The following is a 288,358-nucleotide window of genomic DNA, read 5'->3' as shown; positions in this document are numbered from 1 at the left end:
CATTCTTGATGGGTCGTTTGCTTAGTAGTAAGATTTCCCACGCTTCACTGATGCACAGAGAATAGTTACAATAGAGCACACAGACTGATCTATCGTCCTTTGACCTTTTTACACATAGGAGAGTGAGTTAGTTTCAAGCGGGTGTAGAGATACACTTAGTGGCGCAGCAGGGGTTGAAAATAGCGTAGCCAGCAGAAGGGGGCTCTGGGAGTGAAAGACGGAGTGAATGGGACAGAAAGGGGTCTAAATAGGAGAATGGCTCATGCCTGCAGTTTTGAGGCATTTGTCAATACTGGCGTGTCTAGGAGCAGGCCGGCTGTATTTGGCCTGGCCCCTCCTCTACGGATGTTGACTGTTGCTCCATGTAAGGAGCAATATAGGGAGAAACCAGCGCTGTGCAGGCAAAACGTGTTCTTACTTCCTGATGAATTTGTAAACCATGTTTGTTTTATTCTTGGTGCGGAAGCTTATTTTGTGAGATCTCCCCAGCAACATAATTCAAGCAGCAGCTGGGAGCGCACACCAAATCGGAGGAGGGTGTGGCATAATGGTCTGAGCTGCTGACGTGGAAACTGGGGAACTAGGTTTGAATCTTGGTGTAGGGTCAACATCAATCAATCGGGGATTTGTAAAGGGCACTATGAACCCGTTGGGGTCTGAAGGGGAGGGGCTGTGCGCAACTCCATTGGGGTCATTTGAAGAGCCAGGTCTTGAGGTATTTCCTGAATTGGTTCAGTGTTGGGCTTCCTGTGATTCTGGGTGAATCACTTAATCTCCACCGTGCCTACCAAAATGAATTTTTCCTTAAACGAAACTAGCATTTAATGTTATGCAAAGCAGCAGTGAAAGAATCACAAAACAACAATGTGGTAAGCGTTACATCACCAATGAAGTGTGACTCATTAAAACAACGGAGTGTCCTGATAGGCAGCCATATTAGCCGGACTGTTTGAGTCAGACGAAGATAAGAAAGGTGCCCATGAAACTGACCTAACACCTGCAGTTTGTATGAGAGTCGGGTCTGTGTTGAGAACTGTCTGATATGCAAAGCAAGCCCAGTGCAGGCAAAACCTAAAAAGAAATGCAGCTTCAAAAGGGATGGAAACACTAAATGGGCCTCTGGAAACTGAAAAGAGCAAATACACTAGGAAGAACAGGAAATGACATGCTAAAGCCACTAGAAATAGAGGAAAAATAAGTGACAAGCACAGGAACCAATGAAAAGCAAAGGGGTGGGGATGTAAGTCCCTTTTAAGATGTATATTAAAAGATTTCACTAGCACGGCGCATGCGCTGTACAGGTGAAACCTAAAAAGGTTTCCCAGCGCCAATGGAAAAAGTATCGCTGGTGGCTGGAATAAATCTTTATTTCATGTTTTGAGTAAGATGGTATCTATCTGATCTTTTTACAGCTTTCCAAGACCCCAAAGCAAGGAGGAGAAGGATGTGTAAAAATGAGTGGGCTACAAAAAGACATAACTGCGGAAGCGCACAACGGAGCGGTTTCAAAGCTCAACTATTGAGTGGGAGAAGGAGGGGAGGTTGTGGGTAAATATTTGAAGTGAGGGTGTACCTGGGGAGGAATGGAAGACCATGTTTTGCACCGCCAACCTGTCATTGGCATATCTCTCCAACAGTGACATTGAGTGCAGGACACCATCTTTTCAAGAGAAATACTGGGTGCCGGAGATTCATTGGATTAAGTTCTTTGCTTATCCCATTCTCCACTGTATGTACAGGCATACTTTTGCGGCTCCCTTTCTCCCTCAATAACGGATACATTTTCCTCTATAGGACCGAGCAGGGGAGGGTGATTCGGAGGCTAGCTGTGCTCAAACCCTTCTATGTACCTAGGACTTCAGGGTGACGGGCATCAAGATTTGTTAGAGAGACCAAGGGACTTACGAAGGGCCAGGATTGGTCACTCTAGATGGGTTGGCCTTTCATAGGCACAGAGATCATGTAGCCCTGGCCCTATGCTCCCTTGGTGGCTGCACCAATGAACCTCAAATGCTGTAGTCCAGCGTTTCCCAAACTGTGGTCCGCGGACCCCCAGGGGTCCGTGACACATTCCCAGGGGGTCCGCGAACTGGAGTGCCTTCGAGTCAGCTATTTTTAAATATTACGAAGCATTTAAGCATACAAGCACTGTGAATGACAGCGCAGGGGCGGCGGGACCAAAAAAAATCGGGCCAATCACCAGTTCAGCTTAGGCCGGGGAAGCTGAAGGGTGATTGGCTTATTTTTTTCATAGACGCGCACGCTCCCACGGCAGTGCGTCTTCCCTCACGTCTGCAGCCAGCCCAGGAGCATTTTGCCGCCCAATGCCCTGTCTCCGCTTCGCCTCGCTAAATACCTGCATTCCGGCACCTCGGACCACTACTAGAGCACGTGAGTGTTTATTTCTTTATCATTAATTTGAAAAATGTTACATTTACACCTGTTGGGCAAGGCCAGGGGAATTAGGTCGTCGTGTGTAGGCCGGGTGTACCAGTCGCGCAACACCCATTGTACTCCCGTTGTGTGTGTCGGCCCTCAGCCCGGAATGAGACTTCACCCGAGCACTTCAGAGGTATTTAAAAGCCCATTTGCACGTTATTGTGGCATTACTGTTTCACCCCTTCTAAGAGCCCCGCAGCTGCGCAGGGCTCTTAGAAGGGGTGAAACAGTAAGGCATCAATAACGTGCAAATGGGCTTTTAAATACCTCTGAAGTGCTCGGGTGAAGTCTCATTCCGGGCTGAGGGCCGACACACACAACGGGAGTACAATGGGTGTTGCGCGACATTTATGTGAGGCCTGGTAATTGCCGGCGGAAAGAAACGCTGCAGCAGGTGCTTCTAATCTAAAAAGCATAAAAAACTTTCAAACACGGACCCAGGAAGCCAGCAGCCGGTGGGCTTTAGGGCGGTGCGACCGGTGCCACCGCACCGGCCGCTGGCTTCCTGGGTCCGTGTTTGAAAGTTTATTATGCTTTTTAAATTAGAAGCACCTGCTGCAGCGTTTCTTTCCGCCGGCAATTACCAGGCCTCACATAAATGTCAAGATAACTCCTGTGATTAATTATCTTCCTGGAGAGAGATCAGCATTTTGTGTAGTTGAGGTTTTGACTTCTGTGAAGTTAGTGCAGAGGGTTAATATGCCTGCTGCAAAGAACGTGTGCCAAGTGATTACAGAGTGCGTATGTACAGATCAGCAGGTTACTGCTTTCAAAAGAAACCTCCTTTTATTACTTGCAATTTATAACTTTAAGAAGCATGGAGCGCCAGGGCCGGCTTTAGGGCGGTGCCACCTTTCTGGGGGCGCCGTGCTTGAACGTTTATTACGCTTTTGAAGCACCTGCTGCAGCGTTTCTTTCCCCCGGCAATTACCAGGCTCACATAAATGTCACAATAACTCCTGTGATTAATTATCGTCCGAGACAGATCAGCATTTTGCATAGTTGAGGTTTTGACTTATGTGAAGTTAGTGCAGAGGGTTAATATGCCTTCTGCAAAGAACGTGTGCCAAGTGATTACAGAGTGCGTATGTACAGATCAGCAGGTTACTGCTTTCAAAAGAAACCTCCTTTTGTTACTTGCAATTTATAACTTAAATTCCTAATATAGAATAGTGAGCTATTGACTTTCATCCCAGAACTGCATACACACTGCAAAGAATACATTATTAGAAAATTGATTAATGTTGCAAAAAGGATTAATTTGGCAGAAATCGATTCTTATTATTAAAGAGAACTCCCAACTATGCAGTTTCTTTTTCGACTCTGAGTTTGGGCTTCTCCACACCAAGTACTCTTAAACTATACTGCCTACCAGTATGGATGACATGTGACTCCTACACTTTTAGTCTTTTGGCTTATGTAACATTTCCTATACACTGATTTACACACGTATGATTGATTGTCTCTGTGTAATGTGTGTGTGATGCAAAGTGCTCGAACACCCTGCACTGGTATGAGTGGCGCTATATAACTAATTCAATGCATCTGAGAGAGTGTGGTTATGGAGACTTCGTCACTGTTAAAGGGTGCTAGTGAGAGACTCCCTGGTGGAGGTGGTCATTGGGGGGGCGCCAACAAACATTGTCACACAGGGCGCCACCAGCACTAAAGCCGGCCTGTTTTAATTTTTTGACATTTAAATTGTAAAAATTGCTTGGGGGTCCCCGGACTCCAGTAGTGATTCAGTGGGGGTCCTCAGGAGTCAAGAGTTTGGGAACCACTGCTGTAGTCCTTGCAAGGGCTGTGCTCGTGCACCATGGAGGATGCAGATTACAGAAAGTATCCAAATTCTTTACAGAATTTCCTTATAAACAGTTTACAGAAGCAGCAAGGTGTCGAGTGCAGAGGGCCTAAAATCAAAAGGGCTGCGAGGCATTAAAGTGGCTTACTAGAATACTTTAGTGGCAGAGAAACAGTGTGCGTAAACATGTTATTGAGATTTGCACATTGTGAACCTAGCGCCAAAGGAATGAGGCGCTCGATCATGTATTGGGAACAATTCTTGGAAAGACAGCAGTGGAACCAACCTGAGTTTTCCTTTGGAGGCCACTCCAAATGCAAATTTTACAAATACCACTTCTGTGTAGTTTTGATTCTACCTCATGCTTCTTTTTTTCCCACCACATTGCACTACATATGTCTATTTCATTGCTGTTGGTTATTTTTCGTGCCTGCTTTGTCAGTTTGACATAGTTTCCTATCGCTTTTCTCCCTAATTCTTTTCACTCTTGACTTTGTATTGCTTGAGTCAAATTCTGATGAAAAATAACTCCCGCCTCCGAAATGAGTGTCTCTGTTCTCCACATGCAATCATTGACCCAAGCGAAGCTCTGCACAGGGCACATTAAATTATCTTGAAGTAGTGGCGCAGTATTGATATTCAGAGATAAGGCTTGATTTTGGGGTAGTGGCACACAAGGAGTAATTCCTATGTTGGGGGACATTGACTATTGCGTCATAGTTGTGCACATAATAACTAACGTAGGTGCCTTTACTGCGACACAATGTTATAAATGGAAAAAGTACTTTAGGGCATTGTTTCATGGCTTGCTCAATGGAACCCCTGTTTACAAAGATTGTTAATATAAAAAAAAAAAAATTTGGCTTGTGGACCTTTTTAGGTCTCGCCTGATCCAGCACATGCGCTGGTCTGGCCGAGACATTTTGTCTGCGGGTTTTCCAAGTGCTGCCTGTGGCCTAAAGCTTGCGTGCACGTGAGCGTGCGCAGCCGCCATGTGTCTCGCCGTGCTTGATCGCGTCCGCGAACACTTTCGCGGGCCGCGCGGCCGTGTCATTTTCGCGGGCCGCGCGGCCGTGTCATTTTCGCGGGCCGCGCGGCCAATGCTAGTTTTTTAATGTTCTTTTGTACAAAAACATATTTTTTTTGTTTTCTAACTTAAGTGGCATCTGCCATCTTGGATTAGTGTATAGAAAAAATAAGGAAGAAAACAGTTGCTTCATCGCGCCTTTTTTCTTTTTTGCTTTTTGAGTCGACACATTGCATTGGCAAAGCCAGTACCTCCAAAAGGCGAGACCTAAATTTTTTAAACCGTATGCAGTTAGCGGAGACAATTAGTCAAGCCACATTCCGTACCTTCGTTACAGTCTTTTGTGGCTATGCTGCCATGTTGGTTCTTATTAATAACAGTTTCTTTTAAAAAAAAAAAAAAAAAACAACAAAAAACATTTTTACAAACACTAATGCTGAAAGCAGAAGACGAGCCCAACGCACGTTTTCTGCTTCGTGTTTAAGGGCTTCTAATTTCAGCCCCTGGCTGATTAAAAATGGTATCTCCACGATTTCCTTTATCCTCTCACAACCCTCCATTTCTCCACATGCTGCCTCTTGCCTTCCTCTATCTTTGCAAACTCACCTTTTCTGTTCTCGTTTTTCCTTTCCCCTCACACATATTGCAGTCCGCGTCCTTTTCTGTTTACCTCCGCACTCTCTCCCTCCCACTCACGCCTCATCCCTTGCCACAGTCATCCTCCTTGTCACCTTTCTCTCTCCAGCGCTCTCCTCCCAGTTGCCCCGAGTCCAGCCTGCTTTTTAACTGCACCCCCTCCCCCTCTCCTCTGAGTGAATAATTTATGGTGCCTTTTGTCTTGCTGCTCTACTGATGAGGGAGGGCTGAGCCCATGATGTTCCTGGGCCGGAAGTGATGGGAAGCATACGCTCTAAGACTGTCCGCACAACCCCAAGACCAGACTGTACAGCTCTCCATCTTGGTTATTTCAGCGCTTCAGTGCCTGCAGTGCTTTCACGCAGTGCCGCCCGTTATTTATTCCAGCACTTCCATGTGCAATATTGTCCTGCATTGCTGTACTGTAATGCGCTGCAGTGTTTTCATGCAGTGCAGCACTTTCATACATCACCTTGGTTTACACTGTGGCCATTTTACCTCACATATGTCCGTAGTGACTGGGTCTAGTTGTAGGCCGGCAGAAGATCACACAGGAAAAAGTCTATGGAATCAAGGTAATAAGGTCATGGCAGAGGGAATTTTTATTTCCTTATGGGTTACCTTGGCTTGGAGTCAGTTGTTTGGTTCCATACTACGTGAATATTTCCTTTTTTTTAAAAAAAATCTTGGAACATAGACACATTTTTAAATGGTTGTCTGTGGTCCAGTGTTCTAATATATTTTCAGACGTACTCTGAGAGTAGTTCAGCACACTGTGACGTCTCCAGCATGCAAGCTTCAGTAGGACATATACTTCCGGTATTGTCAATGGCCTTCTGCAAAATAACAGAACAGAGCAGTTGTTTAACCCCTTCAGCACAGCGCGGATTTCCGCGCCACGCTGAAGGTTCTGAGCGCGGGCGCGGCCATGACGGAACGGTTCCGTCATAAGCACAGCCCAACCGACGTGCATGACGGAACCGTTCCGTCATGCGCGTCGAAGGGGTTAAAGCTGCTTCAGTGAGTATAGTTCAGCGTCAGACAAGCATGGAAGAGTTTTATCGAGAGACTCTCCAAAGCAACAGGGAGGAATTAGGAAATACGGTGCACTCGGAAGCAGCAGAAGTTTCAGTGAAGACCTAAAGCATGCAAGAACAAGCATTGGCATAGCCAATAGGTCTCGCCTTTGGGACCTTATAAGTGTTTAGCCATGCAACAGTTGCATAACTAAATACTTATAAGGTCCCAAAAGCGAGACCTATTGGCGATGCAAAGCGGCCCTGCAGCCGCGAAAGTGAGTGATCGCGATCAAACATCAAAGCGGCCGCGAAAGTGAAAGTAATCACGGTAAAGCGCGGCGCGCACGCCCGCGCACATGCACTGTAGCTCTAGGCTGGCCTGGTAGCACTTTTTGGAGCCCTCTCAATAAGTCTCGCCAGACCAGCGCATGCGCTGGTTCAGGCGAGACCTAAAAAGAGAGGCTGATGGTCTTAAGCATGCAAGAGGCTGAGAACCACATCAGAAGGGGACAAAGGATGGGCTGACAGGTCTACGCGGATTAGCAGTAGTCGAAACAACATGTGTGACTGCATGGAATGAGAGATCCCGAGCAGCTAGTCTGCATTTCCATTCCTGCTTTTCGTGACCTCCTTTTTGACACTCCGTATAGTACGAATCCTGAACTTTTCGTACAGTACAATTCCTTGCTTTGAATGCCATATCACTTTGTCTCAGAAAAAGTTGATTGGCAGTGGCAGATTCCACTCCGCAGCTTAACTTGTCAAGTGGTGCTCTTCATACCAGGTGATCCAATTTTAGCAATTTTCTATGTCTTTTTCTTTCTATGAAACAACCAGGGCACAAGTCGGGGATACACGCAAGTAGATCGTACCCAACCGCTATTTTCAAAGGGCAGATGCTCTCCACCCTGCCAAGAAGCTGGGCCCCACTAAAATATGTTTAATTCGTCTCGGTGTAGGTTTCAGACACCGAGGCACTTTCAGCACTTTCAGCAATGCCTGTATGTTGTCTGCTTTATTTCCGAGCAGCAATTTGCAGTCGGAGAGGGGGTCTTCCCTATTTAAAATGTCCCAAGACAAAGGCCGACGGTAAGGGGCTAATTGGCCTTCTTTGGTTCTAGTGTCCTGGCTGGGAGCTACCTGGAGCCTTGCACCTAAATGCAACTGCGGGGAAACAAAGGCACACTGCTTGTTATTACTTCACAAGTACTTAATAGACTCATGCTTTTGACATTGTACAGTCCCTGTATATAAGAGATATGCAATGTAAGAATATCAAATGTGTTGGTCTGTCCTAGTATTTACACAAATAACAATCTAACATACTACTATTTTTTTTCTTTTATAATACTACTGAACCCAATGCAGGGTGTTTGAGAGCTTTACACCACGTATAAGCATTAAACATTGACAATAAATCATAAGTGTGTAAATCAATGTACAGGCTGTTACGTGAGGCAGTGAGTGTTACACGGTATAGGAGTCACATGCCGTTCATAGCATTTATATATTTTTTTAATGTATTTATACACATACATGGCCAACCTTAAATGTGTGTATATATACACTCACTCACATATTTACTTACCTTATTTGCGTGGTAAAGGCATTTGTGGTAAAAACTGCGTTGTAATGGTACTGCGTGGTATTTTCAGCATTGGAAAGGCTGTTTCCCTCTGGGCTCTCCGGTGGCGTACTTTGGCATGAGGATAGTCTCCAATACCGATGTCTGTCTGGTCTTTTGGGTTCCACTTGCATAGCGCTTTGATGCCTCTTGGTCTTGTGCGCTTTTGAACTACCATCCATACAACTGCTTGTCATTTGTATTTATCGATTGAGAAGGATACCACAGAGGCGCAGGAAGTATTTTAAGAGCTGTTTAGGAGTTCATGAGTGGATATGGGCCAGCAATCTCCAATGCAATGCAGACATTTTGTAGTTTGGTTCTCTCTCTCTCACTGCAGTGGGGCGTGAACTGTTGGCTGACTTTTATGCCCCGCCCCCTGCTTGCTATAGTTGGCAATTTGGGAGACTAGCTAGATCAGCAACGGACTTGTGCTACAGATTGTGGCATTGATGGGTTTGTATTTCGTCTTGCACCGTTCTAAAAAAAAATATTTGTTCCTGCTGCCCTGTCAGTCGTGAAAAAAAGTGATTTATCTCGTCTTAACTATGCAAATGCCTTGTACCAGGGCCTGCCTGGTCACCTCATTACGTGAGAGCAGGTGGTACAGAAAGCGGCAGCTCAGCTAGTCTTAAGGATCCTGCAGTGGACTTGATTTCTCTGTATTTGAAGGCTCCCCACTGGATGCCGATCAAGAGAGGATCCTTTTCAAAACTTTGGTGTTGGCAAATAAAACTTTTTATGGCACTGGCACCTTATATGCCTCAAACAGATTTCCCCATTATTGTCCTGCTAGGCTAGGGCCCTTCAATCGACGATGCAGGGCTGCTTTACATTTAAAAAATCAAACGCAAAAAGGGGGTGGTGGGGGCTTCCCCTTTTATTTCTTGGCAGTAGATGCCTGGAAAAGCCTCCCTCTGCATCTCTATAAGACTGAAAACGAGCACCAGTCTCGCAAAACCTGGCTTTTTGGGCTAGCTTGCTGAGTACGGGTTTTTCCTGTCTTTTTTGGAGTAGCTGTGCGCTTTAGAAAATTGTTGATGATGAGAGCTGGTGTCTAGCTGAAGCAGCCCTATGAGAACTGCTGGCCATCGCTAGTCTGGAGAGAAGGCAGCTGACAGGGAATGTGTTGGTGCAGGCAGTGAGCTGCCCTTGTACTCTAGTGTGTCTCTGGTGAAATGGAAGGCAGAACAAGCAGGGTGGTGGACCATTTGTGATGTAGCAAAAGTGCGCACAACTCGTTTCCTCACTGTTCTGCATCAGTACAATACAATAACATTTTGAAAGTCCACAGCTGCTTCAAAAGAAGCTCCCCGGCGCTAGCAGCAAGTTACCAGTAATGACCCAAACCCTCCAAAATCCCGGATCCTATAACTTAGGCAGCAAAAATTAAAGTCTTTACATGTTTGTGAAAAATCGATTCAGAGGGGGCAGAGCAATAGGAAGGGAGTTCCAAAGTTTGGCAGTCAGAAACGCAAAAGATCTTCCCTTGCATACCCTCAGCACTTGCAAAAGATTCAATGTATTTGTTTGCAAGGCTCTGCACTGGCAGTAAGCTTTAAGCCTTCTCCTCAAATACAGAGGACTGTTGAGATGAAAGGCTCGATAATGTAGGAGGCTCTGGGTACTCACAAGGCGGACCCCAAGTATATTATCTAATGGGTTTATTAATATAATTGCCGGGAACGAAGTGCGCTCGCCCCTCGGCTCTGTTTTCACACTGTGGCCAACATGGCCGCTGTTGCTCCCAGCATTCTCTGCCGTGACGCGGCAGGAACACTAGATCGCTACACTACATATCTCCCCCCTTTTATTGACACTGCAACAAACAACAACCAAACTGTACAGTGTCCAACAATAGTTCCTGCATAAGGAGGTTATGTTTCCATGTCGAACTCTCAATATCTTTTGGGCAGTACCACTGTCCTGCCGGTGCGGGTGTATCTCACCGGCATGCCTGCCCAGGTATCTCTGTCACTACCGGGTTGGACCCAGTTTTGTGTCTCTGGTGTTTTGCTTCCCTTTGCCATTGCACTCTCTCCTTGAGCTTGGTACGTATTCCGTTCTGCTCCATGAATGCGTTCCATTTGTCTGACGTGAATTGCGGCCCGTTATCACAGGTTATAACTCTTGGTATTCCTTCTCTTAGAAATGTGGTCGTGAGGAATGTCAGTACAGCGTCAGTGCCCACATTTTCGCACACCTCTACTTCCGGCCATTTAGAGTACCTGTCTACCAGTACAATTGCCTATACTCTGTTCATCCAGTATGGGACCTAAGATGTCCACTGCCAATTCTTCCCATGGATTTACTGGCTGGGCAAACTTCCCCAATGGAGAACGCAAAGTGGTCTGCGTCTTGTCTGCATTGCTGCACAAAGCACAATCCCGGACGTGCTTCTCCACCTGATTGTCTAGAGCTGGCCACCAGTATGCTTGCTTGGCTCTCTGCTTTATTTTCACAATGCCTAGATGTCCTTCATGCATTATTGATAATAGTCTCTTTATCAATTGACTTGGTGGAACTACTTTGTCTCCTCGCAGTATGAATACATCGTTGTCCCCAACTGACAGTTCTTCTCGAACTTCATAGAATTTGCGGTGTTCTGCCTCCAGATGTCTTTTTTCTGGCCATCCTGTAATTATGAACCGTTTGTGTTGTGAGACTCGCGTTGTTGTTGTATGCCTCTCTCCACTCCTGTGCGCTTATGACAGCTTCCTGGTCATCCACGAAGGCTATGGTGTATTCATCCTCACTTGTCGGTTTTGGCGCATCCTCCATCGCCGCCACCCTACTGAGGAAATCCGCCACCTTGTTCTTGGAGCCCGGAATATACTCTACATCGTACACATAGTCTAGTAACCTCAGTGTCATTTTTGCTATGCGAGGCGTGGCACTTGCATGTCCGCTGGATGTGAGCAACTTCACGAGTGGCTTGTGATCCGTCCTGAGTAGGAACCTGGAGCCCCAAAGGAATTGGCGAAATCTTTCCATTGCCCAGATTGCCCTCAGCATCTCCTTTTCAATTACGCTGAATTTTTCTTCGCTCGGGCTTGGGGTACGGGACGCGAAGCTGACGTTGACATCTCGCCTTCCTCGGACCTTTGCATAAGGACCGCCCCCAGTCCTCTGTCACTCGCATCTGTGGTGAGGATGGACTGAGCATGTTGGTCGAAGCCATGCAGAGGTACCGTTTCACAGATGTCCATGCAATGGTCGTCTTTTCCTTCAGCAGCTGACGCAGGTTGTGCGTTTTGGTGGCAAAATGAGGTACAAATTTGCTATAAAATTCCACCATTCCGAGGAATGAACGGACATCATCCTTGCTTCTGGGCGTAGGAGCATCCTTTATAGCCTTGGCATTCGCTTGTTTGGGTGTGACACCTTTGTCACTAATCTCGTGGCCCAGGTACGTGACTGATGTCACTCCGAACTTGCACTTATCCCACTCTGCCGTGAGACCATTCCGCTCCAGAATGTGCAGGACTTGGGTCAGCTCATTGTCCTGGTCCGATTTGGTTCTCCCCATGACCAAGATATCGTCTTGGAAGTATTGCACCCCTTCCGTATCCTTGAAGAGCTTATGCATCAACTTTTGGAATACCGGCACCGCGGAAGCTAGGCCGAAAGGCATCCGCCGGAACCGGTAGCACCCAAACGGCGTGATGAACGAGGTTAATTTCTTGCATGTTGCATGTAGTGCTATTTGGTGGTACGCCGAGGTCAAGTCTATGGTGGAGAACCAGTTGATGCCTTTTGTCAAGGCCAGCATTTCATTTATTCGGGTCAGCGGGAACTTGTAGACTATTATGTACTTGGTGAGCTCCCTCAAGTCTATGCATAGGTGTACCTTCCCGTTGGGTTTCCGGGCTACCACATGGGGAGCCAGCCATTCCGCACTCTCTATTGGCTCTATCACACCATTGTCCTCCAGGCGTTGCAATTATTGTTGCACTGCGTCCCTGCAGTTAAATGGTATGTTCCTCACCTTGTGGCTCACTGGCTGGTCCCCCTCCTTGAGGCATATCTTGTGTGTGAACTTTGTGAACTTGCCGATGGTGCCTCCAAAGACTGTTGGGGAAACCTGTCCTCCACGTGTTGGCTTCGTCAGTTCGTGCGTGATCCGCCATCAGTACTTGCGTTATGCCTCCTGGATTTAGTTGGATCCCTAATTCACCTTGATCCACCCATCCGAGCACAGAGGGTCCCTTCTCCGCCACGTATAGCGCTTCTTCTGCTGTGCGTCCTTTGAATTCAAACTGTAGCCGGCAATACCCCACCATGGGAATGGGTTCTCATGTGAAGGTGACCGGATGGATGTCCGGAGGGAGAAGATGCGTATCTATGATCCTTGCAAAGGCTCTGTCCCAAACGCTATGTTGTATGATGGTGTACGGGGACCCTGAGTCGGCAACCATAGAGACTTGGACCCCTCCTATGGAAAGTTCACACAGCGGTTTGCGTGTCCTGACCCCATCGATGCCCAGGACTTGATCATCAATGCACAGCACACAGTCCTCCTCTTCTTCACCCCCTCCTTCCTCAATTTCGGTGTCTTGTGGTACGTATTTGACTGACGTCTTCCGTGGTTTTCGCCTACAGACTTTCTCAAAGTGCCCCACTATCCCACAGGATAAGCATTTGGATCTGAAGACGGGACATCGTTTGTCACTGGCCGCGTGTGCCCAGCTTCTACACCTGTAGCAACTTTTTTTCCCCTCTCCCTGGGGTCTCTGGTTCATGCCCGTTCTTGTGACTAGTTTCTGGGGCTGTCTTGGCCCTCCCTGTGCTAGCTGCCTCTGCTCCTGGCCTCTGTGACTTTGCTGACTGTGGCTCTGCTGGCACTATCCTTCTTGGCGGCCTCCACACACCTTTTCGAGAGTTCCGCTTTTTTGACCATCGCCACTATCTCTTTGAGGGGTGCATCACCACTGACCTACAACTTCTCCTGTATGGATGTATTTACCGTGTGCATGATGATTTGGTCCCATATGAAGTCATCATGGAGCCCTCCAAACTCGCATGTGGTCGCCTACCTCTTCAGTGCCGCTACGTAGTCATCAACTGACTCCCCCGCTTTCTGTTTCCGTTGGAAGAAGTTGAAGCGATCAATCGCCGTGCACACCACAGGTGGATAGTGGCTGTCCAGGTTTTCTATGGCATGTTGGAATACATCATCGTCCGCAGGCCTTGTCTGTTTTTTACTAGGTTTATGTACACTCTGATGCCCTCTGGACCTAAATTGTGTAGCAGAATCTTCTTTTTCCGCTTACTCGGAAAGACTTCGTCCCCTTCGTCCTCCAGCGCCGACAGATAGTTCAGGAAGTATTCTTTCCAGTCTTCCCATTTCATGGCCGGTTCTCCCGGTTTCGGCAGGCAGGGAACCGGATTCGTGAGGGAGAAGGTTTGGGCGCACATGGCCTCTCGCCGTTGCTGTGGCTCTTCGTCCGTCCTGTGTGGGGGACTCCCTGGTGCACTAGACTCGCGAGAGCTGGTCGCCCTTGGAAGCGCGAGGTCCTCTCCCCCCCCCCCCCCCCTTGGCCTGTCCTTGTTACGCCAGGATCAGATCACCTCCAGGGCCTGACTCACTCCCTGGTGCTAGCACTTGTGGAGTGCAGCGTGTGGCTTGTGGCCCCTGGGGCAGTCCTTGGAATGTTCTAGGTGAGGGGGGGGTGGTCCTGTTACTAATGTGCACTCCTCTGCGCTGCCTCTGGTGCTTGGACTAACTGCCACCGCCTTGGAACGTGACCCAGTGATGCGGCTCTAGATTCGGCCTCTCAGTGCCTGTGTGTGTTTCCCCTCCGGGGAGAGACGCTGCTGCACTCCTGGGGTAGTTGCTGTGTGTTGCCGGGGCAGGGCTGGCCGGTCGGGGTATAGCAGGAAGGCCTCGTGGGACTGGGACATCCCCCCCCCCCCCCCACTCTCTCACTGGATCCAGGAGCTCGTGCTCCTGCCTAGGTGCCTCACTCTGCGCGCTATGGGTGGGGGTGCAGCTGCACTCACTGTGGCTCAGATGCTTACTGGCTGTAGGGCTGGATGGGTGCACCGCCTGTCTATGGCCACCAGGTGTCGCCTGTCCGCCGCTGAGTATCATAGAATGCTGCTCCCCTCGAAGGATCAGCTTCCCGCAGCCGCTCCGCTGCCACGCTCCGATTTGCTGGCTCCTGCTGTCCCACATGTACCGCGTGCGCGTCGCGTAATGGGGCTAGAAGTGGGTGTGTCCCCCTCCCCAGCCTCGTTGCCAATTTGTAGGAGACTCTGTGTATTCACGAGGCAGACACCAAGTATATTATCTAATGGGTTTATTAATATAATTCCGGAGTGCCGGGAACGACGTGTGCTCGCCCCTCGGCTCTGTTTTCACACTGCGGCCAACATGGCCGCTGGCGCTCCCAGCATTATCTGCGGTAACGCGGCAGGAACACTAGAGCGCTACACTACAGATGAGAAAAAATGAATACCTTGAAATTGATTTGGTTAGTGAATGAAGTTGTCTCAGATGGACAGAAACTGATAAGCACGCTCGAACCTTCAGTACAAGTCGTGTTACTGCATTTTGGGATATCTGCAGATGATGCAACGAATAAGATAGCAGGCTCCGATATAAACAATTTGCATGATTCAGCTTGGACGTAACCAGAGAACGCACAATGGTTTTACGATTATCTTCAGGCACTAGATGGGGCATTTTCCTAAGTGGTTTCAAGGTGAAGAAGCAGCTAGCAGATACAGCCTTAACCTGTAGTTTGAAAGACAGATTAGAGTCCAGTTTAAAACCTAGATTTCTTACACAAGAAGAAAGGACCGGAGGTAAAAGGGCACTGAGTTCTAAAGGCCACCAGTTATGGCAATCTGGGTAGTGACGGGTACCAGAGAAAATAATTTCTTTTTTCAGGATTACATTTGAGACCATTGTCATTCATCCATTTCCACACGTCTTCAGAAAAGGCTTGAAAGAATTTAGTGCTTCCACCTCATTATTCTAGAAGGCCAGCAGCATAAGAAAATATGCATAAATTCCTGGTTAGCTAGAGGCACCCAATAGAAATTAAAAAGGGTCTGATTCCAGATCGAACCCCGAGGCACCCCACAGTCAAGTGGTTTAGAGGTTGAAGGAAAAGGGGTGAGAAAACCTACCCCTGTCCTGCCTTCCATGTAAGATTTGAGCCTGACCGTGGACTCCTGCATGCCACATCCTGTTAAGAAGGAGAGAGTACGAGACCGTGTTGAACGCAGAACAGTAAATAACTTGATTTTGGATCCGGCTATTCTTGCCAACTGTGCTCAATGAGAGCGAAGTATAACATAACTATTGAAACCCGCATAAACAGAAAAGCTATTTCATCAATATAGAATATACATGGATGTCCTCATGAAACTAGATGTTATTTAATTATAACTCACCAGAAATTCATGATTTTGCCTTGCATTGGAGGACACACATGGCCTTTATTAGCTCTGTTGTTCCTGCATCACAGCAGGAAGAACAGCCTCGTCCCATTGTGCACATTTTTTATAATAAAACGTGATTCTTTTTTTTACACATAGCTTATAATACTTTTCTCAAGAAGCACCTCTTCCGTGTAAACAATGTTGTGCATTACATACTTAGTTTGTGCCTCACTAGGAGGCACTTTTTTTTTTAAACAAGGCAACATACATTAAAAAGAGATGCAAAAGGTAGGGCAGTCTCATGTAGGCTTGGATACCTATTACCACTTTCGTTATTGTAATGTAAACATGAATGTGCTTAAAATAGTGAAAAACATGATGACAGAGTTTTTCTTTCCACCTTGATTGATGTACAGTTAAACATAGAGTTTACCACTGGGCATGTGCTTAGTCGATCCAGAGCCCAGGATGTGTCTAGTTTTGGGCTCAATGGCATTCTTAATAAGTACAACAACAAAAAGATTGCAGGTGCCAAAATTTATTCATACCATGGTGTCGCCCACTTCCACCACTGAAATGGAACGGCCCATCCATACACCGTGCACAAAGCCAGGTTGATACAAACACTTCTTCTTCAAGAACCGTTAAAGAGGGGTTTCTTCTTGAGGATTTTGTTGAAGCACAGTTGTCACATACATTGGCTAAAAAGCTCTGAAAGATAACCCAAGGCCGTAAACTCCCTCGTACCAAAACATTGGTTATCTTCAAGAGTCTCACTGTGGTGAGCCATTGCTAGGTATTAGAAACGCAGAATAAACCTCTGAATTGTCTTCATCTATCTACCCTATTGCTTACAGTGTAGTAATCAGAATATTGGAGAGAAATCTTTCGTAAAACTAGTATTCACGCGAACAACTGGTTTTATTATGGAGGGTCGCTCATTTAGCCTCCTGAAAGATCAAAAGATCTTTCTTTATGTAATGTCACTGGATAAACCTATTATTTTGGAACTTCGCAAAGACACTAAATATCAAAGGCATGGAATGTGGTGGCATCAATAGCAACCACTGGCACAAATTAAGTACTGTACTATTGACTAAAAAGTTGACTGATGGTGATTTGGCTGCTGTTTCCTACACCTGCTCAGTCAGCTGAGGGAAAATTCTTCCTCCAGCTGTTCATGTTTTGCTTGATCTTTTAAAAAATTAGGTGTACGTGGAAGATGGTGTGAAATTTGAAAACTGTTTTGCATTTATGTCATTACTACCCTCCAGTGTGCAGCTAGGCTTTTCTCGGCATCGAGAATATATGACATTTCTCGTGTATTCAGAGAACAGCAAAGGCTACCTCTTTGGGCCAGGATTAAATGTAGAAAGCCTGCATTACATACAATGCCTTACATCTGCAGTGACCTGGTTAATTGTACACCTTACTCAAACTTTCAAAACCAACAGGAAATCTAAGAATGCAGCCCTTAGCTTTCAACATAGAACCTTGGAAGCTACAGATAAAGCCTTTTCCTGTACAGTTTCTGCAGTTTAGAATTCACTCCCCATACATTGAGAGATGCAGAAAATATACTCCAGTTCCACGAAAAAGAATGAAAACTTGCTTGTTCATCGACTGACTCCTGTGCCTTATGCACGTTCGTCACATCTGCCCACTTTGCCTTCAATGCTCCTTCCACACTACCTTGACCTTTCCAGGTTTTCCCATCCTAGATTTGTTTGTTTTGAAGTCTCTCCAGTTCGTTTGTTTCTTGTGGGCACCTTAATGTTTTTCCTCTTTCTCCTTTATGTCCAGGATCTCTCAGGACAGGTCTGATATAAAACCTAACATGTTTTTACGAAATGGTCAGTATTACTAAAAAGTTCTATTACAGAACGAGGAGTAGGTGTGAAAAAGTGTTTACTGATTAAGAGCCTCGTTCGCCATCAGCCAGATCCAACTAAGATGCGTCCACAGTCAGCCCATCTGAAAGATGCACTCCAAGATTCCATATGACCGGCTCTCATTCCATGCTGTCGTTCTGCACTTCTCATAACATTCCACATTATAAAGTGATTTGCTTACATTGACATCCCACAGATACCTGTTATCTATATGATCTGGTTCCTTGTAATGGATGCCTAACATATCTGGTTGTCTCAAATGTACTGGACACTGACAGTTTTAGGGGTTGAGTGTGCTTTATATTAATGCAACTGATGGAGCAGGTAGTGCAAAATTTTGTATACCTCCTCTATTCATGCATGAAAATACTAATTATATAATCTATTAACTATAATATTATTAAACGAGTATTGCATGTATACTAATCAACATAATTAAAACTTAAACTACACATGGGATTTGCTATTTGCATGGCTAAATAACTTTTATAACTAAAATCTGTACGCATATTAATGAGTAGTATATGTGGTAATAGAATATTGCATGATATATGTTGCTTTGTGACGTTGCATAATCGAGGAGGACTGAAAAAGGTGAATATAATGGCTTTGAATGACGCTATATGCAACACCAAGCACTACTTGATACCATCGCTGCCCTGGCGCTGACACATTCTAGACTGCTATTCCTAGGTGATTTTAGCCTCTGGGATACTGGGAGCCCAGGGAACCATCTGCAGGCCCTAAGCCAAACTTGTGAGAATTTTGGTCTACATCAACTAATACAAGAGCCAACTCACCAGGGAGGTCACGTGCTGGATTTGGTGTATGCTAATCAGTCCGAGACAGAAGTGCTTAGCATTTCGCCTCTCAACTGGACTGACCACTTCCTTATACATTTTAGGATGACCATTCCCAAGGCCACACAGTACAGGAAAGCTCAAACTGCCTATCGGTGGGGAAGGGACTGGAGGAAATTGCCAAAAGACAGTCAAGCCCATTCCTTCAAAATCAGACCCTTTTTAACCTGGGTGAGTCAGTAGATAAGAACTACAATAGATATAGTAACTATATAACCAACATCCTTGACGGCTGTGCCCCGTTAAAAAAGATCAAGAATAGGAGGAAACCCTCGGCCCCCTGGCTTAGAGAGGAGCTGCAATAGATACGCGCGGCTCGCCGACAGGCCGAGAGGAGGTGGCGCAGATCATATTCAGTTACAGATAAGAAAGTACTGAAATTAGTACAGGTCCAATATAAACAGGCCGTCATTGGGGCCAAATCACAATTCTATGCCAGCTCTATTCTACAGGCGCCCAATGGTACAAAGGCTCTTTTTAACATCGTGAGGGACCTCTCAAACCCCGGGTGCTTGGCCAATAAAGCGCAGGCATCACAAAAACTTTGTGACGAAGTTGCCACTTTTTTTAACGACAAGGTCGCGAAAATTGTGGGAAGGTTTAACCAGGGTGTTGCCTACACCCAGGTAGGTGATGAGGAAATTCGAACGGACATATCCTTCGAGCACTTCCAACCTCTTACTGAAGCACTTTTCAACTCCATTGCTCAGATTTCCTCTGGGTCACCTCTTGATCCTCTCCCACATAAGATCTGGAAGGAGTATGGTACTGATCTATTCCCATGGTTGCGACAAATATGCTGCCAATCCCCGAGTGAAGGAGTAGTACCAGAGGCTTGGAAGCAGGCAGTGGTAACACCCCTGTTGAAGAAGCCATCTTTAGATCCTTTAATACCAGCCAACTTTCGACCTATATCCCTCCTGCCTTTTCCTATTAAGATCTTGGAAAAAATGGTCAGTAAGTCCCTGTCGTGTTATCTTGAAGAAAACCATCTACTAGACAGGGACCAGTTCGTATTCCGGCCTGGTCACGGAACGAAGACTGCTTTGACAACTGTGTTGGATAAGTTAAGAATGCGCCCCGATAACGGTGACTCCTCGGTGTTGGTGTTGCTGGATATGTCGGCTGCCTTCGATACAGTAAATCATGCAGTTCTGATCACGAGGCTGGAGAGGCTGGGGGTGAGGGGCTGTGTTTTGAAGTGGCTGCAATCCTATTTATCAAATGGACAACAGGTGGTAACCATGGTGCCATTTGCCTCCCTGAAGTCTCCGGTCTGTCACGAAGTGCCTCAGGGCTTGGCAATTAGCCCGATCCTTTTTAATATCTAACTACGTCCTCTGATCCCTATTATAAAATCCTATGGGATCGACCTGGTCAACTACGCCGATGACACTCAACTGCTTTTCTCCTTGGAAGGAAAGCACGCGGTGCCTATGAACATCTTCCAGGCGTGTATGGGCCAGGTCTCGGATTGGCTGAAGGCCAATTCCTTACAGTTCAATGGGGGAAGACAGAGCTGCTGTACTATTCTGCAGCAAGAAGGTCCAAACCCCTACTGGGCGAATTTAGGCTTAGGCCTGAGGAGGATCCTATTGTGGCAACAAATACGGTTCGCAACCTGGGGGTGTTGATGGATGAGGACCTCCAGATGCAATCGCAGGCCAATAAAACAATCAGCATCTGCTTTGCCTTGTTAAGAGCCCTTCGGCGAATTCTTCCTCTTCTACCCAGTGAGGCTAGACCCTTCGTGGTAAGAAGCATAATCTTGAGCAGACTGGACTACTGCAACTCCCTGTATTTGGGTGCCCCTCAATACATCCTGCAGGGGCTGCAAAGAGTCCAGTCTATGGCGGCCAAATTGGCTCTTGATAGACAACGCTGCTCGTCTGCCACTCTGGCTCTTAGGGACCTCCACTGGTTGTCCATCAGAGATAGAGTTAGCTTTAAGTCTTTATGCATGGTATATAGAGCTTTACATAATATAGGCCTGATAGCCCTGCGAGAGAGATTCTATTGGTATGTGCTCAGAAGACCTCTTCGATCTGCCAGTCAAAGCCTGGTTTCCATTGCTAGAGTTAAGATGGCCATGATGGGAGGTAGGGCCTTCGGTACAGCAGCAGCTGGTCTCTGGAATAAGCTACCTCAAAACATCAGGCAAGCCGACTCCCTGATGGGCTTCAGGAGGAACCTTAAGTCCTGGCTATTTGCCAGGGCTAGGAAGTAAGTCTCCTGATTAAGAGCTCAGTTGGTTCCCGCTGTCCTAATTTGCATATTCATCATGTCTCTAAGCGCCAGGATACCCGTTGGGTGACAGCTGCGCTATACAAGATCTCCATACAATACAATACAATAAATACAAGCACATAGAGGGATTAGTAAAGGGTTAACATTAGAATCACCATTTTTATGTATTAATTATTCTTTTGTGTTTGTTTCGCTTAAGTTGACATCTGGGCCCAAATCCAATATGGCCGCTGACATCGCATGCAGAAGTGGCCACTGTCTCGTGAGGTACGGAGTGAACTGCGCAAGTGCGAACAGTATCCTGAACCTCTTAGCGACCTTTGCTCATCATGTTCCCGGTCAAGGATATGAATTTGGTGGTTCACCAAGATAGGGGAACAATCAACCTTACAGTAAACCGGAACAAGACGACACTTTGGCTGACAAGCGATCTCACCCCTCGAACTGTACTGAGAATCGGGGAATAAGAATCGGACGATCCAAACCAGCCAATCACGACTGTCCTAAGCCTAAAAATGTATCTTCTTTAACATGAAATCATTATAAAAAAGGGTGGTAGAATAGAGAGGTATGCTATGTTCGTGAGGCCTTTCCTGATGGTCCAGATGCTGCCCGACCGCTTGATGACTGCAAACTTTTTCCAAATTCACGGGCTATGATAGATGCTTGCACGATTTCTGGTCCTTTGATAAAATTGGGGACTGTAATGTGCTGAGCAGAGGACTTTGTGCTTTGGCCTGCTTTATTCAGACAATTTGCAACAGACTCGGTTATGCTGAGCCAATGATTTAGAGGATCCGAAATAGCCAGATTAAGTAAATAAGATGTTCTGCAATTTACTTGAATTGATCTAGATATTCTAAACTTTGACGAGACAAATGCAAATATAAATCATTATGAAATTTTAGATAAACGAATATTGATTAACAAGAAATATGAGTTTGTGGTTTTTCATTAATTCTGAGTCTTAAATATGTTTTAGCTGGTTCTAAATCACCATCAACCAATCCAACTAATTGGTCCATCGACCAAGTGGGAGGAGTGCCTTGATGTTTTGGATTAGGGATCTATAGGCGACGGATGTTAATGTATATTTTGTAAAATAACTTTCTCTCCCTATAGGTTATAAGGTGTTCCCCCCCCACATGTCCAGCGCTTGAATTACTCATCCCTCCTGTATGTGTAGACTCGTGAATGGTGACGTGTGTGAGTTGGTGTTATGGGCCCCACCAATGAGTGCGTGTATGAATGAGTGTTCGTGACGACGCGTCTGCGATGCAGGGAGGATATCGGTTTATGTCGTTCCCCATTTTCCCGGTCTTACGCTGGATCAGTTTTTCTGGTACAGTTATGGTGTTATTTGGTGATTATTGCTTCTAAATTGCTTATTGATTATTGATTGTGGCTAAGTATTGGTTTATGTATTAACACTCTATGTTGAGTTGCGTCGAGTTCTATGTTGTTTGACGGCTTCTGGGATGTAGGAAGTCGGAAGTTTGTAACAATTCCATAGTAGAGCAGAGGTAAGCGCTGCTCTCGGGAAAGACCGAATTGTTGTTGCCCTGTAGGTACACAGGGAAAACGTGTAACAATTGAAGTTGCACAATGCATTGTCTGGGTTCGATTTGGTAACATCGTCGTGTGTTGCCGCTAGGGACATTTTCTGTATGAGAGAAATGTATGATAGCGAAGGTCACCTGTGAAATTTTGGTCTTGGGTACCAGGAGTCCAAAAGGCACTCTGATTACGCTTATCACTAGAAAGGTAATAGGTGTTCCCTAAGCTTGGTAGAAGGATAAAGTAGAGGGAAGTGCTACTTTGTTAACAAGTGTCATAATTCTGTAGTAGGGCAGAGGTAAGCGCTGCTCTCGGGAAAGACAGAATTCTGTGTGAATGAACTACATTTTCCGTATGAAAGTGCGTGAATGAAATGGCATTCAGGTTAATTGTGAAACTCTGGTTTTATTTCTCAGGAGCAGAGCGTCTCCAACTAGGTGTCTTAATTCTAGAGAAACAGTTAGCTAATGCTTGCTAGAAGGGTAAGGTAGAGGGATGTGCTACTTTATCAATGGAAGTAACGATTCCGTAGTAGGGCAGAGGTAAGCGCTGCTCTCGAGAAAGATGGAATTCTTGTAAGAAAGGTAATTAACTATTCTTTTATTAGCGAAACAGATAATGGTGGCATTTTTATGTCATTACTAACAGATTTGTAAGTCCGAAGAAACAAAAGAAAGTTTGCAGATACATTTTGGAAAGGAGGGGTCAGCAGAAGCAGGAGTAGCGAGAGAAGCTGACGTCAGAAAGACCGAGCTGGGATTGGTCAGCTGTAAAACACCGTAGACGCTCCTAATTGTCGTGTTAGTGTGCACCGCGCTAGGAGTGGAGAATTGTAGGGTGACGTAAACGCTCTTGATTGGTGCGTTAGTGTGAGTCGTGCTACGATTGGTTAAAACAACAGAATAGTCGTAGGGAAAATCTAGCGATACACGGAAGACAAAATGATGTATTACGATCCACCAGAAAAAGAGAAAAAGTCCTGGTTCGGAAAAATAAAGAGCTTATTTACAAAGGACAAACCGATTGTGACTAGAGGGGGACAGTTGCTTCCACCACCAAAATCGCCTGCATCCTATATGGTTGCGAAAAACGGATATCATACTTGTATTTGGTTGGACACTTGGGCAAAGTATTCAAAAGATGATGGAGTCTTAGCATTTCCGGAACATGGTTCGTTAAATTTAGCGGTTTTGAGAAATTTGAGAGAGAGAATGATGAATCTAGAACCGAGACCTAGACCAACACAGTTTGAAGCATTGACAGAATGGGACAATGAGATGCATGACAGGGAACGACAGAGGAGTGGCGGAAGGTACAAATATATGTTTGGTAGATCGTATGGACAGGAGAATCATGATAGAATGAGGAGAGGGCGAAGCGCAAATATGACTGAGGGTTTGTTTCCTGCAAGAAATGCTGAAGAAGTTAGCAATGGAAAATGTATGGAAAAGAGAAATAATATTGAGTCAGGAGGGTATGGTGTGCATGAATCGGAGGATAATGTTCTTGACGACATGTTTTATAAAAATCCACCCCCATATCAATCAGATTCCACATTATTGACACCAAGTGTCCCAATAAGAGCGATTCCACGAAATATAAAATTTGAATCAGTACCACAAGAAGTAGGAAGAAACAATCCTTTTAGAGAAGTAGAGAAAACACAACATGGTAAAACAGGTAATGAAAATTCAGCTGAACTCGCGAAAACCACTAAATAGTTAACTGAAAAGATTAGGGAATTGACCAAAAATTTGGAAGCCGTAACCGTTGCAGTAACTATAGGACCTGTAATGCCTATTTTTGATAAACAGAAGGATAGTGAGCATTGTCTGACGATTCCTTATAACAGTAATAAACAAACCGAGAGGCCAGAAAAAATTGCAGATGAGAACCCATGGAGACAAACAGCAGGTATTTCAGAACAAAGTACGCCTAAAAATTTGACAGTAAATCAAAGTTTAGTGGATAGAATAATAATGACAGAATCAGTCCCAGGATCACCGCAGAGTTTAGCACAACAAAATACTGAGAGACATAGTGTAGGCCCTACTTCAGAAGAATTAAGTGAATGGCTGAGGAGTTTACAGCAGAAAAATACAGAATACCAATCTATAGATGTGGCCAAGCTGAAGATTCTTTTGGAAGAATTAATAGTAGGAACTAGCCCCACGGAGAAGTTAAAAACCTATCAGGATGAAGAATTACTATTTTTATGTAAAAGTGTAACCTGGAGAGCAAGGAATCTACACGAAAGACTAGAAGAAGTGGCAAATGAAATGGGTATAGACTTCGAAAGAGTAAAAGCTTTACAAAAACAATACCAAGTAAATTTTTCTGAAAAGGATATTGAAAATCTGAACACCGCAGGAAGAACAACTCAGATTAAAGACATAATCATTTTGTTAAGAAAATAGGGAGATGTAGATAAATTGAAGAGTAGGTGGTTGCGAAAACGAGATGATGTCTCAGACAAAACGTTTGCAGCCTTCCCCGTAAGAGAAAAGGAAAAGGTAGTAACAGAATGTCCCATGAGAGAAATTCCAGAAGGAGGATATGTACATGTCCCTTGGACTAGACAAGATCTTTTGTCATTTACCAATGATTTCCCTCGACTACACGAAAAGCCAGTTGAGTGGTATAGGCAGGTAGATAGGTTCATAAAGTTATCAAAAGTTTTATGGATTGATTTAAATAGTCTATTTGACATAATAGTACCAGCAGATTTATGGACAGAATGCAAAATCATGATAAACTGGCCTACACAAGAGTACGCCAGAGACCCAAAAACGGGTGCCCCTGATCCGGAAGTTATGAAAAAATATGAACAGGTAATTACCTTTCTGAAATACAAAGTACCTCCCAAGGAGAATGATTGGGTAAAAATTGACAGAACTCATCAGGAAGCTAAGGAATCGGTACACGCTTATTATGAGAGGTTAATTCTCGTCTTTAAGCAGTTTAGTGGTGATGAAAATTTGAGTGAAAAAGATTTAAGTCCTTTTGTATATCGATTTGTATATGGGCTGCGTCCAGAAATAAGTGAAATGATTAAACAGCATACAGTGGACTGGCAAAATAAGAAAACAGATGAAGTACTGAGACATGCAAAATATTTTAGTGATGAAATTGAAGCCAAACAGCGTAAATTAAAAGAAAAGGCTATGTGGGCACAGGTAAAAGTGGCAGAAGGACAGGAAGCTCAATTGATTGAACAGGCAAATGGTGCAGGTATGAAACCTAAATTTAATATTGGAAAAGGAATGGGACAATTTAATATAGAAGAAGCCAAAAAGAAGTGGCCATGTCATAATTGCGGAAGAATAGGGCACTGGAAATCTGAGTGTAAATTTCCTCCGAGTACTAATGGTGATAATGCATCATTGAATTCGCAGGTGCAGAAAGAGGTGAGTTGTCAACCACAGCCACAGCAGCAGGTTGTTGCCCAACAGAATCAGGCGCCAAAACCGCCTTTTCCACAGAGCGTAAATCCTCAGAAATGCAGTAATGAGACAACGAAGAACAGGTAACTAAGCTGCCGTGCGCTTGTGCTGTTTCGCAGTATTGGCTACAACGCGATGAGAGAGTCAGAAGAAAGGTATTGACGGTGCCGAGGGGAGGAAGGAGAGTGAGTACTTGGCGCAATTTCTAGAAGTAGACCAGACAGGTCCTTTTGTGGATGGAAAGGTAAATGATGAAAATATTACTTTCTTAGTAGATACTGGTGCTACTCGTTCAACTGTCGGGTCAGCTGATGTTAAAAACCTTCCTCTCTCGGATGAAACAATCCAAGTAGTTGGAGTATCCAACAGACAGATTAAAACGTATCTCACTGAACCAGTAAAAGGTAACATAGGGAAATTTTCTGAAATGCACCGCTTCGTTGTGTGTGATTCAAGCCCTGTAAATTTGTTAGGAAGAGATTTACTGTGCAAAATGAATTGCACCATATTTTACACTCCCGATTGTATAGCATTTGAGACCCCTGATGAAGATGTACTGTATAAAATGACTATGGCTAATATGGAACCTGAGATTACTGAGGCATTTGCTGTATTTAACCCTGAAGAACTACCAAAAGAATTGAAAAAGACAGTAAACGCAGAAGTCTGGGATTTCACAGGAGAAGATGTGAGACTAATGAAAAATGTAGATCCTGTAAAAGTAACTGTAAAGGAAGGAATAAGTTACCCAAATATTCCTCAGTATAAATTGACATCCGAAATAATTGAAGGAGTTACTCCTATAATAGAGAAAATGATTAAACAAGGTAGTTTGAGAGAAATAATGAGTAGTCCATGTAATCCACCAATTATGGGTCTGAAAAAGCCTAATGGAACATTTAGAATAGTGCAAGACTTGAGAAAAATAAACAAAAGTGTTGTGTCATATTGTTCTATTGTACCAAATCCATCTGTGATTTTGTATCAGATTCCACATGATGCAGAATGGTACACAGTAATTGACCTGTGTCATGCTTTCTTTTCCATCCCATTGCATCAAGACAGTTAGCAGATTTTTGCGTTCCGGTTTGGCGAACATATTTTGGCATGGTGCCGAATCCAACCGGGGTATACAGAGAGCCCCTCAATATTTAACCAAATATTGAAAAAGTCCTTAGAAGATCTAGAGATGTCTGAGAGCTCAGTACTGGTACAGTACATTGACGACATGCTTGTGGCGTCAAAAACACGAGAAGCTTGTGTAGTGGATACCATAGCATAGCTAAATCATCTAGCAGATGGAGGACTTAACCCCTTCGATGCTCATGACGGAACGGTTCCGTCATGAGCATCGGTTGCGCTGTGCGGATGACGGAACCGTTCCGTCATGGCCCCGCCCGCGCTCGAACCCTTCAGCACAGCGCGGGAATCCGCGCCGCGCTGAAGGGGTTAAAGTATCCCCATCGAAATTGCAATTCTGTCAGAAAGAAGTACAATATTTAGGCCACAAAATTGAAAAAGGACTGAGAAAAATAACTACAGAGAGAATCAAGATAATAAAAGGAATGAGAGCCCCAATGACCCAAAGAGAAGTGAGAATGTTTCTTGGAATGGTTGGATATTGTCGTCAGTGGATAAGTAACTCTTTCCCTGATTGCAAAACCTTTGGTACGTCTGACGAGAAGTGATGTAAAAGACCCCATTGAATTAAATAGGGAAGAATTAACAGCCTTTAAACAATTGAGAGACAGTTTGTGTGAGGCACCAGCACTTGGCATGCCTGACTATGAGAAGGAATTCGAACTATACTGCAGCGAAAGGAATGGATGTGCACTCTCTGTATTAATACAGAAACATGGAAAACTGAGAAGACCAATTGCATATTTTTCAGCTATACTTGACCCTGTAGCTGTAGCATTGCCTGGTTGTTTGAAAGCTGTAGCAGCCACTTGTAAGAGTCTGGAACAGAGCGAAGGAATTGTGATGGGATATCCTGTGCGAGTGTTTGTACCTCATGATGTGGCAATCCTTTTAACAAGGAGCCGCACTCAATTCATGACGCATAGTCGTCTGACTAAATATGAGAAAGTCATATTAGGTGCAACAAATGTGAGCCTTGTAAGATGTCTGAATGTGAATCCTTCAACGTTATTGCCAGATGCTGAGAATGTGGAAGTCAGAGATGATGTGGATCATGACTGTTTGGATGTGATTGATTTCTGTACCAAACCACGACCTGATATAAAAGATGTACCTTTGACAGAAAGTGACTGTGATGTTTGTGGATGGGTCATGATTGAGAACAGACGAAGGAATTCTGAGTGCAGCATATGCAGTATGCACAGTAGCAGCGGTAATGGAAGCATCTTACCTAAAGGGAGTAAAATCAGCCCAGGTTGCTGAACTTTTTGCATTAACCAGAGCATGTAAGTTGGGAAAGAATGTAAGAGTGACTGTGATAACAGATAGTCAATATGGCTTCGGTGTAGTGCATGATTTTGGCCAAATCTGGTCACAGAGAGGGTTTTTGACCAAGTGGAACCCCTATAAGGAATGCTGAAGTGGTTGGGAAATTGCTTGAGGCGATACAGCTGCCTAAGCAATTGGCTGTTGTGAAGTGTGCTGCACATCAGAAGACTGGAGATTACATCGCAGCAGGGAACCAGTATGCAAACGATATGGCTCAATATTGTGCGCAAAATCAGAATTCAGTGAATCGGGCAAAAGAAAAGGAAATGAATTCATATCCCTTGTTGTTTAATAACATTGTGAATACATGGGAAGAAGTGAGGCAGTTACAGGAAGAAGCAGGAGATGAGGAAATGAGACAGTGGGTAAAGGCAGGATGTGCACCAAGGGAAACAGATCATGTGTGGGTTTATCGGGATGGAAGACCAGTTATGCCTGATAGCATGGTATCCACCATGGCACGGATGTGTCATGGACAAGCACACGTAGGGAGAGATGCAATGCTTAGATTATTTAAGCAGACATGGTACAATGCAAAATTCAGACGTGTCTCTGAGAGTCTTTGTCAAAGATGCCTTATATGTCAACAGTTCAATCCTGGAAGGAAAACAGTGGTAAGTCTAGGAACGATAGGTCGAGAAGGAGGGCCTTTCACCAGAATGCAAATCTACATCATTGAGATGCACCCCTGTAACAGGTTGAGATATGTTTTAGTGATGGTCTGCCTGTTTTCTAGATGGGTAGAAGCATATCCCACAAGGAGAAGTTATGGAATTACAGTAGCAAAACTGCTTTTGAGGGAGTTCATCCCTAGATTTGGGTTTCCAGTCACAACTGAGTCAGATAGAGGAAAACATTTCCATAATGAAATCATGAAGCTAATTTGTGAGGCATTGAATGTACAACAAAAACTGCATTGTGCCTATCGCCCGGAGGCTTCTGGTGTGGTGGAACACGTAAATGGCACTATTAAAAACAGATTAGGAAAGATGTGTTTAGCCAAAGGATTGAAATGGCCTGATGTCTTGCCTCTGGTACTCATGACTATTAAATCAATTCCAGATAGGACCACAGGTTTGAGTCCCCACAAGATAGTGATCGGAAGAGCAATGAGGCATGTATTCATACCAGTCAACAAGTTATTGCCTATCTCTGATGATTTGGTGTTGGATTACTGTAAGGGGTTGGCTGACTCCGTACATTCTGTGTTTCATCAGGTTGGATCGGATGCCACCACCCTTGAAAAGAAGCCAGCTCATGATGTAATCCCAGGTGACTGGGTGAGAATTAAAGGGCACAGAAGAAGGAACTGTTTGGTCCCACGTTGGGGAAAACCACGACAAGTGATTTTAACTACGACAACAGCTGTGAAGTGTGCAGGAGTAAAGAACTGGATCCATGCTAGTCATACCTTGCGAATTCCAAATCCAGTGGATAACAAGGAAGGAGAGTATTTTGAAGAATCAGAAACTAGCTCTGAATCTGATACTGAGGACACCAGAACAGGACAAAATCTTGGAAGGGGGATCAGAACAAAATTTGACCGTTGCCCCAGAGAACATTCCCCCGAGGAGGAAGTTGCCGATTTCTGACACCACCTCCGACTCAGAGACTGAACAAGCACAGGTACATACAGGAAAAGAGAAAAGCAGTGAAGAAACCATTAAAGAAGTTTTCAATAAAGAAGTTCCTGATGGAAAGTTGAGAGAAATTCCACCTGAAGTAACAAAAGCAGATGGTCAGGTGACAGATACAGAAAGTGAGGGAAAGATTTTAGCGGAAGACCCCCCGAGGAGTTGTAGGGAATTCAAATACTCAGAGGAAGGAACAGTTAGTCAGCAGGAAGATTGTGTGGAAGAAACACGAGGAGGGACAGAAGTAGGGAAAATACAAGAAGTGGTGGAAAGAAAAACAGTCGAAAGTAAAAGTCAAGTTGCAACAGAATCAGAGAGCAGTGAAGAAGAAGTACCAGAAGGTCGAGTCCTGAGAAAGAGAGCATGGAGAGCTGAGAAAAATGATAAAGGAAATAAATTGAAAAGATCAGCAAGAAATTAAATTTGGCCAAACAAAATAAAGAGATTGAGATACCGATTGACACGAGTGAATTAATCTAGAGCTGAACAAGTGAATGAAGTATCTAGTCAAGAAAAATTGAAAGACGAGGGAAAAACGACAGCAGAGGAAAATAAGAGACCGAGAAAACCTAACCAGAAGTATAAGTTGCCAGAATGGTCATATGTGGCTCTGCCTGAAATAAAAGAAGAGGCGGATAGCCAAGAAAATCCAGAGGTGACTGTACCAGAAGTGGTTGAGGAAGACGAAGAATCGGAAATCCTGAGAGTTATCTTGTCCGACATTGGAGAATAAACGGATGTTCAGGAAGTTCTGTATCAAGATTTTGAAAGAAAAGTGAAAGACGATCAAATGCCAAACTGAAAAGACCATAAGTGATTCCAATGGAAAGACAATAAATTACTGGAAAAGACATAACTGATGGAACCAAGTAGGTGCTTAGAGCCTTGGGTTAGACAATACTAGTTGTGAAGTAGAAGAGGCTAAGTCAAAAGACACTGATCATTTTTCGAAATGGCAAACACAGAAAGTAGAAAAACTAAATGTGTATTTCTTAGAAGATGGTTTAAAATGTGTTGTTGTTGTACAGGATTACTAATGCTTCTATGGAGTGCGTTGGGTTTAATGATTTCATTTAAAGTTACACTAGAAACAATAGAAGGACATAGTGAGAATAAAACTAATGTAGAAAAGCTTCAGAAAGTATATCCGACTAATATAGATAGAAATTATTTACATAAAGAGAGGTCTATAAATGATCTCTCTAACAATGTATTTTCAAAATTACTGTATGAATATGTAAAGACGATGGACGTGAGGGACTGCTACGTCTGCATGCAGTTACCTGCATCTGTGTCTGAGGGAGTGACCTATCATCACCTCCCAGTAACGTATGGAATAACATGTAGTGTAATAGCAAGTTTGTTTTACAAAATAGGGAGATGAGAATATTACTTTTCAGATGTAGATAACATAATTTCACAAGTACCTGTAATTAACAAATTAAATAAAGTAAAACCTGCAAAGGTATTAGGTGCATTTTTCTTAGAAACCAAAGAACTAACATTAGAGTCCATATTTAGAAATAATTTAACCTGCAGCTTAAAGAAGGAGGACAAAGTGTTCTTGGATATGGTTGAAGAAAGGAGATTGAAAATGCAAAAGAAAGTACCTGAGGAAAAAGTGGAAAAGACAGTCTGGGATGTTGAAAAAGAAAAACATTTGAAAGGAGAAGCTAGTCCAACAATGGCTTTAGATTGGCCCCAGAACGGAAAGTTGTGCATTAGAAGCAATCAAACTGCATATGATAATTGTTTTGTAGGTACAAGTGATTGCCATGATACATATCGAATCATGGGTGGATGATGATTTAAAGGAGGAAATGATCCAGTTTTTCCTGGATTATATTTTATCTGCGGGAACAAAGCATTTTATCGACGCGAAACTCCTATTTTTTCACTTGCTGTGAGGGGAACGGCTGCCTACCTTCAATCACGTGCCTGGGCCTGCTAAATCCCAAGCCATGAGGGGAACGGCCGCCTGCTTTTAATCACCTGCCTGGGCCTGCTAAATTCCAAGCCGTGAGGGGAACGGCATTAAAACAGCGGCCAATTTGGACCACAAATCCCAGAGGGCTTCGCGCTACGAGCGCGTCGGACATCACCTGAGGGCGGGCCCGTCCTTCGCCTGTCATCGCCAGGAAGAGGCAGGGCTGGGCTACCCCCCCAACGTCGACTCCTTGCCTGTGCTAACAAGGTACTGTTGTGTTGCTGTTGGGGAAAACTTAACTGAGTGCTGCCTGTGTCCTTTCGCCATTACGGTCCTCCCTCCCGCTGCTATAGTTGGTCATTTTGCTGTCTGCTCTGCTTCCCCGTACCGCTGTTCCCAAGCCCGGAGGCGCTTAAAATCACGTCATTGGACCTTGGTGCGTATTTTAAGAAATGATAGGGAAAGGGAAGCGTACAGGGGGGGGGTGGGACAGTATCTGGTACCTTAGATCAGTTTATAACTAGGGCTGTTTCGGTCCTAGAACATGAAATCGCTATAACTGAGCGGCGCCTTTCTACCGAGCCTATGTATGCCAGACGCTCATCCATCGGGTCATTAGCTCTAGTAAAATCCCCTATTAGGTCAGCAGGGCATGGTACTAGCGACTTGTTTCAGCAGGGGGACGTTGAGGGTAGCCCTATTATTCTACAGGCTAGTGGGAAGAACATGGAGGCCTTTGGTGAGGCTGCTTCTATAATCGAGGGTTCTTCAAAGTCTGAGGTAGCCTATCCCTAGACAAGGGCTAGTAAAAAAGTAAAAAGATCTACCAACCTGAAGAGGAAAAGAGATGGGGATACTCAAGGTGGGAGGCAGTCGAAAATTCCTAACATTCTGAAAAATACACCCAAAGTGCTCGGTGCTGTACCAGCTGATGATCGTCTGTTTCTGGGCGAGGCAAATAACCGCTCTTCTGACCAGCCTCAAACAGGAGAAATGATCCCCCAGATTGATCAGGTGGTGCGATCATTAATACTCCCCCTCTTAGAAAGGGTTAAGCTGGTTAATGAAAGAATTGAACGCCTAGAACAAACGACCCTTGATAATTTTTGCTCATTAAAAAAATGTTATAAAATTAGCAACAAAAGATAGAGCAAAATCTAACTCCATGCCCTCTGGTGAATCCACGATTCCTGTTCCTATTCCTACTGCTGATCCTGTTGTGATAACTAAGGTTATTTTAGGAACTGTCCCACATTAAGGTTCTAGCCAACGCTAATCATAATAATTTAGGGGCAGGCCAAAAAAGTAGCGAATCTAGGGGTAGTACTGTTATTAGCAAGGAAAGTAAGGGAGTGAGAGAAGATGTAAATAAGGAGACTCATGACAAATCTACTAAATCTCCCTTGGTTCACATCCATCTTCCACCAGATTCCTTTCCATATGTTGCCGTATTAACTGGTGTTCTCGAACTAAAAGGCGGCAAACCCGAATCTTATCAAGAACTTAAAAACAAAGTGACATTCTGGTTAAATAAGAACAGACCAATCCCCAACAACATGAATGGGAAGATCTTATTTGTTAGAAGGGTCAGCTGGGTGGGATCCAGACCAAAAGATGTTTTGGGGGATTCCATTATTGTTAATTTTAAAGATAGGCGCATAGTGCGCTTTATCTGTGATCATCCATCCCCTGGGGACTGGTCGGGGATTGGGGTGCATGATCTAAGTTATTTTTATAACTCAGCCCCTAATTCAGACGGAAGATCTAGACAGGACTGGGTAAGGAGAGGAACAAATTCTGGGTTCATCATTCCCCCCTCTGATTATTACAATGGTATGTGTAATCCAGCTGACTTGGCCTGACCGGTGATAGAGGGGCCGATTCTAACAGTCTCTAGGGATGCAACTACCGCTGGAGTTGCGCTCATGGGTAGAGTAGATGTAGTCCATCCTGTTCCACCCCGGATGCCTAACTTAAAAAGGGTCCCAAATTTAAGTTCGAACAGGGAGAACCTGAGGGAATATTAAGTGAGCCCCAATACTTTCCATCAGGTTAAAAAGTTTGGATCAGGGGTGGGTACATTGATTTCTTGGAATGTTGCTGGCTTGAAGGTAAAAATGGATTCTCCTGAATGGGTTGAATTCATCGGTAGTTTCGATGTCTGCCTTTTTCAGGAGACTTGGTCCTGTGAGCCTCAGCTCATGCTAGGATATCTGAACCTTCACGTTCCAGCAATAAAGGGACCTAAAGGGCGCCCTATGGGTGGCCTAACAACTTGGGTTCGCCAAGATTTATTTTTGAAGGTTATTGAAATATCAACTGGGTCCCCTGATATTCAATTAGCCAGGTTATCTCTGGGCCCTTTGGGTGATCTGGATATTTATAATCTGTATCTTAGAGGGACCAAGAGGACTAGATCACGGGTCCTGGCTAATTTGGACTCCCTTATAGACCAGCACTCGAGTGAGAGGGGAGTGCTCATCGCGGGGGATTTTAATGTAATTTTTGAACCCTCATGGATCCAGAATCTGACTGGGGTCTTGATCCTGAGGAAGATCAATTTTGGGGTATACCTGGACTTGACCTCGAACCAGTTAAAAGGTGGTCAGAGGCCGTAGTCCAGGTTAATGCTCTTTGTTACGAGCGAGGGCTGAGGGCATTGAATGGCAGGACGCCGGGTGATAAGTTAGGGGCCAATACATTTGACAATGGCCGCTACCAAAGTAGGATTGATTATGTCTTTTGTAGCATGAAGCTATGGCAATCTGTAAAAGACATGGTGGTCGAATCAAGAGTTGAGAGCGACCATAATCCTTTATGCGTAACGCATTGGTGGTGGAAGAATGGCCAAACAGAAAAAGAGGTGACGGAACTCAAGCCACCTGAAGTTGTCCCCTCCAATGACATGCGCAGACTCAAGTGGCGTGAGGTCAAGACTAATGATAGGGCCACTGCTAATATAGACAATGAGTTAGCCAAAGCTATACTGGAACTTGAGGGTGCTTTGGCCACTGAAGCAGGTAGTGCTCTAGCTACCGGACTTCATGAAACCTTGTTTGAGGGAATAAGTTGGCATTTTATGAAACCAGTAAGAAAAGACAAAAAGGCCCGACCTAAGCAGTTACGATGGTATGATAGCGATTGTAGGAGAGCCAGAGCTGATTTGGCTGCAGCCCTTTCTAGTGGACATAATGATCGCGTCCTACAGGCTAGACAAACATACAAAAAATGTGTAAGGCAGGCCAAAAAGAAATGGGATGAGCTTTACTGGCTAGATCTGAAGGGAGCATGTTATGCTAGGGATTCCAGATTATTCTGTAATATTATCAAGTGGGATAGAGGAGGGCTGCCTGATAGACCCTCAAACCATGTTACACAAGACGAATGGTTAAAATATTTTAAACCACAATATGCTTGTAATCCCAAATCCAATCCCACTCGGGTTATAACTTACGTTTTTTATTCCCAAGGCCCTTTTAGCAGTAAAGACGCTTAAATGGCTCTGGGATCTGTTGCAAGTGGGCGAGCTCCGGGAATAGATGGGGTCCCACCTGACGTCTTCCTCCACAATAAAGCCAGTTGGAGCAAGTACATTACATTATTGGCAAATGCTGTGGCCGAAGGTGCGCCAGTCCCTAAATCATGGGGGGGTGCAGTCATAATCCCTGTGTTTAAGAAGGGAGATAAGGCACTCCCAGGTAACTACAGACCAATTAGTTGGATAGACTCAATTCAGAAGGTCATAGGGAGGATGGTTTTGAACCAGATATTAGAGTGGATTGAAGACAATAAGATCCTGTCCCCTTTCCAAGCTGGCTTTCGCAAGCTAACCAGTACAGTGGATCAGGTTTTTCGTTTCGTTCAACTCCACTGGAAGGTAGTTATCCTGGGGAAAGGCAGTCTCTATGCCGCTTTTGTGGACTTGAGAGCTGCCTTTGATCTTGTGCCTCGTCTACGGTTGTGGGCAGTGTTAGATAAATTAGGTCTCCCCGTAGAAATTCTGACCCTGGTAATGAGGCTACATGAGACTAATTTCGCCAAAATACAGTGGGGAGGTCCTGGTGATGTTACTCCTGAGTTCCCGGTAGAGCGTGGTGTGCGTCAAGGCTGTTCCATGGCCCCCACGCTCTTCTCACTATATCTTAACCGGATAGTCGATTGTATGCTTAGCGTCAACACAGATGCCCCAAAGTTGGCTGGAGTTACTACTCCAATATTGATGTTTGCGGATGATACGCTTATTGTATCAAAAATACCGAGTGGCTTGCAAAGAGCTTTGCTTGTGTTTGAAGACTTTTGTCTTGGGCATGGTCTGGAGGTAAATGTGGCTAAAACGAAACTTATGGTTTTTAACCCACACCCAAGCTACAGAGGGAAAAAGTTTTTTATGAACGGGCAACCATTAGAAATGGTTAACAACTTTGTCTCTTCTAGGCATGCACGTAGCAAAAGATAACAAATGGAGCAAGCACATAGAGATGGCTGCCCTGAAATTTAGACAAATATCGGGAGCCCTAATTAGGGAGCACAAAAAATCTTTTACTAAACCAATAAAACCTGTGCTCCAAGTCTATGAGGCTAAGGCCCTAAGTTCTGCGTTGTATGGGGCAGAGCTATGGGGGTTTGACCGGCTAGCTTCCTTAACCAGAGCTGAAAATACATTTTTTCGTAGCATAACTGGTCTTCCCCAGAGTACCCCCTTGGTACCTCTAAGATACGAATTAGGTAGGAAGGCCATTATGGATTTAGCAAAACTTCGGCCGGTTTTATATTGGCAGAGACTCTGGACCACTCCTGAGCTTTCTCATTATGCCAAAGGTCTCATGGATATCATAAAACTAGATGTGTTCCATAAGATCGGATGGTTGAAGAACCTCCATGAGATCTTGATTGACTTGGGTATGGAGGGGCTGTGGAGCGACCCAGTGGCTGCTCTGTTCCCTTCAAAGAGATCTCTTAAAATGATATATTGGGAAAGAGTTGAATATCATGCATGGAGCAGAGCAAGTTCCTCGGGAATGTCTGGTTGTTATCTGGAGGCAAAAATTATACCCGCTCTAGAACCGTACTGGGATCTGGTCACTAAACCTGGAGATAGGAAACTCTATTTTCCGTTTAGAGCTGGTTCTTTACCACTTAGGTCTCTGACAGGAAGATGGTCTAGTGCATGCGAGGAAATATGTCCCGCTTGTGGGTTACAAGTAGAATCAACCGCCCACTTCCTGTTTGTTTGTCCGGTATTTGCTACTCCAAGACGAGTCTGGTTGACTCCAATGTGCAAGACTCTAGGTACTAGGAGTAGTGCTGTTGCACTAAGACTTTTACGCACAAGCACCTTACCAATCTTTTCTATAGCATTAGCCAAATTTCTGGGTTGGGCGTGTATTTTAAGAAAAAAGCCACTAAGCAAATACCTGAAGTCCTCTAATCAAAACACACAAACAATGGGGCTCGGTTTTCTCCTCTTGTACTATGACATGAATCTATTAACTGATATTCTTATACATTGTAGTAGATTTAGCTGTTTTATTAACCATGTAATTGCAATTCTCCAGTCTTTCTGACTTGTTTAATGCTTTTCTAAACTTTCTTAAGTATTTATTGATGGATTTTAATAACTTTATTGGGCACCAGATGTTATGCCTTATTTTATGTTTGTGTATTTTATGATCTTTTAAAATCGAATATAGACTGATGATGATGATGATGATGCATATTATCGGTTGCCAGACCATTGGTATGGCACATGTTATGTAGGCCTGGTTTTTCCAAAGATATTCCATGTGGGAAGAGGTCAGAAATTGTGGGAGACATTTTTGGAGCATTGATACCAGCAGTGGGAATATCTCAGAATGCACACAAAATTAGAAAATTATCAACAGTAGTGGATCGCTTGTCAATAAGCACCGCTGGAGGATTTTTATTGGTAAATACTGAGATGGTTGCCATGCGTGCCATGGTAATGCAAAATCGACTTGCCCTTGATATCATTTTGGCAAAAGAGGGTGGAGTCTGTGGAATTCTGAAAGTTCAACATTGTTGTACTTATATTCCTGACGAAAGTCAAGATCTAAAAACATACATTAAAAATATAACTGATTTGCATGAGGAAATTGCACCACTGGAGGTTGAAGGTGTTTGGGAAAAGATTGGAAAGTAATTATCATTTATTAAAGATTTCCTATTAAAATTAGGTTGTACATTTATAGGTAAGATCCTATTTCCATTAACCTGTGTGATATTTCTAGTATTAATATTAAGACTAGGATGTTTATGTTGTAAAAGAAAGAAAATACAGAAAAATTTAAAAAGAGAAACTTTGAAAAAGAGAGAAAATAAAAGACAAGAAAGAGAATTTGAAGAAGTAGAATTAGAAGAAATGAAAGATAGTATGTATAGAAAAGCAAGAGAAGAAGAAATTGGTGAAACAGAAATGTGAACTAATAATGAATGAATTCATTTTCTTTTATAATAAATTTACAAACTTTTAGGTGCTGTGGTGATATAATCACCAAAGGGGGGATTGATGGAGCAGGTAGTGCAAAATGTTGTATACCTCCTCTATTCATGCATGAAAATACTAATTATATAATCTATTAACTATAATATTATTAAACGAGTATTGCATGTATAGTAATCAACATTATTAAAACTTACACTACACATGGGATTTGCTATTTGCATGGCTAAATAACTTTTATAACTAAAATCTGTACGCATATTAATGAGTAGTATATGTGGTAATAGAATATTGCATGATATATGTTGCTTTGTGACGTTGCATCATCGAGGAGGACCGAAAAGGATGAATATAATGGCTTTGAATGACGCTATATGCTAGATAAATACAAGCACATAGAGAGATTAGTAAGGGGTTAGCATTAGAATCACCATTTTATGTATTAATTATTCTTTTGTGTTTGTTTTGCTTAAGTTGACATCTGGGCCTAAATCCAATATGGCCGCTGACATCGCATGCAGAAGTGGCCACTGTCTCGTGATGCGCGGAGTGAACTGTGCAAGTGCGAACAGTATCCTGAACCTCTTAGCGACCTTTGCTCATCATGTTCCTGGTCAAGGATATGAATTTGGTGGTTCGCCAAGATAGGGGAACAATCAACCTTACAATAAACCGGTACAAGCCGACACTTTGGCTGACAAGTGACCTCACCCCTCGAACTGTACTGAGAATCTTGGAATAAGAATCGGACGATCCCAACCAGCCAATCACGACTGTTTTAAGCCTAAAAATGTATCTTCTTTAACATGAAATCATTATAAACAAGTATTGGCATAGCCAAAAGGTCTTGCCTTTGGGACCTTATAAGTATTTAACCATGCAACAGTTCATGTTGTTGCACCAAGGATATTGTGCTGCATAACTAATACTTATCAGGTCCCAAAAGCGAGACCTATTGGCTATGCCAGTGCTTGTTTATTTTATTACCCGCTTCTCGTTAACTTATGCCCCCATGAAGCCGATCAATACTCAATGATGTTTTAAACTTTAACAGATCACACAAAACAGCTGAAATATGCCTCGGAACCCAAAACTCCTTAAGATGGCAGCAGGTATAGAAACAAAGTCAGAGGCAGAGCTAGACAGAGAGTTACAGAGCTGTAGATAGATGATAGAATCTACAGATATTCAAATAGAGAGAAAGTTTACTTTCGCAGAGGGGCCCTTGGAAAGTGGGGGTCCTGGGCAATTGCCGATTTTGTCCATGCCTTAAACTGCCTCTAGGGTGCTGGATAAAAGAAGTAATCAGGAATAGGCAGCCTTGATATTCAGCAGCCCCAGTATTGGGTACTGGAGGCGGCCCCCCAAAAAATCTTTAGGCACTCGTTTTATTTTGTAATATAAATGAAGGGTACACTGGGCCTGGAGCACCTGCGGGCCTGATTAGAGGAATTATGAGGCAATGTTCATCAGTCCATACTACTTTCTATGAGACATCCTGAAGGCTCAGAAAACATGATGGGGCTCCACCAGTCCTCGTATCCTTGCCCGGGAAGTGTTCCAGGCTCATTCTGGAACAGCGCCTGCAGGACATTTGAAAACCTGCCATTATGGATGGACCTGGGATTTGGACAAACAAATGTTTTCTAACACCGAGTCTCCTAATGGAAACATATACCTTTCAGGTCAGCATACCAAATTGTTGAGGGGCGGCGCCCAGGTGTGGACATTTTAAACACCTGTGCAAATGGTTTCAGAGCAGATCCAGTGCTCTCTCTTCTCTGCACGGTGGAACCTAGAGTAAATGTTGTTCATCGAGCACTGAACCAATACCAAAGTTGAGCTAGCCAGGCAGGCTTAGCATAAGCCATAGGCCTTAGAGATAGCACAGCGGGCCCGCTGCTGATATGAACGCAGACGGGCAGAGCTGGCAGGGCTGGCTCAGCATTTCATCCAGGCAAGATTGCCTAACGCCTAGAGATCCTTCTGCTTGTAGAGCGTCCCATAGAAGCAGTCTTGACGTTACTATTACCAGCAGTAACCACTGCAGTTATCATAGTAATAATAAGAATGGTGGTAAAGATGGTAATGTTCTTGCTATCAGTAATGTGAGTGACAGTTGTATCATAGTCTGCACACGTGTCAGTTTCCTTTGGCTTTTTCCATTCAGTGGACAGAAAGCGCCGATATCGGTTATTCACGTGTGTTTTTGCCCATTTTATCCCGGGTCAGGCCTCCCTCTGCTGACAGTGGAAAGTGCAGGGGCGGTGCGAGAGCTCACTCTTCTAAAATAAACTTCTCACCCTTTGTTTAAGCGCGCAGAGACAGTTCCTGCAGCTATGGAAGCTGATTTATTTTAATCGATCAACGCATACACCGCAAAAGAAGTGTATATAAACAATGGGCTGGGGCACTCAATAACTCAGAATAAATCGCGTCTTTTTAACTATGGGGCATGTCTAACTGTTATGTGCGTTCTCTCATTTAGGTTTGGAAAGTAAGTGTGCATCTATAAGGAAAGTGTCGTCCTCACGTGAGGTGGGTTCTGGGTCTATTCAAAATACTGTCTCTAAAGTACAGTTGGGGTTTGGGAAAAAGCAACTTTTGCAAAATAGTTGTTGAAAAATAGCAGCACAAAACAGCTGCAGTCACAATAGTGCGTTGAGTAATTGTAAACACAGCCCACTGCTTGGCAGGAAGTCGTACATTCTCCAAGCACGAATTCAAAAAGCTGTTACGTGTTGTGTGCACTTTGCTCACCACTGTTTCGTGTACGATCGTATTACTATAAAATACTTTTTTTGTGTACTCCAATATTGAACGTGCCGTTGTTTCAATGTGTTTACCTGCCTTGCAGTGAGTACACAGTTGTTGACGCAAAATGCTGACCCGCCCCCTTAGAAAGGGACGAGGGGCCCCTAAGTGAATTTATCATATCTCACAAATAATGATTGGCTGTTAGTTGAAAAGGGGGCCCTCAGGTTCAGTACTCTACCTCTAGCGCAAACGGTTCCTTTTCAGGTCTCGGCTAGCAAAGGCTGCGCTTGCGCAGTCACGCTCGCGAGACATAATGACTTGGAGAAGAGGGGCTTGAACCCGCCCCTCTTCTCCCCTCTTCTCCATTGGCTGGCCTCTTGAATGCTGGCCAGCCATTGGAGAAGAGGTCCGTCACTCCGAACAGGCCCCGTCCTTTTCGGATTCGGGGGCGTGTTTTTTTCAACTTTTCTAATTATCTCCTCCAGCCAATGGCAAGAGGAGAACACGCCCCCGAATCCGAAAGCGCCGCTGCCTTTCTCCGAGGCATTTCTGCTTCGCCTCGGAGAAAGGCAGTGGTGTGCTTGTTATTTAATGCACACACAATGACGCGCATCTACCCCGACCGAGGATCGAACCTTGGACCCCTCGACTCGACCGAGCCAGCGCCTCTCCTCACCTGCCCCTTGATGTGCTTTCGCCCCCTGAGCACAGAGATGATCGCGTAGGCTGTATGCGGTTCAGGTTCGGTCACTATACATGTTGAACACAGTGAGGCGTGGTGGTTGTGTAAAATGATTGAGCAGTAAGTGTGTGTGTAGAGTGGGGTCACGGGCGTGTGTTCGAAGGGGGGCGCCTGAGAGGTATTTTGTGGTATTTTGGCCTATGCATATTCCGGGATTCCTTGCTTTAGTTGAAGCTAGAGTTGCATACACAAAACTACGGAAGCCCGCATGCGCTTGCCTTCACATGTACTGCGTGTAGGCAGATTGTCGCGCGCGCCCCCGTCTCAGTAAAATGAAGTGCTTCCGTGTATTTGTGTGCTGGGTGTTGAAGTGCGTTGTGAGTCAACGTGCAGAGGGCGCCTTACACTGAGATTACCGTTTCTCACACCCCTGTGCTCCTAGCAGCCACAGATCTCTCGACAATCCCGCAGAGAATCCGAGGAAGCAGTCACGGGGCGTGGAGGGGAGCCAAAAGGGATTGTCGCACCGGGCGCCACCAGTGCTAAAGCCGTCCCTGCTAATGTTCACTGCTTAGTGTAACTTTTATTCTAGTGTCTATACTGTCCCTTCACATCCTGAAGAGGAGATTTAATATACATTGTTTTACTTTTCACTTAGTTAACTTTTATCCCTGTGCAGCCTTGGATGAATGAATGAAAATCCATTCATTCATGTGTCTGTCTACAGGAGATTAACATTCTCTCCTCCATCACCGCAGCGCCTGCACACTGCCAGGCCGCTGTGTTTCCATGCTGGTCTGGCCGCTAGGGCTGGAATGTTACCCATGCCTGAAGACCAGAAGCCGTGTTTTATGCCTGCTGAGAATGGAGTAGACCTGTATGGGGCGGTGTCCAGAGTGTTATAATGCTTCATTATCAGCCATGCCTGCGAACGGAAGGTACATTTCCCTTCGTCCTCGAGCGAGGATATCAGATTTGTGGCCCTGTTGGTCCCCTTTGAACGCGTCATATGACCCGCTCGCCGCCCATAGATCTGTGAGGCTCAGTACCTTAATGGACGTGTCCAGGTGTTTGCGGTGTTCCTATTGCCGGTTCTTTTGCAGAGCTCACCATAAGGCTTGATTTAGGGAGCCTTGAGCACGCTGGCCTTGTCCCCGTTTGTCATCGCTGCTGCTCCTGTGCCTTAGGGTTCTCAAGTTTTCCAGTCCGTGCTCGAGCAGCCACTCATTCCCGGTATTTCCTTTGAATGCTGGAGCTTGTAGTCTTTATTTTAAAATGGGTTAAACGTGACTACAGATCTCAACATGCAACTTAAACAATTAGATGTTGTGCGGAATAAAGTTTGATATTTACTGCTTCAACTAAAATGCTGTTTCTGTGTGTTCAGATATTTACTGGTTGTGCTAACTACCTCTAATGCTGAGTTTGCAGAGTCTGAATGAGGCACCGCTTGCATACTCGAAATTACGCACACCAAAAGTCTGCATGTTTGCCTTTTTCCAGGTCTTTTCTGCTGATGAATCTTTGCAACTTGACACGCCGGAATCCGTCAGTAGTAGACTGAGGTTGTGATCATTATTCGACAACTGGTAATTCCAATCTCCAAGCAAAATGAAATCAGAATTTAGCTCCTTATTTGTAAGCAGGGCCTCAGTATTCGCTTCCTGCATATGTACTGGTCTGTATATCTGTCTCCTGAGCTTGAGCTATCACTATCAATACCTATGGCCTGGTAGTTGCCTAAAGTCCCCGCCTCTTCACCCTCAACCCTTGGGGTGGGCACTCTCCCGGCTCCCATGGGGCTCCCCTCCCCCTTTTACCCCATGGCAAACAATTCAAGCACCACACTGCTTTGGATTAGGGGTCGGAAACCCACGGCCGTATTTTATTACATAAAATAAACAAACATTAAAATGTATTATTATTTACATTATGCACACAATACGCATAAAGTCCAATACATTGATTGATAGGTACAAGCTGTCAATTGGCTAACCTTAACATGTTTCAAATACATATCGGTTCCTATCATAAACTAAGCAATGAAGATATTCTCTTTCTTCGTATCCCTGTTAGAGCCTACGGCAAGGTCAACAAGCATTTACAATGCAACGGTCTCGGCATTGGTAAAGTTAGAGCTATTGGCATTGCTCATGACATTATTTTTGTTTATGTTTTTGTTTTTAAAACATGTAAAGAAACGGCATTGTTATTTACAATGTCAATAGCTTAATCAGTGTGTGTGTAGGTGGCTCTGTGTGTGGGTGCAAATGCAATAGGTCTTGCATTTGAGAGTGATTAAGCTATTGACAGAAGCTGATTTTTTAAACACCGAAACGACATAGCTTGCTGACAACTCCATATGCGTAGTTCCAAATGGTTCCCACAGCAAGCAGATTGTATGTGAGAGTGTGGGCCTCCACCGAAGGGCTGAGAGAAAATCCCAGATGATTCCAATTATTTCTACCAACTCGATGTTGCTATCAAAGGCGTCTGTTGGTCTCAATTGTTTTGTTTTTAGATACACATGTGTTTTTGGGTCTATTACCCAATGTCGAAAACCCGTACGCACAGCCGCAACCGAAATAAACTATTTGATACCAATCAACTGGGATTTTTAGCTGGGCGTACACGTATAACAATATCTCGAGATGTTCTAAACAAGCATTGAAAGCGTGCGTCATCGCGATCGCTCTGAAAGTGAAAGTGATCGCGATGACGCACGAGTTTTCAAAGTGCTGCTGAAGGCTAGCGGTTTGCGCGTGCACGGCCTCGTGAACGCAAGTGCTAGGCCAGCCAGCAGAACTTTAAAAACTCACATACAAAATGTTTCTCCGAGCCAGCGCATGCGCTGGTCTCAGCGAGACCTAAAAAGGGCGGTAGAATAGAGAGGTATGCTATGTTCATGATGCCTTTCCTGATGGTCCAGATGCTGCCCGACCGCTTGATGACTGCAAACTTTTTCCAAATTCACGGGCTATGATATATGCTTGCACGATTTCTGGTCCTTTGATAAAATTGGGGACTGTAACGTGCTGAACAGATGACTTTGTGCTTTGGCCAACTTTATTCGGACAATTTGCGACAGACTCGGTTATGCTGAGCCAATGAATTAGAGGATCCCAAATAGCCAGATTAGGTAAATATGATGTTCTGCGATTTACTTGAATTGATCTAGAAATTCTAAACTTTGACGAGACAAATCCAAATATAAATCATTATGAAATTTTAGATAAACGAATATTGATTAACAAGAAATATGAGTTTGTGGTTTTTCATAAAGGGAAATAAGGATTCTGAGTCTTAAATGTGTTTTAGCTGGTTCTAAATCACCATCAACCAATCCAACTAATTGGTCCATCAAGCAAATGGCAGGAGTGTCTTGATGTTTAGGATTAGGGATCTATAGGCGACGGATGTTAATGTATATTTTGTAAAATAACTTTCTCTCCCTATAGGTTATAAGGTGATCCCCCCACATGTCTAGCGCTTGAATTACTCATCCCTCCTGTATGTGTAGACTCGTGAATGGTGACGTGTGTGAGTTGGTGTTATGGGCCCTACCAATGAATGCGTGTATGAATGAGTGTGCGTGACGACGGGTGTGCGATGCAGGGAGGATATCGGTATATGTCGTTCCCCATTTTCCCGGTCTTGCGCTGGATCACAACAAATATATTTAAACAAAAATTGTAACAGACTATTGGCGCCAAACTGCCACAGGTACACCGACTGTCAATCAGTCAATCTTCCTTTGCAAGATAAAGTCACATCGGAAAGGGGGCGGAAGGTAAGTCATAGACTGTGGCTGCTGGCCAGGTGTTAGTATGAGGATAGTGAGTGTGGCATACCAGCCTCATTGTGTGATGGGTAGCATGGACCAATCTGCATTGCCTGCAGAATTCGAACACCTGATATCTACAAATGCTGCCTGAAGTCGGTCACTAGGTCCAAACAGTAAGTAAAGGAGCTGTTGTTTATAGGTCGGTTTTTCTGATATGCTTAACCTTCGACCTCCGTTTCCCTGCCCATTGAACACACAACACCCCTTACTGGGCGAACATTGTGCTTTGAGAAAAGTGAAACTACAAGTCCATCTCTGCTTGCCCCATTTCCATTGCCCCCACACATGCACTACCCCTACCTAATACCTATCCACCTCATCAACTATATATTATATCAGTGGTGCAGGTTCACAAGTTTCTTTGTCAGTAACATTCAGCATGCTTTTAGGATAGCTAGTCCCATGCTTATTATTCTTAATGATGGTGTCGGAAGACACAAAGGAATAGTCTTGGCATGTAAACAAACAGGATAACAATGGTATAGGAAAAGTGCTGGCACCTACACGCTTTAAGGAGAGTACAGTTATCACATGTAAAGTAGGCGTGCTCAATGAAGACAGAGACACTATGTCATCCCAGTAGTGTCAAGTATAGAGGGGAAAAACCCATCTATACACAATATTATAAGAATGTCCAGAGCACCACAACAATCACAGTACGAAGGTCCGTCACTCTAGTGGTCCGTTCAAATAGGCTCAGCAGCAATTTGCAAAAGGTACACACAGACAGATGGTTGATTCCATTAGTTTTTTATTCAAAACAACCGACTAATGACAGCCGCAACGTGTTTCGTCGTTTTCAACCACTTTTTCAAGGCTTGCAAACAGTCCGTCAAGAAGAGTCATTAAATGGTGGCAGCAAGTGAATCCCAATAGTAACATCTACAGTCTGAGAGAGACAGACTACAGATAGTTAATTCGAAGTCTGAGATGCGTTAGAATTAAGTGTGGTCCGGACCCTGATAAGTGACGATCACCAAGTGTAGTCGAAATCAGACCGCCTCGATACGACGAAGGCGGCTGAGCCTACTTGAACAGACCCTTTCTGTTTGGCTTCCTTACGCCAAAGGCGGAAAGAGTCAAACATTGCCGGCCGGGCTTTTCTTTTGAATAAAACTGCTTCCAAATTGTCTAGCACATCAGGATCAAAACTACCATTTTCTGGCCATTTTAGAACACCATCTTTCTTCGTGTATCGGGTCCATGCCTCGCTAAAGGCAATGGGGCCAATACCATGTTTCGAATAGAGCTCATATGTGGGAGTTCCAACCCAAGGAATCGGACAAGAGTCCTCAAGTCGGGAATCCCTATTACAACCAAAGCAAAAAATTCTTCCAAACTTAGTCAGACCAGGCATCTCGTGATATCACCGGACTGTTCACAAACTTCAAGGGGGTAAAACTCAGTTTACGCAGCACAAATGAACTTACCCTCGGCTTCGATTATTGCAATAGGCGAATCTAAGGACTACAAAATACCAAGAAAACCAAGAACAAAAATTGTGGGCGCGACCCACGAAAATACTTAACTAAGGACGTCTTCTCCCGCCAACAGAGGCCTGTCTATCGTCTCGCCTTACCATACATCACCAAAGGAAGGGCCAAGGCAGGGCGGCAGTCAGGGCAGCGGTCGTCAGTAGCCGTCAGGAAGGAGTAACCGCGCTGCAAAAGACCTTCGGACCACTTTCGACATACAGGGGTCACTTAATGTGGCTCGCGAACCCTCCGGAATTTTTTTGCGGGGTTCCTCACGACCTTCGGGCAGAACCGGTACCACGGAAGCCGCCCCACGTTGGGCGCCAGTTGAAGAACCAGAACCTTTTGGGCCTGGCGGCGCAGGGAACGCCCTAGTCTCCTGGGTTCTCCTGCTCAGCTACACAGAGACACAGGACACTCTGTCGGCGTTAGAAGATCGGATTTATTAGCTGCAGCTAGTACAGTTATCCCAGAAGTACACAAGGTAGGTTCTCAGGAGACTGCCACTTCACTCTGTGGCGCACAGGTTTATATACTATATAGGTAACATGTACATTAACCAAAACACACTCCCAGAACATACAAGAAAGAGCCAATAAGGAAAGTTGGAAAACAGGACAGAACCAATAGGAGAGATTGGAAAACAAAAGTGTCAGATGACTCGAAGAAACCTCTCCTCCAACTATGTTTGTCACCCCTCCCTCAAGCTAATTTATTAACGGATTCGTAACTAACTTGCAGGTGGCGAGATACGTTTGTGTGTGTTGGAGGACAGTTGTGAAACGAGAGAATGCTAGCAGAAGACAGTGAAGGCCAGACGATAAGATAAAGTCAGGAAAGAATAGTGTGAACCAACAGATAGTCGAGACGGGGATTAGAAAAGCCACACAGGGATTAGTGTATTCGGCTAGTCCTAACATCAGCTTTGCAAATAGAGGCAGAAAGCGTATTTCGACACCAGGCTGCAGAAAAAGCAGAATAGACTTTGTTCGCCGTGCTGCCTGAGTGATGGCAACACAAAATGGCGGTGGAGCACAAAATGGCGGGTCGATTCGATCGCGATCAGAAATCGAAGTTCCTCAGGTGTCTAAATGAATATAATGTTATTTTTCTAAATTAGTGTCAGATTTCCTTATTGAATGTGTGATTCATTTATTGACTCTGTGTGCAACAAATGCCTAACTCCTCCTCTGATAAGTCTAAGGCTGCTCGACCACACTACCACAAATAGAGTACCTTGGGATTGCTAGAGCAAGCCCCTCTACGCTAATAAGGGATACCTGGACTCTCTGCACAGTGCACCTCATTTTGGTACACTATATAGAGAGGAAACTTCCTACAACAGGTAGCTAACACACTAAAGAAGGAATGATAGGAGTTAAAGTATTGTTGCATGCTCTCTGTTAACAGACATTAACCTAGAAAAACTATAGGTAGAAATAGCCAGTCCTTTTATAGGATTACCATAAATTAAATTCATGTACTCATGCAGGAAGATGAGTCCTTAACTACCTTGAATGATAACACATCTAGCAGTGGAGAGCAACCGTGAGAACTACTGTTCACTGGTTGTATGGTATTCTTTTTGTGGGTTCTCTAGTTTTGATGAGTTTATGTCCGTTATAACAACTTTTATGTTCTACCATTTTAAACTGTCATACCTATATTACAATTTTGTGCTGGTATTGCATGGATTCTGCTGGTTACGCAGAACTGTGTGTTCGGACCACAGGACATCAGAGTGTAGGGACTGAGGGCCTTATTTAGATCTCAGTGGATGGAATTCTCCGTCACAAACGTGACGGCTATCTAGTCTGCCGTATTACAATCTCCATTGGATATAATGGGATTGTAATATGGTGGAAGGGTTCTCCGTCACGTTTGTGATGGAGTATTACCCTCTGCCAAGATCTAAATTAGGCTCATAGTTTCTCTACGGCATCAGTACCTATCGACCCAATCCTGGCTAGCTCACAGTGTCTCACGTGAACTCTTAACCTTTCCAGAGTAACAGGTGATTTCAGTAACCTTGAACATGACTCTCTAGTCCCCTAGGGAACGGTGGAAACAGATCCTCCCCTTTCGTTACTCACTTATGCATGCCCATAGTAAACATAAGAAAGACATGAAGGAAGTTTACAATACATTTATTGAAACTAACATAGTCTATTATGAAGCAAATGTGCTATGACTTTAGGCAGAAGCAACTAAACAACGTAATCTGCATTACTAACAAACTGTATAGGACAAATATCCTAACCATGGCGAATCATATATTAGTCTAGGTCTAATATTACTATATGAGCACAGGGATATATTTGTGATCTCTGGGACTGGCCTAAGACTTCATACCTGGTGTATGCAGTTAGGTGGTCTGCATCATGAGTGTAAAATTAGTTTATGCAGGGCTGCATGTCGGGCTCTGCTGTAGTTTCAGAACAGTTGTCTCTGCCTGAATTTTCCTCTCTGGCCCCCAAGGGGACGAGACACAGTTTATAAAAGTATTGTGCTGTAGATTCAGCTGAGCGAACGTGCTATGTCTAAATGTTAGGAACTGTTGCTGAACGAGCAAAGAAAATAGTACACTATGTTGGTATTTATTCCCAGCAACCTTGTACGAAATGTGTAGACGAATTCCCAACAAGAGTACCAGAATAACAAACCACATATACAGTGTATTCTCAACATACTGCTGCAAAAACAAATGTGTTATATGTGGCTATACAAAACAAGCAGAGACAGCCTAAAGCACAAAACTAAGGGACTACCAAAGAGGGCCCAGAAGGGAAATTACTACACCCCCTGCTTGGTCATGAAAGCAACTTGGCTACTAACAAAATAATAAAAATCAACAGTCAAGCAAATTCAATGCAGTTATGTATAATACAAAAAATAGGCTTAATACAAAACAAATCTGCAGATTTAGAAAAAGGGGCCTAATTAAGTGGAAAAGGAGGCACCCAAAATTTCATCCACATAGTCGTTTTTTAAATCCAGAACGGGTTCAGCTTCCGCAGATGATGATTCCACAATGCCCCATCCAGAAGCTCCAAAGAACATATATGATCCTCATTATCAGCCGATGTTGAGGAAGTATCTTCTTGTGCTGCAACTGTGTTACTAGAGTCAGAGTTCGATGGTATAGGAGTTGAAGCATCCATTTCCCAAGAAGGGAGTGGCTCATAGCAGGTGTCGTGAATCAACTGCAAGTTCATGGGACAGCTCCAAAAATGAGTCATTATCGGACTCATCAATCTGTCCTTGTCCATAGCAACAATCAGTTTGCATAGCAAGACAAATATAAAATGCCCATTGAAAAGGATACCATATGCAATGAAACATGGGTTGCACACAGTTAAGCCAGTTGGGTCTGAAAGACAACTACGAGTCAGTGTTCAGCTCTTGGATCAGTGGTGCTCCAAAGAATTGTATCATGCGCTCATGGCACACCATGACCAGTGGGCTTCAAAACGGAACATCCATTGCAGAGCAGCACAAATAGAACCAAAATGTTGCAGATGAGGAATAATACCAAGGGTATGTAACTGAAAACGCCTGAAAAGAGAGAAGGTATAAAGGCCAGTATTACTACAAAGAGTTTCTGGAAGGTACTGATTAAGCCAGTCCTGATTGCTTTATAAAAGCGCACTATAATGGCAGTATTGGGAGCATTAAAGATTTGATGCACAAGCTCGCCAAAATGCTATTGGAGGTTGGTGCTTAAAAGCGACTGGATGTCCTTGTAACCTGCAGGTCAAAGGTTTCTCAGGCAGATGTTAAAGCCCCGTGAAAGGCATTGTGTCTGCTTAGCTTGTTGAAATCAGCCTTCAAAGTTGGAATGGAAAGCCACTAGGAAACATCTAAGACCTCATGCGCTGGAGGAAAACCCATGTTATTACAGCAGGTCATTATTTGTGAGATAGAAAGGACATACGGTTTAGAATCGGCCACATGATATATCTTTAGATGATCAATGGAGACGATTGTCTTTACAACCAGTGAGCGGGGGCAATATCACGGTTCTTGTTCTTTGAACTCTGAGGACAGGCCCCGGTGCACGGTATGATGGGCCAAATTCCTTCTTCACCACAATCTACTCACAAATGAGATCTCCAACTTGTAAAGTGCTGGCTGCTTCTTGAATCCGGCAGAGGTAGACGTCTTCAGCTGTTCATTAGCTTGGCCATCACCAAAGGTATGTAAATCCTGTAAAAACAGCACAACTATTATATATGTCAAAGGGTTTGGCCGCCGCCTCGGTGTCAAGTTCTGGAACACACATTTTGATTTCAAAGAGGACTTGTAAGTTGTCTGGCCACCCAGAGATCATTTAGGGAGATTATTAAGTGCTCTTTGTCCCCAAATAAGTGATGGATCCACGTACGTCCTGAACCTAATATTCTAGCTGTTAAGTCATGGTTCATCCTCTGCACCACCAAATTTCCCTCGGGATGATAGGAGGAGGAGTAATGCACCTCTAGACCCAGGGAAGCCATAGTGTCCCTATAAGATTTCAAGGTGAAAGAGAGCCCTGGTCCGAATGGAATGTAGTGCATGTCAATGTTCCGATGAAGACTTGCAAATCATTAATAACAGCGCAAGCATCAGATAAATATTGTGGCCACACCCAGAGGAACCTTGAGCAAGAATCAACTGCAAGGAGGATAAATTTTAAAGCACCATCCAAATTTAGAGGACCACAATGGTCTAAATAAATGCAGCTGAAGGGTGTCAACATGGAGGAAGACTAAATTTGTTGACAAATGTCACAAGGACATGTCTTGTTTGTACATCCCATGCCAGCAATAACGCTGTTGCAATAAGGAAATTGTGGCCGCCACAACTGCTTATCCTGATGCAACACCTTCATGCGCAGCTATCACTAAGGTTAGCCTACGGTTTTGGTTGGGAATCACACAATCACAGACTCCTGGAATTGTAGCAAAGGGTAAATGTTGTTAGCTTCAATGATAGGTATATTTAGCTGGAAAGAACGAGTAATCACAGCAACAGTTGCAGTCAAAACTGCAGCCCTGGCAGCTTCATCTGCCAGAGAATTCCCTACAACGTGTATTACAATACATTGATGACTCAATGCATGAATTACATGAGCCTGTGGTAACCTATCTGTGAGGTATGCTACCTTCATCCAAAGTAACTTATGCTTTATTTTTTTCCTTTAGAATCTCTGAAACCATTCTGGTGCCAATAATGGAAAATGTCATTAAAAGACTGGACACAATAATACGAATCACACACACTGTAAGAGTAGGGAACTCATAATCTGTATTTTACAGAGCTAGAGCAATGCTTTCAGTTCAGCCAACTACGCAGTTCAGGACCCAAAGGACTGTATGCGTGGTGTCTATGGTTGGAAGTTCTCATCCAACATCACAGCATGAACGAAGGCGCATGTCGCTGAATATTGGTGCTTGGTCCCTATAGCATGTTGGGCTGAATCATCAGTTTAAATTAGATATAGATACTGCTTAAGATGCAAAATATTGCTTGGAATGGGATAGACATCCTCATATTGCGACATTCCTGTGTTTGTAAAGATCGATCAAAGACAAACTCTGTGTCTGTAGTGGTTATAGATGTTGTCCATTGTATCCAGCTTGGATGTAGGGCTTTTGCATTAGGGATGCTTGCTTTTGTAATAGCTTCTAAGGCTGGAGTGGGAGTAATAAAAGTAATGTGTTTCCATTGTGCAAGTGGCTGTTCTTTAATCATAGCCATCTGAAGTGCAGTCAGTATTTTTTCGGTGGATGCAAAATGCATCTCATGATTGTAATACAAATGCGATTTATAGGCAATTGAAGGTGATATATGTAAAGCCAATGGCACCCACAACTATATAGATGACCAGTTTGTGGTATTGACACATGTATAAGTGTAGTGTGCAAGCAAGTCAGATCGTATTGATCTGAGTATGTCTGTAAGATTTGATGTCCAATGTAAGTTGGAAAAGTCAGGATGAATTAAATCCTATAATGGTGTAATGTGTTGTGCATAATCGGGAATGTAAGTTCTACCAAAATGTAGGAATCCTAGTAAGGATTGCAGTTTCTTAAATATTTTGTGGTAGTAGTAGAGCATCCTTCTCCAGGAAGTGTGGTGCAAGGTTCTTTCCCTCATGGATACATTGTATCCAAGAAATAGAACACTTAACAATGTTATATAAGATTTCTTGAAGCTGCATTTGTAACCATATTCAGTAAATCCCAATATTATGTGATCCACTCTGGCTAAGTGTGTATTTAATTAAATGATTGTAAGGTAGATATCATCTACATAGGACATTGCATCTGGTTCAATATCATGTAGAATTAACACTATGTGTCCAGCATACAGACTAGGGCTGTTCTTATACCCCATGAGGAGTCGGCAAAAACAACATTCAGAGCCTAGCACAGAGAAGGCAGTCTAATCCCTGCTTTCAGGCACTATATTTTTGCAGAAAAAGCCATTGGAAAGATCCAATGTTGTTTTATATTTTTATGGACTATACTATTGATAAGTGAAGTACCATGTGTATTTTTTAACGCAAATGTGCGTGTATGACTGTTTAAATGTCTGTAGTATAATACCATACGATATGAGTGGTCTGGTTTTACCACTGAAAAAGAGGGTTATTCATTTGGGAAATACAGGGTTCAGTGACACTAATTGTGAGAGTATTTCTCTAACGGGTGCCTTAGCATTCAGATTAATTGGGTATTGTGGTTGCGGGCTGGAACTTATGGGTATGATATGATAAGGAGAGTCCTTATACCAGCCGACATCATTGCGGTATAAAGCAGGGGCTCGTGCAAGAGTACATTCAGATGAATGCATTAGGGAGAAGCCTGGAAAATGACGGTATTATGATATCGTCACCTTGCCGTGAGGTGCATACAAACTACTGGGGCCACTCAACCTCCGCCATGAGAATATCATATGACAATGTTAAATTTCCCCAGGAAATTACTCGTATGATGCCTAGTGTGTCACCCTCAATTTGTATATCTAAATGATTTAATCTATCTGGAGGGCCTATGCGCTGATCTGGGGTTTTAACTGTAATATATTTATCAGTTGATTTTGTCGCCAGAAACTCCTGGAGATTCTGGTGCACTAAAGTGATCTTTTCCGTGCTGTCGAGGACAGTCACGGCCCAACTCCTGTTCAGGAGGAGGGTTTTCAGTGTTAGTGACATCTTTTGTGTTTAAAGCCACAACATTCTTTTTTTGGAATTGTGGTTTAAACTGAGGAAGTTCCTCTTCCTTCTTTATCTTCATGTCAGACCGGCATTGTTCATCCTTTTTCGGTTTCACATACTCTTCTTGTCTGTGCTCAGACCCTCCTCTCACGTATTGTTCATCCATTGAGTCCTGAAAGGAACGAGAAGGACGAATATCAGAATACTGATACCTATCAGGTGGCTTCAATTGTGTGCGATCACACAAATTACGGCGTCTTTTAGAAGTCTCCTGCTGAGGAGAGCCTCCTCGAGACCTAACCTTTTCTTTAGGTTTGGATTTATCCCATCGTTTTTTTTTTCAAACTCTGGGATTTGCCTGCCAGTGCCCTTGTCCGAACCAGGTTTGCCAAACTGTGCTTTATTCGGTCTGGTTCCCAAATTATCGTGTCATGTGGAGATGTATATCTTAGCAATAATTATAAGCAGTTCATGTTCCTAGTCGACTAGTGCGACCAGCGCAAGCCATTGGTGTATCAACACAGATGCTTCATTCAGGAGACAACATTTGTGAGAAAGTCATTCTTTTTGCCCTGATCACCCCCATAGTTAGACTGATACTGGTGGTAACTGACTCTTATTACAGTTGGCACTGACAACCTACCAGTAAGTCCCTAGTATATGGTTAGGCATGTAGGTTTAGAGGCCCAGCAGCACTGAGGCACTTAAGTGTGTACTGCTGTGTTGCTTGCTGTCATTTTAAAAGTCAGCTCTGCTTTGCAAGCTGTTTTTAAATTGAAATTACATGCAAATTCAACTTCCGATTGAAAGGTACTTCCAAAGCATTAAACTGCCTTATTTTTACATATACGTTACCCCTAAGGTTTACCCTAGGCATAGGGTACTGTGCAGAAATAAGTAGGACCATTTTAAAACATGTTTTATATGCCCAGGTGAGGGAAAAACTACCAATTTTGTTTTCCCTCATTCTAGCCTTTTAGCTCCATTGGCTAACAAGGGAACACTGTAATACAGCGTATCTACTGAGAGGAGTGAGCTAAAATAATATGTCATGGACTTAAAAGATTGGTAATGATAAATCCAACAACATGCTACTGTTACATTTATCCTAACTAATACCACAAAGATCTTATAGAACTTTCTTTTCTGTGAGCAAAATCCTGCCTTCTAGCAGCCTCTTCTGATTGGCCTGCCTTTAACAGGCTTAGCCAAACTACTTTGATGAGGTGATAAGTGGCTTGCACAGAGACAGTGGTTATCTGATGGGGAGCACTGCAGATGCAGAGACGAGGCCAGGGCGGGGGCTGGGTAAATCGAACTGGGCTTCAAAGGGCCCAGGACAGTAAGAAATGCCAGCCAGGCCTACCGTACCCCTCCTCCTGTACCCCCAGCCAGATGGCAGACCGAGAACGGAATTAGCAGGAGGTCTGGAAAGTGGTTATTAAGGTAAATGAGCAACACCAGTGGGTTGGTTTAGCCAGCTCTTACTCCCAAGGAGGAAAAATCTCCCTCTTGAATTTTAAAGTGCAGTGCTTTGTGAGACAAGAATATGCCACACTTTGGAGGAAGCTGTCATGCTTTTGGGTGACACCCTGTACCCCATTGGTCAGGCTTCCCCCCTACCTGTCATTCCAGAACAGTGAATAAACATGTGAGAGCTGCATAGCAACTCAGATCTGCAGCATGATACAGGGCTCGAAAAATTCAAATGCATTGTGAAAAATCCACATGCATTGTGCGAGCATGATTTATTCAAAACAAGCTATTTTTAGGGACTACTCACCAAAATCCTCTAACTTCAGGGAAGACAAACTGACTTTTGACCTCTGAAGGCAGAGCAAATGTGACAAGATAACAAGATTTAAATGCATCTTTATTGCTCACAAAGTAAAAGAGCAATAACATTGCCATTAAATCTGGTTATCTTGTCACATTTGCTGGCTTTCAGAGACAGGGGTCCTCCTCAGCTTATCTAATGACATTTATCTTTCTTTCTGTGACTTCAGCTAGAGGATTTTCTAAAGTGAACTGTGTGGGAATTGAACTATGCAAGCATGTTAAATGAAAGGCTGTAAGATGTCAGGCTTTTATCTAATACAACACTGAAATAGCTAAATGAACTGTTCAAACATTTAAAATATATTTCAGTTATGAAGACCCATTTTTGTAATTCTGCGGTGAAAAAATATTTGTATTGGATCAAAACAAATTAAAATACTTTACTTGGTGATGTGCAATTTTTTTATATTTTTGCTGAAACCCAATTTCCAAAAATTGTTTATGCGCTATTATCAGTCAAACTACATGTTAGTGGGAATGTTTTTTGGCCATTTCAATGGAAAATATGCTATCTGTACATGACAATGCACTGCCACATCATCCTTTGGTAATATATTTATGAAAAGTGAGTTTTTTGTTTTGCTCAACGTCTGTTTATTGAGTTTTGCAGGAAAAATATGGAGTCATTACATAAAATAGGCAAACTCATTCAGTCGGTAGACCCATTGCCACAACAGTGTGGGCATGCAAGAAGTGAGTTTTTAAACCTGAACTGGGAATTATTACTGCTCCTGCCCAGATGACAATGCTACTAGTGAACTAACAGGCAAGCCAGGATTCATGTGTACCCGATATATGGGCATGATTATTGTTATACATGGAGCAAACATTTAGTCTAGTAAATAAAAAGTTTTTTAGTACAGCAGAAATAGTGAACTTGCATATTTGAAGGTGCTCTCTTGTATGATAATAAAGAAAAAGTCGGCTCCATCAGACAAAATATTTGCATAGCATCACACAATTTGAGACCAGTTCACAGGTCAAGTATATTACAGTTAGGTCGAGTAGATTATTATATTTACTAGACCTGCAGATCTAGTAAATTTTTATGATTTTTCAAGCCCTGATGAAGCTACAAGGAGAAAAAAGACTGCCCTGCTGGAACCCTGGTCTGCACCCCACAAGATTGTACTCTGAAGGACTGCTCCTGCTGCACACTTGGAATTACAGCCCTGAGGATTTTGCCTTGCTTCAAACAGAATTAAGGAGTGGACTCTCTGAAAGCAACAGGTTACAGAGCTCACCTGCATCATCTCCCTCAAGAAGTCCCCAGCCTGGAGTGCTTCCAGTGGACTTTTAAGGATTTGAACCGGTGCATTGTGGGAACTGTAGTCTCAACTTCTGAGGAGCAACTTAGACACTCTGAAACCTTGGATTTGTGTTGTGGAAACTTTAAACCCTCAAGAGGAACTTCGGGAAGAAGTTCCAAAAGTTTGGAGCAACTTTTGGAAAAAGCTCCATAAGGTGACCGACCAAACGTCGAGAGTCAAGCCAATTACCTTGCACCGCGAAAAGGCATGGATTTCAGGTTTGTCTCGCTGAAAGCTCAAGACTTCAGGAGTTGACTGGGGGGTCCTGCTAAACCATGCCAGTGTAACCGCTGCAGATCCAGCCTGCTGGAGAAGACCGCTTGACGTCGAGAAAAAACCCTCCAGAAAAGTTTTCTAGTGCAAAAGTAACATTTTGACCAAGGCCTCCCGCTTAGTGTAACCACCCAGGGATTGATTGCGGTTGGCCTCAAACTTTGACTTTGTCCAGGTCAAGCGCTTCCAGATGTCCCAATATGGCGCTATATGTTTTTAAGCACTGGAAAATTCATATCTCTTGTTCCCTATATTGGATTTTTGCTGTTCTGGCGTGATTTTAATCATGAAAATATTTCCTATTTTTATAAATTGATTGTGGATTTTTATTGCGTGTTGTGTCTTCTTTATTTAATGTATTGATATTTTTAAATGCTTCACATACCTGTCTTGTAACTTAAGCCTGCCTGCTCGCTGCCAGCTACCAAGGGTTGAGCAAGGTAATAATTTATTGAGACATTGTCTGGACCTTATATTGCTTTGGTGGCCTTATTGCTGGTGGTTGGTGCATACTTACCCCTACCAATAATCCACCTTCTAACAACAGGAACATTTCTCATTAATTACATCCCAATATCTAGGGCGGAACCTCCCTGTGTTCTCTTTGTATCTGCTTTAATACCTCTGGCAAAACTGCCATAGATGGAGTAGCATGCATGTAAAGTATGGACTGCAGCAAAGACTGTGGCCCAAGAAGAGCAGTCACCTAATCCAGGAACCATCGCAAAGGGTAAACATTTAGTTAATATCCTATGTTTGTCTTTTGGTCCCGTAAGGGTAAGCACGTCTTCAATCTGATTTATTTGTTGAGCTACCCAAAATGGAATTTTATCACGCTTTGCAGGAATTTTACCCATAGCAACTGCCCTCATTGCCATCTGGGATGACCTTAAGAGCACAGTTGACCGGAAAGGGGTTGCTGAACTACTTCTCTTGCACTACCCTATATCTCACCCTATAAATCTCTCAATATATATTCTACCCCCACTCTCTGACTCATCCCAAACCTCATTCTCCTGCTCTCTCCAATGTACTACCCTATTTCTCACCCTATACCTCTCACAAAATATCCTCTACCTCCACTGACTCAGCCCAACCCCCATTCTACTACTAGGATCCCCGAAATAACCCTTTCTAGACTCTTTCCTCCTCTACCCCTTCTTGCATCATCTCAAATCTCTTTTACTATTCAGATCTCCCAAACAAGCCTTTCTATACCCTTCCTCTGACTCTTCCCCCTTCACCTCCCTTTTACTCATCCCAAACCTCCTCCTACTGCTATGGTCTCCAAATAAAAAACACTTTCTAGATGCTTCCCTTTTCTATCCCTCCACTATCCTTTTCTATCCAACTAACAGACTCACATGTCCAATGCTCAAATTAATTTCATATCTCCCTATACTAATTCACTACTAATCTCGTTTGGGTTTCGAAATAGCGTGCTACTCACTGAAAAGGGAAACATGGAAACAGATTCTCCCCTTTCGTTACTCACTCATGCATTCCCATAGTAAACATAAGAAAGACATGAAGGGAGTTTACAATACATTTACTGAAACTGTTGTAGTCTATTATGAAGCAAATGTGCTGTGATAATTAGATAGATGCAACTAGCATTACTAACAAACTGTAAAGGACTAACATCCCAACCAAGGAAAATTATATATCTGTCTAGGTCTACTCTTACGATATGGGCACAGGGATATAGTTGCAATCTCTGGGATTAGCCAAAGACCTCATACCTGGTGTATGCAGTTAGGAGGTCCGCATCATGAGTGTGAACTTAGTTTACATAGGGTTGAATGTCGGGCACTGCTGTCTTTACAGAACAGTTGTGTCTGTATGAATTCTCCTCTCTGCGGACCCCTTTTATATGATAAAAGTATTGTGCTGGAGATGCAGTGTTTTGTCTAAAAGGTAGGAACTGTTGCTGAACGAGCAGAGAAAACAGTACACTATCTTATTATGTATTCCCAGCAACCTTGTTCGAAATATGTAGACTAAATCCCAAGAGTCTCTGAATACCAAACAACATGTACATTGTATTTTCAAAATACTGTTGCAAAAATAAATGTGTTATATGTGGCTATGAAAGCTCATAGAGGCAGCCTAAAATGCAAAAGTAAGAGAGAACCAAAGTGGGCCCAGAAGGGAAATCACTAGATGGGTGAGTTAGAATGTTTTAACTGGTGTCTCCCACAATAGAATTACAAACTAGAGTTGAGCAACCTACTTTGCTTTTCCCTCTACATGTTTTGGCGTTTGCATATTGCCCTGGCAAGGTCAGAAACCTTCCTATGGACCATAGGTATCTCAAATCAAATATCAAATATTGTGAAGCAGTTTCTGATTCGCAAGGCATCTTATGTAAATATATCCTTTGTTTATTTTTTTTACCTAAGAGGGGCAACAGCAGTGGAAACACTCCTTCATGGAATAGGTACAACTTGGGCACAAACTGTGCAATTTTCCCTCCTTAAAAGGACAGTGTGAGAAAGGGCCCTCTTTCTTGCATGGTATGCCCCCACTTTTTGCTGAATTGCTGATGTTCTTTGACTGAGTGTGCCCTGGGCTCCTGCTAATCAGGTACCCAGGGCGTATGTTACTTCCCTAAAACTGCATTGAAGCCTATAACCCAATTGGCATGTCTGGCCACATGTCAGCCCCTGGGAAATGGTACCACAGGTCCCCAGGGCACTGTGAGCGGAGAAGGCCTCTAAGGGCTGCAGCACTTATTGTGCCACCCTTAGAGGTCCTGTACCCTGACACTCACACACTGTCTTTACAGGCTGCGTGTCTTGGTGCAGAACAAAGTGAAGAGTGGACATGGCACACATCACTGTGTGCCATGCCCACAAACCACTGCCCTGGCATACATCAGTCACCTCTCTAGCTGGGTGCCCTATGCCAGTGGTGAGGGTACAGGCACATGAGCCCTGTACCCGTACAGTGCCCAAGTCCATTCCTGGGCACTGTAAGTGCAGTGCTGCCATTAAGAGTATATGGTGTTGGGAGTTTGTCATTACGAACTCCATAACACCATAATGGCTACACTGAAGACTGGGAAGTTTGGTATCAAACTTCTCAGCACATTAAACCCACACTGATGCCAGTGTGGGATTTAATGTAAAATGCACAACAGAGGGCATCTTAGAGATGCCCCCTGAAACTAGACCAAATTCTAGTGACCTGACTGAGTGGCTGCTTAGGCTGCCACCAAGAGATATGTTTCTGGACCCTTGGGTCGAGAGCTGCTGCTCTCGGGGCCTGAAACAATGCACATCCTGGGACGAGGTCCCAAACCTCCTCCCCCAGGATGGGCAGGGTTTACGAAGGAGAAGCTTCAAAGGAATGCCGCCTTTGTGAGCCTCTCCAGACCAATTGCTGCTTTCAGCAACTAGTCCCCACAGGTGCTAGCTCCCCACTTTGGGAGGGAGAACCGGCAGGAAAAACAATTGAGGGAAAGAGGTGTGCCCACCTCTGCCAACTCCACCCCTCAGGTAGGGGAGGCGAGGTGAAGCACATCCTTGAGTCCCTGCCATCTTGAGGATGGGGGGACCCAGCCAATGAGGAACAGGCTCCTGCACCTTCCCACAGGAGAGTGGCAGAATAGGAGGTGTACCCACCCCAGGGAAGGGACCCATTGGTCCCTGACCTTTACCCACCTGTAACACCCCTACATTTAGTATTTAGGGGCCACCCTGAACCTTGCTTCCTCAGATCCAGACAAGAAACAAGAAAGAAGATAAGAAGAAAGATTGAAGAGCCGTGCAGAGCTAACAAGAGGACGACGCCCACTGACTTGGCCCAAGCCCTACCGGCCTGTCTCCCCCTCGAACCTGCGAAATCCCGGTATGTTCTGCAGCAAGCAACCTCAAGAAACCCAGATGACCTGCCTGCCTTCACTTCTAAAGACTGCATCTCCCGTGAACACCGGATTTGTTCAAACTGCAGCTCCTGGCACCAGCTAGAGACCGCTGATCCAGCCCACTCTGCACCTGCCGAACCCGGCCCAAGCAGAAAAACACCACAAGGAGGTCACCCCGGCGAGCCTGACCCGAGATTCGGTGACCCCTGACCTGCATCAAGCCTCCTGCCGACGCCTGCAGCCTAAATCCAGAAGGCCCCCCTAACCGAGACCAGGAGTTGGTAACAAGATCCGACCCCAAAAGGCACCCCTGCACCAGACACCCCACGGCCTTGTGTGCCCAAACCGACGGTACCTAACCAACCCTTAACTTCCCAACTTACCTCTCCAAGTGGTGGTCGCACCCAGTAGTCCTTCGTCTCCCTGCCTGCAGTGCTTTTGCCAACCGGAGGTTCTCCATAGAAAACAACAGGGCGCCCGACGTCGAAACAGCACTCTGCACCTGGCCGCCCCCGTGCCGCTGAGGGTGCACCTTTTGTGCTACTTTGTTTCCCTGACCTTAACCCTAGGAGCTTTGCTCCCACAACCCAGTGGCCTGCTTGCCAGCAGCCACCAACCGGAGGCCACCTATCCCCCATTGGATAACATTGGGCCTCAACACTCTGCACTTGGCCGCCCTAGTGCCGCTGAGGGTGCAACAACAGTGCATCACTGACCCTGGGGGACCCCTGAGTCTAACCCCAGAACCTTAACTCCCACAGTCGATTACTTACCTGTAAACCGTTAACTTGTTTTTCCTCCATAGGATAACATTGACAATTCTCTTCCAAAACGTTTCTAAGTGTGTAGTTTTGAAATCTAAAAATATTCTTTGAAAATCATGCAAATAACCAAAACGTAATTACTTACCTGTTTCCAGGAAATGTTCCAGTGCTGAATCTAGGTATCCAGCACTGAGTTAGAAAAGTAACGTAAAAAGTAAACTTACCTGTAATTTACTGAAAAAGCCTATTCATTTCACTGTACTGTATTTGCTAAGTGTTGCAACCTACTGCATCCCCTGTAAATCAAACAAAGTACAATTGCTATTGCATTTTCAAACTGTTCTATACCCAGTGACTTATTACTGAAACGTATTTAATGCTTATCTGTGCCAGGCTTGATTGGTTCTAAAACTAAAACAACAGTATATATTTGTATACAAACACAATTGGCCTACAGTTCGGTTATTGAGTGTGTGAATTCATTTTCTGACTGAGTGTGTACATCAAATGCTTAACACTGTCCTCTGATACTGCCTTACTGCTCGACCACTCTACCACAATTAGAAAGTATGGTTCTATCTAACTTTAACCTCTGCCTACCTCTGGGGTCACACTATACCTCATTTTGGTGTAGTACATATAGAGCCATTTTTTTACAGACAGGTACAGCTAGGGGGGCTCACAAACTTCCTTCATAAGAGGAAAGCTGCAGTACAAGCAAAGCTTCCCCACAGAACAGGTACACTATGGCAGTGCCAAAGCAAGCTTCCCCTCTCACAGAATGCAACAAGCGCAATCTTCCATTTTCTGCAGAACAGATCCAGAGTGGCAGACTAGTACAAGCTTTCATCGCACACAGAATATCTACAGCCGAGGCATGAGTGATACGGGGGTTACAGAGAGATCTCTGTGGTGGGTATTTAACACACTGAAAGGAATGTATAGGTGGGTGTGTTAGTGACTGTGAGATCTGACACCATTCTTACTTATGTGATAATCCATGTAAGCATGCTGTTAGTCCTGCTGTTGTCAAATGTAGACCTGCCGTTTGTGTTGATTCTTCAGTTTTACAAATAATGAAATGTAGTCATTATCTAGTTGGCCATTGTTATTTTGAGCAGCCCAGCCACAACCCAAATAACTATGCTTTAGACAAGCTTGCAGGTACCAACCTCTAAGAAAATATTTTGAAGGCGTAAGCACCAGAAGCTGTGCAATCCCAGACTCTGTTCTGCACCTGCCTAAAATATGGAGGGCTGACACTAGGTCTGCAAGCATGAATCGTACTAGTTTGTTGACTTCATACAACTTCTGGCTTCAGTGATATTCTAAAGCGACTAAATAGGAGAATTTTTGCAGATGTTGTTGCAAGGAATGAGCTTCTCTTAATAAAATAAGGCATGTGATAAAATAGTCTAGGCGATGTTCTTGTATGGCTATGCTAAAAGACATGGTGTGCGGCTATGTTTGCCACCTGGCTGGTTTTATACCAGCACTTTGAAGCCATTATTTGTACAAAAAAAAATTAAAATCACCTAAAGCCAGTATTTTTCCCCTCATCAGTACATACTTTAAGCAGTAAATTTAAGAGGAAAACACTTTAAATGTGTTCTACAGCTAACCTATTGGTATTTAAAGTGAATAAAGGCTGAAAGGCAATGTTAAGAATGAATGCAGACAATGACACATTGAGTTCAACTAAAGAATCCCGTGTGGGCCTTTGCAGAATGTTACAACGTGAACAGATGGCCAGCATTTTTCTCTGGGAAAGGTGGCAACCCTATGTGAATCAGTAGACAAGAAATAAGTGATAGTGTGCAGCACGACCTACAACTTTTTAAAATAAATTAACATATCATCAATGCAGAGGTTTGAACCCTAGTAACGTGTACAAAAGAGGGACAGATGGGATGCTTGAATTCTATGTCAGGACTGGAGGCTCCGATTATGCTTCTCATTTTCTTTACTGAAAATTCTCAGCAGCCAATCAGAAAAGTAAAAATAAAATACACACTACAATACCCATAAACCTTAGTAGGTATCACATGACAACCATAGAGTAGACCCCTATATAAGGAGCACAAGATAATACAATATAATACACCAAATAAACTGTAAGTCTTACATTAAATATGATCCTCCTGTAACAATGAAAACGGAAAGGACTAACTGATAGAGTCTCTAGGTTATACATAATAGTGCAAAATAATTAAACAATGATTCCCATCACCCACAACAAGTGGCTTGCTTCATCATCTGGGAACCGAGAACTATCAGTAAACCACTTATTACTTGAGAAATGTAAATCGTGGTTACAGATGAGTCCCAGAGTGGATAACCATATCATTTATATGAGAGAAGCCTATATGATTTCAATGGGGTAATGCTTGCAGTGCCAGTGATGATGTGAAAAAGAAAAGTGATGTTAAGATTGGCTATCAAGGCCCAAAAATATTTTAATGAGGCGCTGCCGTGATGCCAAGATAAAAACAGTGCTTATACAGCTCGAAATAATAGCTGTGAAAAAACAGGTCTACATGTTTCAGCCCATGGATATTCGAATCCGGGCTTTCGTCAGGACCATGGGATAAGCTACTGCAAAGGAGTGTAAATGTATTAAACAGACAAAAAAAAGAAATTCAAGTTTGTGACGGTACAACCTGACCACTTCTGTAAGTCCCGGAGAAAATGGGCAGATAGTGATTCCAGAACGAAACCTAGAAACAATCAAACAAGAATTTACTTGCAGAGAGTCCAAATCAAATTACAAAGTCACTCAAGGATCAAGTAAACATATGGAAAGTTTTACCATTTATGTACGATACTAATGATGTATCTTAACACCAAAAAGTTGTGTTCTATAATGGTTAAAAGGGTACTTACCCGATAAGTTGCGGGTACGCACCTCGCCTCACCTGGCAACTGCTCAGGTCATGAGGCACCACTCTAAAATACAATTGTGTCAACAATCAGAACACCAGTATCAAGAATGCGGATTTAGTGACATTATTTCTCATGATGCACATGTTAAAACCAAGGCAGAACAGTGACAGGAGCCCTTGAAAAGAAGTTAAAGTTCTGAAGATAATCAAAGCTGATTAATGAATTCTTAGATTTCCACTCTTGGCTCAACTCCCAGAATAATTTCTTGAGGTTTACAGTCATGTATGACAAAGCCACACTACCCTTTCTCAATATTTCGATTTGTCCCAAATTAGGAAGACTCGGGAGTGATCTGTACACGAAACCTCAATCTAAGAAATCATTACTCAGCTTTAAGAGTCATCATCCGAAAACTCTTCGAGAGAACTTACCTGTCAGACAGTTCTTACGAATTCGGCGCAATTGCTCAGAAAGAGAAAATTTTGAACGCCATTCAGAAGAATTGTCGAAACAACTGAAGGACAGGCAATATCCCAAACATTTGGTTAAACAGGCCTAGAGAAGAGCGTCCAATAATAATCGGGATGCATTGTTGGAACCTCCTCTACCCAAACCTCCAATGACAAGAATTACTTGTGTTAACACCTTCAGCACACTATCCAATAGTGTGCAAAAATCTATTCGTAAACACTGGTGCATCCTTAATGTAGGAAATGAGAATATTCCACCACCACTCTTCTCATTCAAAAGAGGGACCAACTTGAGAGACAGCCTTGTACACACAAGACCGAAAGGCAAAACGGGTACGCCAGCTCTGACATTATGGGATTTACCACCTGTAACAGGCCATTTTCCCTGTGGATCCTGTTCGGTGTGCCCGCAAACCCATTCTACTAAAACAGTAGACATTGGGACAGATCGACCTTGGGTCCTAAAGAAGCATACGAATTGTAACACAGAAAAGGTGATCTACTTGATCACTTGTCCTTGTTCCCTCAGGTATGTGGGAATGACGACACGCAAGATTATAGTACGCATCAGTGAGCATAAAAGTACCATCAGGCGGAGTAGACAAGCCACTAAATTGACTAACCATTTTCTCGCATTAAAACATAAACCTGAAGACCTTAGGTGGCTTATACTAGAACAACCCTTTATTCCACCCCATGTCACAGACATCAAAAAAAAATTGTTCGCAAAAGAACAAAAATGGGTATTTAGACTGGGGAGTGATTGCCACGGAATAAATGATGAAATACCATGGACAGCATTATAATACTGTCCTTAGGTTTCTATTTTCGTCCCAGGCTGAATCTATGAGTTAACAACTTACTTCAAGTTGAAGATTTTTTGCCCACCATGTAATTTCTCTTGGTGCAATGAGCATTTTCAATGATAATGAGCATTTGCCTTTGTTGATCTGGTTGATGCTCTAGTATTTGCCAAGAGTTATTCACAACTTAAAATGCTTTACAATTCTAACACTTTGGGAACCTCACAGTTTTAGGTTCACCTTGTAAACATTGGATCTTATACCATGACTCAATTATCTCTATCACACTCAGTATACTACACATCCAAGAAAGAAGAGATATTGCGCCTTGAATGTAGTGACACCACTCCATGCGCCCTGCACTCCCCTGATGTGCGCTAACCATACTAGCGTTTTGTAATTAGTGATGCAGCCCCTTTTTTTCTTTTTCTTTTTATTTACATTCACACTGATAGATTTAGTATATTTTTACTACAATTCCCAGCAAGACTAGGTCAGGCACGCCCAACGCAATGACGCCCTTTGTATATGCGTCCCAATGCGTCCTTTTGCTCCATGCGAGCCAAGCGATTAGCGTTTCTAGGGACACCAATGATACTTAAAGATCCTTGTGCCATGCACTCTTTCGATGCACGCTAACTATGATAGCGTTTTCTGAAAATGATGAGGCTTTCCTTCCTTTTTAAATTTTCTTTTTAATTTTTTGTTCAAGCAAATCAGATACAGTCAGTACAAATATAAGAAATTGTGATCAAAAACATATATCAATATAATGCATTGTCCAACGAAACATAAAAAATCATATCATATACCAGGAGATTTTAAACATCCAATTCTCCCTGAATCCATTGCAACACAGGGGCCCATATTTTTTCCCCTTGAAGTCTTCTATTACAGCTTTTCACCGCATAAATAGCATGTTCCAAATTATACTTCGCCAGAAGGCGTGCCCTCCATGTGTAAAATAGCGGAGGCTCTGGGTTTATCCAGTCCTGAGTAATGCAAGCACGAAAAAGAGACATACAGATAAACATCAGCTTTTTTCTATCACCATCCATATTGTCAGATGAAATCCCTATAAGTACCAATTCTGCAGTTAAAATAATATTACTATCAAAAATTTCAGACAAAAATGTCTGTATTTCAGTAATTATTAACGAAAGACATGGGCAATGAAAAAACATGTGACATGCGTCAGCTGCTTCCAAAGAACACCTCTTGCAACCGTCCCAGATGTTGCACCCCATTTAAAGAGTTTTTCCGGAGTATGATATAAATCAAATAAAACCATGTAATGCTGGGTGCGTGATCTACCTGTTAATAGGATGGCATTAGCCATCTGAATGGACTCTTCAACCAGCACATTTGTCATGCCCAGCTTATGTGCCCAACGATCCTGTACTAAGGGGATATCATCCGTGCATAGTTTAATCAATTGGTTATAAAAAAAGCCAATCTTCCTTTTAATATATAAAGACTCAATCAAGGATATTTTCTTTAACCCTGAACACTCAACAGGTGATAAAGTTTTAAGGTAACTATGCAACTGAAAATATTTAAAATAATCAGATTTTGGAACATTAAATGTAATTTGAAGACTTTGGAAAGAGATCATATCGTGATTATCCCATAGATCGCCTAAATAATTAATTCCTAGATTGCTCCATTTTTTCATGATTTGGTCCCTAAAGATGGATGGAAAAATATGTTTGGACATAAGAGGAGTATATATCAAGATTTTTGGAATCTCCACATACCTTTTAATGATTTTCCATGCCCGATATGCAGCAATTACAGTCTTGAATGTAATTTTCTTAAAATAGCTCGGTTCTATATTTTTTATAAGACAGCTACGGGCTTCGACCCCCAAAAAGAATTCATATATAGAAGGAGAATGTGCATCATTAATTGGAGCTTTAGAGCCAATAATTAGGGGATTAATAAATTGCAGTATTGATGCTAAATAATAAAATAAAAAGTGTGGAGTATTCCAACCCGCCTTTGGGAGAATCAGCTTTCTAAAAGCTCTGCGATGAAGTTTGTATCCCCATAAAAAATCTCCCCGCCATGCTTTCCATTTGTTTAAAGAATTCTATAGGAAACTCTAAGGGTATTGTTCGAAAAAGATACAGAAACCGGGGAAGAATTAACATTTGTAAAACGTTATTTCTGCCGTGCAGGGAAAGATGTAGATGATCAATACGTTCAAGTGTTGTATTAGCTTTTTTAAGAATAGGGATAAAATTAAGTTTAGGAATATCAGAGATCGGGGTGGTGATTTTAATTCCAAGATACGTTGCTGTGGGGACTATATTGAGATGTATTGGTGGATTCTGACCAACAAATAGAATCTGAGTCTTTGAAGGATTTAATTTATAGCCCGAGAAAGCTCCGAACTCGGCAGCTATCTCTCCAATCTTGGGCAGTGCACTTGTAATATCTGTGGTGAGGACCACTACGTCATCGGCATAGGCCAATGCCCTATATGGAATACCTGCTACTTCCACCGGTTTTATTACCCGCTCTTGATTTAACTTATTGAGGTAAATATCAATATATATAGAAAACAATAACGGGGATGATGGGCATCCTTGACGGGTGCCCCGAAAAATACCAAACGGCCTGGAGATATTAGATCCAAGTTTTACAGATGATGTTGGTAATTGATATAAAGCTTTCAGTGCTACAATCATTTTTGGCCCAAAACCTTTCAAAGCCAGAATATCCCAAAGATACGGCCAGGCCACCCTGTCGAATGCCTTTTCGGCATCCAACAGGGTGATTCCTAATGACGTATAAGTAGCTTTTGCCCAATCCATCATAGCAATGACTCTTCGAACATGGTCTGCCGTATCCCTATTGGGGATAAACCCATGTTGCCATCGCGATACAATAGATGAAATTACTGTTGACATACGAGTGGCTAGTATTTTAGAGAAAACTTTACTATCGGCATTTATCAAGGATATTGGTCTGAATGATGCTGGATTAAGTGGTGGCTTATCCTTTTTGAGAAATGCCATTAAGATAGATTGATTCCAAGAGGGTGGCGGATGCCCCCTCTGAGCTTCCTGAATTGTAGTCAGTAAATCTTCCTGTAGGATATTTCTAAAAATCCTAAAAAACTCGAGTGGCAGGCCATCAGGCCCCATGGCTTTTCCCATAGCCAGGAAGAGCAATGCTGCTTCTGTTTCCTCCCATGTAATATCTGCTTCCAGAAACGATATTTGTTGATCTGACAGTTTTGAGATATTATTTTCTCCCAAAAAGTTTATTATTAAATCCGAAGAGTATAACAGACCGTCATCCTTATAAAGATAAGAGTAGAATTGCCGGAATACCTCTAAGATTTGATCCGGATGGTTATGAATCTTGCCTGCTTCATCTTGTATAGCACTGATATTATTAGAAATATCATCTCCCTAGTTCTCTTAACTAGAATTTTCCCAGCATTTTCTCCCATTTCATAAACTCGAGATCTAAATGTTGCAACCTCCGCCAGTTTATCTGAAAATATTTCATAAGCCTTAGCCTTATATATGTCTAAAATAGTTTTAATTTGCTCAGTATCTTGATGATTAGAGATGGCTGTCATTAATTTTTTTTCCCATTCTCGTACTAAATTAATATTTTGATCTATTTTCTCTTTTATATGCCGTTGTTTCTTAATTGAAAAGGAGAGTGTTTGGCCACGTACGCCTGCTTTGAAAGCGTCCCACACAATCTGAGTGGATGTGCTGCCTCTATTGAAGAGAAAAAACTCTTTGATCCATTTCTTCATTGTTTCGATATATAGTGGATCTACTAGCAATTTCCGGTCAAATGACCAGGGTCTTACAGTTAAATTAGGGCTATCCTCCGTAGTTCTACAACATGGGTCGCACACCGCTCGTCATACTGGCAAGTAGCCCCATAGGATTCTGGAGGATGAAGTAGCAGCGGCGAGTACACCTATGCCACAAGTATAATAAGTAAATGCCATCCCTGGACACGTGTTTCGAGGTAGTTGCCTCTCGTCAGCAGGGAGCAGGTCTGTATGCGGGGTGCCTAGTAGACTGCCAAATATATTAGGTTAAGTACCTTTTTACGGCGCGCGGGTGCGGGATCCTGACTCGTCAGCCAATCGCTCGAGGGAGCTTTAAATACATCTACAACATGGGTCGCACACCGCTCGTCATACTGGCAAGTAGCCCCATAGGATTCTGGAGGATGAAGTAGCAGCGGCGAGTACACCTATGCCACAAGTATAATAAATAAATGCCATCCCTGGACACGTGTTTCGAGGTAGTTGCCTCTCGTCAGCAGGGAGCAGGTCTGTATGCGGGGTGCCTAGTAGACTGCAGTCTACCGGCACCCCACATACAGACCTGCTCCCTGCTGACGAGAGGCAACTACCTCGAAACACGTGTCCAGGGATGGCATTTACTTAACACTCGTAGCATAGGTGTGCTCGCCGCTGCTACTTCATTGTCCAGAATCCTATGGGGCTACTTGCTAGTATGACGAGCGGTGTGCGACCCACTTAATGGTTGAATTTAAAGCTTCCTCGAGCTAAACGGCTGACGAGTCAGGATCCCGCACCCGCGCGCCGTGAAAGGTATTTAACCTTGTATATTTGGCAGTCTACCGGCACCCCACATACAGACCTGCTCCCTGCTGACGAGAGGCAACTACCTCGAAACACGTGTCCAGGGATGGCATTTACTTAACACTCGTAGCATAGGTGTACTCGCTGCTGCTACTTCATTGTCCAGAATCCTATGGGGCTACTTGCTAGTATGACGAGCGGTGTGCGACCCACTTAATGGTTGAATTTAAAGCTTCCTCGAGCTAAACGGCTGACGAGTCAGGATCCCGCACCCGCGCGCCGTGAAAGGTATTTAACCTTGTATATTTGGCAGTCTACCGGCACCCCACATACAGACCTGCTCCCTGCTGACGAGAGGCAACTACCTCGAAACACGTGTCCAGGGATGGCATTTACTTAACACTCGTAGCATAGGTGTACTCGCCGCTGCTACTTCATTGTCCAGAATCCTATGGGGCTACTTGCTAGTATGACGAGCGGTGTGCGACCCACTTAATGGTTGAATTTAAAGCTTCCTCGAGCTAAACGGCTGACGAGTCAGGATCCTGCACCCGCGCGCTGTGAATGGTATTTAACCTTGTATATTTGGCAGTCTACCAGCACCCCACATACAGACCTGCTCCCTGCTGACGAGAGGCAACTTCCTCGAAACACGTGTCCAGGGATGGCATTTACTTAACACTCGTAGCATAGGTGTACTCGCCGCTGCTACTTCATTGTCCAGAATCCTATGGGGCTACTTGCTAGTATGACGAGCGGTGTGCGACCCACTTAATGGCTATCCTCCGTAGTTATTTCTATTAATATCGGATTGTGATCCAAAATTATGCGGGGGAAAATTTCAAATGTAGTACTACTAATGAGTCCAGGATCTAAGAAAAAATAATCTATTCGTACAAATTTCTGATGGGGGTTAGAAAAGAAAGTAAAACCAGGTGATAGGGGATTTTTTGCATATCCTACATCGATTAAACCATACTCCGAGGCTAAACCTTTAAGTGCTTTAAATATCTTTTTTTTAAGTCAAGAGTATGCCGAATTAGTAGATAAGTCTATCCCCCCTTCAAGATGCATGTTTAAATCCCCGCAGAATATAACTGACGGGGGCCAGTCAGCTAATTCCACACTCAAATAATTCAGAATCTCAGGATCGTCTGAGTTTGGAGCATAGACTGAACATATTGTCCATGATTTAGCATCAATTTGTATTTCTATTATCACCCATCTTCCATACTGATCAACCTTGGTGCGTTTCAGGCAACCTCTCCCATACTTCATAAGAATTGCCACCCCTTTTGAAGTAGTTCCTTGCTTAGTACAGGCAAGTAATTGCAGCCCCAGATCTTTAAATAAATGTCTACTACTCCACATAAAATGAGTCTCTTGAAGGCAGATTATATCTGCCTTCATGCTCTGTATAATCTGATTACATATGCCCCTTTTCTTTTATTATTAATTCCACAAATATTCCATGAACAAACTCGAAGCTTAGCCATCTTTAATGATTATATAATGTTCCACACTATTCATCTTTGTGAGCCTCTGATAATAAACTATTTGATTATTTGCATTCGATGTGAAAAGCCTTTTTGCATCATTTTTAAACCAGAGAACAAGAACCATTACTAAAACAAAAATCAAACCATAGATGATTTTTCTCCGATTTTGCTTGCATCCCCCTGCCCACCCCAGTGACCCCCCCTCTACACCCCCACCCCTTTGATTCCAACCCAATACAGGCATAGGGACTGACAGTCCCTAAAATCGATGGAGTGAAAAACATCTAGAGTCTCCCTGCCATCACCCTCTAAATAACTCTATTACCGTCCATTCATTATGGCTCCAGAAATTAATAATATCGATATATCCATCATTACGGAGCCCAACAAGCTTTATTTTTACAATGTTGACCTTCTATCATATTAGAACCATGCTAGAAGGAGCATGGGAATTATAAAGCAAATATTCAGATGTTCGGTCAGTTCAAAAAGAAGCCAGAAGATCTTTGGCAGCATTTTCTGAGGTCAAAAAATAAGATTTCTCTTTAAATATCACTTTGAGCTTAGAAGGATTCAGCAAAAAGGCCTGAGCACCTTTAGCTTGAAAAGCAGAAATTGATTGTCGAAACTGCCAGCGTTGTTCAATCGTAGCATGGCAATAGTCTGGTCGAACAAAAAAATCCACACCTTTTCCCCTTCTTTTCTGGTCAGGCCTAGCCAAATCGTAAAGAGCCTCTCTAGCAAGAAAGTTATTAAGACAAATCAAAATTGCCCTAGGTTTTGCATTAGAATCTGACCTGGAATTTCTCTGAAATGGAAACCTATGTACCCGTTGGAGTTCAATGTTCCATTTCCATTGTACTAGCTCAGGGAAAGCCTCAGAAAACATGTCAATCACAAATTTTCTTATGTTCCCTGCTTCGCTTCCCTCAGGAACCCCTAAAATTCGGAGATTATTCCGACGTGACCTATTTTCCAAGTCAATCAGTTTCCAGTATATTTCATCTCTCAGTCCTGTCAATGAGGCAATTTGCGTTTGTTGGTTTGTCACAGTGTCTTCAATCGCTGATATTCTGCCTTCGGCTTCAGTCACTCTAGCGGTCATCTCGCCGCAAGATTTTGCAACTTTTCTGAGATTATTTTGAAGCCGTCAGACAGCACCCTGTGTACGTAGATTTTCTGCCCTTGTCTCTTCCCGGTGCTGGATCATGAGTTGACAGAGTGTATCCAATGTAGTGGCTGAGGTTGTGGGATACTTATCTATAGAAGCGTGTGACGGAGCCGGAGAGGTGTTTCCATCTATTCCATCCACTGCAACTACTGTGGTTTCATCAGTACCGCGATCTAATCTGTATTGGGGGGCATCATCATCCCCATCCTGAGACCCCTCCTCATCAGTCCCTCCCTCCTGATCATCCAAGCTGAGCGATTCCTGTAGTGAGCCCACACCACTCTTGCCGCTTAGATCGTCTCTCCATTCTGTCTGAGCCACCTGGGCCATCAGATTTTCTGAATCCAAAGCCACTGACAAGTCAATCATAGAATAGAAATTGCCAGCAGAGTCAACTGATTCGGCATCCTCTACTAAGAATGGAGTCTCAACAACCTCTAATACAGGCTCCAGTGGCTCTAATGATTGCTCTTGAATTAAATATCCAGACAGCTGTGAAGTTGATAGTACTGCACTCTGATGTGGGAGTAGCACAGAATGAATGTTACTATCTCCGGATAATGCCTTGTCAGTGGCATTGTCCATGTTTTTATCAGAATCTGTCTCATTTTGTGGTACGATGCCAGCATTAAAATATGGGCCTTTGCTGGTTTTGCTGGTCTTTCTGTTTTTTTTTAAAGCAAACATATCAGGAATTTTGGGGGCAATCTCAGAACTACATCCCCCAGAATCCCCTATTGATGCATGAGCGTTGTCATGTATGGACTCCTGAGTGGACTCCGTCAAACCAGGGTGAGCAAAGTTTAAAATACTATTAGAGTCATTAGAGTCATTAGAGTCATTAGTTACCTGCACAGGATTCTGGCTGGCTTCAGATAACGTAATACTTCCAGGATTTCCGATATTCCCAATACTCCCAGCACTCTCCTGAAGTGCAGTATCCTGTATTGCTGTAATCGCTGTAGTCGCCCTCATATTCCTTTTGCTCTGGGATTTAGAAACAACCACATTTTTTGGAGCCATAATATCCTCAGCGTCTCTGCCTTGTCTCAGACGCCTCTTGGAAACCTGCGACATCCGTTGCTGCTGCAGTCGAAAACGAGGGGAACAAGCCGCTGCCGGACCACAAAAGCTACTGAGCCCCACAACGCTCTTTTCCAGAAAGATACGATCTAATTTGATCCGAGGCTCCAAGACTGGGCTGCAGCGCGAAATAACTGGATGCCGCCAGGTGTACAGGAATGACCGGTGGAGCAAGTAGTGAAGATCTGGCCACATTACCGATAATGGAGCCCGTGTCACTTTCTCTTCATTTAGGAATAGCGAACTATTTCGCTCCGTTTCATTCCGGGCTTTGTTTACTCCGTACACCGGCCCTTTAGGCGTGAAACAGACAAACACAGATTCCGACAAAGTGATTAGGCAGGGAGACCGCCAGCGATGCTGCTCACTCGAACGCCAGAGCGTCCGCCATCTGCCAGAGCGTCCGCCGTCTCCCTTCCTTTTATTATATTATATTCACATTGATGGATGTAGCATAATTACACTACAAATCCCAGCAAGAGTAGCTCTGGCACGCCTAACGTGATGACGCTTTTTGTATGCGCCAGACGTCCCAATGCGTCCTTTTGCTCCACGCGAGTCACGCGATTAACGTTCCTAATAATACTAATGATATTTATAGACCCCCTCTTCCCTTAGGTCGGTACCTCCCCTTCAAACTCAGGAACAGCGATGGGTACCGACGGATAGGTGAGTGAGGCGGGTAGTCTTTCTTTTTGGTTATGTCTAGCCATTTATACTAGTCGATATGTGAGCACCTCAATATTGAGCAAAGTTAGATACGAGACATAGTTGTGATTTATTCTTTTGCTTAGTCCCTGCCGAGATAATCTGGTTAGGCGGACTGACTTTTAGAATGACCTCCTTACTTTAATAACATCGGCTCTTTGGAGCATTGGATCTAACTCTAATCAGCTTTGATATCGTGAACTAGCTGAGTGCCAGAGCAAGAATTAAGTATACAATTATCTTCAGAACTTTACCTTCTTTTCAAGGGCTCCTGTCACTGTTCTGCCTTGGTTTTAACATGTGCATCATGAGAAATAATGTCACTAAATCCGCATTCTTGATACTGGTGTTCTGATTGTTGACACAATTGTATTTTAGAGCGGTGCCTCATGACCTGAGCAGTTGCCTGGTGAGGCGAGGTGCGTACCCGCAACTTATCGGGTAAGTACCCTTTTAACCATTATAGAACACAGCTTTTTGGTGTTAAGATACATCATTAGTATCGTACATAAATGGTAAAACTTTCCATATGTTTACTTGATCCTTGAGTGACTTTGTAATTGTTATGATTTGGACTCTCTGCAAGTACCTTCTTGTTTGATTGTTTCTAGGTTTCGTTCTGGAATCACTATCTGCCCATTTTCTCCGGGACTTACAGAAGTGGTCAGGTTGTACCGTCACAAAATTGAATTTCTCTTTTTTGTCTGTTTAATACATTTACACTCCTTTGCAGTAGCTTATCCCATGGTCCTGACGAAAGCCCGGATTCGAATATCCATGGGCTGAAACATGTAGACCTGTTTTTTCACAGCTATTATTTCGAGCTGTATAAGCACTGTTTTTATCTTGGCATCACGGCAGCGCCTCATTAAAATATTTTTGGGCCTTGATAGCCAATCTTAACATCACTTTTCTTTTTCACATCATCACTGGCACTGCAAGCATTACCCCATTGAAATCATATAGGCTTCTCTCATATAAATGATATGGTTATCCACTCTGGGACTCATCTGTAACCACGATTTACATTTCTCAAGTAATAAGTGGTTTACTGATAGTTCTCGGTTCCCAGATGATGAAGCAAGCCACTTGTTGTGGGTGATGGGAATCATTGTTTAATTATTTTGCACTATTATGTATAACCTAGAGACTCTATCAGTTAGTCCTTTTCGTTTTCATTGTCACAGGAGGATCATATTTAATGTAAGACTTACAGTTTATTTGGTGGATTATATGTTGATTTGGGGATAAAAACTGTTTGTCTATAAACCTATCCCTTGGACCTTCACTCTTTGAGAGATTTATTAATTTTCTGCACAAGATAATACTACATCCTCTTTCTTTGCTGCTCCGCAGACAGTTAAGTGTTTTCCCCTTTTACTTTGTCTGTACATGCAGGGTGCTTTCTGCTTATGTCTGCTCGCTTTCTATGCTGTTATTGCATTTTACCTGTACTTTGATTGTGCTGCTGTGCACGCTGCTCGCGCTGCCGTTTTTAGCTGTGAGCGCCCCATGGGCTGTGTCTATTGTTCGCTTCGCGGTCACTTGCGCTTTGTTTTTCTTTGTTTTCGGAGGTTGCTGCATTGTTTTTGTTTATGCGCCGATCCTTTTCAGGGGCACGCTTCGTTAGAAGCGCTTCTTGCCTCCCGTTCCCGGGCGCATTGTGCCCGTGATCCTCATTGTGGAGCAGGAGACGGGGAGTGAGGACGAGCGCGCTCTGCCTGCGCAGTCCTCTTTCTGGCTCGGGTTTCGGCCGTTCCGCGCATGCGCTGCGGCCATTTTTTGCATACCAGGTTTCCCTCAGATCGTATACCGGTATTTCTGGAGCGCAGGAGCGGCACTTTTCATTGCTCTACACCCACAACCTTGCCAGCCTCCCAGCGACGTCCAGGTCTTCTGTTGGGCTTGGGCTGTTTAATTGGCATAGGGTCTGCCTAGAGTGGCATTGCTAGGCAAGCCCTCCCTCCACATTTAAATATCTGTGTGCACTTTGGAATTTCTACATTCCTGTGTTGCTTGGCTTGCCTGGGGTTAGCCACTCCCCCTTACTTGTCACTGTCATTACTCTTAAAGTTGTTTCCACCTCTGACAGTGCATATTCTCTCCAATTTTCCTCCTGTGGGTATATTTTGTTTATCAGTGCCAACAATGTCTGATTATTTTTATGATGAGAAAGACTTTTTTGAGGAGGAACCCTCTTGGTCATTGGAGCATGAGCTCGTCGAAGCTCTGGATGTGGGAGTCCAGCACTCCGTTAATAAAGCTATGGGCATGGCTATTGAACCCTTGAAGCGCCATTTATGTAATTATGCCTTGCAGCAAGGCTGGCTACCTGGCTCAACGTCCCGTTCATCATCTGGTGGTAAGCGTTCTAAAAACCCACATTCTTCAGATTTTGCGAAGCTAGCAAAAACCTTGGCCTCTGACCATTCTTATGGTTCTACGTCCAAAGACACTTCTTCTAGCTCGCCTCCCAGAGATGATGGTAATACCTCCTCTGGTTCAACGTCTGAGTCGGAGGCTTCTCCTCCCCCCAGTAAGAAACCACGCAAAGAGCGGTTCGTGGACGCTCCCTCTCATCCTAATTTATTGACCTTTGAGCCTTCTGCAATTGTCCACCCAAACTCTTCCTCATGGCTCCCCTCTACTGAGGTTGCAGACTATGTACACTCCCACTTGCGTCAACCTTTTGATAAGGATGTTAGAGCGCGTTTGCGTTCAGAATGCCCACGTCTGGCAGACAAGGTGGCGGATACTCTGGAAGTGGATCCTTCCATGTTCACATATCTAAAGAAATACACAAAGGATCCAAAGAAAGGTATGGATCGTGCATGGAGGTCCTGCCAGGATAAGTTGCTCGATTTGTCCGGCCCCCTAACGAACATTTTGGATTTGGGTTTCAAATCCAAAGCCTCAGAGCAGATCATCAATCCTGATGATTTAATTTGATGGTCTCAACGTGCCATATGTTTATTGGGCAATGCCAACTGTGCCATGTCCACTGAGCGCCACCGCTCTATTCTTTTAAAACTCGATCCTAACTTGGCGGAGTTGTCTTCATCTGAGTCCGGCCCTTTGGCTTAGGGTCTCCTCTTTGGTCAACCTTTTTTGAAGGAGTTGACTAAATTTGTCACAACCTTTAGTGGCCTTGATAAGGCACAAGGTTCCTTAAAGCGGGCTTTTCGTCAGGTTTTTGGACGGGCCGGACGACATCGGGGGCGGTCATTCGGCCGAGGTTATCAACGAGGCACCCAGCGAGGCTATGATTCCCAACGTAGAAAGTATCAGGATTCCACTTCTTCCGCCAACTTCTATCCCACACGTGGATCCCGCAACTATAACAAAAAAGGACGCTATGGGGGTAACCAAGGAGGTCAACGTGACGCCGCTGCTTCAGGTGAGCTTGATTCCCTTTTCAGAGGTTCAATTGGGGGGCCGACTCCAGTATTTTCTCCACAAATGGCAAGTGATCTCGCAGGATGCGTGGATCCTGGATTCGGTGCAGGGTTACAAAATAGAGTTTTTTAATTCCCCCTCTCAGACTCTTCACCCGCAACCGTTGATTTTTTCCAATCTGGATCAGGTTTTCATTTCCAGCGAGATCGAGTCTCTGCTTCAGAAAGGGGCCATAGTGCGGACGGTTCGTCATCCCCAGGGCTTTGTCAGCAACATCTTCCTAGTTCAGAAGAAGGGGGGTGGATCCAGGCTTGTCTTAAATCTCAGGGAGTTCAATGGCTGGGTGATATATCGTCACTTTAAGATGGATGGAATCCATCTTCTTCGCGATCTCCTTCAGGAAGGGGACTGGACGGTCCGACTAGATCTGAAGGACGCTTATCTCTCTGTGCCCATTTACGGGCCTCATCGTCGTTTTCTTCAGTTCCAATGGCAGGGAATGTGGTACGAGTACAAAGTCCTTCCTTTCGGCCTCTCGTCAGCACCTTGGTGCTTCACGAAACTTCTGAGGCCTGTGGTCGAGTTTCTTCGCGCCAGAGGCGTTCGCCTCATAATTTATCTGGACGACATTCTCATCATGGGTCACTGTCCTTGTCTAGTATTGCGGCATCTTGCCTGGACCATAGATCTATTACAGAATCTGGGATTCCTAGTCAACCCTCAAAAATCTGTGTTGATTCCCTCTCAGTCTGTGGACTTTCTAGTCAACTCCCTCACTTGTCAACTTCTCTTACCGAATCATAAGATCAGATCGATCAAGAGAGAGTTGAGGTTGATTTTGAACAAGCAGACTGTGTCCTTGAGGTCTGTAGCCCGGGTCATCGGGTTGTTAGCTTCCTCTATACAAGCAATCTTCCCGGGTCCCCTTCATTACCGAGCACTTCAACGGCTCAAGATACGCCATCTCCAAAAAGGCCTCAAGTACTCTGATCAGATCCCCCTCTCGGAGGAGGCGAGGTGGGAGATGTTGTGGTGGTCGGAACATATGGAGTCGTGGAACGGTCGAGCCCTATTCGGCACCACTCCGGAAGTAGTGATCGAATCCGATACCAGTCGGTGGGGTTGGGGAGCCCGATGTGGTCAAGTGTCCACAGGCGGCCATTGGTCTCCGGAGGAATTGAATCTCCACATCAGTTGCCTGGAACTTCTGGTGGGCTCCTTTGCGATTCGATGCCTCTCGCCCCGTCAGACGAATTGTTGCATTCTTCTCCGCATGGACAATGTGTCGGCGGTTCGTTATGTGAACAAGTTGGGCGGGACCCGGTCCAGCCTTCTAGCGGAGATTGCAAAGGACTTTTGGCATTTTTGCCTTCAGAACAAATTGTGGTGGCGGAGTACCTGCCAGGGTGCAGCAATCAAGTTGCCAATTGGAATTCCCGACATCTCTGGGATTTCAGCGACTGGAGGCTTCACCCTCGGGTGTTCCGGTTATTGACCCAGATGTGGGGCCCTTGTCAGATCGATCTGTTTACCTCCAGACTCAACAAACAGATTCCGGTGTTCTTCAGCTGGCGTCTGGATCCGGAGGCTCTTGCCACAGATGCTTTTCTGCAGGTGTGGCCCCCAACACTTTGTTATGCTTTTTCTCCATTTGTAATGGTTCCAAGGGTCCTGGCCCGAGCCAAATGTTATCAGTCGTAATTGATTCTGATCACTCCTCTATGGAGGGCTCAACTGTCGTTCCCGGTTCTTCTGGAAATGTTATGTGCGGTTCCAGTCCTTCTTCCCCAGCGGTGGAATCTCTCGTTAGACCCTCTCCATTCTCCGCATCCGTTGATAACATCAGGTCAACTCATGCTGGTCGCTTGGCGAATTTCGGGGATCGCTGGAAAGTCCCGGGCCTTTCGAGAGACGCTACCAGATTCATCGGCGAGGCTTGGTCGCCCAACACATACAAGCGTTATGCTACAGCATGGAAACGATGGTGTGATTGGTGCTCTCAACGGGAGGTGGATCCCGTTACAGCAGATGTTTCCTTGGTTGTTAATTTTCTTGCGTCCTTAGCTGCTGCAGGCCTTGCTTATCGCACTGTCAATAATTTCCGATCTGCCGTCTCGGCGGGACACGTGGCCATTGACGGCAAACCTCTTGGTGAACATCCATTATTATTTAAATTACTTAGAGGTATCCGGCTGGTAAAACCTCCCTGTCCTAAATATTCTGAGCTTTGGGATGTCTCCATTGTCTTACGTTTCTTGGACTCCTGGTCCGTTAATTGTTGTTTATCTCGTAAGCAGCTTTCTGCCAAACTCACTATGTTGCTTTGTTTAGTATCCTGCAAACGCGTTTCTGATGTTCGCGCTCTAGATCTCGCGGGTCGCAGATTCTCTCCAGAGGGGGTTACTTTTTTGGTCACCAGACGCACTAAGTGTAACACTGCTTCTGTCACCTATCCTGCATTTCCTAAAAATCCAAAATTGTGTGTTGTACAGTGTATCCGGGATTACGAGGTGAGTACTGCAGGTCTTCGACAAGAATAGGGGTGGTCAATTGTTGATTGCTCTACAGAAACCTTTTCGCCCTGTGACTCCAGCTACACTAGCAAGATGGGTGCGTTGGCTCATGGGCGAAGCTGGTATTGATGTTTCTAGATTTGGTGCTCATTCTGCTCGTGGGGCTATGGCCTCCAAGGCCTTTTTCTGTGGGAGTCAGTTTATTGGACATTATGAATGCTGCTGATTGGTCCTCGGACTCTACTTTTAAAACGTTTTATTATAAACCTATTGTGAATGTTGCATCTGTTGTGGTGGCTCAGCTTTGAACAAGCATAATCGGAGCCTCCGGTCCTGACATAGAATTCAAAATTTGCGAACATTCGTGACAAGAATTTTCAATTCTATTAAGGACACGGAGGCGAGGATTATCCCACCTGTATTTCAGTACTGTGTTATCTGATTTGAGTTGTTTATATACTACAATGTATGCTTATATTGTTTTGACCCTCCCCTTATGCTTTATCTCTTCCTGGGAGTATGGTATTGCGGCTTATCTTTCCGTTTCAGCTTCTGATCTCAAGTAAAGTTTGCTGCCTTTCGCCTTTGAAGAGAGTATTTGAGTTCTCCAAGAGGATGCTGTTCGTGGAAGCTGCCTTCAAGTTTATGGTTGCTGTTCGTTGACCTGGGATATTTTCCTTATGAAGAATGGATTTTTTCTTTTCCACTGTTGCCGGATCTCAGACTGTGTTTTTTCTTGGACTTAACTGTTATTTCACACAAAGAAAGAGGATGTAGTATTCTCTTGTGCTCCTTATATAGGGGTCTACTCTATGGTTGTCATGTGATACCCACTAAGGTTTATGGGTATTGTAGTGTGTATTTTATTTTTACTTTTCTGATTTGCTGCTGAGAATCTTCAGTAAAGAAAATGAGAAGCATAATCCTTGCCTCCGTGTCCTTAATAGAATTGAAAATTCTTGTCACGAAGGTTCGCAAATTTTGAATTAATCTCAGCCCATGGAAATTACTCTGGCCACATCCCACTCTTTTGGTATATTGCCCCTAAGGCGCCACTACACGAAAACTGAAGCGAACTGATTGCAGAAAACATATGAACTAAAACAAAAACTTTAAGTACAAATAAATAAATAAACAGAACAGACACAGAACCACTGGAGCAAAGGATACAAAATAAACTGAGAACAAGAAAAATATTACAGAAAATAAGTAGGCGAGAAGTATCATTAGAAAAAAAGGTTCAAGAAAACCAGGCACAAGAGAAAGTCGAAACAAAGAAGAAGGTACATTATACACCGGTCTTTTAGAACGGTGCAACTAGTAACTGACTCGTCTAGTCATTATTTGTGTCCGCAGTACATTGGCATGCAGTGATCCTTGTTTTCAAAACAAGATATGGCTATCTACGCCAGATGGGATCGCCCGACGAGAGTGGTGCCTTCGGTTTTGATAGTTTGAGGTTACAGCCTACCTACTTTTCAAAGCCTCGTCAGGGGCAGTAAGCGCTATATTAATGCAATTTCTGAGTATTTCAGGTTCTGACAAGCAGAAGAAAAGCCAAATAAATGACTCCAGTTTCCATGAACTGCTTCCGGGTTGAAGAAGCGGTGCAGACGTTGTGAGAGTTCATGCTAACAGGAAGCAGTAACGATAGCCGGAAGTAATTCGCTTGTAGTTTTTCCGGCTCTGAAACCTGAAAGTAAAGACCCGGCCGGTGTTTCTTTGGACTAACGTGGCTCGCAATGGGGGATACTTGGCCAGAACTGGAGGCGGTGGCGCGTGAGAAGAGGCGAGAGCTGGTGCTACAGGGCCCGCAGGTGGATGAACGTCTCGAGCAGGCCTCCGGCCGTCTCCCCCCGAGGTTGTTCTCGCTGAAGTTGCTAAATTATCTGGAAGTGTCTGGCTGCCCGGCTCTGCGAGAGTTGCCGGTTGAGCTGGGTCAGCTGCAGGCTCTGACTAGTCTTATTCTGTGCCGGGACGGACTGACAGGCGTGCCTGGTGAGGCTTTGGCTCCGCTCGCTGCCCTCAAGGTGCTCGACCTGTCTGGCAACCATCTGACCGAACTCCCCGATCAGGTGTGCAGTTTTCCCGAGCTCAACACTCTGAACCTCAGCTGTAACCAGCTGAAAAGTCTGCCTGCAGGTCTAGGCCGCTGTCCCCGTTTGGCCGTGCTGAATATCTCCCGCAATCAGCTGTCTGCCTTCCCCACTGGTTTCTTCAGCCAGGAACTGCCGCTTCTTGGGACCCTCAGCGCGTCGGAGAACCTGATCGAGGAACTGAGTGGGGACATCGGCCTCTTGCCCTCCCTCAAGGTACCGCAGCTGTCAACATCGGGGGGAAAGGGATGAGTTCCACTGTGGATAGTTGCGGTCTCGGGCACTTATATGTATATAGTTTAACTTAGTCACTAGGGGTGACAGTATGTGTAGAAACCAGTCGGCATGAGGCACTAATATCTGCAAGCGAAATGTTTCATGGGGGTCACATGGAAGTGGCACGACTGGTGATCTGCATGTTAGGCTTGTGGTAAGATGCGAAATTGCATTTCGCGAACTTCCCATCGTTCTTGGAAATACTATTGTTAATGTTGAAACATTTTTTTATTGTTTTCACTGCAACAACTCAACACACGTTCCACTACCCCCACCATTCAAAGGAGTACTGTACATTTATCGTCGCTACCAATTATCCAGGAGAAGAAACATCCTTCCCACACAGTCCCCTCCCCCCCCCCCCCCCCTCCCCCACCCCATTGGAAATACTATTGTTATACACCTTGTACTTGAACTTCTGCTTGTGGGGTTTTAGGTCCACAAGTTATTTCGAGGAACAAAAGGTGGGCAATATCCATTCTGTTTCAGATTCACGAAGGGAATGGTTTTAAAGTTAAATTGCAATAAAAGGAATTGTTGGCAATTTGCGTTGGAAAAAGCACCGCAGGCCGCAGATGGACAAAAAGCAGGATACACTATGATTCATTGATTGGTCAATAATATAGTGGATTAGGAACATGGAATGTGAGCGAGTTGGAATATGATTAGAGTCTCGCGGCGAAAGTCTTTTTATTTTATTTTCATCCCACTAAGGCTATTTTAGCTTGATTCTTTCATGGTTGGGCCAAGGACATTTATAGTGGTGATAGCAACAGAAGAGTCGTAGAAAATGCCTGCTGGTAGGAGTTTGGAGTGACTGACCACGGTATTTGTTTTTGGGTAGATCTTGAGTGCAATGTAGCGTAGGTAGGAGTAGACTTTGAATAGTAGCTTGAAGAGACATCTGAATTGTTTAGAAAAAACGGTGTAACGTGTCAGATTAAGTGATATGTTGAGTTTTCTTGACTATATGGCTGCTCCCTGCCGGGAAACTTCGACGTCCCTTTTATGATTGTGGTCCTCTCATAAGGAGGTATTTCGTTTAGCTTAGTCTGACTTACTGTTACAGCAGTGAGTCTGGTGCTATTGAACCCCTGTATAACATGTATGATCAAGATTGGTTACAAGTTACCGAGGAGCCAATCTCCAGTTGAGTTCAAAGGGGTAAGACGTGTAAGAGTGTATGCATATGGTATTTCCATAGTGCCTACCTAGCTAAAACGAGGTGCCTAGGTGAACAAACTGGTGTCAGTTAAAAGGGTAGGAGGAAAACCAGTGAAGGACATTGCTGGTGAATTTAATTTGTTACCTGAGTGTGTAGTAGGGAGGGATAGTCAACTGTGTGGAAGGCAGCTAAGAGGCCCAGTTTTATCAGGAGGCAGGGGGTCATCTTCATTTATGTGCAAGAGGGCATCAACTACGATGTGTAAGGCGGCCGTATCCATGCTGCAGTGCGATTCGAAACCAGACAGCGGGAGATGGTTAGCATTGATGTGATCTTGGGAGTTGAATTTACACTGCTTTTACAATAATCTTGTCAATTAATTGTAGGTGAGTGATCAGCCGGTAGTTGGCAATATTATCAGGGTCTAGTGTAGGTTTCTTTAGGAGTGGGAGGATCTGGCCTATCTTGAGAGCTCCTGGAAAGATGCTGGTAAGAGAAGGGTTTGATGAAGCACGATGTTAAGATTTCATCTTCATAAGAACTAGATTTGAGGGAATTGAGTATGTCCACCAGATCTAGGAGAGATGGGGCTTTGAAGGTTGTCCATTGTAAGATTTTATGGAAAGAGTTGGGTGTGCGAGATGAAGCAGACTTGGTATCATCAATATGTTGTCAAATCTTCTGTATCTTTTCACCAAAGAAGAGGTTGGTGGCTTTGCGCTTTTCTGTGTGGTGAGGAATAAGTTGGTCTGGCAGGCTGTAGATGCAGTGCTTTATTGTCTTGAGTGGCAGTAAGTCACCTCTACAAATTCTGTGAAAAATGGCAGTTTTAGAGTGTAATGTGCTGCTCATTTTGTTGCGCTTGCTTGAAGAAAGTTTTAGGCGCTGGGTAGTTAAGATCCAAAGGAGCTCTATCATCCACCGTCCCAGTTGGATCTTTCAAAAGCCGTTCGTATTACACTTACCGTTTATGAAAATCTTAGACTTTCAGTGTACATATTTCCTTACTTGCTTTTATGTTATACTGATTTTAGTACTTTAACACCCACCCACAAACTGTGTTACAATTAGACTTTGGAAATAGGCAGGAATCTTGACCATTTTGTTAACATCCATCTATTCTGACTATGTTCTTCAACATTTCTTAACAGAGTCTAGATCTTTCCAGCAACAAGCTGACTGAAATACCTGCTGAGCTTGCTGACTGTTCGAAGCTGAAAGAAATGAATTTTAAAGGCAACAAGCTCAAAGACAAACGCTTGGAGAAGATGGTCAATGGCTGCCAGCCCAAATCTGTACTTGAGTACTTACGGGTTGGGGGGCGAGGTGGCGGAAAAGGAAAGAGTAAAGAAAATGGCGAGAAAGATGATGGAAGAGAAAAAGATAAGAAGAAGAAGAAAGACAAGAAAACCAAGAAAGAAGGTGCAGCAGGGGAAGATGAGGAGTTGGAAGAAGTAAACACAATGATGATCCAAGTTCTCCACATTTCTGAAAATGCTGCACCAGTCATTGTTAAAGTCACCCCAGCTGTGAAGGACGTGCGGCCATATATTGTATGCTGTGTAGTGAAAGGAATGAACTTGAAACCAGGAAATGCCCTGAAGAGATTTCTTACTGCTCAGGTAATTACTATTTCTAGTCAATATGTTTTTTATATTCTAGGTGGGATGGAAATTAGTAGTGCAAGAGGAGCATGCTAATACAGTTTGGCGAGTAAGCAGTAGTAATTATGAACATGGGGAAGGATAAGGACCAAGTAAACATGTCTAGAACTGTATGGTTCTCTGCAAGAATTGCTATATATAGTAAGTGGTTCATAAGGAAGGAGAGATGTGATTTTATAATTGATTCCAGTGCACACTTGTGCAGGCAGTATACATCAGTAAATATTTACAGAGCAAGAGTGGAACTTTCATCAGTTAAACTTACTTAACAAAAAAAATCCACCCTACTCGTGAGGCAGGCACGCTTGTGGTATTGTGGAGAAGACTTTTTACGGTTAAGACTGATATTCTGTGTTTCCTGGAAGAGTCGTACAGATTGAGTTGCTTGCACTGTCAAACTTGATGGTATCAAGTATGTTCAATATGCTCTTGTGGCTGTTGAGAATTGATACATGGATACATTTGAGAATAAGCTTCTATGTGTGGAGGGCAAATTATTCAAATCCGAAAGCTGCATGCAAGGGCTTGGGGTGGTAATGTGGTTCCAAGTGGAGAGGGCAATTGAGTTTGTGGCCCGAAGTGTTATGCATGAGATAGGTGCTGCTAGTTCCTTGACTGATGTGAAGAATGAAGTGAGGAATTTGTAGACGACTGCAATGGTAATGGTGATCTGATGAAATGAGTTGTAAAGCGCAACTATTACCCTAAAGAGGGCATCCTGCCGCTAAAAAGATGAAAGCAGTAATGGCTCAAGATTATTGAAATAGCCATGTTTTCAACCCTTTGTGAAATTTCAAAATATTATTCTTATTTATTGGATTAGGGGGGGAGAGCATTCCGGTTTGGGGGCCTAAAACAACAAGCATTGGCATAGCCAATACGTCTCGCCTTTGGGACCTTATAAGTGTTTAGCCATGCAACAGTTGCATAACTAAATACTTATAAGGTCCCAAAAGCGAGACCTATTGGCTATGCCAAGCGGCCGTGAAAGTGATCGCGATCAAACATCAAAGCGGCCGCGAAAGTCAAAGTAATCGCGGAAAAGCGCGGCGCGCGCCCACGCACATGCCCTGTAGCTCTAGGCTGGCCTGGTAGCACTTTTTAGAGCCCTCTCAAAAAGTCTCGCCAGACCAGCGCATGCGCTGGGTCAGGCGAGACCTAAAAAGGCTCTACCCCCTTTCCGCATCTGTTTTATTAGAGGAACGCTAAAATACAGATTGTAGATCTTAGTGAACGATTTGGCAGGCAGGTCTTAAGTTTTTCAGTTATAACTTCTGGGCCCATCTTACAGTAGGCTTTGTGGGCCATAGAAGCCACTTTATACTGAATTATTTTTTGATCTGGCAGCTGATGTAAGGCTTTCAGTATGGGAGAGGTTGTCTCATTGCATTTTATCCTTACGAGCAGTCTCCCTGCCCATTTCTGGGTCTCTGTAACTGGTTGTATTCTGTAATCCGGATTATAGAGCATTACAGTAATCAGGCCTTGATAGTGTGGTTGCTTGAACTACCTTCTTGGGGATCTGTGATGTGAGATAAAAGCCAGACAAGCTGATAGTGGAAATAAGTGATGGGAGATTGATCAGAGTGCAGGTGATAATGTCAGGATTTATGATGGTGGATTGTGTTGTGGTAGAGTTATTTCTAACTAGCAAATGGTATGGTGGCTGTCTATCACACCGAAAGACCAAAATCTACTGTTTCTCATGAAAGTATTAGAAGGTTAGAGGCCAAAAGCTAGCTCCACTAGTTTGCTCTTGGACGTCTATAATGTTCTTGTAGTTCTGAATCTACTGTAACCTGGTGCTAGTACTGTAATGCATCTCTACATTACAGTTGTTTAGTTCTATTGTCTATCCTACGAGAAACCAAAGTTTTAACATAAAAATAGTTAGCTGGGAGAGCCACAGAACGTTTTACGCCTATATTGTGAAGTAGAAATCAAGTAGGGGCGACTATGGCACTCCTCAGTATTCAACAGTTGAGGTTTTTCCATGCATGTTGGTTTCAGCTACCCTCGTGTGATCATTGCCCAGCATCAAATATAATACAAAAGTAGCCTTTTTTCTCGAAGAGACATCATACTTTACACAAAACGTACCTAAATAACATATCATGTAGTTGTTTGTGCTGTTGATTTACATACAGTTCTTACTCACGAGTCATTATAGGGCCCTCATACTAACCTGCTTAATAGCTATCATCCAAGTTTCTGAGGTAGTTCATTTCATACCCCGTGGTTATTTGGCTCATTGAAATAAACTACTGATCCGCATAACACCCATAGGAGTATCACCAAAGTACCTAAAGTTCTTGCCCCAGTGTCTCCCCGAGTCTTGGGGCTTGAAAGGAGGAAGCATTCAACCTTCTAGCACCACAAAAGGTAACCTGGTATAACTTTATCTTGTTTACGCAATCTTATGCTCTCTCTGTCTCTGTCAGAGAGAAGCCTGGCTACCCCTGAATCTCAACCCAGCACCTGTGAATGTGGTTGTTTACTTCTACTCCTTCTTAAACTTGCACATTGTGCCGTAATGACTGATTTTAGTGGCATAACGTCAAACTATAAGGCCAGTCCCTTGCACAGTCAGTCGTGAAAAATGAACCTTTCTATCCAAAATCCGACAAATATTGAAATTAAATAGGCCATTTCAGGACAACCGCTTAGAGCCCCACAGTTTTCGTGTCCAGGGAAGGTCTTCAAGAGAACAAAAGTGTCGTATTCTCCTGAGGATGGCCAGGTGGCAAGAAATGAGCCCTTCCCTCCCCTTATTTGTGGAGGGCTGTTTGACAGACAATTGTGCATGGCTGTAAAGGACCTTTTTGAATAATCACTTTATCTCATTTTTATGGAACTATTTATTGAGAAACGGGGCTACCACACCTGGAAAGTGTTCTCTAAAGAACTAGGCTCCTCAAGATCTGTAAGGGTAATAGGCGTGGATTTGTTTTCTTCATTCCAGAAATCATCCGTGGATGCTTATAAAATGGATTCAGGACGAGCAGCATGGGGATTGTGTATTGGATCTCATTAAAACATCCTAGAAAGTGATGTAAGTTATATTTTGCTTTATGAAGGTGGGCAGCCACACCATGATGGACCCAAAGTGTTGTCGATTTGAAAAACTTTATTCGACAATTAAGTCATGAAAGTATCATACATTAACCAACTACATACACATGCTAAAACATAAATTAAAACAATACATACGTAACATATTTCCGTTGGCGCATGATTTTCGGACTTACTCCTGTACTAAACATCAATTTAAATAAACAACAATGATATCTAGTAAAACAATTGATTAGAGAAACTTCCTAATTTAATATAAATTAAGCAGATTGATCCGAAATTACAAGATAAAAGATACATAATACATGACTTTGAACAAGCGCCACTACATTAGGCACTTTTAGTATTTGTCTGTCTGGATCGTATTATCCAGGCCCACTTTATATACTTTGCCATTGCAATTGCAATTAATGGGCTTGGATCTGAACACAAGATTCTTAATGCCTCTACATGTCTTCGGGTGCCTAAAAGGCGACAGACAGGTAATAACCATTTTTTCCGAGGGAGCTCATAGAGAGGACAAAAAAAAACAAAATGGCTCAAGGATTCAATCATATCCCTACAATATGGGCATTTATCCGAGGGCCCTTTTGTCCATTTAGATGTAAATGAGCAGATAGGGAGAGTACCTATCCTAAACTGAAAATAAAATTTGCGATCAGTTGGTGCTCCTATCAAATCCCAATAAAGTTCCTGACTGGGATGAGCCTTGATCTCTAGATATCTAGCTGTTAGCTGGGAAGTACACCCCTTTGCAGCAGATTCCATGGCAATAAATTCCCAGTACTTGGCTTTGACAATTTCCTTTGGGGGAAAAACAGCATTTTGAGGATCATCCCAAAGGTTGCTCCATCCCAATCTATAGAGTAACACCTTAATGGACCTCAACCAGTCTATTCTATGGAAATGATCTTTCTCCATTATTTCTCTTAGGCCCAGTGCATAATGCTTTAGCTCCTCGGTTGACCAGATCCTACGCCAATACAGCAATGGTCGCAAATTGGCGGTATCTTGAATGGTTTTCAAACCTAGGTCCCAAAAAAGGGGTAGCAAGGGAGTACTTTGCGGTACGCCAACAACTTTCCTTATAAACTCGCTCTCCATAGCATTCAATCGTTTTGGGTTACTTCCATATCCCCATAGCTCAGAACCATATAAGGATGAGCTACGTATCTTCATCATATAAACCTCAAGGAGTGGTGCTATAGGCTGGGTCTGCGAGGTTTTGAATCTTTTTAAAAGGAAACCTGTTTGTTGCTTGAACTTCAGGATAGAAGAGTCTATTTGGCTTTTCCAGCGCATATTCTTCTGTAGTGTTACTCCCAAATAAGTGAAGGCATCCACCTGTTCCAGGGGAGAGCCATTCATAACAATTACGCTACTGAAGGGTTTGTACGATCTACACGGGTTCGGGCCATTCAAAACCATGAACTTGGTCTTAGAAACGTTAATTTCCAAGCCACGTAGCAAGCAGAATTCTTCAAAGCGCCGGAGGGTTAGCTGTAGGCCACTCGGAGTTTTCGAAATGTCGTCCACGAACATGAGGACAGGAATGCGGGTACCGGACATTGCCGGAGCGTCTGAAGGGACCCGGGAGAGGAACTCGGCCACCCCGTTCACGAAGAGTGAGAACAAGGTCGGTGCCAAGACACAGCCTTGCCGCACTCCTCGCTCCACGGGGAAAGACTCCGTAACCTCGCCCTGCTTTCCCCACCGGACCCGAGCAAAGTTGCTCTCATGTAAGCGGACGACCAATGCCAATAGCTCCGGCGCCATCCCCAAACCCTCCAACACTTGCCACAGCTTGTCACGTGGGACCAAGTCAAAGGCCGCCCGCAGGTCGACGAAAACAGCGTACAAAACCCCTTTTTCCAGGACCACTGTCCTCCAATAGAGGACAATGAACCTAAAGACCTGGTCTATGGTGCTGGTTTTAGGGCGAAACCCCGCCTGCAATGGACTTAGCACATTACTGGCTTCCATCCAGGTCTGGATTTTGCCCAAGACCAGCCTACCCAAAATCTTTTGTAAAGCATCTATCAAGCTAATGGGTCTGTAATTGCAAGCCAACGATTTATCCCCTTTTTTGTATATTGGGACGATTTCTGCACCTTTCCAAGAGTACGGGATCGGCATTCCCTGAGCGATAGCATTTGCTAGGTGCATGATATATAATGACCACCTCGCTCTTTTATACAAAAATACATCGGCCGGAATACAGTCCATGCCGGGCGCACGACCCGGGTGACTTTATCAAGCGCAATGTCAACCTCCCCGACACTAAACACCGGGGTATCATAAAACGGCCTTACCTGAGAAGGCTTGCTAGCTTCCTCAGGACCTATCGAGTACTGAGACTTAAAAAAATCTACCCAAGAACTCTGAGGTACATGATTATGAGGGCTGTCAACTATTTCGCCCTTTTTCCATTTAAAAATATTCCAGAATTTTTTCTGGTCTTTATCAGCACATGCTGCTTTTAGGTCTTGCCACTCACATTCGTTCCAATCCTTTTTTGCTTTCCATAAGACTTTTTTATGTATATTACGAGCAACTTTAATCTTGCTCGAATCTTTTGATATTAAAGCAAGTCCCAGCTCGGTGCGAGCTTGTTTACAGGAGGCATTATACCAACCCTCCTGTTTGCTTCTTGGGGCTTTCTGCACTACAGGGGGTCTGCAAAAACATGACTTTAGTTTTTCAACTAACTTTCCATGGATTTCCTCAAATGTAACTGAGGGTTGTCCTAAATTACCTACTGCCGTAATTGACGTCAGCGCCTCTTCAACATGGGACTCTATACTACCCAACAAATCTGGGTGTTCCACAACGTGACGCCATTTGAGGTGGCGTTCGTTGTTTGATACAACTAACGCTGGGCCATTCTTGTCAGGAGTTTGATCTTTACTAGCTCCCATTCCCAAATCAAACGCGGCTACTAGGGGATTGTGGTCGCTTTCAATCCGTGTCTCGACCACCATGTCCACTAACATATGCCACATCCTCAAGTGGACTAAGAGATAATCTATATTACTTGCCCTAGTGCCATTGTTATACGTTTTGTTACACATCCTGTCTGATTTGGTTCTGCCATTGGCTGCCCTCAACTGGTTGCCCAGGCAGAACCCTTTCAGGTACAGGGCCGCCTCAGTCCATTTGCCGACTGTCTTTGCCTCAAGCTGTGGGACACCCCATTTTGCATCCTCTTCCTCTGTCAGAAGCATGTCTTGAGACCCGAGTGGCTCGAAGGTCGTATTAAAGTCTCCCGCAATAAGTGGGAGCACATCAATGGGGCTAGATTCTACAATGGTGTTTAATGCAGATATCACCTCAGATTTTTTCCCGCCTGGTAAGCCCCTTACATATACATTGAAAATGTCATTTTTAAGGTTTTGCGGACTGGTCAGCCTAATTCCCAATATATCTGGGTTCTGTGTTTGAGTAGTTTGAACTTTGCATTCCAGATTCTGTTTTACCCAGATGATCAGGCCTCCTGATGCCCGTCCCCTGTGTTTTTTCTCTGCCGGAACAAAAAAATTCAAATATCCCAGCATGAACACCGGGTCCACTGACCATGTCTCTTGGAAAAGACAGATGTCGTGCTTACTGATAAAATCTACCCAAAGGGGAGATGATAGCTTAGAATTTATACCCGCCACATTCCAAGATAAAAGTAATACGTGGGTGGCCTGCAGAGATGAATCCCCCTTCCATACTCCCTGTGATAGATACAGGGGAAGGGGCTATGTCTTGCCCAAGACAAGGCATGCGATTAATGCCTGAGATTTCGTTTTGATATTCAACAAGGATACCTTGTTCTCTGGGCCCTGTCATATTTTCTTGGACAGGGGATATGTTAACATCTCTACCATTAGGCGAATCACTATCACACATACCCTCATCTGCCGTTAAAACCACATTTGTTTTGCCACATTTACCTGATGTTAATAAGGATACACATGGTATAACATCATTAGAGTGTATTCTACCATCAGACAGTCAGTCGCAGTCCGCTAGCCCAGAGAGTACATCAAATCTGTTAATCGATCTTATGTCCTCAAGAAAGGTTCCATTAATCAAGGGGCCCCTGCGTGTATTCCCACCTGTAGGCTGTGACTTTGATACATAAAAGTAAGACAGTGGCATTGTACATATCATAGACGAAGAGGCATTTTGGGGCCAAGAACAAATATATTCCACACACCGCCTATCCCTGAAATTAATGACAACACAATCCCCCTTAGATGACTTGGTACTTCTGCCCACCCAGTTTACACGCCTTGCGTATAAAATCTCAGCATGCATCTGGGCCGGCAGTGGTCGTTTGGCATTAAGCCAATGTGTACATTTGTTCTTTAAATCCCAATAGGATTCCCTTGCTCCCTTCGCCAGGTTGGGAACCCCAGTTAAAATCACCACGTAGGGGGCTGCTTCAGGGGGTAGATGTAAATCAATTAGGCCTGAAGAGGCCTGTACTGCAGGCTGGATGATTGTAAGCTGCCTGTCAGTTCTTACTCTACTTTCCCTAGGGCTAGTTGGTGTCGGGTGTGGGGAGAGATGTTCATCTACTATCGGAGTGTCCACTACTGAAGTCGGATTAGACTCCTGGGGGATAGGTCGATTATCTAGTGCAGAATTGACCAAATTACTGGCAGTGGATTTGGTCTCAATCCGTTGTCCTGTTATGCCAGAACGCTCTTTTAACGAGCTCAGGCCTTGTTTGCCACCCCGAGAATTACCCGATGCAAGTGAGAGTTCCATACGTACAAGTCTACTCTCAATAGAACCTAATCTTTCGTAGATGGGATCACATAGTTTCTTAACAATACTTTCCATTTTGACCCAAAAAGATACTGTGTCAGTTACTTCCACACCCAGCGTCCCCAATGGTGGTAATGGGTGTGACCTTGTTTCAGTTGTTTGGGGTTTGGGGTGTGAAGGTGTAGCCTTCGATGAAACAGAGGCGAGGGATTGACCAGCCTTGGTGTCGACGATCTTCCCAGCGGCTTTCCTTTGGTTACCCCTACAGTTTTTTTTCTGTGTAATGGCTGATTGTTGCTTGCCGGAAGCCGCATTTAGGTTGCTGGTTGAGCGGGTCTTAACACCTAACAAAGGTTCGGAAGTGGGGACACGATTACCCATATTAACAGTGTCGACATTATCGTCCATTATTTCAATCAGAGACATGGGGCAAATCATTGACTCATTAGTTTGTTCTTCCATCACGGGAGACACTGGACTCGAGGAATCCAACCTTACAGGCTGACCACAGGGAGGTGATTTTGAGTTAGCCATATTCCCCAAAGAAGACCTCTTGTCACAGAGAATGTCTAACGATAGTCTTTTCTCAGTTAATTCAATGTCCTTAGCAAGGGCTGACTGCACTCTCACCAAAAAATCGTCCAATGTTCCCATTAGGGCACCCCCAGTCGATTGCAAAGTAGGACCATCCCTTTTTTGCGTTTTATCCATTTTTGTCATCTAGTTACCACGTCTTAAGACAAAGACCCTCTGAGTTACAAAGGTGCAGTAATTAGCTTGCACTTACCAGGCACCCAAAGTTACAGGCAGCAGGTGTTAGAGAAGGGTCCCGTTCCGTTCTCGGACGGGCTCAGACGGGCCCGCCCTTGGCCCGGGCTTTGCCCGGCGCGCGCCCGCGCGCGTCCCGCGAAGCGGGGACCGTGCTGAGTGTTATAGCGTCAGGGCGGGAGGGCGGGAGTACGGGAAGAGGACACAGCTGTGTTCAGTCGCGGGGCTGCTGGTCCTCGCAGTCCCGCATTACACTCGCTTCCTCGGGTGACAGCCTCCAATGAGGTTTCAGGCGACTCCTCCGTTCCTCAGCCTTGGATAGACCCCTCCGTTAAAAGCACTTTGTTAAAACCAGTCTCAGACTCCTACCACGAACGGCTCCCGCGAAGCGGGGGCCGTGAGGAGTGTTATAGCGTCAGGGTGGCAGGGCGGGAGTACGGGAAGAGGACACAGCTGTGTTCAGTCGCGGGGCTGCTGGTCCTCGCAGTCCCGCATTACACTCGCTTCCTCGGGTGACAGCCTCCAATGAGGTTTCAGGCGACTCCTCCGTTCCTCAGCCTTGGATAGACCCCTCCGTTAAAAGCACTTTGTTAAAACCAGTCTCAGACTCCTACCACGAAGGGCACCCGCGAAGCGGGGGCCGTGAGGAGTGTTATAGCGTCAGGGCGGGAGGGCGGGAGTACGGGAAGAGGACACAGCTGTGTTCAGTCGCGGGACTGCTGGTCCTCGCAGTCCCGCATTACACTCGCTTCCTCGGGTGACAGCCTCCAATGAGGTTTCAGGCGACTCCTCCGTTCCTCAGCCTTGGATAGACCCCTCCGTTAAAAGCACTTTGTTAAAACCAGTCTCAGACTCCTACCACGAACGGCTCCCGCGAAGCGGGGGCCGTGAGGAGTGTTATAGCGTCAGGGCGGGAGTACGGGAAGAGGACACAGCTGTGTTCAGTCGCGGGGCTGCTGGTCCTCGCAGTCCCGCATTACACTCGCTTCCTCGGGTGACAGCCTCCAATGAGGTTTCAGGCGACTCCTCCGTTCCTCAGCCTTGGATAGACCCCTCCGTTAAAAGCACTTTGTTAAAACCAGTCTCAGACTCCTACCACGAACGGCACTTCTGTGATGGACTGGAGAGTATGGACTCTACTGATGCAGGCTCTGCAAACAGCAGCACAGGCATTTCTTTCTCAACCTACGCTGACACTGGCTTCATTTCCAGAATGTGTTGTATCAGCCAACATTAAATGTAACCTTGACCGCTGTTGGCTATGCCTTCCCAGTCACATGCACAAGCCCCCACAGCCAGAAATGGTGCCTCTACTGTAGGGATGTGCAGCTTCACACAAATAGGCAGTACTTGCCATCTTAAAGGCCTGGCATATGAATAGCTGGACTCCAGGCTCAAAGGTGCCATTTACAAAGTTAAACTTATACATGAATAAATAACTTTACTGCTTTTGGCTATTCACCATTTATGAATGCAAAGTTACTCAGAAGTGGAGACTAGCATGTCCCCACCCTGAAGGTGGTGGAGCCTAATGTTCAAGTGTACCACTATTACACTTTGGCAGAGGTCTCTGCCACCAGGACGGAGATATTCCTGTATTAAATGACAATTATGTTTCTTAAGATTTGAATAAAAACAACCACCTAAGGTATCCTGTTTATATTTATAATGTAGTAAAATATACTAACGTTATGTATAACTTAATGTGAAATGATGTGATTATGTTTTTTATAAATTGTAAGTTACATTATTGTTTACATTTGAAAAACATTTTTTTAGTAAAGTAATATTTTAAGTTCTATTGGCATTTAGTTAAAAACACTTGTATTTACTTATATTTTTAAAAAGTTAAAACGTTCATTTAGCATTAGTTCATATTGGCTGTTTAAGTTTGCTTTTATTTTGTATGAGAGAATATTTTAGTGCCAGTGGTTCACCATGTGTGGTGCTGGACTTATTCCACCTCTGATCTAGACTACGTTTACAACTGTTTTGGGTCTTTTTATCTGAAGTAACTATAGAACTGCAGTTGTGAATCGTAATAGGGCTGTTCCTTTGGGTGTAGGGTGCATATCCCTGCATACACCCCTCCATTAACTCCTCCTTACACATTTACTACTAAAAAGCATACCTACATGTGCATTGATCTCTGCAGTCGGGGAGGAGATGTCTGTGCATAAAAGATAGGAGAGAAGCTATTCCATAGACCTCCACATTTAGATTAGTAAATAACATTTTGTAGTATGTTAGTATTGTTTTAGTACTACTAAACATACTACAAAATGCAGTTTGTGAATAGGCTTTTCAATGTTTAGATAATGACCTCTATCAGGATTTTTTTTTTTTTTTTTTTTATAAAAACCTTTATTTCTTCAAGAATCTGGACACAGCTATTCAGCCGACAACCCGGAGGTTCGGCAGCTTCATTAGGAGAGTATAGAGAATCCTCCACAGTACATTGAAGGAGCAGTGAGAAGGTTCCATTTTTAATAATTACAAACACACAACAAACCCCAGCAAGGCAACAACACTGAATGCCCACGGTGGAGGATTTTATTTTTTAAATTGTGAGATTCAGTAGCATTTGTAAGTTTTGTTTAATTTTTCTAAATCAAGGACAAGTGTGAAAGGCTGCAAAGATATTTCTAATTTATTTTCTTTGAAGTTATGCATTGTGACCTTCAGAGAAAACATCTTGACAAATATTGGAAAATTTGTTACAGTGATCTAGGTAGTGCAGCGTGGGCTTAGAGCGGGTTTGTGTCAGTTTGGGGGATAGTAGGCTAGTTGGAAGGACAATTTAAAAGTCCCCTTGACTATTTTGTTGTACATTAAAAAACATAAAAATTATGCACCTTATTTCCTTGATGACTTTATGTAACTAGCATGTCTGAGTAAACCAGTATACAGTGTGCTATCAAGCAGTGAAAGCATGGATGTATTAATGGCAGCTGGCGTCAAACACGACTTGAGCACTGCATGGGATTTTGCAATGTAATTTGCTGAGGCAGTAGTGCAGACTGAATAACTGTCAGAGGAGTAGACTCTGGAAACAATATGGCTTAAAATATGGTCAGGGGATTTGACTGCAGTAGTTGTTAATGTATGTCACTTAAGTTTTACTGGTAACTAGCATTCTGATTCCCCACTACAGTACTAGATTTTATTGGAATGTAGCGTATACTATAGCTCCCAGCATGTTCCCTTAAAGCTTCAGGGTAGGTCTCAAGAGAGAGATTCCTTCAGGCAGCCATCCAGTACACAGGCACACTATGGTATTGCTTCATCTTAGAAATGCTGTCTACACAACACAAAGTAATTGTGAATATGTAAACATCAATTTCTCAAAATAGGGGATTTAAGGATACGGGTAACTTCTGCCTTGGCAAAGGGGACTAGGATAAGAGTTCATAGCTGCAGAGGAGGTAAATAGTGTTGAGGATTATAGCACACTGAAATTAAGGACTTGAGAACTGTGCTAATATAGGGTAATGCCCCTTTCAAGTTATACATGGTATTCATATGACTAATATCAGCGCTAAGTGTGCTTGCATATACTTAAAAGATTTTATAGTGCTAAAAGGCTGCTTCAGTGTTATGGATGATGACGCTTCTGTCTCTTAGAAATAGTAGAGTGGAGTGATGGGTTGGTGTAATTGTTGAGAGGCGGCATTATTGCAAAAGTACAGAGAATGTGAGAAGCAGAAGTTCTCTCTGATACCTTAGTAAAAGACAATAGAAATCCCCCATTAGTATCTGTTATGTACTGTCCAACTTTACCAAGAAAGAGCTGGATTTAGTGGGGGCCATACCTAAGATCTCAAAGTACTGCTCTTACTGGATGTCATGCTTGCGTTTTCTGGATGTTTTCTGGAGCATACCTTTTGTACCTGCATCTGGAATCTTGGCTGTTCTACAGCTCCTAATCTGGACCTTTCTCAACAGAAAGTAAAAAGCCTACTCTTTAAAGGACATTTTCGGCATTATTGCAGTCATTGACATAATGTTTCAGATTATTAACATGTTCAGCATGTACAAATGCTTATACTTCAGGGGTATTTGCTCAAAGATTTTCTCATTAGAGTGGATGGATTAATTATGTAGAAGAAAATCGACTTTAAAAAGGAAGGTCTGGAGTTTATGCTGTCAAGTGAGTAAAATGTTGCTTTACTCATGAAGTAGGAAAAAAGATCAGCATTTTGAGGGTCCTAGGATGCTTGTTTCCAGTCCAGGGAGGACCTGGCTTGGCAGTTCGGGCTGGACTGTTCCCATAAGGCACAGGGTCAAGACTGATTTGAATATGGCCAGTCTAAACTGGAGTGGCATGGTGAGCTAAAGAATGATGGATTTAACCCAGATCTCTTGACTGGGGGTGAATGTTTTGATTTGTTCTGCATTCCATCCATTAATTGTGTTCTTTTGCTTCCTCGCCCTAAGTGCACCGGGTATGCCCAGACGTGGGCCCCGGGCTCACTGTGCCACTGGATTCAAGCTATTCTGGCTGATGAGCGGTGAAACCCCAAAACCAGTCCTAGGATGCTTGTTTCTGGTCAAGGGGAAGACCTGGCCTGGCAGTTCGGGCTGGACTGTTCCCATGAGCCACAGGGTAAAGACTGATTTGCATATGGCTGGGTTCAAACTGAAATGGCATGGTGAGCAAAAAAACGATGGATTTAGGCCCAGATATCGCTACTGGGGGTCAGTGTATGACATTGTTCTGCATTCTATCCATCACTTGTTCTTTCTGCATTCGTCACCCCGAGTGGGACGGTATGCCCAGACGTGGGTCCCGTGCTCTCCATGCCACTGGAGTCAAGCTATCCTGGCTGATGAGCGGTGAAACGCCCTCTCCTGTGAGTACCCTTCTAGGCTGCAAGGCACACCATGGACATGCTCTCTATGGGTGACAAGTTGAAAGGGGGTTTCAGCACCCTTTGAGAATCATAGGCCTTATATAGGGGTGCCTCGCGAGGTCTGCTCTTTCAGGGTGAATGGTCTTTTACGAGTTCCTCTCCTCGAGACTGAGCGACAGGTGTTGAGAGGGTTGGGGGCTCCATCCATGCAGGGACCTCGAGGCCTCCGTCTCTATAAGGAAAGAGAAATTAGCCGTCAACCTCGCCAGAGTTGTAATGAGGCCTATTATCATTAAAGATAAATGCCTGATTCCCCCCTCCCCGTCTCCTGCATTCAAAGTAACCGCAGACAGACACTTACTGTCAGAGTGACTTACTCCTGGGTAATGCATTCACTATTTACGATGTTTGCTCTCCTGCTGACACCGGCTCAGCGTGGGTCTATTGATGTCTGCGCGCCGAGGACAGAGAGCAGGCCGCCAGCGGCGAGGGCAGGGGGAAGGAAGGCTGTGAGGGGCTGTGTAGAGGGCTCCGAGCGGCTGGTGAGAGAGCCACCATGGCAGCGCTAAGGGAGGAATGAGAGGGCCGCTGGGGGAGTGCGGCGAAAGGAGGGCTGTGAATGAGGGTACAGATGAGTGACTCACAAAGAGCCCCGAGGCTTGGGTCGAGTCAAAGAAAATGGTGTTAGGGGCTGGAAAGAGGGGCGTGGGCGTGGTGAATAGTAGGCTGTGCAAGGACTGAAGATAGGTCTGGTAGGTGGCAGTTGACAGGGCTGTGACGGATCCAAGAGAGATGCGAAATTGGGGATGGTTGTGCAGGGTTTTAGGTGGGATGAAAAAATACTAGGAGGGTCTCTCAAAGGGGTGTGGCCGATGCAATTGAGAGCAGGGCTTTAAAACACGTAAGCTATGTTTAGCGCGGTGTGGCACCCGACTGGTATTTTGCGGTTTCTGTCATTGTATTGTATAAACATTTATGTAGTGCAGCTATCACCCCTCGGGTATCCTGGCGCTTAGAGACCCTGATGACCTAGAGCAAAACAGAGCGACTAGACCACTGATCAGGAATGTTGCTGACTATTTCTGGCAAATAACCAGGTCTTAAGGCTCCTCCTAAAAACCAGCAGAGATTCAGCTTGTCTGAGGTTTTGGGGGATCTCGTTCCAGAGACGAGCTGCTGCCGTACCAAAAGCTCTACCTCCTAGCTTTGCCAATTTCACTCTGGCAACAGACGCCAGACCTTGGCTGATGGACCGGAGGAGTCTTTTGGGCGCGTACCATGTGAACCGCTCTCGTAGGGGAACCGGGCCTGTATCGTGTAATGCTCTGTAAACAAGGCATAGAGATTTAAAGCTGACTCTGTCCTTGATAGGCAGCCAGTGTAGGTCCCTCAGTGCCATCGTTGCGGAAGAGCTGCGCTGTCTCTTGAGGGCCAGTTTGGCTGCCATAGACTGGACTCTATTCAACCCCTGCAAAATGTATTGGGGTGCACCCAGATACAGGGAGTTGCAATAGTCCAGTCTACTCCGAATAATACTGCGGACCACTAATGGTCTCACCTCACTTGATAGTAGAGGGAGCATTTGACGAAGGGCTCTCAACAGATGCCAATTGTTTTGTTGGCCTGCGTTCGCATCTGAAGGTCTTCGTCCACCATAACCCCCAGGTTGCGAACCGTTTTAGCTGCCACTATGGGAGCATCCTCTGGTCCAAACCTAAATTCGCCCATTAGCTGTTTAGACAGTTTCGCTGCACCACAGTACAGCAACTCTGTTTTCCCGGCGTTTAGCTGACGGGAGTTAGCCCCCAGCCAATCTGAAATCTGCCCCATGCACGCCTGAAAGGAACTCATGGACAGTGCATGCTTTCCTTCGGTGGAGAATAGCAGTTGAATATCATCGGCGTAGTTGACAACATCGATCCCAAAAGATTTTATGATAGGGATCAAGGGGCTGAGATAGACATTGAAAAGGATCGGACTAATTGCCGAGCCCTGGGGTACTCCATAGCATACTGGGGACCAGAGGGAAACAAATGGCGTCATGCTAACCGCCTGCTGTCGGCCTGACAGATAGGATTGAAGCCACTTCAGGGCACGACCCCTCACTCCCATGCTCTCTAATCTTGCCACCATACCGCATGACTCACTGTGTCGAATGCGGCCGACCTATCCAGTAAGACCAACACTGAAGAAGTCCCACTGTCGGCATGCATTCGCAGCTTGTCCAGTACTGTAATCAGAGAGGTTTCCGTCCCGTGCCCCGGCCGGAATCCAAACTGGTCCCTGTCCAGAAGATGATTCTCTTCCAAATAACATGACAGGGACTTACTGACCAACTTCTCCAAGATCTTAATAGGAAAAGGCAGCAGAGATATGGGGCGGAAACTGGCTGGCAGCATTGGATCTAGGGACGGCTTCTTCAACAGAGGAGTCACTGTCGCTTGCTTCCAACCATCTGGTACCACTCCTACGTTCAGGGATTGGCAGCATATTTGCCGCAAGCCCGGGAATAGATCGGGGCCATGCTCCTTGTGAGGAAGAGGGTCAAGGGGTGATCCAGATGATACCTCCTGGGCTAGGCCATTAAAAATATCCTCAGTGAGGGGTTGGAAGTGATCCAGTGAAGTGACAGTTCTGTCTTCCTCATCGGTTGATGATGTTCCATTAGAGCCATGATCAAAGCCCCCCACGATTTTAGCCACTTTATCGATGAAAAAAGTGGCAATCTCATTACATAGACTTTGTGTTGCCTGAATTCTGTTGGCCGTGCACCCACGATTACTGAGGTCTTTCACGATTTTAAAAAGAGCCTTAGTACCATTGGGCGCCTGTAGGATGGAGCTGGCATAAAATTATGCCTTAGCCCCTCTGATAGCCTGATTGTATTGGGCTTGAACTAGTTTTAAGGCTTTTTTATCTATTTCTGCATATGACCTACGCCACCTCCTTTCTGCCTGCCGGCGGGCAGAGCGGAGCTTTCTCAGCTCCTCACTGAACCACGGGGCTGAGGGTGCTTCCTTGATTTTAAGTCTTTTCCTAGGGATACAACCATCAAGAGTATTGTTAATAGAGTTGCTATAGCTGTTATAGTTCTCCTTTACTGACACATCCGGATCGAAGCGGAACGGCTTGGAAAAGAGAGGGGCTGGGCCCTCTTTTGAAAGTTTCGCCCAGTCTCTTCCCCACCGAAAGGTGGTTTGTTTTTTCCCATTCGGTATAACTCTGGGTATAGTGATCCTAAAATGTATCAGAAAGTGGTCTGTCCAGCTTAGCAGGGATATATTAAGCACCTCGAGCTCAGACTGCTTTGCGAAGACCAAATCAAACATGTGTCCTCCCTGGTGGGTTGGCTCTTGGATATGCTGAAATAGACCACAGGTTTGACTTAGAGCCTGAAGATGATTCCCCAGGCTCCCCGTCTCCCGGAGATTAAAGTCACCAAGTAGTAGCAGTCTAGAGTGTGTCATTGCTAAAGCAGCAATGGTGTCGAGTAGGGCCTGAAGTTGATGGTCTGAGCCCGGGGGTCTATAGCAGACCAGGCCGGTCAACACTCTCCCTTTAGTAAAGCCCAATAGTTCATACCCAGCTATCTCATTTACCTGCAATGGGGCGCAATCCCATTTATCTTTATATATTATCCCTACCCCTCCTCCTCTCCCCGTTAAACGGGGTTTATGAAGGATTTTGTAGCCTGTTGGACAAGCAAACCCAATCTCCACTGAGGAGTCTGGGATTATCCAGGTTTCTGTAATAAATAAGAAATCTAGGTCCAAGTCTTCCAGCATGTTGAAGATCTCCTGATGGTGCTTTATCAGGGACCTGCTGTTGATCAAGCCCCATGTCAAGGCACACTGAGATCCCCCCCCGTCCTCCTTTACCGATATTGAGTAGACTGTCCCTAGAGTAACGTATCCTGCCTGTACTGGTTAAACCAGCATGGAGAGCGCTAGGCGCGACCAAGGCGCGGACGGGCGCAGACGGGCTTGCCTCTGGCGCGCCGTCGGCGTACCCGCTGCGCGCGCGCGCGCGCTTGCATTCCCCCCTCTTAAGTAGGGCAAGCCACTAGAACGCTAACAAAGATGGTGCTCGGTGGGTGGCGCGTTCCTAAAGAGTTCCGTGATCGTCTCGCCAAAGCGGTGAGGTGTACAATCTTTTATGGTGCAAGTAAGTGGGCAATGTAAGCAGATAATTTATTTTAAAAATGGCAGTTCTCACACAATTAAAACCAATGCAAATATGCCAGAAATATTGAGGCCAGGTGCCGCGCTTATACCTACCCTCCGTCTACGAAGGGCGCGGTGTAGCGGTGCGTCCAAGCCATGTATAATTCCCGATCAAGGAGTACTACAATCTACACACTGCGTTTTAGCTCACAAGGCGTCTCTAATAGTAATAGCCCAATGGTAGGTGGCAGTTGACAGGGCTGTGACGGATCCAAGAGAGATGCGAAATTGGGGATGGTTGTGCAGGGTTTTAGGTGGGATGAAAAAATACTAGGAGGGTCTCTCAAAGGGGTGTGGCCGATGCAATTGAGGGCGGGGCTTTAAAACACGTAAGCTATGCTTAGCGCGGTGTGGTACCCGACTGGTATTTTGCGGTTTCTGTCATTGTATCCAGATATATAATATAACAAGTAACATTATACCTACAACAAGCCAGGACTATTGGTTTTGTCAATGGTTATTAGTTGTATGTTGCATAAGAAAAAAGCATTTGCAATGCAATCGGTCTCGCATTTGCGCAAGTTTGAGCTATAGACATTGTAAATGACAATGACTTATGTTTTGGGTTTTAAAACGGAAATAAAAGGCATTGTCATTTACAATGCCAATAACTTAAACTCGCGTTAATGCGAGACCTATTGCATTGCAAATGCTTGTTTTTTTTTTTTTTTGCAGATGTCCTCCGCTTCTTAAAAATAGTCTTAATTTCCATTTACAATTTCTTCAAATAGGAAAAAACTATCCACGTAGTTACCCACCCTTAATGGCTCTAGGATTATTACTATTGTTTGACATAGAGTAGTTTTTAGGTCTCGCCTATGCAGCGTGCATGCGCTGCTTAGGAAAGAGACCTTTAGCCGTCGATTCCCTTTATGAGGCAAAAACGTGCACGCGTTGTATTGCTTTGAATGACAACGCGTGCACGTTTGGCGATTACCTTGCGGGAGCGAGCACTGCCATCTGGTAACAATTATCGCGCTCGCTCCCGAAGGTAAACGCTGCCTGCTCTCAGCTGCCTTTCCCCCCCCCCCCTACTTGTTTAACATTGAGCGCGCGATGCACGCGCGGCCAATGCTTGTAGTGTCATTCCTGCAACACTGATCAATAACTTCACGACAACAACTGGGGTAGGCTGAAGCGTAATCATGCAAATAGAAAGCGTGCATGCACATCTCGCTATATATGTATCTCAAACCTGGGACATGTATTTTATTTTGACAAAAGTGTTAAGACACAGGGATAGGCGTCCAAAATCCAGGACAGTACCGGCACATCTCTGACATCTGGTCACCTTAACCCAAGGGCGTGGGCACAACCCGGAGCATGCACACGAATGACTCTCCGGACAATCAGCGGATTAAGGCAAATATGTTTAATGCGAAGGGCACTCATCACAATGGAGCTACCCATCATCTTCAACATCAACAGGTTTATCTCACTAACCAAGAGGCAAGGGCCTTGTATGACTCAAAGCGGCACTACTGTCCCTGGCAGACCTGCACTGAAACTGACAGGCTGTAAGGTCGCTGGGCAACCACCCTCCGATTGGCCCCTACCTCATGCTTATTAAACACCACCTGTGATTGCCATGGGTTACAAGACATGCCACTTGGCAGGCTTCACCCCGCACCATCTTTCTTACTCCCAAACACCATGGCACGGCACCCCGCCCATGCACGTGCTCATGGAGGTTGTAGGAAAGTGGAAACGAGGTAAAGCAACAAAAGGAAAACATGGCAGCTTCCCGCCCCTGTGGCGAGTTAACATTTAGACCCCAAATACCCCATGTTAGAGCAAGAGGGCTTTTCTTCTTTCTGTCCCGCCTGTCCCTTTTAGCGCTTGGGGTGACTTACAGTGGTACAAAGGGCAATAATATAAAAAACATTTGCCAGTTTATGTTTCTCACTTTTAAATTTGTTTGTCTAAGTAGCTGAGGCAGACGAGAGGCCAGTTATTCGGTCAAATTCATGTTGGGAGGGTCTAAGAACTGACAGCGTTGAATAACCGGCCCCGACAATTAGTTGTGAGGACTAGCCAGTAGGTGGAAGGCTTGCGCATGAAATGAGAATCGAGGCTTCTAGCAGCAGCAACCATGTCGCAGCTACACAAGGAGCAAGTGTCCAACTCCCTACCAGACCTGCCCTGCCCTCCAGGCAAGGAGATGTGTATTTCCAAAGCACACATTCACCCCAGGGGCCTTTCCTTTTGTTGCCGAATGACATGTCTATTGTTACCCAACTCAATGCCACTGCACATTCTTTGCTACTTCATACTGGTTAAAGGCTGAGAGAAACCGCCATGAAGCGAACTTCTGACCATGAGGTTAAACTTATCTCGGCAGTGGATGAATTGGTCCACTCCACTCCCAAGATGTGAGCCCAGGGACCTGGAACTCTCCTATGGTGGCATTAACTCCTCCCCTCAAGTGCGAGGTTCTTGTAGAATGTGGACTCTTTATGGTGATTCAAATAAATATCGCAGGCTAGTCTTTTTGATCTTTTCGTGTCCTTGTTAAACAAGTGCTGTCTTTCATTTAGATTGAAGGTCACCCTAAGCTGGGCTCGAGGACCCACCAAACAACTGCAGCGTTGCCTTTTTTTTGGTAAATGGCCAGTTACCTGCTGCTACTAAAAGATCTCGTCATTATGAGGCAAGCAATTGTGCCATTTGTGTTTGGTACAAAGGATAAACTATGTTTGAGTTAATTCGTAAGTGGATTGCAATTTCTACCTAGTTTTAGCTATGTATTTAATTTATTAGCACAAACAAGATCCACTGGGTGGTTGAATGCTAAAGTGTAGGTGGTCAAGAGCAGTTTAAGACATTTGGGGGTTTTGGTAAAGTTAACAAAGGCTACACATCAAAGTGTATCAGCTACAGAGTGATAAAATAAACAAGCATTTGCAATGCAATAGGTCTCGCATTTACACGCGTTTAAGCTATGGGCATTGTAAAGGGCAATGCCTTCTATTTATGTTTTAAAAACCAAAACATAAATAAAAGGCATTGCCATTTAGAATGTCAATAGCTCAAACTCGCGTAAATGCGAGACCTATTGCTTTGCAAATGCTTGTTTTAGTAGGCTTTTGATGTCGACTGTTCCTCAGTTTGCCATCAACTTCATTAAAGAAGTCAAGCAATGGCTAAATGTGTTTTGAAACTACAGTGGATGGTAAATTTTAAGTGACTGTGTATACTGTTTAGCCATTCTGTTTGTTAAGAGTTTGCCCTTTTCACCAAATCAAAACAATTCTGCCAATCTAATGTCTCCAAAGACAGATATTATTGAGCTATGGATGTTCACCAATAAGGATAATCCGAGTTTCACAGTTATCCATGTACAAAATAGCAACATTTGGGGGAAAACAAGCTCCGATTGAGACTCGTTTCTTTTGTAAATAAAATTTTCTTCATATTGAAAATAATTCTTAATGAGTGCAACACATAATACAGCTATAGGAAATGTGCTTGGTACCTGTATAGGAGCTTTTCTGTTGCTCTGCAGATTTCCCTTTCTTAGCAATATTGGTAGATTCACACTTTAAACCAAGTAAAAGTCTGTTGCAGTGTCAAAAACTAAATGTTCGATATGGTTGATGACATCGGTACTGCCTCTAATTTAATAGCTTGGTGTTGGGACAAATAGTTTGAATGCTATGGTGGAGATTATGGATGTCTTTTTCAATAGTTAAGGCAGCACATAAATCACTGTGGTGCAGGGTTTGTTTTAATTGGAAATAAAACGTAATTATCGCTGGTATAGCCACTTTACCCAGCTCTGTTGATTATTTCCAAAACAGTAATCTCGATATCTTTGAAAGGATTATGGTTAAGGAAAAGATAGTGTTATTTATCAGATAGTTGCTTTCAAATTTCTCCCTTGTATTTATCATTAGCAAAGATTACAATATCCCTTTACAGGCTTTTTTTTATGACTATGGGCCTGATTACTATGGCGGTGGGACCGCCACCGACAGGCCGTCGGTGGCGGTCCCACCGACATCGGCCCCTGCAGGTCCATCCGCCTCATTACGACATGGCAGGAGGATGCTTCTGGTAGAGGAACCGTCCACCGAGCCTGTCAGAGGGACAGAAATCCCTAGAATAGGGGCTGTGCCATAGGGATTACAATGCCCCTTTCCGCCTGTCCTTTCTTGGCGGTCCACCTACCATGGAAAGGCAGGCAGAAGGTGACTTTGGGGGCCCCTAGCAGGTCCCTCTTCCCCCCTGGCCCTCTGCTATGGCGTCTGGCACTGCATGGTGCCTGTCACAGGGTGCAGGGATGTTTACAAACATGCCTCTTAGCAGTGAAGCTTGTGCTGCAGCATTTGTTTGGGCCGCAGCACAAGCCTCAATACTAAGAGGCATGTTTCCACCTTCCTCCACTGTGGTCAGATCATAATTTCCCTGGCGGGAACGCCGACTCCCTGGGGGGCGGTCCTGTTCCCGTAATGATGGCGGTCAGATGCTCATCCTACCGCCATCATAATCAGCCTCTATGTTCTGATTCCTTTTAAGATTTTTAAAAGCAATACGTTCCAATTTGGTTATGTTATATTGGACTTTCATATGAGTGTTTCAGTCCAGCAGTTTCCTTCAGTATCACATTTTCAAAAGCAAGGTCTTCAACCGGCATGGAAACTTGTGCTCCGCCTTCTTCTTCAATGTCCTGATGATAACCCATAACTCCTTAAGGGATCGAAATGCTCAAGTTCTCAAGGTTTCTTAAGTTTCTCAAGTTTATTTGTTTTTTCTCAGCTAATGAAAGCCATTACAAAAATTGATTAAACATATAAAAACACGGTTAAGCGTAAAACCAAAACATATGGTAAAAATATATTTCAGTGCAATTTTAAAATTAATGTAAATGTATATTGCATGTAAAAACGTTTGCTTGTGAAAAAGGAAATATAGGCAGTGTCTTATGATAGGTTATAAAATCAATCACAAAACTATCAATATGTTGTAAATTAATTGGTAGTCATATATGGTTGGTTAAAACCGCAGATCCTGCTATTGCACTCATTATGATGAAACTTCTAGTGACCATGCATGGAAAAAAGTGAGCACATTCCACAAGAGCAAGAATTTTTGCTCAAGTTCTGTGTGAGATGATTGTTTGATAATCAGATAGAACTTTGAGTGTTTTTATTTACTAATCCATGGATCAGTGCTTCATGTATTCATGCAAAAATAGATGTGTAGATCGCGAGCATTCGTTTGCATGTAGCCAGACTTTAAGCTAGACCAGTGTCCGATAGGGTAGCAGTTCTTAGCATCTTGTCTGTTTTGTTTAGGAATCTGATCAATCCGCAAATAGCTTGTGGATGAGCGTCGTTGAGCAGGAAACAAACTGCTGCTTGAATTGTACGACAACCTTGTGTGGTCCACATTTGATGAAGGAGTTTCCTGCGATCATTGATTAGAACTGGACAAATGCAAAGAAGGTGAGATAAAGTCTCCTGAGATTGACCATATAGCCGACACTCAGTTGATACTGGGCGAAATGCTGGGCGAAATGCTGTAAGAGATTTCAGCAACAAAGACAAAACTAACAGAAAACGTTTTGTAGGGTACACCTATACATGTATATAGGCATTAAACCTTTGTTACTTTGCAAATTCATCCAGCGTCTGTTGCCCATGTTTATCTTGTCGCTTTTGAGCAATATTTGCAGCCCACTTTCTGCACTGAGCACTTGTGTTGCCATGACTACAGTTTACATGGCTTATTTTTATTGTGATAATCGCTAACTGTTTTTATGATTTATTCAGTATACCATTACAATTGAAGTTTTTATTTGTTCTTATTAGATACCTAAAGGGAACATTGTTCTTTTATTATAGTATGTGCATGTTCGTCAAGAAAGTTCATAGGGCCTCCTGTGGTATTTGCTTGGTTTTGCAATATAACATTATTTCTTGTGATGGCATCTAGGAACCTGATTCTTGGCCAACTTGGGTAAAGCCTTGGCTAAAATGGATCCCATCCTTTGTTTTACTGAACTTGGCAAAAACCATTGAGGAAGCGTCAGTCCTACTTGGTCGTCATGCTAAAGTGATTGATTACTACTGTTTTAAATTTCACTGTGCCGTTCTCCCTCTGGAATCATGGCACATATCACTTTCATTTGCAATTCACTTAATCAAGGGGAGGGGTCTTCTGTCTACATTACTGAAGCGATAATTCGGTAACTAATTGGTAGACTCTTCACTTTATGCTTATTATACATACAGTTGATAAAAATGGGGTTGTGGGAGCTGCTGATAGCTGAGACCTGAGGCTTTCTTTGGAGCAGAGACTGACATGTATGTATAGGTCCACTTTACCTCTCTTGCATCAGGAATGTAGATTATTTTGGTTTTTGTAATTTTTTTTACTCAGTTTTATATAGCGCGAACTTGACCCGAAGGTATTGGGTATCAGAGCGCTTTACATAGCATCAGTTGTGTTACATGAGGACACATTCATTTTTGTTAGGCACGGGGAGATTAAGTGATTTACCCAGAATCTCAGGATGGTCAGCGTCATTGCCGAGACTCGAGCTCAGTTCCCCAGATTCGAGGTCGACCGCCCTAGCCGTTAGGCCGACTCCTCTCCTCTGAATGTTTTTAATATACATTCAAGGTATGAAATTACTTTTATATAGTTTCCAGTGGCAGTGCAACCCTTACAGAAATTTTATTTAGCTTTGTAGTTGTGTATTTGCCAGTACTATGACTTAACTGTAGTGATTTGAGGCATGAAGTAGCTATTCAGTACATTCATTATTAGTTATGTTACTTTCCCAATGAGTGAACTTGCTGGCCTTGGCGTAATCTGTTTGTAGACGCCTTTGAGCGAGAAATTTCAACCGCTCCAAGTGCATAGCTCTGATGACGTCTGCTGCCATGAGGCATTCATACGGCATTCTCAGGTCCTAACCCTTAAGTACGCGTTGGGAGTTATTAGCTGAACTTGGCAAAAGTGAATTCAAGCTGGCTGTACTAATCTAGACATAGCTAAAATCTACGGTAGTGAGGTAAATGGACTAGTGAACTTCAAACTATTGTTTTCAAGACTTTTAGCATTGCAGAGACCCTTCGCAATTGAGTACAATCAATTGATTGGCCTTTTACCAGGCAAGTAACAGACCATGCATGTTTTCTTGATATTTTGAGTGTTTGTGTTTTCCAGTTTGATTTTCTTGTCAATTTTGCATTGCCCTTGGAATTTGATTTTGCTAGCCATTTTAGCTAAAGACATTTAAGACAATTCCATCATAACTTTTTATGTTATGAAAGCGCAATATAATTAAAATAATTTTACAAAATCTGTTTATAGAAAACCATAGGTACTTAATGTTCTAAACACAGCTGTTACTTTTCCTGCATTGCTGAGTATATATGATGTATGATTATGACAGTGCACTGCAAGGAAAATGTGTACCTATTCAGTTGTGCTTATTTTACCTGATTTGCAAGGATGAGAGGCTGAAATTTCCTGCTGAGATTAATACCAGTTACCTTCAGTTCATACAGAGGGTGCCCTCATTTGATTTCTCTGTGTGATTTTTAAGTGAATGGCTTTACCTTCTTACACCTTTCATGTATCCGCTAAAATTGCAAGAGCTTATAAATAAGGTAAAGGCCAAGGGTTCTAGAGTAAATCTTGTTAAATAAGATCTCGATATTTTGAAAGACCTTCTTGGCCATGTGCAGCGCGAGCATGATAATGCTAGACTGCTACCATGCCAGCACATTCCTTGTTAAGTGTGAATAATTTGAAAATGCAGCTCTTTCTACCTTTTTTCTGCTTGTTGGCCTCTTAACCTTCTGATGCCATCTGTAATGAATTTTCCCTGCCAACTTACTTTAATTCATTCTAATTAAGCTTTCTTCAATTCATTCTAATGACCTTTCTATGGCTGTTTAGTAAGGACGTTTACAGTCACTTGTTCGGTTTTGCTCTTTTGCATTGTGGTCAAGCTGTTGCCAGAATGTTTAGTCAAACCTGTAATGTTTTCTCTTTCAAAGAGTGTGACTGGCGGTTACTTAACATTTTAAGCTTCGAGCTATAACTCTTACTGGAGTCACCAGTTTAGTCTATGAACCAGCAAATAAGGTGCATCGTTTTGTTATTCATTATATTGCCTAGAATGGATTTATTCTTCTACCCCCATACCTTCACGCTTCTGCCACCTGATATTGCTTTGCATTAACAACTATGAGAGTTAATCATATACATTAGGTAAACGTCCATAGTCTGCAAATAATCAAGGTCTGCAAGTCTGGTTCCAATAAATCTCAGTACTTGTGTCTGTGTCATGCTTTCATTCTCTTTTTCCGTCTCCGTTCTGCAGAAGGTGTGCCTAAGGTCAGCAGCACCTTTGAGCTACCATCACATAAGTAACACGCTTTCTTTAAAATGCTTCAAATATGTGTTTTAAGCACATCTAGAACTTTCTACATGCCACCTACCAGTAATCCTCGAAAAAAGGCCTATCATGTGCTTCGTCCTTCTGAACAAATTTAGAGTCCCAGCAAAGGGTTTCTGCGTCTTTCGTAGTTTTTGCTCCCAGGACTCTTTCTGTTTATGAACACATGGATACTTTGTTCCATTCCCTAAAATTAACTAAATCCGACACCAAAGACTCCAATTAGAATCTTAGCCATAAGAACATAGATATTTACCATACCATAAGCACTAATGACAAGACTTCGTATCACTCATGATTGAAATCATATATTGATGTGTAACTATTGATTCAAACGTATTTTAAAGCAACACTTCAATTGGATCTAACTTCTGTTTTAAGATTGGTTACTAAGGATGTACCAGAGGAATCGTATTCAGCCATTCTTTGGATTTGAAGTTAAGACATTCCAGAATACAGATAATGGTTTATGGCTGATGTTCTATTTAGCCCTGAGATTTGCCCTTAAGTTATGACAAAACCATTGCGCATTGTAAGAAAAAATCTGAAATTATAGCTCCTTGCTGCAACAAGGTGAACTTTCGCTCGCTTCGCATCGCTCGCCTGGATGTTGGGCACAATGAACAATGTAACTGTTTTTGCTGTCCACTAGGTGGCAGGCGGCACATTTGATTATTTGGCGTTTTTGTCTTGCAAGGCATATTTGAAAGCAATGTGTTCTAACTTTGAGTCAACTTAATCTCCGATTAAATGTGCCAAGCAGCGCAAGCTGATACGCTTTGAAAGTGAAGGAACGTTGATAGCCACCTCAGAGTGACAGAGAGAGATAAACCAGTAAGCAAGGCTTCTCTTCGAGGATGTAGTAGCTTTTTTCTAGATTAAAATTCCTTGAATCGATACGATCGATCCATCACTTAAATGTTGAATTAAAATATTCTATTTGAAACTAGTTCTAATATGACTTACAGAAGTGTGTTTACTTATATGATTTAGGCGTTTTACAGTTTCATAAAGTCGCCATATTGGTTCTGCTCTTCTGATGCTGCTCATTCACTCCTGCATTTCCCTCCTCCTCTCTCGTTCTACTGCGCATTTTCTCTCCCCACAGGCTCTGCAGAGTGAAGACAAAGTGTTGTAATAGAATTTTCTTAATGTGTATGCATTGTAGTTCTGTTGCTGGGCATAGTTTATTTGCCTTTATGAAAACTCATTGTTAGATATTTCTTATTATTTTGGAGATCTTTGGATAGCAATAACGCAGAAGATTCTCAAATGTTTTTTTCAAATGTGTTAATGCTTATGGAGTTAATATTGACCATGAAAGCTCTGATTTGCCTAAAACGTGCTACTTATGAACGTGCTACGATGAGACTGCATTTTCTCCTACTTTGCTATTCAAGAATTGTTTATCAGAACACCTTGATTTGGGGATGAGTTAGATTACTTTCATTTTCTGATAGTTACTGTCCGGTTCCTTTATGATTTGCTTTACATTTGGGACTTATAATAAATGTGATTCTTAACTTTGTACATTTCTGCATTCGAGCCTTCACAGCATGTATTCTATTCTGCCTAATTTTGAGATTTTGTAATAAAACCCTTTAACTTTTTTCTGTCTAAAACTCAGTTACTGAAGTTTCCCAGTTTACGTATTTACAACTCTGCTAAACTAACGTTTGGGAGGGTGCCCAACATGGAACAGAGCCACCTGAGTTAAATGATAAGAGATCTATAATTTTGGTGTGTCCTTACTATTGGGGCACAGGGTTCTGCTTCCACAACGACCACAGGGCATCCCCAGCACACACAAAATAAGTTGCCTAAAAAACACCGGTTTTGAAGGTAGTTAGGGAAAGACACTCATAAACGATTCCAATGCTTCGAAGGTGTGGCAATTGAGCTTGGGTTCTTTCCCTACAAAATTTTAAACAGATAGCGGGGAAACATTGTATTATATAGCTGATGTTTCCACACATTATACAGGCAGTCGAAATAATTGACTGAATATGCATTCCTGGTATGTTTGAAGTTATTTGTTCTACACAGCACATATATAACCTCTTTCTTCGCAGCTACCAAGCACTTACTTTCATTTTCCCACTCTACTTATTTTATGCAGAATCTCATACACAGAATACATTGGGCAGTTGACCAAAGTATCCTTTACATTAGGGAGTTCTCTGGTGTGGACATAGAGCTACTGTGGTGTTAAAGAGCCTTTACAGTTGAGGCAGCAGACCTATTCTGTGCCCTTTTCTTTGTTTTAGCGACTTATTTTAATAATAGCCTCCACACCTCCCTGGCTTTATAATTGTGTGTTGATTTGTTTTAATATATTTACTTTATTCACAATTGCTTTCCCTGTAGGTGTGAGGGAGTACACACTTTCGCTTCACCAGGAGTAGCTGGGCTCCAGTTACCATTTGTTTGGCGCCTCACTATACTCTTATTTTTATCTCTCTACTCAAGCGGCTGGCCCACCTGGCTCGCGTAGCTTGATGTGCTAGACTTCTATAATACGTCCGTGCATCAAAGGAAATACCACCTGTGCCAGTCCGTACACTGACTGTGCACCGCATCAACCACGCTACTGGGCCCATTAGGCTCCCAGGTATGTTTTCCTCTGTTGCAATACTCTCATTCCTCGTCTCTGCCCATTAATTCTATGCCTGCTTTTCCATATTCACCTATGGTGCTGATGTCCCACTCTGACAACCTGCCCTCTGAACAGCTCAACATTACTTATTTATTAATCCGTGCCTGACTCTCTTCCTGTACTCTTCAGCCTTAAATGTCTTTTCTGATCTTGCTACAGTCCGTCAGTTAGGGATCTTGGTCTGTCGGTCACTTGGACCTACCAAGAACTTTGGGAATGCCCTTTCGGACTTTCTGTCTCCCATCCTTATGGGTGCTTCATTTTTCATCACCCCTTGCTTATCAAACATGCAGCTTTCTTACTTCTTTGAGTCGTATAGACTGCTACACGCTCCCCAGTCTCGGTTTTGTTCTCTTCACAGCAGACTCCGCATCAAGGGGATCAGCATTCTTGATCCTATTAGCTTATCCTCAGCCTCTGATAAAGTCTCCCACAAAATTTTACTTTCACATCTCCATAACACAGTGGAGAAGTGTGGCTCAATGGTTAGAGCGGCAGACCCTGATGCAGAGGTCTGGCCCGGGACCAGGGTTCAATTCCCTGCCTTGGCGGGTCTTGGGCTCAAAATTTCACGGACCTGACAATTCCCGCCTCGGTGCCTATTCCAATCATGGAGTCCCACTCTGTAACTCTGGGCAATAGCTTGCTTAATCTCCACAACGGCCCCCACAACGCTAAGGATGCCTGGCCTCCACCTTGGGGGTGCCCAGGAGTGGACACCTCACAGGGAAAGCCAGGATGGGTTCCATAGCGGTATTCGTACAAGCGCCTTGAGACCCTTGCGGGTGAGTAGTGCGCTATACAAGTATCAATTTATATTTGCATTTACATACAGGAGAATTCTCTTGCCTGGAACACAGACTAAATGGCTCCCAGTTCATGCACCTTTTCCCTTTCCACACTAGTGTTCTTGAGGCAGACCAGGGAATCCCTCATGGATCCTCCACCAGCCCTACTCTTTTTAATGCGTATGTCTCCTCTTGTTGCTCTTACTTGTTTCTGCGGTCTCTCCTTAACCTCTTACACAGCCTACACTCAGATCTTGGTAAGACTAGATGGCTCATGGAATGTTTCTTACATCAGCTTTCAGAATTATCTTACAGTTGTCTCATGGATGAGTGCCAATTCTTTCAAGCTCGCTGCCTATAAGACTGATGTTGTGGTCGTGGGAAGAGATTAATTTTACAGACAGAAGACTGGTGACCATCTGTCCTTAGTATCTTCACTTCGTAATCTGTTGCCTTTTTGAAAACGCTTGGTCTCTGTCTCCCCAAATCAGCAAACTCATCTCTTCTTTTTATTTATTTATTTATTTTTAAACCTTGCTTGGTTTGAAATATTATTCTGTTCTCGCCTCTTAAACCCTCGCTAGTTCATCATCCATGCCACAGTCCTCTCATGCTTGGATTACTTTAATTCCTTCTATCTCTGTCTCCCTTCAGCCTCATTTGAATGCTTCAACCAGATTCAGACTTCTGCAGCTAGCAAGCCTTCATTTCCAGCTTCCCCGCCACTCTTAGCACTACTTATCATACCACTGTTTATTGGATCTGTATTCCTAAATCCGTCCTTTTTAAAATCTCTTTGCTTGATGCATTGGATCATACATCAGCAAGGTCTTCAGCCCAAATTTTTCCCTTAATGCCCCCACACGGTCTTCCTCTCAAAAGCATCTTGTTCTGCTTTAGTTTTACTTCCTGCTTGTTTGTAGGCGTTTTCTTTTTCTTACCTCTCCACCAAGTCATGTAATGCTCTACCACCCTCGGGTAGAATTCTCGATGACGCCTTCTGGAAAATTCGAAAAAACGTTAGTGTTCTAAATCCCTTTCATGTTGGCTGCTCCTTGGCCTTGGTGTTACAGCTGCTGATGTCTAGCACAATAATACAATTTAGATGATAGCGTGCTTTATAAATGTTTAGAATTTGAATAAATATTATCTCCGTCATGCAGCCACAGCCCTTAGACACAGCAGTACTAGTGACAATGTAATAAAAAGATTTCTTTCTTTCAAGATGTTGAAATGTTTCCATCAAATGTAAGTCATCATAAAACAACCCTAGATACATCTGCCCTCTACCACAAAAGCAGATCTCGGCATGAGTTGCCTATATACAATGTCCCAAATAGCTTTGTGTTTTCCAAAAGGATGCATGTTAATGCTTAAGGACATCACAGCATGCCATGAAACACCATCTTTGTACTAGAGGGTACCCAATATCGGACTGGGGACGCCCATGTTTATGCCAAGGTTGCTCACTAGTGTGCGAAAGATACGTGCCAATGAAAAAATGAAAAAACATTCATTACATATTCAGATAATTCAAATGAACCTCCTTAAAAGCACACACTTCTTATACACACTCGAATTCTAATCTTGATTAGTTTGTCCTAGCACTAGTGTCTATGATGGCACCATACACCTGAAGTTTAAATATCAAGACTATAACGTTTCTTGTCTTGTAAGACCTGCCTGTCATTACTACTCATACATACTTATAAATCAATTAGACACTTCCTACATTGAGTGTAGCACGCTCAGTAATTTTAAGCTTGGACTTATTTCTACTGAACCTCATTAACTTTACCAACCAACTTCCAAGTAATATATCCACACTATTAAAACATGGTTTTCCAGCAGCCCAGCAGTGTTGAATATTTACCCTGTAAAAAGGAAGTTTACAAAAAGAATCTCTGCTCTGTTAGTGTAGACTGACGGGAACAGATTCAATGGTGCATTGTTTCAGTGTTACTACCTCAGATCTATTTTATTCAAATTTAATTTGCATTTTTGATCTGGATCCAGCTGTTTGGCTTCTATAACATTGTGATAGGGCACAGTAAGCTACATTTTATCTTTATTTTTGCCAGAAATCGTTCTTAGCAATCTAAAAAGATTTCATTACACCAAAATATACAATTTTGAAAATTTCTGTGGGAAAATGTTGCTTCTAGAGCTGAGAGAGGATACATATATCCATATTCACACCTAACAGTAGCTGCATATGCTGTCCATCCTGTTATTTTACTGGCTCATATAAAGCAAAGACGAGGACACTTAAATTTGATATCAAAGCTGCTAGGTGCTGCAAATAGCTTCCTTTATCCTGGAACAGCTCCCCTGATATTTGTATCGGCTGGCTTTTAGGTACAATTTTATGATTCATATGCGACCTGCTCAGTTCTTAATAGATGTGCACCCATAGATAAAGGATCTGCATTGATAATTGATAGTCATTCCAAGGTGATAATGGATTTGGAAATTGTACAAGGATAAAATGCTGGCAATCTCTGCCGGGTGTTACATCCAACTTGGGTTTCTTTAGGCAAACCTCCATGAATGGTGTTTCTGTGAATTTAGCTCCATTAATGGATCAGTGGAACTTTCAGATATGACCCATTTGAGTTCTTGTTCTTGTTTTTAGGCTGGATATTTTTTAGTAAGAAACAACTTGCAAAAGCTACTGTTTCGTCTTCTTTGTCTTTTCCTTGTTATATGTTAACCTGCATCCATATCTAGAATTGTGGATCAGCACAGGCAATACTGGGGCTATTGTAAGTTTCAGTCAGTGAACAACTTGTATACTTTATGCAGTCTCTAGAAAAAGAGGTTTGCTAACCTATATAGTAATGCTACAGGTTGGTTTACACATTTCACCTTCTTTTTGGTGGGCAGATATTATTCATTTTATTTTTTTGCATCAATGGTTTGCACATTTCTCAAAATCTAGGTAATCTAAGAAGCTTTCTAGTTCTTTAAACTAGTTGGTCATGTCCACGTCTTTAAGGCTTTCACTTCAATATAATGTATCCAATGTATTGGACAATGCTTCAGCAAAATTTATATTGATCCAAAAATAGCTTTAAATCTTGTGCTATCAACCTATGTAATCTGTTCAGCATCCTGTGGTTGTGTTTTCCTAAGTGTTGTAACACACAGGTGTCAAAGATTTATGTCTTTGATAGCCTTTTCCATTATGTGTTGGAAGTGGCTGGGGTCCCAGCCATGCTTTGGGCATCCCTTTGAAATCTAAGAATCCAAGCCTGTGAATCAATGCAGTTTTTTCCCGTTACATTTCAGAATAATGGCAGTTTGATACTATCCACTTTTGATTTCTACAAAAGAACATTGCGTATTTCCTGTTAAACAGTCTAATGCATTTTCTACTATTGAAGTTGTGTACTGATCAGGTTTTGTTTTGCTTTTAAATATTTTGTAATTGATGCATACTCTGAAGTTGTTCCTGCAAACAACAATTGGGGCAGTGTGAATACTTCTGGATCCTTTTATTCCAGTAGACAGCAGTCCTTCAAGGTGATTCCTCTGAATCTCTAAATTGTGTTTCATCAGACATGCCTAGATAGTACATTGTTTAGTAGTTTGTGCATGGACTGTGTAGATTGTCTGGATGGGAGTTTATTGGAATCCATCGCTGAATTAACACTGAAAGTATATGGTGCAAGACTGATGATGACTAGCCTGCCAGACTAGCAAGGTGTATTACTAGCATCCCTGAAGCTTTTGGGTAGATTTTGAAGTTTGGGGAGGGTGGAGAGAGTGTTCACTTTTGAATTACAGAAGTCACCTTTTGCTGTTTCCTGCGTTTTGTTCCTTCCTGCAGCACTACCATTAGATTAGATGTGCGTAGTCAGGACACCGCAGTCTCCTCGAAAGTGCAGGGTTTGCCTTTTGAGAGGGCCTTGGTGGGAAGGCAAAGTCTTTTCTTTATGCTAATTTTGTGAGTTTCTCCCAAACGAGACCCCGAACATCACCCCCAATGCCTGCCATCTCGTAGAGATGAAGTCTGTGTCTATTCTTTAAGATAAGGGATACATAAAGTAATTTAAACACCTGAAACTGATTATAGGACAACACACATGGAATACACAAACCATGTCTGAGAAAGGAGTATAAGGGAAGTGCTAAATCTGCCTGTCTTTATTCCAAACTTCTCACTAACCAGTGTAGGTGACGTGCTACAGGTTGTGGAGGTATTCTGAGGTAAAGTATTGGTGTCCTTGATCGCCATCTTCGTAGACCTGAGAGGACATCACCAGATTAAGTATGCAACAGTCTGCTGGAGGGACTGTGAATGAGCTTGGAAGAGGATTCCTTCTGGCCTGCTAACAGTGATGCTAACAGTGGAGCTGCTTGGAGTGAAGCTAGCCAGAATAATAAGACTGAGAAAATCCTCTTGGCAAAATCAAATCACTTCTAGCCTGATAGCGGTGCTGCCCACACTCTTTGGAGGGCTCTGCTGCTCTATTTTGCCATTGGTAACCTCCATCAGACCTTGAGAACTACCTGTGTCCATTCCTGGCCTTTGAGCGATTTTCATGGTTGTTGGAGAAAAAACATTAGGGCTCCAATGAGAGCAACATAGAAACAAGTACCATGTGCCCAGGGACACTGAGCCCTTCAAGACCCCATTTCGTAGTTGCAACTGCAAATTGATTGTGTGACCGACATTCGGCATTCAGTGCCAAAGAAAGACAAACTGCATTCCCCGTTTGAGACAAACATGCTGTGTGTGCAGGACTGGCTACAGGGACTGGTTGACTGTTGACTGCTTTGCGCTGTTGACTGCCCTGAAGGTCAGCCAACCCGTCACACAACCTGGAGATTATGGGTGCTAGATTCTGCTATAGTCAACCATTTGAACTCCTGTGGGTAGGCTGTGCTGCATTTTGGGTGGTGGTGGGGTAGTAGCATATGCCTTGGTCCATGCAGCTGTTCTTCTCGACTGCGGCTCTTCTATGTCTGAAAGGCTGGACATTTCTTGGAGGAGGTGGAGTATATGTTAAATGAATCAAAAAGACAGGTCCTGTCTGTGTGGAGAGCAGGTAGCCCCAGCTCCCTTACAGCACGAGCCTCTCTATGGTGCAGAAAACTGAAATAGACTAGGTTTGTTGGCAGTCTAACAATATGGACCATTATCGATTGACCTTTGGTTCTCTCAGCTAGCACAAACAGTGAGAAGCAAGTTTCCAGATTTTCCCAACTGGCGCATATTTTCGTAAGTCCGACATAATAGCATGTTATCAGAATCCATGAATGTCAGTCTTCCATATCTTTGTGTAGTATTAAATAACGGTACGTTAAAGTACTTTTTCTTATCAGTTAAAAGCAGTGACTCTGCTTTGCATTATTGGATAGTATTAGGTGCATTGTTGAGTTCTGAGATTCGAACCCTACGCCACCACATCCTTGAGTAAGTAAGTCTTGGGGGACGCCTTGTTTGCGGTTACGAACGCTGAGACCAGAAGCAGGACACCAGGGGACTTCATTGCCCTAACGCCCCAACGGTCGCCGCTGTGACGCGGCTGAGAGAGCGCCCGCAGGCGCATAAAGCATCCAGCAGCCTCCCGCAGCGCAGGACGCCTTGTTTGCGATTACGAACGCTGAGACCAGAAGCAGGACACCAGGGGACTTCATTGCCCAGACGCCCCAACGGTCGCCGCTGTGACGTGGCTGAGAGAGCGCCCGCAGGCGCATAAAGCATCCAGCAGCCTCCCGCAGCGCGGGACGCCTTGTTTGCGGTTACGAATGCTGAGACCAGAAGCAGGACACCAGGGGACTTCATTGCCCAGACGCCCCAACGGTCGCCGCTGTGACGCGGCTGAGAGAGCGCCCGCAGGCGCATAAAGCATCCAGCAGCCTCCCGCAGCGTGGGACCCGCGCGGGCAGCGCCCGGGCCAAGGGCGGGCCGGTTTAAGCCCGTTAAAGACCGGGTAAGACTGGACTGGGCCCCTTCCCCAAATCCTGCCCCGGAATTACACGCTCAGCAATTGTTGCTTCTTACACTACTATTCCTAAATTGGTGAATTGTAATTTCTGTTTTGGTTGTATTTGTGTTTACCCACATCATCGAAGTAGCGCAATGATGACGAGGGGTAGCAGAAGCAAATCAGCACATGGCCCAACACATGTATCGGGCCCAATTGACCAATATATTACCAGGGCGAACGAGGCAATTAACCAAGGCATTTCAATCTTGGAACGTAGGGTGTCCCAAGATCTGGCCCTGGCAAAGCGATCTTCTATAGGCATTCTAGCACTGTCCAAGTCACCCTTAAACCCAAGGGAGTCTAGGCCCTTAATTATTGTCCAGGCCGAGACGCATGGAGTACCAAATGTGGCCGATCTTTCGGCATCTTTGGCCACATCGGACATGCAAGCTAGCGAATCACTCGAGAGGACGCCTGCTCTTTTTGTGAGCCCAAAGCAGGAGTCCCCCATCATGGATGAAACAAAGGGGAAGAGGGAGGGTGCCATCCCCAAAACTAAGAAGGCTAGGGAGGCGAAAAAATGCTAACGCAAATTCAATAAAAAAGCCCCCACCAGTCGGCCACAAAGCAAAAGTATACTCAGACAGAGCGTGGTCATGGATACTCCTGCCCCTTCCTCGAACCCTACCTTTTCTAGGGACCCTGCTAGTTTGGGGGAGGGATGCAAGATTTGTGAGGCTAACAACATACTTTTGTGTAGAATAGGTGAACTTATTAAAGCCTATATTCAACCTATAGAATTATCACTTTTAAATATTGAAAAGCTGTTAGCATCTAGGAATATATCTCCCTCGAATGTTTCTCCTGAGGTAAGGTTGGGTGCGGGGTTGATTATACCTGGGGAGCCGAAAACAACAACTAATATAGCAATAAGGACGGAGCAAACACTATCCAAAGATTGTAATAAAAAACCTAAGCCATCCTCAGATGATCGCAAGAAGGCTGTGGAGCCTGCTAAATCCCAACCCCCTGTTGTAAACTTGAATTGTACACCACCTAAATCCCCAGGGCCAGTGTATAACAACGATAATAATGGGGTTGTAAACGGCCAGCGCATACATCTACCAGCTGAAGGTGATCCATACGTTGTGATCATGACAGGTGTCCCAGGCTTAAGGCCTAACACAGAGGAGCCTTTGTGGTCCCTATAAAATAAGGTGCAGCATTGGCTCACTACTAATAGACCACTTCCACCCTTTCGTGCCAGTAAGATATTAATGGTACGTAGGGTGCCCTGGTTAGGTAGTGAAAAGAAACGGATCCGGGGGGGACTGTGTCATAGTTAATTTCGATAATCCACACACGGCGGACTACATCTGCCGTCGTGGTATATAGGTCAAGCATGATGGAATAGAGACGAGAAGGCTCTCCTTCTATTCCTCGCCAAATTGTTGCCCTATTACACCAGAAAGGAGTAGGTTACAAGGTGGCAACTGGGATGGAAGAAGGGTGCGGGATGGCTGGCAGGGCTATGAGACTAGAGGTATAGCTTTCACTGCAGGTTGGAGTGATATACCTCTGGCTAATAGATTTAGTTGTCTAGATGCAGTGGACTGACCATTATCATGCACAGGGCATGTCCTGAAGAGCGTTGATTATATTATTTCCAACTTGCCTCAATCCCCAGATAGTCCTTTGTCTAAAATTGGTATAGTCACTAACCCTATTCCTTCCACCCAGAAGTTAGCTGTTCACGGAATACCGCAGGCCTCAATTCCATGCCCATGTCCTATTTCTACATCAGTTGTATCTATACCTCCCATTGAATGCACTAGCTCCCCTAAAATTGATTGTCATATTTCTTTGGATATTTTAAAGATCTTAAGTTGGAATCTAGCTGGCATTCAAAGGAAATTGTGCTCACCTGAGTGGAATGCTCTAGTGGAGGCTCACATGATCTGCCTATTCCAGGAGACTTGGTCCTTAGAACCGCTCCATCGGGTTGGATACGTTACGTATTTTGTTCCAGCAGGACTTCCCAGAAATGGCAAGGGCCGGCCCTTGGGAGGCTTGCTTATTTGGGTAAGTATTGCTCTGAATTGCCGAATAGATTTTAAAAAAATCAATTCCCCTGACATCTTAGGAATTTCTTTGAGAGGTCCCCATACGGGTCCTACCCTTGACTTGTACAATGTTTATGCTAGAGGCACTAAACATGGCTCAATGTCGCCGATAGTGTCTACCCTTGAATTGGAACTTAGAAATAATTCAGCTGTAGCCCAAGTCTTGGTTGCGGGAGACTTTAATTGTACCTATGAGCCTCTCACATCAGATGATACTCTTGACCCGGGTGAGGATGATGTTAGATGGGGTATCCCAATTCTAACCATCCCCCCGATTAAAAAATGGTCACGAACAGCGATTCAGCTGAATGCTCTAACGTTAGAGTTTGGCTTAAGAGCTGCCAACGGCCGCACAAGTTCAGATCCTACGAGTGCGGCTACATTTAATAGAGATAACCATACCTCAAGGATTGATTATATTATACTTGATTTCTTTCTTTGGGGCTTGGTTCAGGACATGATAGTTTTGCCTACTATCGAAAGCGATCATAACTCGCTTTCCTTGTCCCTCAAGAATCCCTGGCCGAATGAAATGATTAAACCATCTTCTAGGTCAACCAACGCTATCTCTGTCTCCTCTTGTGGGAGACGGTTGAAGTGGAAATTGGTTGCAGGGGATGAAACCAAGCTCAATACCATCAACACAATCCTTATTGCTTCCCAAATGGAGCTGGATAATATTGACTTAGCCCTTCCCCTGATAGGAAGTATTACATCCATCTTTGAGGGAACTCTTGAGACCATTGGGAATGTCTTCTTGAAAAAAAAGCGTGTGGGTAAAAATATGGTAGCTCGGAATCTTGGGGGTAAGCAGGATTGGTTCACATCCGCCTGCAGACATGCTAAAACTCTTCTGATTAGGGCCATTAAAAGTAAAATCCAAGTAAAGATACAGGGAGCCAGGAAAAATTACAAGGAAATCCTGGCAAACGCTAGAAAGGAGTGGGACTTAGAGTATTGGTGCACCTTAAAAGAGGCACGCTCTGGGAAGGATCCTAGGCGCTTCTGGGATACAATCAGAACCAGAAGTAGACCGGATAGTGATATCATAACATGCAATATCACTAGTCAGGCGTGGGTTACTCACTTTTCTAAATTATATTCTAACCAAGCTAGTGATATTGCTACAGCTCCCCTTAATGAAGAACAGGCCCGGGTGTTGGATTGTACAAATCTTGTTGTCCCATTTATGAGAGTTGATCATGCCGCTGGTATCTCACGTCCTATCATGCCTCCTACTGTTTGGGAGACAGAGTTGGCAGATCCCGTTTTTTCTTTTTCTATCAAAGAAGTCAAATATGCAATTAGCACCATTAGGCCTCTAAAAGCCGCTGGTCCTGATGGCATTCCCGGGGATTTGTTGCGCTCAGATATTTCGAAATGGGGTAAACTAATCCATACCTTGCTTAATGCTATTAGTAAGGGTGCACCTATCCCCGCATCTTGGAAAGGGGCGGAGGTTGTGCCTATTTTTAAGAAGGGGGCTAGGGACGACCCATCCAATTATAGACCCATAAGCCTGCTGGACATAACCCAAAAGGTGGTTGGCAAGGTGTTGCTGGTTAGATTACTTCAATGGATCGGCGAAAACAACATCCTTTCCGACCTCCAGGCAGGCTTTAGAGTAGGTACTGGCACAATCGAACAAGCCTTTAGGTTGTTGCTAGTATACTGGAAGGTGGTGGTCCTGGCCAAGGGCAGCCTTTATCTCGCATTTATCGACCTAAAGACTGCCTTTGACCTAGTACCCAGAGCGACCCTTTGGAGAGTTCTCCCTGATATGGGGGTACCCCATTATATACTATCGCTAATTGTAAGGATGCATGAAAACACCTTTGCTCAGATTAGATGGGGTAGGGAGGGAGAAAAAACTGGTAGAATTCCGGTAGAGAGAGGGGTCCGCCAGGGCTGCGTGCTGGCTCCCACCCTTTTTTCTCTCTATGTTAACGGTGTGGTCGAGCATCTGTTGAAAGATCCCTCAGACGAACTATCCCTGGCGGGGGAACGTATCCCCACCCTCCTCTTCGCGGATGATACACTTCTACTCTCCAAATCCCCAATGGGCCTCCAAAAATTGTTAAACAACTTCCAGTCTTTTTGCGTAGAACGGGGCTTAGTAATTAATGTTGATAAAACGAAATACCTTGTGATGAATCCACCTAAGAAACCTGTGCGTCCCCCGAGGTTGAATACCGTACCTTTGGAGAGGGTGGATGTGTTTGATTATCTTGGGATTCGTTTATCACATAATATGCTCTGGGCCCCACATTTATGCAAAATGCTGCTAGCCCATAAAAGGGTTACAGGGGCTCTCCTGAAGGAGCAGCGCTCTTGCGCAATTAGACCCATAGCCCCTGTTATGGAAATTTACACAGCAAGGGGAGTCAGCTCCGCTCTTTATGGGGCCGAGCTGTGGGGCTCATGCAACTCTAGTGAGTTGTCAAGATCAGAGAGAAAGTTCTGTAGGGCTATCATGTCACTACCTCAGGGTACCCCCACGACCCCATTGATGCTTGATTTAGGTTGTCGCCCTATTGGTGAGTTGGCGAAATTTCGCCCTTTACTGTTATGGGCTCGGTTGTGGCGAGTCCCGGAATTAGCTAAATATGTGAAAGGCCTCTCTGAAGTAATGTCACTTCCCGGGTGGCACAAGATCAAATGGTTGAGAGACATGAAAACCCTCCTTTGCAATCTGGGACTAAGTACAGCATGGGAAAGCAGGTCCTCCCCACCGAAAGCTACACTTAAAACCTTATACTGGAACTGGATTGCATCCCAACAGAACTCTAACTGCATATTGGGCAGACTTACGGAGGACTTTCTGAGTTTCAAGGACCTGCCCATCCGGGAATTATATCTTGACATCATAGAGAGACCATTTGATAGGACCCTTTACTTTAAATTTAGGACCGGGACTCTTCCACTCCACGCTTTTACATCTGGGTGGAAACCCCCTGTACAGACGACAGAATTTTGCCCTTTTTGTATATCTAGGCTTGAGACTGTGGCACACTTTCTATTTGAATGTCAAGAGTATGTACTCCCAAAAAGAAGATGGCTTAAACATTAGGTACCAGACAGCATGTCGAGGCGTTACGCATTCTAAGGTCCGACTCTCGCCCATTGTATGCTTGCGCCCTCTCTAAATTTTTATCTTGGGCATGGCGCATCAGAACCAATAGGCTTAAAATAATTGTTTAATCTGTTTTTTAAAATTTATTTATGATATGTTTCTCTTTTTATTGTAAAAAATGGTTTTTAAGATAAAATGAACTGAAATTTTTTATTGTGATGCTTTTATGATAAGTTTTTATCGGAATAAAGCCTTTGATTGATTGATTGAAGTAAGTCTTAGAGTGCTCGCCTTTACCCTCAGTCACGTGCTTAAATGAGTGCACTTGATGCTCAGTTATGATTGTCAATATGGGGCATCATTGGTAAATGCAATGCATGCAGCCACCTCGGTTGAGGCCCAGTAACCCCAGAAGCAGGTGAGACTCTGGATTTACGCCTTTTAGTATATTGCATTTTGCTTGGGCAAAAATCTCATATCTGACCATTTCACTAGGTCTTGGCAATCATTATATCAATACTTTCTGAGGTGTCTAAGATCTCATAAACCATAGCATTTGCAATGCAATTCGGTTCAGAATCTTTACTTCTTCAGTCTTTAACTAATGCCTTTCTCATGCATTGCATGCATTGGTCCTCTGCTGTTCCCCAAGTATGTTTTCCTGCTGTGTAGCTTACAACAGTATTACACTATCAACTCACACGAATTCACAATGGTATGCTTTAACCTGTATTCTATCAGTGCCAACAACAAATTTCGACAGAGCATTATTGTAATCTGAGCATGTCGTCAGCTCTCTCTCTCTCTCTCTCTCTCTCTCTCTCTCTCTCTCTCTCTCTCTCTCTCTCTCTCTCTCTCTCTCTCTCTCTCTCTCTCTCTCTCTCTCTCTCTCTCTCTCTCTCTCTCTCTCTCTCTCTCTCTCTCTCTCTCTCTCTCTCTCTCTCTCTCTCTCTCTCATTCCATCTGTGGCTTTCACTGCTCTCTGGGTTGTAATAGGAGCATGGGTATGTATTTCTCTCTGCTAGTCAACCTGAGACCTTTACACACAAGGGTAACTAAGCTATAACTACCTTCTACACATAAACTGATGTGCATGATAAAAATAAAATCTATTACTTCCCTAAATAATTACGTACATTTCATACATGCCTCCATTCGCAGTATAACAAAAAACACACTTATCCAAGCAGTGTTGAAATACTCGTATAGATAGAAACCTGCAAACATCTGTAAATTATACTGTATGAATAAAATAACTTTAACACAAATTGTGTAGGGGCAGGCAAACATTGATTCATTTAACTTTCATATGTTTGCTAAATAAATATAAAAAGTTTCGCCAAAACTCATTGATTATGTAAATATGCAATACATGCGCCTTTAATTCCAAAATGCATAAACAAATTTCAATTTCTGTATACTAATACTTAGTGGAGTGTTGGTTTAAAGGTGTGTAAATTTAAGGAAATATATATTCCTCAGCCCAGGAGGCATTGTAAGCCTTGCCGGTTTCTGAAATTTTAAAATGAAGCTTTATTGGTTGCAATATCATTTTGGGTTTTATTCAAATTGTAGATATTAATTATGTTTCCTTTGAGTTAAATACATAGCACTAATGATGTGTTCCATTCTGTGATTGCTTATGAATGCTGCTCTTGGTTTCTGTACGGCTGTGGAAAATAATGTTCTTTGAACATTTTTTTGTTGTTATTCAAAAAGTAACATCCAGTTTAGTTGTCTAGCTTTCTGTACAGCTCGTCTTGACTGTTGTATAATTAATTAGCTCTGATGGATAAAAAACCCAAGTACAAGGTCAAGCGCTTCCACATAGAAGAGCACTTTTCTTTCTGGCAGTTCACACTGAAACATTTTCAGTTAGCTAAAATTAAAGTCTCTTCGCAGTGTCCATAATCTACTTCAGTCTTTCACGCCATTTACTCTGCCTCTGACATACTACCCCCCCCCATGGACACAGCACCCCCTTTCGCTGTTTGTTAAGGATCACCCAGCAACCATGGAATGACGCCCTCCTCACCACCTTAGTCCAACTACAGCACCATCGTCAACCAAGCAGCTCAGAATTTCAATGACTGTATCACCAACGCCACCGACCGAGTCACCCCCACCAGACCTACTAAATCTCACAGACGTCCAAACGAGCGAGTTGGTACACCCCAGAACTCTGCACGTCAAAACGGTGGTGCAAACAACTGGAAAGAAGATGGCGCACCAGTGGATCACCCACAGACCACCCACAGACAGAACCATTTTTAGGTCTCGCATAGGCAGCGCATGCGCTGCCTCTCCGAGGCATCAAGTAATCAGTATTACCATGTGAAACTCCGCCCATTGCATTTCTCTTTGTTTTGTCGCTTGCCATTGGTGAAATCTGGCATTGCTCTTCTTATCTCGCTCATTGTTGGATAGTGGTCCGATACGTCACTTTCGTTTCTGGAGGAAGCAGCATCGACCAACTACAGTTAACTTATGCTGCAGGGCCATCTCTTTTAAAGTAGGGACTACTTCGTTGTTTACTTCGCAATCACACGGGATGTTGAACATCCCGCAGAGATTTGAACCCGGTTAGTACACAATAAATGGCATTGTTTCGTACTTATTTTCTCAGTTTTGTTATAAAGCGCGGCATAGCAATCCCACGCGATGTTGAGCATCCCGCAGAGACTTGAACCCGGTTAATACACAGTAAATGCAGATGTTTCGTACTTATTTTCTCAGTTTTGTTATAAAGCGCAGCACACCGTGCTTCTTCCTAGCATTTACACAAAATGTTGAGCATCCTGCAGAGACTCGAACCCGGTGCTCCAGTTTAAAAGTCTGCCGTGTAGCCGGTACGCCACCTCCACATTGATGGGTCTAAACTAGCAGCCATCTTAATGTTCTGCCACTCCGTGCTGTGACGTCGGTGCGTCCATGGAGACACCGGTGTACATACACATGCAGCGTGAGACCCAGAAAGCAAAGGCATAGACACTGAAGAGTTCCAACACTGCTGCTTCAAGTATCCGGCCTCTGAATGGCAAAGTACTGGAGTGCATTCTGGTAACTGCTGAACTACAGCGTGTAATCACACAAGTGGCATGTTTAGTTTGGAAGAGGCACATGCTTGACTGTTGCAAACACTCACGCTGCAGGCGTGGCTAGTGTGTGTCTTAGTTCTTAGACATTTCTGGAGTCTAGGAGAGGGCACTTGTTGCCTGCTCTGGCTCCGCCAGAGTCCATTCATTCTCTAGGGCGCAGCTGGCTTGCTTACCCTATGCTACAGTGTGCAACAGGTGAGCCTTCACCACTGTGAACCGAAAGGAAGCTGTTCTTTGCAGGCTTCCTCGGGGTGTACCATGTGGGGGTGTCGAGCGATCTGCATTTCATCTCTGGGACCCCTGCATCTACGGTGCCCCAGCCTGGGCACTGAATGCAGCTGCTCGGGCTCTTCAAGGTGCTCACACCTTGCAGAAGTTCGCAAAATGCTGCGGTGGCCTAACGAGAGAAACTGAATAAATCGTTTCAGCTCCTCTTGTCATCATGCTTTTAAGGATAAACTCTGACACAAGAAATATTATAGAGATGACACAGACCAAGAGTGACTCGGTGAGCCATGCCTGCCTCTGAAGACTCTCGGAAAGGAAAGTCCGGTAAAAACAGAAATCAAGCGTGAAGCGATTAACAGAACCAGCTGCAAGAGGAATCAAGCTGCACTTTTGAATGCCCAACACCTTGTGAGCCGACTTTGATCTCGGTGTCTCCGAGTCCGCGGACTCAAAAATTCTCTCCTGACTGTAGGAAGCATTTGCCAAGGAAAATTTTAATTAATTTCTTGACATACCGTTAAAGAGGCTATCCTTTCCTTGGCTTTGAAGGAAGGAAGTTTAACTTCTAATTCCTCTTCCAATCCTTTCTCTTTTTCCATTAGGTCGGATGTTTCACATATCACGGCAACAAGGCAGTATGAGCTTGGCAAAAGAATGGAGGTTTTAAATAAACTGGGGGCGAAGGCTCAATTGAAGTTTCTTGCTTCTCTCCACATTATGTGGAAAAACCACATGTATATGTACCGCACCGTGGAGGAGGTGGATTTACTAATAGAAAAGATTAAAAGTGGGGTGTAGCTCTGAGATATAGACGAGGTAAGATAAGGACTACTGACATCGAGACCTGTGACTGATGTAATAAGTTTTTCTTTATTTTTTTTCTTTGGCCCAAGGGAACGAGGCCAAACAGGCTTCTGCCTAATAGAAGGGAGGGTTTGCCATGGGAGGGCAGGGGTCACCGAGGATGGGAGGTGGAGTGGTGGCGAGTTGCACCGGGTGGGGAGCAGTGGGTAAAAAAAAAAGTCCTCAATCTCCCATGTATAAGCGTTCGGCCGTGCTGGCACTTTACATTAGATGATAGACATACCCCTCTTGAGTAGGGAGATTAAGATTGTGTCATGGAATGTTAATGGTTTAAGGTGACCTCGTAGACAACGTCTGGTGTTAAAGTACCTAGAATTATCTCCTGCCCAAATTTGTCTTATCCAGGAGACGCACCTAAGCCACACAGAATGTTCTATTATCTTCTCTAAATATTCATGGGTAAAATACTTTTTCTCCTCTGTGCAGACAGTACATAACAAGGGTGGGGCTGTTTTGATTAAACAAGGGGCAGGTTGCTCTATAAAAACCACTCATTCAGATGATTCAGGGAGGTGGGTAGTGGCCATATTGGACTTTTGAGGGTTTGAATTAGCATGCGCCTCCTTCTATGGTCCTAACATTGATGACCCGACATATATCATAAGATTACAGTGTAACCTTGTCAAAGTTATTTCGCCAATAATCATAGGCGATTTTAACGTCCTTCTTGACCCCGTAAAAGATAGATCTAATCTCAGCCGATATGTGGGTGCCCCTAGAGTACGATTAGCACTGAAAAACATGCTGCATGATTTGGAGCTTGTAGATGTTTGGAGGGCAAAAATGGGTGAGAAAAATGGATTTACGTTCCATAGCAAGAAACATGGGCAATCTTCAAGAATCTATTATGTTTTAATGGATAGGTCGACCTTAGTCAATATGAGCCATATAACTGTTTTGCCTAACCACATATCTGACCATGCCCCGGTGCTGGTCTCGTATGTGGGGAAAAAGTATAACTCACAACCTAGGTGGACCCTTAAAAGGTCCATGTTGTTAGATGAGGATATAGTAAGGGCTCTTAAATTGGCCACCGTTGATTATTTCTCAATAAATATGGGCTCTACTTCCATGGATTATGTAATGTAATGTAATGTAATGTAGTGCTTATAAAGCGCAAACTGCCACTCCCACAGGAGCCTTTAAGGCCAGGATAAGGGGCCTGCTACAGTCTTGTATGCCCAAAGAACAGGGAGGAGACTAGGGAGTTTCGGTCCCTCGAGAGGAGAATTTGCATACTCGAGGAGGAGTGGTCCCAGATTTGCTATGGGAATCCCCAACGGCTCCTACTAGTTCAGAAAGATCTAGATCAAGTATGTCAGGATTATAGGGGGAGATTGGATCTTAAATGTAGGGCGCAATGGAGAACAAAAAATATGCAAAATTTTTAATACGGAGAAAGGGCAGGAGCCCTCTTGGCATGGAAAGCTAGATTAGACCGCTCCAAGAATAACATTAATGAATTGATAATAAATGAAAGTCAGGAGAAGTCTAGTAATCCGGAGGACATAGAAGCTTGCCGTCTCTCTCTGTTTTCAGATCTATATAGCGAAGGGAAGGTACCTAATAACGATATCCTTCAACATTGGCTCAGAGATAAATCATTTCCAACATTAACAAATGAGGGTTGTGCGTGTTTAGATGCCCCCATAACGGAAAATGAAAAAAGAGACCAAATAAGGAAGGGTAAAACAATAAGGCTGCCGGTACTGATGCAATTCCTTGTGAGGTGTACAAACTCCTCCTGGATGAACTGGTCCCGATATTGTCGACCTTGTTTAATTCAGTCTATAGGTCTGAAGGACTGGTTCCGAGCTCATGGAAAGAAGCAACCTTTATCTTGATATTAAAACCTGGGAAAGATCCACTAAAGGCAGACTCCTATAGACCAATCTCACTGCTGAATGCTGATTATAAGATTTTTAGGAGTGTTCTAGCAGGGAGATTGGTCAAATTGGTCCCCGGGCTGATTAATTCTGATCAAAAAGGTTTCATTCCTGGTAGGTTTATCCAGGAACAGACTCATTAGCTAATTGGCAATATCGATTTGGCTATGGGGCATTCAGATCCCTTGGTCGTAGTGGCTTTAGACTCGGCCAAGGCGTTCGACAGAGTCGGCTGGGTATACCTGTGGGAGGTACTCAGGGTGATGGACTTTGGCCCTGTCTTTGTCCAGACATTGATGAAGTGCTATCAGGGAGCCTGAGCCAAAATCCTCTTGAATGGCATGTTAACTTCCAGTTTTAATATACATAGAGGAACAAGACTAGGTTGTCCTATCTCTCCGTTGCTATTTGATCTCTATATTGAGCCATTAGCACAAGCAATAAGACTGGATAACCAGATTTCTCCCTTTAAATCACAGCAATTTAGCAGTAAGCTGGCTCTCTACGCTGATGATTTGCTGTTATATACCAACGATCCTGGGGTGGTTATCCCTAGGGTTGAAGCTCTGCTGGAAGATTTTGGTTCCCTTTAAGGTTATCTTGCCAACACCTCTAAAACAGAGGTGATGCGTTGGAATATCGATAATTGGGCAGGCACCATGAGTAACGAGTTGAGATACCTGGGAATCGCCATCGTTAAAGATCTGGACAAAATCCCCCAGCTTAGTCTTTCAACCTCTTTGATAATCTGATTTAGGTTATTTGTTAAATGGAACAACCTCCCTTTAACTATTTACTGCCGGGTTAACTTGGTAAAAATTGTAATTTTGCCAAAATTGACATATCTGTTTAACGCAATCCCACTTGAATTCCTGAGTAAAGATATTGGCAAAATACAAAGTAAGATCGGAAGTTTCATCTGGGCAAATAAAGGGGCCAGACTGTCATGGAAAAAGTTGAGACGGAGGCTCATTAAAGGCGGGCTGGCCCTCCCGGACATTAACTGGTATTCAGTCGCTTTCCAATTTCAAAACATAAGGATGCTACTTGTTAAACCAGAAGAAACACCATGGGGGAGGTTATTAGGGGAAATGGTGATTGCGGGGGAAGATTTTTTTGTACAAATTTAGGGCACCCAGGTTTTTTAAAAAGGTGCGTCTGAAAGTCTTGAGGGCTGCCCTTAGGTTATGGTACAAGGTTTGATGTAGATGGAGGATTGGGCATTACTCAGACTTTGCTCCGATTTGGGAATTCCCCGGGCACCCCAGTTTGTTTGGAGGATAGCTTAAAGATTTCCATTAAAAGGGCGGGCATTAATATCTGGTTGGAGCTTGTCTCTACTGATGGAGTGCATCCCTGGGAAGTTCTAAGTGCAAAGATTGGCAGTAGCTTTTCAAGATTTAAATTTCTTCAATTAGCTTCCTGGTTTACAGCAGAAAAGGAGGACATAAGAGGAGACTAGGAGACAGAACGAATCTTGCAAAATGTGTGTCCTAAAAGAAAGGAGGTTTCCTTCTGGTACTAAAAGCTATTGGAGGTGGAAGATATGGACTTGCCTCCACTGCAAGCGGTGTGGAATATGTCTCCATGTGAATCCGAGAGTAAAGATTTTTATGAACCTTCATTGAAGCTTCTCTATAAATATGTGAAACCAACTAGTCTTAAAAAGAACCATTTTTTTGTCATCAATAGGCTCTACTATACACCTGCAAAGATTGCTAAGTTCGCCCCTCTATCCTCCCCTAAGTGTCCTAGATGTAACTTTCCTAATGCAAACGATATACATATTTATTATGAGTGCTCAGAACTTAGGGTATTCTGGAAGGGAGTGGCGAAAGTTCTTAGCGGTATTTTTAAGATCAGAATTACGGTAAATATCCCCCTGGTAATATTTGGGGATGATGGTGTCAATGGAAAGAACCTCCAGTAGGATCAAAAAGGTTTACTATTATATCTGTTTTTAATAGCTCAAAGAGAAATTTGTCTAAAATGGAAAGAGCCTCACCCCCCAGTGAATGAGGAATGGTTGAAAGCTGTGTTTGCCATGGCACGTTTGGATCAGGGTGACGAGATCGAGAACTGAATGAATATCTGGTCAGCTATGGTCTCCTGGGGTAAGGACCGGAATCTGATGTAGACCCCCCCCCTTTGGTTCAACTTAGTCCTATGAGTACACGAAGCCTTCAACGAAGCAGGCTGGCTTGGTTGGCCTAAGCGATTGCAGTAGCCATTGGGCGCATGGTTCCGAACTTATAGCTTTTCTTTTTGAGAAATTGCAGAAGCTTATTGGTGAGATGAGGACAAAAAAAAGGAAGCATTTGCCGTCCACAGAGCACAGGGGGAAGCCATGCACGGCTGCTAATGTAAATAAACACTGTTCTAGGCAACTTCAGGAGCGAGGGCCCTATAAGCATCAATACCATCTCCCCTCAAATGCAGGCGGCTCCTCAGCGTCACAGTAGATATGCCGCCTGCATTCATAGTCAACAGTAAACAGAAATCTGCAGAGATTACGGTCTCTGTGAAGGAATGAATGCCTCATTTTGTAATGACAGTAACAAAGAAATGCACAAATTCATCCTCCTTCTAATCCATCCATCTCCCCTCAAAGCTGCCTTTTTTGCGCCGGTCCAGTCCCTGCTTTCTATCCATGCAGAACCCTGTCTCTCCAACCCTAATCCCTGTATACACATCGTTTCTGGTGTCATTCTAGCGTGTGGTGCTTGTTTGGGTAAGATTAAACAGTGCTCCTTTACCTTTTACTTTGTGATTCCTATGTTGATGCCATGCGAGCCTTGCTTTACCTGTGTGTTTCACTTTTATGCATTACTAGTATCCGTTCCAGTGTTGTCAGTGTAAAAAAAAAAAAATACTTTCAGTGTCTGTGGCTTACGTTACTGGTTTGTACGATCGCTGGACCTTCACCGATATGATGCCTGCATTACCACTGGTATTCTGGCATTAACGCTTTGTGTTTTGTTTGTACTATTTGGTAGCCCTTCATAACACTGGTATGGTACCCAGGTATTCGGTCAGGCAATAGGCTAACCAGCTTACTACTCATTGTTGGGGTATGTTTAGAGTGTGACCTTATGATACCCCAACAGAGTGTCCTGTATAAAAGCCATAGTTCTGCTACAATCCTGTCACGGCAGGCTTCACGCTGCCCTTAGGTGGATAAGACCTACCTAATGTTGGATACCAACTACCTTGGTATGATTGCTACTCAATGGTGGTGGCTAGGTAAGTGCAGGTGCAATAGGTCCTATATGCAATAGGTCTCGCATTTATGCGAGTTTGAGCTGTTGGCATTGTAAATGACCATTTTTTTAAATTCATGTTTTGGTTTTTAAAACATAAATAAAAGGCATTGTCATTTACAATGCTAATAGCTTAAACTCTCGCAAATGCGAGACCTATTGCGTTGCATATGCTTGTTAAATCAGCCACCAGCGACTGCCACTGACTGATCAAAGCTGCAGAAAAAGAGGCACTAACCTGCTGGATCGATACAAGAACCAACCAAGCCAAGAAACTCTTCACCATTGCCAGAGAGTTCACCAACCCATCAGCCACTGAAAAAGCCATCCCAGCCTCCCAGGAACTATGAGACTATGCACTCGCCGAATGCTTCCACAACAAAATAGCAACCATCTACAAATAAATCAGCCCCCCCACCCTCCAACCTCCTCAACCACCCACTGACCCACCACCACTGAACAATGACTCACAGCCTGGAAACAACTCGCTACACCGCATGCTTCCACCCTGATGAACATGATCCCATTCAGAAGCGCCCACGTGACCACCTGCCCCCACTGACTCTTCAACCTCGAAGAACAAAAGCAGCCACCAACTCACCACCATCCTCAACGTCTCGATAACCACAGCCACTTTCCCCCGACACCTGGAAACACGCTGAAGTCAGACCTCTCCTTAAACCCTCAGCGGACCCCAGTGATCTCCAGAACCACCGGCTCATCTTATTACTACTGTTCCCCACCAAAGTCCTGGAGAAGTCCATCAACCTCCAACTCACTGAACACCCGGAGAAGATCAACTTATTGGACCCATCACCATCAGGTTTCAGAGCCAACCACAGCACTGAGACCGCACTGTCCACTTCTCGACAGAGGAGAATCTACCGCCCTGATCCTATTTGACCTCTCCGCAGCTTTCGACACAGTCTCCCACCACACTCATCGAAGGACTACACCAGGTCGACATCACAGACCACGTACTCAGCTGAGTGGCATCTTTTCTCACTACACCTTTACATCACAAGCAAAGCCCAACATATGCAGCGTTCCCCAAGGCTCATCCCTCAGTCTTCAACATCTACATGTCGCCACTCGCAGACATCATCAGATCGCACGACATCAGCATCATCTCCTACTCCAACGACACCCAGCTCATCCTGTCACTCATCGCAGACCCCACCACAACCAAGACTAACTTCCATAACTGCATGAAAAGCGTCTCAACCTGGATGAGGGAAAACTGCCTAAATCTCAACACAGACAAGACTGAAGTCCTCATCTTCAGCAAACAAACCGTCCTCTGGAACGAATCCTGGAGACTGTCAGAACTCGGACACACCCCCATGCCCAAAGACCACGGCCGCAACCTCTGAATCATCCTCGACCGTGAACTATCCATGAAACGACAATTCAACGATGTCTCCTCAGCCTGCTTCCTCATGCTCCGCAAGATCTTAAAGTGGCTACCCATCAACACTAGGAAAACAGTAACACAGGCCCTCCTCACCAGCTGGCTAGACCGAGGCAAAGCACTCTATGCAAGCACCTCCGCCAACCTAATGCAAAGACTCCGATCAATCTAAAACTGATTCTCAACCTGCCCAAAAGATCCCACATCATCAAACCCCTTAAGGATCTCCACTGGCTTACAGTTCGGAAGAGATGCCTCTTCAAACTCCTGACCCACGCCTACAAAGCCCTCCATGACCAATGACCCGCCTACCTTAACCATCCCCTCCACTTCCACCATCCGCCCAGAAACCTCTGCTCCGCACACCTCGCCCTCACAGAACCCCCCCCGCATATGTCGCAGCCGCACCAGAGGAAGATCTTTCACCCATCTCGACGTCAAAGCCTGGAACACCCTCACTACAACCCCACATGACGCCATCACTCACTGTCTTCAAGACCTGGCTTTTTGAATGAGACAGGCAGCAAGCACCTGGATACCCTTGCGGGTGACAAGTAGTGTTATACAAATACCTATTGATTGATTGATTGACTGACAGAAAGCTTGTCTCCCACACCCTGAGCTAGTGGTGAAAAAATCAAGAATTTCAGTCTTTACGGATTTGCTCTGCGCCGTCCCCTGTGTGGCCGTCAAAGCTACATTAATAGTACTGCTGTTTCATTGAAATGAATATATCAATTGAAGAACTCGACCCAGTGAAATGAATGACCGTTGAACCTTTCAAAATATAAATCAGCAATTCCTGAATCTATAACGATTACACAAATATCTTCATGTTCGATATGAATTAATGATTCTGAAAAAGACACTTTATGAACCTATGTTTGTCATGTTTTTAACTATTGATAATTAGCTTACAAGCTTAGCACTTACACTGCATCCTGAAATATACTTGGAATTGTAAATAATTTATGCCTCACTTTTATGCATAGTTTCATGGTTGCCACTTTCATGCATACACTCCACCACAGATTCAGGTGAGCACTCACCAACCCTAGACCATACTTTCACTTAGTTATTTTGCGAATCCCCTCCCATACCTCTGCATATCCACTTTTCCTGTGAGGGTATCTACTTGAAGTGATGGATGGTCTCTTTGGGGAGGGTGGTATAGAGATATGGCGATGGGTAAATGAGGTTGAGGTGAAACTTAGGGAAAAAACAAGATAACTGGGAGAAACTGCAAAGAGGAACAAGTAACTTGTGTTTCTCCTGTGGCTTACAGAAATCTCAACTTACTCCTTTAGGATGGTTAACCTTGTTGACGAATAGCAGGTCTCCATTAAACATGCCATTTGTGTATGTAAAAGCTTGTAATTCAGTTGATGGCCTATGCCCTGCTCGGGATTTCAGCTTGTTTACTGACATAAGTGAGTGGAAAGAATAGCAGAACTATGCCCACTGGCACCTTAATTGACTTGCCACTGTGGGCAAGCATTTATTTGGCATTGTAGTCCATCCCAGTGAAGGAAAATGTTTCTTATTTTTTTGCGAGAGTAAGTATTTCAATTTTGAAAGCTTGTTAAGAATTTGTGAATTCATTTGACCTTGTGTTTACCGTAAATAGAACATATTGAGTACGCTGATATCTTAAATTACATCTCTTAAAAGGGCACATAGAATGTTTGTAATTTCCCCAGAATCGTACAATTTGTTATGTCGTTGCATAGCTCCTTGATCATTTGGTGCTGCTGGTACTTTTAGTTTTTATGGTCCTTTTATCAGCAGTCTGAAGCTATATTGCCTGTACTCGTTTGTGCACTGATCTGCTGAGGTCCTGCCACTACTGTGCCCAGTGACTACCTCACGCTACCACTAAAGAGAATAACCCTGCTGTCCATTCCCACCTCCTGGATGTGTACATATTTATCAGCCATGCTTTTGAATATGGGAACTGGTTATCTTTCATGCCGAGGAACCAAATGAATTTTAAAGTGTTCCATCTACCTTTCACTGGAGGCTATCGGATTGATTAATGGCTGGGCCAAGGATAACTCGCAGATCCCTGTAAGTCAAGCTGTAGCACTCAATCAGAAATGAGGAAAAGCTGTGCCACTCACTTGGTTTTCAATGGATGCAAGTTGAGCATAGCCCCATGTCACATACATTCAAGTTAAGTATAGCCCAATGGAGGTGTGTTTACATTGGTTTAGCCTTAATTTAATGGGAAAACAAGCCATTAGCTAAGTGATGGTTGATTATCCCGTCTACTAACTCCCCGACTGCTTATTGAAATTATTAGCTCCTGTGAGTGCATGTAGGCACTCTAGTGAAGCTGGAATGGATGAGCACAGATTCCACTGAAGCGCTACTGTAGCATCACTTTGCTGATCATACAATTTGTCCGTGTGGGACAAAGGAAGTGAGTGCAGCAAGGGAATAAAAATGGATCTTGAAGTTCAGCAAATCCTTGTAACCCAGAGGGCCTAGCTAGGGGTGCAAATGTCTGTACGATCATATTGATCCCTGCAGGATACATCGAACAATTTGGTGGTTGTACAGTCATTGCTTAGTTACATCACACTCTGTTTACATTTCCAACCCTCATACACCTCTCCCAACCTCACCCTCATAAGTCTAGCCACACCCAACAAACTCCTAAACCGTGCTTTCTGCACAGGTTACCAGTAACGTAAAGCAAATCTGAGTGCCTTGCAGCCCTATGAAGATCTCTGTAATGATTCAGTTCAATACAATACATTCAATAGTAAAATTAACTATTTGTAATATAAAATAAAATGAAGGTAGTTCTTCAACTGCAAATAGTTTGCGGCGATTGCTGGAGAAGGAAGTATCAGAAGATGGATGGACACTGGCACTGAAAGTTACTTTGTGCTTGTTTATAACGTTGCATTGATGGCTTTCTGTCTGGATTCTTGAGACACCGTTAAACTCCTTAATGATCCCGTAGCTCTGGTCTTGTAATGTTAATACTGGAGATGACGGCAGGTGATTATAATACATCTGTGCTCTTCGAATGTGTGACTCCTTCAATCCACTCAGCTTGCTGTGATAATTAAGCAAACCGCAAAATTGTGACATTTTTGTTATTTCTCTTAGTGACATAATATTAGACATGGATGTGCGTAATAGCATTTACTAGATCTCATCATAAGACCTATAAATTTGGAATTTTGAGTCAAGCCTTCCTTATTAACCTTGTATGAAGAGCATCTGTAGGAGGCCAGCCAAGAAGATGTAGAAAATGGAGAACGCTAGTGACAGAAAGAAAAAGAGTGAATGTAAGCGACAAAGAAAAACAGTTAGTGAAAAGAGAGTGGGGTTGAGTTATCTGTCTTTGGAAGTTGGAGGATCTAAAAAGGCTCTAGGTCTTTTGTTTTAATATGATTCAAAAAAATATGTATATGAATGAACTGGGTTTCATAAAGACGACACTTGCTCAGAAATTTTGATCCAGCAACTGGATTGAGAAGTATCTTGGTGAAATGTAAAGAATGAATAGCAGCCACAGAAAAACTCCCTTACAGCAATTAGCTCATTTCCAAACAGTTTGCCCATATTATCCTGGCAGTGAGAACAATAAGCCAGGCCTAGATGGTCTTGGAAAGTTTAAGCTCACCCTTTAGTATGTCGTTTATTGACAAAATCTGCAACTATCTCAGAACCAGTCACAGGTTAGATTTCACACATGCAGACGTGACACCCATAATAATGGGTATGTGTGGACTGTTGATTAACATTTTTTTCACTTTTATATGATTGAGTAGTTATTGAAGGTTTTGTGCTTAAAGTATTCTGATTACCGAAACTCTTAAAGGAAGTAGTTTAAGACGTTACTGAATTAATACAACCTTATTACCTACATTTTTTTCTACAGTTTAAGGTTTTCACTAAAGAAATTTAGAACGCTTGAATGTTGGGAACTCCATTGACCAGATATGTGAGAGGGGTGTCAAAGTGCCAATTGTAGCTGGTATTGATCACCTTCTCTAATACTCTAATGCTTCTGTTTCTCCCTGATTCATGTAGATCATTCTTCCCTTCGCAATTGATTAATATAATGCGATCGTAACTCCCCGCCTCAGCGTTTACCTGTGTCACAACATGAGGCGAGGGCCTTCAAAATTGATGTAGCGTGCTCTCTCTCCTTAGGGTTATAGAGTAAACACAGAAAAAAAACACAACAAATGCATTTTAAAGTTTTACCCTTACCATTCACCTATTACACTCAAAATCACCCTGAATGACCCAAGCTCTACCCCCGCAGTCACTTCCACATCTGGAGCCTTCCATCTTAACATTGAGGGCCTTTGTATTCTATCTACAGCTTTCTATGAGGTTTCAAAATGTAATGTTCTATAGTGTCCTTGAGCTCATGTTTTGGTTTAATGTCATCACTATACAAAGTGGACAGAATCATCTACTCCTCTACTTAACTGAACTAGTGGCAAATAACGCAGTACGAAGTACAGGTGATAGAGACCCTCCCATTTATCATTTGAGAAAACAAACATTGGGTCACTGAAATTATCATTCTAATTTTATAAACCGGTATCTTTAAAATATTTTGCTAATTTATACCTCATTGTAGTAATGCTTGTTTCTGATCTCTCAATCTGCCGTTTGTGCAAAGATTACTTTTTTTCAGGCTTGGTTTGTGAATTATATCATGTGTTGTCACTGAGAGGCTCATCACGTTTTCACAATTTGTAGGAAAATAAAAGCAAACCAGAAGATCTATTAGAATCATCCGAGGCAACTTGATTTGATAATCTAACTGTTTTACACTAACACCTTTTTAAACTTTTCTTTTAGACTAAACTTCATGATGACGTGTGTGAGAAAAGGACGACTGCCACTATTGCTACCCATGATCTCCGTTTAGTGAAAATACCCCTGATTTATGATGCCAGACCCCCCAAACAGTTTAAGGTATGCTTGATAACCTTACCTCTCTCTTCTGTACATTGACATTATTGGGACTGGGTGGAGATGGAAAGTCACTTAACTATACCGTTTTCAATATGTCTCCTTTATTTGATGTTTCTATTCTAGTTATATGCCTTGGTTAATTCTTATTCAGATGGTATTATTAACAAGCTCCCTTCCTTACTTTGATTAGTTGGTGGTTGCTCTTATTCTCACGATAATAGTATTTACTCTGATCTGATCAAAAAAGTGTTCTACACCCCATCAATGGTACACAAAGAAACTCCCCTTTTGAACTGCATACATCCCCCACGTTTTTCTTTCATCCCTCTTTTTTTTTTTTTTTTTTTTTTTTTTAAATCTGTTTTATTGATTTTTGATGCAAAGGCAAAGAAAAGGAAAAACAATTACAGAATACACAATTTGACATGCTTCTTTTTTTAAATAGGAGTACTCCCACAATACTTGACAATTCGCAGCCTCAAAAGCAAAATAGTGGGAGGGATCTGGGAACTAAAAAAACATAGAAGTGCTGACAATTTAATAAAGATTGCTAGGGATTCTCCGCCGAATCTTTCATCCCTCCCTTCATCATTTCTTTAATGCAGCAGTAACATTTTGTGATTCCTTCATCTGCTTTTACTTCACTCATTGCATTGGCCATCCGTATTTCCCAGTTCTGTTCATGTGGAACTGGCATAGCTAATTTCCTTGTCTTATGTTCCTTGTCTTATGTATTTGGCCTTTTTAGTTCTAGCTAGAAACAGCTTTATCCGGTTTACAAAATCTATACCAACAGAGGGACAAATGGTCAGCCCCGTGGCCATTGGTTAGTTGTAAGTGGCTTACACATATTAATCATCACACATTCATCAGCTACTGGTTGATTATAGCAGTAAACTATGATGTATACAGTATTGCATCTGCACTGGGAATTCATTGTTATGGTGTATGTGGGTTTTTTATGGTGTATGTGGTTTTGGATAGAGTCTGGCATCCTTTTTTTAATCTGCACAGATGCACAGTATTTCATTGCAAATTCTGTTGTTTCATGAGGAAAACTCTTTTCTTCTATAACTGACGTTTTCTGTTTCATAATTTTGGCGGTGCGCTGTTTGCCATGCCCCTCCTAAAAACATCAATGTTGCTCTGCTATCTTGACTGCCACCTGCCATGTAATGTACTCTGTGAGTCCTGGCTGAGTGGTATTGTGCACCGAAGAGGAACATGGAATCGAGGGCTGCCTTGTTTTCTGTGGTCAGAGGCCCTGTAGGATCAAATTCTGGCAGAGGTGCCACAATCTCTTGTGGGGTTGTCAGTGGCTGAATCAGTGACTCTCATCACTGTTCTCATGCAGAGTCCAACCTGGCATGGTCCACAAGTAGAGGCCCACCAGGCATTCAGTCTGTAATGCTATGACTGGAGCTGTAAGTAGTCTCTTGCTCTCCTGCTTCCACTAGAGTTTCCCCAAGCACAGGCTGGAATGTGTGGCTATGGCTGTAACTGCTCAATCTAATAGGTCTGAGTCTGAGATTTGGGGCGGAGTTGGGGATCGAATTCAAGAGCTCTGGGAGCTGGGTAAAGATACACAAATTGTCCCTATATGCTTGCCAAAAGTCTATGCCCTAAAAGCGTTTTCAAGGCATGCTACCATAAATGTTCATGTGGGTGGCCCAAAGATCTATTGAGCACACCAGTGCCAGCATTGCATAGCAGCAGCATCACATTCTCTTTGCTAAGGAGTGGAGAGCAACTTTTTTTCTTTTTCGTTCGAAATGAATATTTCATTTCTACATGCCCCACAGTCTGAGTGAAAACTGCTTACAAAGAGCAAATCTCTGCGTTTTTAAAAACATTTTTATTTGACTTGTAGCCTATGTCTTAGCCAGTCCAGTTCATTTTACAGACGATAGATTCTCTCAGGCACCCATTTCATGAAAGTGTTTTCTGTATAATTATCAAATCAACTTCTCAAAGGCTTTGGTAAGAAAACCTCGCAAAATTATTTCTCCCAGATGTTGGTTTCCAAAACTACTGTTTCTCTCAACTGTAGATTTACAGACCGCGTTAGACAAGTTTATAGTAACGGTTTGGAAACGGTAAATACTCCGCCTTCCAAATTGTTCAATAGTTTGAGCAAATATTTGCGCACTTGAGAAAAGGTTGGTGCTGTTTGGTTGTCCTTGTAGGTACTGAGGTGCCCTCATTCGGAGTTGCCTGGCTCCGTAGTTCTGCGCCATCTTGAATGAAGGCTCAGGCTGCTTTTAGTGGTTTTAATAAGTTTGTTTTCTTTTCACCCATTTTTAATTTGCCTTTATTTTACTTTCACCAGTAGTCCTCTAGCTGGACCTCAGTTCGAATATTGGTTTGCCCTCGCCTGTTTTTGCTCATTATCTTAATATCTATTGCACCACTTGTGGTGCTCGTCACTCCCCCAGTCACGCTTCTCTAATGACTGGCCTCATAAGTCATTCAGCAGCACGGGCGCACCGAAGGCGCGCCTAAGGCAAGCATGTCCGCGCCTGGGCCTTGCCCAGGGCCCATTCCCCTAGCCATTTAGACCCAGGTCGGGCACAAAAAATGACTCTTTCACGAAAAGCACTGCTGACTCTTAGACCATCAAGTAAGTCTCCTTATAACACTAAAGTGTGCCCTGCTAGTTTACCTTATTCCATCAAAATAAAATTTAATTCAAGTAAAGCTAAATGCCCAAGGTCTGAACTCTCAGATGGTAGATTGGAAACGGAGACCCTGTGTTGCTGACCTAATAGTGATAGCCCCTCTTCTCACACTAATTGTAACTGTTTGTTGTTGAATACAAGATCGTTTGTCCCACATCACCTCAAATTGCACCAATTTGTTTTAAAATAAATAATAAATCCAGTATTTGTAAAGCGCACAGCTACCCATAGGCATCCCGGTGCTGGGGGCCGTCGGGAAGATTAAGCGAGATTAAACGAGCTATTGCCCAGAGTCACATGGTGCTGGACAGACCTGCACCAAGCTGACATTGTGTTTGCACTGAGACCTGGGCGGATCAGTATTCAGGCCCAGAGATTATCGCCCCCATCCCTCTGGGCTGTGATATTTTTTGCCTGGACAGACAAGGGGTGGGGGGAAGGGGTGGGTTGGCAGTGGTTTAACTGCACCACTTTCAGTCTTTACACCAGTGTCTGGGATGGATTTCAAAGCCTTGTTGTTTATGGTAGCATTCTCAAAGATACAGTCTTTTAATGCTATGTTGGTTTATCGTCCTCCCAGGACCCAGATCAGGTTTCGCGGAGCAACTCCGTGCTCTTGTCGAATCGCCCATTTTAAATTCCAATTTCTCAGTCCTGGATGATTTTAACTTCGATTTGGAAAATAAATGAGACCTCGATTATGCAAGACTTATTGATACTCTGAATGGTCTTGGATTGTCCCTAATAACTAGACGACCTACCCACTGTGCGGACGTATGCTTGAGGGTATATTTTCTAATAATCCCAATATTCGCAATCTGTCATCCTTTCCTCTGACCTGGTCAGATCACTGGGTAGTGAACTGGTGTATACTGGCCCAGGACAAAGTAGTGCGTATATCTGTGACTCAAATGTCTCCGGTGAGAGCCTGACATAAGATTCGGCCGGTACAGTATAACTCTTTACTCATGTCCTCATCCACCGAACTCGCCAGTAGTGTAGAACAGAAGGCGGATAATCTTTCCATTTGGATCTACTCCACCCTGGATGTTATTGCTCCAGTTAAACCTAAAATGATATTTAAAAAGGCATCCCTACCATGGCATGATGACTCTTAAGATCTATAAACAAGAGAGTCGCAGATGATAACGAAAATGGTGAAAGAACTACGAGCCTGAAGAGAAAGTGGATTATAAACTAAAATTAGCTGAACATAAAAAACTCCTCCTAGCTGCAGAGGCAATTTAATTATACAGAGCAAATTAAACCAGCCTGCAATGCCAACAAAACCCTTTTCCAAGTTATAACATTTCTTTACAGTGCCCACCATACATAATTCTGCAGCCAACTGCCAGGAATTTTGTGACTTCCTACCCTGTTACTTCCAAGAGAAGGTTGCAGATATCTTTAATAAGTTCACTACCAGTAATTTGATTGCTCAACCAGCGACCCAAACCTCTAATTTAGCTACAGAATACACAAGGTTTATGAGCTTTGAGGCCCCCACAGCAAAGCAACTGAGGAAATGTATCCCTTCTATCAAATCTGGTGGCCCCACAAGACCTCTGCCCACCTATGATAATGCATATGGTTACAGAACCAGTGGCACTGCATTTAGCTAATATTTTGGCTGCAGTTTTCATAGAGGGGGTTTACCCTTCTCAGTGGAAATCAGTCTCCGTTATTTCCCCCCTAAAAAAAAAACGGAAAAAAAACTCCCCTCAATTTCACATATTTGAACAACTATCGCCCTAACTCTAGGTTTCCTTACTCTGCTAAACTAGCGGAGAAAGTGATGAATGAACACTTAGTCTCTTTCATTGATGATAACCATCTTCTGGGTGATATCAAGTTTGGATTTAGGAAAAATCATGGTACTGAATCCGTGCTGGTGATGGCAATAGAGGAAATCAAAGCAACTTTTGACAGAGGAGGGAATGCTACTTTGGTCCGATTGGACCCTTCTGCTGCGTTTGATATGGTCAACCATGCTAAATTGGTTGACCGTATGCAGAGTCTGGGAATAGGAGGTCCTTCACTTTCTCTCATACACTTGTTTCTTGCTAACAGGCAGCAGGTAGTGGCAGTAGGAGAGTTCACCTCTAAGTCTTACTCTCTGCCATGCAGAGTCCCACAGGGATCTTCATTGAGCCCTACGATGTTTAATTTGTATGTCACTCCACTAGCCATGCTTATAAAATCTTTTGCCCTATCCCTGGCATCCTACGGAGTGTCACTGTCAAAAGATGGTCAACTCTGGTTTTAGGAATGGTGTGAGCAAGGTGAGTCAATGGATGGATGGTAACAGTCTGAAATTAAACTCATCAAAGACTAAGGTAATTTTATTTGGCAATAACCCATCCTTTTGGACGCCAGCTTGGTGGCCATCTGAATTGATCTCTCTCCCCACCCCAGTGTCTAAAGTAAAAAACCTGGGAATAATGTTTGACAATGAGCTGAAAGAACAAGTTTACAAAGTCACTTCTGCCTCTTTTTGCTCCTTAAGAGTAGTAAAAAAAAATAGAGAAATGTCTTCCCTTTGAGCTTTTGGAGACAGTAGTCATTTCTCTTGTATTGGCAACACTGCAATAGTCTCCATCTCAATCTGTCAGTAGGCTCACTGAGCACACTTTATTTTTTATTTTTAAATCACCAAAGTTGATTCAGCTGGAGGTGCCATCATGAAACTTCACTGGTTGTTGGTCAGGCAACGTATTGTCTTTAAGGCCCTTTGTGTAGGGTACAAGACCCTGCATGGGCAAGGCCCTTCTATTTTTAAGAACAGTTTGAGGTGGTAAACCCCTTCGTTCAAGTTCTGCCAATAACCTGGTAGTTTCCTCTTTTAGAAGGACCACTTGTTTCTTTAGGTCCACAGTCCTGCTTTGGAACAGCTTGCCGTTAGAAATTAAAACAGCTCCCTCTCTATCAGTTTTTAGAAAGTCCTTGAAAACCTAGCTCTTTGTCCAGAAATAGGAGATCAGAACATCATTTCCTTGTCTCTTCTAGTGCCAAAACTCCTCTGGGCATTAGTTTGCACTTAATAAATTAATTGCTCATTCATTCACTCACTCTAGGCAACTACTCCGCTCTTCATTCAGTATGCTTTGAACACAAATAGCAGTGATTTTGTTCTCACATCTAGATAAGTCATAATTTGTCAGTGATGTGCCCTCAGTTGCCATTCATTGTTAGAGTGATACTAGCCTTTTTGTTTTCCTAACTATTGAGTCTTCAGTCCCTCTGTAAGAAAACAGGGCTTTTTGCAGATGTCCTTTGCTCGTTTTGTTCCCATTTGGACTGCTACATGATGGTTTTTCAACTCTGACAGTGCACTGAAACCTGTTAACCAGACTCCAGAGCTAGTGCTTTCTCCCTACAAGTGACGCGTCATTGACATCCCCAATTGACAGAGACCATACCTCTCTTATAAGTACCTGGTAAGTGGTATTGTGGCACCCTCAGCATGGGTGGTGTAGGGGTACTTGGGGCCTGCAGCACTGGTTGTGCCAACATGAGTGACCCAGTTAAACAGATGACATCTGGCCTGCCATTTCAAACTGCAGGAACAATGTTCATGGCTCCATTTCGACATTGACCTTCCCATGTGTGACAGGGGCACAGCACTGCTTTTAAGTATATGTCACTCACTCCCAGAGAAGGTCTCTTGTACCCTGGAGGTGGGGTGCAGTATATTAACAGTGTATACATGTAATTGCAAGCTTATGTCTCTATAGTGGCTTTACCATTAAAGTTCACTATAAGTGATAGGTGGTCCATTGCATAACATGGGACTTGCACCCAGGTTGCTAGCTTCATTATGGTATCACCTAAATAGGTTTGGTTTGGTGTCAAACAACGTGCCTGCTCTCCCCTGGCATGAATCTGGTGTCAAGGGATGGCTGGCATGCACCCAGGTGGCTACCAACTGGTTGGCCACCTGGTTACCGTAGCTGACATGTGTTTTGGGTGGCAGGCCCAAGTTTTCCTGCCCCACCTACCGCCATGGCAGGCTTCTGACCTTGTGCCAGGCAGTGTGAGCACTCCTAGGAGTCAGAACAAAGGCTTGGGCAGGAAGGAGGTCACACCTCCCTCCTCCCATGCGGGCTAATGAAGTGGCACATCAGTGGGGTGAGCCTCAAAAACTGCACTGCCTCTGATATGTATCTGGGCTGTCCTCCTAAGGATGCCACAGCCCTCCTCTTGCCCAAGGTGCTCTTGGACCCTGGCAAGGCAGGAAATTGAGTATCCAGGAGATGTACACCTCCATGAATGCTGGCCTATCCTCCAGGGTGAATAGCCTGATATGTACACTTAAAGTTGATTTCTACCATCTTTAGAAGGGCAGAAATAGTGGGCTCCGGGTACAAAAGGTGACCTACATGACCGGGTGTGGTCATCTCCGAGCCGGATTAGCTGTCAGGGACTAGCTGCCTATTGGCTACTAGCTCCCACACCCCTAACTCCCCTAAATTTAGGATTTAAGGGACCCCCCCATCCCGACACCAGAACCTCAGTTCTGAACAACTTACTTCAAAGAAGGACCAAGAGTAGACCCGTGTCACTGACAACAGGATTTCCCCCACCAGCATAAAGCAAAAGAGGAATATTGTGTCCCTGAGGCAATAGATTTGGAACTGAGTGAATGTTCTTCCTTGTCTAAAACGGGGCACTTCTGAACTGAGGAATTCCTATGGAAGCCAGAAGCACCCTCAGACTCCCCTGGATTGGTTCTACGAGTCCCCTGCAAAGTGCTGGTAAATTGATGCTTGGTATCCATAGAATCGCTGGTCATTGGGACCTCCGAGGAATCTCCCAATATTTTATGGTGTAGTGGATTCTGGAAGTTGTAATTTGGCTTTCAATGAAGTTTCAAGCAACTACCACGCTCCCTTGGACCTCCAGACGTCTAAATTCCTTTAAGTTATTTTTTTTACCACTACCAAGACTTGTTTGTCACAAGTCCGATAACTGACCCCTTAACTCTGTGCTGCATTAAGAGGTCGTTTCACAACACGTTCGCCATGGCGTCAGCAGTGACCCTGCTATGTGATTTTGCATCCCCTTTTTGGCTGCATGGTCTCTGTGGGAAAAGCCGCTTTATTGCGGGTCCAGTTTAGGACCACTTACATCCAGGACAACTACTGCACTCGGGCTCCACAGGCCAGGTAAATTTGAACTGGCGGTGGCCTGGTCCTGGGACCCCCCACCTCCTCTACCCTGCGAGGGTGGAACACAAATCAACCTCTAAGTGACCGTTTGTCACTACTAGTTTTTGCCGTTGCCTGCAATGTTAAAAGACAGCTGTATTTAATTCACTTAGTTTCCATTACTTTGAAAAGCCATAACTCCGGTTATATGTATGCTAAAAAGTTCATTCTGGTGTCCAAAATTATATAAAAATAAGCTCTATTCTTATAAATTGGTGTCTGATTTCTATTGAGTCATCTCAATCATTTATGAACCATAATGGTAGAGTAAAATGCTTAACAGATGTTCCTCCAGTAAAGCCTGACTGCTATTTGCCACACTACCAGGACTGAGCTAAGAATTATTATTGTGAATCCACGGATCATCTTTGAGGCCTTGCGATAATATTGCATGGTATGGTTTCCATAACCATACTACATAATACTCCACTTTGCTACAGCCTCTATAGCCTGCCTAATAACAACTTAAGGGCTTACCATTTTTCCTATTTCAGGACCATATATGGCTCAAATTACTTCACTCTCACATTTCAAAGTTATGTTTTGCGACGGAGGCGTCTTATCCTGTTTTGGTTTAGTTGCCAAAAAACAGAGGTTTTGGTGTATGCTATACTAAACTTCTTAGAAAGCACCATTTGTTTCTAATGTTTATAAGTATTAGATGAAGGTCCGGAGAATTGGAAAAAAAAAAGCTGCTTACTTGCACCAGAGAGTAAGAAATATATCCAGTCACGCTGAATTCCAGAGAACAATTAAGACATGGTTGTCCCAGGTCTCCTCCAACCCTGCGAAGTGAATCGCACTACGCAACAAGAGGCAACAAGCTTTAAGCCAATAAAGCAAGTTTTTAAGAAGGAACCAATGCCTAGTAGGTCATTAAGTCCATATGGACGGAGGGCATATACTAGAACGGTATGTAATAATAAATCACTGTTTTCTCGAACTGTGACTCTCTTTTGAGAAACAGACTTGCAACACTGAGTTGAGTATGCAGCAATAAGACTGAAGCATTCCCTCTAGCCTTCAAGGATAATACTTTACCCTTCCAACTACTTCTACTGGGAGACCTCAACTTCCACTTCGACAACCAACTGGACCCCAGCACGACATCCCTCCTGGACAACCTCCACAACATTGGACTCCGCCAGATCGTGACCGAACCCACGCTCTCAGCAGGACACACCCTCGACCCCCTCTTCACAACAGGAAACTGCATCACCTTCAGCCACACCACCGAACTCCCATGGACTGACCATCGATGCGCACACTTCACCTTCAGAACACCCACCATCCACAGACACCAGCACCTGCTCCCACGAAGAAACTGGACCAGAATCACTGACGACCAGCTAACCTCATCACTCAGCAACTCTACCCCAACCATCGCGGAAAACGACTATGCCAACACCGCAGCCCGAACCATGCACAGATGGATCTCCGACAGCGCCAACACCATAGCCCCCCTCAAGAAAAACAACAACACCCACGCCAAGAAAGCTAGATGGTTCATCACCGAACTTTGGGAGTCCAGACGCACTTGCTGCTGCCTCGAAAAGGCCTGGAGGAACACCAAATCCACAGAACCCCACAACAACTTCAGAGCCGCCACCAACGCCCACCACCAACTCATCAGAAAAACGGGGAAAAAGCGATTGAAGACAGAATCTCCACTCATGCACACAACAGCAAAGAACTCTTCAACATCATCAAGGAGTTCGCCCAACCCACCAGCGAGTCCACCGACATCCCTCCCTCACAAGACCTCTGTGACAAACTCAGCAAATTTTTCCACCACAAAATCAAGAGCATCTCTGATAACTTCGACGAAGACAACCAACACACTGAACCCTCACCAACCACCCCCGACACCCTGAAGCCAGCGATCGACAACTGGATAGCCCTCGCCACCGAAGACGCATTGAAGACGATGAAGTCAATCCACTCCGGGGCCCCCATGTACCCCTGCCCCCTCCACATTTTCAACAGAGCCACCGACCCCATCGCACCCACGCTCTGCCACACCATCAACTGCTCCCTGGCAACCGCCTCATTCTCAGACGACTGGAAATATGCTGAGATCAACCCCCTCCTGAAGAAACCCTCGGCGGACCCCACCGACCTCAAAAACTACAACCAATCTCCCCACCCCCGTTCCCAGCGAAAGTCATTGAGAAAGCCATCAACAGACAACTCGCAACATTCATCAAAGAGGTCAACATCCTCGACTCCTCCCAATCTGGCTTCAGAAAAAACCACAGTACGGAAACCACCCTCCTCGCCGCAACAGACGACATCCGTACCTTACTGGACAAAGGAGAAACCGCCCTCATCCTCCTCGACCTCTCAGCGGCGTTCGATACAGTCTCTCACCGCACCCTAATACGCAGACTCCATGACGCAGAGATCCAAGACCAGGCCCTCGACTGGATCCGCTCCTTCCTCTCCGATAGAACGCAGCGGGTCAGACTCCCCCTTTTCCTCTCAGACCCTACACCTACCAACTGCGGAGTCCCCCAGGGGTCCTCCCTCAGCCCTACACTCTTCAATGCCTACATGGCTCCCATCGTCAGAACCTACGGATTCAACATTGTGTCATATGCCGACGACACCCAACTCATCCTCTCCCTATCCAACGAACCCAACACCACCAGATACAACTTTCGAGAAGGCATGGAACCCGTCGCCAAATGGATGAAAAACAGCTGCCTACAACTAAACACCATCAAAACGGAAGTACTCATCATGGGCCCAAACCCAGACGCCTGGAACGACACCTGGTGGCCCCCCGCCCTCGGAAGCCCGCCCACCCCCACGGACCACACACGCAACCTGGGAATCATCCTGGACTCCGAGCTCAAAATGGACCGCCAGATCAACTTCGTCTCGTCCTCCTGCTTCCACACCCTCCGCCTCCTACGTAAGACCTTCAAATGGATCCCCCTCGAACACAGAAAGACTGTCACTCACGCCCTGATCACCAGCAGGCTCGACTATGGCAACGCACTCTATGCCGGAATAAACAAAAACCTCACCCGCAAGCTACAGACGCCGCCGCAAGACTGGTCCTCAACTTGCCACTGTCACTGTCACATCTCCCAGCACCTGCGCACACTCTACTGGCTCCCCATCGAAGCTAGAGTCACCTTCAAGATGCTAACCCACGCTCACAAGGCCCTCCGCGACACCGGACTAGCTTACCTGAATAGCCGACTCAAATTCCACGCACCCCAAAAGACCCTACGATCAGCCCAGCTCTCCTACGCCGTGGTCCCCCGCACCAGAGAGACCAGATCGGGAAGCCGCTCCTTCTCCTTCCGCGCGGCCAGAGCCTGGAACGACCTTCCGCTCCACCTCAGACAGATAACACCACTCCCCATCTTCGCAAGAAACCTCAAAACCTGACTCTTCGACAGACCCCCTCCTTGATGGACTGGAACCTGCGAACCCCCCAGCGCCTTGAGACCCTTACGGGTGAGTAGTCGCGCTTAACAAACACCTGATTTGATTTGATTCCAACATTAGGCGTACTATACACATACACTCTGCTAACCATGTATACAAGCCCCTGGGGTTACAAAGCAGGCATAGATTGTGCAGCTCTTAAAGCCTTATCAGTGGTAGTAACACACTATCAAAATGTAAAAACTATACCACAAAATACATATCTAATCTTCCTCGTGGGTATTTTCTTGCTGATAGAGTCATCAGAAAGGAATCAGAGTATTTTAAAGTCCTCCTAGTTTGTTTACTACAGTGCCAAAATGAGCTCTGACTTCAGCAGCCTCTATGCTGCATTGTGGGAGTTTGGTGACTCTGTTGCTTTATATTGACAGGAGCATTGCATCTATTTTTAGCTTTGTTTGTTTATGGTTAGTAAGATTTATTTATCTCTGTTGAAACGTTCTCAGGATCCCAGCACATGCACAAATACATTCCTTTGTTTATAAATTTTGTGGAGATACCCCTGATGGAGAACTGGTATACCAAATCAATAACGTTTTCTTCTGCATCAAATACATACTATCTTCAAACCTAGATAACTGCCACCTTATGAAAAGGTAAATTAAATTGCAAGAGAATGCTGTAGAAACGTTTACTCGTGCTAGCCCATCTAATACAAAAATAGAGATATTTAATTTTGCATCCAATTCCAGCTATTTAATTCTGTGTTAGAGCTGCTTTGTAATACTTAGTTCGTTAGTAACTACATTCACTTATTCGGTATTCCACTGCTTATCTGGATTTGACATATTTTGATCTGTTAAACCTGGCCCATAGTTTCATATAGTTATGTGTTACCATTTAACTTCAATTTAAAAGCTTTAATTTTTTTTTTTAAATCCCATGCATTCCACTCCCCCAACTTTTTATTCAGATATTTCTATGCCTTTTGCTTATTAAAGTAAAACTTGAAAATACTCAGAGGACATTCCGTGTAACTGTCAATGTTTTCTCCCAGTACCATACACCAGCCTATAAATCAGGCAACATTTGTTATATTTGCTACTTAGGCGTTTAGTGGTGAGGCGAATAGCCCTAAACGTTCATACCACAAAAGAAGGATAAAAGAAGATAAGTATTTAGTTTTTGTCGAAGTTTTTTGCCCTCAAATTCTGTACATTCATTTTCATGGGCATACGTGCTGACCAGATGTGCGTTCTTTCACATTGAGAGCTGGGCACCATTTATCTTGCATCGTAAATATTAATTGAAATGCTAACTAGGAACTCAAAGTAGAACTTTCAATGCCACTGATCCAGGGAAGCTGATACAGATAGAGTGGCAAGTAACAGAAAACCAGCCTGGGTAGGAGGTCATACGCTAACTCACCGGAGGGTGTATGTATAACTGTGTATTTCATTACATGGCTGCCAATTAAAAAATAATGGAACTTCTCAAACAGCAAAGATTGTAAGTTTTCACAGATAGCTCACAAGTGAAAATTAAATTTGAAGCGCACAGTTTGTGTTCATCGTGGCTGGGCCTGCTGCTCCGCTGCCATTTAATGCTGAGTTGAGCTCTTATTGATTTTATGCTTGGATGTTGCTATTCATGCTTAATGTTTTTCATTACCTACATTACTTTGTGAATTGCAGAACGTGTGTTTGGAGAAGGAAAAGCTTTCTTACCCTGGAAGCCTTTCAAATCATAACGAGAATTTTTTAAGTTTCCACTTTGGTACCTCCTTGTTATAATGGGTAGCTCTTCTCCAATGACCATACAGGAAGTTCATCAGCAAATCCTCTAAAATGTAGTGTTTTTCACCTTGACTGATCTCTCTAGTGTTGGTGTCCATTTCAGCTTGGAGGAACACACAAACGTATTGAAAAAAGTGATGGATGGAATGCTTGAATTAATCTCAGCCATTGATAACTATTCAAGTTACTTCCCAGTGCATCGTTATTTTGCAGTTTGGACCCAGCCATATGCAAATCAGCTTTGACCCTAACCATGGCAAAACCAGTCCTAGGTTGCTTGTCTGGTTCATGGATGATCTGTCCTGGCAGTTCGGGCTAGACTGTTCCCATTGGAGCTGGGTTAAGACTGATTTGCATATAGCGGAGTCTAAATGGAGGTGGCATGGTGTGCAAAATATCAATGGACTGGGATGCTACCCGAGTTATTACCAGTGGCTGAGATTAATTAAAGCATTCCAACACTTTTTTTGTATACTTTTGAATTTCTGCTTTTAGCCACCTTTTACCTAGCCCAATGAATTTCTTGTTAATGTTGTCCTTTTATGACATTAAAAACCTTTGAATATTTAAGCAATACCATTACATAGATGTTGGCCCTCTTGAAATTATATGCCGGCCTCATAGTACAATTACAGCTTGCAACACCTGGTTCCTAACTGTCAATAATTGGGTACCGCTTTTCATTTACCACTGGTATCCCAGGCCCTTGGACACTATTGCAGTCCAGCTAGAAAACCTAGTTATCGCTTTGCAATCTTAAATCTCCAGTGGTCATTTTGTGGGCTCCTCTATTTCTACCTTCAGTCTCTGCCCCTGCAGCAGTTCACTGGGTACACATCCTCCATCTCTGGAACTAGCTAATTTAGATTTTTATAGACCTGCGATATTCTTAGCTGGAGAGGCTGGCCCTTTCAGAATTAGAAGTGGCGGAATTCCACCCATAGTAGTTAATGCTCCAGGTGCAACTCCATAATTTGTTAAGAGTATTTGAAAACTGGCTACAGGGTGGAGCTGTCGAGAGGCTTATGTTGCCTGCCTCAGCCCCAGTGTGACAGAAGTCTTTCCTTCTGACCCCTGCCATTGGTTTGTTGAAAGACATCAGTGGTTGCGTTGGTTCCGTGGCCACATGATTCCTACTTCTAACTCTTATGGTTCTTGTAACAATTTCTTGGGAAGACACAGTTGGTCCTAGCTGATAAGATATTGGTGTCCGTCCAGTGGCACCTGTCTCATTGTAGCCGATACCACTGGAAAACATTCACAGCAGCTTTCCAAAGTAAGGGTCCATACATTTTGGTACACTGGTATACCTGTGGTTGTGTTAGTAGGTGTTGAACGCTCCTACATCAGACTCCTCTGTGTAAAAAAAACAAGAAAAAAACACCTTGAAGACCAATTGGATGCTAAACTTGGACAGACAGTTTTCTGGAACTGAAAACGGTGGAGGTCATCTGTAAGCTTGTGGATACCCTGCCCACCAACCTCATAGTTCCTCCCCACCCCATTTAGAGGTCAGGGAAGTGCACCAATGGAACATCAAGCCCTTTGTCTAGCAGCCCATCGATCACTGGGCTACCAATTCACAGTGATGGTAATTCTGCTCTGTTTATGGCCGGTGACAGTCGCTAAATTTCCCTGCCTTCAACCACCTTTTGATCATGACAGTCCTAGGCAGCGCTTTCAGTCAATGGCCCTGTTGTGCAAGAAGAAACTTTACTTGCATCAGGGCTGTTCATTTTTTGTTTTTCTAAAGCAAACTACCATGTTAGGAGTTTCTTTTAGAAAAGCAGAAAACCCAAACATGGTGCCTGCTCAGCATACTGTTCTATCTTCAATGCATCTGCCACTCCACTGGTTGCACTGAACACAGAGTGGTGGCTAGTAGGCTCTTAAAATGGCGGGCTGGCATCCGAGAAGTAGCAGGCGGCCCACAAGAGTCTCCCGGAGCCTGTAAGTCTCTTGCTACCCTGTAATCACCATTTACTTTAACTAAATGGGAATCTTGTTGTTTTTATGGTGGGCCTTTGGCTGAAGGTATGTTTTGGGCCATTTTGAACCAGCAGCTGAGATGGGGATGCCTGAGCTCACTGAGTTTCAACTTGCAGCTCAAGAACATAGAAACAGAGGGCCCAGACATTGCATAACTCATTTGATACACTGTATTAATTATTTGTCTGGCACATAAGTCACATTGACTTAGTTTTTGTTCACAAACATTAAGAGTGAATCAGTGCTGCCCCATAAGGACATTATGACTCGCAAGCATTAATGGCATTGAAAAACTTGAAAATAGAAAGATTTACAGTGCACATATAATACAATAGATAATCGATTTTGTTGGGTGCGAAAGGTTATCACCTCCTGATCGTGGGTGTATATGAACTAAAATCTGTTTGCGTTGTCCCTTTTTGAGAACAGCTTCTCCTTGGGGCACTACTGATTAGCCCCAACACGATTGATGCCGAGTTAAACTAGTGTTCTTTTTTATTAATCAATTCAGTAGCTCCAATGTGTGTTTAACCAATATTGAAGTGAAGTTATTCTTTATTTTTTAATTTATTCATGGTTTCTTCATTTCGCGTATACATTGTGGTTAAACCATCCATAGTAGGGTAAATCATGAATCCCAATGCATTTCAGGCTTAGTGCCCTTCGTCATGAGATATTATTTCTCTAAATCCCTGACGTCTTGCTCCTTTATAGCAAATAGGTTGATGGATGCAGACGTGAAGAATACAAATGAAATCTTGTTAACAATGATGCAAGATGGCGTCTATCTTTCAGGGAATTTTAATAGCACCCTCTCAAGAGGTCCTGTTAGCTACATTTGTCCCTTTGCACCTCATAACCTGTTTCTGAGCAAAAACGTCGTGCATAACCTCTATCAAAATATTTTAAGTTGTATGTCAGTACAAGGTGGTGCACCTTCTAGCACTTTCTGATTTTCATTGTTTGACATTTTCCATTTTGTTGTTTCTAAGCTTCTTCTCACTGGCACCTCACAGTAAGCGTTGACTGCTCAACTACGTTACCTGTAGAGAGTAAAGTGCCCAGAGGAATTAACTTGATCATCCACCCAGAGTATGACAGTATTGATGCCATGGGACCTGTGGTAAACAAGACTAGCCACAAAGTATTCTGCCCAATAATCAGGGACTGCTCTAAGAACGCCCCACCCCAAAAAGTAGCATTGCACTAACTACAAAAATCTGCTCTGCGATTTAAAAGGTGTTTTACTCTTCCTCATTCACTCCGTGCAACCCACAACCCACATTAATTCTAGCTTAATCCAAACCAACAATTCTCTAACCTTTGCTCTAACTCCAATTGTTATTTTCCCTCTTTAAATTACTTTCATAGTAACCCTTGATGAAAACTGAAATTTCATTCTAAACCTTGTGCTAAGCATAAAATATCCCTAACATAAACCATAATCCTTTATCTTGTTTACCTCACCAAAGACCTCCATTTTGAAACAAAATGTATATTGACTTAAAACAACTTTTCTTTATAATGATATCATTATTGGCACTTGTCTGCAACGGTTTTCTCAGTCCAGAATTTGTTATTGTGAAAATATCCCAAGAGAAGCTGATTCTGATGTAGAGAGGAACCAAGGGTCCAATGTATGAAAATGGAAGTCATAAATAGCGGATGCAAATTGCCCACTGACATTTTGTGACCTGCCTCTCACTTTTCGATGTGTCAATTGAACGCTTCAGGTGGTCTCACTGAATTTGTTCCTACAGGAAGTCCCACAGTTAAACCAGGATTGCAAGATGGCATCCTCCGTGTGTAACAGTTTGTTGTTTACCGTGGCAGTCATGGGGACGCACTTCGAGTTATGTGTGCTGTTGGAGTACAGTGCTGTTGTCACATTGTTTTTGTACCTCCAGACGGGTTCTGTGAAAAACGAATTATATGGGAGTAAAGCGAAGCACCCATGGCTCTCGCCCCCTGCATTCCACCCCTCAGGCCGTACTTCCATAAGCTATCCTGATACCCTTTCGACATGATCAATATTTGCAAGCAGTTTAGTGGATATATAGCAATTAATGGGAGGGGCAAACAAGTGTTTGGCAAAATGACTCTTAATAATTTGAATAGATTTCCATCATCTTTTTTAGGAATTCATAAAAATACCCAGGAGTAGTAGTGAAAATTTGTGGAACGAATAAATATCTGAGTTTTCCTTTAGCTCTCTGCCTAGGTCTACAGATTGCCCGTAAAGATTGTCTCTATAGATCAGCGTGGTGAATTTGTGAGATAGTTTCAGAGCCTTAATCCAAATTATTTTGAAGATTCTTTTAAACCTGATCTGTGTAATTACTAGGGGTGGGCGGAATTTGCGAAATCCACTTTTGCAAATTATCGCGAAAATGTTAAAAATTATCGCAAACACGCGGAAATATCGCGAAGATGCAGAAGTTTTTTTCCCGCATGTTCGCGAGATTTTCTGCATGGTTGCGGCTCGCCAACTTACCCATGTGGTTGCTCGCGGGCGCGGCCATCTTGTTTTCAGTTGTCTCGCGGTGCATGATCGCGAGAAGAAAGACGTGATCGCATGACGTCACTGCGGGCGCCAACTGTCGCGAGACAGCGCAAATGCCTAAAAACAATACAACATCTCATGGAGAACGCGACCGGATCAAGAAAACTTGTCGGCGAACGCAGGGATTCAGGTAAGGCGATCGCGCGCGAGAATGTATTATTTTACAGCACGAGCAAGAAACAAATTATCGCCAAGCCGCGGAATGTGGAAATTTTGACATTTTCGCGCTCTCCGCGGAACGCGAAAATGTCAAATTATCGCAATTTCCGCGAACGGAACGAAATTTTTGCCCAGGCCTAGTAATTACCACCAACGCGAACCCCCCCCCCCCCCCCCCCCGGAACCCGCCGCCGACATCACCACCATCCTCACCTGGAGCCCAATCACCACCGAGGAGACCACCCGCGTCATGAACTCGATCCACTCCGGATCCCCATCGGACCCCTGCCCGCACCACATCTACAACAAGGCCGACAACATCATCGCACCGCACCTCCGAGACGTCAACGCCTCCCTCACCACCGCCACCTTCCCGGAGAGCTGGAAACACGCAGAGCTCAACGCCCTCTTGAAGAAACCCACAGCAGACCCCACCGAACTCAAAAACTTCCGTCCCATCTCTCTCCTACCGTTCCCCGCCAAAGTGATTGAGAAAATCGTCAACGCTCAACTCACCAGCGCCCTGGACACCAACGACTCCCTCGACCCCACACAGTTCGGTTTCAGGGCCAACCACAGCACCGAAACCGCCCTCATCGCAGCCACGGACGACATGAGAGCCCTGACCGACAAGGGAGAAACCGTGGCCCTCATACTCCTGGACCTCTCTGCAGCCTTCAACACGGTCTGCCACCGCACCCTGATACGCCGCCTCAGCAACGCCGGCATCAGAGGCAAGGCCCTGAAATGGATCGTCTCCTTCCTCTCCGGAAGGACTCGGAGAGTCCGCCTGCCCCCCTTCAGATCCACAGCCACGGAGATCATCTGCGGCGTACCTCAAGGATCCTCCCTCAGCCCCACTCTCTTCAACGTCTACATGACCCCCCTGGCGAACATCGCACGCAAACACGGACTCGACCTCATATCCTACGCCGACGACACCCAGCTCATCTTATCCCTCACCGACAACCCCACCTCAGCAAGGTCCAGACTACATGACGGCATGAAGGAAGTAGCGAACTGGATGACAGACAGCCGGCTGAAACTGAACACAGATAAGACGGAGGTCCTCATCCTCGGCCCTACTCCCAGCGCATGGGACGACTCCTGGTGGCCCCCCGCCCTAGGCAGCACTCCCCAACCCACCGACCACGCACGCAACCTCGGCTTCATCCTGGACTCATCCCTCTCCATGACCAGACAGGTTAACTCGGTGACCTCGGCATGCTTCAACACCCTCCGCATGCTCCGCAAAATCTTCCGCTGGATCCCCACCGACACCAGGAAGACCGTCACCCACGCCCTCGTCACCAGCCGCTTGGACTACGGGAACACTCTGTACGCCGGCATCACCACCAAGCTGCAGAGGAAACTTCAGCGGATCCAGAACGCTGCCGCACGACTCATCCTGGACATACCCCGCCACCACCACATCTCCGGACACCTGAAGAGACTCCATTGGCTCCCAGTCAACAAGAGGATCACCTTCAGACTGCTCACCCACGCACACAAAGCCCTTCACAACCTCGGACCCAAACTCATCAACAACCGCGTCTCCTTCTACACTCCTCCGCGCACTCTACGCTCTACCGGACAGGCCCTGGCAGCCGTACCCCGCATCCGCAAAGCCACCGCCGGAGGAAGATCCTTCTCCTTCCTGGCAGCGAAGACCTGGAACTCTCTGCCCAGCCACCTTCGCGCCATACCTGATCACCTCTCCTTCAGAAGACAGCTCAAGACCTGGCTCTTCGAGCACTGACCCCCCCCCACCAGCACCTTGAGACCCTTTATGGGTGAGTAGCGCGCTTTATAAATGCAAATTATTATTATTATTATTATTATTATTATTATTATTATAATTACACAGGCAAATGCTTTTCGTTAAAAGAAAAACGTTAAAAAAAAGTCTTTGAATGTGGCACATAGAAAGCACTTGCTAAATGACCAATGTTTTATTATGGGAAACACCGCACATTGGCTTTGTGGGAGCAGAGTCCTGTACCCCAATATACAGGACACCCTAAAATTTAGATTTTACAGAGTAGCAAATATATAACTAACTAGAACCACTGAGTGTTAGATCAGGAGAAAAGTTAAAGGGCCCTATTACATATTTCTCAGTATCAAGCGCTCCAGAATAAATGCCAATAAGGCTCAAATGGAAAGATATATATTAGTTCTAAATAAATAGCAAAATCATAAAGAAATCAGGTAGCCTCTCTGGTGGAATGAGAGAGTCTTTTCTCACCTCCAAAGCCAAGGAGTTCCTACACACAATTCTTGCATAGCAAATTGGGAGAAAATGCAGTCTCATCGTGGCATATTCAAAGGTACAAGTTTTAGACAATTCAGAGGTTTCATAGTCACTCTTCACTTCATAAGCCCTATTGCAGTCTAAGAAAACATTCAAACATCTTCTGCATAATTGCTATCCTTGAGGTGTCCAAAATAATATACAAAATAACCAGCAAGGCTACATACCGGTGAATAGTGCTAGGCCCAGCAACGGCACTACAGCTGAAGGACCGTGAGAAATGTTGCACTTTAGGAACACTCAAAAGTTTATCCACAATACCTGCACACTGGGAAAATTCAATTAAGTCACTTTATCTTCGCCTTCCAAAATATGTGAAGAGAGAAAACGAGCAGGTGTACGAGATGCCTGGGACAAAGAGCAGAAGTAAGGGAGCATCATCAGAAAAGCATCAATGTTCACCGATGTCGCCATTTTGTGAAAATGTGTTGCAACTAAATCCTATTGGTAAACACACTTTGCGAAGTCATATTAAACTCGTTTCAACTCCAACATTATTAATTCAACAATTGCGTATTGGATCCATCATAAAAAACCATTATTGATTATCGTTATTTATTCACAAAAATATAAACCCAGAAAAATGCTAGTTCAGCCATAATGAATGACTACCACACCTACACGAGTTAAACAGAAGAAAAAACTCTGTGTAGTATTATGCATGCATGGAATCAGAAAAATTGTTACGATTCTTGTCAATCAATTTTATTTATCTATGGTGAATTGAATTGAAGGGGTAAAGGGGATGTGTCCTCTGCGAAGAAACTGTCCATAATGGCAGTTTTTAGTGTGGATTTCAGGGAGGAAAATAATTTTGGAATCTGTACCACAAAGCAAATTTCTGTTGTTTGTGTAATCATCTATTTTATATTGGCATAGTTTGCTATATGGTACCACCATGAGGAACTTTATTGCTAACTGCATCATAGCAGAGATTATGGAGAGCTTATGATAGGACAAAAGTTGCACCCTTAGCAATGCTTCTTGTTCCAAATATCATAGTACACCTTGGTGAAAACATACCAAAGGTCTCTCCGGCCATTGTCTAAAGAACTCTTTACGAGTGTGTTTAGCTTCACTAACCCTCACTGTTCAGACTCCTCACTCTCCATCTGACATCGCAAGCTTTTCATGTTGCTTTGCATCCTCTGCCATTCACCATACTGTAGTCTTTGGTGCATCTACTATCCTGTGCTGTTGTTGGCCACCTTTTATTACATGCTAAATACTAGAGAGCACATTTTTCGGTGGTTTACCTTAGTTGTTATACTGCCCATGTGTACAGTGTTTGCCATTAATTTAATTATCTACTCGCTTACATTGATGAAAAATACTTTATGCTTTGGGGTGTAGAGTGCCATTGTCACTTATGGAGTGTGTTGCTGTCATTAATGTGATTCTAAAGCACTGTTACTTGATCTTTGAAAAACAAGAAATGTAAGGGTTTGACTTAATCTCATTCCCTGGTAAATACCTAGCGGCATTTAAACACAAACCATTTTTCTCCATTTGGACTTCGTCGGTGAGTTATAGATTGAGGCCAGCAGTACAGTCAACAATGGACCCACATCTGGGCATTTCTGTTGCACTTAGTATGTCTCACTTAGTAAAACAAAGAAGTGATGGGTAGAATGGTTTAATTGATCTCGGGCCCTGGTATTTACTCTGGGCCACATTCACGTGCATGATGTTTTTTTGCATACTTTGCTACTGTAGACCGAGACCAGACATATGGAATGCGGCCAAAGTAATTACCAGTGACAGCGATTATTCTAGGGAATGTCATTTGTTACCACATATTTATTTAGGATGCATGCCTTTAGCACTCATGTTTCTGATAGACACTTCTAGCTGCAGATTCCTAATCTTAGAATTATCCCCAGGCGTCCGGCTGGATCTGGAAAATGTTTGAGCAGTACTTCTGAGCGCCAGTAGGTGGCATTGTTCGACTTCACGTGGTGTAGCCCATGCTATAAGTGACGTGCACGGTGCCTATATAGTCACTTTTTGACTAGCCTTTTTTCGACTTTTGTCGAAGTCTTTTGGGGAAGTTTTTCTCCTGGTGTGGCAGGAATGTCCCCTAGGAAGGCCGGCATCAAGCCCTGCGGAGCCTGCCACCTCTCTGTCGGTGACAGACCTCTACATTCTTTGCCTCTGGTTCCTTGAGCACGATGTGAAGACCTGCGTCGACTGTCGCTCGATGAATCCAAAGGTGTTGACAAAGGTCCATCAAACTCCTGGCGGTTTGACAAGCAATGCCGTGACAGTCTGAATTCCGTTCGAGATGAAGGTCCTGGAATCCGTCGCGAAGCCCAAAATCTTTGTTTCACTTGAAGTACTCGGGTCACTTGGGTATGTCCCAGCTCAAAAAAGAAGAGTAACAACTAGTCCAAGAGGTCTTCGACTTCACTTTGTCTGTCGGCCGAGGGAGCATCGCAGTAGGAAAGTGCCCTGTTCAGCATGGTCACTCCCACTTTTTGCCTGGTATTTGATGTGGTTTTGACTGAAAGTGCCCTGGGTTCCTACTAACCAGGTCCCCAGTGCCAGATCCCTTTCCCAAAACTATGGCTTTAGCCCAATTGGCAATACCTTTAACACCCCCTGTAAGTCCCTAGTAAAAGGTAGCCCTGGTACCAAGGGCAAGTAAACTAAAGAGGGCCCTTAAGGGCTGCAGCACATATTGTGCCACCCTAAAGGACCCCTCGCCAAACACATCCAGACTGCCACGGCATGCAAAAGTGAAAACACAACATGGTACACATCCCTGTGTGCGATGTCCACAGACACTCATGCAGTATAGGTAAGTCACCACTACAGCAGGTCTTACCGCCCTTAGGCATGGTGCATTATACTATATGTGAGGACATATCTGCACAAGTAGATATGCCCATGTGCTGGTCAGCTCTATTGTTGCCAGTACAAGTGAGCAGTTAAGCCATTTTTAGGTCTCGCCTAGCAGCGCACATGTGCTGCTCTGCAAGACTTATTGTAAGGGGGCTTCAAAAAGCGTGTGACCTATTGCTTGAGGTTACCCGCACGGGCGCAGTATGTTTTGAATTATCATGCCCAGACACGGGTGCGATAATTCAAAACATATGGCCTGGTGCTCGCTCTCGCGCGCACGGGCTTGTTAATAGTGCTGTGGGGAATTTTAAGGCTAAACACTACGTGCACGTGATATACTGCGAAACTTTACACGCTAATCGCGTAAAGGCGCTGTTTGCATTTTCCTTGTGTATGGGTTGTTTGGTAAACAACAGCACAACAGTATATTCTGTCTAAAAAGTGTTGTTTGTCAGCAGGCTTGGGAGTAGGAGACCCCCCTCACTAATTCTCAGCCCCCGCCGCACTCAAATACACACAAATATGTATTTTTCAAGTTATTTAGGTTTGTGCGCAGGACGTCCAAAACTCTGCGTGTTACCCTTCGCCGGTGCCAATGTGGATGGTAGTAGTAACATTCATTAGCACAGCAGCGCCTCGATACCTAGGTGTTTAACCGCTATGTAAAACGCGTCCTTGCTGTTCTTTGCCCACCTGAGCTCTACCTAATTGTTGTATTTTCGCAGATGAGATGCGTTCAGCCTGCCCCCGTCCTCCCTGGAGGGGCAGTTACTTTCCCGCCTTGCCTTCTGCTTTTATGGGGAGTTCTTGTGATTAAAGCGGGCCTCTGCTGGAGAGCGGCGGCGCAGCCACACTGCACACCACTCCCCCCGCGCATCCATCATCCTGACACGGCACACATGGCAGGCTGCACCTGGCCTCGCTGCTTCCACCGTACGCTCAACTTTTAATGGCCAGGCTGGGGCGGCGGAACCCATTAAAACCCCTCTTCCTCGACGCTGCATTAACAGACTCATTCACAGCTTTACAGCCCCTGGTCTGTGTGTGAGCAGCACTGCCAAATATGCCTGCAAATGGCTGGAGCTAGCAAGCTTGTACGGGGAGGAACATGACATTCACCAGTGGTGGGTTTAAGAAAGTGATTTTTGCCTCAGTTAACACCCATTCATATAGCTGGGTGAGTGAGCTTTCACTGCAGATATCTCTATCTTTCTCTCTCTGCCTGTGTTTGTGGTGTGTATGCTTGTAGCAAGCGGTGTGTATGCTTGTAGCAAGCGGTAAGGAGTTGCATTATCGTACACTTCAGCATTTCATCCTTCTCTGCCTGTCATCCTTCTCATGCCGGTCAATAGGTTAATGCACATATGGGAGAGAGCTAAGAATGCACTCTGACGCTCAGGGGCTGGAACATTGTGGGCTGCCTGAAACTGAATTCCTTCAGCAGCTGGTAACGTATATCAGTGGGTTAATGCGCATACTGCAGAGCTCAGCTTGCAACCTTAAAGGAAGGGACTGGCTGAGCCTTTCATCCTTCCATATACTTCCTTAGTGCCACTAAGCTGGACAAATCCCCGCGCCTATTAATCATCGAGGCAGTACAGCTTCTCCTCTGCACTAGTAACTTAAGAAATGTTAGTGTTAAATTATTTATTTGGGATATTTGTTTAGCACAACGTTCACTCCCATGGGGTGTCTTGGCGCTGTGTAGATTCTTACGGGCTCATTTTATGCACACCCTTTTGAACTGTCTGGCACAGGGCCAAAGCAGCGAGGTTTCCGTTCTGATAGTATGACACCGGCGTTAAGTTGTTCCTGCACTCATATTACAGGAAGGTTTCAAATGGCGTCACAAATCCAGTACGTCACCACGCACACTTCAATAGCAGAATAAACCACAGAAATCGGTCGGTTTGTCAGACTGTTTTAAGCTTTGTGACATGTACAGTCAAGGGATTCCAAACTGTAGAAGTCTGACTTTAGTGCCAGTGCTTGGCTCAGGAGAAAGAAATGGCAATGGTGAATTATTGATAGCCTCTCAGAGTATTTAGTTTCATCCCGCACCGTGAAAGGCAGTCACGTGATGGTTATTTGAATACTAAATAGAGGTGAGAAGTGGAAAGGGATGGTGGGGCCAAGGCCTGCTTGGGTGTGTGTGACACTGATGGTAAGATCAGGGTTTTAAGTGGGATGAAAAAACTGGGGGGGTCTCTCAAAGGAGCGTGGCCAATGTAATTAAGGGCGTGGCTTAAAACACTAAGCTAAAGATCTGTGCTTAGCATAGTGTGCCGCCCGACTTGTATTTTGATGTATCTGTCATTGCATCTAGATATATGAAACAACAAGTAACATCATACCTACAACAAGTCAGGACTATTGGCTTTGTTAATGGTTGTTAGTTGTATATGACAGCACAACAATGCTGCTGCTCCTGAGTTTCAAAAAGAGAAGGGAAATCCAGAGAGAAAATGACTCTCTTTATAGGATTTCCCTTCTCCTACAACGCTCGCCAGGCATGACGTCATGCCATAACTTCTCCACTAGTGAGAAGTGAGCAGTGTGAGCAGTGCACATCGATGTGCGAGCTGTCCTTGCAGTCCGGAAAAAAACGGGCCACCTGCGCCAGGGCACAAAATAATGCCCAATAGAGACCCGTTTCGAGGTCCCCTTTAAACCAGCATTGGCATAGCCGATAGGTCTCGCCTTTGGAACCTTATAAGTGTTTAGTTATCCAGCACAATATCCTTGGTGCAACAACATCAACTGTTGCATGGCTAAACACTTATAAGGTCCCAAAGGCGAGACCAATTGGCTATGCCAATGCTTGTTTGTATATGTGCTGGACACTGGTGAAAACAAGTTCCCCCAGTTACATGATGGCTCCATTGAAAATAGGGATGTTTGGTATCAAACATCTCATATTAACAAAACCACACTGATGCCAGTAGTGGATTTATTAATGCATGAACACAGAGGGCCCCTTTGAGGTGCCCCCTGAAAATCTACCAGCTACTGGTGTGCTGAATGACTTGACTTCCCCAACCTGCCATCAACCTTCTCGTGCAGAGGGTGTTTTATACCTCCTCCCAAAGGATGACCTGCAGATTAGCATTCTAAGGCAGGGCGGCTTCAAAGAGCCCACCGTTTTTGGTATGCGAATCTGGCTCCTCTGACCGGAGAAGAAACCATCCCCCTTTGTCCAGAGCCTTTTTGCAGCTGGACAGGTGGGAAATTTAGCTAGTCAGATAGGTGTGTCTGCGCTCAGGCAATACCACCCCTACTGTGGGCTACCTTAATTGGGGACGACTTTTCGAAGTTAGCCATTTTGGTGATGGCAAACTTAGGAAATCTGGGAAAGGTTTATGCCCACTTCCCACAGGACGTGGTCATACAGGGTGCCCAGTGGCCCCAGGGGTAGATAGCTCATTGGCTACTACCCTAGACTCCCCTAATGCCCCCAAATTCAGTATTTAGGGTAATTCCTGGACCAGAAAATCAGATCCTGATCACCTACGAAGAAAGACACAGAAGAGCCGCAAAAGACGGAAGAAGAGCAACTGACTTGGCACCAGCCCTGCTGGACTGTCTGCTGTTCCTTGGCAAACCTGTGCCAAAGACGTCTCGCCCTGCAGCTGTTGTGCCTCCAAAGCCTGGGAGGACAGCCTGCCTTCAATATACACTCAGGAACTCCTGTGGAGCAGCGGAACTGCTCCCCTGCATCCTGCAGACACCCCAAGAAAAACTGTGAGGACTCCGGAACCGCCAAAACCCGATGCTGCCAAGTATCACAGTATCGCAGCCTCCCAATCTGCTTGGAAGTGGGCCAACAATGCCAGCCTGGTCCCCAAGACCTCAGTAGACAGAGTCCACTTTGGTTTCACTCCTCGTAATCCTCCCAGCTGTCGCCTCCAACCTCTGTTTGCAGGCACCCTCAATTGCGAGTTCTCCCAGATGGAGAAACCTACCATCCTCCACACCTGGTCACCCCGGCCTGAGGAGAAGACTGCTGAATTTCTATGGTTTTGTGTGGGTAAAAAAAGTCAACCTACCTTTAATGTCCTGTGTAACCCTTGTTTTTTTTTTCTTCATTGAATTTTTATGTGTTTTCTAAATAGATCATTACCATACGTTAAAACAACCACCGCTGCGCACGGCCTTTGGCTAAACCCCATGCATGCACCCAACCCCAAGCCACACACGGCCTTCGGGTTTGATGTGCCATTGGGTGTGTTTTTTTTCCCCTTGGGTTTCGGATTCGTGGATTTAGACTTAGGACCGCCCGAGTGCCGCAGTGAATCTGCGGTTGAGGCCAAAAACAAAAACATTGGCCAATAATTTGCCTATGAGTGGTCCCTCAGAGACCCCTCCTTTTGTCCTATGGGGTCAGGATACCTTTATCCCAACCCCTTATTGTGTGTGTGTGTGTGTGTGTGTGTGTGTGTGTGTGTGTGTGTGTGTGTGTGTGTGTGTGTGTGTGTGTGTGTGTGTGTGTGTGTGTGTGTGTGTGTGTGTGTGTGTGTGTGTGTGTGTGTGTGTGTGTGTGTGTGTGTGTGTGTGTCTGTGTGTGTCTGTGTGTGTGTGTGTGTCTCTGTGTGTGTGTGTGTGTGTCTCTGTGTGTCTCTGTGTGTGTGTCTCTGTGTGTGTCTCTGTGTGTGTGTCTGTGTGTGTCTGTGTGTGTCTCTGTGTGTGTGTGTGTGTGTGTCTCTGTGTGTGTGTCTCTGTGTGTGTGTGTGTGTGTGTCTGTGTGTCCACACACACACACCCCAATGCAAGTCCCCGCTATATAGTTAGGACCAGGTTTCCATAGAAAATAGATTTTTTGGTTTTCTAATTATTTTGCCACCGTTTCATAAAACTTTCCAAAAAAGGATTAATCCACCGCCGCTCCTTCCTAGAAGGTTTCGGGGGGATCTGTCAAGTGGGGGCCATTCAGTTTCCTGTTGAACTTTAGACACAGCTACAGCCAAAACGGCTGAGAAGAATTTCACCAGAAAGGTAGAATCTTGATCCAGAAAGCCTGCTTATTGTGATGTGAGGTATTCCTGATGTACTCCAGGGTGTAAAAACATGATTTAATTGGATGGTCCCCTAGGACCAACCAATGTGATGGGCCGACCACGACAGAGAAAAATGTTAATGTAATGTTTACAGGACTCTGGGATTTGGTACATGGGTCCTGAATTAATTTTCTTTAAAAATTATATAAGCAGGCAGGGTAGTCATACTTCAGCGCCTTTGCCCAGAAAATAAAAATTATTAAAATGTTATCGCAGTCCCGAGGGACATACCATGGGCCCACATATGGTCCTGCTGGAGTCTTTCACCCTGTATGGACGTGTTTGCAGAGGCTAGACCTTCACAAAATCCTACTACGCACACCCTTCATCCTGCTGAAGGGTGTGCCTGTTGTGGGAACGGACGCCCACAGAGGGTGGTCAACCCATCGGACGTTGGAAGTATGATGAGAGTTCAGCTGTAGATAGGCTAATTTGATGGTATAAATGAGGTGCTACAACAAGTGTGCAGGTTAAATTAATGAATGGATGACATTTAAAGCATAAAACTTTCACCTAGTGGTTTCAAGTAATCAGAATAAAGTAATTGTGGTTGAACTCCTGTGAATTCCTTCCCATGTATATTGGGCGGGAGGGGACTAGAGTACAGTGATGCAAGCTGTCTGCTCACAGCCTGGTCTACACCCTTCGTGCATTTTCGTTTTGGGCAGCCTTGTACATTTTCAGAATTCTACTATTTTTCTTTACCCGTGCCTCGTCTTAAATTGCACCTTGTTGGTTGTATTTAAAACAGTCAAATAATAATTAGTGGAATCACTCACTACGCCCATTCGTGCAACAAGTCCTCATAGCTGCTACTGCTTAGTATTTGGTATCTTTTTGCAGAGTAACATTTTGGTGCTCAAGTTCCCATGGTTATTTTAGCTGAAACCTGATGAGTTGTGTTAGCTGGTTTGAGTGAGTGGTCTGACGCCACGTTAGTAAATAGATTCTGAGAACTCTGAAATAGAAAACAAGCAATGATTTATTCAGAAGCTCAGTCTGTTTGATAATGTTAGGTTGGGATCTAGTGGCACTGGACTCGTTGCTGACCACAGTTATTAGTAATACTTCGACTCTTTCATGGTAGTTGTCGAAGCAGCTCAAAATCCCGTTGGAATTGGTGCAGATGTTATTGTCCATTGAAGATGAAAATCTGTGATGATTTGGGTAGGAATTGTACTCGACGCTATCCGATTTATAGATTGATGGTTCAAGTCTTAACCAAGCCTGAAAACATTCCTTTGTAGATTGTGTGTGTAACAGCTGCTTTCTGCGAGAGGCATAGATGTGGTAGCATAGACTTTGCATGAATAAGAGGGCCCTGATGAGTCATCTTATCACTCCAAAGAGATGTCTAGTACAAGCCAGGGCCTGCAGCAAGTTTGTTGCATCGTCAAATAATGTGCCGATTTGTAGTTTTTTACTAAAGCTTTTTTTTTTCTATTGGCAAATATAGTAATTTGAAAGTACAAAGTTGCCCTGTCAGCTCCGACGCCAGCATCTTCCTATTGTCCTTTGAATCTCTTCCACTTAATACTTTTTCTTTCACATTGTTTACGTGCTGTTTTTTCTATATATTTTGTAAGTATGTTCCTGAATTCGCCATGGCCCTAGTTATTTATCTTGACTCTTTCATCTGTAAACCTTACGAAACCTTAAAAACAACTGAATAAATAACTGACCATTTTTTTTAGGTATCACTTATGGTACATGTGCCATTTATAGCAAATTTGATCTAGAGAGAGGAAAAAGGTCACTGTGGATTGTGTCAATCACTTACTGATCAGCCTACCATCATCATCCCTTGGTTTATTGTACCATTACTCATGACATAGAGTTTTTCCTCTTCAGCAGCAGCAGGCAATTTCATTGCCGTGTATTGCCAGAGATACAATCCCTTTCCCTTCTTTGGTGCCATATATGTATTATTGATGTCAGGGCAGTGTGTATGTTCTCTGGATATGAGGAGCACACCTTGCTTTCTTGTAAAAGACTTGATCTCCGAGTCTTTTATTGATGTGCAGGGTACTTGCAGTGTACAGTGTCCCATGAAGCGTACTGTGCTTCAGCTGCCCAGGCGCAAAACTAGATTTGCACCCAGAAAGATGCATCAATAGGATTCCACAACACAGGCCACTTGGGACATGTCTGTGAAGTGCATGACCTCCTATCAACATGCAGTCAACATCTGTCAGTCATGTGTTTCTCCAAGTGTAGTTTAACCGGTGGCAGAAATAATAAAAAATGCAGACCCCTGCTAACATCACCAACCTGCACGTGCTACCTTCACTCTAAAACACCTCTAGGCCTGAAAGTGACCCCCTCTCCCTGAAAAACTAACCTCTTGACAGTGGTGGGTCAATGTTAAGTACCGCTATTCCAGCCTGCTAAAGCCACTGTATACCCAGGCTGTGTTGAGGACCTTCATAGAGATAATCGCTCAACCAGTCCTAATATCTGATGGCCACTCAATCCTGGAAGCTGATATATATGGCATTTTACAGTTTTTTTTTGTTTTGGGTTACTCGTGACTTATGGTTGTGGCTGTTAGCCCTAGGTTTCTTTTCTTAAGTAATTCAAATGATGTAAAACCCGTGGTGTACAGTAATAAGACCATACAAAAATCACTAATTTGCTGCTGCACATTCAAATAAGATTTAATAGCCAAATTTAACTTTGTCAAATACACAAAAGGTGATGGGATAAATGCATGCAATTTGTCTAACCACCGGCAATCGCTTGGGGTAGCATTTCAACACATTTGTTCTTTTGTGGACTATGCTACCTCAGTTTGGATCCAGCCAAATGCAAATCAGATTCAACCCTTCTCCAATAGTAACAGTCTAGCCCAAACTGCCAGGCCAGTCCCTCCCTGAAACGGGACACAAGTAACCCAAGACCAGTTTCGCCCTGATTGGGGCTTTTCAGTCAGGTGTAGTTTGGTTCCAGTGGCACAGCGAGTGCGGATCCCACGTCTGGGCATACCCTTGCCATTACTTTACCTTTATATAAAACTGTTAATGTTTGGAGAATATAAATTGGTGTACTTATGTTAGATACCACAGTCCTCAAAGAATGTATTGCATTTCTGAGAAGTGAAATTAAAGACTATTATCGGATATTCAGGAATTTGGCATTCCTTCTCCAATGAAACTTTCATACAAGAAGTTAATCACAGCAACTGTGTCAGGATTCCTTAACCATTTACACTTGGTGCAATTTAAAAAAGTCAATTCTCATGATGGCGTAAATGTTGCTTGCATCCATCCTCCAAAAGGACACACTGAATCCACTGCTAACTCTTTTGAAGGACCTTTTGTGAGCTCCGATTGATTTGATGAACTATTCCGTTTTGAATGTTTTTGTCCGAATTGAGACACTTAGTTCAACTTTTCACAAACATTGAAATTTCATCATTTAAAAATGGCCACCAATATACTTGTCTAACTTCCTCTTTCTTGCTTTTTTTGTGCTGATATTCATTGTATGCTTATTCAACAATCTTAGTTCGGAATGTAATCTGTGTAGAAAAATAATCTCCTTTCATGAAAAACGATCCTTTCATCAGTTTCTCATTTTGATTTTCTAAAAGACCTCTAAATTTGGTACTTTATTCTCAATGCAAATTTTTCCCCCCCAAATTCATAAACGTTTCCAAACCCAATAACATATTTCATTGCCTCATTCTGTGTGCCTTCAGAGATATCATGACCTAAATATCGTTTGACATCCTTAACCACAATAATAACACACTATTCTATTGCCTGACTCTTCTGAATCTGTATTTTCCTCTGGAGATTTAGAAACACAATCTGCTTTTACGTTTACAGAACCTGTAATCTGTATCACTTCACAAAATTGTATTCATATAATTTTGAAAACACACAGACTAGTGTACTGATGATTCCCTGAGCAGTTCTTAAGCAGAACCTTTCACCCCACAAATAATTTTCAAAGTGCTCAGCACTTCATTAGCAAGCGAATACTCCTCTTTCAATGGGTGGTTATTTTTTAAATTTATTTTAAAATCTTCTATACCTCAAACCAGACCCCGAGGGTATCGGAGCACTTCACAGAAGTTCAAACTGAAACAATAATATTTGCACAGATACAGTTTGGTTTATCTAAAAATAAGAGTTTAGACTCTTTGTTAGGTGAGTTCATTTAGGCCTGACTTATCGGTTATCAGTTCAAAAAGATGGTTACAGTCAGAGATGTTTTTGTAGGAGTAGTATTTTCAGTTCCTTTTTGAAGAAGATCTGTGAGGGGATTGTCCTGATGGAAGGTGGGATGGCACTCCAGATTTTGGGGGCAGCGCATGAAAAGAATTGCTTTAGAGTTATGATTTTTTAAAGGTAGGGGTCGCCAGATGTAATGAGTTTCAGCTTCTGAAGGGAATGAGAGCCACCTGAGATGGTTAGATTATATGAGTGATAGTTTAGTCCGCCTTCATGTAGTGTTTTGTGGATGATGTAGCCCAATTTGAAGGTACTCCTTTCTTCAATGGGGAGCCCATTGATATTGAGTACAGGATGGCTGGGAAATGATCAGAATGACTTGTGCCAGCCAGACACCAGCTGAGTTCATGGCTGCCTTTGAGGGGAGGGGGGGATCTGAATTCTGGAAACGCCTGTGAGAAGGGAGTTGCCATAATCCATTTTCAAGATGACTGTTGATTGATCTACAGTTTTGAAGTCATTGGCTAAAACTGGTATAATCCTTTTGAGAAGTTTGATTTGGAATTGGGTGCCCTTTGCTATAACATTGATATGTGCTTTTAGGTTCAGATTGAGTGAAGGGTAAAGCCTAGACATTTAGCCTTGCCTGTGGAAGAGGGGTAGAGCCAAGACGATTTGAAGGGGCTATCCAGGACTTTGTGGGTTGGTTGCTATGCGATGGAGAGAACAGGAGGAACTCTGGCTTCTGGGTATTGAATTTCAGGCGGTTTAGCGACATCCATTAGTGTAGGTATCTTGCTTTCTCTTCAGAACTCCTGAGCAAGATTTCAAAACGCCAGGATACAACATGAAAACACTTCACAATAGGACTCTACACCCCTTTAGAATGCCAAGGTACAACATGAACAGAGCTCAACACTCCTTCATCAAGTAAAGTGAAATATTTATTGCAGCAAAAGCCCATATACCAAATAGCAATAAAGTACATGTAAAAAAATGCATACAATGTATGTACATACATAAGAATAATTGTATATAACTGCATGTACACAAGAATAAATGCATAGAAAGATAGCTGCATGTACACTAGAATAAATGCATATAACGATAACTGCATGTACACAGGAATGAGTAACTAAAACTTGAGATACTTAATCGGCTGTCTGTCTTGCATCATCTCTGCCTGCACAACTGGGGAACTCGTTGACCGTCTACAACCAGGCACAATAGCTCTGGGCAGTGCCTCCACTCCACAGAAGAGTTCCTGTCAAAGCGCCAAGAGGTCTCTGTCTTTATACTCTTACTAACAGAGAGAGAGGCTTCTAGAAGCTCCCTCTCCCTTCATTGCACTGTAGGTGCTGGCTGCACACTCTGCGTTGAGGTCACTCAATGGAGCTGGCCAGGCTCTGATGAGAGCTGAGGCAGATTTCTTCACTTCCTCATCCTTGGGCCTTGTATGCAGCCCACACTTGTCTGTTATAGCAGCTTATCTCTCCCTCTCGGTGAAGTGAAAATCATGAACATTTCTGTGTGTGCGCAAGTAACCTGAGGCCTGCCTGCATTTGCTGCTGAAATATATATATATATGTGTGTGTGTATATATATATATATATATATATATATATATATGTTTTTTGGAGTTGAGAGTATTCCCAGACACATACGAGGAGGGGATCGAGAGAAACACCTGAGAGTACTCGAGTCCAGATTTATTGTAGATCTGGACTGCAAGGCACCTAAAGGACTTAATGGTGGGGAGGAACTTGCAACTCATATAGGCTTGTAGTCCTCGGCAACACCGTCTCAGAAGTAGCATGATTACTCCTAACCTTTGGTTGGGATTTTAAAATATTTTTGATTTTCATTTCTTTAAACTCACTTTTATCAAGATAGGGAAATAGGTTTACACTGGATGACATTATATTTCCAATTTGGGACATTATATGAGCATCTACCGCAATTGTGGAAAGCTCTTAATGGAACCCCTAGGGCTCCCCCTTATCATCCCAGTCATTCCCTGATACCCTTCCTCTCTCACACGTTTAATTATATACCTGATTACACACCACACCATCCCATCACTCCCATTATACCTAGCACTGAGTAAAGGGTACTACCTGCACTTGCCATGCACACTACAACATAAGTGAGGGATAGTCTGTGCATTTATTCAACTGGGAATCTATGGGTGAATGATTGGAACTCACGGTCCAAAAGATTTATTTGACCCGATGTTATCCATTATAATATAAACAGACACGATGATTTTAGGGTCCTTTATAACTGTATACGCAATGGGTAACTCATTGAATTGTATGGTTATTTAGCCCCAACTGAAATAAGTCCATATTTTATGGTATAAATGCACATGGTACCTTATAATCATGATGTATGCAATCATCACCTTTTTGTTGACATCGTTCCCAACTTTATTGTTCCCTCACTGTTATCAAAAGCGAGATCGTAATGCTTATTGAAATAGTATGCACCCAATTTCATTTTTCTGCAATTGCAGTCACTTTATGTATTTAGTGTATGACTATTAACAATCAATTTAAGTTTATTTTGATCTATGTCGCGTTCGTTATGAAGTACGATTTTGTAGTATTTCGTCTATGTGCATGAACTACGCTTTTGTATTTCTATGGCTTTTCGATATGCAGGAAGTAACTTGACCAAGGCAAACGCCGAAACGCGTCGTCCTTGAAAAGCTAGCGCACAATAAAGTTTTGTGCCGTTTCCTGGTGTGCTGTCCCGTTATTCTTGGAATTTACTTACGGAATAAAGGTTTTCAAAGCGTATGTGTATGTATGTATATATATATATATATATATATATATATATATATCCAACGGTTCACTTCGTAGTGAACCAAATTAGCATGCACTCACAGTTTGTTAAAACTATCCCAAGTTCTTTATTTTCTTTAGTAGGTATCCAGTCTACAAGGTCAAACCAACGCGTTTCGCCATCCACCAATGGCTTGGTCACGGTTAACATTGTGCCTTTCATTTACCCAATAAAAACATTCGTTGTTAGTCATGTGATTGGTGATGTCACATCTTTCTTAACATGGAATTCTGGTATATGTAGTTTCCACCATATATTATTTACAATTCATTGTTACTCACAATTTCAAATAATATCGCACCTCGCAAAAAATATGGTAACCTCGATTGAATTATTATTGTGAATTATCCAAAGCGTGTTTGTTAAACCGTGTGTTATTGGTGAATGTGTAGGTCACTTATTCTATTTTATTATACTTAATGCCATTAGTGCTGGCCACTTTGAGATTGATTCACATTAAGGTTAGAGTTTCCTAATGATTTAGGTTTCTAAGGGAGAACCGGTTCTCATCATTCAGGTTTCCCACTAGAGGGGATTCAAATCAAATTGTGAGGATTAACCCACTAGAGGGTATTATACTTGGTGACCTTGAATCTGATCAGTGAAACCTTATTCACCAACAAAAAAAAAACAAAAACAAAAAAAAATGGTTTCCTTGCGAAACCTGAATGATGAGAACCGGTTCTCCCTTAGAAACCCAAATCATTAGGAAACTCTAACCTTAATGTGAATCAATCTCAAAGTGGCCAGCACTAATGGCATTAAGTATAATAAAATAGAATAAGTGACCTACACATTCACCAATAACACACGGTTTAACAAACACGCTTTGGATAATTAACAATAATAATTCAATCGAGGTTACCATATTTTTTGCGAGGTGCGATATTATTTGAAATTGTGAGTAAAAATGAATTGTAAATAATATATGGTGGAAACTACATATACCAGAATTCCATGTTAAGAAAGATGTGACATCACCAATCACATGACTAACAACGAATGTTTTTATTGGGTAAATGAAAGGCACAATGTTAACCGTGACCAAGCCATCGGTGGATGGCGAAACGCGTTGGTTTGACCTTGTAGACTGGATACCTACTAAAGAAAATAAAGAACTTGGGATAGTTTTAGCAAACTGTGAGTGTGTGCTAATTTGGTTCACTACGAAGTGAACCGTTGGATACATTTAACACGGCATGGCTCGGCCATAGCACTGCACCGGATAAAGATGCGCCAGGGGTCCCCCGAACGGAGCTGAATTGTGGTCATATATATATATATATAAATATCTGTAGCATTACAGTCTGTGAGACTTTGATAGGTGGGGGGGTGTTGTTGTATTCGCCACAAGGGAGCAGAGGGTTTCCGAAAAGATTGAATAGTGTTGGAGATAGGATTGAACCTTGGCGCAGTGGTATTGATTATGGTGGTTATGTAGTTTCAGCATTGGTTAAAGCTGTGAAAACCAAAGCAACAATGCACTTCTTTCCAGATACAGTTTGAAAACTACAGCAGAACCAGAACAGATTACATCTACTGTTAAGATATTTTTGGCATTACGTAGAAAAGGTAAAGATTTGAGAGGGTTGTATGCTTGATAAAGACTCTTTGAGCTGACTGAAAGCTTTTTCTTCTCCCTTAGCCACCCCTATTTGACAACTTTTTTAAATAGCATTATTAAAAAGCAAAACTTTATTCACAAAAATGTCCTAAGCCAATCTTTTTGTCATTGATTGTCTAATTAATGTAATTTCCTGTAATAAAACGTTTTCAGGAAAAATGTAATTACCAGAAACTTTATGAACCAGATATTCAACATCAGTTGAACTAGTTGGACTGTAATTCCTCTGTTTTGTTATATTGTCAGTAATTTTTCAAGCCTTCTCTTGTGTTCTGCAATTTAGTCTGCTGAGATCAAAGTGTCATTTTGGTAAGCCACCACATCCCCAATATCCCCAACAACGTGTGCATTAGTTTTTGGCATACCGAGGCTGTAGAGGTCAATCTAAACCGCATTCTGGTATGTTCAAACCCATCTTCGGGTGTTAACAAGACTGTAATATGCTTGGACTCGTTTGGCATTTGAATTTCATGAAAAGAAGAGTTTACATCTAGTGGGCTGTAGTACTCTGCTCCATCTAACAGGACCACAATGTTCTGTATGCGTGGAAGGGCATGAAAGGTCTAATACTATCTGTATCTTGGCAGAGTAAAGGTCAGGACATAGTTTCAAACTTGATGTTTTTTTCTTGCTTTCAAACAAAAACTATTGGAGGTTTATCAAGATATCAACTGATTTTATCATAGCCTTAACACATAAGTCTTTCATTATTTTATGCGATTCTTTTCTAGCACTTATGAGCGCATATTTCAACTTGTGTCTAATAGGTATTGCTCCTTCATTATTTGAATAGTGTGTGAGAGCCCTCTTACAATTCCAAGCTCACTCAGGAACACAGTTTTAATCTCATCGATTATACCTTCAGCCTTTCATCATCAATCATCATGCAATATTGTCGAAACTGAACATCTGATCTACAACATATTGAATTTTTGCATCAGGATTGAGTGTGATGCACATGTTGCCTTGATGTTACCACACATGTGCATATTCACCTTCAACTGCAACATAAAATTTACCAGTTATTTTCCCTTCTTGGAAATAAACTGTAACAACCTAACATATAATTTTCCTATTTCCCGCAACCATATAATATTATATCATTTGGTTTTAACTTATTGTTGCTCACTTTTTTGTAAAATAAAAAAAATAGTGAAATGCTGATGGAAAATGACCAAGAATCTGCCTTAAGCTCTACTTTTATTCCATCAACGATTATCTGACAAGTTGATGGTGGGTACTGCGCCTTATCAATCCCTAGAATAATCCCCTCACTCTTAAAGACATTGATTTCCCCATCTAATTTCATTCTCGCATAGATGATATTCTGTTCCATTACATTATTCTCTTTAAACTTGAAATCTTTCACTTTGACACTGGATTCACGTTTTTGCCTGGCTACTTTTTGTTCTGCTTAACATATCGAAACTATCACATTGTACTCTGTGTCATGTAGTAAAGTAGATTTGTCTTGTGTCAATGAAAACTCCCTATAAATCTTCCCAAGACACACATTGGAAATGTGTCCATTTGTACCACATTTCTAACTGTCTTCACCTACAATGGGACATGATTTGCTAGTCACCTGTTTGAGTGGACTACCCACACCGTGTAAATGTTTCCGAAAACTTCCTTGCTTTATCCCATTGTTGATTAATTTGTTTGTATATTTCTCCTTTTTTTAATTTGATCATTGATAGTCATGTTTATTACAGTCACTGTTGCTACTTCAACATTCAAGACGTCTACACTTCACTTGCATATGTATATGGTTTTAACCGAAGTGGGATCATGATACGGTATAACTGTTCTTGAATTGAATTTGTTTTAACACAGTGTGATCACCAATATACACCTAGTGTTCTCCCAAAGCTGCAATTAGCAGCCAAAACTCTTAGTGCAGCTAAAATTCTTAGTGCAGCCACACATACATCAGCAGGCTTGCCTACAAACTGATGATGTATGTAAAGGTTAAATCATTCCATGACTGTGTGGATATTCAGTGAAATGAAGTTTGAGTATAATGTTCCCGTTAATGAGTTAGTATTATTGGGGAACTGGGGGTAGATGTGGGAATACCTCGTCATGCAATCACAATTAACAAAGTATGATTTATTTCTATTGGAGTCAAATACTTTTGCATTTTTATTCCATTATTGTAGTTTTTGAAAAGTCGAAGACGTTTTTCCAACTGCAATGAAGACCTACCAGGCTCACCTTAAAAAAAAAAAAAAGTGGCAGTTTATTATTGTGTTGCTGAATTATAATGTTGGTAGTTGAAGTAAGGCTTCAATACTTTGAATGACCCAGCAAATTTGGTAGGCAAACTTGGTTCTGAAATGTTCCACACCTGCAGAGCCATGTTGTAAATTAGACACTTCATTTTTTTTCTTCTCAAAACTTACTTCAATATGAGATGTAACGAGGCAAGAGGAGAAGACTCGTTCTGTGACTGCACAATGCTTAAGGATACAGATTTAAACCTCAAAATGTGGCCTTTACCTGAATTTCGCTGCTGTTCATTGGTGCAGAGATGTGAGAAAAACCATGTCCTTGGCTATTTCTGCTAGCAAGATGCAATATGCAAGTGCTATGTGTTTCTCAGCTGCGCTACACTGTAATGCAATATTTACCAGCATTAGTAATTTTGAGGCTGCACAGCCATAACAAGAGTTTTTGAGGTTGTCCAGGCGAGCTACCATATGCGATCTGAATGATGAGTGTTGTTTTAGTGCCAGCTTGTCTACTTCAATGACTTACGATGGTTTTGTTCAGTCTTCTTACAAGGCCAAATGGCAAAGGCTGTTGGTGGCGTGTAGTGAGACAAACCACAACACTGAAAAGTATGAATAGAACAACTTGTCTGAGGGCTTTAAGAACAGTAACTCATCAGTAAAATATGTATTGATTCTACTATGATAAATGATTAGGCAAAGTACTTTATTAAGAAGCCACATACTGGCATCCAGCAGACAGGTGAGTAAACTGCCAACAGTCACAAGGAAACTTGGATCACTCTTGAAAGAATATAGACAATGATATCCGATGAAGAATTTATGCAAACAAGTTTAATGAGGAATTATCAAACTTGTTGAAAGCTACAGCAATGTTCCTAATTAAATGCATGTCTATTCCTTGGGACTCGCCATACGAACAACTTCATCCTTTACTACACCCCTGAATATGCTGATTTAGCAAATATTGTTTCATTGATACTGGCATACCTGGTGGATTTTCGTATGATTTTGGAGTGATGAGACAATACTAAATAAAACTAAAGTTAAAAAAAAATAAAAAACTAAATGGAGTCAAACTATGATAAACCATTTGGTATTTCCACAAAGTAAAGATGCAATGTAGAAGGTTCAGGTAAATCATGTGGCAATGCTATAAACTAACTTGAATATTAGTGTTACCCCCTACCCCAACACGTGTGGATCTCACATGCCAAATGGATTTAGGAAACACAGGCAAATTGGTTCCCATTATTTTTAAAAATATTATAGGCTGTCCCCGATCAGTAGTCTGGACGAGTTGGCATTCAAGGCTTAATACTTTTCACTGCCTCCACCAGATTCCCAGGTTTGTTAATGATCTTTGCCCCCAATTTCTATTTACTCATTTGAGACGCACCTTCAGACACCATACTCCAAATCGCACTCTTATCATTGTTATTTACTGTTTTGAACATTTCAGCCCAATATCTTTTATTATTCTGCCCTTTTTAACACCATTATTTCCTTAAGAGTTTTTCTTAGCGATTTGGACACGTCGCTTTAATTTATCTTTTGGCAAAAGTGTGTCTCTGTAGCTTTTAACTCGGTGGATAATTGCAGGGCACCTCGAAAAAGGTCTGAATCGACCCAGCTGCTGTTAGCACTTGTAACGGTCTTCCATTGGTGTCATGATTTAAGATTTTCTCTCAGTAAGTAGCCCAATAACCAATTAATTCATTAACACATTGTCTCGTCTGTATAACTGTAGCTAATAATATTCTTTCTAAGGTCACATGTAGATGGAGATCCAATCCGTTTTGATGAGAGTTTAACCTGCCTTTCAGACCACCCTTTCTCAAAAGAAATTCTTGCATATGGGGCTGTCTGGAAGGAGATCAATCGGATATTTGAGGAAGATGATCATCGGTGTGAGAACGTACCTTTTTTCCACTGTCACTCTCTCATTTTCCATGGGCTGACACTGCTGATTTTTTAACACTGCATATACACTGGCCTGAGCAGCAGTGCCCCGTATGTGATCTGACCCACAAAATATGACACAATTGGCTAACCCCAAATTCACATAATTATTTACACTAAGGCCATAGTGTGATGCTGGACTCTTTTCCATCTAAAAAGGTGCCAATCTAGAGATCAGCCTACTGTTAATGCCAATTTACTAATGGGCTGTGCGTCTGAGGGTGCGGACAAGCCTAAGAAAGCAACTGATGTCTGGGCTCAGGGTCACTTGTATGCATTTCTGCTCGTCACTTCCAGAGAAGAATAACGTTGGCGTAGAGCCGCACAGCCCCACCTACCAGCATGGTAGAGGTACAGCTTTAACGTTTCTGGATCTAGTCTGACACCGAAGGTATGTGCGCGAAGTGAGGACTTTGAAGTTAGATGCAGTATCCACTAGGAAGAGGGTTAACAAAGATAACTAACTTGATCATCCCTTTCCTGCCCCTGAACCCTCTCCCAGCATGGCAGAGGTCATACTGTGAGCCCACTGAAGCTGAAAATGTAAACAATCATCCTTTGCCCACGTTATCTCCAGCAGTGTTCTTTGTATGAGCCTTATCTCACGGAAGTGGAAGCCTTGTGCTCAGATTGCTACTATCTTGTGAAACATTGGTGACATGAGGCCATTGGTCACACTGTTGTGTCATTAACCTGGGGTTGAGTTTGGTGAGAAACCTGGACTTGAATTTGTACAACTCCCTCAGGTCCTCTTTTTGATTAAGAATAAAGAACATTCTTAAAGCTGTTGGTCTAAGATTGATGTGATAGTAAGTATGAAGTGAACCTGGCAATATGTAAAGGAGGTAAAAAAGAAAGTTTGGGTTTGGTCTATTTGACACAATTCTACAACCTAGGAATAGCGGAAGAAACTGAGAAGCCCCTCACCAGGATTGCATAGGATTTATGTGCCCATGGCGAGCTGTTAAAATTGACTGGGTTCCAAAATGTTGCTTTTTCCCCAGACTTGTGAAATGCATACATCGCCTACATTAATTTAATGGTGTATGCCGGATACATGCCATGATGTTCCCATTCTTTTCATTGCTGCCGTATTTACATTCCTTTGCGTGACCTGTAGTTTTCACTAACTCTTCTAGGACTACTAGGTCTTTATATGTACAATAGTACCTTTCAGTACTGTTTTAATACAAGAATATCTGTGTCCTTTAAAATATACTCATGCTGCAGAACCTGCATGATCTGACATAAGACCTTCCTTGCTAGCACTTGCAGTGCCAGAACTTCCCCCAGTCCAATCTGTTGCTATGTATTCAATGTTTTGTCGTCTCATTTCTTACCCACTTAGGTTTTGAACAGTCCACGAAACTGGCTAGAATTAGAGTTTTGTTTCCCGGTTGCAGTGATAGCATTTGTGAGCCTATTACCCCTCCGCTTGAATCCTACATTGTGTACTGCTTGCGTTTAGTAATTTCCCCTTATCTATGCAGCATTTGATCATTGAAAACTGATAAAGCATTAAGTGGAGGGCACGGCTTGAACGATTTGTAATGTATTATGGAGCAATGTTGGTATGGTACGGGACTACGCCTGTCTACGTGCATGACACTCCAATTAGAGAAGGAAATGTGCTCTAAATGTTGCAAAAGAGGCAGCTGTGGTTTGGTTGACAATTAATAGCTGTCACAAATGAATGGAAGTTAATTTTTAACTGTACGTGTTAAATGTTTAAGTACATTCTTATTCATACTGTTTGCCTGAATAGTACAATGAAATGTGTACTTGGTGACGTCAATGTAATCGTTTTTTCTCCTCTCTTTCTTGCAGGTTGTTCCCCTCGGTCGGAAAGAGATCAAGGCAGATGACCTTGTCCGACAATTGCAGTTTGAGGCAGAAGAGCAGCGAAAACAGAAAAAACGACAAAATGTCTCCGGATTGCACAAGTTAGTGTTTTATCCCTAACCTGATTTTCCAGAAAAAGGCTGTGGCCTAATAAATGGTTTATGTGCAGGCCTGTGGCTGTTCTTTATGGGTTTGCAATTTTATTTTCTCAGTTGTAGATAAGGAAAATGTTTTTGAATGCTTTCTTCAGGATCAGTCTATCCAAATGTGTAATGGTTCCCCGATTTTTGCTGATCATTTACTTTCAATAAACATAATAGAAACTTTTCCTAATGTTTATTCAAAGTGTAGAAAGATGAGCAGGTCATCAAATTGTCCTAGGCGGGTCTGATTAGTGGTCATTGGTGGCCACCCACCTGCTCTTTCGTTTCCATTATAACAACTCTGCATTTGCAGCAACTGACGCAGACTTTTGCAGATGATTTCAGGACCAGTTTTAAAAATGGTTCTTTATCAAAGTTTTCCCTCCTTCTCCTTGGCTTCCCCATCAAAGTATTCCTGCAGTTCAGTTTTAACAAGTGTTTATTTATCTGGTCTGGAAATTCTACGAGATTTGGTTAGAGGTTGGAAGTAGTTGTGAATGTTCTGTTCCAGAAGACCTCCTTTGTTGTCCTTGAATAGAGAATTCAATTGTGCCAACATTTAACATTTCTCTCTGTTCTTATAGTGTGGAATGGAATAGGTGGTGATATATCACAGGCGGCATTTATAGAGTGTTGTATCCATAGCAAGACATTGCATGTGTTGTTGAAAGCCTGCATTTCATAGCGGCTGTTAAGTTAGGGAGTGAAAATACTGCACATATGCTCCAAACACATGGCAGGTAGGCATCCTAGTTCTTTAGGTGAGTTTTGTGTTTGTCCCAAAGGCAGGTCGTTTTGAGCTGATTGTTTGTGAAAGTGTGTGCACACTTATCATTCCGGAACAAAAAAGAAAAGTAACTGAACACTAAACACAATTTAAGAATCATCAGGTTACAGTTGTAAACTGTAAAACCTACTGGTTTTGTCAATGATATTGGTACATACTTTTGGTATTCTACTCTGAGGCAAGGGCAAGTGTTGAAAGATGTTGCTAGTTCAATAATGAGTGGAACTTACTACATTCTTATTTTTCATGAATCAGCAAATTGACCCTATTCGATTTAATTTCCTTCAGGAAAATTGGAGTTCAATTCATTCAGGTACTGCTGCTTTTTTGGCACCTTTCTGGCATCCCCAATTGTGACCTGCTCCATTCCTGCGCTTAGTTTGAGAACATAAACTCAGACTTTTTCTGTCAGTATATAATTCGCCATCAGTGTTCCTCCACTTGGGTCTGTGGTAATTTCATAGTAAACATTCTATAACTAGGTTTGCCTACATTATAGGTATTTAACTTTGCTTCCATCTGTCATTGATTATATATTCTCCGGCGCTCAAATGATGTGTGAAATCGGCATTGATGGGAGAACACTAGAAGTCATGGCTTGCTCAGGATCCCCATATACTATCATATCTGACTATTTGTCCAATAAGAATTGGCAATATAAGGGTTTAGAATCTACTGATTTTAGAGTTTATGGGTTTAGGGAAAACTAAATCAACATCATGGGTTATTTTGTGTCAGATATAGGTTTCAAACATGAGACCATTATTGGTAAGGTTTATGTAGCGATTGATTGGGTTGCAAGTGTTGGGGCGTAGACACCACGGGAGGTTTGACATTACACTTAATCTGAATGCCAAAGTACAAGTGTGTATGGCAGAAGGGATAATAATGATTCAAAGTGTGTTCAGTGAAGAAAATACTTTGGAAAGTCTCCTTAACAAACACAAGAGTCTATTTTGAAAGGAACTTGGGAAAGTGAAGGCCTGTTCTCACCATATACAACTGAAGAAGGATGCTGTACCCACTAAACACAAACTGAGACATGTTCCAATATCAGTTCGGTGTCAATTATCCAAAATGCTGTAAAGCGTGTGTGACGAAGGGGTAATTGAACCTGTGAATGTGTCAGAATGGGTTTCTTCAGTGGTTTTAGTAAAAAAAAAACATACTGGGAAACTCGGGATGTGTGTGGACCTTAGATGGGTGAACAAACAAATTGCTGTGGAATTGCCATCCGTTGCCTAAACTATACAAATTGTTTGCAAAATTGGGTGGGGCAAAATATTTTGCAGCCATTGAGCCTAAAGCTGCCTATCATCAGGTTGATTTGACAAGTGATTATAGATATATTTCTACATTCAGAACACTTGCTGGGGCATTCGTGTATATTAGGACTCGTGTTTGCTGCATCAATATTCCACAAGTTGTTGTTTTGTCTATTCGGGGATATCAATGGGGTGATTGCATTTCAGGACGACATTTTGGTGTATTCTGAATGGCAAATCAACATCTCAAACCTTTGAGTAAAGTCTTAACAATATTGGAAGAATAAGGCATGACAATTTCGTCTGGACCAATGCTCATGAGGTAGAGTATTCAGGGCACACTATTGCAGAAACAGGCATTTCCCCTAAGAAAGATTTATATCAATCAATTTGATATGTGCAAAAACCTGAAAGTATAGAACAACTCAAGTTATTTTTGGGTTTATATGAATATTACTCTAGATTTGTACAAATGTTTGCTGACCTAGTGCTTCCTTTGCAGTCCTTACTTAAGAAAGGGGTAAAACTTGAGTGGTTTGAAGAACATATATGTGCTTTTAACATGTTAAGAGGCAATTAAAAATAAACCCTATCTTCATTTGCTCACCATGCGCTGATTTAGGTTTAGCTACTGTTTTAAGTTAAATCAAAGATGGTGTGCAACACACCATTGCTTTTACCGCTAGACTATTGTCAGTTGCTGAAACCACGTATTCCACTATAGAACGGGAAGCATTAGGTTGCACTTGGTCGGTAGAACATTTTAAGATGCATCTTTGGGGTAAACCTTTTTATTTGAAAACTGACCATAAATCATTGATTTTTGTTATCAAAACATGTCCTGGGTAAAGCTTCTTCCTGATTTATGCGGTAACTAGCTAACTTAAGTTGTATGAGTACAATTTTACAATGATGTATAAACCAGGAATATAAAATGCGAGAGCAGACTGTTAGTCTAGGCTATCGGGTGAGGTACGTTTTTCTAATTATTTACATTCTCAGGAAGATGTGTGGTGGCACATTTGGAGGATGTGGTGCTTTCAGTTGGGGAGGTTTTACCAAAAGAAGATTGGTTGAATGGTGTTTCAACAAGGTCAGTCAGGGAAGATACATTTTTGGAACATTAAGTGATTGTGAAAGGCATCAGGAAGAAACCTATTTTGATTGCTTATTTAGGTCATATGGGAAAATCAAGCACCATTAAGAAAGTTAGGGAGTTGTTTTGGTGTCCATATATGGATTCTGATATCTTTACGTTTGTAGAAAACTGTCCTTTATGTCTTAATTCAGACAAGGTATTGAAAATCCAACAAACTGATCATATTACAACTAGATTATCAGAGAAGCCCTGGAATAACTTGCCATGATCTGTTGGGGCAGGATAAAGGAATTGAAGTTGGAAAAATATACTTATTGGTTAATATTTACTATTTTTCTAAATGGTAGGAAATTAGTTGGATTTTGCAGGCCAATACAGTGGAGGTCATTGATTTCCTTCAAGACACTTTTAGGAGAGAAGGATTTCCTGATTCTGTTGTTTCAGACAACAGGACGCAGTTTACTTCCAGTAAATTAGTTAATTGTTTAAAGTACGCTGGTATTCAACATATTAGAACTGCATTATACTCACAGAACATGAATGGTTTGGTAAAGAGGTTTAACAAGACATTAGTGGAATGCATCCAATTACACCTCAGAGCATGTATTGATGTTAAACATGTGGCCAATTTGTTGTGGTCATTTCATTGGACACCACATTGAGTAACAGAAAAAGGAGGAAATTTGGTTATACAAAGGGGGGAAACCTAGACAGCAGTTAAATCCAAGTTGGCTGTTTTCCAGCAGGAAGAATTGTAATTTAAAGGAAATGTATGATATTGTCAAAGGGAATTTTAAAGTTAAGGAAACAATAGATCAAAAATCTTTATACTCAAAACAAAGTCCACTATGTGTTGGAGAAGATGTCAAAATCAGTCTGCCTGGACATGTTAAAAAAGGAGTTTCAAATTTTCAAATGTGTGGAGAATTGTAAAAGTAGAAAAAGCTTAAGCTTTGCTTAACAACGGGCACTTGGTAGAGTAGTTCTAGATTAGCCAGAATAAATAAAACATTCAAGGAGGATTTAAGTATGAGTAATGAACCTGATTTTTTGCAAGTGACTCATACAAATTCAGAGTTAGGAAGGATAATACAAATAGCAGTGGAGTAGTCACTCCTAAGATGACTGTTTCCTCAGGTAATACTAAAAACTGATAGAGAAACACCAAATCAGCGAAACAAAAATTGAGGATTTTGTTATGTACTGATAATATATACATTAGTTTTTGTTTTTGTGTTTTTATTTAATATAGTCATTTTGTGTTTTTATATAAGATATGGGATAAGTTCATAGTAAATATTCTATAAGTACGTTTACATGTACTTATTTTTCCCGACCTCCTAACATGATAGGTATCTTTGCTTCCATTGATCATTTATTGTATATTCTTATTCTACATTTCAAGTTCACTCATGGATACTATGTCTGAGTTGTATCTGGTGTTACCTGTTCATGGATGCTCCAATCCACAAGTTACTTCTTTGTTACTAATATTGGTTATCATTACAATTTCATATCAAATTGGTGTCAAATCCCAGTGATAATCAATTTACTGTGAACTGCAAAGATTTATTTACAAAGTCAGAGCTGAAAAAGAACAACAATCCTCTAAGTGCACTCAGATAATTGAGCATTAGAAGAAAGCCAACTCTGAAAAACTCACAAAATACCTTAAATGATAGGGCATCTGATGCACTATCTGTTCCAGGTTATTTCTGGATTTAATGATTCTTATGTCTGCTCTTTACGGCTGAGATCTGTATTTGCAGCCCTGATATAACTTGGTTCTTAAGACAAAGTGACTCAGGACTCTTTACGCTTCAGACACAATACAGTGGTTGGGTCTTCAACACACTGGGGGCTAAGAATGATATAGTTGGTCAAGGACCCTTGCCCTGGTTGGTTTTTGAGCTGGATGGCAAAGTGGCTTCCTGCCTTCCGACCTCTGTGATATTATCAAGCATGTGGAAAAAAGAGCTTCTCCTTCTGTCCATATTCTACAGTGGAGAATTTTGAATTTCTTTTGACCTCAATCAGGAGACTGGTTTTAGGTTTACATTCGGTGAATGACATAACATAGCCTGGCACAGAAACTGATAAGACATAAGATATGTGCATATTTGAGTTTCCCACACACAGACTTGTGCCAAAGCCAGTCAGGCTCTATGTGGATTCAGCATTCATTTGTCCTCAACTTTTGCAGACTGTTGCAAACCTGACATGGCCAGTGTTCAGCATCACCATCCTCCATTGACAAGTCTTAATTTGTGCAGTTGGAAGCATCCTCTTTTTTTTACACTACCTCCATCTCATTTGAAAGCTATACTTAGTGGGCCTAAACTCTAGCATTTCTTGGTGATCTGGGACTGACATTGAAAGAATAACTTTTCAGAATCAAAATCAGTGCAATATTCTAAATATGTTAACAGGCTCAGAGTTCTTTACAAGTGGAGGAAATTAAGGTGTTGGCCTCAATTGCAAAATGTGCTACAGTTGTGTCTGCGCATTTCTTCCTAAAATATTATTGGAGAGAGGTGGAATAAGCAGTATTGGGAAACAAGGGCCACCCGCATGTTACTCGTCATCCGGCAGCAGAAAAGTAAAGTGGTTGTTAATTCTGGAGACTAATGCCTTGTTGCATTTTATGTTTTTTGATGTTCATCAATAAAGTGTCTCCCAGCCTTGACAGATTACAAAAAGACCTGAAACATTATTGCAAATTGTAGATTTTGCAACTCCTTCCTAGTCTTTCAAATGGAAAAGTGGAAAAGGAAAACCTACCTTTTTTTTCATCCAACTAATTGGTGACCCTCTTTCCTCCCCCCAACCATAGATGGCTATTAGAAGGCACGTTTCAAGTCTGTCTGATTCAAGTACTCTTTCAAAATTCTTATTTAGCCATGTTGCTGGCCATACGTTCTCATTCAGTCAAAATGGCCCATCCAGTTTTGGAGATGTTGCTTTCCATATGCTAGGAAAAGAAATCCATCTCCACAGTATAGGTGAACATGTTATTACAGTGCCTCCTTTCAGACTTGACCTAAAGTGGAAGAGTTTCTGAGTTGAATCTGTCTACTATCTACTCTGTTCCAGTAGAGCTGAGGCCAATATTATTGTGTGCTTTAGAAAGTGTTGCAGCCAATCCTGTTTTAATTAAATACAGCAGTAAGACTAGTGCCTAGAGACAGACAAGGGTAGTATGTGCTATGCAAATTTGCTTTTAGAGGTGGAAAGGGAGAGCTAATTCCAAAATTTGAATTGATAAATGGATCATGCATGTTTACTAGAGAAAATGGAGGTTCTGACTTGCCATCTCAATCGTCCAGTCTGCAAATGGATTTACTGACTTCTGTCAAGTGCAAGTCGGTAGATATTATCATTTAAACCCTTCTTTCTTTTCCTTGTAGGCATAGTCAATACTATTTTTTAAATTGCTCTGTATTGAAGTATTTGCATTGACAAAAACAAGACACATATCCGACCATAGTGAGCAGGACAACATACACATGTTGACCTTTGGCATAACAAGTAAGGTAACCAATTTCATTATTTGGGCGAGCACAGGTAAATAACACATTTCCGACTGTATCACATTCTGTGAGAGGTATGCTAGAGCATTACAGAAAAGAAGGCCCTCTAGCATAGTGGAGACTATCACACAGCCAAGCCAGCCATGGGGTGGGTATCGGGAACAATCACCGAAAAGGACACCTGGGGAGTAACCTTTGCAGGGACAGGCGGGTTCACATAGGCAGAATGTGAGCATAGTGGTGTGATGGAGAAGAAGGGGGCAGCCCCTGATTACGGTGGCCACTAATGCCAGTCCGGTTCCAGAGCCAGTAGTATTGGCGATAGTCAATAGTATAACTTTAAAGGTGGCTCAGCCATTTAAGTGCTCATTGCAAAATTATGTTTGTGATGGATACAAGGCACAAGTTTGAATCCAAGGCCTAAAACCCCTTTGAGTGCCATTATATCGGGTAAATGTAACAGGGGGGCGTGGCCAAGATGGCCGCCGAGACGGACGCGTCTAGCTGAGGCTCCGGGACCGGGCTTTCACCTCGCCTGTTCCCGGTGAGCCTGGGGGCGACCTACACCATCCTGCAGCTGCCCTGAGGCGCGGGGAGTCCAGCGCTGGTGCTCCGGTACCGGAGCGGCTCTCGGATGTCCATTCCTCGCTGCGGGAGCCGCCCAGACGCGGAGGAGCGGTAAGCAAGATGGCGCCCACTCGGCTCCGCCGAAGCCGTTGAGGACCTGCAGACCCGGGACGGAGGTGACGGAGCTGGGCATTGCGGGGAGGAGCGGCACGGCGAGGAGTGCTGTGGTCTGTGGTGCCGGCCGCTGAGAACTGCCGCCATTACAGCTCATCGCGACTGGGAGCGGACCCGGGGGAGACCGAGGAGCGGCCCTGCGGAACGACCCTGGGAGCAGTGGTGCAGGTGGGCCCACGAGGAGGTGCACGGAACTGGAGACGGCGCCCCCGGGGGAGGGGGGGGGGGGGTTAACTCCTGCGGGGAGGGCCTCCGCTGCTGCCTGCGAGAGCGTCTGCCTGATCCGAAGATGGCGGTGAGTGGCAGTCCGGCAGCGTGAAGCGAGAGGTGGAGCGGCGTGACTGTGGAGTGCTGTGCAGCGGCCCCTGGGTCCCGGAGGTGCTGCCCGGATCCCGTTCTACCGGCAGCGATCCCCTGGGATCTGTCCGGAGCGCAGGAAGGACGGCGAGGGATTTGTGAGGCGCCAATGTCGACCTAATCTCCTGGGCTGAGCATCACTGATCTAGCGGCGGAGCCTGACGCTGACCGCGGGAGAGACTGGTGACGGCGCCGTGGGAGACCCTTGCCACTCGGGCGGCTGCCTCGCCCTCCGAGGTCCCATCAACCCCACCAGCGGTGCGGCCCAGCGGCGGCGTCGGCCGGGGACGGGTGGCGGCGGAGCACCGGAGGGTCCGGGGCTGACCACACCTGGCCCGAATACCGCGCCCGTGCCGTGCCTGCGCCAGCCCTACCAGCAGTCACCATGGGCAAGTCCAGGGCAGGGGTACCGGCCTCCGGAGCAGCGTCGGGGGGGGCCCGGCCGGCACACTTGGGGGGGCCACGGTGGCCGCAGGGTCGGACCCCTCCTTGTCGACCAAGCTGGATCAGGTCCTGGCGGCGATCGAACAGTCGCGACTCTCTTTGGAACAGCAGCTGGGCACCCTCACTACGGACGTCAATCTCCTCCGCGACGACCACCGCAAACTGACAGACAGAGTTACGGACAACGCCAAAGCAGTCGCCGACCTCCAACCTCTGGTGGACACACACCGGGACTCGATGCGTGCCTTGATGAGTCGCATGTCCACCATGGAAGAACGCGTTGACGACCTGGAGGGGCGGTCTCGACGCTGCAACATTCGCGTCCTTGGGCTGCCAGAGGGAATTGAACGAGCTGATGCGGTGGAGTACGTTGAAGCCTGGACTAAGTCGTTCACCCCTGGCGAAGACCGTACGGCCTACTTCTCGGTGGAACGGGCGCACCGCGTGCCAGCTCGTCGGCCGCAGCCTGGAGCCCCACCTCGCCCGCTGCTGGCTAAATTCCTCCACTTCAGGGACCGGGATGCGGTGCTGCGAGCGGCCCGACAGGCGGGCCCATTACGCGTCGAAAATAACACTGTCATGATCTTTCCCGACTACTCACGCGCATTCCAACGCCAATGGGCGTCCTTCCTGGAGGTGAAACGGCGCCTTCGAGCGGAAAACATACAGTACTCTCTACTTTTCCCGGCCCGCCTGAAGATCATCCATGGCGGTGTCACCCATTTCTTCACAGCGCCGGAGGAGGCACACGACTGGGCGGACCAGAACTGCACGGGGGCCCGGCGGAACGGGCGTCCCAACGATCAGCGAGCGACTGCGGGGGGCCGCAGGAGGCAGCGCTCGCGGCGACGAAACCGCCCAGGTACCCCCGGGGGGCCGTCACACACCTTGGGGTCACCGGACTTGGAGCAGATCGTCCAGGAAAGGCACCAGGCCCTCAAAGCGGCGGCGGGCCTTTGCCCGGCCTCCCCGGCAACGGACCTGGAACGGGCCCCCCATGTCTTCACATCAGAGGAGGAGGACAGTGAGGCGACGCAGTCCGGGGTGGATTCGGGGGCCCTGCCTTCAGTCACCCCGCGAACAGCTGACGATTTGATATGAGTGGCTCCCGCCACATGCCTATGCTGACCTAGCGCTCCTAGGGCTCTCCCCCTTGCCCAGGACACTTCACTTTTCAGAAGCATCCACATGGGGGTGGGGGCACGGAGATAGACACCGGGGGGCCTCTGGGAGTCCCGACTGTCCCGCCTTGCGAGGAGCACTAGACACATGCCCTGATGGCACAAGCCGGTAAACTCACACTTCTTACACTGAACGTGCGAGGCATGCATACGGCACGCAAGCGCTACTCCGTATATGCATACATCAAGCGTCACCAGGCCCACATCGCGCTCCTGCAAGAGACACACCTTGCGGCGGGGGAGGTGACGAAACTGCGCAAACGCTGGCGGGGGGCCCTTTATGCCACAACTTACTCTGCATTCGCCCGCGGCGCCCTCATATGGGTGCGCCCGGGGGTTCCCTTTCAGGAATTATCGCACGTAATAGACCCTGAGGGTCGCTACGTTCTATTACTTGGTCGGTTAGACGGCCAGACGATATTACTGGGTAGCATCTATGGACCGAACGTCGACCAATCCAAATTTTGGGACACGCTCTCCAACCCCTTAAGCGCATATGCGCAGGTGCTGTGGATCCTGGGGGGCGATTACAATTGCGTACAAGATATAATCTTGGATAGATCCCATCCGCCCCTCCCCACTTCCCCCATCGTCACACAAGCAAAACGGTTCGCAACCTGGCTGCAACATTGGTCTCTGGCGGACGCTTGGCGGGCTCGGAATCCCACCACTAAACTATACTCCTTCCACTCCAGACCGCACAACCTTCGAGTGCGCCTGGACTGTTTCCTTTGCTCCCCCACCGTTCTTCCTACTGTTCTGGACGCTGATTACCTGGGTAGAACTATATCAGACCATGACGCCCATACGATCACGCTACAGTGGAGCCCGCCGCATCGCCCCCGTCCCCGCGTGGCGCCTCCCTCGGGATAGCCTTGAGGACCCGGTCTTCCGCCAAACCTTGGCGGACCACATTGGCCATTATTTCAGGGAGAACGCCGGCACGGCTAGTACCCGAGCTTCGGAGTGGGATGCCTTCAAAGTTGTGATGCGTGGCACTTGCATTCGTCATATTAAGGGGGTCCGGCGGGTTCTCGAAGGGGACATTCAGCGGACGGAAGAGGCACTGGCCGAGCTCACCAAGGAGACGGATCCCACTAAAGCCGCGCCGGCTGCGCTAGCTAGTGCCGAGACTGCGTACGCCGTAGCAAGCATGCGTCGGTTTAATTTCGCGGCGTACGCTGCTAGGGCCCACACTGAGGGCGATCGCGCGGGTGCCCTGCTGGCGTGGCTCATAAGACAGGACTCGAGTCTCCCGGCCATTACGGCCATCCAGGACGTCCGGGGCACCCTGGTGTATTCACAGGGGCGGATTCTCCAGGCCTTCCACGAGCACTACATGCGCTTATACACGAGCCCCTGCTCCTCGGTGTCGGCTGCCGCCCCGGTGGACTTCCTGGACCGCACTCAGCTTCCCCGCATAGACCGCGATACGCGCCAGGACCTCGATCGCCCTCTCAAGGCGGCCGAACTTCGGCGCGCCATGAAAGCGTTGGCCACCCACAAGGCCCCTGGCCTCGATGGCTTTCCCCTTGACTTTTACCAGACATTCACGCCCCAGCTGGTCCCTCAACTGGAGTTGCAGCTCCAAGCGGCGTTGGACGCGGGAGTCCTGCCTCGATCCATGCGCGAGTCCGTTATCGTGTCCCTCCTTAAACCGGATAGAGACCCGCATCAGCTAGGCTCCTACCGACCCATAACTCTGCTGTCGGCGGATTACAAAATTTATGGCAAAGCCCTGGCAGATAGGTACGCCACGGTCCTCCCACGGCTTGTCCACCCCGATCAGAGCGGATTCGTGCCCGGTAGGCACACCTCCTCTAACATTCGGCAGCTGTTCCACGTACAGGAGCGGTTCCCTCGGGCGGCGTGTCTGGTGCTAGACCTCGAAAAAGCGTTCGACACGCTCTCCTGGGCCTTCCTGTTTCAGGTCCTGTTACGCATGGGCGTCGGGCCCAAACTGTTAGCCTATACTCGGCTCAGCTACTCCTCGCCCAGCTCAAGAGTGCGCATAGGCCCTCTCATCTCGGATGCCTTTCCGATCAGGTGCGGGACCAGGCAGGGATGTCCCCTCTCCCCCTTGCTATTCGCGTTGGCGATGGAGCCGCTGGCGGCCGTGTTGCGCGGGGCGAGTGGGGAGTGGGGCATTCCGATCGGCGATCATATCCATGCAGTATCAATGTACGCCGACGACGTCCTCATATATATCCGGGACGTCACGGCCGATTTGACCCCTATATCACGTATTCTGCATGATTTTGCTGAGGTGACGGGCCTGAGGGTGAACTGGGCCAAGTCCACTGTCTATCCCTTGACGCAGGTTGTGCCCCAGGGTCCGATACGAATAGGCGACGTTGAAGTATCGTGGAGCCCCCAGGCGGTCCGCTATCTCGGCATTAAACTATACCATACGCCGCAAGATATTTACGAGGGGAATTACCGCGTACTGATGGGTAACATCCGTTCCCAGGTCCATTTTTGGAGGGGCCTCCACTTGGCTGTTCCGGGAAGGATCGCCGTTGCAAAGATGATCCTGGTCCCGCGCCTGCTGTACCTCTTCTCCAATCTTCCGGTGGTCCCTCCGCGATCCCTGTTCCGGGAGTTGGATACCCTGCTTGGGACCCTTATTTGGGGCAACGGCCGCTGGCGGATAGCCCTGGCGAAACTGCAACTGCCCCTCGATCAGGGTGGGATGGCGGCTCCCTCATTCGAGGCGTATTTCCTTGCCGCCCAACTGCAGTGGGTGTCGCGTTGAACGGCAGGCCGGGCGCAAGAGGAGCTGATCGTGGAGGCGGGGCGGATCCCGGTCCCAGCTGTCCACCGCATGCTGCTGCCGGGTGCGGCACCGCCGTTATCCCGGCCCCTTCAGGTCATGACGGCGCGCGCCTGCCTGGCGCGCCTTCATCGACTTAGTCGGGGTACTCCCCTGTACTCTCCACTGCTACCGTTGGCGGGGCTTCCCAGGGGCCGGGCATACTACACGGAGCAAATGATGCGGGTATGGACGGAGCACACGGTAACGGAAGTGGGGATGCTGTTCTCCGGTGAGAGTTTGCAGCCCTTCGAGGCACTAGTCGGGGACTTCGAGCTACCCGGGGGACAATTCCTCCGGCACAGGCAGCTCCTCACGGACTGTCGCAGGCAATGGGGTGGGATCGAAACGGAGCCCCCCACACACCCGGTCATTCATGCGATACTGCAGATGGGGCCGGGTCGTCATCTCGTCACGTGGATCTACAAAGCGGTGAGATCCCTGCAGAGCCCTACCCTTGCGACCCTCCGGGAACACTGGGAGGATGACTTCCAACGGCCTCTGCACGACAGGGAGTGGGCCAGGGCCCTGGAATACACCAAGAAAGTGTCCCGCAATTATCGGTTCAAAAGCATACAGCTGCATATCCTGCACAGGGCGTATTTGACCCCCGAAAAGCTGCAGAAATATTTCCCCGGCGGGGTGTTTGGTTGCCCTAGGTGCTTAGAGCCCGCTGCCTCGTTTAAGCACATGTTCTGGGACTGCCCGACGCTCTACAGTTACTGGCACGCTGTTCACGCTGCCCTACAAGCGGTCACAGGGTTCCGGGACCTAGACACATGGGAGGCGTGTGCGCTGGGTATTCATGCACGACACAAGTCACAGAAAGTGGAACGGAGGTTCGCCTTTTTAACGCTGCTCCTTGCCAAACGCTGCATCGCGATGCATTGGAAGACGCCGGGGGGGGCCCCGGTGGCGGCATGGGAGGGTGCAGTCAGGAAATGGGGCAAGGCGGAGGAGACTATACTTAGAACGGAGGAGGCCCGAGGGATGCGCAAACACCCGATCTCCATGCCCTGGGCCATGCTCTTGCACGCCTTCACGCAGGAAACAGCGGCTGCGGCGCATACACAACCGATCGATCCCCTGGGGGCGCCGGCGACCCCGGAGCTCACCCTGGGAGCGACACGAGCAATCCAAGTACCTGGTGCCTCGCAGAGGCGGGTGTCACAGGCCCCACCGCCAGACCCCTCATAGGCTACGACCGATATCCCAGCCCATCCGGCCTCCCCCTCTCTGCATCCGGGACCAGCCCGACCCCCCCCCCCCCCCCCCCCCCACCGCGTTGATTCAGCTCTCGAGCGCATAGCCACAGGCATTCCTGATAGACGACATAGTGCACCCCCATCCCCTGGTTCCCTGCCCCCAGTTCGTTCATAGTTACCCATTGGCGGCACTTCTCCAGCCCCTGAGACACCATTCACAGGGGTTCACTCACATTGCACAGCGACCCCGCGGCGCGGCGATCAGGGCGCGCTTTGGTGGGTCTTACCCAGCGGCTGATCCCGGCCATGCATATGCAGCCCTCCTTTAGGATAGGGGCGGATGGCCTGAGCGCCCACGAGACTGTGAAATCGGAAGGGCTGCGATTGGGCGCTCTTGCTATGTAAGTCTCTGAATCAATGGCGATACCAATTGTGCTTATGTATATTACCTATAAATGCCAATAAAAACGTTTTTCAAAAAAAAAATCAGGTAAATGTAACATCTGTTCCTTACAGTGCTGTTAAATGGCAAGATTGCAGTAGTAAGCACAACATGATTAAGAATGCATGTAATGCCACTTGTGATGCACAAATACGTTGTCTGTTTTTTTGAGTACTCCTTGTTCGGTTTTTCTCCAACTTTTAAAGCCCTAGCTTCATTATTCCTACAAAGACACGCTGCAATGGTGACATAATGTATTTTTATTTTCTTGCCTTCGCCTTACCTTGCTAACTTCAGAGCAATGGGTCTGTTGAGTCCATAAGGACTACTTTTATGTTTTAATGCAGGTCTGCTCGAGGCTTTTTTGAAAGTCTCTAAAAAAAAGAAGCCCATTCTTTTGCACTCTTAGTATGTTCTACTTCATGTTTGCACTTGCCCTCATACCACTCTGTACACATTTCTTTTTTACTTGTGCATAGTAGGATTTTCCCAAGTACATCCTTCTTTATCGAGAAATTCCGCCTGACAAATTCTCAAAGTAGAATTAATCTTCTTGGTTATTTATTGAGTTATGAGTTTGGTGTTTGTATGTTTGTTTCAACATTTTTAATTTGAAACCTATTATTTATTTTTTCTCTACTTCAGGTACCTTCAACTACTCGATGGGAAGGAAAATTATCCTTGTCTAGTGGATGCAGAAAACGAGGTTATATCTTTTCCACCTATTACCAACAGCGAGAAGACAAAGGTATTGCAGTCTCTTTATATTCCTACTCTGAAAAAAATACCAGTATCACATGGAGGGAAGTCTGTATGAAAAAACTTTGAAAGTCACTGCAGATATTTACACTTCCCTTTTTTCGGTGCCCAATCTGTACTCCAGACTATGCAAAAATGGTTTTTGAAAGGTAAATTGGACAGCTCCTTATTGCCAGCCTGTGCTGCATCTTTTGCTTGCCCAAACTCAAATGTGACATAATCTTTTATGGTATCTGGCACTTACAATTACTATGGATATTTCTTTGCATAAATTAGTGATTTAGCAGACTTTAATTCATCAAAGAAGATGCACATTGGAATACTCTTTAGTTTATGTTTTTCGTGAATCGCTTTTTCACATTTAGACTTGATATTGGGATTCCCAAAAAGAAGCATTTAGCTTTCAAATTGGGAGCGAATAATGACAACTTTTTCCTGGGATTTTTCTTTTCCAGACCATCTGCTGCCCTTCCACTAGTGTCTACTCATATCCCAAATTGTCTGGCTGAAGATATTTCAGGCAAGTTTAGCTTGCTAGTGATGGCATTACACGGGCACTATGGAATCAAAAGGACATCAATGGAAAGGACAAATGGATGTCTTTAGAAAAAATACTAGAAAGCATTTATCCGGAAATTGCCAATGGCAGAAGATTAACAGAGAAGACCAAATTACTCTCCCAGCATATGCATGGAAATGGCAAGTCACTTGTGTAGTGCAGTCATAGACAAGGGTGTAGCTTCGGGGGGGGGGGTTTGGGGTGTTACACCCCCCTTATAAGTGTATTCTACAGTAAATAGTTGGGTACAGGTGCTTTAAGTCTGGCATGGTAAGCTGTTTGTCGGATTTTACCTGCGAGGTTTACATAAGCGTGCAGACAAAACACACACTTGTCTCTGTTTTCAAGGTCTTAAAAATTGTTATTTTATCAAATATTGCGTTAGAAGTGCCCCTCTTAATACACACTCCTCTCCCTTCCTACTGATCCTTAAGGCCCTCCTCCTGCCCTGCTTCTCCTATAATGTATTTTAACCACTGTGATTGTTGGGAAATCTGAAGCCCAACTGCCAATTTTACAGACCAAGCTACGCCCATGTCAGATCCCATTTGAGACCAAAAGCCAGTGCCATCTCTGTATCACAGTATCACACATCACAGTATAGAAGTGTCACAGTTTCATAGCACAGTGTCCCTGGGTGAGAGTGGTCTAAAGTCTACATATTCTCATCTGATAGAAGTGACGCTATTTCCTCATTCATCTGCTAAGAATAGTCGCCACGGTGTAATTGCCATCTTTTACAGAGAATTCCAAATACCTTTATTTCTCCTCTGTCATAAGTCTGTACTCCACTATATGGTCTTGATGTGTCTTAAATGGACGGACAGCATAAGAGTGAAATTATTTGAATAACGGTGTAATTTGCATAATATGCTAATCCTGGTATCTCCCTCACTAGCTACTGCATCATCTTAACTACTGGTCCAGTCTGCTGTCTGGCTATGCATCATCTTAACTACTAGTACAGTCTAATCTCTGGCTACTGTATCATCTTAACTGATGATGTAGTCTACTCAACAAGAAGCCGTTGATGGCAGTTGCTTTCTTGCGTTTCAATCTCAAAATCCTTACAACATGATAGAGAATTGATGGTAAATTCTGAACATGTGAAAATATTAGCTTCATTTCTTGTGGATATTCATTGAAATCTAGATTATCTGTTCTCATTTGCTGTTTCCAATTGTACTTCACCCAATGAGAAGTAGGGATTATATATCCAAATACACACCTGCTTCTGGCTCTCTTATATTAGGAGATGATCGCTATCTGTGACAACATTATGTCATTCTGAACCTAGCACCCCAGAAAACAAAACTATGGATTTACAGTCTGCTTCAGTGGTGGTATTATCCGTGCACCTCAAGGGTGTAACCAGTTTGAACAGGTCAATCCGTTGTATTGCAAAGCTGCTCTGTAAAAGAAAATTAGATGTTTTCTATCCGTTTGAACCTGTCGATAATCTGAGAGAATCCTGCAAATTGACTTTTTGTATCAGGTGTTACCATCGGGAGATTTAGGTTTTAGATTTTGACAATGGACTTGCATTGCCCACCTACACCTTCCCTATAGCACATCACATTTACATCTCTGAGGTACAGATGGCACTTATGTTAAATTAATTTCTAGAGCGCACTACCATTGAAGCTTCTTGGCGCTAAACAGAGTTGAACCAACATAACAGTAAGCATAATTGTATAAAGTCATAAGCATATCTAAAGAGAAATGTTTTAAGATCTCTCTTAAACTTGATTAAAGTGGTTTGAGGGAACAGTTTGAAAGGGAAAGAGTTCCACTCCCTGGAAGCAGTGTAAAAAAAGGCTCTTGCACCATAAGATGACAAACTTATTTTAGGAACCTCGGAAAGAACTTTCCAGCTGATACTAAAGTGTGAGTGAGGTTTCGTGATGGGCCTGACAGTGTACCACATTATAAATAATCGACAAGGTTTTTAATTGACTTTTCCGAGGTACTGGAAGCCATTGAAGCTGAAAGACAACAGGAATAATGTGGTCTTTGAGTGAAAGTTTGGTGAGAAAACCTGCTGCTGAATTTTCAGTCAATTGTCCATCTCCTAACTGTCTCTTTGGCATAGCTAAATAACAAGCATTTGCATAAGCCAGCCCAGAATGAATTAGAGATGGACCACTGTGTTTATGAACCTCAAAAGGAATGAAAGGAAGAACTTTTTTTTAATTAAAGTTTCAAATAGCAATAACAGGTGGAAGTACCTTTGTGAATCGGGGGTTCCAGTGATAACTTTGTATCTAAAATGAATTTCAGGTTTTTGGTCATTTTAAAGGAGAGAGTTAAATACTCATAGTACTAGGCCAGAGAGAAGAATTTAATTTTTTAGTGACATTCTTGGTAATTAGAACCTTTGTCTTTGCAGGATTTAGTTTTAAGATTTATTTTGTCATCTAATCTGAGACCATTTGTAAACCTTCCTGCATGCCGCAGAAGACACCAGAATCATTGCTGATTTAGGAGAATAAGTGGAGTAGGATTTGTGTGTCATCGGTGTGCATATAAAATTAGACTTCTATTTTTTCCAGCAAGAGAGCCACATAGATATTAAACAAAAGTGGAAATAGATTGGAGCCCTGAGGCGTGCCGCAGTTAACTTGGTTGGAAAAGGATGGACCTGAAAGATAGATAATCGATTGATAACGCGCTGTCAAAATGGCTCACTTAACCACTTAACGACAGTTAAATTGAAGACACTTGTGTGAATTTAAAATATTGTAAAATAAGTAAGGAGTACTACAATAAGGTTGAGGTTGGAGTAATAGACCTCGAAGTGTCTCTTGAAGAGTGATCTTCTGTCCAAAGGAATGCTTATGTGAAATATTTTTAATAGCATCCTTATTGATTAGTAGGGCAACGAGAAAGGTGTAAATATACATGTTTGTTTGTGTAAATTTAAATATTATATATAGGTTTTTGTGATATAAATGTTTGTACATATAAAAAAAAGATGAATACATAATTATACAGATCCTGAAAAGTGTATAATAAATACAGAAAAGCCTGCTTTAAAAATTAACATACTTTTTGTGGAATTGAATGAAACACAATATAGATTTTTCAAAGAGAATTAAACTCATAGGAAGGGATAATTGAACTATCTCTTCATCCTATTGTATATTGTGGTTATTTATACGAGGCATTATTATCTTTATATAATTCACCTAACCACTGCAACACTGGCTCTGTAATGACCATGTGTTATTTACACCATGTACCATCGAACAAGAGAAACCCAAGGGTGTTCATAATTTGTCCAAATGGACACGCATGCAACCTCCACCCCTCCCCGTGCTCCCCTGCACCTTGAGACCCTCTTGGGTGAGTAGTGCGCTTAACAAGCCCTGATTGACTGATTGATTGAAATGAAGTAAGAAATGCCTTTATAAAGACATATAGCACATCAATAAAGGGGAAAATACAACAGAAAAAAGGCCAGCAACCTTTAGGACTTAGAAATGTTACATGTGACTACAGTAAAGATAAACAAATTATGTCACATATTGTAGAAAGTACCAATGCCCACATATTAAATTATATATCAATGTTAGGGGTCATGGTATTGTTCGTCGACAATGTTTCAATCCCATCGAATTGTATTGACTAGATAATCATAACAGTTTGAAAGTTATCAACAGTGCTACCCAGGGCTCTTACTCGAAGGCAGTTGTTTGGGTTTGATCACATTGGTGTTACTGACTACAAAAGTGCCCCTCACCACTTAGGTACATTTTAACCATGCAGCCTTTGAGCACTGCCTTGAATTCTGTTCTTCAGGGGTTCTTCTCGAAATGCTTTTTTACTACAAATGCACTCCTTGTTATCCCCTTCCAGCACTTTGCATGGGGGAGTGTGAAAAACAAATTCTGCCAGCTTCTTCACAAGTTCTATGCAAGTCCCTTCATGTCCCAGATCCATTTTCCTTTTGAGCTCACGTTTGTCTCTTGATACTTCGTACGCGTGATGCTTGTTGGTGGCAAAGAGAAATTTCCAAAGAGGTCAATAAAAAAAAAAAAGGAATCTCTAGTGACCCTTTTATGATCCTAGCCTTCGCCAATGTGTTTTTCTCTGTGTTTTTGATTCTATGCCTCCGTACACCCCAATTATGCTTTCTAGGGAGCATTTCATATCGTACCTGAAATCCTGGGAGTGAATCATAAACTGTGCTCAATGAGTTGCTACAATTTCATGAATTTAAATGATTGTATGAGATGGTTCTTTTCTGATGACTTCTCGCCATAAAAACTTAATTTTGGCGACTCATAAATTGATTTAAAAAAGCCTTTATTGGGAACATTTATATTATAAGGAATGTTTTGAGAAATTGCTTAAGAGAGTGGCTTACTTTTACCCGGTGAGGAGAGGAGGGAGCTGTAAAGTAAATTTTCTTCCACTGACACCATCTCTTCCTGCTTTTGTGATTTTGTTCAAAATACTGGTTTGCTAAAGACCAAAAGGCAGTTTGCATATTCTTTTCTGTGGAATTCTCATTGGCATTCTTTAGCTTCTTTTAATTTGAGCGCAATAGCACATCAAATTCCTTTGATCAATCATTATTTTATGAGGTAATTAGTAGAGTTGTAAGAAAATAATTTCAATGAACTTCACTTACAGTTACATTTGTAGCAAATAAAAGTGGTTGAAGTGAAGCAGAACTTTTGTTGACAGTGCAGCTGTCACCAGACAATTATGTGAGCAATAATAGAAAGGGGGTTTTGCTCCACCAACATGCTGGGAGCCAAAAGTACATGTTTTGGGTTGGGCAGAAGTTTTGTGCTTCCCCCCCCAAAAAAGGGCTTGCCCTCCACACCGCTGTGATTATTTTAGTTTATCTAGATGCCCGAGTTGGACTTGAATGGGCACACATATGACATTTTAATGCTATTGAGGTGTCTTAGATAACTAAATGATCTTTTTTTCCTTTGGCAGCAGCACAGATGGGAGGGGGCAGTCATTAACTTACATGGATTTTTAGGTCAGGCTTGACAGTGCAAGTTTCACCAGAACTTTTAACCTGCATCAATATTTTACAGCTTCTTCTCAAATACATACTAATTCCCATGCTAATTACTTGTAATGCCTCACATTACTATACAACATTCTTTTAAAGCCAAAGCTAATGGCATTGCCAACGCTTGTTCTTATATGTGAAATGCTTTTTCTAGATCCGGAAATCAACCACTGACCTATTTGTGGAGGTGACGAGTCCCACCAGCTTGCAGATTTGTAAAGATGTAATGGATACCCTCATCCTTGTGAGTATTTGACTCTATTGTGTATGAGTCTTGTCTTTGTTTCCCTTTGTGTCTCTGTAAACTCTGACTAGTGATGGGAAATGTTTGCTTAATACATGACCGCAAACTAAGATTCTGAGAATAAATCATAATATATGCTTGTCCTTTTTTGCACAACAATTATTATAGACTTCTGAAGGGAGATAGTGGAATTTTTTTTCCACATCTCTAACAGTTCAGGATTGCGGTAGACCGGAGGCCTCCATGGTCAGTGCAAAACTTAACTTGCACTAATCTGTTAAGATCAAGATATGGAGCAGGAGAGCTGCTGAAAGATTTACCTTGGCATGCTGACAATGTTGTGAAACATTGATTGCAAGAGGAGCAAGGCCTGGCAAAGCCAATATATCTTGCCTAAGCTGGAACTATTGACTCTACCAATGTGTTTTAGCCATGTTGAACTCTAGCATTGCGGCTGTTCTGCATGGCTAAATGTTAGTGGCGTGGCGTAGAGGAGAGTGGAGTGGAGTATTGTAGAGCTGTAGAGTGGAAGGAGTGTCATGCAGTGTCCTGGAGTAGAGTGGAGTATGGTGGAGTAGAATTTAGTGTCGTGAAGTGCTGTAGAGTGGAGTGGTGTTGGGGGTCATATAGTGGAGTAGAGTGCAGTGTCGTAGATTGGAGTGGTGTTGAGTAGTAGAGTGTTGTAGAGTGGAGTAGCATAGATTTGAGTAGAGTGCTTTGTAGAGTGGAATGGCATAGAGTGAAGTAGAGTGTCATAGAGTAGAGGGGCGTAGAGTGTTGTAGAGTGAAATATTGTGGAGTAGAGGGTTGTGTAGTGGCGTGGAGTGTCATAGAGAGTCATGGAGGGTCAGAGTGTGGAGGGTCATAGAGTGTCATTGAGTGGAATGTCCGAGTGGGTTAGAGGGGTGTGGAGTGTCATAGAGTGGGGTGGTATGTAGTAGAGTGGCGTAGGGTGTCGCAGAGTGTGTAGAGTGGATTGGTGAAGAGTGCAGTAAGTAGAGTGATGTACTGTGGAGTAGAGTGTCATGGAGTGTAGTAGAGGTAAAGGGCATAAAGTAGAGTAGAGTGAAGGTACGTAGAGCCACACAGCATGGAGTAGAGTGGCCTAGAGTTGAGGGGTGTACTGTGTCGTAGAGTGGTCTATTGTGGAGTAAAGTGCCATAGACTTGAGTGTCGGAGAGTGGAGTAAAGTGGCGTGGAGTGTAGGAGAGTGGAGTGGCATAGAGCGTCATAAGAGCAGTAGAGTGGCCTCGAGAGGAGTGAGATAGAGTGGAGTTTCCTAAAGGGGAATGTCGTATAGTTTAGTAGAATGGACTAGAGTATAGTGGAGTAGAGTGGGGTAGAGTATTATGTCGTGGAGTACAGTAGTGGGGCAAGAGTGGAGTAGGGTGTCGTAGAGTGGAATAGAGTCGTATGTTGTGGACTAGAGTGGCAGGTCATACAGTGGAGTAGACTGGAGTAGTGTAGAGTGGAGTATGCATGATGTGGTAGGGCACTGCCATTAAACACAACACATTTTCAATTGAAATTATAATTACATATGCTCAGGCGTACATAATGTGTGAGAATTGGCATCACCCATTGTATTGATTTGTTTTGACCGGTCTTTTAAATGTGGCTTTACTGTGAAGATTTTATGGACTATGTGAATACACCATTTTCTAGGTCCCTTTATATCAAATTTAGACTGGAGATTTTACCAACTGCTTCTTTTACCTCCTCTTGGAGGAACAATGGTAACACCTCCAATATTTGCCCCATGAGTTGTCTGTCTATTGAGGATGACAAGCACCAACTGTTTTTCTTTAGTGCATACACTTAACAGTATACTCAATTGGTTATCCCGCTGTGCCGCCTCCTTGGGCTTGGCGACAAGCATCATGCCTTGAAAATATGTAGGGCAGACACTAGTAGCTGTGTTTGTTCGGTTGCCAGCTACCTAAACTCCATATGGTATCTCAGGATAAGAGGTATCACTTCCCTAACCCACCATGCACTTTAAGTAAAATTTGGATTATGGCTCCTTTTATGTGATTTCAAGTAATTTTTTATCTCAGCACATGAACAGTTGATAGATTATAGGGTTTGACAAAATGGCCCTACTACGTTTTCTCTTAGGTGGAAGCAGAAATGTCCTTTTAATGAATTGAGATGTTTACAATTTATTATGTTTTTAAACCTATGCTGCTATATGTACTTTTATGGGTTTTCTTAACCAAAATAAAGACAATTTATGATTTGTTTTGATCAAATTAAAATGTTTGTTTCCAGCACACTTCAAAATAACAAAAAGTGCTTAATTTGTGCTTTCCTAATTTTAATATATTCTGTAATATATTCACAGTTAATTTACACACTTATAAATGTTGTGTGCTAAAAATAGTCCTCATTAAGTAAGTAAAATACATTTGTGAAGCGCACAGTACCCACCCAGAAGGTGCAACAGAGGCAGGTAGAGCAAAAGAAAAAGATGAGAAAACACTACACAGAACAAGCATTTGCAATGCAATAGGTCTCGCATGTACGCGAGTTTGAGCTATTGACATTGCAAATGACAATGCCTTTTATTTTTTTTCGTTTTCAAAACATAAATAAAAGGCATTGTTATTTACAATGCCAATAGCTTAAACCCGCGTAAATGTGAGACCTAATGCATTGCAAATGCTTGTTTTCTTTATTAGCCTTCAGACTAGTCCAGAAAAAACGTTTAATGTTGAATTTGCCAATCCATACCTTAACCACAGGCGAAATCTAGCTCTACTCCACAACAGCTGATCGAGAGCTGATTATCACACAGCACCAAGGGCATAACTACCGAAGAACAAACAAGAAGACACCCACAAGCAAGGGGGCTTTTCTTCAAGTCGTTAATTACTCTCCATTTTACACAACAAAATTACACTTGAATCTGTTCCATACAAATACTATTTAGCCATTCTTCGCAATGTTTTCCCGTCTCGTGAAGCCACAATAACACTTCAAAAATAGGATGTTTTTGAAAACGTTAGTATGTTTTACTACTTTGAACAAGGTAAATATAATGTGAAAGAGAATCTACTTTCGAATAAGGATATACTTTTCATTAGGCGTTCACAGTCCTGATGTTTTACGTTTTATTAATTGAAAATGCAGAGATATTAAACAGGCAGATGTTTTCATGCGCTTTGACGTAACAATCATTTAAAGACTATACATATATTAATGTCTTGGTCTCCAAAACTAGTCTGTACATCAATCAGCTTTTTTACAGGCATCCTTGTGTGATGTGAGTACTGCACCCACCACATCTAATACACTAGCAGGTGGCATAAGTGTCTTTAAGAAAACGTGCCGGTGAGATGCACTTCAAACTTTTACGTTGATTAAACGGTCATGGCCAGTGCAGCCAGCAAAAGAGACAGAAAGGGATCAATGTCCTTCCAAACAACATACCATAACATTAGGCATGCATGTAGCGCACAAGCCTACATTTTTACAATCGTTTTCGGTCACTGTAAAAGAGGCACAGTGATGATGCCAGACAGTAACACACATTTTACCTCCACTGTTGGGCTTGATAAGTAACGAATTTCCCAGAAGACGATACGTCGGACTAACACTTGAATCCGCCTTATAATGTTCCATTTCTTGATGTAGTCACGCAGCAAAGGCAGTGTGAAACAACGAGACACTCTAAGAACTTGGAGCCGCAATAATAACAAGCAGCAGTGAAAGCGATCGCGAAAGTGAAAGCGATCGCTATTGTAAAACAAACAAGCCCGCGAGTGGTGCGCGCGCGCGCCACAGCGAGACATGTGGTTTCAATTATCGCTCCCGGGTCTGGGCACAATAGTTGAAACCACACGGCGGCGGTGCGGGTAACCGACACCAATAGGCCATGAGCGGAGCAATGCGCCCGCCTTTGGCCAATTACATGCTGTCTTTGTTAAAAAGACGCACGCAAAGCCCAATAGCGTGTCCGAAAAGGAAAAGAACACGCACGAGCGGGTGCGACTCCTAGGTCAGTTTTGAAACACCCTACAAGAGGACTCTTGCAGCGCGAGCAGGGCTGCGCACCAACGCTAGGCTTGAGACCTAAAAAGCAGCCCCCTTTCACTCACCTAGATTGTCAGATAAAGCTCCTCACTTTGAAGTCAGAGAAAGAAAAGTTAACACCAGGCTCCCTCGGAAGACAGAGCCTCACATTTGACCTCTGCCTTCGAATGCACATCAAATGCGACAAGATAAGAACAAAATTTAAAGGCCTGTTAACAGAAAGTGATCACTTGTGGAAGAATACAGTAAATAGGAAATGGTCCATAGGAGTAACAAAGACATGCTGGACAGCCCAAAACAAAGCCAGCAAATGAAAAGCAAGCAAATGTGAGATGTGAAGCGCAAAGCCAATGGTAAGCAATAAGTTGAATTATTCGCCAGGGAAGCTTTCAGAATGCCCCCAAGATATCTTTAGCAAACCAGATCGCTGTGCTATCTGGTAGGCTTCGACATAAAAATTGTGCCCTGTCCGGGAAAAGTTCGAGAAACCCTGTTGTATAACAAAATTCTTGTAAACGTATTGAAAAAAACAGCCTTTTCATATTAAGATGACGAAACAGATTTAAATATAATGTGGGGGAAAATAAATCATTTGCCCTCCACCTCAATATTTGTTAAAAATGTTGCAATCTGAGTGTCGTAATGTCTAGTGCTGATTAAACCAGATACTACAAGTAGGTTTATAACCGAGGATGGCTGGATACCGGTTTCGCATGCAATGTATAGGTGCGCAAAGAATATTTACATTTCAGGTTTTTGTCCTTAGGTCTTTTATAAATGTATTCTCTGAAAAAAACAAGGGTTAAAGTAACAATTTAATGTGGTGAATTTCTCAGTGACCACATTAACTATCATTTGAGATGAGGTCAGTGATGTCATCAATGATGTCATGGAGCATGTCATGAGTGATGTCATATGTGAGGTCGTAAGTTGTGCATGGCTGCAAGTTAAAGTTAGTGCTGCTAAATATAACTGCCTAATTTCTGTGTTTTTTATTTAGTTTAAAATGTTAATGTTGTCACTGGGAAATTCACCTATGAAGTTACTTTAACCTTTGTTTTTTTCTGTGAATTTCTAAAGTTAAACAAGCATTAAAAATGCAATAGGTCTTGCCTTTCATTACGTTAAATCCATTTGCTTTGCTATACAATTCCATTAGCAAAGCAAATTGCTTTAACTTAATCAAAGGCGAGACCTATTACATTTTCAACGCTTGTTTATTTGTTTATTGTTGCAGTTTTATATAGCGCTGACTCGACCCGATCGTATTAGAGCATATACATGAAAGTGTAAATACATCTGCGGTATAATAGCAATGGAGGAGGTGGGGATGGTATGAAAGAGACATTTAAATACATCAGGGGTATAGAAGCATTCGAGGAGGGAGAGGGGTGGTGAGAGAGATATTTAAATAAATCAAAGGTATACATGGAGTACTCAAGTGAGATTAGAGGGACACTGGGGTATAAAAGCGATAGAGGACAGCGAGGTGTAACTGGTTAAAGATTTTCACATACATGAGAGGTATAAATGGAGGACTGCAGTGATATGAGAGGGGCATTAAAATAAATCTGCGGTATAAATGCGGTGGGAGGTAGTATGCGAGAGACATTTAATACATCAAGGGTATACAAGCAATATACGAGGGACAGGTATGATGGGCGAGAATACAAAAGAGGTATAAATGGAGTACAGCTGGAACAGAGGTGATATGAGAGGGGCTTTTAGATTCAGTTGCAATTAATTACCAATCAATTGCAATAGAAGAGGAAAGGGATAATGTGAGAGAGACATTTACACACATCATGGGTATAAACAGTATGGGAGGGAGTCTAGAGCAACTGTTTATAAAGGGTGGGTGTAGATGTAATTGAGGAAGGAGGGGTGGTCTCGGGAAAGTATTCAAACACCTCAAGGAAAAACATCAAGGAGAGAAATGAAGTGCTAGATGAATACAAGTACAACACAATGCAGTGGAGGAGGGAGAGAAATGATCAACGAGAGACATTCAAGGACACAAGGGGTGTATGAGCAAAGAAGCTGAAGGGAGTCGGAAAGGAAGAGGGAGCCGGACTCGCTGACGTGTGAATGGAGACGGCCGGCAACGGCTTGAGGGAGGAGGTGGGAGTGGACTCTCGGGACAGTGTACAGTTCTACAGACAGAAATGCTTTATTTCATAAATACGTTTTAGTCTGGTTCAAAAACACCAATATGGTAATAGCAAGACAACGACAGTCTGAGCTGTTAATCCTGAATCCCATTGCAAAATCCTTAGACCGGACCGCATAACAGCAGTAAAGCTGTTTTAATAGTAAAAAACGAACATTTCTTCTACTAAAATTATGAAAAGAAGTTCAAATAAAATGATTAACATATGCTTAAAAATACACCAAATAAAAAATAAAAAATTATTCCTGAATCCTTAGTCGCTCTGAGCGAGTTCGAGGCCCGCTCTGAAGCATACGATGGCGCGTGGGCTGCACAAACATCAAAGAACCGCAGTCTGTAGTAAAGTACTTGCACAGACATGCACATTCATTCATCTGGCGAACATGCAGTAATTTCGGAAACCAACAAAAATACACCTAAAGATGTCAATTACTACTTTTAGCGAGCCGGCCAAAGCTGCGTCATCATTTCCCATTCAGATCAAATGTGAATTATTGCTCCACGGCGGCCTAAAACAAATATACTAGAAAAAGCCTCCAGCTGCTTTTGTCCTCGTTGTGTTGCTTCCGCGCCTTTGGAGTAAAAACCATAAGGAACAAACAGCGAGACTCCACCCCCCGTGTGAGGTGGTTACGGTTTGGTTGCACGCAAAGACGTGAAGGTATGATCTACACACTTGCTGTTGAACACCGAAACCCACGAGTTTACAGAAAGAGATAGTCTGGAAGAAAGAGGGAGCCGGACTCGCTGACATGTGAATGGACACGGCCGGCGAGGAGGTGGGAGTGGAGACATTTTCAACTGAATCTGGTACAGAAGTGAAACCAGCGCCGCCATTCTCCCACAGTGTTTAGTAAAGAAAATAGTGCTCACACACTAATTAAAGCATCTCGTATAACGCCGCCAGTAAACGATCCAGTCCCGGTGGGCGGGGCCAAAAGTAGACAGGGCGGCAACAAGGAGGGACTAAGAAGCCTCCTTTACAATGTGAAGCCTGCGTTTAGCCTAAGCTATGACGCGAGCAAATGGGAAGAGGGAGCGGGGCTTCAAGTCCCCTTCCCCGACCGTATTGATTTCAAGAAGCTCTCGGATGCCGAGTGCAGCCAGCCGAGACCTAAAAGAAAAACTAAAGATATTTTTATTATACCCAACTATGATGCTACTTTAACCTTCGCTTTTTTGTGAATTTCTACTTTAAAAAAATAATAATTTATTTTGTATTGTATTGTATTGTATATGGTCTTATATAGCGCACTATCACCCTACGGGTATCCTGGCGCTTTGACAAAACAATTGATGAAATTAAGCTGAGAGGAAATAGGCAGCGGCGGAGGCAATCAGGCTGCTGGAAAGAGCAAGGTCTTGAGACTCCTTCTAAATTCCATCAGGGACTCAAGCTGTCTGATCCTCGGAGGGAGCTCGTTCCACAGCCGAGCACCTGCCACACTAAATGCCCTCCCCCCCCAACCTGACACGTTTGAATCTGGGTTGTGACAGCAAATTGGCGTTGGAGGAACGCAGCTGTCTCGGGGGGGAGATAGCGTGAAAATCTCTCCTGCAGGGGAACCGGGCTCTCCCGTGAGCTGCTTTGTGGATCAGGCAAAGAGATTTAAAAAGGATCCTTTCTCTGACTGGCAGCCAGTGGAGCTCACGCAGCGCCTGAGTGGAGGAGGCGTCGCGTCCGCGGTTTAGCGCCAACTTTGCTGCAGCCGACTGAACTCTCTGTAATCCCAGCAAAATATACTGGGGGGCACCCAGATACAGAGAGTTACAGTAATCCATTCTGCTGAGTACTGTGCTCCTTACAATTAAAAAAGCACGCATATCCTCTGGCTAGAACGGGAGAATCCTGCGGAGTACTCGTAATAGTCCGAAACACACACTGGCTGTTTTGTTCGCCTGTGAATTCAATTGCAAATTATTGTCGAACAAGACGCCAAGATTACAAATGGTATTTGCTGGAACCAGTGGAGCCTCATCTGGAGCAAGCCTAAACTCCAACTGCAGACGGTGAGTCTGATTTAGCGGTGAGTAAAACAACACCTCGGTCTTCTCTCCGTTAAACTGCAGGGAGTTGCACCGCAGCCAATCTGTTGTCAGGCTCATGCAGTTTTGAAATTGCTCCAGAGACACCTCCTGTTTTCCTTCCATCGAAAATACCAGTTGTGTGTCATCTGCGTAGTTTACCAGCTCAACCCCAAACGCCTTGATAATTGCAAATAATGGTTGCAGGTAAATATTAAAGAGAATGGGGCTGATGCTGGAACCCTGTGGTACTCCGTAGGCTACGTGGGATTTCTCAGAGGTAAACGACCCCAGTGTCACCACCTGCTGTCTCCCTGTCAGATAGGAGCGAAGCCACTGTAATGCTCGACCCTTTACCCCCAGATCCTCCAATCTTGCCAACAAGATGGGGTGACTCACCGTGTCGAATGCGGCTGACATATCCAGGAGCACTAAAACCGCAGTACTCCCGGTGTCAGCCCGCATTCGCATGTTGTCCAGCATCGTGACCAGGGCCGACTCCGTCCCGTGACCAGGGCGAAAACCAAACTGGTCCCTGTCTAGTAAGTGATACTCTTCCAGAAATTCCGAAAGAGATCTACTCACAACCCTTTCCAAGATCTTGATTGGGAAGGGGAGGAGGGAGATGGGCCGAAAGTTAGCCGGATTAGTTGGATTTGTGAGTGGGTGTATGGTAGAATGCCTTTATAATATATGTTGTGTGCAGACATTATTTTAAAAAATAATGTTTTTTTGATTGTCATATAACAGGATGTGGTTCAGTTTGCAAAATGTTCCTAAAACGTGCGTGAGAATTAAATATTTAATATCTCATTTAGATTGTGTAATTGCTCAGTTCTTGTAACTCTTATATCAAGACATGTCATCAGCAATATATTTTGCAGATGTCATGACTCTTTCAGGACACTTGGGGGGATCGTAGTGTTGTAAACCTCATTGTAATCTATTGTATTCAGTTATGTTTTTAGCTATTATTTAATGCTAATCTAGAATAAACCAGTGAATGAAAGATGTTCTTTTTTTAAAGTGATACCTCTTCACATGCTGACAGGTATGCATAGTAGACTGTGGGGAGGAAGTACCCTGTTTGCTAACACATCTCATTTGCATGATAAGTCTTTGCAGTACAGTGTAGGGAGAGATTGGCCCTGCTCCTGTGACCTGTGTCTTGGATGATGGTTGTGTGAATTAGGCTGAGAAAATGTGCTTACCTCTCTGGACACCGCTCTATCCAGCATGACAGATGTACAAGTAGGGTCCAGGATGAAATTACCTCTATGCTGAGAGGTCTGTCTTGCATAACAACTATAGAGACTATGATGTGTAAACACACCACGCTGTCAGCTGAGACATCTCTCCAGAGTAATATATGTGTAAAGTAGGCTGTTGGTAGTAGGGTAAAGAAATGGAGTATGCTTTCTGCTAAGAACTGGGTTATGATTGATTGGTATGGATAGTTGAATTACACACTCTCCTCTCTCTCAGACCTCTCCCCATGGGGACAATGAGGCATAATAGGGGGTGCACAGGAACAGACCTCTCCACTGAAACATCTTTCCAGAGTCACAAGCATGTATAGCAACGTGCAAAAGAACTGCTCTCTCAACTATCACATCTCCACCAGTTGATAGCAGTGCAAATTAGAATACGAGGATGTACTGGCCTCTGTGCCAAAACCTCTCTTGAATGTGAGGTGTGTATACCACAGTAAGCACAATTACTGATCTTTCTAGTGAGACCTCACTGTTGGAAGAGAAGTCACTATAGTTGGGTATCAAATAATTGACTTCTTCATTAACCATTCTCCGTAGCTTAAAATATGTGCATAGTACCATATAGATATAGATACCTACAAGAGCACTTCTGTACCCCCTGAAGATAGAACTGCCAGTATCTGAAAGAAACACGTTAGTTAGATTCCTCACCTTAGAATATCCCCAGGCGTCAGACTGGATCCGGAAGATTTTTCGTCAGCAATACCCCTTGCGCGTCGCTAGGCGTCGTCTGCGGCTTCGTGTCCGTCGTCGGCGTCGTGCGCCGGAATGACGTCGTCGGAGTACTTAGACGCCGCCCTCGCGCGCTGACGTTAGTTCTTCTTTTTTCCGCGCCAGTAAGCGCAGATCCGGGAGAGCTACCCCTTTAGTCAATTTTTGACTAACTTTTTGATCCCTTTTTGATCGTGTCTCGACACCGGTGCCGGTAGGATGCCTGGGTTTAAAGCCTGTACGGATTGTAACCGATTGATGTCGGTTACGGACCTGTCATGATTCGAAACACCGCCCCGCACGATAGCGGCGCTGGAACACCAACATCCAGAATCCCAGGCGCCGGCCGGCATCACGTGATCTCCGGAAGCACACTTAACGCGGCTCCTCCCAGGAGGCGGGGCCAATGATTCCTTTCATCGAGGCTGAGCGTTCGGACTCGGACGCTATCTTGGCTTCCCGCTTGTCTTCGTTTCCAGGGTGCCTCCGTTTCCTGCTTGCTAGGAGATCCAGGTAACTTTCCTAGTTCTACCGGGGTGTGCTACGCCACGTGGCACTCCTCCTCCGCTGGCGCCGCCAACAACGCCGAAAGCATTCTCCGCTAGGTTCTCTGCTCAGTTTCCGGGCAGCGAGCAAGACTTCCAGAGATCGCCTTCTTCTTGCTGGTGCGAAACCCCTCCGCGCTCCTCCGCCCCAGGATTCCGGGCGTGACGTTGAAGCGCCGGGTTTCCGCACGCCTTCCCTTCAGGTTCCGTCGTCTCCGGCACGGGAGAAACCCGATCCGGCTCCTAGCGCTCCTCCGCCCAAGGATTGAGGGCGTGACATAGCAGCGCCAGGAACAGTCATCGCTTGACCCTGGACTTCTCCGTAAAGGAACGGAAGAAGTTTAGAACCCTCCGAGCGCTCCTCCGCCATTGCAAACTCCGAGAGGCGTTGAGTGGTAGCGCCTACCCCAGATAACAATCCACCCCTTCGAGACACTTGGCTCTACGTCCCAGCTACCCGTGAAGCAACGCGGTAGCCACCTGTCCTAGCCCTCACACGGGACTTTTGCAGTTCTGGTGTTGCGCGGACATACCTCGCAAAGAGGACAGAATCCCAGGTGAGCAGTAATCACAGGCACAGGGTGGGAGGTGAGCCCTGAAGAACCGCCTTGGAGTAATCTGTCATCTTCTCTCTTTTCAGGTCTCCATCCCCGCGGTCCCTACCCTTCGTTCCCTCGCCCACCTGTCTCCCAAGTCCGAGGGTGTTATACATACGCCGGACTGGGGACGGATGGGAGGTGGACCCATAACTAGCATCATCGTCATCCCGAGGAGAGGACCCCAGGGCAGCATAACAGGACCATCACCGCCGGTGCCTTTACTGCTTGGGCCTCGATCACGACGCGGAGTCGTGTTCGGACTGCAAGGCCCTGACCTCGAAGGCTAGACGGGAGCGGTCCCGTAAGCTTCTCGAAATTCGCCACTCGGCTCCGCGCGCTTCTCGATCCCGGTCCAGGAGGAGGTCCAAGGATCGGTCGCGGAGCCGCAGCCGACGTCACCATCGGTCGTCGGGATCCAAGTCTTCGGGTAAGTCGAAGCATTCCAAGAAGTCCAAGAGGCGACACCGCTCTTCGGACTCCCCTCGCCGGTCGCGCGACTCGGCCGAGGGTCAGGGTGGTTCCACCCCCGCGGCTCCGGCGGAGCCGCAGGCGCCGCGCACGTCCCCATACCCTCCGGTCCCTGGGACTAACGCGACGCCGGCGGAAGTCAGTGCCTTCCTCTCGGCCATGAGGAACCTGGCTCCGCCGTCGGCGCCCACTGGTGCGCCTTCGGGCCCCGCGGACCCGACTGGGCTGCCTTGCCTGCCGGTGGCTCCGGCCCCGGTGCCGTTGACGGCTCCGGCCTCGACGCCGCAGGCGCCCGAGGGACCCGTTCTCGAGTCCCCGTTGACGCCGGTCGACCTCGTCACGCCTCCTCCGCCGGCGTCGACACCGGTACCACCCCCGACGCCGACGTCGACTCCGCTCGACGTCGGGCCCCAGTTCAGTCCCACTCCGGGCCCGGCGCCGGTCCGGCGTCGATGGACGCCGAGATCGGCGCCGCTAGAGACGCATTAGGTCTACCGCCCGGCTCCGTTACTTTCTCCTCTATACCAGGAGTCGGATGATGGGGACAACTGGGAGGGATCTGAGGATCCTATGGCCGCTCAGGCTCAACTGTCACAGGACTGGGCAGATGAACTGGGGGAGGCCAGTGGCCTGGATACCTCTCCGGACACTGGATTTGTCTCTCCTCCGACTGTGGCTTCGGAGGAGGGGCGCTGCTTTCTCTGTGGTGCTGCGCAAGGCGGCCGCAGCCCTTGGGCTCGAGCTGCCTGCCGTGGCTGTGAGGACTAACGTCCTTACTGAGGTGCTTCAGTCTGCAGCAAGCTCCACTGAGCCTCTGCTGCAATTCAATGAGGCCCTCATTGACGTTCTGCAGGGCACCTGGTCCAAGCCCTCCACAGTTCCTCCTGTGGACAGGAACGTCGCCAGGCGCCACCGCCCTGCTCCGGGCGACCCCAGTTTTCTGTCCCAACACCCTACCCCTGAGAGCCTGGTTATCCAGGCCTCCACCTCCCAATCCTCTTTCCCGACCGCCCCTCCGGACCGGGATTCCAAGAGGCTAGAACAGTTTGGCAAGAAGCTGTTCTCTTCCCTTAGTTTGGGCCTGCGGTCTTTGAACACCACTTGTCTCTTGGACCGTTATTCCCACTCTCTGTGGGATACGGTGGAGGACGTGCTACCCCTGTGTCCGGAGGAGGCCCGGACACGACTTACCCAGGCTCTGGCCGATGGGAGGGATGCCGCGCGACATGCTATACGATGTGGGCTTGACACCACGGACTCGCTGGGTAGGGCCATTTCTACCACAGTGGCGCTTAGACGTCACGCCTGGCTGCGGTCCACGTAATTTTCGGGCGATGTCCAGAGCACTCTCATGGACATGCCGTTTGATGGCACTCGCCTGTTTGGCGAGAAAGCGGACAGTGCGCTGAACCGCTTTAAGGACTCCCGGGCTACGGCCAAGTCCTTGGGCCTCTCGGCCCCGCGGTCGCAATCTTCCGCCTTTCGCCCCTTTCGTGGCCAAGGAAGGGGTGCCTCCTCACGTGCGCCTAGCCACCAGCCGCAGAACCAACCTGCGCGCGGTCGCGGACGTGGTTTCCGCCGAGGCGGTTCTGGAGGACGACGAGGTCAGCCCACATCCACCCCGGCAGCATCCGCCTCAAAGCCTTCCTAGTCCGAGCTTTCAGGCCCATTCCACGCCAGTGGGCAGCAGAGTTCGCCATCACCTGCTCCACTGGCGGTCCATCACATCGGACAGGTGGGTGCTGCAAATCGTCCGAAGGGGCTACTCCCTCCCCTTCGAGACGACCCCTCCAGCCATGCCACCGCAGCACCACCGTATCTCGGGGGATCATTTGAATATTCTCCACGAGGAAGTTTCGGCCATCTTGGCCAAGGGGGCCGTCGAGCGCGTTCCGAGTCCAGAAGTAGGTCGTGGTTGTTATTCCCACTACTTTCTGGTTCCCAAGAAGGGCAAAGGGGGCCTACGCCCTATCTTGGACCTCCGGAACGTCAATGCCTTCCTCCGGAAGGAAAGGTTCAAGATGTTGACTTTGGCTCAGGTTCTAGCTGCCCTAGACCCCGGAGACTGGATGGTAGCGTTGGACTTGCAGGACGCATATTTCCACATCCCCGTCCTGCTGGCCCACCGGCGTTACCTGCGGTTCGCGGTGGGCCAAGAGCACTTTCAGTTTACCGTGCTCCCCTTCGGCCTCACCAGTGCCCCTCGGGTGTTCACGAAAGTGATGGCGGTGGTCGCAGCTCATCTGCGCAGATCAGGGGTTCCAGTCTCCCCCTATCTCGACGACTGGTTGTTGAAGGCGGGCTCGCCCCAGGCAGTCGTCTCCCACCTCCAGACTACGGCGGATCTCCTGCATTTGCTGGGGTTTTCCATCAACGTGCCGAAGTCACACCTGAGTCCCTCTCAAAAGCTCCTCTTCATCGGAGCGGTTCTCGATTCGGCGCAGTTCCGGGTCCATCCACCGAAACAGCGGGTCCGGGATATACAGGCCCTGATTCCCATCTTTCGGCCTCTATCCTGGGTTTCGGTCAGGCTAGTGTTGCGGCTTCTGGGGCTGATGGCCTCCTGCATCCTACTAGTGCATCACGCCAGGCGGCGCATGCGGGCTCTGCAGTGGGACCTGAAGTTTCAGTGGGCCCAGCATCACGGCAACCTGTCCGACCATGTCTTGATCTCGGAGGGCACTGCACAGCAGTTTCAGTGGTGGCTCACGGACCGCGATTGGGTCAAGGGCAAGAGCCTCTCCCTTCCCCAACCGGAGCATGTCGTAGTGACGGATGCGTCCCTCCTGGGATGGGGTGGCCATATGGGAGAGGCGGAGATCAGAGGCCTCTGGTCTCCGGCGGAGTCTCGTCTCCACATCAACCTGTTGGAGTTGAGAGCGATCCGGCTTGCACTGAAAGCCTTCCTTCCCTCTGTCAGGGGAAGTGTCGTGCAGGTGTTCACGGACAACACCACCGCCATGTGGTATTGCAACAAACAGGGCGGGGTGGGGTCGTGGACCCTTTGTCAGGAGGCTCTGCGCCTCTGGACATGGCTGGAACACCAGGGCGTCACCCTAGTGGTTCAACATCTGGCGGGCTCTCTGAACGCCAGAGCAGACGAACTCAGCCGCCGGTGCATGATGGATCACGAATGGCGTCTGAACTCCGAAGTGGTGCAAGGTCTCTTTCAGCAGTGGGGAGAGCCTTGGTTAGATCTATTCGCCACCGAAGAGAACGTGCAATGTCAGCAGTTCTGCGCGTTGGAATTTCCAAGGCGGCACTCGCTCGGCGACGCTTTTCGTCACGAGTGGAGTTGCGGTCTGTTGTACGCCTTTCCGCCTATACCACTTCTGCCCAGAGTGCTGAAGAAGATCAGGCACGACCGGGCCCAAGTCATCTTGGTGGCTCCGGATTGGGCACGAAGGTACTGGTATCCCGAGCTACTCAGTATGTTGACCGATCCTCCGATACGTCTGCCCCTTCGGGAGGATCTTCTGTCGCAGCAGCAGGGGACGGTCCTCCACCCGAACCTGTCCAGCCTCCACCTCCATGCGTGGAGATTGAGCGGCGGCAGTTGATGCCATTTGACTTGCCTCCTGAAGTCTGTGATATCATTCTGGCAGCCAGGCGTCCCTCCACAAAGACGGTATACGCCTGCCGGTGGAACAAGTTTGTGGCATGGTGCACAGCAAAGGCTGTGGATCCCCTTTCCGCCCCTCTTTCTGAGGTTCTCCTCTTTCTACTTTCTTTGGCCCGGCAGGGCTCTGCCCTGGGCACCCTGAAAGGTTATCTTGCTGCCATCTCTGCCTTCTTGCGGCTTCCTGATCAGCCTTCTCTTTTCAAGTCCCCTGTAGTTACACGCTTTCTGAAAGGCATTACTCACACGTTCCCTCCTGTCCCTTTTGTAATGCCGCAGTGGGACTTGAATCTTGTTCTCACATTTCTAATGTGCGCTTCCTTTGAGCCTCTTCATAATTGTCCTCTTCGTCTGCTGACGCTTAAGACTGCTTTTCTGGTAGCCATCACCTCGGCTAGACGGGTGAGTGAGCTCCAGGCTTTATCTTCAAAGCCTCCTTTTCTCTCTGTTCATCCGGACAAGGTTGTCCTACGGCCTCGTCCCTCCTTTCTTCCGAAAGTGGTGACTCCATTTCATCTTGGGCAGTCTGTCACCTTGCCCACCTTCTTTCCGCCTCCGCATCCTTCCAAAGAGGAAGAGAGGCTCCACCGTCTGGACCCAAAACGTGCGCTCTCCTTTTATTTGGACCGCACAAAGCAGTTCCGAGTGGACAACCAACTTTTCGTTGGATACGTGGGTGCTAAGAAGGGGAAAGCTGTGCACATACAGACCATCTCTCGGTGGGTCGTTTTGTGCATCAAAATTTGTTACTCCTTGGCTAAAAAAGACCCTCCTGTTGGGCTGCGCGCCCATTCCACTCGGGCCACAGCGGCTACTACTGCTTTGGGACGGGGTGTCCCTTTGCAGGATATCTGTCAGGCGGCGACGTGGGCTTCGCTACACACGTTTGCCAGGCATTACTGCCTTGACAGCCAAGTCCGGAGGGATGGCTTCTTTGGCCGTTCTGTCCTCCAGGACTTTCTGGTGTGATCTTGGTTCGCAGACCCACCACCGGGGATGGTATTGCTTGGGTATCTATTCTAAGGTGAGGAATCTAACTAACGTGTTTCTTTCAGATGAACAAGTTACTTACCTTCGGTAACGATGTATCTGTAAGAAACATTAGTTAGTTAGATTCCTCACCGACCCACCCATCCTCCCCGTTCTGCGAACTGACATCTAGGGTTAAGGTTATCCTTTTCAGGCCCCTAGATTTTATTTTTGGCACCAGTGTCGGTCTTTGCATGGCTCTGCGTTCCTGGCGCGGAAGGCTATGTACAAGAACTGACGTCAGCGCGCGAGGGCGGCGTCTAAGTACTCCGACTATGTCATTCCGGCGCACGACGACGGACGCGGAGCCGCAGACGACGCCTAGCGACGCGCAAGGGGTATTGCTGACGAAAAATCTTCCGGATCCAGTCTGACGCCTGGGGATATTCTAAGGTGAGGAATCTAACTAACTAATGTTTCTTACAGATACATCGTTACTGAAGGTAAGTAACTTGTTCTTTAGTCAATGTCACAATGTCACAATTTTGTAATAATATTCACATATCTAACCGCTATTAAGCAAACAAATCAGTAGTAACTCCAACAACTGAATTAACAAACTATATCAACAACTATAAAACAAACAAACTGACCAACTTTACTAATACATTAAAAAGGATTGATGCTCATCAGCAGGCTCTAATGTCTCCCCCATTCTTGCTTCATTTGCCTATTGGAGTTTGATGTGAATTGAGCATCTTTTTTTGTCTTTTAGCCACCTCAGCCTGCCACAGTCTTGAGTTGTATCCGATTGCATAGTAGGCTAGGTAGCAAAATAGTCTCAGCAAAGTAGCACATTTAGAAAGTATAGTTTTAAAAAAAAGAAAATCACAAATGATAGCTCGTCTAGAACTGGGAAGTTCTTGAGTTAGCAGGGCTCTTTTTTGCTGCTTATATTAGTAGATAATTATTTCCTCAGAGACAAGAAGACCTACAGAGGACAAGCTTGTCTAAGATCACAAATGTGCCTCTATACAATACAAACATTTTTACCTCTCCCACGAATACTTTTTTCTGACAGTCCACAGTCATTATTTTGAAAAGACCTCTTTTTCTCTTGACGTATCTTCTCACATGTTAATTTTCTTGTTGACAACTCCTGTTTTCCATTTTCCCCCTACAAAAAGAGAAGTGAATAAAAAAATTAAAAGTAACATACTGGTCAATAAATCCCAAAAGTCATTATTTACTTTATTCTGTAACGTTTTCTACATATTTCAGCCACAATCACATATTTATATCTAGTGTAACACTAACTTAGTATTCCTTTCTCCAGAAAAACTCCAAACTCACCCAGTGCATTTTTTTCAGAAACTAATTATAACATTCCAAAAAAATCCTGATTTCATAAAGGTTTATAAAGTAACACATTCTTGACACACCTTTGCTAACACTGAGCTTGTTGTTTCTCTCTAGAAATACCAGTATCGCCACTCAAAGATCTCATAGGGCTAAAGTATATGTACAGTGAGGTCCATAAAACACTAGGGCTTGTATTAACACATTCCATATACTTTGTTCTATAATTGGAGAAACACTGAATCCTTTATTTAAAAGTAAATACAGTTGGAACACTTCATGTTTCAAAACACAATCTGCAATACTTGCTGATATCTCTCTGCATTCTAATGTCTACTTTTCAAAAGCTATATAAAGAGATCTATACCTCCCCCAAACAACTTTTTTCTTTGTAAATATGCTATAGAATAAGTTTACCAACATCAGTACACTTATTGACACTTCACAACAAAGTTTATAACATATATTGTTATTTACCTGAACATGGAGTTTTCTTAAATGCAGATGACGGCAGCAGTCTTTCAGATCTAAATAAATTCACTTCTGCTGATCAGAACTGAAACCGACTTCGTTCTCCTCCAAAGCACCAAGAACAAACAGAGCTATCTCTGGCTCTGCACCCTATCACAACGCAGCATTTCTTCAACCATGTAATAAGTATGGTTGAGCCCTAGACATTTTTTTTTTCTTCTCCCCACACGATCTTGTGAGAATCTTATGGGACCCTACAAAACCTTATGACAGGCCCAGTAATTTTCCATGTGAGTCTTGTGAGATGCTCGCAAACAGATAATGGGTGTGCATAGTAGACTTTGTGGATAGACTGGCCTCTACTTTTTGGCCTCTGTGTCAGATAATGAGTGCGTAGTAATGTGTGGGCAGGGGCTGCCCTCTCCTTCCAGAACTCTTTCTCAGATAACAGGTGTGCATAGTTGGGTGTGTAGATGGAATGACCTCTCCTCTCAGATTTGCCTCTCAGTTGACGGGTTACCATGGGGGAGTGACAGGCCTCTCATTCCAGACCCCTTTCTCAGATGATAGGCATGCGTAGTTGGGTGTGTGCAGAGAGACTGGCCTCTATGCTAAGACCTCTCAGATGGCAGGTGTGTGTAGTAGTGGGTGGAAAGGGACTACTATTTCTTGTCAGACCTCTTTCTGATGGGTGAGCATATTAAGATGGGTATGGACTGGCCTCTCCTCAGGTGACAGGTGTGCATATTAGGGTGTGAACTTTAACTGGCCTCTCCTGTCAGACCCTTCTCTCAGATGACAGGTTAGCGTAGTAATAAGTGTGTATGGACTGACCTTTCCTTTGACACATCTCAGATGATTGATGTGTTTACTAGTGTGTGGGGAGGGACTGCCCTCACCTGTCAGACTTCTTTCTCAGATGACTAGTGACCATAGTAAGCTGTATGGATAGGATGGTATCTACTTCCAGACCTCTTACTATCATGACGTGTGTGCATACTAGAGTGTGGGTAAAGAGACTGGCCTCTCTGCTGAGACCTCTCTCTTGGATGATGGGTGTGCATAGTATGCTGCGTCCGGGACTATCCTCCCCACTAACACCCCTCTCTTTAATGATGGGTGTGCATCTTAGGGTGTGGGAAGAGCCTTAACTCTACTCATAACTCCTACCAAGCCAGTGTGCTTAAACAGTAGACTCTGATACACACCATCTCCAGTAAGACTCCTTCCTACAGTAACAAGTATGCATATTAGAGTGTATTTAAATATCACCTACTTCTTCCATGATCCCGCGGGAGTCTCGCGATATCGTAACATCTAAAAAAAAGTATACAAAAATTATCATTCTAATCATCACATTACTTATCTCTTTCAAACTTCCTCTCAAAAACAAAGGACCACAATTATGCATTCCACCTAATACAGTGTATTGAGAACTCATCTACTCCTCTTTACAATCCCACGAGTCCTGCAAGATAGTAAAAATTTGTTAAATATACATTTATTTTCTTCACAGTAGTTATCCCCAAGTCACCTCCTCTCTAAATCTTAACTTCATTTCCACAACACCTCCAATTTTTCACAGTCCACAGTAATGGCTGCCATTTCATTTCTAGAATTCCAACATCCAGCCAATCGGAGAGATCACTGGGCTTGCAGAAGCCACTTGCTCCCGCATGAGCATGAAGGTTCACAGAAAAAATGGAGCCTCTTGACCAATCCCAGGGCTTCATTTATGATTTCATGCTCTCTGGGGACCCCTGAGGGACTCTTTCAATCCCAACTGCCAAAATATACAATTATTTTTTACCCTTAATATCTTGAAAACTACTGGATGGATTTACAACTAAGAGCTTCCTGCCAAATTTGGTGTAATTCTGATCAGCAGTTTCGCTATAATCTGTTTTAAAGACGTCTATGAAAAAATGTATGGGGATTTTGTGTTTTGGGACCAACCTTTTTTCTCAGCCCCCAGGAACTGAGGTAGATACACTTTTTTTCGGGAAGTATTGTGATTATTGGTCAAACGTGCCTAAGTTATTAGCAAACCAATAAATCCTCTGTCTACACAAAAAGCAGACCTAACTGTACCTTAGCCTGCCAGAGTCTTGGGTTCCCTCCTGTTTCATAGCAGTCTAGATGGCAAAATAGTCTCCGTAAAGTAGCACATTTAGAAAGTACAGTTTAAAAAACAAAAAATCACAAAGGGTATCTTGGGCAGTATTAGCTGTATAACCTACTGGCGGTTGACAGTAGGTAATTCTAATTAGGACCTAATATCCGTAAGAAAAGCATTTTTTGACTTGCTTATAACTTTGGTGCCATTTGACGAATCCTCACGTAATTCTCTAAAAGAAGTGCACTCCTGTGTCTAGTTATGCCTGGAAAGTGATCCGTCAAGCAGGGGCTGATAAAAAAGGGGTGGAGGGCAGAAGTGTGTTTCCCATGCAATTTCCAATAGGGATTTTGAACACGACTTCAGCCCAAACTGCTATACGAAATTACACCAAATTTGGCAGAAGGGTAGCGCTTGGTCCAGAAAGTGCCCTTTTTACATTTTGCTATAAATCCGTTCAGTCTTTTTTTATTTTTTAGCTATTAACGGAAAAACATGTGTATATGTAGAGGCACGGACCCTCCGCAAATCCAACATATCTTGTGCAGATATCTGATTGGCCGCCAACACTTCAACCAACAAGTGTTGACAGCCATTTTGGGACTCGACTCACTTGAGTCCCAAACAAAAAGTAAAAAAAAAAAAGAAGGGGACAGGATAAAAATACCCTTGCCCCCAGGGCCAAAACGCATTTTGTTTTTCAATTTTGCCCCAATTTTGTCACTGATTATGTCATAAGTGATGTAATATGTGAGGTAATTAGCAGTGCATTGCGGGGGCGTAAGTTATACTTCGCTCGGGTAACTATAACTTCTGAATTTCACTGGTTTTGTACCAGTGAAATCTGAGCCTAACTATAACATCCCTGTAACCTTTTGTTTTATCAGTGAGTTTCAAAGCTTTTTTAATGTTGTTTTATAACTATAATGTCCCTGTAACCTTTTGGTTTTTTAAGAGAATTCCTAAGGTTTTTTAAATTGTAATTCTCATAACTGTAACCTCTAACCTTTGAGTGTGTAAGTGCATAAGTGTCTGAGTGGGTCTGTGAGTGGATCTGGGAGTGGATGCATGAGTGTGAGTGGGTCTGTGAGTGGGTGCATGAATGTCTGTGAGTGAGTCTGCCAGTGGATGCATGAGCCTGAGTGGGTCTGTCATTGGGTGTATGAGTGTCTCAGTGGGTCCATGAGTGGGTGCATGTGTCTGAGTACCCTCAGTTTTGCCTTCTTCTGCTGTGTTTTGCCTGTTTTGCTCCTTTTTCTGTCCTCCGTTTCGCCATCCCTGCTTGTTTTTCTTCCCTCTGTTTTGTCTTTTCTGCTCCTTTTTCTGTCCTCCGTTTTGGCTTTTTTGCGTGTTTCTCTGCCATCTGTTTTGCCCTCTGCTGCTCGTGTTTCTCTGCTGTCTGTTCTGCCTTTTCTGCAGTTTTTTCTGTCCTCATTTTTGCCTTTTGGGTAGTTGGGGAGAAGGACCACTTGGTCTCCCTCCCTGGCCTGATTTTGGCCCCAGGTACCCCATACCCCTGGGGCCTGGACACATTTCAATGGGGTAGGGGGCCGCATGGTCCCCTTCCCCGAGCCAATTTTGACATTGGGGACCCGATCCCCCAGAGCCAAGCCACATCTACCTGGGTGCCCTGGAGCCCACCATGGGTACCCAGTGTGCTATGATGGGGACCATGGGGGAGCCTCAATGCCACTTACAGGAGCCGGCATTGGTCCTGCATGCAGGGAGCTGCTAAATATGCAGCACCCTGCATGCAGAGCTATCTTTCTTCAGTTTCCCTGCCCAAAAGACAGCAAGCGGGAGCAGTTTGACAGCTCCTGCTTGCTGGGAGTGGAGGTAGTGTTTGCTCTTGCTTGGCGGATCTCTCGAATCTCCAGCCAAGCGAGACCAAAGTGCTATCTCTTGAGGGTGGGCACCCGGGAGATAGCAAAAGCCAGCCCTTGAGGGGGGGGGGGGGGCGGTTCCCAGGGCCTTTAATGGCTCCAGGAGGGGGACCGCTTGGCCCCCCTGCTTTCATTTTCATGGTCCGGTCCTGTGGCGATAGTGGTACCTGAGGCCGTATATGGCCCTTGAGGGAGGCTGTGTGGCCCCCCTCCCACATCTATTTTAATTGCTGACTCTGGGGAGGTGGTGGTCCCCGGGGCGTCCACGTGGCCCCCTGCTAATTATAGTTTATAAGCCCCAGGGAGGTGATGTTCCCCGGGGCTCTAAAGAAGGGGGGTTTGCAAAGCCCCCCTCCATATTACATTTCGAAACCTAGGGAGGTGGTGGTCCCCGGGGCTCAAAAGATCCCCTGGAGGGGGGGTCTGAACATGCCCCGAACAATACGTTAAATAAAGCCCCGAATATGTGGTGGTCCCAGGGCTCAAAAGACCCACAGAAGGGGGTCCAGTGTGCACCCCTCCTTTTTTTTTTTCTTTTAGAAAATGCCCCTGGGACCTGGCCAACCCTGAGGCCCTTTTCAAAACAAACGTGGGAGACCGCACATGGACCCCCTCCTTGAGCTCAAATGAGCCTGAGGGCCACCACCTACCTGGGTGGCTTTATTTAATTAAAGAAGTGGGGGCTGCATGGAACCCCTCCTGGGCTGTTGCAATTCCCAGGGACCACCACCTCCCAAGGGCTAATACAATAATAGTGCAGGGGGGACGCACGGACCCCCCACACCTCTGGGATCACCACATCCCCAGGGCAAAAAATATTAAATAATATAGGTGGGGCACCTGGAACCTCCCCGAGGTCCACCACCTTCATGGGCCAAAAACAGATTTTGAAGTGGGCAGAGGACAGTGCTGCCCCTCTCCCATGCCTGCCACCTCCCCTGGGCCGGCCCGTGAAAGACAAAGGAGTGGAGCCACGTGGCCCCTCTCCTGAAGCCATATATGGCCATGCTATGACCCTGGGTACCAACCCCAGGGATATAGCTGTTTGCTCTGACTTGGCGGGAGTTTTGACAGCTCCAACCCACTGAATGCAGAGGTTTATTTTCTTTCCCTGCCCCCAGACTAGCTGGAAAGGAAAGAGATTAAACTATTGCTCCTGCATGCAGGGAGCTGCATTTCCAGCAGCTTCCTGCGTGCAGCAGCAATGCTGACTCACGCTGGGGCCACAGGGGCCTTGAGGCTCCCCCAGCTATCTCCATCGTGCTCACTGGGTGCCCTAGCTGGGACCAGGGCACCCAGAAACACGTGGCCGGGCCCTAGGAGATGGAGTCCAAGGGACTGAAATCTGCTCGGGAGGGGGGGGCCTTGCATCCCCCCTCCCATTTTTTTTGTACACCAAAGTTATAATGGCAATAAATATTATTTTATACATGAGAATCAAGGTTCCTTATTACCGAACCCATAGGCACTAATCCAGCACCTAACCAAAGTTGAACGGGAGACTGTTTTAGGTAGACCCGGTAATTTTTGCTTGGCAGAGCACTATCTAATAATATAATACTGCCAGACTGAGGCACTGCTTTTGTTTACATTTTGTACATGTTGCATGATTTCCTGAGAAGATCAGTCTTGTATTATGGAGCAGAGGAGATGTAATTGTCCTCATAAAAGGAAAATCAAATCATACCATACAAGTTCCCACTAGCCACATGCAAAATTAAATAAAAATAGTCAAAATATAAAGGATTAAAATATCACTATCCTTCCTTTTATGTCAGAGTCCATATGCAGTTTTACATATATTCTTGCCTGTCAGGCCCTTCATGAACTCATTTTTGTAATTTTATTTTACAAAAGTAAATATTTTTGCCATATCATCTTTAGGTCTCGGGACCATCCGGTCGGCAGACCGGAAGTCTGGAGATTTAATGACTTGGGAGAAGAGGGGCTTGAACCCGCCCCTCTTCTGCCCTGTTCTCCATTGGCTGGCCTCGTAAATGCTGGCCAGCCATTGGAGAAGAGGTCCCGTCACTCCAATCATGCCCCGTCCTTTTCGGATCGGGGGACGTGTTTTTTGCGAAAAGTCTCAAGGAGGAGACAACAGCAAAACACGCCCCCGAATCCGAAAAGGACGCTGCGTTGCCGCGCTGCTGCAGAACGCTTCGAGTAATTTCGCAAGCCAAAAGAATGGTGCAGAATCCAGTTTTTCTCTGGTTAGTACCAGTGAAAGTGTCTGTACTGTAATAAGTGCGTGGGAAACCATGAGATCGCTGGCTGGCACGCAGCCCACGACATGTGGTCGGCAGAACATGGAAATAAATAAATAAATAAGACATTCACAGAAAATAAGAATGGACACGCGGGGATGAGAGCCAGATGTTGTTTGTTTTTTACGGGGGGCTCGGGTCTCGTTAAGAGATAATGAGTAACAACGCCGCGTTTATCGTCCAGTGTCCGCCTTTGAAAAGGCGCTTGCGGTAAAATGCGTGTGCGGGCTTACGTGCAAGCCCTATCTCCCCCAACACCCCCCTTCCCCCAGAACTCTACCCCCACTGCTGGCATTGGCAGGCTGCCAGGGGACATACTGCGGGGCCCCACAATTTGTCACCATGGGCTACAGCTCGGGAATGTGGTCCCAACTTATAAAACCAGAATATACAGGACTCCCAGTGGCAGGGCTCAGGGTGTGCGAAAAAAACGGCGGGGAGGGGTAAGGGGGTTTCCGAGGGGTGAGGGGCGTGGTCATAATTCAACAGGCGGCCGGCTGCACATTATCATACCAGCGGAACAGCCATGAGGGCAGAGGAGCCCACAATCCGGAATCCCTATTAACACAATATTAGAATGCATGACATCTGTAATCACAGACTGTCTCTAATTGCCTCATTGGGTGAGAGCCATTCGCCTGACCACCGAGCCTGGCCCGTTTTTTCCTTCTCTGACGTCAGAGCAGCATGACTCCTGGCCCTTCTCCGACGTCAGAGCAGCATGACTCCTGGCCCGGATGTCACGGTCTGGGGCAAAGGGTCCTCTACTAACCGTGGACCCCACAGACACAAGGGAGGCAGGGAGGACGAGTGTCGCTCCCGCACCCCCGACCGACCCCTGTCTCTCCTGTCAGCAGCCGGTCTGGGTAACCCCCTGGGTTGCAGCTTGTCATCGACCAACACAGCTGCTCCAGCTGTGTTGGTCAATGACGAGGGGTTGTTAGTGAAGCTGTCAGCGTGGCCCAGCTCCCCCACCGCCACACAGGAGAGCGCAGCTCTGGGGGAGAGCAATGTACATTTTAAATCAGTAGTTGTCACTAACAGTTTTTTTTTTTTATACCAGTGGGGTTCATGGACAATAATGACGCGCAAGGATTTGGCTTCTCAACAGCACCACTTACCTCTACTGTAATGAGAGGTAAAATACCACCGAGAGTAACAACTTGCTACAGTTTAGTTATGACGTCCAATGACTGCAGCGAGTGCGTTACGTGGGATGAACACTGTTTTGCGCCGGGCACAAGTCATACAAATAATAAGTGGGGGGACTGACCTAGTTTGGCAGCATGCAAGTGACATCACGGCGCACGAAGCCACAGCGCGTGACATCTCGGCGCATGACATCACACAAGCCATCACAGGAATTGACTTCATAGAAAGTGGCATCACAAGCCATGACTTTACAGGAAGTGGCACCCCAAGAAGTGACATCAGATCTAAAGCCCTCACATATATGTTTAGCAGGTCTATCAAGTGTACGTTTGAGCGCATTGCGAGGATAATACCACAGTGAGCTATGGAAGATGGTATGTGACTTCCACACCTTGCAACCCCCCAGTTTTATGCAACACATCCTGTACATTCCTTTACAAACATATCATTTTTGTACATGTAATAAATGTACGTGTAATATGCACGTGTTGATGTAAAGCGCTCTGACACCCTGCATTGGAATGAGTAGGGCTATACAAGTAAAATAGTAAATAGTAATAGTAAATTATTTCAACGCCTCCTCAGGGGAAGTAAACTCTATATAAATGCAATTTGCTTTGTGTAAATACTGGGAAAGACCAACACATCTGATATTCTTACAGTGCATGCATATCTCCTAAACAGGGACTGAACAAAGTGAAAAGCTGCCTCTCTTAAGTATGTGTGAAGTGCCAAGAAGGTGAGAGCCTTTGTTTCCCCTCTACTTCATTTGCATCAGGTGTGAGGCTCCTGACTGCTCCCAGCCAAGAGACTGGAACACAAGCATTTACAATGCAATGGTCTCGGCATTGGTAAAGTTAGAGCTATTGGCATTGCTCATGACATTTTTTTGGTTTATGTTTTTGTTTTTAAAACATTTAAAGAAACGGCATTGTCATGAGCAATGCCAATAGCTCTAACTTTAATAATGCCGAGACCGTTGCATTGTAAATGCTTGTTTTCAACAGCTGCCAAACAATTTGATTTGCTAATCTGAGAGTTATGGATAAAGAACCACCCATTCCCAGACTCACGTACCCACTCACAGACCCACTCGCAGACATTCACACTCCCACTCATAGACCTACTCAGACACTCATGCAGCCACTCATAGACCCACTTAGACACTCACACATCTACTAACAGACCCACTCAGAGACTCGTGCACTCACAGACCCACCGTGTAACTCATGAGCTTACTCACATACCCACTCAGAGACTCATGCACCCAGTCACAGATTGAGTCACACACTCATGGAGGCACTCACAAACCCACTCAGACATTCACAGCTACTCACAGACCCTCTAAGACACACTTTCACCCACTCAGGCACCCACTTAGACATTCTCATGCACCCACTCACAGACCCACCCAGACATTCATGCACTCACTTACAGACTGATACACACACAAGGAGGCACTCACAAAGCCACTCAGCCACTCATGCACCCACTCACAGACTTACTCAGACACTTAAGCACCCACTCACACACACTCAGTGAGACACTTATGTAGCCACTTCGAAGTCCGCTCAGACACACACACCCATCGAGACACTCACCCACTCACTCACACTCCCACTCCCACTGAAACACTCATGTATTCACTCACACACTCACTCTTATAGGTTACAGGTAGGAAATAAAACTAAAAAAAAGTAGAAAATAATTGAAATAAACAGTCGTTACAGGAATGTTATGTTTAGGAAATGGAATTAAAACACCGTAGAAATTCACTGAAAAAAACCAAAGGTCACAAGGATGTTATAGTTAGGCTCAGATTTTGCTCGTACAGAAGCAGTGAAATTCAGCAGTTATAGTTACTTGAGCTGACCATAATTTATGCCCCCGCATTGCACTGCTTATGACCTCACATAGTGCATCACTCATGACATGGTCATTGACATCAGTGATGACATCTCAAATAACATCACTGATGACTTCATCCAGTGATTGTGACTGTTTTATAAATGGTAATGCAGGTTACACATATATACTAAGCTAATACATAAGATACATTTATATACTTTCTGTACTTCTAATGAGTGATACTATTTCTAACATGTTACCTTGTGGCTGTGTGACTGTCTGAATCTGTGTGCGAGTGGCTGTATGGGTTTGTGAGTTGTGCAAATGCTGGTATGGCAAATAAGTGGGTATGTGAGTAGATGTGTGGGTGAGTTAGTGGCTGTATGGGTGGCTGCATTAGTGAGTGGATGTGTGAGTAGCTGTATGGGTAGGTAAGTAGCTGTGTGAGTGACTGGGTGGGTGAGTGGGTATGTGTGAGTGGCTCTATGGGTGGGGTCAGTGGGTGTGAGTGTGGTTGTATGGGTGACTGGCTGTGTAAGTGGCTGTATTGATGATTGGGTGTGTGTGTGTGCGAGTGAGTGTTTCTGTGTGCATATGGGTAAGTGAGTGGGTGTGTGAGTGGCTGCATTGCACAGTTTGTATGAGTGGCTGTATAGGTAAATGAGTGGGTGTGTGAGTGCTGGTATGGATGTGTGAAGGGGTATGTAAGTGGTTGTATGGGTGAGTGAATAGGTGTGTGACTGGCTGTACGAGTGAGTGGCTGTGTTAGTAGCTGTATGGGTGTGTAAGTGGCTGTGTGAGGGATGTACAGGTGAGTGAGTGGCTCAATGGCTGAGTGAGTGGTTGTATGGGACTGTGAATGAGTATGTGAGTGGCTGTGTGGGTATGTGAGTTGGTGTATGAGAGGTTGTATGATGGTGTGAGTGGGTGTGTGAGTGGTTCTGTAGATGATGTCATCAGTGATGTCACTGACCATGTCATGAGTGATGTGTGAGGTCATAAGCAGCGCATTGCAGGGGAATAAGTTACATTTAGCTCAGGTAACTATAACTGCAGAATTTCACAGGTTTTGCACGATTGAAATCTGAGTCTAACTAGAATATCCCTGTAAGCTTTGTGTTATATATATATATATATATATATATATATATATCTCAAAGGTTGCAGGGACGTTATAGTTAGACGCAGATTTCAATGGTACAAAACCAGTGGAATATATTTATATTCCCAAATGCTCCACAAGGAACTACAGTGGTGCACTTAGGAGGTTTCAGAGTTCATTTTAATAAACCAGACAGATGCTTTTCAACTACTGCCTTTCTCAATGCTACTTCGTTTACACATCTTTGACCATAGACTGATTTAAAAATCCCATTATTCACTCCCGTTGGTGCACTAGCCATCAAAAGCAGACTAATCTTATTCTGTAGATCTCTTTAGCAACAAACCACCATCTTTACATGGTTTTTGCTCACTGGTAAGTCCATTTATTTGAAATTGTTGTGCCGTTGGCTACAATATAACTCCAGTAGATCTTGTCAATTCAAATGGACATTAGCCCCACAGTGCACATGCGTGCTGGCAACTAGCGCGATGGCGGCACCCACTTGTTAAAGTTTGGGAGGTTTATAGTAGCAATTGGTGGAACATATTCCACCAATTGCCACTGTAAATGTATTATAGAACAGGCTGACTGCAGCAGAAGGGTGCACTACAACTGGGTACAGATAAGTGCACCATGCCCGGGGACAGAAGAGGACAGATTGCAGGCCAGGTGACCTCCACAGAAATGAGTTTTAGAAGCAGGCTGCAGAGAGTGCTTCGGTCTGCCTGTCTCCAACGAGAACATGATGCTAACCGAGGGCAGCTCCAGGGCGGTCTCAGAATAATAGCAGCGTGCACACTGCAGGCACCTGCATCCACATTTCGGGGACAACTGTAAATAAACCAGAGAATGTTCAAATAAGCAACAGGGCAGTCTGGTGGCTTAAGGGCAAAATGCAACAGTGCACACGGAGGGCGTAGGAAGGGTGCACTGGGGCAACTAGAGAGACAGATGAGTAGAAGGAAAACGAGAGGTGCACAGAGGCACACACCCACTCTCAAAGGTTGCAGGTTACAGTTAGGAAATACAATTTTAAAAAACCTTAGGAATTCACTAAACAAAACGAAGGTTAGAGGGATGTTATAGAAATTCAGCAGTTACAGTTATCTGAGTTAACTATGACTTACTTTCCCACAATACACTTCTTTTGACCTCACATATTGTGTCACTCGTGACATGGTCAGTGACGTCCATGATAAAATCTCAAATACATTGCTGATTACATTACTCATGACATCATCCACAGAACCACTCACACACCCATACAACCACTCACACACCCATTTACAGACACACACACACACACGCGCACACACACACACACACACACACACACACACACACACATCCATCCATCCAGTTACATATCCAGTCACACACCCACAAAACCACCTGTGTCCCGCTGACAGACCTGTACAGTCAGTCAATCACAAACCATTTACAGACCCGTACAACCACTCACACACACATACAACCTCACACACCCATACAGTCAGTTACATATCCAGTCACACACCCACAAAACCACTCATACACCCCTCACAGACTCATACAGCCACTCTCACCCCCATACAATCACACACAGAGAAACCACTCACATACCCACAAAACCACTCACACACCCACTCAGACTTATCCAGCTACTACCACACCCACCCATACAATGATATAACTACTCACACAACCATACAGCCACTCACACAACCAGAAAACCACTCACCCACCTATTCACAGACCTATAGAGCCACTCACACCCACTGAGAAACCTATATAGCCACTCACACACCCACTGACCGAGCCATACAACCACTCGCACACCCCTACCACCTCTTACACACCCACTCACACACTGATAGTCACACAGTCACTCAGAAAACATACGTTAGAAATAGTATCACTCCTTAGTAGTAGAGAAAGTATACGAATTTAACTTGTGTAGTAGCTTAGTATATATCTTAAAAATGCACAAATGTTTCCAAAACACTCACTTGATGATGTCATAAGTAATGTCATTTGAGGTATCATCAGTGATGTAATCAGTAATAGCACTGACCATTTCATGAGGGATGTAATATTTGAGGTCAAAAGCAGTGCATTGCAGGGTATAAGTTATAGTTGGCTCCAGTGGTGGCTGGTGACATTTGAAAGTGGTAGGGCGTAAAAGTTAGAGATGAGTTTTCAGTAGCGAACAACCACTGCATTTTTTTTTTTACTTCCATCTTGTCATAATTTTGAAAACTGTGTACCGCACTGATGGGGGCCCCATAACACCCATTTGCACAGAATCATTATTACAACTCAAATACGTGACCACTGCCCTAAGTGCTCTGCAGAGAGGCCAATGATTGGATGGCCATGTATTCCGAACACCATTTTGAGCCACTGACAGACACTGAGAACCTCGCAGTGCCTTCAACCACAGCTCCATAGCTCTCAATCGTGCAAACAAGTGATGCCACTCAGTTCACACTATGCACTATATAAAAGTAATGTGCTACAAGAAAAAGTAGAGAATCAACATCCTGGATGTAGCTAGCATTCTTCTACATAGACACCTGTGCAAAACTATTAGCCTACCTGAATTGCAAAGATATCTAGAGACTGCTGATGCCTAGCTGTGGTCCAAAGTCACCCCCATATGCTCACGCCAACTCCTCGAAGAAGATCGACACGGCCAAGTGAAGACGAATGCAAAATACATGCCCGGTCTGCCTTTCACTCCATAATTGTGGTGCATCATCTGTGACTTGGGCTAAGCAATACAGAAGTTCACAGAGCAGAGCCTGCAGCAGGAGCATCCAGAGAGGAGTAGGAAGTGGTCTGGAGATGCCTCCTGTCTCTTGAAAACAGGTGTTTGACGAGGCATTCAGCCGTGCTCGGAAAGCAGTGAATTAAACCAGGCCCTACTTCTGCAAGAACACATAGCGTTGAAGGCTCTGAAAATACAGCACCTACAGCCTAGTAACAGAACTCGCGTACCCCTCTCATTCGCAGGCTACTGGTCCTCTCTTCCTGCTCCCATATGTACAACGGCTGTGCTGAAACCCTCACCTTCCCGTTAGGATCTTTAACTCCACTGGCGAATCTACCATTTCTTTCACGAAGTGCCCTCCACAGGTCATTGCCTTTAGGTCACCCCCCTCACTCCCCAATCCTTGCAGTCTTCTGATAAAGCTCTGCTCACCTATTGAGAGTAGTTTCTGTTTTACAAGCTCTGACAATGTGGGTTGCTGGTCAGAGGGGACAGAGGAAATTGGAAATGACAGGCACATTCACATTTCTTGATTCTTTGCACGTGGACATTTTTGAAGCACTTATTCTCTGTGCTGGGGTCAGCTAATACGAGGTGTCTTGAACGGCAGTGGCAGCAGCTGACTCCACTTAGTCCTGTGTCAGTCATCAGTACGGGAACATGTTTACGATAAAATGTCAGATGCTGAGCTCCATTATTTTTTCTTGCAGTTTTATATGGCACACACTTGACCTGAATAGTTTTGGAGGGCTTTACATGAGCACCAATTACATTACACAATGTCATATTATTTTTTTACCAGCACAGGGAAGTTAAATGATTTGCCCAGAATCACAGGATGCTACGCAGATGCCGGGATTCGAACCTGGATCCCCAGTGCCAAAATGAGCAGCTACTTTTTAATGAATGACCAGAGGGACTACGGCTGCAATGTGGTGCCTTAAAAATGTTGTGCATTGAAAGTTTTAACAATAGATGAGGGGCATGAGTCCGCCTTCCCCCCCCCCCCCACCACCCATCGCCTCCCCGGTCTTAATAAGAATGAAAGCTACACCACCTCCTCTTCCCTCCACGTTGTACATGATCCTGAGTGACCCCGCTCTTCTACGGTGTACACTACAGTTATCCATTGTTTACAACCTAGGTTTAAGGTACACACGTCTACATGTATATATAGAATGTTGCATTAGGCGCTTGCAAGCTGGATGACGGGGTCCTATCCATATCAGTCGAATAGAGGAGATTCCAAAAGTAATTTCGAAAAGAAAATGGAAAAGAAAAAAAACTGTAAGGCAATTATTGCTCTGTTCATCTAGGCACCTGTTATCAGTAGTGGCGCTCTTAATACTTGAACAACAACTGCTGCATTCTTTTTAAATGACCAGGCCCTCTAAAGGACTTGGGGATGCAGGGCACCACACGGTACAGAGGGAAGTTAGCTTGTTTATTTAGACCAACACACTTGCAACCTGCAGGGTGCAACTTTGTTCCACAAGTCTCCAGGCAGTGGAACTTGAACTCTGGAACAGAATGGCGTCTCACACTAAATACAGCACAGGAAGCAGACACCTCGAGTCTGCGCTGTGTTTTCAAACATCATGATGATAAACAGATAAACCCTTCCACACCCTGTGACAAATTGGGGATGGGTTGGGTGACGGTGCTCTCCACTCCCTTATTGGCATGAAGCCCCAGCACCACAGGGCTTCAGTCTGAAATACCTGGGGCAAACTTTACCCCCAGGTCGTCAGGGGGTGGAGACTGGTCCTTAAGGCTATGTCTTTGCTGAGCAGATGACCTCACAGGCCTCAAGGCTGTGAGAACGTCGGCCCGGCAATATACTCTAGACCAGGGTTACTCATAGTACGGCCCGCGGGCCGCTGGCGGCCCGCCCGGCCTTCATTGGCGGCCCGCGGACCGATTTCAGTGTAGTGTATGAGTAACCCTGGATTACACTCTGTCGCCCGCAGTTCCTAAACAGGGAAGATGGCCGCAGGAGCAAACGTTGCGAATACGCTTGAATACGTATTCACAACGTTTCCTCCTGCGGCCATCGTCTCTGCAGACTGCTTGCCTCTCATTGGCCTGCCTGCCTCTGACGTCACACATGGACACGGACCCGGGTGTGAAGCTCAGGCCCTTTAAAAGTCAGCTGTAACTAGCGCTAGTTACAGCTGACTTTTAAAGGACCTTTTGGTGAGCTTCCTGTGTCCCTGTGTCCCTGTTTACGACATCCTTCCAGCCTGCAGCCCTGGAGAACCTTCACAGCAGCCTGGAAAATCTTCGCCTGCACAGGTATGTTTGTCGGTGATGAATTCACAAGACGGTGCTGTCCTGGTTTTCAGTTTACCACCATTTTAATGATGCTTATGCATGTGTGCAGACGGAGTTTGACTTTAACATGTATGTGCAACAGTTGCATGAACTACAGTGGTGTCGGGAGAGGCCGTGCACTGAAAACTGCTCTTCAAACTGGACACTGACGTGAAGCTGACATGCAATCATTGTACTAAGACGGGCCAGGGGGCGCGAGTCAGCCTCTTGCAATAAATCCTAGCTTGCTTGCGTGCTGCTTCGAAGGAGGAGAGGTCAGTCTGGGTTCAAGCTCATTACTGACGCAATGTAGTGTTACGCAAAGAATTCCTTCAGCCATAAACGAGCCCTGCTATTTATGCTGTTCATTTTTAATTTATAAACAAACGTGCAAAGGAATGCGAACAGCATAAACTGCCCAAAGGATTTACACATATAGACGCTTAGATTGCACCGAGCAAAGTCAGTCCAGAAAGGTAGCATGTTGGTTGGAAAGGCCAAAGGCAAACAAACATGGGCCCAGCGATTGCTTATCTTTAGTTTATTGTAAGGTTGGTTTTTTTTACTGTAGCTCCGCCCCCCACTGATCCCGCCCCCACTGACTCCACCCCTACCAGTGCGGCCCTCGGCCACTAACCACACTGTAATTTTGGCCCCCGACAGAAAGTTTGAGAGTACCCCTGCTCTAGACTTTGGGCCTCGGGCAGGTGTTGAGTGGCAGTGTGGCGCATCCCCCTGGCCAATAGTCCGTATACTAGATCGAGCGTGTGGGTTCGTTTTTTAAATTATTTTTTTCTAAAAAGCACTTTAGCATTTTTGGATGGACAAATATGTTTTAATCTCCAATTCTGACCAGGGAATGAAAGTAAAGGGGGCAGAGCCCCTGTACCCTCTCCCAGAAACCGCCGCAGTTTAGCTCAGATAACTATAGGGGCTGAATTTCTATGGTGCTGTGCGTGTAAAATCTGAGCTGAACTATAACGTACCAGTAACCTTCGTTTTTTGTGTGTGAATATATATATATATATATATATATATATATATATATATATATATATATATATATATATATATATATATATATATATATATATATATATATATATATATATATATACATGTAGATATAGATATGTAGATATATTGATAGATATTTTCTGTGCAACTTTACTGTTTGCAAAGTATTTATGAAGACTTAGATGTAAGGGTTAAATGTATCTTTCAAGACTAAATGGTCCTTGCCAAGTATTACTTAGCTCCCTATGATCCTTTCTATACCATGACGTCTCTGTGCACACTTGTGGTGACGTCTGACTTCAGACAACCAGCCCTTGCTTTGCAAACGTCTGACTGCTCTTTTATTTCTACGAGTTCAACATGGTTTACTTGCAGTGAATTAATTTATATCTTCTTACAGCTGTTTCATTGGTACGATTCTTAGTGCCCTCTTCATTCTGCACTTTTTATAGTGTTTGATAAAGAAGACTGGGGTATTACTCTGTGCCACTTTTCTTCAGAGACAAATTTATTGATTGACTTCAGTTTGCTTACTGGTATTTCAGGAGGATGCCTTGTTCCACCAGAGTTCTCATCTTTTATAATGGCTTACTGGGCAACTTGGATCAAGAGAGCTATGCACAGCTTCAGAGAAGTATCTAAATAGCACCACTATGACTTTGTATCCAGGACAACAACATTGACTGCTGCCAAAGCCAATTTTTAGTGCCCACTATTAACTCGGTTCCTTTTATTCTGTTTTGCCCCTGTCATATTTTTTTGCAATAAACACAAAAGGAGCATAAGGGGGTAAATGTAGTCAGGTCGCCCCCCACTCAACGGTCAACAAACACAAATAGACATGACCAATTATGAACAATTGAATATATTCTACAGACCCTTGAGGAGTTTATAAAAAATAAATCTTAAGACTTCCTCAAAGCAAGCCACATTACCAATCGCCTAGTGTCCAATTGTTCAGTTTCAAAAGAAGAATGTCAATACACCATACCTCATATGAAAGATTCTTTGTGTCCACACAAAGTTTGTGAAAAAATGTGAGAAAGGGAAGAAAGTACCTCACGGTAGTAACACCAAGGGGGGCTTGCTGGTTGGTACTCACTAGCTCACCCACTTATCATCTGTGACTTTCTTACCCAAAAAGAAACAGTAGGAATGTGTTGCTTCATAGAATTCTCAAAAGTGAGGGGAGGGAAAGAAACAAGTTTTCTATGAAGCAGCGCATTCCTTCGTTTTCTTTTCTTAGCCTGCCGGGTCTTCTGGCTTCTTGCGTACACATGTCCGAAGGCATATGCGGGCTCTGCAGTGGGACGTGAAGTCCCAGTGGATGTAGCATCAGGGGAATCTCTCCAACCTAGTCCAGATACCGAAGGGTACTGCAGTGGTGGCTAGCTAACTGTGATTGGGTCAGCGGCAGGCCCCTCTATCATCCCCTACCCAGATCTCTCAGTGGTGACAGATGTGTTACTCCTTTATTGGTTTGGCCATCTGGGAGAGGTGGAGATCAGAGGACTCTAGTCTCCAGCGTAGTCTCAGATCCACATCAACTTGTTAGAGTTGAGAGCGATTTGCTTGGCATTGAAGGCCTTGCTCTTGTCCATTAAAGAAAGGCTAGTTCAGGTGTAAAGGACAACACCACCGCCATGAGGTACTGCAGAAAACTTGGCGGAATATGGTTGTGGACCCTATGCCTGGAGTCTTTACGTCTCTGGACATGGCTGGAATGTCAGGACATTTTCCTAGCTGTGCAATATCTGGCAGGGTGGACGAACCAGCCTTCGATGCCTCGAGGATCACAAATGGCATCTACATTTGGAGGCGATGCAAAGTCTCTTCTGCGACTGGGAAGCACCTTGGTTATATCTGTTCGCCACCACTGAGAATGTGCAAATTCAGCACTTCTGTGCAAGGTGGCTCTCGCTCCGAGACACATTTCTTCTCGAGTGGATCTGAGACTCCTGTGTGACTTTTTTACCAATACCTCTCCTGCCCCAAGTTCTAAAGAAGATCAAGAATGGCCGAGCCCAAGTCATCCTTATGACTCCAGATTAGGCACAGAAAGTATGATATCCCGAATGCCTGAGCATGAGAATTGGTCCTCCAATCAGGTTGCCCCTTTGGAAGGATCTCCTGCCACAGCAACAGGACAGAGTTCTGCACCCAAACCTGCACACACTCTTCCTTCTTGCGTGGAGATTGAGAGTATTCGTACACCTTCGTAAAGTCTGTAAGGTCATGTTGGCTGCCAGGCATCCCACCACAAACACCGTATACACCTGCCATTAGGACACGTTGTTGCTTGGTACACTTGAAAACATGTCGACCCTCTTTCTGCACCCTCGTCCGAAGTGTTTCTGTTTGTGTTATAGTTAACCCTGTAAGGCCCTGCTCGGGGCAAAGTTCAGTATCTTTCCGCCATCTCTGTTGGATCAATCCTTCCTGTTTAAGTCACCTGTTGTGATGCATTTTTTGAAAGGTCTTCAGCATCTGTTTCCTCCCAAACCTTTTAATATGTCCCAATGGGATATTTATTTGGTTTTAACTTTCTTCACACTTTGAACCAATGCATAGTTGCCCACTAAGACTTCTGATTCAAAAAGTATTTTTAGTGGTCTCGGGGTCAGCAAGCTGCAGACTCTTTCTGTTATCCCTCCGAACACCAACTTCTTCGCAGACAAACTGGTTCTTTTTGCCAAAGGTGGCGAAACCTTTCCACATTGGCCAAAGCATCACGTTGCCTACCTTCTCTGCTCCACTTCACCCCTCCAAGGAGGAGGAGACTCCACAGCTTGAGCCCAAAAGGAGTGTTGTTTCACATCAATCCCACCAAACATCACAGGGTGGACGATCAGCTCTTTGTTGGGTTCACTGGAGCGCAGAGGGGGAAAGTAGATGGATGTTACACTGCATTAAGATCTGATACACACTGCCCTAGAAGCAACCTCCTGAGACCTTGCAGGACTTTTTGGACTGAACCAGTTCGCAGACCCAACCCAAGATGGTATTTCTTGTGTAGCTATTCTAAGGCAAGGAATTTGCTGCTAGAAGTCTCTATCAGATGAGCAAGTTACTTACCTCAGCTAACACCTTATCTGGTAGAGAGACTGCCTAGGTGCAGATCCCTTCCGACCCTCTCAACCTTTCTGTTTCTGCAAACCGGTCTTCTTACCTTAAAAGGTCCCTCACAAACATTTGCTCAGGGGCCACAAAGTACAGTCTGTGGTGTGATCGAGGGCTGCACTGATGCCAGCAGGGTGGCGGTAGGGGGACTGGGTGGGCCAGAGATTTCATAAGGAGCTCTAAAAGCATTTTAAATAAACAGGCATGCATTCATTTGCAAGTTAATAAATACTTGTCCATTTATGTAACCTTTGTTTCTGAATATTATTCCTCAGCAGCTGGTCCTGCTGTTCACCTGGGGGGCCGCATGTAAAGATCAAGAGGGCCGCAAGCGGCCCCCAGGCAGTACTCCAAGTATCATCGCTCTCGGCCCTTAGTGTCTGCACACTGGTCAGTCCGCCTTCTGATGTGTCTGTGTTTCTGGTGCAGAAACAGTTGCATAAAAAAACTGATGTCAGCACGCTGGGGTGGCGCCTATATAGGCACCCCACATGTTTTATCTGACGTGGACGATGCAGACGTGGAGCCGATCGGCACGCAGATGTACTGCTCAAGATTTTCCAGATCCAGTCTGATACCTGGGGAATATTCTTTGGTAAAGAATTTGTAGCTAGATAGAATCCCTTGCATCGAAGGCATTACCAAATGTAAGTAACTTGTTTTTCTCTATAACATTTTCTTAATCAGAAAGTAAACTTTCCACCGGGACGAACCTAGTCCCTGTATCCGACGCCTCCTCTATTGTGGTCGGCCTTAACTTTTGACTTTGACCCAGTCGAGTGTGACCAGATAGCCCAAGTTGGTGCTCTAGGCATTTTGGTGATATTTTATATTCCAATTTTTAAAAATCATATCTCCATTTAAGCATATTGGATTTTTGCCGTTTTTGGTGTCATTTTATTTATTAAAGTTTGCTCTATTTTTCTAAATTGGTTTGGGATTTTTCTTGTGTTGTGTTTTCACTGTATAACTGTTTGAGCACTGCATAAATACTTAACCAATTCCCTCTAAGTTCTGTGTCAAACTACAAGTGAGTTAAGCACTGGAATTTTTTGGTAACATTTGTAGTTCACCCAGACAAGGATTATGATTATTATTAGAGGTGGGTTTTCACCCCACCTAAGCTAATACCCCAATTTCTTACATCACCCAACTTAAAACTCACCCCACCTCAACTAATACTCCAAGTTCTTATATCACCCAACTTAAACCGCAGCCATGAGCACCATGCTATGCTTTATATGTTCTTAAAATTTGCTTCTGAAGCGCTGTTTTTAGTCAAAATGATTTTTTAGACCGATTGAGCCTATTAATATTTTTAAGACAGAAAACAATTTCGCATAATGTCATATTTTCAAAAATAAGTACGTGAAAATAGGAGTGTATTAAATGCACGATGACCCTTTTTTCACACTACATGGTAGCAGGCTATTCAAAAGTGTATTCTAGGGTTGCACACATGGGGCTGTATTGCATACAGTGACCTGTGGGCACAACCAATATGAGCTCCCAGGGCACTGTTGATTACAGAAGACACCACAATTGCTTGCGCATCTCCTTCTGTAAAACAGATGGCAACCGGCGCTATCTCAAGTGGGTATTCCATAATTTGCATAGAGGCACGGCTCCATGTAAATGAGGTCAACACTTTGCCTCTCCGTATGCTCCCTATTATCGACACGGGAACAGAAGCAAAAAAGCCCCAGGAGGTGCAATGATTGTGTGTCACAAAGTAGTGGCACAGAGACAATGGGACCATACCTAGAGCTTCCTTTTGAAGGGGGGATTGTGGGTCCCAGTGACCCCCCATACTGCTTTTAGGCATGTTGGATCTCTGTCCCCCATTGAATTGTAGACAAGTGCCGCCTGTCTAAAGAAAGCGATACCAAAGGGGATGATGGACGGAGCGTTTTAGCAAATCAAACACTCACCCCCAGTCAACTGATCTGGGTTTAATCCATCATCATTCTTTAGCTCACTCCCCCACCCCAGTTCAGACATGGCCATATGCAAATCAGTCTGACCCTGTGCCTCATGGGAACAGTCCAGCCCGAACTACAAAGCCATGTCTTCCCTGGACCGGAAACAAGCATCCTGGGACCGGTTTCGGATTCATAAGCCTCATCAGCCAGGCTATCTTGAATCCAGTGGCAAAGTGAGCAAGGGACCCACGTCTGGGCATACCCTGCCAACTTAGGGCAACAAAGCGATACCAAAGGGGATGATAGACGGAGCGTTTGAGCAAATCAAACACTCACCCCGTCAACTGATCCGGGTTTAATCCATCATCATTCTTTAGCTCGCTCCACCACCCCAGTTTAGACATGGTCATATGCAAATCAGTCTGACCCTGTGCCTCATGGGAACAGTCCAGCCCGAACTGCCAAGCCATGTCTTCCCTAGACCGGAAACAAGCATCCTGGAACGGGTTTCGGGTTCATAACCCTCATTAGCCAGGCTATCTTGAATCCAGTGGCAAAGTGAGCAAGGGACCCACGTCTGGGCATATCCTGCCAACTTAGGGCGAACAATCGTCGATCGGCGTCGAAGCAGGCATCTCCGTTGCCATCAACCAGGTGGCGGTCAACGTCGAGACGTGCCTCGTTGTCACCAGAGGCAAGACATTCAACGTCCAAGCGAACGCCTCCGTTGACGTCAACCAGGCGACATACAACGTCGAGGGCTAGATCTTCATCGACGACGAAGAAGGATTAGTCGTCGAGACCTGGTATCAAGTATACGAAACGACGTTCGACGTCGGGACGGCGGTCTCCATCGATGTCAAGAAGTGCCCTGATCTCGACGCCGCTGGCTTCCCTTAGATGCTCAGCTTTGAGAGAGAGAGACCCGAGAGACCTAAGGACACGACGTCGAGAAGGGTTTCTCCGTCGATTCCCACTTCGTTGGGTTCTCCTAGACGCTCAACGTCGAGGGCGAAGTCGGTAAGGTCCATGTGTTCGACATCAGAACATTCAACGTCGAAACACAAGGAGGGGTCGAGGTTGAAGAGAAGATCCCTCTCTAAAGGTTCACTAGTTCTGTTGACGCATAGTCGGTTGAAACGAGACACTCCCCATCGACGTCACATCGTTCATCAAGACGCCAATCAGTCTCCAAAAACCACAGAGAGTCCTCTCGTTCGATTATGAGCTCTCCCGAGGTGCTCTCAACGTCAGGAAGCTCTCCTGCTCAGTCTCCAGTGCAGACAAGAAGATCTCCAAGAGGCTCTCCACGGAGGCGAAAATCTCCTTCAGTTCATCTTTCACCAAGATGGCTTCGGTTTATCACTGGCAGAAAGAACCTTCCGGCCAAACTCAGTGGCCTACTGTCTATTCCAGTCCACTGCACAGGTCTCCACTACAGCGACTGGTGCAGGAGGTGGACAGGTCTCCTACTACTTGGACCAGGGATCACCAAGACAAATCTCCAGAGCATAGACCAACTCATGCTCATCATAAAAGAAGACTGACGCCATCTTGGTCGTCTTCCTTGACTCACTCTTCCAAAAGGGACTACTCTCCTACCCTTACGGATAGCCCTCCCTCAAGAGTGTCACCCATCGACGATGTTAACACCTTCCACGATGTCCTTGCTAGAGGAGCACAGAAGCTGAGCATAGATATGTTGGCTCCTCAGACTTCCAAATCAGTCATTTTTGAGACTCCATCAGCGGTCTGCGGCTAGACCATTGCTCCCTCTGGTCCCTGGTCTCCTTCAACCAGTAATGGACATCTTTCTCACCCCATCCTCGATTAAGGCAGCTCCAGCTCAGATCCAGAAAAAGTACAAACCTGCTGCATCGGATCCTTTATTTCTGAAATCAGATCCTACACAGGATTAGGTTATCACCGCAGCAGCAAAGAAGATGCACGCGGTTGCTTCTTCCTCAGTTCCTCCAGACAAGGAGAGTAGAGCTCAGGATTCTTGGGGGAGGAAGGCAAGCGGCTCTGCAGCAACTTCTCTGAAGGTGTCTAGCGCTGCTGCCCTGCTGGGCCGTTACGACAGATCCTTATGGGATTCTTTGGAGCGTTTTAAATAGAAACTGCCAAAGGAGGACCAACAAGATTTAGCAGAGATTCTCCAGGAAGGAGCACTGGTAGCCAATCAAGTGATCAGAACAGCAGCAGATGGAGCTTCTTTGGCTGCACACTCGTATACGCATGGAAAATGCGCACGCAGGTCTTCCTGGTTACGCCTAACAGCTTTGAAACCGGAAGCTCAGCAGCGTATTTTAAATCTTCCATTCTCTAGTAACTCCCTTTTTGGATCGCACACTGATGAGGAGATGGCCAGAATGAAGGCCGAGTTGGATACTCTGAAAGCCATTGGCCTAGAGAAGAAAAAGGAGTTCAGGCGGCGCTACAGGCCTTATAACCGCAAGAACTACCATCAGAGGGTTCAAACCCCTCAATGGTCGCTAAAGCAGCAATCCAAATCTCAATACCAAGGCCGTCGTTACTCTAGAGGCAGAGATGGGCATCAGCAGCAATCCTCCTCCACAGCTACAACTCCATGCAAACAATGGGTTTCCGCTTCCTCTAGCACCGTTGCTCATTCCAGTGGGAGGCAGTATCTCAAATTGCAAAGAAGAGTGGCGCAACATCCCCAAAGATCAGTGGGTGCTAAATATACTTCGCAATGGGTACGCGCTACGTTTCTGCGAGACTCCTAGAGACATTCCTCCTGTAAGATCATGTCCTCAACACCTGGACTTGCTGCGTCGGGAAGTGTTGACACTTCTGAAGAAACTAGCCATAGAAGAGGTCCCTCCTGCTCAACGGGGAAAATAAGTCTACTCCAGATATTTCCTTGTACCGAAAAAAGACCAAGCAAACAAGTACAGACCTATTCTAGACCTCCGATCTCTGAACAAGATCATTCGAAAGGAGAAGTTTCGTATGTTGCCGCTTCATCAAATATTTCCACATCTGCAGAAAGGGGATTGGATGTGTTTGGTGGATGCGTACTTTCACATTCCAATTGTTCTACGGCATCGCAAGTTCCTGCAATTCATGGTAGGCGCGAAGCATTACCAGTTCAGAGTCTTGCTGTTCGGCCTCAAATCTGCCCCACGGGTATTCACAAAGTGCATGGCAGTGGTGGCTGCAGCATTACATTGCCAAGGCCTGTTTTGTATCCCTACCTGGATGACTGGCTGTTGAAGGGGTCATCTTCTCACATGGTGCAAAACCACTATCGCACCTGCCTAGATCTTCTTCACTGCTTGGGCCCTCATGTGAACATGGAAAAACCACTTCATCAGCCCACTCAAAAGCTCCACTATCTGAGCTCCACTATCTGGGCTCCACCCTGGACTCCGGCCTAGGAAAATTGTTTCCTTCTGAGGGGAGACTGTTATCAATGAGAAACAAATGCAGTGTCATCCTTCAAGCACATCAGCCATCAGTAAGACAAGTGGCATCTCTACTCGGTTCGATGGCCTCTTGCATATTTCTCATACCCAACTCCAGATTGAGAATGAGACCGTTACAGCAGGATCTGGAGGACAAATGGGACCAAGCCTCAGGGCATTGGGAAGACAAAATTCTCCTCTCTCAATCAGCGAAGAAGTCCATTGTTTGGTGGACTCAGCCAAATAATCTTCTAGTGGGAGTCCCATTCCATCAACCTCCCCCAAAACCATCCTTGATCACAGATGCATCTCTTCAGGGATTGGGGCCACACCTGGGTCAACTGCAGACTCAGGGCAGATAGTTGAGCAAGGAGCAGACCTATCATATAAACATGTTAGAACTGCGTACGGTTCATCTAGCCCTCAAGGCATTCCATCCATCGATTCAGTCCGAGTCGATACTGATTCAAACCGATAATACAACCACAATGTATTACTTGAACAAACCAGGTGGAACACACTCTCGCCCTCTGTCACTAGAATCACAAGCGATCTGGCACTGGCTGTTGGCCAGGAACCTCTCGATCACGGCGGTGCATCTGCCAGGAGAACAGAACGTGCGAGTGGACGCTCTCAGTCGGCACTTCAAAGAGCAAAAAGACTGGGTGTTCAACGACGAGGTGGTGGCAGACATCTTTCATCAATGGGGTCGTCCATCCATCGACCCCTTTGCAGACGATCTAAACAGAAAATGCCACACCTTCGCGTCCAGATTTTACCAACCAGGAAGGAGAGGGAATGGTCTTTTGATAGACTGGTCCGGGATGTTTGCATACGATTTTCCGTCCCTTCCTCTCATCCTGAAGGTGGTGATCAAGCTCATCCGATCCAGGATGAAGATGACCCTGATAGCACCGGACTGACCTCGCCAATGGTGGTATCCGGACCTATTGCAGCTCTGGATCTGTCTTCACAGGAAGCTTCCATGCAGGCCGGACCTTCTGACCAAAATGGGCGGGAAGATTCTACACCCCAGCCTTCCCTCACTGAACTTGGCAGCATGGCTCCTGAGGTCCTACAGTACGGACACTTGAATCTCCTTCAGGACTGTATGGAAATTTTAAGGGAGTCAAAGAGACCATCCACAAGGAGTTCTTACTCCTTTAAATGCAAAATATTTTACTTGTTGTGTATACGTAATGGTTGGAGTCCGACTAGTGGGCAAGAAGAGGTAATCATGCCGTATCTGCTTTACTTAGCCAAATCTGGTTTGAAGTACACTTCCATTAAAGTTCATTTAGCAGCCATTACAGCCTATAGAAAATCACATAACCAACCTTCTTTCTTTCAGCTTCAGGTGGTCAAGGATTTCCTTCAGGGGTTGAAGGTTTATCCCCCTGTCTGACCTCCTTCTCCTCCTTGGGAGTTGAATCTAGTTTTATCCAAATTAATGGGTCCTCCTTTCGAACGCATTTATAATGCCACGTTACAACACCTTACATGGAAAGTAGCTTTTCTGGTTGCTATTACATCAGCACGCAGAGTGAGTGAAATCCAGGCACTCTGCTCTAAGGAACCATATACGGTTTTCCATCACAATAGGGTGGTTTTGAGAACTCACCCTTCTTTCCTACCAAAAGTGGTGTCTGACTTCCATGTCAACCAGACGATTTCTCTCCCCTCTTTTTTAGGTCTCTCCTGCGAACGCAGCGAGATCTATTGTTGCTGACTTGCCTCGGAAGTGGGACAGGAGATGGGCACGCGCAAGGCTTTTGGCGGATTTGAGTTGGTGTACCCGCTTACAGCCACGCGGTGTGCACATCTCCTGTCCCCCTTCCGTCTTCAGCAGCCTCACGCACTTTCACTTTCCATTATCCTGTCGGCTCCACGGAGACAGCTTGTTTAAACTTTTCACTGCTTAGAAAGAATACGCTTACCCAGAATATGAGGCTGAGCAGAATGAGTCCGGTTTTGGAAGTGATCACCCCGCAGTCCATATTTGAACTTAAGTTTTCTTCCGAGTCCTGCGTTGCTTGCTGCCTGTATATTTCCGAAACATCTTCCTCTTCTCTATGTAGCTCTTATCGTTTGCCTGATCGGAGATTGAGCTACCAGGCACGTGACTCGCATTATCCCGCGGAGGTCACGTGGCTGCTGTCCCTGCACCACCACTCACCCGAGGTGGGGACGGGGGGGAGCCACAATGATATGCTACTGGAGCCGCCATCTTTAAACGGAGTCCTTTTCACACCACTGCACCGGCTGGAGGGAATATTAGGATGTCATTTGTTAACAATGAATCTGTATTTTATTAATTTACAAGAAGCATTTGTATATATACGGGAGGAATGTTGTGTACGCATCATTTTTACTGAGGTATTTAAAGATGTCTCCTTAAAAAAAGGTAATTTTCTGCAATTAGACTTTCAGTTTTGCATCTTCCGCAAAGTTCCAACATGTCAGCAAATAGCAGGGTTACCATGTGGCCCATCAAGGTTCATTCTATTTGGTCTGTCCTGAGCTTTTTTCGATCCTATTATGGTCGCTCTAGCAGCATCTTGTTTTTGTTAGGCACGGAGAGATTAAACGATTTACCCAGAATCACAGGATGTCGCACGTCCTTGCCGAGATTCGAGCCCGGTTCCCCCGACTTGACTTTAGGCCAACTTCTCTCCCCTCGGAGGAGACATTCATAGTCTGTCATCTGGTGACAGTATTTATTGAACTCATGATTGGCACGGAATGTTGTATCCCCTAGGGTGGAGATGGCGTCACTCACTATAGTGTCAGACTGCACATCTCTGATCCCGCCGCTTCCCCGCTCTGCACTGTGCTTTAGGTTTCACCTTGGTGATGTGACGGAAATGATAAATTAATAGGGGCGCAATCTTTGCCACTTAAGATTTTATTACTGGGTGTTTGTCTGTGCAAGGTAAATTAAACGCATTAGTAGAAGGTAAAATAACACCATGAGTCAATGTACCAGAGTCGAAATGGCGCCGGCACCAAAGAGCAAGCCAGTGAATGAATGTGCGACACCTGATTGGCTGTTTGTTCACCAAGCTTGAAGTGACATGCAATGGAACTGTGCAACAATCCCCCGTCCTTAATTTTTATGAGAATAAGTGCCAGGGCCCAGCGTTTTCCTCAGAAGCCTGTGGCAGGCGCTATCAAATGTCAAGGGTGCCAAACACAGAGGCTGTGTAGTGTTAAAACCACCGTATGCCTCTTTCATCCGCCACCATCCACCCCCTCCATTAGCTCCCTCTTTCAGATTCTTTTTCATCTCTGCTTTCTTACTTTGTCACTGTTTTTCTGTCATTCATAGCTTACTTCTTCCCCTCTTTTGTGTTTTCTCTCTCCTGCTCTGGGCATATGTCTGATGAGGAAAAATAAGGGCAACTACCAGCTCAAATTAAGCACTGAACTAACCCTGATAAAAACAAGCATTTGCAATGCAATAGTTCTCGCATTTAGGCGAGTTTAAGCTACTGGCATTGTAAATGACAATGCCTTTTATTTAGGTTTTAAAAATGAAAATAAAAATAAAAGGCAATGTCATTTACAATGTTAATAGCTCAAACTTGTGTAAATGCAAGACCTATTGCATTGCAAATGCTTGTTTCCCAATCCTGCTACACCAACAGAAAGGCCTCTTCACTCGCGAGACCTCAAGAGGGTTCTCAAATTCTATTTGGAGGGAACAAAATCCATTAGAAAGACTGACCAATTGTTTGTAAACTATGGCTCTGTTAGAACAGGCTTTCCAGCCTCCTAACGATCAATTTCGAGATGGATAGTGTCCTGTATTAAATTGGCTTACCAATTAGCGAATAAGCCTCTGTTGGTCTCCCCTAAAGCTCACTCTACTAGGGGAAAGGTGGCTACTATAGCTTTCTTACACAATGTACCGATGGCCGAGATTTGCAAGGCTGCAACTTGGAAGTCGGTACACACGTTTACTAGGCATTACTGTCTTGATTCTGACTCCAGAGCGGGTACCCAAGTAGGCCAAGTCTCCTTTGGAATCTGTTCCAATGCTAGCTTGATTGGAGTCATTAATGTGTTTTAACAATGTTTACTTTATTTTAAGGGTGGGCAGAATTAGCGAAAGTGCCTTTAACAAAATATCGCGAAATGGCAAAAAATCTCCGCAATCACGTGAAATTTCGCGTGATCGCAGAGATTTTGGTGTGCTGATGAATGCGTTGCCGAATTTGACCTTCAACTCGGGCACCTGCTTTATTTATAATTATATCTGTAAGACTTACAGATATAAATAAAGCAGGTGCCCGAGTTGAAGGTCAAATAAAAGTGCTTCCTGTTGGGGTTTAATTTTTGTGACAGGAGCATCGTACCAGAATAAATCCTGCCCTGCATATTTACCCAAGAAGATGCCACCGTTTTGTGCAATACCTCTACTCAACTGGAGTACTTTCTACTGGCTAATCAGTGAGTGCTACCTCGTTGGGTAAATGCATGTGCTTTTCCTACACTACAGCTGCATTAAGGGCCAGAAGAGTTGTCTACAGCGACCATGTGTGTCTGGAACGTTGCCACCGCGCCAACTGGGGCGCCCAAGATGATGCCACCGTTTTGTGCAATACCTCTACTCAACTGGAGTACTTTCTACTGGCTAATCAGCAAGTGCTACCTCATTGGGTAAATGCCTGTGCTTTTCCTACACTACAGCTGCGTAAAGGGCCAGAAGAGTTGTCTACAGCGATCATGTGTGTCTGTAACATTGCCACCGCGCCAACGGGCGCCGGAGTCCCTCGAGTGAGCTGTCCATCATAATGGGGGAAAGGGCGGGAAGACGTTGCACACCACTGGTGTGTGGGGCGGGGCCAAACGGGCAGGGCTTCCATGCAGTTCACATGCCTCTTGTTTATAAAGGGCCAGAGACGGATCAGAGCAGCAGATGAGGAGACAGAACCTCCTGGTGTCAGGAACTACATAGGGATTGCGCTCGAGAAACTCATGGATGCACAGAGCTCCATCAAGGATGACCGCAAATTGTTGACGGTAGATATGGGGAGACAGCAGCACACCTGCCTAGGCGGCAATTTCCGTTCCCTCGCGGATCGCGGAAGTTTCGACATTTTCGCGTTCCGCACAGAACGTAAAAAATGTAAAATTTTCGCAATTTCCGCAAGCGGAACGGAAATTGCCGCCCACCCTTACTTTATTTTATGCTTGTCACTTGCCCTCAGGAAGAGGAGATGGGCTGGCTACTCTATTCATTTGCTTTTGACTATTGATGAGGTTCCCCAGGAAGAGAAGGATAAGTTACTTACCTGTAATCTTAGTTCTCTTCCAGGGGTATGCTCATAAAAGTCATAAGCAACCCACCCCCGGCAAATGATCAAGGTAAATGTCATCTCTTTGTGCCCTGGCCTTCGGGTCTCTGCAAAGAACAACTGACCGAACTGTCACCCCTGAGGCACAATGGGAAGCTAGGGGTCATGGCTGCCTTAAAGGCATGGTGCCAGTTTTATTCTTTGTGTTTCTATGGGTTCGCTTTTCAGCTTCCTACACTTGTTTTCTGCAATGCAGCCTATGGACTGGCAATGTTTTTCATTCCTCTTTGCAGGATTATGATTTCTATTGTGCATTAAAGCAGTTTTCAAATGTGTTTTCTTTCCCCCTGCTTTATTAGAATTGTATATATGTGCAAAGAAAATTCTTACATTGCTCAGCTTTTTAGTGTATGGAAGGCTGCATTGTGTTTTTATTGTGTTATATATATATATATATATATATATATATATATATATATATATATATATATATATATTTATATATATATATTCATATATAAATATTCCATACATATGTTTCCGGGGTCCCCGCGCATGGGCGGGAATATTCATGTGCTTATGACTTTGATGAGGATACCCCTGGAAGAGAACTAGGATTTCAAGTAAGTAACTTATCCCTATTGTAATTATTCTTCAACAAACTGAGAGTTGACATATAAGGATCAAATACATGCAGAAGTATTCACAATAGGGCATCATCTGCTAGTGGAAGCCATGAGGCCCAGTCCCACATCCCACGGCACGTTTTTATTTTTAACGTTCAAGTGGCATGATATTTTTTGTTCTTTTTAGATTTGTGGCATCTGCTTGCAAGAAAAACTCCAACTTGCGAAAGCCTGCATATTAGGTTTTCCAATGTTTGGTTCTTTAGAGGCGCGTTTGGGGTTCACTTTCTCTACAATGTTTTTTAGTCCTCTTCCAACTCCTTCCTGGTTCAAAACTGCTATTATGACTCTGGCCATTCTGAGTGATCTGCTAACCCAATCGGAGTCCTTGTTGTTCATGTTAAATTTGTAGAGCGCACAGTTACCCGAAGGTGTCCTGGTGCTAGCTCCGCAGTATGGACAGAAAGAGGTCAGAAACAATGCTGGACCTAGATGTTATACAGCCACGTTTTTAAGTCTTTCCTGTAGATGAGCAGGTTGGGAGCAGGATGAATGCAATAGGGAAGCTGATTCCAGGAATTTGCTGTTCAGATAATAAAGCTTATGCCACCCCAGTTGGTTCTCTTAAATTTGGGAACCACCAGGGTCTTGGATCCAAAGGAGTGGAGTGTTCTTTTGGATACATACCATTCAAATCTCTGCCTAAGATTGAAGGGGCCAATGTTGTGTAACGCCTTAAATACTGTACAGAGAGCTTTGATTTGATCCAATGCCTTACCGGAAGTCAGTAGAGCTTCCCAATTTCATGTTTTACTGACTTGAATTTGGGTATGCCAGAAAAAAGTCTGGCTGCAGAGTTCTGTAACAATTTCAGTTTAAGATGTTGCTGCTGCATATTAAGATGCAGCCCGTTGCCATAGTCTAACTTTGATAAAACAAGGGAAAGCACAACTGTTTTTTGAGACTCGCAGGGGATGAAGTGTAGAATCTTTTTAATCATCCTCAGTGTGAAGAAGGTAGAGGTCGTTACTAAGTTTACATGGACACCAAAGGTGAAGTTATTGTCCATTACAACACCTAGGTTTTTTGCTTTCTTAATCGAAGCAGGCAAGGATCTTAATTCATCTGGCTACCAGCCTGGAGATCAGAAGGAGGTTTTGTTTCCAAATATCTCTTCAGTTTTAGCGGAATTACATTGTAGGCAGTTATTGCTCATCCATGTGCCTGCATGGATCCTAGCATGGGACGTTTATCTTTATCGGATGGGGATCTTTTGTAGCTGGTCACATTTTATTTGGACAAATGTGACATGTTTGCACTTTTCATGTGCACTTGTATGTATGAGCCCGGCTGTGACTTCTGCCTGGTATTAATATTATGATGGGGGAACCGGATATCGACGAGCACTCACATTGTTTTTACTTTGCATATGCTCTCTGTCACGCATTACAGACAAGGCTGTGACTTTTCGTTTCTTGTGCTCATCGGTGTGTTCTTTGTTGCTGTATCTCACAGATAGACATAGGCTTTAGAGTAAATGGGACCCCTTTGAGAGGGCCTCCCTTTGCCAACGAACCTCTGTTACTGTAATGAATATGATATATTTCTGTTTACTGCCACCAGGAACCTCATTGTAGCATGTGATTCCATGTAATGAAGACACTTCATAGGGTTTGAATACCTCACCACTCTATTTTGCGTCATACTTCAATTGGAGCATTGGACCATCATTCCTGCACACAACTTTTTTGTAAAAAAAAAGGAGTATGCAACTTGACATCGAGTCATATGGTAAACCTAAATAACCAGACATGGGATCAAATTCCCCTAACCGCCAGGCAAGATAGCTCAGTGAGTTGAGCACCTACTGTAGCAGTCTGTGATAAGCTACATGTCACCAGTGCAAATCCCAGGGGGCCTAGTTGCAAAGTCCATAGATTGTTCGTGGACGGTGTAGGGCTATAAATCCCAATTTATCCACTGCCGAAATAATTCTAAAGCTTCTATAGCTGGTTAATCCTGGCCATTATGCTGTGTCCAGTACTTTCTGACCTCTGATTAGGTAAGAAGTGAGCAGATATTATTACGGGTCTCGAAAGTCATTTGTTCTGAGCATTGGGTGATCTCCGCTGAATGATTGGCCATTTACATGAGAGACAATTTGTATTAGGCAGAGTTTCATTTTTTTTTTTATTCCTATTTATCTCTTTCTTGGTTATAGGTATACATAAAGGTTTGTTATTTTAGCGGACTATTCAATGATAATTCTACTGTTTTTCCCAACCTGAGCCTCAAAGTGATGGACAAGATGAATTTGTTTTAGGTGATGAAGATGATCAGCTGAGCATGGGCTTTCAAGTGTTTCGCTAACCGCCTTCCAAGCTGCTTAAATGTTAGGGAGGGAAAAATGTACATGGTTACTCAGACTGAAGTGTCCCAATGTGTCATTGACAGTATGGGCAGTGGGATGATCTAATCCTAAACTAATTGGCCCTAGTTTATGACGTGATCAAGGCATTTAAAGAGTACTATGCTCACATCAACTACTTAAATGCACTCTACCAGATTGTTTAAGCATATAGCACAAAAATAAAAAAAAATGAAAGCCAGCCCACAAAGCCTAAACTTGGTATCAGAATGCATGCAGGACAATTTTTTTTAAAATAGAATTGAAAATGTCATATCATTTTGAAGAAACAGTATGGAGGATTCCTAGCAGACAGTTGTGCTTAGAACAGGTATACAAACCTGTATTAGTTTTAATGCACACCACAGGAAAATATTATCCTTCTTGGCACAAAGAACGGTACTATTGGCTTTGTTTTATTATAACCTGAAGACTTGGTTCAAAAACACTGCAACGACTCAAACAAATAGTGTATTCAAACAAGCAAACTCATTTTCTGCACATCACAAGTCTTGCTGCAGTGATGAAATATTTCCAGACACAACGGTGCTGGTGAGGTTAAATGTAATGGGTATCTGCTAAACTAACACAACAAACAACAAGTCTCTCTTATTTCATATATGTGCAGTATGTGGTATAGTGACAAGTGAGAGACGTGTTCCTTGGAGAATTAAATGAGCATTGGCAAATCCAATAGGTCTCGACCTTGAGCGAGCTTTTGGCTTTGTCAGACAGATGCGGGGGGTTGGAGTGAATAACAGGAGTGTGGATTTTAGTCAACATTAATAGTGGATGACACCGAAAAAGCAAAAGAAAAAAGCTTTTCAGTGTTTTTGTGCAAGCTTGGCTCTAAGTTCTATGAATCAATACAGCTACCACATGAAAGTCATAAGCATCTGAATTTAGTGCGGGCTGCGAGCAATGAGGCCACCGAACTATGTTACCTAGCTATGGAATGAAAATGGAGGAAATAAATGTGATGGGGGGGAGGGGGGGCTGTTTTTTTTTTATGGGGTCTTTAGTCCACTGCAGAAAACCTGAAGGCTTGGACAAACTGCTCTGATGTCTTGTGATGTCCTCTGGGGAGGAAGAGAGGGAGAAAGAAAGACTGGTTTGCTGTAATTACAATCACAATAAAAACATACCATGATCATGCTTGCCTCCCACTGGCCAGCACATCCCCGGGCATGACACAAAACAGATAGCTTCAGCTTCTCACTCACACAGCACTTTGGAATTCATGGCCATGTTAGGGTGAAGTCTGCTATTCCAAGAAAAAGCAAGAGGTTTTCTAGCTTTACAGACGAAACACTAACACATTAAGCAAATAAATAATTACAATAGCTTTAAAAAGCCAAACACGCTTCAATACAGAAATAAAAATAATAGCTTTAAAATGGTGACACAAGCTTTACAGACAACACACAAACACAGAAAGCCACTAAATAATTGCATACAGAAAGCAAATAAAGCTTACAAACACTGCAAACAGAAAGGAAAGAAATATTTTTCAAATAGTTATAAAAAGCCAACGCACGCTGGCTTGCAGTTGCATACAGAAAGTAATAATAACAAGAGGTTTTAAAGGTATAAAGATGACACACTAACAAAGGCTAGGCTTCCAGAAACATTTTCGGAAAGCCGAGAGAAAAATAGTCAAAAAACGAACATAATAACATAGGCTACAATTAATTTGGCCATGCTCTGTGAGAGGGGAACAACATTAAAAAAAAGGGACATTTGCAAGAGAATGACCATGTACAAGCAAGGATTTACAAATGACGCTCGGAATAACAAATAAAAAGCAATGGTCGGGCTGTAAGCCCACAGAGAGTATACAACATGTCTCGAAGAGACAGAGCATGCACTGTCTAGGCGAGACCTAAAAATGAGATGGGAATGAGGGTGACGGGCCCATAGATAGTGGCGAACTTTGGGCGCTTCTGTGACTGTCTCACTGAATGTGCTATTCTGGGGTTGTCTGGACCTGCCGGACACCCATCTGATATTGGGGAGAGGTGGTGACACCAAGGGTCGAATTTGGAAGTTTGGGACCAGTGGAATTCCAAAAGGCGGTTGCCCCTTCCCCCTCCCACCTAGTTGAAATTGGAGATGAAAGTCACTAGTTGAAATGGGTGTGGCTTAATGATTTTTATCGGGCCACTGCTCAGTGTTTGTTGTACAGTGTGTTGTATTTTCTTTCGGCACAGTAGATACTTTGAATTGTTAATAAATAGATGTAGCCATAAAATAAACCAACAAAGGATAAAGAAAGAAAAAAGTATTGACAAAGTAAAGTATTGGCCCGCCTTCCTGGCACTGATATGCACTTCTTTTTTAAGTGGATGTGCACATATAATCAGGCAAAATGCTTTCACTCATACTGCTAGAAACAGCGACTGAAGTGTCCTGATTAATTTCTCCTTGATGTGTTGTGGTGGACAGAAGTAAAATGTGAATGAAAGTTGAACAGAAAAATGATTAAATAGAGCTGACGGGAAGCCCCTCATATAGGTATATATTTTGAATTTCTGAAGATTTTGGATTACATGAGGTTGGCGAGACAGATAAAGCTGGCTCTAGGCCCGATCCAAAAAGACTGAATACTAGCTATATCTGGAGACGATGAACAACACAACATAGTTCACCAGAATTTGTTGTACTCAGACCCTTAGAATACCTTTATATTTATCATGATGGCACTACTTTTTATGTCAACGCTTTTCTTTTTAACATAACCTATATAGAGACGTAAACTTTATGAGGTCTTCGTCACTTTCAAAGTAAACTAAAGTGAGAGTCTAATGATCTATTATTTTATATTTTTGTTTTGTTTTGTTTGTAGAGTGAAAACGGTTATGGTGAATTTATTTTTATATTCTTTCTTTTACAATCAAAATGAAGTTATGTGTACAGTTGGATATGTACTGAGGGATGCAGAGAATTAGCTGTAGATATAGAAGTCTTTTTTGAGTCGTTTGTTCAGAGATACTTGGCCATTTAAATGTTCTAGATTGGAGGAGTTATTCCATGGATGGGGAAACCTCATTAGCCTTGTTTTGTTCGCAGTTGTCATTGAGGTAAAATGTATGTGTTAGATTTGGGGGTCTCTAGTTGGCATAGTTAGGTACCTGTGACAAATAGGGACCCTTGCGTCTAGTCAGGGTAAGGGGGTACACTCCTAAAATAACCCCTGCTCACCCCCTTGGTAGCTTGGCACGAGCAGACAGGCTCATCTCAGAGGCAGTGTGTAAAGCATTTGTGAACACATACAGTAATCAAGTGACAACACGACAGATGGACACCACACAGGTTTTATATCAAAAATAAGTATTCTTTATATAGATTTAACACAAGACCATAAACGACAAAAATCCACAATACTGTTACTTTAAAAATGGTTGACTTTAGCTTAGTTCTTAAATGCAACACTTTAAGTCAATGTACCCTTAGATGCGACACGCAGGGCAACGAAAGTGTTGCAACGTTGGTTATGCGATGAAAGTTTGGTGCAAATAAATAAAGACGTGAAGATCTTCCTGATGCGGCACGCTTCTCCGATGTTGTGAGAAGACTCAACGCGTCAGCTACAGCGGCGACACCCTTGTCCAGTGATGCGACAACAGCGGCTTTGGTGGCGACACTCTTCTCTGACGATGCGAGATGCTTCCGCTCGATGCTGCAGCTGCGACACCCTTGTTCAGTGATGCGATGGCAGCAGCTCCGACGGCGGCGCGCTTCTCCGTGGATGCGAGGCGCTTTTCTTGATGCGTTGCAATGAGACGGCTACAGCGGCGACCTCCACAATGCGACGGCAGCGGCTGCGACGGCGACATGCTTCTTCCTCGATGCGAGACTCTTCTCGTGATGCGGTGCAATGCTACAGCGGCGACATCCTTGTTCAGTGATGCGACGGCAGCGGCTGCGATGACGACACGCTTCTTCTCCGTGAGTCGCGCTTCCAGCTCCTTGCGACACGCAGTCCCTCAGAAGGCCCAAAACAGCAGCAGGCACTTCCAAAGAACTCTGGGGAGCTGGTGGTTGAAGTCTGTTGTCCTTGAGACTTCAGAAGGAGGCAAGCTCTTTTCCAAGCCCTTGGAGATCCTTCACAAGTTGAATGAAAATGCACACAAGTCCTTTCTCCTTTCTTTGGCAGTCAGTCAACCACTGCAGGCCAATCCCCCAAGCAGCACTTCAGCTTCGGGATAGTCTCTCCTCAATTTCTTCTGGTTCCACTCCTCAGCAACGGTTTCTTTTTGTTTCCCAAAGTGATCTAAATTCCTGTGGTCTTGGTCCCCTTTTTATACACCGTTTCTCTTTGTTCTCTGAAGGCAGAGAGGCCTTTGCCTAGTCCAAAACAGTTCCGGTCAGCCCTGGAGCACTTTGTTGACATGACTCCTTCTTTACAGTGCAGGGCAGAGACATCAGATGCACCACAGGAGGTGGAACCAGCATTGTGGAGGGAAAGCACAGCCCTATTCAGGTCCCAGGTGCAACTCCTCCCTCCCATCTAGATGCAGATCTCTCTGTTCACCACCGGGCTGACTCACCCTGTCTCCTGAAATCCCCCAGCCCTGTCACTCTAACTCCAGACAAGGAATACACATTTGAATGGTTAGACAAGAAAATACCTACTTTCTAAAAGTGGTATTTTCAAACACAATGTTAAAACCAACGCCACTAAAAGATGTATTTTATCATTCTGAGTTCAGGCATACTAAATTCGAATTTCTACCATGTTCCCTGAGTCAGTTAGGATTATAAGATGTAATAATCAAACTGCCCATTATGGCCTATGGAGAACAGGTAGCCTTGCAATAGTGAAAAACTAAAATGGCTGTAATTCACTATTAGAACATGCCACACTCACCAGGTCATGTCCTACCTTATTCTTACAATGCACCCTGCCCTTGGGCCTACCATAGGGCTGTCTGATATGAAGAGAAAGGGAAGCTTTAGGGACTGGCAAGTGGGTGCACTTGCCCAGTCAGCATGACAGTACCAGACAGCACGCAAGCTCTGCAGTAGCAGGCCTTAGACACACTTTTACAGGCTGCTTCTATGGGTGGCACAACCAGTGCTGCAAGCCCACCACCAGCATTTGGTTTACAAGCCCTGGGCACACTCAGTGCACTGTACTAGGTTCTGACGAGTAAACCAAATAAGGCAATCATGGAGTCACTAATCCATACATCAATTTACAATAGGGAGAGCATATGCACTTTAGCACTGATCAGCAGTGGAAAAGTGCCCAGAGTCCTAAAACCAACAAAAACAGGTCAGAGAAAATACAGGAGGAAGGCAAAAAGTTCAGGAATGACCCTGCAAATAGGGCCAAGTCCAACAGTATGGTTGAGGAATGGTGGAGAACTTGTTTGAGTAATTCTTATATTTTTTAAATGAATAGTTCTGGTAACCAATGTAAAGCTCATTGGGCTTGTTCACTGGTTTAAACAAATAGGCTGCACAGTGCCTAGCAGCTCTAGATGGACTGTTCGCATGAGAAACCGGATAGGTATTAATTTGAATAAGGCAGGTCCCTGACTAAAGTGGCATGGTGGCCCAAAAATGATGGGTTAGAATTTTACCCAGAGTGATAGTAATATGGGTTGTTTACAAACATTCGTTCCTTCATCTTTCTTGTGTTTGATGCTCTTCAGACACAGCCTTTGTGTAGAGAGATGGTTCTCACCCCAGGCAACACTGGGGCTGTCTCCAAACTGGAACGCCCAAAACATGGGTGTGTTGAAGTGTGAGGTTTCTGCACCTGGCTGTCATCAGACTCTCCGAAGCAGTAATCAGCGATAAACAACAGGGCAGGCCTCCCACAAAATCGTCCTTGCACATCAGAAACTACAGTCCTACCCCAGACCCCTGTGATCAACCAAATGACGGTGCTCTGGAAAATCTAATCAGCAGCTACTTCCTAAGAAATGTTTCATGGAATTACTAAATGTAGCCCTGTCTCCATCCTCCTCACTTCTGGATCTGGATCTCCATCCTTCAACCACAGACGTGCATATTACACATAAAGAGCTGGTGGCTGCATGCTGGGGTTTGAGATTGAGATTCCAGGAATGCGTGAAATATACTTTCACTGTCTGTGGAAGCTGTCCTCCAGTATGTGCCGTGCCAAAGTAGATGCACCGAAAATGGATCCTATCGGCTTCAGTACTCTGACTTTCTCACACTGTCTACTAATGCACATGTGCTACAAACACACACATTTAGCATACACACAGGATGTCTATGCAAGGTACTGGGCATTCACAAAAATCTACCAGTCTCAAAACACTCTATGCTGCCACTTTTGTATGTGCAATACCCAAGCCAGGGATAGTAAGTAGTCTTCTGTCAAATATGAGCGCATGTTTGATGCACTCTTCTAGGTCATAGGATAAGTCCAGGACCTCACATAGTCACGGACAGGCCTGTGTGCTCACTTTTGACTTAGTGTGACCGTAGGGCCAAAATAAGAGTCAGGATAACAGATACACAATCGGCCACTCGGGCAGGGAAACAAGCCAGCGTACCATGCTGGGGACATTCTTGTCGCAACAGTAGTCATACATTTATAACGGGAAAACAAAACTACAAGCACCAGACTGCAAAGAAGATATCAGCGGTACTTGGGCAGAGCACAGCCTGAGACCTCTTCTGATTTCACCCCCATCCCCAAGGGTGTCAAACGTAAAGGACTCCCTGACACTGAATTTTACATGGGGTGTTTATAGGTGCAGCCATGCATATCAAAGGTTTCCTCCAGTCTGTATAGATAAAAGGTATCACTCCAGTCTAATATTCGTACACTTTTATTGTGTGTACAAGACCCATCAGCACACACATATGTTATCAATAACCCCTGCAGCCTGGCCAGGCTTTTATGAAATCGCTTCTTAACATGCTTGGATTGCTAACGCTATGTTTATAATGTTAAAAGTGAAACGTCAAGTCACAGATCGCAACATGCTGTTGGGTAAACAAGGTAGAGCTGCTAAAGTTATCACGTGTCATGGAGTTTACTTGGCAGTCATCCATTCAGCAGGATTGAATACTTCATTTACTTACTCCGGTCAACAGCAGTGCTATCTTCCCCATTCACAACGGTTCAAATTATGCAGAACAGTACTGACAGAAAACCCCTAGCCCCCATCCCCCCAATCCATATTGTACGTCTGGCTGCAGGGCGAGTTTCCCTATCACTCTCATGAGGGTGAAAGTGTATGCATCGGCCAGGTGAGCCATACATTGAACGCTTTCAATAGTGGTGACATCAATGCAACCTACTCGCACACTGGCAGCAGCAGTGCATGCTGCTCTCTCGAGCTGCCCAGAACATTTGAGTGTAGCTTTTTCAGTTCAAAACCTAGCAAACTGTTGGTTTACTGGCCCCTCCAGCTAGAGGTAAATTGATGGGCGCCTGTTATGTTTCCAGGATGATTTATTTGTGTAATAAGATTTCAGTTTTTCTATGAAATGATAATTTACATTGCACAGCAGGTATTAGTTTCAATCAGAGTAAAAGCTCTGCTCTATAAAATATCAGGTAAGTTTGCAAGAGGGGGTCCTAAAGCCAGTTTTACATTACACTACTGGAAAAATATCGGTGCAGCGCAGTCCCCATCTGCAGTCACGATGTACCTGCTTGCGGCCACCGGCTGAGTGCCCACTGCTCAGGTTGTTCACTCTCTGGATCAGATGGTTCAAGGCTCCCTCTCCCATCCATGTTATGCACTGCTACCAATGGACTAATACCAGGTGCCAAGGCAGAGCAGCACACTGCTTCTCAGCCCCGGACTGATGGTGGCGTACAACTACTAAAATACTGAGGCAGACAGAACAGCATGTGTGACATGAGAGCGGTTTTATACTTACCAAAATGACTGATTTCAGCCAACACACAGGTTAGGCACTCAAGTTATATGGCACCAAGGCAAATGAGATTATCCAAACCAGCTGTCACACTCCGAGTGTAGCTAAAAATCCTGCAATAAGGCAGGCTCAACACAGTGTTAGGCCTAAGAGGAACTCCAGTAGCAGCCAGTGCAGACAGAACTGGGCCCCTCACACCACGGGGCCCTGGTGCCACTTCACTGGCTGCACCACTGATAGCTTTGCCCCATCCATAGTTCAGCTTCACTAGAGGCAGAGGTTTGGGTAGTGGCACAAGCCGTTCAGTGGTAGGTGAGGCGCGACCGTAAGGACGACCGTTTTCATATTGGAACAAGTAATGGTAGCTGGACAGCTTTTAAGTGCTCAAATAAGAAGTGTTGAACTCTGCTGGCAAGACCCCTCCTTTGGAGTTAGCCGCTCAGATCAGACCATCTGTCTTTTCTAACTGGGCTATTTCAGCCCTTGTACTGTATTACATTGTAGACTCTTTACTGTTGACCCTTCAGCCTTCCACAGCGGGGCTGATTGTTATCAAACAAGGTGAGTAGTTTGTTGAATTTAAAAAGCATGGCCTTACTCGGCGATGCTTATAGCATATACTCTAGGTAGGATTATCTCTCTGATAAAGAGCACTCTCATAAGGCCCTTAAGACTGACAACCTACTTGCATCCCATTCCTTTTTTATTTCCCTTCTTCATTTCCTCTCAAACTTTTTGCCCTTTCCTCAAACAGGTTACGGGTTCACAATATTTAGAAAATGCAGTTACTTTTAATCGGCAAGTATTTTTCGTAGCCCCAGTTTTGATGCCCCTTAATTACAACAGCTGTTTATTGATGCTCCCCTGCAGTGCTTTAAATGGCCCGGTACTCACCAGTACTGAGTACTGGTACTTCTACATTTTCGGCGCTTGAGTACCGGACCTTTTTTTTTTTGCAGAGTTTTATATAGCACGAACTTGACCCGAATCCAATCCGGTATCAGAGCGCTTTACATAGCACCAGTTACGTTACATGAGGACACACATTCATATTTTTTTTTGTTAGGTACCGGTACTCATGGGAATGTAAGCCAAGCTCCGTGAAATTGGCAAAAAGAAGCGCAACACAGCTGACAATGAGTGGGTCCGTTTTCGTGAAGCACCCTGATCGAGTGCTAATCTCCCCTTACAATGTGCTAATTGAGCGGCCACCAGTAGGCATTCATTCAGAGCCAGGGAGCTGGCAGGAAGTTTGGGAGGAGCCGACGCACACTGTGATTACTGACACAGCCTGTGACTCTGTCTGCTCTGACCAGAGTCAGACTGGGACAGAAATTAGGCACAGGCACCAACAGGAAAGTGCAATCACCATTGTGGTAAATGTGAGCATGTTATAGCGCTCACTGCTTAGCTTTCTATTCCCTGTTGTAACTGGATGCAGTGTACCTGACCCCCAGGCATCAGCCCTTCACCAGACCTCGTCGGGCTCATAACGGGGTGCAGTGGTGGTGGGGGGGGGGAGGAACCCGCGCCAGGCAGATCTCTTCCACTAAGAGCATCTGCCTCCTGAGATAAAGGCACGGTTTTCCCCTTCTGTGCTGACCTTTATTCCAGTCCTTTTGATTTTATTCACATTTATGTTCCACGTGGAGTCGTCCAGATGCTTCAAAGACATTTGAACTCCTTTACTTTATTTGCTATTTTCGAACTTCATTATTGCCACATTTGGCCTCTTGGAGAAAAGGTTAAACGTACATTAATTGTCTCTGTGGTATATTTCATGTACCGTGGGCCTTGGAGCACTGAGCAGAGAACAGTGTGATTGCAGATATTGTTTGTTCACTACACATGAAGCTGCTGTTTTTTGTTCAGCTCACGTCAGACAAATGATCTTGGCATTTCCTCGGAGGAGGGTTTGTTCGTGGTTCGGGGTCACAGATGTGCCTTATTAAAGGGACAGACGCCGCCCTTCGGCCTAGTTCCCTGGGGGTGCAGTTAATCAGAGCCTTCGCTCTGACGTCACTACGTTGACCGCACAGCACTGAATGCGGACACTGCTGGGGGTGCATTTAATCAAAGCCCTCGCTCTGACGTCACTATGTTGACAGCACTGGATGTTGACACTGCTGGGTTGCATTTAATAAGCGCCCTCTCTCTGCCGTCACTTCATTGACCGCACAGCACTGGATGCTGACACTGCTGGGGGTGCATTTAATCGGGGCTGCTGGGGGGTGCATTAAACCAGGGCTGCTGGGGGCTGCATTTAATGAGGACTCTCCTTAGCTTTTGTTCGAGAGTTTAGTGCAAGAGGCTTCCATATGCAGACAATTCTGGTGCCCTCCAGAACACCAGGCAGCGGCAGATTGAAAGCAAGTGTGAATAATTATGAAACTGTATTAGTAGGCAGCTGAGATCATGCGTGTAGGTAGCGTCGCTTACATCCCGTTTGGTACAGTCTGGTGCCAAAGTGCCCTTTCATTTCTGGTGCTCTGTAGCAGTTTTAAGATCTTCTTAGAGTTTCTTGTTGTTCAAATGGGTGTAATTTCTAAAATAGTATAGGTTTCCCTCGCCTTCACTGCTTGATTTTGCCTGTGAGAAAGTGTTACTCATAGTCATTGAATTTCACTCATAATTACACTGAAATTATGACAATTTCACACATAAGCAATCTGAACCTTGGCAGCTATCTGCAGTGTGTACTCAGGCGCTGTGGAGCCCATAGCACTGTAGGTGTGAGAGCGGGGCCGGCTAACAGGCATATCTCGTGACTCTCGGGAAATCGAAGAGAAGACTTCCTGCTGGCATAGCAGAATAGGGCAGCAAATGTTTGGATCCAAACTGTGGAGGAAAGTGGTGATAGTGATGCTGTGCACAGCCAGTGGAAGTCAAGGTTTAGTAATGTGGGCAGCAGCGAATATAAGCATTTCTAAAACGCATGTACTGAATGCCCTGTCTCCGTGCATGAATGCTTCTGTGACCCTGTGCGTGTTTTTTCATGAGTGAATGTTGTCTGCAGTGTCCACCATAGCAGATTTATAGATGCAAGCCCGACAAGCCCTGTATTACCACACTCTGCACTTGAAGTGCACGTGAAAGGGTGCGCTTGTAGCAAGTGCAAGGCCACTCTCTCTTCAGTGCAGATCTGCTCTCTCCGCAGTGTTTCAACACAATTGTATTTTGTATTGTACAGGCCATTTTCTCCTGGGTTAGTGGAGGGGCTCTGGGAAGGGTAGAAGTGGGTGAACCAACCAGTTAACAAGGAGAGCCCAGTCAGAGCCGAACCAGGAGGTCTGCCCTGGCCTTAAAAGCTCGTACAGAAGTCGAGCCCTGAAAACATTACCAGTGAAATAAAAGTGTATTTTTTTTCATGTGAAAGCATTTCACCTTGGTGCATAAGCTTATATCACAGCACTGAGAGGAGTTTGTGCTCCCACCATGAGGACAATGCCATTAGTGATCTGGGAAGCAAGTCACTTTTCAGGTGATCATCATTTATGGGCTATTTTCTCTTCATGAATGAAGCAACATTATACTGGACAAGATGTGATTGTACTGCACACATCTTGAACTTGAGCATTTGAATATACCCTCATATGTGCTAATGAAGAAAAAGGAGGTTGGCAAGATAAAATATTTGTCTGCGATCACACAATTTGGTCGTGTGGGGAAGCTGGGATTGATCCCAGAATTTCTGCTTTCACATTGTGCAATTCTGCCTCTAGATGGCTTCATCTTTGTTTCTCTTCTGTATTGCAAGTAAGGTCACTATTTTGTCCTATTCTTTGCACATGAGATTAGTTTGGTTAGCAGGCACTTGCACTATCACAGTTCAGTTCATTTGTGGCTTGAGCGTGCAAGAAGACCTGGAACTGCGTTAGAGCCAGGCATCCTGACTCGAGCTTTCAGCAGCTTACCTGACTCCAGAAAGAGGGAATCAGACTTTACAGCAGGTAAGGAGCTTAGAGGCCAAGCTGTGCCAATGAAATAAGAGGGTTAACCATAGTTAAACCTTTCCCAAAAATGTTAAGGAAAATAACTTGTGCAAGTTATATGTGATCTAGGTGTTGCACCATGACAAGCCCACTTTAATAATAAATGTACCCTTTTGTTCGTATAAGGGAAATGCAATAATCATATATATACCAGAAATGCTTTCGTATAATTATGCACATCTTCACACCAATTAAATCTCAATCACATTAAATGTGTGCCCCTTGCTGGATCCCATTGCACTGCCCATAGCCCCGCCCCAAGCCCTGCCCCCTAGTACACATCTCAATTTGGTGAGTACCTGCACTTATTTTGTTTCCATTTAAAGCACTGCTCCTCTGATTATGCACACTAGTTGCTCTGAATTTTTGGAAGAGTCCTCGATGGGTTAGTCTCCAGAATGTTGGCACTTTTGGCTTTTCATGCTACTGGCATCTTGACTCTTACCAGATCTCAATTGACTCTCAAATTTGTGAATGAATCTTCTGTTGAACTCGTGCCTAAAATGGAATTAGTTTGCACTGATTTACTACGTTGTCTGGCAAGAGATCAGCCTTCATTTACTTTGTGGAATTTGCGTACATGTTTGGATTTATAGCCTGTAATTACAAGGCCTCAACGTTAAAAATATTTGCTTTATGTAAGTCTACTGGTAATCGACATTCCAGATCTAGTCCTAGTTTGAATAGTTTTCCCTTAAGGGTCCCGATGCTCTGCTAAATCCTGTCTCTCATAAAGTACTAGAGACCCTGTCTTTATTAACCACCTGTTAGTGTTTTTGGCCTCACTGTCTCTTTGCAGTTGGTTGCTCTTGTATTTGTCAAACCAACTGAGTTTACCTTTTTCACTTGCATAAAGCTCTTCAACTAGAATACCAGTGAGAGGAATTTGTTATTTATTTCGTTATATCTGTTGATCATCTATCAAAATTATATGCCGGCTCTTTGTGAATATAAACATTATGCTATATTATGTTTCCAGAAAATGGCAGAGCTCCACAAATTTTCCTTGGAGAACAAGGAGGAAGAAGTAGTGTCTGACCCCGAGACAGAGGCTCTCTGTGGACCCATCGGCTCTTCTTTCTATAAAACTGCAGAAACGCTAAACAGCACACAACTTGTAGTCGAGCAAGTTCGAATCGTGGACGACGAGGGCAAACTGAAGGTCTTATACCCTTCAAAGACGGACCTTAACATGAACGTTTTAACAGTAGTTCGCTGATCTCGGCAAGCAGTGCACACTGTCTAAAATGTTGGATCTGCAATATTGTACGACAAACTGCAATTGCTGGCAAAAGATTTAGAAAAGTATTTTTTTAATGTCGTTTCCCATTTTTCAGGCTGTAATTGTTGGAATGTTAATTTATTTTTGGTTTTCAAAAATGTCTGACAATTCTTAAAATTTATAATTCGAAATCTGTTTTGGAAGCAGGCGATAGGAAACTGGAAATGTACCTGCACATCATCCTGTTTATAAAGTCTATTATGCCTTTCTCTTCTTTCTTCCTCGTAATTATCTTTCTTTGTCTGTTGCTAGACTCTCTCACCACTCCCCTATTTTCTGTTCCCCTAATTTTTTTCTTGAATCTCTTTCCACTTCTATCCCTCTCCCACTCACGTATTTTCCCCTTTCTTCCATCTCCTTTTTTTCTTCTTCGCCAACTATCTGTCTATTCTCCTACCATAACCACTTCTTTTTTGCATTGCTCTCCTATTAATGGTTGTGGTCAATTTTGTCCAATCTCTTTGCCCCTCTTTTTTTCCTCGCTTTACTGAGTCACCAACTCAGTCTCTACCTTTCATCTTCCTTTCTTAATCTCTCTCCAAGTTGATCATGTAAACTATTCTCCACAAACAGAAAAACAACAATTAATATTTCTTACGCTTCCTATGAAAAGAACCAATTAAAATCAATGGCATACTGAATTTACTCAGAATTATCGTGCATTTATCAGGACAATAATTGATTCACATTTATAAATGTTCCCCTTTTTCAGATAGTCCTGCCAAACATAGGTCTCTAACACATTAGCAGAATAGAAAGACATGCTTTCTAGAACCCCTTTTATTTCATCTGGAGCACAAATTTGCAGTAAATGGGCACTTAAGTTATAATCCTCAAATATCTACAAATGCTGAAACCAACGTAAAAGATACTTGCATGTCCTTTCTTTAAACAAAAGTTTAAGTTAAGTATGAACTGGCAAAAAAGTCACCTTGGCGAAGTTGAAAGGTAGCTGAAAATGTTCGTAATTGGCCTTTTTTATTTTTTGTTTATAAATTGATACCACTGTTTGAGATGGATCTACGCATTCAAATAAACTCCTGATTATATTTTGTTGTCATGTGCTTTTGTAGGATTCATGTTCATTTCTGTGGCTATTGTACGTGAAGAACTACACACTTAAGAAATTGTAGATTTTTTCACTCAAACTATTCATTTTGTCTGCAACTATTCTTGTTTGTATCCAGCAGTGGCTCAAAGTGTACAAACGTTATCAATAGTCTATATTATTTTCTGCCATTTTATCAAAATAGGATATTGGTGCAATGTTTGATGGTGGTCTTTCAGTGTTTTCATCACATTAAAATCCATTAGAAAGTTTGATAACGCCTTCATCTGCACCATATTTACAGATTGTTGCTCTTCTCTTCTTTTTTCTTCTTCTAGTTATGTGTGTGTAAAGACTTAATACTGCTGTTTCTTTCTCTTGCTGTGTTTGATACACTACCTTTACAATACGCAATACTAAAGCACTGTTGCGGTTTAACCACAGCGAGATTTTCTTTTGGCCTACTGTGCCTTGTTCCTTGTGAAGGTTACTTTTATTAAATCATATTTAAATGCTTAAGTAGAAATCGGTTGAAGAGATGATTTAACTTGAGCTCTCGACTTATTTTTCCCTCAAAATAAATATTTGTACTGCAGAGTATCTGCAGTGTCTCCTGTTCTCGCCTAGATCCTAAGAGAAGTAACACTGAAGCTGCAAAATGTATTGATTCCTGCAACAACAAAAAAAGTGGTTTTGTGAACTGTACCTTTTGTCAGAGTTGAAGACATCTTCTAATAAATGCTGCAGTTGGTAACTAAGTTCTTTTGTGTGGTCCCTTGTCTTGTGTCGAAACTTAACAGCTTATCTCCATCATCATCTGTGTTTATCCTTGCACAGAATGACGACAAAATAAAAATAAAAAGCTGGAAGCGTACAAAGTTCACTCTTAAAAACAGTGCTGTTAATCATAAATACTACTTTAGTATGCATTACAGACTTACTAGTTTTCTGTCGCCATTGGGTTCGGATGTGCTTATCTTAGCTCAAGTTAGGAAAACTTTATTTAAGGCCAAAAGCCTTTAGGTATCGTCGGTATTGTTTGCGTTCGGTATCGACAAATTATTATACTCGTTCTCGGACTTATTCACACTTCTCGGACCTAGTTTCGGTCCGAACATCGATCGACGTTCGAGGATGGAATCGAGGACTCCCTTCAAGAGATGTCCTTTATGTCACGCGAAATATCCACACATCGATGTCCATCCGGTGTGTAACAAATGCTTATCACCGGATCATGATGAGTCAAAGTGTATGGCCTGCGCCCGGTTCCGGTCAAAGAAGACACTTCGGAATCGACGGGCGGCTAGATTGGAGGCCAAACAATCGTCGCCTAACCCGGTTAACATATTCAGCACCGAGGATGAGGTAGTCGAGAGTGTCGAAGAGATAGACCCGAGCCATGCTTCGGAGCATGATTCCCAATCTGACGACGATGATGAGGTGATCTTCGAGGACGAAGACGTCGTCGACGAGGTAGGAGACGACGATGAGGCCCTTGGGGCCGAGGAAGATAGCTCGGGCGAGGAGCTAGGCCAATCCGTCGATGCGGAGGCCGACGGACACAGTCTTGACAAGGCTCGGGTCGAGGGATCGCCTGCGGGCCTTACCCAAGATCGGTCGGATCGTTCTACAGCCCCGCCTGAAGGCCCGGCTTCGAACATTTCAAAAGAGCCATCGCTATCAAAAAAGACTGGATTCGATTCAGTGAAAGCGAAACCAAAACCAGCACCGGTCAAATTCGAAACCGAAAGTGCAACTGGTTCAGGTCGGATCGAAGGCATCGAAGCCCTCCAATCCGTCGACACAGAAAAGGGACGTCGGAGCCGACCAAACAAAGAAGGACCTCGGTACCGAGAAGACAAAAAAGAGCTTCGGCACCGAGACACAGAAGAAGGCCTTCGGTCCCGAGAAAACGCAACGGCCTATGGCGCCGAAAGTCGGAGCACCGACCACCAAGGTCACGGGGGTCGATTCGACTACGTCGACACCGAAGAGTGCGGCGGCTGCCAAGATATCGAATCAACCAGTCGTCGATCCCAAACTTCGGATCGAACACCCAAAGCCGGGAAGACACCGGAGACCGCGTCGAGGCCTGTCTCTAAAGAGCCTATCGGTTCCAAAGCACCGTCTGCATTCACGCTGCAACAGGTGTCGGAGTCCCTACAGCGCATCAGCGAACGGGCAACCCTCGAACCAAAGACGGGTCCCGAACCACACAAGGTCGCTAAAGCTCACTCGGCGCCGGCACCGATCAAGTTTGGATTGCCGCCACCCGGGGCACCGAAGATGTTCGAACTTCGGAGGAGTGTCGAACACACACGAACAGTGTCCACGGAAAGAACCGATGTCGAGGACGCGCGGGACCAGTTTATCGACGCCGACACTGGTAGGCTGTTGTTCCGTAAGCGGAGACTTGTTCCGGAGAAGGCCTTGGACTCCTACAAGATTCCACTAAAAAGGAAACTGGCTTCAGGTTCCACGCCAGTGCTTGTAGAAACATTCCACACCTATCATCAGGAACCACCATCCTTTTCTCCTACACCCTCGGAACAGGATGCAGGAGAGGGCTATATTGGGGATGATACCACTTATCCTGTGGATAATGACCCTGATGACCAACAGCAAGACCCAGATCAAGCATGGGGAGACCCTACTGACCAAGGTGACCCACAAGATGCTCCTGACACTCCTCTTTACAATGTCAAAACATCTCCCACTGAAGATACTGCTGCTTTTAACGCCCTCATTGAAAGGGCAGCTGCCAATCACGGAGTGGAACTCCATTCTGACTCTGTGGAGGAGGATTTCTTGGTGGACACGTTCTCCACATCAGAAAGAACGGTCAAGACTCTACCAATGCTGAAAGGGGTTCTTAAACATGCTAAGGACATCTTTAAGGAAACCACCAGGGCCTGGGTATTAAACCCAAGAATAGAGAGGAAATACAAACCTGCACCCGGAGACCCCATGTACATTAAGGGTCAACTGCCGTTGGACTCCATGGTAGTTTCTAATGCTCGCAAGAGAGCTAACTCGCAGACTACAGGTGATGCTCCTCCTCCGGACAAGGAGTCCAAAGTGCTAGAAACATCAGGCAAAAGGGTAGCAGCACAAGCAGCAAACATCTGGCGCATTGCCAACACTCGGGCACTCCTGGCCCGATACGACAGGTCACACTACGATACACTAGAAACACTGCTAGAACACCTACCAGATGAATACAAAGATGGAGCGGAGCTCCTCATCAGAGAGGGGCAACTCATTACAAATGCGTCCATCAAATGCGCACTAGATGCAGCTAACACTGCAGCAAGGGCAATCAACACTAGTGTAATGTTGAGGAGGCATGCATGGCTGAGAATATCAGGCTTCAAACCTCAGATTCAAAATAATATCTTGAATCAACCAGTCAACCCAGACTTTTTATTTGGCCCCGAGGTTGACACTACACTGAAAAAAATTAAAAAGGACACAAACTGCGAAATCTATGGGGGCTCTCCAGTCGCAGCAGTTTCGGAGTGGCTCCTTTCGTCGCCCCGGGAATAGAGCAGCAGCTAGAGGTCAGGGGTCCCAAAAAACAATAGGGGTGGATATCGTGGATCCAGCACCAAAGGCAGAGGACGATGACACAACAACACCAGGTCCTCCGCCAATACCAAACAGTGACGTCTTGTCGCTGCCCCCCGCCCACGTAACACCGGTCGGGGGGAGACTCCAACAGTACCTGCCAGTCTGGAGATCCATCACCACAGACAGGTGGGTCAGAGAAATTGTCCAGTACGGTTATTGTCTAGAATTAACATCCAATCCACCCAACATACCACCAAGACACCGTCCTATGTCCGCAGAGCACTTGACATTATTGCAGCAAGAAGTGCTAAGTATGCTGCAAAAAGGAGCCATAGAGCTCGTGCCTATGGAACAGCGGGGGTCAGGGGTGTACTCTCTGTACTTCTTAATCCCAAAAAAGGACGGGTCTTTACGACCTATACTAGACCTCCGCCCCCTTAACCAATACATTCTGTCAGAGCATTTTCATATGCTCACCCTCCAGCAGGTTCTGCCGTTACTCAGTCAGGGAGACTTCCTAGCAACACTAGATTTAAAGGATGCGTATTTCCACATACCCATACACCCATCACACAAAAAATATCTCAGGTTTACTCTTCAGGACCAGCATTATCAGTTCAAAGTACTCCCTTTCGGAGTGACAACGGCGCCCAGAGTCTTTACCAAGTGCCTGGCGACAGTGGCCGCACACTGAGACAGCACAGTCACGTCTTCCCTTACCTGGACGACTGGCTTGTTCAGGCAAAGTCGGCCCAGCAGTGTGCTAGCCACATATCCCACACCATTCACCTTCTTAACAGTCTGGGATTCTCAATAAATTATCCAAAGTCACATCTCCAACCCGCCCACGTACGGCAGTACCTGGGCGCGACTATAGACACTCTGGCTGCCAAAGCTCAGCCAAATTTAGTGAGAATCAACAGCATGCAACTGCTGATAAAAAAGTTCAGACCACATCACTCCCTTCCAGCGCGAGTGTTCATGCAGTTGATAGGCATGATGGCCTCCTGCATCTTCATAGTCCCGCACGCGAGACTACATATGCGCCCGCTTCAGGAGTGCTTGGCCCGTTAATGAAATCAGACTCAAGGACAGTTGAAAGACCTAGTGTTGGTGAGCGGTCGAGCATACAACTCTCTGCATTGGTGGAATCCACAAAACCTTTGCAAGGGCCGACCGTTCCAAGAGCCTGTTCCACAGATAATACTGACGGCGGACGCGTCTCTCCAGGGATGGGGAGCTCATGTACTCCATTACACAGTGCAGGGACTATGGACGACACAGCAACAGAAGATGCACATCAACCTTCTGGAACGGATGGCTATCTTCCTGGCAATGAAGGCATTCAAAGTACACTTGTGCAACAAAGTTGTGTTGATCCGGACGGACAACATGACTGCCATGTACTACATACAGAAGCAGGGAGGAACACACTCTCCACAGTTGTCTCATCTGGCTCAGAGCATGTGGAAGTGGGCCATTCAGAGGAACATGTTCCTCATGGCGGAAAACCTCCCGGGCAAGGACAACCAGATGGCGGATCTGCTCAGCAGACACAGCCACCAAATGCACGAGTGGGAGCTACATCCATCAGTACTCCAACTGTACTTCCAGCAGTGGGGTCATCCAGAGATAGACCTATTCGCCACAAGGGAAAACGCAAAATGCCAAAGCTTTGCCGCCAGGTTTCCACATCCACAGTCGCAGGGCAATGCGATATGGATGAACTGGTCAGGCAGATTTGCGTACGCTTTTCCCCCAGCGCCATTAATACCGCTAGTGGCACGCAAACTACGGCAACACTCAATGACACTCATCCTGGTTGCTCCAATGTGGGCACGCCAGCCATGGTACACGACGTTACTAGAACTGTCCGTGGTGCCGCCTCAAAGACTGCGGCTAACACCCAAACTTTTAACACAGAACCATGGCGAAATTCAGCACCCAGATCCGCAACAGCTGAACCTGGCGATCTGGCTCCTGAAGTCTTGGAGTTTGGCTACCTAAACCTTCCTCCAGAATGTATGAATATCATCAAGGAGGCCAGGAGACCCACGACCAGAGCTTGCTATGCGGCTAAATGGAAAAGATTTGTCATTTACTGTAAAAACAATGACATTAATCCGCTGGATGCATCCATTCAGAACATCATCTGTTACCTGTTACACTTCTACCGATGCAATCTGGCATACAACTCCATCCGTATACATCTAACCGCAATAGCGGCCTATCTTCAGAACAGGCAGCACCTCTCTTTATTCAAAGTGCCTGCCTTCAAAGCCTTCTTAGAGGGACTCAAAAGAGTGATTCCTCCAACTCACCCACCGGCACCGGTGTGGAACCTGAATGTGGTCCTCACCAGATTAATGGGCCCACCTTTTGAACCTCTACATTCATGTGAGATTCAATTCCTCACCTGGAAAGTAGCTTTCTTAGTGGCAATCACTTCGTTGAGAAGAGTTAGTGAACTCCAGGCACTAACCATTCATGAGCCATTCATACAGGTTCACGCCAACAGAGTTGTACTACGTACTAACCCCACTTTCATGCCTAAAGTGGTATCGCAGTTCCACATGAATCAAACTATTGAACTGCCTGTTTTCTTTCCAAATCCACAAAATGTCGCGGAGAGAATGCTCCATACACTAGATGTAAAGAGGGCCCTCATGTACTATATAGACAGAACAAAGGATTTTAGGAAAACAAAACAACTGTTTGTTGCCTTTTCTCCACAACACAAGGGCAACGCCATTTCCAAAGCAGGAATAGCTAGATGGATCGTTAAATGTATTCAAATTTGTTATGAAAAAGCTAAACGCACATTAATGATTCCTCCCAGAGCCCACTCAACACGAAAGTTAGGGGCGTCCATGGCTTTCCTAGGGAATATTCCTTTAGAGGAAATATGTAGAGCAGCCACATGGTCCACTATACATACATTTACAAAACACTACTGTGTAGATGTACATTCCAAACAGCAGGCAGCTGTAGGACAGGCTGTTCTCAAGACCCTTTTTCAGACTGCTGCAGCTGGCACGGGCAGCCACCGCTAATAGAGGGACTGCTATATAATCTATGCACAGATATGAATTCAGCAGCCCACATGCCTCGAACTGAATATGCTACTTACCAGTATGCATCTGTTCTTGGCATGTAGGGCTGCTGACATTCATATCGCCCACCCTCCTCCCTGGCGCCTGTAGCGGCTGCAGCACTCAGAATTGCTGTGTAGCATGGTCATCACTTACTGTATCTACTCCATCACTGCCACAATGGCGAAAAACAATCTGAGGATGGAGAGGATGCCCATGCGCACTGTAGTCCAGGGGAGGAGCCACCTATCTCGTGATACTTCGAAGACTCTTCCAGGACAACAATGTGCAATCATCCGGACCCAACACTAGGCGGCGATCTATGCACAGATATGAATGTCAGCAGCCCTACATGCCAAGAACAGATGCATACTGGTAAGTAGCATATTCAATACCCATCACTGTTGGTTTCAGAAAAAGTGTATGAAAGTGAGTGTGTGTGTCTGTGTCAAAGACTGCCAGGAGTTGGAGAAACGTAATGGGGAGATCAGAACCCAGAGAAAGGTTTTGATTTCACTCTTCCGGGCAAATAGGGGTCTCCTTTTAAAGTTTTTGAATACATTATATTGAGCCGCACATGGTAGCTATGGAACTTTACATCTACTGTAGAATACTGACTACTGCAGAACATCTATAGTAAGGGTAGGGGTGAATCTTAATTATGTAACAGCTGGGAGATACTGATGTACGAATCATGAATCGTGTGTACGCAAAGATAGTTATGTGTCCTTCCAAGTAGTTAGGTGTGTTTGACAAATATTAACAACAAATAAATGTGATCTATATTGTCAGTTATTCATAAGTAAGGCTCCCGGTTTTATGGTATTTATTGTTTTAGCATTTCCGTCTGTATTTATCCATATTTATTTTTTGACCATCTTATTGGTATTTATCCATATTTATTTTGTGTTTGGGAAAAAATAGAGCCGTAAAACGCTATATTTCCACATTTATTTAACTGATAAACATGCACTCATACTTTGCTACTTTTTGCGTTTTGGCAAATTAGGCAGCCAAATATAGTGAAACATTACACCCACAGGCAAATATCAGCATTATAATATTAATATATATTAACATATGCTTGCATTCAGGGAAATCTGGACACGTTTCGTAACTTCCCATTCTGTGTATCTGCTCAGCAGTTGTCCTGGAAAGCAGAAAGACAACATGGAGAGTCACGCACAAGAAGCCCAATTTTCTGTATTTTTCCAGTTTTTTTAAAAAATAAACACAGAGAGGAAACACATTGTTTTCTGCCTGTATTTATTTGTAAAAATCAGTAAAAACGGAAAACTGGGAGCCTTAATCATAAGCTGTTCAGAAGAGAAGAAGGAATAGAACTGTGAGGTGAAGGGATGGATGACGTTTTGGGGGGGGGGGGGGGGAGAATTAAAAGCTGTATAGTATCTCAAAGTTCTTTTCAGCAGTCTACTATTCAGCAGTCAACGTAATATATGTTGTTTGTTACCAAGTATAGGAACTAAGAAGGATTCTTACAGACACCAAACTACTTCCATTTTTGGTCTTGCCCGCAGAAATATTTAGCTTTCCATTGTTGAAGACCCGTTGTGAACAATACAATAAATAGAGAGGGCTTTGGTTTGGCCCCTTACCCGGGATTGGTTGGCTTTCTTGTCTGTTTCCCTTTCCTGCACCTGATTTGATGGCTTTCCTCCGTATTCTTGTGTTTGTCCCTCCCAAGAGTGTTCATGGTATCCAATCACGGTGTTTTTTTTGGATAGCATGTATTCTTTCACTACTTACCTCAGACCTAGTATTGTTTATAAGGCACTATTTCCTTTCTCTCTCCTGCTCTTCCTGCTCCTTCACTTCCCACATTAGCCTCTCTTTAATAATGTTGAATCTGGCCACCACCCAACAGCTGCTTGCTCCCCCTACCCCAGGGGTCTCCAACCTTTTCTGTAGTAGGAGCTACTTCTGGTCAGTGAAAGTTGTCGTGAGCTACTAAAGGCACAACAATTCGCGCATTTTTTCGAGAGACGCCCCACGCCAAGTTTAATTGACTTTAAGCCTAATTTCTACGGAGTCCTTACTGTCGTTTAAACAACAGGGGCCACACTCCCTCTTTTGAAGTGACAGACAGCCGCAGGTTGTGCTACCTGAAGCGAAAGCTTGTCTTGCTTGGATGCATTCCTGGAAAGTATAACGAGCTATGTGGGGTACAAGCCTAAGGCCTCCTTTTGTGAACCTCAATCAACTTGTTCACACACTGCAAAAGTTAAACCTCAACATATATTCCTTACCAAATGTGATTTATTGAAGTCTAGCTTAGATGTGCACTCACTAGTTTTCGAAAAAGAGACCCATTTTAGAAGAACCTCAATTATTTCCAATTCACCACATACTCTTTTTTTGTAAAGTTTAGTCTACTACTTATTAGTGGTATTTACGTTTCTCATGTGTGACACTTTTAATAACATTTTACAAGAGTTGTTAGAAAGAAAGCGTGTATGGGACAAAATATCAAATCATCATCCATGTATTGAAACACCTAGATTAGACCACCAATTCCACCATAGGAGAGTTTTGGATTTCTAAAGCTGTTGTGCATCAGGTTCCATAGTACTGTGGTTCCTCTAATTTTTTTAATTTCATTCAAAATCTATTTCATTCATTGCAACAACTAACTGCCCCACCATCATTAACAACCTTAAAAACTCCTTGCTGCTCTCTTGCCCCCCCTCCCATCCCCCATCATTGAAATGCCTGCCCAGAGGCCTCAAAATAAACATACCAGGGACAGGGCAGAGAACCGGAGCAGGGGAGGGGCAATAACAGGGCGTCAGAGGAGGAAATAATACAACCTAAGACAGGGAAATAACAACATCGGAGGGGGCAATAAGAAGGCATCAAAGGAAGCATTAATAGCGAGTAGAGCTGGCAATAACAACGCATCAGAGGGGACAATAACGAGACATAATAGGAGGCATTAATTAGAGACAATAGAGAGGGCAATACTAGCATCGTTGTCATCAAAGGGGCTGATAAGGCCTAAAAGAGAACAATGGCGAGGAGTTTGTGAGGGTAACCAGACACGACAATAATATGGCACCAGCGAGGGCAATAAACAGGTACTGGGCATCATAGAGGGCAATAATGCAGCATCAGGGAAATGGAGCACCAGGACCAGAAATATCGGCATGATACCTACTTCACTTGGCTGCTGCCCGGTCACAGAGGAGTCCTAATGTTTGTGTGTCCGGGAAGCGGCAGATGGGTGGCACTTCTAGGCAGCACCTCACTCCGGCCTGCTAGGGCTGGCTGTAGCACTGCAGGCTGAGCACAGGCGAGGCCGTGATTCCGGGACCATTTGCCGCCTGGCCCGCGGCCTCCACACAGTGGTTGTTCTGCCACTGTCCTGAAAGTTCAGTGAGGGGCCGCCCAGTGACACTCTTCTGGCAGCCTCTTTGCGCTGAAATTCCAGGGTCATCACTTCTCCAAAGCGTCTGCATTCTGAAATACTATTGAAAACGCACATTCCTATCCTTGAATATTGGATATCAACACATGCATAATTTACATGAGCGTGCCTGTGCTCTGTCAATGACCTGGCAACAGAGGGTATGAAAGAGTTCAAATGGGATCATAAATTCATAGCTCGTCGGAAGAGCTTTTCTTTATCATGTGCCTTTGGTAAAGAAAACTGAAACTTGGCAAAACACTGCTGTCCTGATTTATAGCCCAGAGCTGGAAAGTGGGAGAAAAAGTAAAGAAAAAAACAATGTAGCTGCCTGCAATTTGAGCGCTTGGTTGGGTGATGATTTCTACTTCGTACCTTCACACAAAAAAATAGGAAAATGAGAGGCAGGACTAAAGGGGCTGAAACATAACTTGTATAACATCTACATTACTAATTTATCATTTAATATTACATTTTTATCGCAGACCTATGGCACGTGCTTGCAATATTTTAATGAACCGTTGCGCCAGCATGCCAAGCCAGGCCTGTTGGCTTTGCCAGTGCTTGTGTTCTAGTGAGGGTAGGTTGTCGTAGGATCGGAGCAGTGTCATATTTTAAGCATAGAAAGTACTCAGAAGATTTTGGGACGGCGTTTTTTATGCATCTGCGTACGCCTTGGACCGTGTGAACGCTGCACCCACGTCCCACCCTTGATAGTTTCACTTGACTCGAACTAGTATTAAAAAGTCTTAAAACGGAAACTCGCGTGCACATGTTTGTTTCATTGCATGATTCAAGTGTGAACACAGGGGGCAGCCCCAGAAAGCCCACACGCATGAGAAAAGGCTCCTGTTTTGCATCTTTTAGAGCAGAGAGCTAACAACATTTTACAGCATGTGCAATTCACACCCTAATGTCTGACACGCACAAACGACAGGTAATTGCTTTTCCACAGTTACCCCTCCATTCATTAGGGGACCAGACAATTAAATATGACGGGGATCCTTTCAAGTCAGCAGCGATGGATGAGCGGCACCTTCCAGTCTGCTGGGACAATGGGGCCTCCCTCCTGCACCCCTCGAAATCGGGCCAGCGTAAAGTGCCGAGAGGGGACTCCGCGTCTAAAGTCGCTGCAATTTACGGTTTCGAGTGACTTTCGCACCTATGTGCTACCGACCTGCTCTGGGGCAGTGCTGCCTTCCCGTGGATTCCTTGCCCTGTCAGCAGGGGGCCTGTGCTCTAGTGATAAGACATTGTGTCCCCTGGCTCACAAACAGCCCTGTGTATACAAATCCACTAGCCCTTTGGCTAGCAACATTTGAAGTCACCGATACACTACAGAACTTGGACCCACTATGCCAGTGTCAGGAACAATTGGCAGAAATATTGCAGACATTTTTGCTTTTTAAACCGTGATGATGAATTGCTGTTCGGGGTGCACTACACACAACAGCTGGAATCATGCCACATCTGGGCTTGTGAATTTTCTTCTGTGGGGGTGGCTCAGCACTTTTAACCAAAAAATAAAACCACGACAATATTATATTCCCAGTCTTTCAAAAGCCTGTGGCATACCAGCGGCTAAGGCGCACATCGCAGCTCCAGTCTACAGAACAATGTATATGGTGTTTCCTCGCCAGGCCAGCGCTTACCGGGTTTGATCTGCTGCTGCAATATGTTCCAGGCAGAAAAAGGCAGGTGGTGGGGTTCGTAGCAGGTCAATACTGCTTGCGCCGCCTGCATGGTAGCTGACTTTCCGGAACCTGCTTCTCCACTCTGACCCACCTGTTGCTTGCTCCGGCACATGTCTGGCACAATCAAGACTGCGGTGCCAAGCTGTGAAAGGCAGGTGGCGCGGACTCCAGTTCAGCAACAGCGTCTTCATCTTTTGCACTGCCCCGCCCCAGCTAAGCTGTTAGACTAATCTGAGCAGCTGGTTTTAGTGATGGCAGGCAACAGCTTTGAAAATAGGCCTAAGAACCATAAATGACAAGAATAGGCTACAAAATTGAGATGCAATGCGCGAGCTACTGATGGGGGTTCGGCGAGCTACCGGTAGCTCGCTATCGACCGGTTGGAGACCCCTGCCCTAGCCCCTTCAATCTCTTCACGCTAAGAGCACTGTACGTTGTGCTATCAATCATATTAAAATATCTTTTAACCATTCCAATATGCTCGCCCGCTTGTGCCTATCACCCAGTAGGCATATTTGCATGATATTGTTACATTTTAAAGACCTCCAATTTCAAGATGGCTGCAGTCGATGCTCGCTCATATATTGTGCCCATCCTTGAATGGGGTTTCTTACAATTTAAGACACCTCTGGTAACACCATAGGGTTCCTTTACATTTTATGAATTGGATAGCCACGCTTAAAGTCTTGTTGTTGCACGAATCCTGTGAATCGCTTTTAAACAACAACTGAGGGAAGTCAAAGCAAATGACAGCTCTTCGGAAGATGTATGCTTGCTCTGAACTCTTCCCGACAATCCCTAGTGTTAGGTGTTGGGTGCCAGCATGCTGGATTGCTGCGTGAACTTTCATAAATGTTCATGAAAAAAATCAAATGTAAATGTGTTCAAGGCAATAGAACTTCCAGACTCCTTCTCGTTGTGTATGGGCTACTATTTCAGAAGGCACCACCTTGAGACTGCCACAGTTATGCTTTTTGATATGAATGTGCAACTGTTTGTTACTTAGGTTTTGTTCTTTATTCTTAAAATCAGTCACGAAGTTGGGAAAAACTGACATGGTGAAAGATCTCAGTGGACTCATCCATTAATTTAAGATATCAGTGTATAAACTAGAGGTCACTGGTTCGAGTGCCGCAGTGTTCACTCAACCTTTCATCCTTATGAGGTTGATAAAAAAAAGAGTACCAGAGAATTGTTAGCAATTTAAATGTAAAATGTGCAACTGATGCATGTTTCTCTTTCCGGTAATACCCTTTCGAATCAACTTTCTAGTAATCAAACTTTCATATTGATGACAAATACGTATTTGCAACCCTGACAGTTGCCTTTCACCGAATCATCTTTCTTTATTTATACTTGTCAAGCTAACACATGTATATTTACCCGTGCACATGATATTGTAACAAAAAAAAGGTTTTGGAATAGACTGGTCCATTATAAAGAATATGGCTCCTGAGAGAACTCTTAGTCAAGCGCTTACAGCTGATATCTGAGTGCAACATGTTAGAGTACATATATGAATGTTAGCCTTAATTATTATCAACTTTATAAAAGCGTTGGCAAAGCCAATATGTCTCTTCTTTGAAACCTCCTAGCTTTGTCAGTTCTTGCGTCTTCTCCTCAGAAACATGGTGTTTGAATGAAGTAGTTCAATTTAACCAGTTTACAAATGAGAGACAGAGGATCTTGTTACTAATCGAACTGGAAACACCATTGCGGAGACCCCGAGAAAGACTTGGCAAACTGACTCTTTCATCAAGAAGTGATCTGCCTTAACCGTACATAGCATCTGGCATATAAAGATCTGTGTCACATCATTAATGGCACACTGCTTGGATGCTGTTAAATTTGGGTTTGGTTTACAACGAGGGTAGAGCACCTCATTCTTTTAGTTGCTCTATCTCTAATGTGAACAATCATGGGTACCTATAATACATTCAGCTGCACTGGCACGATATGCCAGAGCTGTGGCACATTGCTACAGAAGTTATTTGTATATGCTTAGTGTAGGAAATCCTCCTTTTTTGCGTCGTCACCCCATATTTTTCAATTAATGCTGACCCTATATTTTATTCTGGCCTTAGAACTCTTTACATTTTAACCCTGCTAACTACTGGTAAAGTGCCTTTGCTCTCCCTTTAGACATGGTCGAATAGGAATATTCCTAATTAGTATATTTAACTTATAAGTCCCTAGTATATTGTACAAGATGCACCCTGGGCCTGGCAGTCAAATGCCACTACTGAACTGCAGCCCCTATTGTGCTATCCACTACAGTGACAGTACAAACATGGCTTCAGGCTTATCATTGCAGCTGACTGTAGCAGTATTAAATCTTCAATTCGACCTGTCAAAATGGCATGTCCTTACAGTGACTAGCACCCACAATCTATTTTTCACTGTGGAACATCTGTCGTATGTTGAAAATCAGAGTACGGAATAAAATTCTAGTACTATGTCACTGAACCGGGACTAGGTAGAAAAATAATTCAACAACTATTTTAAGTTATTAAAAATCCACATCCGTGGTTATGTGGATTTTTAACCAATATTAAGGATAAATTACTTTGATAAAGTTACCCATTCTCTGCCTTAAATTCCTGGAGATTAATTTGCATTTGATGTCAAACTTCTCACAGCCAGGTATTAGCATTTGCATAGGTGTGAAAAAGGTGTGAAATGCTTCCCAGGAGCCAACAATAGGCTGATGTAAATGGGCAGAGATGACTCCTCTAAAACTCACTGAACATGCAGGGTGATGGCTGTAAACATTATTTTTCACATCAGTGTCAAATCCGGCTTCACAGGCCTGGTTGGGCAGCACTTGAAAAGCAGAAAACGGGATAGCAAGACATTTTTTTCAAATCCACTGTTTGGTTGCTGATGAGCCCTGTTTCATTCTACCAGACTACGGTCTCTGGATTTGACACTTGGGGTGCACTTTAAAGAGAGCGAAACAGGATGCCAAAGCAATGCTTGTGTTCCACTGTCTGGTTGCTGGACAACCATACTTTTGTTTTGCGATACTTCTGTCTCTGGGTTTATTTGGGGGGAGGGGTGGAGGGACAGTGGCTGCCTCTGGATTTTCTTGTTAGATGAGTGAGGGTTCTACGATTACCATAATGCACTCCCCACACACATTCACAGCCCTCTGTGCATTTTCAAGATGGTAAAAGTCTTTGACCACACTAACCTTTGGCTCAAAGTCTGTAGGGTTCAGGGCCGGACTGGGAACCCAAAGCAGCCCTGGCAAATGTCAGACCAGCCCCTGTATGGTGCATAGTGAATGAAGCTAGTGAGCTTGACCACTACAAGGAGGGATTGGGGGGAGGAGGTTCTCCCCCCAAGAAGATTTGGGGTAAAATGGCACATATTACAACACATTCTTCATTAGCTATTCAATTGTATCAGCTTTTAAAGCGTAGTAAATGATGAGCGTGCACCAGGATTCAACAATCTTTGTTGGGGCTTTTCAATGATTACCCACAATCACCCTCCTACAGTGCCTCTCAGCTCTCCATAGCCCCTCTCTCACACAAATACAGAGACAATTAATAATACATAGGTAAATCAGTGTATAGAAAATGTTACAAAGACAAAGGGAAATATAAGATGTAGGATTCACGTCATGCGTACTGGTAGGCATTTTTTAAGAGTGCTTGGTGTGGAGAAACACAAACCCAGGATTTAGAACGTAACACAGTGCTTAGGATTGGCTTTACTAATAAGAATGCATTTCTGCACAAACAAACCCTTTTTAGCAACATTAGGAAAATGAAAGACTTGAAAACAATTAAACTTTCTAACTTGTACAATTTCGTTTGCATGTAGTTCTTTGATGACACTTCATATCTCACTGTGCTAGATTCTGGTTGTAACTTATGAACTGCACAGTAATGAAAGGGTATCTGTGACAAAAGCAGTAACCCACTAAGCTATGCACATAAAATACTGTTCTCTGATCTGCATGGTACACGTCCTTTGCAGCAGGCATTTTAACCCTTTGCGCTACCTTAGATGAGTCAAAACTGCTACTAGACAAAACTCCAATCTCTCTCTGGCAGGTACATTAATTACCAGAGTTAAGGTTGTGAAGGTCCAAGAACTCTCTCACGTTGGTTAGTTAATGCCTCTTATTTTGGCAGGCACAGTATGACGTAACTCAGGGGTGCAACCTTCCTTTCCCCTGTTATTGTTGATTATGTAGAATATGGAGTACATCCTGCTACTGTATTTATCATCGGCTTCCTTAATTCGTTAGCTCATCGCTGTAATATTAATAAGGCACATTGTTACATGTTTTTTTAGGAGATTGCTTTTTAATTTGCAGCATCATTATCTTCAAACATTTTCTTTATATCAACATGAAGGTGTAAGTTTGTAACATCCAACACGTGTTTCACCCACTGTAGGCCGTATTGCATGGGGCTTTCTCAAGGCTCGTAATAAATATT

General features: G+C 44.4%; 1 protein-coding gene across 1 annotated transcript; it reads left to right on the top strand.

Moving 5' to 3' along the window:
• Positions 1-83,188: 83,188 nt before the first annotated feature.
• On the top strand, positions 83,189-272,882 carry LRRC47 (leucine rich repeat containing 47). The gene is made up of 7 exons (XM_085608859.1): positions 83,189-83,866; positions 86,243-86,713; positions 143,011-143,127; positions 185,809-185,924; positions 200,475-200,577; positions 206,337-206,426; positions 270,774-272,882. Exons 1-7 carry the CDS (start codon positions 83,297-83,299, stop codon positions 271,011-271,013), a joined length of 1,707 nt encoding a protein of 568 aa, XP_085464985.1. The 5' UTR covers positions 83,189-83,296; the 3' UTR covers positions 271,014-272,882.
• The last annotated feature ends 15,476 nt before the right edge of the window (positions 272,883-288,358 follow it).

Source organism: Triturus cristatus, chromosome 1_2 (genome assembly GCF_964204655.1).
Source record: "Triturus cristatus chromosome 1_2, aTriCri1.1, whole genome shotgun sequence".
NCBI classification, from domain to species: domain Eukaryota; kingdom Metazoa; phylum Chordata; class Amphibia; order Caudata; family Salamandridae; genus Triturus; species Triturus cristatus.
The sequence above is the reverse complement of the archived record's forward strand: the minus strand, read 5'-3'. Positions and strand labels throughout refer to the sequence as shown.

What these genes read in the sequence shown, in the direction of transcription:
- LRRC47 (XM_085608859.1), top strand. Translation starts at nt 83,297, where the DNA reads ATGGGGGATACTTGGCCAGAACTGGAGGCGGTGGCGCGTGAGAAGAGG. An exon ending in AGAGATTTCTTACTGCTCAG is followed by an intron (nt 86,714 to 143,010) that starts GTAATTACTATT and finishes CTTTTCTTTTAG; the next exon opens with ACTAAACTTCATGATGACGT. An exon ending in CCAACAGCGAGAAGACAAAG is followed by an intron (nt 200,578 to 206,336) that starts GTATTGCAGTCT and finishes TGCTTTTTCTAG; the next exon opens with ATCCGGAAATCAACCACTGA.